The sequence below is a fragment of the Aphelocoma coerulescens genome, chromosome 9 (genome assembly GCF_041296385.1).
Source record: "Aphelocoma coerulescens isolate FSJ_1873_10779 chromosome 9, UR_Acoe_1.0, whole genome shotgun sequence".
In the NCBI taxonomy this organism is placed as follows: Eukaryota; Metazoa; Chordata; class Aves; order Passeriformes; family Corvidae; genus Aphelocoma; species Aphelocoma coerulescens.
Genome location: NC_091023.1, coordinates 23,235,415 through 23,476,605, shown reverse-complemented (window position 1 = coordinate 23,476,605; position 241,191 = coordinate 23,235,415). Strand labels below are relative to the sequence as shown.

Here is a 241,191-nt window from a genome sequence, read left to right as displayed (position 1 = left end):
TGCTGTGGCACCATAGGATTATTTATGTCTCAGAATTTCACCCCTTAAGGTTCAGGTTTTATTTCACAATGAAAAATGCATCTGTTCATCTCTGCTAAATGGACTTTTTACCACTGCACAGCCCCACAATCACTGGGAACTGCTCAAACTGGAGGCCTCAGTCAGGGCCCTAAAAGGAGAGGAAAGTGGAGGTCTGTGTAAATGGGATTCTTCAGGGCAACTCCAAATGGGGCTTTGGGTCACTCGCTTTTCTCAGGAACAGCTTTTATAGGAGATGTTCGTGGAGGGAAAATTCTGGCAATCTTAAAAGCATTGGAAATACGTTTTTCTTTTCATTGGACATCTGTTGTGCTAAAGACAAAACAGGGTTAGAAAATAATGATGACTCTGTGGCTCCAGATTATCTTCACTGTTTGTCCATCCCCAGAACAAACCAGATTTGTAAAAAGTCTTGCTGAGCATTAGGAAGTGTTGATGTAAGTACAGCACTCTGGGGTGTGCTTGGAGAAATCCCATCATAACCCAGGGAAATGTGGGCCAAAGGCAGAGCATCCCCAGCAGCGTGGAGCTCACCCTGTGAGAGGGGAGCTCTGCGTTCTTAGGGGAAATCAGAAATGCTCCTGGAATGCAACTGCTGCAGCTTTGGTTTGTCATCTCTGAGCACGTGGGCTCTGCTTTATTGGCAGTGAGAAGCGAGTCATTTGTGGCACGAGGAATGTGCTGGACAAGGTCAGGAGCATTTTAAGGCAGCAATTTCTTTCCTTGGTAACATGAGGCAGAGATGTTTCACCAGTGAAGTGAAGGTCGGGAGGATTCAGGGTCAGACTTAAAAGTGCCAGCCTTGGAAGAGTGATAAACACACAGAGGGCCAGAATTTTCCACTGTTCCCCTGGTTTTACAGCTGATTGCTCCACAGTGAGCACAGGTAGTCAGTAATCATAAAAAAACCCTGTTGCATTTACAGCTGAGGGGAGGAGAACATGGTGAAATTTCTTTGAATACCCATTTTTTTGGTATGTTGTAAACATGTCAGAAAAGCTCTCCGCAGGATGAGATTTTCCCTTGGGGGTCCACGAGTTGAAAACTGGCTGGACTAGGTAGTGACAGTCTTCTTACAGCTCCAGCACAAGCTGGACACGGTCCCTTATTCTGGAAGATTAGATTGTGGGCATTTTGTTTGTTAGAAGCAGGAGATTCACTGAGAGAGAATAATTCATGTTTCCTAAGCGTGCCACGTTTCTTTAATATGCCTTTTCTACAGGCAAACTTGGCTGTGTCCTGTCCATCATCTGTCTTAGAAATGGGAAAATGAGTGGCAGAAACTATTTGTTAAAAATGGTTTAAATTGTTCTACAAATGCTACAGGAGAGATACATTCTTTATGTAGTTACACTGTGATCTGTACTTAAAGTGAAATATACAGGGGGAAAACCGTGGTCAATGGGGTGTGTTAAAGGGCTTTTATCTGCATGGATGATTCTTTGCCAGCTCTGATTTATAAATCTGTGGATTCTGACTAAATACCCATTTGAATAGCGTTTTCCCCTCATAACCACATCCTAGAGCTGGAGTTTGCTCAGCAAAAGTGTCACCCCCCAGCTCCAAAGAGCAGATCTTTCTCAGCATCCTGATCTGTCTAGGGCTTAATGGTAAGAAATTTATTTTACATATCTGGGGGTAATAAAACAAAATCACTGCCGAAGGGAACAGGTGGAAACATTCATGTTCTCTGATGTTTAGACTTGTACATCACAACAGAGAGTGATTTCTAGAGACTGATGGTTTATTATTAGTTTATTTCTCATAATTAGGCTGTCTGTGTGCTCACACGGACTTTGTGAGTCACATCTCAGCTCATTACCTTGGGAAACAGACCTATTATTTTTGAAAGCCATCCAGTCAATAAATTAGCTTGGAAGAAATGATAGTCCAAAACACCTTTTCAATAGATTGCTGTCACGCTTGGTTCCTATCAAAGAGAAGGCTGGACTTTTTGTCATGACATATGGATTAACTGAGCCTTTCCTGCTGTGAGAAAACAAAAGGCAATTGGTGATGCATGGAGCAAAAAAGATCTTAAAACAGAGACATCAACAAAGAAACACGACAGCATGAAAAGACAGAGTACAGTCTGCTGTCCACATTACAAAGTCATCCTGCCTGCAGCTCCAACACACAGCTCTTGCCTGGTTTTGCCTCAAACTAAGTGACAGTGTTCCTCCACTCCAGTATCTCAAACCCTGCACCCCAGACAGGAGGAGGGAGATGTTAACCAGAGTTATTTTGGCCTTGATGGTGCTTTCATGCTTGCTGTTGAGCCACAAGAAACTCACCCAGAGTCAACAAGGAATAATTCTCCAGGCACAGCTCCTTTCTTCACTCTGGCTTCCATTTGCTCTTCCACACCACTGGGGCCATATGGAAACTCCAATGTGATACAACAGAACAAGCTGACTGCCACATCTTCCCCTCATTATTTATGCATGAATATGGCTTTTACCTGATAGAATTTTTTTTCCTTGTGTTTTATGCAGTTCTGGTGTATTTAAATAGCTCGCTACATAATTGTTTAATGTGACTTTGTAATTGCCAATTACATCTTGATGCTGGATGTAGATATAATACAGAGATTTAACACAGCTGGTTCTCATCTGGTGTGAGACAAAGGCTCTGTGCTGGATCAGCTCACATCCCCACCAGATCATAAAATCACAGAATATCCTGAGTTGGAAAGCACCCACAGAGATCATCCAGTCCAACTCCTGGCTCTGCACAGACACCACAACAATCCCACCCTGGGCATCCCTGAGAGCGCTGTCCAGAAACTCCTGGAGTTCCCAGGGGCTGTGCCCATTCCCTGGGGAGCCTCTTCAGTGCCCACCATCCTCTGGGGGAAGAACCTTTCCCTAATACCCAAACCTGCCCTGGCACAGCCTCATGCCAGATCCTGAGGCTCAGAGGGCTGTTATACTGAGGTTATACAAACCCTTGTTTGTGACAGCAGAAGTGACAATGCTATGGGGATTTTCTTCCTGACTACTGCTTCAGGAATTTTGAACTTCCTGATATGACATTTAAAATTGAATCAAGTGAATTTTGATCATTATCTCGTGTTCTTGCTCGGGTGGTTTGAATTGATATTTTGGCTTTTACCCTTCAAGAGTTGAGCATTTCTGTTTCAGTGTCTTTAGTAATAAATGCTTAGTATTTTTTTGGTTTTCGGAGAACCAGCTATTTCATCTACTATCTCTTTAAAAGTGTGTCACTTCTCTGAAATTCGGGCTGTTTGTGTGAAAAATTATTCATCTATTGTGCAGTTGCTGTCATTTTGACTATTGCTTTTAAGTGTGATTGATTCTTAAAGAACAGCTAATAGAGCTCTTTGCCCACTACCCTCTTGTCATTGCTGGAGATAGAAAGAACCTTTTCAGTGAGGGAAACTTGATTTTATTACACCTTGTACAGACTGCCATCAAAACAGAACCAGGGAGCTTGATCCTTCCCTTTCTAATCCCTGTTTTACCTTGGTAATTCCTCCAGCTTGTTTCTATGAGAAAGGAGAGAGGCTCACACAACCTCTGCAGGTGGAAGGATTGGAGCTGCCATCCCTCAAAACACTGCCCCTTAAAATTATTCAGAAGAAAAGCATAAGGATTGTGGGGCTTGCACAGAAACCCTGAGAAGGTAGAAGAAAGTGGTCACATCTCTACCCAAAAAGCCTTTAATTATTGATGAGCTCTACCTGCTTACATAACTCCCATAATGTAAACAGGCCTGCACATCACACAGATTAATGGATTTGTCCTTAGGCCACCTTGGCAAGGCAGGGAGAACTTAAAGGTAAATTTGATGTTAAAGCACAGCCCCCCCGTGCCTTAAGACATGGAGGTGGAATACAAGTGCTTTAATCCTGGCAGTGCAGTGAGAATTGCCAGCCCAAAGCTCACAATGGCCATGATTTTGATCGTGATGTTTCCCTGATGCTTTTAACAATCTGTTTCAGCTTGTGTTCAGAACTGCCTCTGTCGGAGCAGGGCTTTGCCTGCCCCTTGCTGACACCCCTCTGTGCTGCCTGAGATAACCTCTCCAGAAGTCATGGAGCCAGTATTTATCCTCAACAGGGATTATGCCAGAGGACACAGGTCTCTGTTCTTGCCCAACAGTTCAAAAGAAAATACCTTCCTTCAGTGTTTCCTGTACTTCTGTGAGTCTTCACCTTTGCAGACACCTGACAAAGGAGAAATTGGGATGAGAAATTGGGTACTTCTGGAAAAATGCTGAGAGGAAGAGGAAGCCAAGGCAGGGATGCAGATGGGTGGAGGTGCTCAGAGCAGGAGCAGAAGAAGGAATTGAGCTGAAAAAGTGGTAACTTGGCCTTGACCCCTCATCTAAAGATTGCTAAATTATCAGTGATCACTCGACATAAAGATCAGGGTAATCCCAGACTGCAGAGCCCAAACAGACAGGAATTTATTCACAGTCCAGTATTTAAGGCTAGGGAAAGGTGAGAGTTAGGACACATCTTTGTCCCTAATGTTTTTCTATGGGATAATTTACATGGCTTCCTTGTGGTGATGCTGTGGATCCATTTCTCCTCTGCTGCAAGTTTAGATACTGCAGCTCTGCTTTAGGGGCTAAACAGCCTGGAGTTGTCTTTTTTTACAACTTTACAGCTCTTCTCATGACTCCTTTCAGGTCACCTATGAGCTTTGGGAGCAAGAAAACAAACCCAATTCCCATAAACTTTTAATTCCTAAGCTACCAAATTCTGGTTCCCATGCTGCATTTACTGACCTTTAAGTAAGTAAAAACACGGTTTAAGATGGACAGAATGGTTTATCCCTAAATAATGTATATCTGAATGATATCACTGCTGTGCTCAACACTTAGACAAAACACAAAAAACACCTTCAGCTTAAAGATTTTGGCTGCAACAGCCAAAATACATCCCAGCAGTTTGGGAAGCAAATCCCATTTTCACTGAATATATTGTACACAAAGACCAACTGCTTTCAAACTGGGTTTTAGTACATTGATGTAATTCCTAATAACAGGAGCAGTGTCCTGTGGGGCTGCTGCTTAGTTCAACACACACAGAGTTAAGTGACAGGGGAGGAGCACCTCAGCTGCAGAGGCATCCCCTTTTATCCACAGGGCATCCCCTTTATCCATATCATGCCCACTCCAAGCTCTGCCTGTCAATTTTATATTGCCCTGGCCCAAATTATCAGCTGTAACACTAATTGATGTTAAGTGAATGTTGTCTACCCTACCAGCTTCATGAAATTAAATGTTTCTGTCAAATTTTCCTCTCACGAGTTCAGTACCAATGTGGGGGAAATGCTGTTGCACAAAATGTTCTGCAGTTGTTTAGATCCACAAAATCAACTTCGTAATTGCTGATCAATCCACAGCCTTTTTGCCTGCATGCATCATTGCTGGGGATAAAGAACATTTAGGAGGCAACTTGCTGATGTGATAAAGATGTGATAGAAGCCTCTGACAGCCCTGCAGTGATAACCTTGAGCAGTAAATACATGGTTACAAAAGAAGGTGCTGCTACACTGAAAAGAAAGTTGGCACATGCTATTTTCTATTTCTAACTAAATTATAAAAACTGATCACCTCCCAGTGTCAGGAACACTGCAAACAAGCTCAGCCAGCAGGTTTGGACTGCCTTGGCACCGCTGCTGTAGTAACCCATGATACCATGATATGGGTGCATGCAAATTTGCCTTTGCAAATTGCAGCTGCTCTTTGCATTTATTCAGCCTCTGGCTGTTTTTCTGTGATCTAAAAGACAAATACATTTCTCTGTTAAGAGAAAACATCACGGCATGCTCAAGTGTTAGGGTTAGTTGTATCTTTTCTGGTTATTATTTAGATTAGCACAAGGCTGAAGATCCCCAAGCAAGGTGCAGGATTCTCTTGCACCCAAACACAAACCAAAAGGATTATTCCCATTTCAAGGAGCAAAAGGCTGAGTTGTTGGTAGTCACTGAAAGTTAGTTAAATTGGCCACCTCCAAAGCTATTTCCTACAGGTACTTGAGGCATAACCTCGTTTTGAGCACAGGAGTTACCAGAAGAAGATCAGTGTTGTTCGTGTACCTGAGGCTGCAGCACACTATGGTCATGGTGATGGGATTCACAATTAAACAGCTGAAACCCAGCAAGGAGCAAGGGATTGAAAGGCACTGCCTGGTGACCAAATCCAGTTCCCTGTTATCACATAAAAACATATTTTAGAATTCTTTTAATGAATTTACAAATTTCCTCCACGTTAGTTCTTGATTTTGCTGCTATTGCTTGCATGAGGCTATCCCTGACACTCGCTGCTCAAACATCTGCGTGGCTTCCTTGGGCTGGCTTGTTCTCATGCCAGCCTCTTTTCCTGTGCCAGCATTCCTGGGTGTCCCTGAAATTTGTCCTGTCCCACCCCTCTTTCCATGGTGTGCTTTAAGAGAGCACTCACATAGCAATCCCTCTCTCCTCCCTTACCTCCATCCTGCTGGTTTAAACAAGCCTTAGTTTTGCTGGTCCAAACAGATCAAATTCCTTCTCTTTTCCTGGCTGTTTGGTTCATCCTAATAGTCCTGTTCCATGTCTGCATCATGTTGAATTCTCATCTCCAGCTCTTGAATAGTCAAAATTGGACGAGGTAGCTCAGAAGACCCCCCAGTAGGAGCAATTATTCTTAGTCCCCAAGGTGTCATCCAGCTTTCCATGGCTTTAGATTCCATCCATGTTGTCCACAGACTTCAGCCTCGAAGTAACCTTGTTTTTCCAGCAGGAGATTCTCATTCTCATCAGCCTTTCCCACAGCAAACTCCATGCAGCTGTGCCTATCACTTGTGCCATGGGCAAAGATATTGCTATTTTTTCCCTGAGACTCATCACTGAAAATTCATTAATGAGCTCCCCATAACTGAACAATTCCCCTTTTGACACAACTCACCATTATATCCCTGTTAGCTTTTCCTCCACAGAGAACTGCTTGAGGTTAAACAAGTAATTTTCCACATCTAAGAAATGCTTTGCTGAAGTCTGTAGAGATCAGAGTTTGCATCTAAAAAGTCAATAATAGAAGAAAAATGTTGAGTTAGTTTGGCAAGGTTTAGCTTCATAAACTTTTCAGAACTTTACCAGCATTTCTATTAATCTTTAATTATAGTAAACTTCAGAAATATTTTTGATTTTTGCACAAATCAGGAGGTCAAGTCTAAAAAGCCTGTAACTGCTGACATTGCCTTTTCCCCCGTATATCTAGGTGCTTAATTTATCATTGTCTTGATACTTGAATTAATAAAACATGCTCGGTTTGCAGTACTCAGCCCAGGCAATGCTGATTTTCTTGGAGGGCGGGCTGCCTTTTGGACTGCTGTATGTTCCTTTTGTGTAATTCTTTACAGCAACCTGTGCTTCTCGGACACTTCCCATGTAACTCTTTGTAGGAAATGGGTTTCTCCAGGAGTTAATCACAGAATTAGGAGATGGGGATTCCATCCCAACACCGTTAATTGTTGCTGGATGCGGCCGTGGTGCTGCAGATAAAGAGCCACGTGGGCACGTGTGAAGTATTTAATTGCCGCTTGCTCGCTGCAGCCCCGCGCTCGCTGTTTCCTGGAGCACGGGCAGCGCAATTCCCACGCGCACCACGGTTTTATTTGCATTTAGCAACAAATACTGCTGATGCTAATATCTGCCTCCCCGAAGAATTTTAAGAGAAAGCTTATTAAACCATTTTCAGTTCATCAGCTCCCTGTGGACAGCAGTGTTTAAATCCTGCTGCAGAATATGTAAATATCCGTCTCTATGTGCATGGCAGTATGGGGTTAACTCTGTGGATTAAAAGAGCTGTTCCAGGGCATGTAGAATTCCTTGAGAATAAAGGAAATTAAGTACCTTTCCACTTACCAGAGTTATTACAGTGACAAGGATCCTCTATGCTTCTTAGATATCTAGGATGAGGAAAATAGGATCTGTGTACTGCTAACTTTTAAATAGTTCATTTACTCTTCTAGAAGAACTTAGTCATTAACATTTGAATATTTATTTTTCTTTTAAATCATGGACCCTGATGAGTACTTTTGGAATATATGTTTTAGCATGGGGCATCCCAGAGAAGCTGTGGCTGCCCTATCCTTGGAAGTGCTCAAGGCCAGGTTGGATGGGGCTTGGAGCAACCTGGGATAGTGGAAGGTGTGGAACTGGATGATCCTTTAGGGCCTTCCAACCCAAACTATTCTGTGATTCCCCTTTCTCATGTCCTTGGTCCCAGACTGAAGTCAAACTGAGTGGTGGTGTTTAAACCATATGTTCAGACACCTGAGTTTGACCCATTTTGATTAAAAATGAATCTGGATAAATTCTGGGGAGGGGACCCAACAGGAAGGAAGGAGAGAAAAAACCCCCTTCTTTTTCTATCAAATATAACAAAGGTATCTTAATTTTAAAACATCTGTTTTAGTTCTAAAACAATCTGAAAATCTGGGTCAGGTCTTGCAGTTGCTACTCACTCCAAATATACAGTGCAGTCCATGAGTGTCAGTAGGGGAAAAACAAATACAAAATCTTAGATTTCTTTAATTCTTAGATTTTGGTATTTCCAGTCCCATGAAATTCTCCAGGTTTCTGTTAATAGTTGAGGAACAGATTTACAGTAGGTGAACTGTCAGGAGGAAGAGCACAGACAAATGCTCCTTTATGCTATGGATAAAGCACCTTTCAAAGGCAATAAAAACATCAAGAATAAGGAAAAAAAAATCTTTTTCATTTCATCCTTCCCTCCAAGCCACTACATTAATTAGCTCTCTGACTGATTACTCAGTCAAGGATTTAAAAGATCAATGGTGACAGTAGCCAGGCAGGTAATTTGGAAGAAAAACCAGTAAAGTAATGCTCTAATGTCTTTGGGAGAATGAAGTGTGGTCCAGTTGTGTCAGCAGAACAGACAGAGAGGGAAGTTACACACAGGAACACACTATTGAGTTTCAGTTCTGTGACAAATCACCTGGAAGTGTCTTCCTGGGATTTCATTAGCTCCTAATTGGAAGCAAACAAACAAGGCATTTATTCCTTTGAATTTTAGTATTTTAAGTACCAGTGATGTGCTCAGCGCTGTGTTAGACAAAGGAGGAAGCACAGGCTCACATGGCAGCTCACATCTGAGATCCATGAGCAATTCCAAAGGGACGGGGAAACCCTGAGGAGAATCCGACTTCTGAGCAGTTCTTTTCTTTGATTTATTTCGCGACTGCATTTTCAGTGATGTAGATGAGAGTTATCAGCTTGAACATCTAAAACCCAAATTTTGAGGGGGCTGCCTACCCCGGAGGATAAATTAGAATGATTGAAGTATCAGTGCTGGTTGAGGCTGGAGTTTTACAGGCTGAGGTTGCTGGAGTGTTGTTACTGCCTGCTTTGTGTGATTGACTTCATCCCTTTAGTGTTGCCCTGGCACTCATTGCACTGTGCTATGAACCAACTGAAAAATTCACCAGGGGCAGCAAACCTCTTTTATCACATATTTTAATGGCTTTGGGGGTTTTTTTCATTTATTTGTTTCAATTTTCTTGGAGGACAACTATTTGAAATTTCCTATCCTCTGGATAGATCAGGAATATTTGATAATCAGATTGTGTTGCCTATCTCTGATTGGCCAAGTCTCCAAGGGCTCTCTGTATCTCCTGACTTGATGAGCCTTTAAACACTCCTAGCACGAATACCCCAAATTTGACTTCTCTGACTGCACAAGCATGAAGATACTCTGCTAAATTTTAGAATGAGTTGCTTTTTCAGCTGCTTGCAGGTTTTTCAGGTGGGTATCAGGGTGGCCAAAAGAAGATCACTGTGAACAAGAAATTGGTAAAAACCAAACAAAATAGTTCCTCCTAGAAAATACTTAGTAGTACATGCACTGCTCTGCCAAATAATGGATTGCTCTAAAGTTTCTAAACCCTTATTCTTTCCTTTGTGTTGAGGTGAGCCTGGAATAGCTGCATAAAATTTAGAGTCACATCTGGCTCTCACCTGTGTAGGTCAGAGAAGATGTGACTTGCCCCCTAATGTGTGATTTTAATTTGAATGTACACAAGCACACCAGATTAGTCACTCATTGGAGTGTCGTTATCCCAAATCCAGAAATAGATGAAAGTACTCCCAGTTGCTATTGCCTGCCAACAGAAAACTTATTTTAGGATTATATTGTCAAGAGCCTGTTCTTACCAGAGTTTTGGTTAACTAATGCTAAAGAGAAAAGCTCAGGAATGAGATCAGTGGTCTTTATAGAAGTAATTGTGGATGTGGGTAACATTTTATTTTCCCAATCAGATGTAATAGGTCCCTACAGAAATATCCTCCTGACTTGAATATCAATGGGCTTCTACTAATTCTGTCAAAATGAAATACTTTGAGCATTTTTCCTGTTTGGAGAGACTGAGTGGAGTGAGGGGACACCTTATTGCCCTCTAAAACTACCTGAAAGGAGGTTTTAGTGAGGTGGGGGTCAGGTGTGTCCCAGTGACAGGACAAGAGGAAAAGGTCTTAAGTTTTGCCAGGGGAGGTTTAGATTTGATATTAGGGAAAATTTCTTCATGGAAAAGGTTGTAAGCATGGGAACAAAGTTCGCAGGGCAGTGGTGGGGTTATTGTCCCTGGAAGTGTCCAAAAAACATTTGGATGTGGCACTCAAGGACATGGTTTAATGGTCAGTGGGGTGGTGTTTGATGGCTGCACTTGATGATTGTAAAGGTCTTTTCCAACCTTAACAACTCTGTGATTCTATGATTCTACTGCTTTGAAGTCGAATTGTTCAGACCTTTTTTATTTTCCCTCCCTTCCAACCTCTCCTGCCCTCTCCTCTGGAGGAACACCAGACATGAATGAAAACCTAAATTCCTGTTACACCGGTGCCTGTAATTTCTGTAGCTGGTGACTGCTGGATGGGCAGGGTGAAGGTGGCTGGGGAAGGAGTAGGATGCTGCTGGGGAATGCCCACAGAAGGCAAACCTATTGACCAAACATTCCCTGCCTCTCACCATCCCCTGTGGTGGTGCTGCCCAGGCAAGGGCCACGAGCAGTGTCCCAGCCCCCAGTCCCCACCAGTTTGCTCAAACACAGAGAGTTTGTCCTTACTCTTGGTGGCAGTCCGTGGGTAGCTCTGCTGCTCCCAAGTAATGGAAGAGAGGGTCAGAGGGCAGAAATGCTCCGAAAGAAAGAAATGAAGCAGGAATTTCAATTCACAGCTAATGGATGGGCTTCGGAGGCTGCTATTAGCAGAAATTATCACTGTGTTAATGTACTTCAGGCAGCATTTTTTACAGTTGAATATGGTGTTATTTTCCTAGTTATCCATTCCCTGACAAGTGGTTATAATCAAAGCTGTCTGTGAGCACTATTATCAGAAACTTACTATTATGTGCTGGAGGAAAAAATATCACAGGACGCTGCAGTGCCAGAAAACTATTGTAGGTTTTAAAGATCTACTGCAACACCAAGTATTTATTTATGTACTACTTTTACCTCCTGTGGAAGAAAATAATTTTAACTTAATTTTCTTGTCTCCCCCAACTGCTTTAGAAAATGCACCTCCCAAAATAAGTCCATAATTATGATTAACAACCCGGGCTAGATCCTCAGTTGCTGTAAATTAGCATTCCCCCATTCCTTGCAGTGGAGCAAAGCCAATTCCTTGCAACAGAGAAAGTTTCCAGTGCCCTTGGCATGCTGCTTTACATCTTAGAGGGTATTAACAAACCTTCTTTAATGTAGCACTGTACAGAATTTGCTATGGCCAGAACAAACTTAAAAAAAAAAAAAAAAGAATAAATCTGGCATCATGGTCCTGAAAGTCTTTAAAATTATCTCATAAACAAAAGGAATCCTTTCAATATATTCTGTTGATGAATTAAATCAACAACATTGCTATTGCTCTGTCATGTGATCTGGCTTCAGAGAACAACTTTATTTTCTTCTTAATTTTCAGGTTGGCCATATATTTAATAATACTACTGTAATTCTGGCACAGCTCTGTGAAGGAAGGAGCTCCAGTGAGGCAACATAGAAAGGAAGTCATTAACAAAAAACGTTTATATCTATATAGTTGACTACAAAACATGAAGAAAAAAAATCCCCTACCACAGGGATTTTGAGGTTTAAGGATATGAATAGGCAATGAAAAAATCTGCACTTTTCATTTAATAAATCCTCAATAATGATCAGATTAATCTGAGCATCAGAGTAATCATTTCTGAAAACATTCTCTTTTAGGCTGCTTTGTCACACTCTCCATTCAGTTGGTGCTGATGAAAATGATGGTCCAAGGCCAAGACTAGTGAAGAAAAATCCAGAATTCCTGAGGATTCCCTGATAGACACTTTGCATCTGGAACAGGTACTATCCCTGCAACTTCTCAGAACTCCCCTTCTCAGCTTCCCATCTTTTTCATCTTACACCTGGGAATTGAACAAACAGAGTCCAAAAATGGCTTTGGAACAATCCTAAATCAGGGATACTGTGAAGACAAATGGTAAATGTCTGTTACCCCAGCTGCTAAGTTAATTACTGTAATGGGAAACATCTTGACAGAAGCATTGCATATGGTTATTAGCAATTAACCCACCACTCCAAAAATCACAATTCCTGCTAATAACAGAACAGAGCTCAGCCTTCCTAATTACAATCTCTGCACGAAAATTTCTTTATATCAGAAGGGACTGTTAAATGCTGTAACTAGCTACAATTTAAAAAGACTGGCAATGGAGATACTGAGAATTAGACAGAAAAATGAAAATAGAACAGGATGGTGTGACACTGACTCAAAGTTGTGGGCAACACTCACTCATGCTTGGGGATACACAACAACTGCCACAGCCCGTGTGTAGGAAATTATACATCAAAATTAAAATGCTAATGAGGGGGGAAATATGTTTTAAAATGGAAAGGACAGGGTGGAACATTTCGAGAGATACCAAATCTTTTAGAGAATTCCTGATCGGGACAGTGTTGTAAATAATGTGCTGAATTTGGATTGCACTGGAATCTGACAGAACAATTTTCTGATCAACAAGAGAGAACAATAATGTAATTTCCATCCCTTAGAAAAGTCCTTCAGTACTATATGGAGGGCACGAGGTGTTTTATTCTCCCTAACCACTTGCACTCTAGGCAATTGGATCCCATTGTGACTGCACAAAGCCACCGAGGGGAATCAGCACTTTACCTGCTCAGCTCAAAAGCTGGTTTAGCTGAGCAAGATGCAAGTTAATGGACTCCTTTCCCTAGCTGGGAAGGGAACTCTGGTCAACATGTCAACATGGTTTGGTAGTGGCCAGGGTGTTGTTTGTAGGTGCCAAGGTCAAAGATGCACAGCTTACAGCAAATACATTTCAGGAGAGCAGGAACGTGCCTGGTTGGTCATAGAAAGGATGTGGAGTATAAAGAAGTAACTAATGCTATTTCCAGTGCCCTTTTTTCCAGAGCCTAGTGTAAGAACTGCAATAAATGAGTCAGCTTCTACCTCTGTGTCAGGTCTGAAGGTTTAACTGACTTGAGATCCCAGCAGATCAATTATCTCAGGAGGCTCTGAAACTCCTTCCACCAATGCTGCAACTCTACCCATGGGAATTGTCCCAGTAAAGTCAACAGCTCTGCAGGATATTCTCAGTTAAAACACAGCTGAGGAGAAAACATGAGATAATATTTATAAGAAGGGCACATTGCACAGACTGGGTTGGCTTTGGAGTACAGGACAATGTCAGGGTCACAGCCAGGCCTGTAAATCTTCCTACCCGGAAAGCAGGGGATTTTACACAGCTCCAGCTCCAGAATTTGGCTGCAGCTGCATTTTGCTGTGTGGCCCCCAGGCAATGGTCTCATCTATTAAGTGGCCTTCACTCTGCATTTCAGTACCTCCCAATTTGCATGTTGCTGGTCCATTATTCTTAACAACTGGGTACAATAAATGTTGTGTATAATTTGTAATGATCACATACAGCTTTGAATAACAATGTTGAATAGTTTATTTTTAAGTTCCTTAAGATGGAAAAAATTAAAGTGTTTTTTTAAGACTAATTTAGCTCTCCTGGAAAAAAACCTAACAACCAAGGAATGAGATCCTTTGCTATTTTGCCATGATATGATCCTGAAAATAATCCAGGTTGGGATGACATCACAGGACATAATGAACACTCAGCCTTGACATAATGAATGTCTATTATTATATGAAGAAAGATTTTCTAGGGTTTAAGAAATAAAATGATTAGAAAACTATGTGCTCTGCGGGAGGTAATGAGATTAGCTCAATGCAAGGTCCTGTGGAGTTAAAACTACTCCAGACCCAAGAAAGACTCAGCCATTCAGTGGAAGTTTCAGGGTACCATTATTCTGCTCTAAGGCCAGATAAGGGCTGTGTGTTTTCTTCCCCAATAAAAAAGAAATCAGTTGATAAAATCTCAAAGGGATCATGTCCACGCAAGATTCAAAGCAACGAACAATATAAAACCAGTTTTCTTGTTATGAATGCTAAATGTTTACCTACTTTAGCAAAGGCCTTGGAAAATAAAAACCATACAGGAAACCACTTGTAAAGTGTGTGTAAAATGAGAAGTGGGTGTATCGTGTTACAGGGCTGGAAGGGAGATAAATTAATGCTCTGTGAAACAGAGGCTGACTCCTGACTGGTGAGGATGCTGCTGTACCCATCCAGTTGTGTCTGTCACAAATCTGTGCAGGAGCTTCTGTAGAGGAAAGGGACCAAGCCCATGCCATTGGAGTGGAAAGAAATCACAGTTTTTAGCACTGGTTGGCTCAGGGCCCATCTGCTCGTTCACAGCCCAGTGCCTGGTTAGTCACAGCTCTCTGGAGAGAGGAAAACCGTGGTGTAATACACCCGGAGACCTACATTAGATCATCAAATGCTCAAGGTGTGTTTTTCTCATTTTTTACTTGCTACTATGCACAGTTCCCTTTCCAAGCCAGTTGATCTCCCTTCTCTCACCAGCAAAGGGGAAGGAGTTGTGTTTTGACAGCAGTAAAGGTCTGGAGAGATCATAAAGATGAGAGGATGGATGGTCTAGAGGACGGCAGGCAGCTCTGGGATTTAAAAACCACTCTTCAGTTCCCCGTTTTATGTTCTTGCTGTCACTAACTCTGACCAGTAGCGGTGTTATCCCTCCCTCAAGATGTTAAATGTGTTTATTTTCACGGTTACCTCTTGGAAGCGCTCAGATATGATTGCAGCGGGCATGCCGTACAGAACAAAGAAGGACCAGAGGAAATAAAGAGAAGCCAAGATACGCGTCTGTCAGCGCAGCAGAACGCGCTTAGCATCCCAGCGCCGAAGGGAGAGCAGAGGCTGGCGGCTGGGGCCGGCGATTGCACATCCCTGCGTACGTGCATGGAAATCAACCCCCTGCTTACCTCCGCCTGCGCGCTGCACCCAGCGGGGACAGCGGAGCAGGGGAAGCCGCCTTTGCAGGCGGGAGTGCGGCGGCACGGCCCGGCGGAGCTCCCGGGACACGGGCGCAGCCCGCTCCCCTCACGCCGGCGCTGCGGGCGGGGCGGGCCCGGCGCTGCCCGGCGGGGCGGGGATGGGGGCGGGCCGGGGCCGCCCCGCCCGCGGCGCGGCTGTGCCGCCGCTTTAAATGATTTGGGGTCCGGGGCTGGGGGTGCTGCTGCTGCTGCGGGTGTTGCTGGTGCTTCAGCCGCCGCTCCCATCCCGGCTGCGCCATGGGAGCCGGGCCGGTGCTGCTGTCCGTGTTGCTGGGCTGCGCTCTGGCCGCCCGCAGCGCGGTGGCGGAGCCGCGGCTGCAGCGGGGCATGTGAGTGTGCGGGGCTCGGGGGGGACGGCACGGCCGGGACACGCCGCCTTTGGCCCTGCGCGGAGGGCCCTGCGCCCCTCGGGTCCCTGGCCCGGCAGGGAAAGTTTGGGTGGGTGCGCTGGAACTCCGGGAGTCCCCCCCCCCGGCGCAGGTCCCCGACCCGCGGAGTTGTGTTGGATGGGGCTCGCGAGGCTCCCAGGGAGGAGGGAGGGCTTGGCTTTGCCGCGGGAGGTGAAGGCAGCTCCTGGGAGCGCATCGGCAGCCCCGGGGCCGCTCCTACCTCCGCGTTCAGCCGGCGGAGCCTGGGGAACTGAGCCCGACCCGGGGAGAGCAGCAGGACAAAGATGGGGTTCACAGCGGGAAGGGCAGGGAGCGGCAGAGGTGAGAGCGGGGAGCGTCCACCCGCGGCCGGGAGCGCGCACAAAGAACTCGCGGCCGCACGTGTGCGGCGGGGGCCGGGGAAGTTTCTCTGAGGGGCTCTGCACGGCACGAGCAACGAGTGCCTTTTGTTGTAAATGCAGCGGAACGCTTGTGTGTTTGTGTCCAGAGACAGTTCTCTGCTCAGATGCTAAAGGAGAGTAGCTGGCCCCGCGCGCACGAAATCTGTGGTTAAAGTTTTTGTGTGTTGAAATTGAATGTTTCTGGAACCGGTTTCCTGCCTCCTGTACCTTTCTCGTCTTGTGTTTTTAAGGAATGTTGTGTCCCCCTGCTCTCTCGCTCAAAACAACCTGACAACAGCCTTTTCAGATGTCCGTGTATGCCCTAATTTCCAACCCCTCCTATCTTCCTGGGTTTTATCTTCATCAACTTCATCCCATTCTTTCATAATTAATGTCTTGTATTTGCTTTCAGTTTAGTTATTTATTCTGTCTGAAAATTGAGATTTCCAAGCCTACTGCACACGGGCTTTCTATGCAATACATATTTACACGGTATTTACCAGAAGTGCTTTTAAGGTGGTTTCTATTACTCCATTTTGCTGAAGCATGAAGTATCCATCACAGTGCTTAGAGAAGTTAAGCTCATTCTGTGGTAAAACATTTTCCTTTGTTAAAAGTGCTCTGTGTTTCTTTCAGGCATGCTTTGTGCTCTCTTTCTGAGCAATTACTCTATCAGGTGGAGGAATAGCGCTGGCCTACATTAATGTGTTTGCATTTGACATCAGTAATAACTATGATTCTGCACTTCTGAAGCTGGAGGTGCTGTTAACTGTGAATTGCCTCTGAACAATTTTTGTTTGCTTGTACCCTTTCAAAGATCGCGTCACTGAAAGAATAGAAGAAACATTCCCTTCTGGAAATGATGCTGTGTGAGGATGTTGCTGTTGGGCTGGAGTCACTGGGAGCAGCAGTGCACTGGCAGCCAGCAGCAGTCGGGAACACCCACCCAAACCCCCAGACCTGTGGAAGAGCCTTGAGTGCTTTTCCCAAGAGTCATATTCCTGAAATTACTGCCATTCTTACTGCTTTTCCTGAGCTGGGACAAGTATAAGTATTCCTCCAAACTTTCTTGCTCTTTAGGGACCTTACCTTTGGTGTAAATAAAAATGCAAGATGTCACTACTCTTTAGGTGTGAGTCTGCTGGCTTTCACCAAGAAACAGTGAAATATCCTGGACGGTTCTTTTCATGAATCACCTTTTTCTAATAATTCTGGTTTGTTCTTTTGACGTTGGTCATCTGCAGTCAATGAAATCAGAACAGTGAATGTATCCCTTGGAACATACCATGCTGAGTGTGTTCTTTGCTGTTGTTTTGATTGAGATCTTATGTGGCTGAGGCTATACAGGATATTCTTCATAATTGTTTTCGTTCTGTTGCTAACTTGAGCGTTTGCTCCTAGCTAGAAATGCGAGGGATCTGTGTGGATGTTGGTGTTCTGTTTCCAAGCCCCCTGAGGAGATTTAATGTAGAACAGATTACAGGGTGCTGAGATATTTCTGTGAACTGCTTTTCCATACAATTAGCCCTTGATGATCCTCTAATAGAATTTCAGACAACTCTAGAATGGCCAGAGAACAGACATGCCATTTTCACTGTAGAGCATATTTGGGCCTTTAAGTGAGGAATTAACCATCTCTCATGATAAAAAGCACATTTTTAACACTGTAGTGAGCTCTCTAGTCCAGAACTGGGGTGTGTAAGCCAATGTAAGTGTGATGTTATCTAACGCTGGGTTCACATTCAGCATTGGCCTTCACAGAAATTGGGGGCAGTCGTGGGACAGGGCAGAAATAGGAACTAAGAGAAGAGAACTTGTGTTGCTGTCAGAAGTGGTAAATCCTCTCCTAGAGAAACATTCCCTTGGGAGTTTGAGCAGTGCAGATGATGTAGGACAGAGCAGGAGGCAGGGGTGGTTATGAGGTATGTGCTGGGAACCCCTTTTGTGCAATAAATATCACCTTTCAGAGTTAGGACTGGGACAGGGCTCAAGAAGGGATTCTTCTGTTCCCGGGTGAGGCAAGTGAGGACTTCTCTGAGAAAGTCAGGAGATAAGTTTTACTCCTGTCAGCATTAAGCCCCTTGAGTCACTGTGGTTTTGCAGGTCCGGGATGACATCTAAACGGGCTGGTTTGCTTTTAGAGGATCCAGTCTCAATCTTGCAATAAAACTGTTTTGCTTAGGGCTTTTTGTTTTTTTTACTGTTCACATGTTGTATCTGCATATTTTCACTTTATCCATAAGCAATCTGGTCGCATTCCAAGGAACACCTGGATGTAGAGCTGGATTCCTGGCTGAGTAACTGCTTTCCAGCTTCTTCAATTCTATGGGGCACCATTGGCTTTCCTGTGCTCCTACAGATAAATCATGTTCCCAAAAGCAAAATCTAGCATCCACATGTCATCTGCATTTGCAGCCCTCAAGTAAACTTGGCCCTTCAGCTGTACCAGCTGTTGGGTGCAATGACACAGGACTGCTTTTGCACCACTGCAAACAGATGTGGCTGTGGGCATTATTTTCAAGAGACATAAATAACAATTTCTTTTAAGGTATGATTAAAAAAGGTAAAGTCCACTTTTTTTTTTTTTTGGATGGAACACATTTCAAGAATTAACTGCTGTTGTGCAGAGCATTTCCATATGAGGAGATGCCTCTGAGTTGTGATTGTTACAGCGGAACAAATCTCATGTCAATTTGAATATGTTGGAAGGAAATGCAGAAAACAAAGTAACATGAGAAATGCCTCTATAAAGTATATGGAGATACAGCTTAAACTTGGAGCCTGGGATTTTGTCATAATGCTGTCCAAATGATGTGAAAAGTAGGCTGTGTAATCATTTCTTGGTGACAAATTATCTCAATGTATTGGCTGTTTAGCCAATATACTTTATTTTCACCTCCAATGATGTCAATTTGCAGGTGTGAGGAAAGCTTGTATTCCTTGCATTAAATAAGGGCTTAAAGTATGTTTACTTTTTTGAGCTGAACTGAGTGATGTAGTGGAATCTCCTTCATTTCTTTGAATTTCTTACACTTGGAGGCTTTGTAATTAAAAAAATTTACAGGTTTTTCCGGTGAAAATAAAGACCGAGTTTGCCATTGGTGTATTTAAATTTGTACCTTAATTTAATACATTTTTGTAGTAAATTTGTACATTGAATGGTATTAAGTCTTTCTCTTTAAACCTTAAAGTGATGCTGGCAACTGAGACTCATTGCCAAATTTTGATTTAGGCTACTGAATTTTACCTAACAAGTTGTTTTCAGTTGAAACCTCAAGCCTTTCTTCCCATTCCTGTCTTCTCAGAATCTGTAGGGTTGCAGTAAACCCTCACTGCTCCTGAACAGCAGCTACTCCAGCCTTTGAGGCTTGGATAATGGGGTTGTAGTAAGCATGGCTTAAATGCTTTGGCATAAAAGTTTATGGTGGTTTCATCCCCTCATTTCCCCATCCCTGCCCCCCAGTCCTTTAATGTGCAGTTGAAGACTGAGATGTTTCTCATCTTTGTGAATGTGAACATCACACTGAAGAAAAATAGTCTTTTTAGCCTCTGCACTACAGGATGTTGCCACCAGATAGAGCTCATGCTGGTCAGCACTACAGCACAGAATCCCATTTCTCAAGACTTTGCACTTAAAGCTTCTGTTTCACAGCTCCTGGAGGAATATTAATTTTGAATTTAGGCTTTTAACAGATGGCAAAGCGCTCTTTTTCTCTTTTTCTCCCCCAGTGTATTCACTGTCAGGAGACTTAAAGATAACGAATGAGTGTCATGGTGGTACTGTACTTTTCCTGATTTATGATGTTTTCCTGCTCTTCAGGAGAAAAATGAGATCAAGACTTTCTCCTAAACTCTGAAATAGCTGTAAGACAGGATCATAAAGTGTGATAGCCTGAAGTTCTTGTATTTATCAAAGATGAACTTAAACTGTAAATATTTTTCAGTTTTAGAAATTCCTGGACTTGTATCAGAGATGTCATAAAAGTGGTTCTAAATCTCAGAAGATGTTTAGAAATTTGTTGCTCATAATCACAGTAGCTTATATGTATGGTATGATCCTTAAATATGCACATTTCAGGTAAGAAAGATCCTCCTTCACTTTTAATGGAATTTGACTTCTGTCATTACTCTCCATAAATACACTCCAAGAGGGAAAAACTTGTCAGGTTTCTTTAGGTATAATTGTGCTGTTGTGGAATGTTGCTATAGTTTAGTTATTGATGCAATAGTTTAATGTGCTTGAAATGGGTGTTTGCAGTATTTCTTGGGAAAATTGCCTGGTTTTTGCTTCAGCTTGTCTTCTGCATTGTTTATATCCAGCACTGCCTGTTCTTTCTAGTTCTAGGCATGCCATGATCTAGGTATGACTGACTGTGGAGTATTTTTAATAAATTTGGTGAGGAGGGATGAGATTCTGTGGTGGCAGACCTGGTCTCAAGGTGACTTTTTAGCAGAAGTTTGATGGAAGCGATGCTTTGGCTCCCAGAGGGTTAACAGCCCATATTGCAGACTTGTGTTATTCACCAGTTAAATACCTTCTCTCTTTGAACACAGTTAATAGATTTCCTTCCTCTGAAATTCAAGCCTGTTATTGCTTACATTCCCTCTCAAATCTATTGCTTTTAATTTATTTCTGAGGAGGAAGAAATTTCCTTTCATTACTGTGAAATCAAAGCATTTTAAAATTATGTTCTGAACGTACGTAGTCCTGGTTTGTGCTTTGGATTCCAGGCTAGTCTTGGCTTAAAACTAATCATTAATTGTTCCAGAGGGGAACTTGATATTTCTGCCATTGGTGTGAGATGTGTGCTTTCATGTGTACACTGAGCTCCATTTCAGTGCCTTTGACCTGTGGGTGAATATTTGTGTGTGGAAAGGGGAGTGTTATTTAAGTGAGAGTGCTGACACTTGCTTTTGTGTTTTTTTGGTAGAAACTTCTTCCTGTCTTCCCTCTGTAAGTCAGAGCAGAACTTGGCACAAAATCTTGATTAGAGGATAATGCCATGCTCAAATTATGTTGTTATGTATACAGGCTAATTCAATTTGGAAAATATATCCTAATATCTCAGGATGTGCCTGAGAAGTGGCTTTATAAGGTACTTTGTACTGTTTTTCAACAAAGAAATCTCCTCAAATTACAAAACACTTGGGTATTTTGGGCCTGGTCTTTTCAGGTTGGAATATCCCTGTTATAGGAAATGAGTTTTTAGACACCTTACCCCCAGGAGACTCTGCAGTGGTTGCCCTTCTGTTTGTAATTGCTGGTGCTCTCCCTGCCTCACCAGTGAACTATCAATGATGAAAAATGCAGTTGCATAAACTTCTCTCATCATTATATTGCTTATATCTTAGAATTGTGAGTCAAGCCTGTCGATCTCTCTCTGTAGAGTAACAGATAATAATCCACAGTAATCTGTGGATTATTTAGTACCTCAATATAAGTTTCTAATCAAAAAGATAATAAATTGAGATATTTTTTCCCCCTTCTAGTTTGCCACCGCTGAACACTAATCCACTAATGCATAAATGTTAGTTTTTCTGTGGCTAAAATTCATAAAATATTGACCTTAACCAAGTTTTCTTAATGTTAAAGCAAACAAACAAAAACCCCAAACCAAACAAAACCCCTCCAAAAATGGACATTGGTATCAGTGGTATCAAGCTAATGATTTTTATAGGGGAGTAAAACTCTTGGAATATTTTAAGATGTAAAACATTGGCATGTAGGGATTTTTCTGACATATATTGCATACATTAGATGCAATCATATTTGTTTCAGTTTGACTGGAAGTTTCAGATTACATGTTATTTTAAAAGTGAGCTTTCAAAGAAAGTTTTGCTTTGAAACTGTTAAAATCTGGCAACCACCAAAAAAGCAGTGAGCAATTCCTAGATACTGGTTGCTGAAATAGAACTGAGGATTTCACTACCTTCTAACTCATTTGATTGTCAAACAGTGTGGCACTTGCTGTAAACCAGAGTGAGCTTTCTCTCCTTATGACAAAGTGGTGTGACACTTTGAATGATCTTTATGTTAATATTTGAACATCAGGTCCCTCTGTGCCTTCCTGCCAAAAGCAGCTCAGGTGTGTGCACCTGGCAGATTTGCTGGGGTGACCTGTGTCACACACCCCTCTGCAGGGGAGTGGGAATGGCAATGGGTGTAGTTAATGTGAAATTACACCTAGAGGTGACTGCTGCTACTCAGGGCTTTCCTCTCTAATTTCACACTTTTACATCCCCAGTTTAGTCTGGATTTTGGACCCTTACCTGCTTTTTCTTACCGATGAGTGCATGCCTATTGTTTCTTAGCCTGCTTTATGTGATATCCCATATGGTTTTCTAATTATGTTCAGGGAGAGAGTCTTGGGACACAAGTCCTTAAGTTTGTAAAGCTGTTTGTTTGTGCTGCTAGGGCCTTGCAGGCCAGGTCACTGGCAGTGGTGCTGGTACCCTCCTGGATGTAGTAGACAAAACTATAAAGCTGGGGGTTTCTGGGGACTGAGGTTACGTGGCACTAAAAGGAGAAAAAAAAAAATCACTTGCTGGTTTTAAAATGCAAAAAAAGGTGGCTTGGCCAATCACGGTTAAATGATCTGGATGTGCATGTTTCTTCTGCTTTTCTTGCCAACCAAAATAGATTATTCTGTCCTGGGGGAGGGAGGAGGATGGTTAAGTAGAAGGTAAACGACGGGCGCCGCACTTTGATAGCGACACGAAGTAAAAATCTTATTGTTGTTATAATAGCTGAGTGTGTAATTAATCATCTCCTATTGATTTGCTCTTCATCTAGATGCAGGGCACAAAGGCTGAAGGAACTCTCATGTTATTTAGCTGCTCCATCTAATCAAAGAGGGGATGTGAGTAAGACACAGTAGTGCATTAGTAACCTGTGGGATGAGGGGAGTCTTGTGTGGTGGACCTTCATCCACAGAGCCTGAGAACAGCAGTGATAATGAGACTTAATCTAAATGAGCTTGGTGCTTACAATCCATGCCCCAGAGGGGCTATGAACATCACAAATATTGATACAGGATCAGGAGAGAGCAGGGATTGATTAGTGGTCAAGGGAGCAGGATGTCCTAATTGTCTCTGGTAGTGCTGATTAATTTTATCAGGGAAATGAGCCTTAAAATAGATTAAGGATAGAAAGGGGAGCATGGCAGTTTAAAAAATAAAAGCCTTTTCTGTTATCCTAGCCTTTGTGAATTATTAAGCAATATGTATCTAGAGACAAAATTTATGTATATAAGTAAATATGTGTAACTTGTTCTTTGGACCTTTTGTTTCTGTGGCCTGTTTCCTGATTTGACTTTTCTTTTTCTCTGTTCAAATAAAAATTGCCTTTTTCTCCCTTCCAATGGAGATTATATAGATTAAAAACTTTTAATCAACATCTCCTTTGCATACAACATCATGCTGCTGGCTGTTTCTCCTCTACAGTGCCACATGTTTCTGCAGGGTGCCACCTTGCCTTTCTAGAGGTCTTTTTTATAAGACAATGGGGATATTTTGCTGGGATGTTGGAGGTGTGAGGGGGTTGAGACAGTTAACCTGAAAAGTTTCTAACCAAATCCATTGTAGCAGTGTGCAACTATTTTCAGATCAACATCAGTGTATCTCTAGTGCAAAAACATTTATCATCACAGCAGTGGAGAATTCAGCCCTGACTGTAATCTTGGTTGCCTTAAGGAAAATTCTTATTTGATGTTTTCAAACTAAAACTGAATAAGCAGACTCTGGTTTTCTAAACTTTTAATAACAGCATAAGGGGAAGGAGCACCAACCAATTAGTGCTTTGAAAATACAGAATTCTGGCAAGTTGTTTCTTATGACAGGTTTCATCTATTGACTGTTTTATGGGAAGATCAATAGTGTTCAGGCTGCAGATTCATCAGCTGAGGCAATGCAGGCTGCAACATCTCATTTTTAGGGGGATGTTAACAGCTGTCTGACTTAGTGTAGAAGGTGGTGTCATTCACAGAGTCTCTGTGGAAAGACCTAAAATCAGACAGCCAAATTTGTATTCTTTAATGTTTTGATTTAAAGTTTGTGAAAGAAATCTTTAGGGATATCTTGATGTGTGTTTGCTCTCTCGCTGCTGTTAAATTTACCTACCTTTAGCTTCTTGTACTGAGCTGGGAGAAGGTCGATGGGTAGAATGAGAGATTTGCTTTGGCATTCCAAAGGCAGAAAAAGAAAATATCCCTGTCAGAGATATGATGGACCTTTACAAATGGAAGTGTCCAAGGCCAGGTTGGACGGGGCTTGGAGCAACCTGGGATAGTGGAATGTGTCCCTGCCCATGGCAGGGGGTTGGAGCTAGGTGATATTTAAGGTCCTTTCCAACTCAAACCATTCTGTGATTTTGTGGTAGATGTATTCCCTTTCTTTTTAAAATTCCAAACACAGGAATGCATTACATCCCTCCTGGACATGCTTTTAATTTTCTCTGAACTTTTCCTGTTGTGCAGTGGTTCACGGGCACCACAGCCATATGATTAGCCCAGGCTGCTCTTGCTCTGTGTTGGTCTAATTATCTGTTCATTAGAATCTCAAGTCTTGAGCTGGAAGTGTGTAGGGTGTCTTTGTTTAAAGGGCAGTCCCCTAATGCAAATATTAAGAGAGCTTTCTGCCTTGCCTGAGTCAGACTGACTAGCTAATAATAGCCTTGGTGTTAGCCTTGGCTAGCACAGAGCACCAGTGCAAAAAGGTTTTAGGGACTTGTCTGTCAATCAAATCATGGGCCATAATATGCATTTTAGTGTTTTGCTTGTTTTAACACTTAAGTTCCCATTAAGAAATATCTTCTGAATGCAAAGGGCACGGCAGTAGAATAGGAGCTGTTCTATGACACACCATTAAATCCACTTGAGGCTTCAGCTTACTCCTGGATGGCCTCTAATTAACCGAGTCTCACAGTGCTAAACTGTACCTTCAATAGCTGTAGCCTTGTTCCAGAAGTTGTTCTGAAGTTTATAGGTAAGGTATCAAATGAGTCAGATGGCTTAAAAATTGGCTTGTTGACTGTATGTGGGGAGCTGTGAAGATGCTGAATTGTTGGAGAGGGCATGTTTGATTCCCAGCTTTGCCAGCACAGGGATTACATGTTATGCAATTGCTGCAATTTAATTATAGTGTTCCAGCAGTTTTGATATCTGCCTTTAAATTATCCCAAGGGCATCAAGGAGGAATGGCTTACTTTGAATAAATCTTCATAATCACATGACTCTGCCGCTGCCTTGTTTTGTTCCGTGAGCGCCATTTGTTCCCATTAACTATATCCTAGAAGTCAATACTGCTATTCCTGGAAACATGGCAGTGTCACATGAGGAGGAACTTGTGGGATGGGCTCAATGTGTCATTACAACAATTGTCAGCTCCTCTCTTTTATTTATGGAAGAGCCATGCATATGAATGTACCTTTATCTGCAAAGTTTTAGGCAATTCTAATAAAAGGAGATATGCATGAATTATCAGAACACGATGTTCTATTCACTGGAGGGAGAGTCATTTTAAAAAGCTTGCTAAGTGAGGCATGGTTGCTAAGTAAGGCAAGGGTTTTATTAGACCAACTGACGTAATGGAAAAAAAAAAAACAGGCAAGATTTTGGGTACACAAAGATCTTCTTTGGATGGGAAACAAATGGCAGACTTTGTGCTAAGAATGGCTTGGGAACAATGGCTCTGAACTCCAGCTAAATGTGTAAAATGGGGAGGTAATTCTGGAGGGAAGGGGTAGCTGGGACACATGGGAAGGATTGCTAAGTAATGGAGATGACATGGAAATGTGGAGGAAGGCTGGTTTTTTGAGGAACTGAAGGCAGTCTGAAATGGGCTGTGACCATCTCCTGTCCTGCTTTGAGGTGTTGGCATCCAGGGCAGACTCGAGGAATGGGAAATATGGAGCAATATTGAGTATGGACTGCATTGGAGGCGGAAGAACATGGAGGGGTGTCCACTGGCAGTGTGCTTTAGGATGGTAGAGATGAGCAGTTACTCTACAGGCTGGGAGAAACAAATATTCTTGTTCAGGGAAGTAACTTCTGTCAAGGTCAGATGTTCCAGTACAAATGGATTCTATACTTTTTTTTTCCCATATGGTGAGATAGGACAATCAGAGCTTACAGTTGTGGGTTTTCCTCTCCGAGCTTCCCTTACATGGGCTACGTGAATTCCTGAAGGGGCGGTTGGTTTGTTTCTAAATCTGTTCTTTTGTTCTGAAGTGTCCTTGTTGGGCAAAGGTCCTCTTTACCCTGAGGTGATGTCCTAGGTATTCCCCTGGGAGCTGTGGTACTTTTGGGAGACCTGGCTGGATTTTCTGTTCTCCATGGAGTAATGACAGTGTTCTGCTCAGCACTGGGAGTATTGTGGAGTGGATTTGATCCAGGCAGGGCTTCTTCCAAGTATTCAGCTCAGCAGTAAAACTGATTATGCTTATAGTACTTTCCTGTTCTGCACAGGCTTAATTTAATGGTATTTGTAAACTACTTGGAAGACCTGTGGATGAAAGATGTTCTGTTATTAGCAAGGCTACCTTGTGTGGTGTTCAGGCATAATAGGGAGCCTCTGAGATAAAAAGCACCATAAATCTTGACTGAGATACTAACAATATCCAGTGTAAGTGATCATGACCAACTGCCAGGCAGCTCTTGGGCTAGAACTGCTCTCTTATTAGTGCTACCCTCAGGTTTTCTAGCACAGGGTCATGTTCTTACCTGTGATGAGTGACAGAGAAAACAAGTGTGACAGTGTGTTACCCTCTAGCTTGGAGAGGGCTCAGACTGAAGTTTGGGGAAGGGCTTGTCTGCTGAATGTTTTTGTTGCCAGGGTGGGTATATGTCTCAAACCAGAGCAGTATGGAAGCTCCCTGTTCCCCCCTGTGTTTTGCTTATTGAGGCTTATGCTTGCAAAGCCTCACCAGACTGTCTTGGGGAATTGGTGATTAAATTATTGCACTAATGATCTATAAATGACTCAAAAAAGAATCAGTAAATTAATTTCATTTTTGTTACAGGAAGTTCTTTCCTTAAAGATGACAAAACCCCTCATGTTCTGTGGTTTTAGTTAGACCCTTCATGTTTGATGCTGTTCTTTTCTATCATGTAGAATTTCCTAATTTATACCAGGGCAAAGAAATCGGGATAAGGCAGACAAAATCTCTGCAGAACCATCAGCATGTAACTTTTTTTTGACCCTGCATACCTTCTGCAATCTGGCTATTTCTGTAACTCTGGCTAGGTAGCAGGATGAAGATTACATATCATCCTCCAAAGCAGTGCTTTTATTTTGGCCTTGTTATTTTAGGAATAATCAGCAGAGAACAAGGATACTTCCTCTTACGAATTTCGTGTGTTTCCCTGAGGGGACTGATAGTGAGGGTGGCTCTTACAGAATATACAATTCCCCCAGCAATAGCTTAGATAAATCTTATCTGCCCTTGAATCTGTGATAAATTTTTCACTGACTTGTGTGGAGCCCAAATTTCAGCTCATTGTTTACGTGCTGCCTTCTAAGGCTTGGAGCTGCAGTGTGCTCAAACACCAGTAAAAATTCTGTTTCAAACTGTTGCACACAGCGCAGTTTTATGTATATTTCTCTAGATGTCTAAAATTTGTGTTAGAAATAAAAATTATCTTTTTCTTTCCCTCCAGGCCGAATGTGTGCCCAGTGTTTGAGCTGGCACTGGTGGGACGCCAGGAGCCGTGTATTCAGTCCTTCAGTCGGATGGTCAAGATGTGGAAACAAGGCTGCACAAAGAGGAGGTGGTGTGTGAGCTATGAGAGAAGGTAATATATTATCTATTGTTAGAAATGGATTTTGTTGCTAATGTTTGTGCAAGTTCTTTAACTTCTTTGTGAGAGAAGTTGTAAACTGTTTCATCTGAAATGAGTGGTTATGGACATAGTGTCCTCCTGGGACTTGACTTGAAATCTGTTATTACTGAGTAGAAAATGTGACTTTTTTGTGTTTTGGGTTGCTCATGAGCTTCATGGCTGGCTTTAGAGTCAGAATTTTACATTATCAGAAAATGTTCCCGTCTTGTTCTTGTTCAGGTGAAGCCCAGCTGTCAAGTCATTGACTTTGAAAAATTGAACTCCTTCCTATTTCTGTCACATGCTTAGAATTGATGGGAGATCCGACTCCCCCAACAGCTAAACCCAAAATTGACTGCAAAAAAAAAAAAAAAAAAAATTACTCACCTTTGACTAGCTTCAATAAAAATTCTTCAAAATAATATGTGCACCCAGCATATAAGGGCTGTTGGATGTTATCAGGATGCAGTTTGCTATATTTGCTTCGTTTTTAACGAGAACTTGTGACAGAGGCTGAAGAAACCTCTCATAAAGATGACATATGAGTACAGTGTGCTACTGATGAGATGGGAGTAAGTGGAGTAGGAGTTGTGATTGCTCTCTTAAACTTCCTTTCCCCAAAGGTCTGGGTACTACACGGTTTACAAGCAGGTGTACAGGATGGAGCACCAGACTGTCTATAAGTGCTGCCCTGGCTGGGCCCAGCGTGACAAGGAACCCGGCTGTCTGCACTGTGAGTTGGGGGCAAAGCTGGCACAAACCAAGGGCTGACATCCTCAGGCCTTGCCTTCCTACTGATGCCTACTTTCAGATACAAGGGTTTTGTTTCTTGTCATTTATAATTGGGATTTCGGCAGCGATGGGGAAAGAAATGTCCTTCAAAAATGTAAAAGTACAAAATCGCTCTAATTTTAAACCAAACAGTGAAACAGTTTAGATTAACAGTCTAAACTCTAATTGGAGTTGTTGCAGCATTTTTGTGCCAGCCTGGCTTTGACAGACCAACCAAATTTATTGCTGGTACCCAAATTATGCAGAGAAATTGCTGTGAGGCACTTGCTTGTAGCATTCACTGTGGAGCCTGACTGGTTTGGTGTTTCTGCTTCTGCTGTTGCTGTTGAAGCAGTTGTGTTTCTACCCCATGGTTCTCCATCTGATGAGAACCCATTTCTGTCACTAATTTCTGATCACGAGTGGATGTTTTCCTAAAAGATGGAATTTAATTTAAATGATAAGGCAGCATTTCAGCCACTGTTAAGAAGACATCAGTAGAAGATGGCAACCTACTCAGTTAGTTTTGTTACTGTTTTGTCAGTAATTGTGTTTTCTGTATGAAAGCTAGCATCTGTTCTTATTTGTTTTTTAACCTTCATACCAACTTCAGGGCTGCATCCAGAGAGCTTGCTTTTATGATTGTCTCTTTGTAATTAAAAACAAAAACAAGGTATGAGAGGTATTGCTGTTAGTTTCAGCCTGAATCTACATATTTAGTGTGCACCTGTTTAGTTGTAAGAAGTCAAAAATATGTTTACAATATGTGTTTTAATCTCCAGTCTAAAGGAATTTACCATATGTGAGCATCAGTGGCAGTAGGAAATTTTCTTCCTGAAAGAGCAGTGCAGACTTGCTTTGGATTTTTTAAGGCACCAAAGTGGTTGAATTAATCTTTTCTATTTGATACTCTTTGCAAGTTTGGCTCGACTATGTGGAATTTAAGTTACTGTAAATAAAACTGTTCTGTGTTAGAGGAAGGGAAGAATTGTAATTCCCTTCCACATGTATAATATCTCCCAGTGCATCAGTGGTTCTTATCCTTTGCTGCATTATTGTCTGGCAGTTTTTCTTGTTTTATTTTGGATTCAGGCAGTGCTTTGAGTCCTGTCTTCTGCCTCTGAAGCACCTTCAAGTTAAACTGCAGTGTCCAAGTCTTATTTTTATTAAACTTCTTCATATCAAAATGGTAGTTCCACCTATGATACCAAGTCCTACTGCAGTCTAACCCTTCCACTTAAAAATTTGGGTTTCGTCTTATTTGGAAGGTCATGTTACAACAGGACTGTAACAGAAAGGCAGTTCTGGAGGATCCTTGGCACAAAATCAGCTAAAAAACCCTGACCCATTCTGTTTGTGTGCTCTAGTGCTCTGCACTGCTGGCACTTGCTTCAATGGAGGGAAATGCTCTGAAGAAGGATCCCAGATGTGCCAGTGTCCTGCAGGATTCCAGGGCCCTCGCTGCCAGTATGGTGAGTCCAGTGGAAATTGTCTCAAGTGCATCTGGTGTCTGGATAAAATGCATGTTCAACAATAATTGTTAAAGCAAGAATATTTTATTAATGTTGACTTGAAATTAAAGATGCCTCTGTTGCACTTTTGAGTGTTTATTTGGTTGTGCTCTGATTTTCGAGAATTTTAGCATTTTTTTTTTACTATTCAATTTTAACAAAGCAAGATGAAAATCTACTTTGATTGATATCAGATGAGTAAATACCTGTATTGGATAATACCACTGAATATCAGCAGTGGTGTCCTGTGGAGTATCTGTCTACTGCTTCTCAATTTGAATGTTCTTCTGGTGCTCTTACCAATTTCTCAGCATTGCTTTTACTTTTGTGAGAGTAAATTCCAAGTCAAAGCAGGTGGGCAGCAGGTAAAGAACGCAGCGAATGAACCACTGCATTTGTTCATGGGATTTTTCTTTTCAAAGTAGGAAGGTTTTATAGCTCACAACCAAATATTTCATAGTATTTTTGGAATAATATATGCACCAATCTTTCATTTCACTGTGTTCTAGCATACCATAGACTGAATTCTGTGTGACTTAGACTATCACCCACTCTCAATGAGAATCCTTTTTGTCTCACACACTGGCTCACAATTTGATAAACCCACAATGGGTTCTCTTGTAATTTAACACACTGTGTAAAGCTCTCCAAAATTACAGAACTGCATCCATTTGGCTTCTTAAGGGAGGGAAGAAAGTAATTCCTTCAGAGTAGGCTGTGATTGGGACAAAGGATTTCTTTTGTATTAGGCAAATGATAATTTCCTTTTCAACTGAAGCATATTGTGTTTTGTTCAAAGGAAGGCAGATTTTGAAGTATTTCGTTTTTCCCCTTTTAAATTCTAATATGTTCGTGTCCTCACCTGGCTTGTCTGTCATGCAGTATGAGTGAGAAGGAATATAACAATAAATAAAATGCAGAGCTGTTTACAATGGAACTGGTGCTGCCTGCAGACAATATTAGCTCAGTTTAGCTGTGATTGGGTATTTCTTTACTGCCCATAGAAACAAGTTTATGTGGGTGAGTTGAGATGAGCCAGAGTGACACCAAGGCAGGTTGTTTGTTACTGACTTACAGAAGAGCTGCTGGTTCAAGGTAAGCAGGATCAGAATCTCCAAGAAGCCCATGTAATAAGCTTTTACAAAATGGAATCTATCTCAGCAAATTATAAGTTGTCCTTGCCATTATGAATTGTCTTTTGACTCTCCTTTTGCTTGGAAATACCTATGGAACTGAGGCATTCCCAACAGGCAGATTGTGTGGGTGCAGCGTGTGGATAGCACAGGTCAGATTTTTGAGCTGAAATGAGATTGTGCAGTCTCTATTTCACAGGTTGGTGACTGCAGCCACTGTAAAAACAATGAGAGGTATCCTGCAGTCCTTGCTCTTTGCAGTTGGGTGGAACTTTTATCTTTGGTCGTTTGTCTGCTTTCTATTGATTCCTGAGGTTTGAAAAGAATTCCAGTAGTCATCATTTTCAGGTTTATACAGCAGCTGCTATCGCAGCCTGGCAGGAGTAAGTTTATAAATTGAATTCTGAAGGGAAAAACCTTCTTTCAGGAAGAATGTTATGGACCATTCACCTGCCTAACAAAAGCAAGGTAATTTAGAGTGTGAGGCCTCTTAACTGTTGCAGGTGCCTCCAGTCAGATTCTTCTGAGGTTTGTATCATATTTGTGCAAGCAAAAGTAAAAAAGAAATGTACTGTGGGACTAACAGCCATAGCCTCCAGTTTTCCTGGCTGATGTTGGAATATTGCTCTTAAAGTAGCTTGGATTTAGTGTGGCTGTGGTAATAAATGGTAATGCATTCTGGGTTTAAATAGTCATTAAGTCTGGTCTGTCCCCTCCCCACTGCTTGTCTGTGTGACCTTACTGTGAATTTGACTGTTTTCCTTCCAACACTTAACCCAAAAGGAAAAGGGGTCTCTTCTCTCAGCATCTTTTTTGTTAGAGGATTCAGTGGAATGGATGGATGCCAGGAAAACCAGTTTGGTTTTGGAGCACGTGCTGTCAAACGTCAGTGCAAAAGCTGGTGCTGAGAGGTGAGGCTGTCTAAGGGGACTGCAGGTGCAGTGGCCCCTGTCCTTGTGCCTCGAGGCCCCCCCTCAGCTGGCAGCAGTGTCCAGGTATCCCTCTTGGGGGCTCTCAGGGGAGGGGAGGCTTGAACTGGGTATGAGACCAGGAGCTGCTGGCAGAAAGCTGCCCCTTGGATGTTCTTGGTTGTAATCTTGGCTTCTGTCACTTCTGGTATTGTGGCCTCCTGACAATCTCCTGACAGAGGAAGAACCACAGGCATTTCATAGCTGCACTTGAACTCATTTGAGCAAAATTGCTTCATGTATCCCATTTTGTATCTCCCCCTCTCCAAGCTTTTTCCTTTTCTCTCTATTTCTGTCATCAGTGTTGGCAGCTAATTCTAAAGTTTCACTTGTGCAGCAGCTCTCATGATGTCCTTGCTGGGTACTGTGAGCTACAGACAATAGACAACACATTAGTATAAAAATACTACTAAATTCCATTACTCTAAGAAGTAAATGGGAATGTACATCTCAAGAATCTTCTGATATTTCTTCTTTTTGTGGAATTTATATTTGCCATTGAGTTAGGAAGTAGATCAGTGTCCTGGAAATGAAGTTTTGTCCTGGTCTGTCTTGCAGAAAGTTTGTGATGGATCCTCCAGAATGACTGATAACAGCCCAGTGCCTCACAGTGATCTCAGCAGAGATGATTATTCACAATTGGCATGATAGCAGCTAATGACTTTTTAAAGGAATTGTGGGGTGCTTTTGCAGCCTGGGACACAACATATTCCTGATTAGATGCTGAAAGGGTCAGGGCTCCTGTAAGAAACTTAATGTAATTGTGTTTAGAAATGTGTTACTGCATCCCTTGTTCACGTCACTCCATAGTTTTATTATTTTACCCACACAAGCAGCAATGAAAACTTAGAGAAAGATTTATGAGTGAAATGGTCGAGTTCTTCATCCAGCCAGTGCAGGGACTCGGTAACAGATTGAGCTGTCTCCTGCATTGTCTGCTGCAATTTGTCTTGTAATAATAGACTTATATCAATTACAATGTAAACTTGCAAGCTGGATTTCTTTCCATTTTTTTAACTTGTTTGGAAGTTGTGATCCCCATTTTTCCCAGTGAAAGGGAGGGGAAACCTTTAACAAAAAAGAGAAGGTAAAACCCACTGCCAAGAATAAATTCTGCTGCAGTGCTGGTGTCATTGATATTCACTAGTTGTCCTGGTAATCTTGTTCAAGGCCTGGTAGCCACCTGAGCTGGACATGGAAGCAAATTAATTTCATTTAGCTTGTTTAATGCAGCCCTGGGACTTTTACCTGGACATGCAGCCAGTGAAAACATTCCAGTTTCTACAAACAAGGGTGTATTTATTTATTCCTTGTGTACATAGAATTGCTCAATGGAAAATGAGGGGTTAGTTTTGACTCTTAAATGTTCTGCCATTGAATCTCAAGTTGTTCTGGTTTTGCTGAGTGCCTCCTGATGGGTTTTAAGACATAAAGTAAAAAACAGTGAGAACTGAATAGGCTTTATAATTTCTGGAGTGATACAAAATCCCAGCATGATTAATGCTTGCAAGAGGCTGCCATAATTAAGAAAGAATAAGTACAGTTGAGTCTATCTGAGACAATGGGTGTTATCAGAAGATGTTTAAAAATATGTGAGGAATGACCAGGGCAGACTTGTCAGGAAAGTCTCCTCATGGTGACATGATGTATGTCCTCTTAGAAGATGTTTGTCCTCTTTGAAGAAAGCTGAATACCATATTCCAGTGTTTAACAGATAAAGTGTCAATAGAGTTAAATTTTACACTAATGTTTGCTGTCACACAAGTGAGATTTTAAATTCTTTTGCAGTGCCTGATGCAGATTATTAAAGATTGTAGTAAGTGCTTCCCAGGCACTCGACTTGAGAGGCAGTGTGGTCTGCTGAGTGCAGTGCTCACGTAAGAGCTTTCCTTTCCACCTGCCACTGACCTTGGATATTAGTGCAGTAACTTTTAGCAAATTACCCCACTCTGCCTGGGCTTCTTTGTACATGGAATGTTGATAATAGTGGCTCATTCCTCCACCAGGTGCTTTGAGACCCAAGTAATTAAGTGTAAGATAATGGCGTTGGACTGTGTATATAAAGGCAAAATGCACACTGCATGGGCAGCTAAATGAAATGCTTATGAGGGAGATATTCATCAGTTCATTGACTAGCTGTCAATCTCTGCCGTGACTCTGGTCACACACTATTGAGATATTGAACTATATAAAGATTCTGGTAAACAAAAATGCCAGCACCTCCTAAACCAGGCAGATCAGAATTTACACTATAGAGCTCCTTAAAACAAAGGTGGGTTTTTATGAAACCATTGATTAAAATGGCAGGAATTCTGATATATCTTCTTGCAAATAAAAGTACTCTTTTCATTCACTGTGAAGAAGAATTCTCTTCCATCTTCCTCTAGGAAATGTTTCTTCCTGCAAAGAGTTGCTTGATAAAACTTCTGATTAATGTCCTGTCTGCCATCCTGGTTTCCTGTAGACATGCAGATTTTCTTCTTTGAGGCTGAAGACCTACACCCATACAGGGCAGTGTAAATCCATGAGCCAGTGCTATAAATGTTCCTTTTTTGAAGTAGCAAATGGCAAGCTGAAAGCTCACGTGGATCTGTTGCCCATAGGGATGTCTTCAGTTTTCATGGATCTTTGTTTGCCCCTGAAACTAGGAGATGTTTGAGTATTTGTGAGGATGATTAGTTCTGATAGCTGGGCCTTCATTGTGCCAGGGGTTCTGGCATTTTGTTTTCATATTTTGGCGATGAGTCCCTTGCAGTTTGACCCAAGACCACCTTTTTAATGTGAAAATTCTCCATTAGCCTGTAGGAAGAGTGGAAGAGGCTGGCAGAAGGATAATTTATGCTTAGATTGTTCTAGTTTAGTGCATATAATACCTTAAAGATACCAGGTTTGGTTTTTTCCTGTTCTAGCACAGTCATGCTCCTGCTCCAAATGACTCAGTCTCATTAGTAAAATGCCAGCCTGTCATGGCAAGGGAAACAGAGATGACTGATTAGGCTGCTCAGGGTAGGAAAGTACCTGTCCTCTGATAGAAAGAAAACCTTGTGATCACCCTCTCTCCTGGTGGGACTCACTGTTCTTCCTCTGCTCCTTTTTGCCTCCCAGGAGCAGTGATCCATCAGTCCTGTGCCTATTTTTTGGCTACCATGCTCTTCCTGTGATGGAGAAGCGCTGGCAGAGAGGAAGGTGGAGATGCTTTTGGGCCTTCCTGCAGCATTGAAGGAACCCCAGTGAGCTCCTGAAAGCACCTGTGGGCTGGGAATATGCTGCAATCCCTTGTTCCTGCATTAGGGACTGTTGGTAATGAGCCCTTTCTTAGCACTTGTCAAGGTAATAACAGTGCTGTGTACTTAGAGTGTCCAAAACCCTTCCAAGGAGTGAGATTTGAAAACATAGGAGTGTGTTTTGAACAGCAAGCAGAGCTAACAAGGTGTGTTGATGTGTTTCTTCTCATCAGAAGCTAAGAGTAGACTGTGGCACGTCCTTTCTGTCTGTCATGTGTGAAGCACACGGGGAACACGAGCAGTGGGAGGCAGTTTCAGATGATGGTGCTTAAATGTCTTCACTTTGTACGTGGCAGGTTGGTTGTGGCCAGCAAGTAATGCTTGATCTTGTGTTAAAGAAGCAGTCACTGCTCTGAACTCAGCCAGTTTGAAAACAAATTTGTTTAATTCAATGAAAGAATAGGCAGTGTAGGTTTTAAACCTTGATATAAATTGGTCATATTGCAAATGCAGAAGCCCTTGATTTCGATGAAGTGATCTGAGAACCCAGTAAATATTTCTCTTTGCTGTAATTCTTTCCTGCACTGAAGGTTTCAGACATTTAAAACTGCTTCAAAGGCTGTTTCAGGTGATTTTTATTCAGTGTTGAGTGTTCAGTAGAACACTGCTCAGCATGCATTTGAAAATTAACCCTTATATAACTTTAGGTGGTTTTGAAGTCCTGCTTCAGTTTTCTGGACATCTCTGCCCTTGCTAAAACCAGTCTAAAATAAGGATGACCTTTTCAAATTCCCCCTCTCAGTATCTCATTTCACATGAAGATATTGCTGGTTTTACTGTATTAGTCCCCTTAGTCTGCATCTCTTCACCTTCCCTGGTGTTGTCTGGAGCCCGCTGACATCAGGTGAGTTCAGAGCAAATGCAGCTTTGTGTCTCAGTGTAATCCTCAGGGTCTCATCAGCCTCTGTCAGCTCGGGGTTCCAGGGCTGGATTGGTGTCCTGCTGTCACTGCTGCCTTCCCTTGGATGCTTCTCCTGCAATTCTCCTCTTGGTGACCTTAGGAGCTGCTGCCACAGCCTCTTTTTGCCTCAGGTGGGGCAGTGAAGCCTCACAGCATCTACAGATCCAGTTTGGGCCCCTCCACAAGGACAGGGAGAAGTGGAAAAACCTGATGTCTTTTTCTTTCAGTTTACAAGCAGTTTATCAAATTTAATGAAAATTTAGAGGCAGTAAAGTCTTCAGTTGTAGCCTTTCAGCTGATTCTGATCTCACTGGAGAGTTAGAGACCTTCAGCACTCCATTGACCTAATTACCTTGAAAATGTGTGAAACAAAAAGCTACTGCTTGATTTTTTTTTTTTTAACCCCTAAACCTTATTGAAACCTACAAATTTCACATTAGATTTTTAAATGATTTAAAGAGAAAAAAAATTACTATTGTAAGTATTAAAAAAAAACCAACCTGTTTCTAATCTACAGTGTCATTCCCATCAGGTAGATCTATCAAAACAGTCATCTCCTGGCAAGGTTTGGTCTCATGGTGACACACCTTTCTCTAATCTGTCTTCTGTACTCTGTACTTTGGTGACAACTGACAGGTATCCTGACACTTAAAATATAATGGGTTTTGTACATTAAATTATAGGCATATATAGCTACAAATTAACAGGAAGGTAACACTGGACCTAAATATCAAGTGTCGTGGGGCTGGAGCTGATTAGAAACCTATGAGCAAGATGAATCTGATGTTCTTTTGGGCAGAGGTTTGCAGAAGACTAATGTAGTGCACAGATCACTGCAGGAGGTCCAAGCTATCTGTAATCTCTCAAGGAAAAAAGTTATGGTTGAGATAAAATGACGTTATCTGTTCCGGTGATAGATAACAGTTGATTCAGAGATTAATTCCAGTTGCGAGCAAGACCCTAGGCAGGATTCAAAAAGCCTGAAAGCATGGCTTCCTCCAAACTTTCCATTCTTTCTTCTTTGCTTCCCTTTTCACACCCACCTGCTCTTTGCCAATATTGTCCATAGAAACACCTTTCATCACCAGCAAGACACGAACCTCTCCAGATAAAAAGCCCTTTAAAGCAGCCACTAAAAAGCCGTGAGGAATAAAAGCTTTGCCATTCTAAAACAGGAATGGTAAAACGCTGATTGAAAAATCATGACTGGCTCTCCCCTAGATTTGACAGGATATAATCATCAGCCCATCTTGCTGAGATGCTCTGGTGTGCCTGGGCTCTGCAGCCATTAGGAGGAAGCGACAGGTAGACAGACAGCAGAGCTGGAACTGCAAACAAATATGTCAGAAGTAAATGAACCTCAGAATAACCACTCGAGAGAGAATTCACCCCTGTTGTCTTTGCCACAAAAGGCTATTTACTCTGTGCTTGCTGCAAAAGGTAAAAGTAAAAAATAACAAGGGAAGAGCTGCTTTCTGGCTGGTGGCATTTATTTGCTGCTGTGCCAGAAAATGTGGTAGGAAGTCACAACAAAGCTGAGTGTTGTGCAGGGGTGCTGTGCAGGTACATTCTTCCCCCCACACACTACCAAAAGGTGAATGAGCAGACTGTGAGTCTCTGGAAACATCTGGATTCTGTTTCATGACACCTGCTGGCCTCTGTGTGACTGTGGGCAGATTTATTTGGGTTTCCAGCTTGCTGCAGGGATTCGAGCTGGATCACAATGAATTTGATCAGGTAATGCAGAAGAATTTAATGAGCCCAAGGAACCATGGCTAAGGTCTGCCAACACCCAGTTCATGCAGTACTTACGTAGCTCTGGATGCAACCCCTATGTTAATAAAGCATCTAGACAACATGGAATTTTAACTGATTTGGCAGAATATCCAGAAGATTATTCTGTCTCTAAGAATATTTTTGTTGTATTTCGGTAGCTTTTCAGAGTGGAGATGGTTGCTGTGCATCTCATTGTCCTGTCTGCAGAGAGCTCTCCCCTTTTCAGCCTTCTGTGCTCAGAGTGAGAGGTCAAACACTTCTGCTGTACTTTCCTTCCCATCCTCAAATCTTTGGACTGATGTGTGTTTCCAAAGAGGTACAAATAACTGGAGAACTCTTCAGAAAGCTTGGCTGACTGTTGTTTTCTACTTCAGTGGCATTAGTGCAGTGTGTCACTGCTGATTGCTGCTCCTGCCATGAGATGTTCTTGAGGCACTGTCATTTCAGTGTTTCTTGTGAAAGGGAGGGAGTGGAGCTGCCTTGGGCAGCACTGCGAGGATTATGACTGACAAAGTCAAATTTGGGTAGCTAATTATTTTTGCTGACCTAAACACTTTGACACACAGATATGAACAGATTTTGGCTGTGAAAGGAAAAAAGGGAGACCTCTAGAAATGTGTGGGTTTAGAAATGTATCCTAGGTTTGGAAGGGACCTTAGAGAACATCTTTTTTTCAACCCCCTGCCATGGGCAGGGACACTTTCCACTGGAAAGGTTGCTTCTACCAGATTGCTTCTAAGCCCCATCTTTGAATACTCTCAGGAAGGGGGATCTACAACTTCTCTGGTCTGGTACCTCTAAATCTATTTTAAGACAGGAACAGTGGCCTTTAAGAATTATTTTAGCATCAAAGGAAAGCCTGTGGTGCCTGTCCTGGTTCCTTTCCAGCACTTGTCTGCAATTCACTCAGGCTGGGTCTTGGTTTGTGCTTTATGCCAGAGGCTGCCTTTTAAGGCTTAAGAGTAGATGTGTTAATGTGGATCCTGTCACTTCTTCTACAGCAAACTCCTTCTATCCTGTGCCCTGTGTCTCCTTGGGTGTCCTCTCAGTGCTTTTAAGGAAACAGCTATTTGTTGTCAGCCATCGTCCACCTAGAAATTTGTTTTCTCAGGTGTAATGACTGCAGCAGAATTCTTCAGCATAAATACTATTTTACAGTCATTTAACAGCATTTTCAGTGCTGATGCTTATTTCATCTAAAAGGGGCAGAAGAGTTAATTACATTGTCTAGAAAGGGAGGCAGAATCTTGCCAGCAACCACGAGGCATTGCTGCTCACTTCGATAGAACTGCACTCACAGTAGTGGCAGCTGGATTTAATTATAAGTTTGCTGTGGTTTCAGCAGCAGCTGCTGAAGAATGGATAATGCAAGTAGCCTTCGAAGCCATTCACATTAGAGATAAAACCTTGTCATTCACTGAGACAGCTGACTGAACAAGTATTAAAATGAATAAAGATTTCCCTGGGGAGGTTGCAGGATGAGGTTTGGTTTTTGTCTCGCTGGCTCTTGCTCAGATATGTCAGGCGTGCAGGGTTTTACTCTGCTTCCACCCAAAAATATCAGACTACTCACAAATAAAAGTCTTAAATGATCTAATCTAAGCACTGGTTGTGTGATTAACCTAAACAAGTTAGGGAGGAAATACTACTTACTGGATTTTTTTGTATTTCTGTAGCAGTCTTAAGAAGAAAGCACTATCCCTCCCTGGATAGTTATTTTATTCAGTGATACGTCAGTAACAGACTACCACAACTGAAATGCTATGGAAAAGTGTGTGACTACTGAAGTTACATTCTCATTATTTTGTTGTTAATATATTTCAGTTTTTTATAAAATGGAAAATCTAAAATTCTAAAGTGAATTTGAGCCTTGTAAAACTAAAACTAATTGCTAGAACCTCCACAGGCAAATTAAAATATTCTCCAAGTCAGGTTGGAACAAGAACTTGGTCTAAATGATTTTTCCACTGTCATTGGTCAGTTGCTTCCTAAAATTACTTCCATGCTGTCTTAAATTTTGAGGTGAGTAATGATTTGGAATACTGGAGACCCTTTTCTGTTTTCTCTATCATGGGACTTGGTATTCCCTGAAAATAAGTCCTGTTTAAGACAGGTTTTGTTGGTCACATAAAAAGCTATGAAAGTTGGATAAATTTCAGATTGTACTATTTGAAAATGGAGCTTTTCTTAGGTGCCTCCTTTTTCCCCCAAATAATAATGAAAGCACTGAATTACTCTGCTTAAAGGAAGTGCAGCTTTTATTTGTCTAGGCAGATATTTAATTTCTGCTTTGTCACATCTCCTGTGGAAGAAGAGGCAGCTATGGATGAAGTGGTCCCTGGAGGCACTGGCCCTGTGATTCTTTGAATTTCTTTTATTTTTGAGTGTCTTCATCATTCTTGTTCCTTTTCTCTCGCTCTTCATTTTCTTTCCATCCTTGCTACTTTCCAAACCTCAAGTTGTGACTTAAACTTTAGACCCAGTTATTTCAAAATTGTTTTCTGCTTCTTCAGGTACTTCCTAATAATCTCTTCTAAGTATGCCAGAAGTTGAAAAGGCCAAATCTATTTCGTGACCACCTGGAATAAAAGTGGCTTCTCCTGTTTTTCAGATGTTTGAGAGATTCTCGTGGTGGTACTGAAGTGAGGGGAATTGGTGTCTGTGCTATCCTTTTAAAGAAAACTTATTTCTTACTGTTTCCTTTTTTTGTAAAATCTAATTGCTTTTGCTTCACCAAGAATTCACAGGCAATGGATTTTCTCACTGTTATCCATACTGCAAGGATGGCTTTTGTGTGCAGGGTTGCTGACCTGAATCTGTTTTCTCTCCCTGTAATCTCACTGTTTGGGAGCTCAGAGAGCTGACAGGAGTTAGGGGAGGCACTGCTGAGCTGCTGGATGTCTTACATTGTTTCCTTCACCTGTGAGTACTGGAAATCCTGTTAGTATTTAACATAATGTAACATGAGGGGGAAAATAGCCCATTCCATGGAGATTTCTGGGGCTAGATTTTCACTTGTCCATCCATCTCTTCTTCCTATACCTGCTCCAATCTGAGATGTACCTGCAGCGTGACTTTTTTCCTTCCCCACTGACCCTTTGCAACTCTTACTATGGCCCCTAGATCTGTGTGCTGTGTTTATGTTGTAAATAATGTAGAAATTCTAAATGTAACTTTTTGGGGACTGGGGAAAAAATAATCAACTCAATATTATGTTCAAATTCCTGAATATTTTCTCATTTTGGATCTTGGGTATCCTCTGGAACATAGTCTTGAAATTGTGTGTAAAGCTTGTTTAACTGGATATCCTTGTTCGCTTGTTGTGCTACTGCTTAAATAGGGGCTGTTTATGTCAGTGATGTTTTCCAGGCTGGAATCTGCAGTGCATCCTTTGTGGATCTTTGTACAGTCAAAGAAGTCAAGAGTTCAGTTAAATCCTCTCTTCCCTGATTTCTGTATTTTGTGGTTAAAATCTGCTTTCATGGGCTTGGAAGGTGGTGCTGTATGAATAGATCTGGGAACTGAATTTGGGATTATTTTCACACACAATCTCCACTTGTAATAATATTTCCTTAGTTTTATATAGGGTGTGGGAAGCAACAGGAGGGAGAATGTGCTAACAGAGTAGATAAGAGAGAGATGTTCATCAGAGGGCAGACTTAATAACTGTGAAATAAGTGAATCTATTACAATGCTTGCTAAATTCTTTGCATGGAGAGCAAATTAATCTGTGGCATGACTATGCAATTATACATTGATTGCAGCAGAGTTGTGCTTCACATCTCTGGAGAATTTAGCCACAATTTGTTTCACATTCCACCTTTGTTCCAGCCAAGTAAACTCGAGACAGAAGCAAATTGCACAATACATGGGGAAAAATGGAAAAGGAGAAACTGTAGGTGTAGCTCTGAGTGTTGCTCTCGTCATCATCTTTGTGTTGCAGAGAGCTTTGTGTGAGGATCCATTTATCCTGGCAGTTGTTCATTATCCTGCCAGCCACTTGGCATTATCATTCATTCTGACAAGCACATAATAAAGCCAGGAGTTTGAGCTGATGAACTACTGTATCTGTGAATAAATACTTCAAGAGTTTTGGGCTGGGCAACTAATTCAATTTTGCTGAAAACATTCTCTTTTGGTTTTGTCTCATTCTGTATGGAAGTGGGATGGCAAGTAGGTTCACCAAAACCTGAAATGCCATCACTCCTCTCATGGACTATGGACAGCTTACTAGCTAGGATAAAGTTAACTAGCAATTTAGACAAGTGTATGAAGAAGTCGCACAGCTCATTAAAATATCACAGAAAGTTATAGTTGTTATCCATTCAGAGCAGTTCAGACTGAGATTTGGATGATACCTGCCTCTTCTCTCAAGTTTTTCAAAATTCCTGGGTATTCTTAGATAAGTATTTGTAATGTAAGGGTGCTGTCTTTATTAAAAATAAAAACAAAACCAAACAAAAACCACAAAAAGAAATACCCCCTCCCAAAAAAAAAAATCCCAAAAAACCAAAAAGGTGGCATGCTTGTTGTAAAAGCCTGGTCAGGTACTTTGTGAGCTCAGCACTTCAGAGCTGTTCCTGCATCCCAGGAATGGTTCTTTTCACTTACTTGAGTCTTAAAATAAGGAAGACTAAAAAAAACCAATTGAATGACCCCAAAATATCCAGTCATCCATATTTGTGAAGTTTCACCTAAACATTTAGAAAAAGGAGATGCACAGGTCGGAGTGGGGGAGAATTCATGGGAGAAGAACTGAGTGAGGTTAAATCTGCTCTGACGTGGTCTTGGTCAGCCAGCATTTTTTTTGAACCAGGACTATTCTATTAGTGCAAATTCTCCTTATTAATTGATAGATTGCTGTTATGGCCTCTTTATAAGTGTTCATTTACATAAGCTTTCAAAAATTCAAATTTAATGCCAGCATCTCTCTTTTATTTTTAATAGACATATCAATGTATCAAGTTGAAAACGTGTATAGCAACAGCACATTCTATTTTATAAATATCAAAATAGATTTAAAATAGGCTCTCAGGGTAGCACTGTGCTTTGGGATTCAGGAGCTGAGTATGCTTGAAGTGTGGTTCATCACAGCATGGTTACCTTGTACCAACACCCCTGGCTGACCTGCACTGCAGTTCATTCTGTCTGTGCAGTGCTCTGGATATAATGCTCTGAGTTTTGTTTGCCCTTTATCCTGACACAGGTACTTAGTAACTATCACCTGATTTATTTTATTGAGCTTGTTCCCTTCCAATATCAAATTTCCTGACTTAGTAGTTTTAAACAGGTCGTATTTTTTGCTCTGCTGGGAGGCCCATATTTCTGCCACCATTTCAAAGGTTTTCTGTGGTCATTATTAACCTTGTTCAGTGCTAACAGCAAACCTGTGAGATTTTTAACTAGTGGTGGTGAAGATCTCTTGCCTACACTGGCTTGACAGATGTGCCAGTCCCTTCCTAAGGACACTCTGATGTCTGTGGTCTAAATCAGTTGGTGACTTACAAAGCTTTGCTGCACTGAAGCTGGAGGACAAAGGATAGGGGGTTGTACTTGTCCAGAAACCACATCAGTGTCCGTGTTTTAGAGCATACTCTGTCCTGGGGAAGAGAAAATAAATCTGGCCTTGCTGTGTGAGAACAGAGTGACTGGAGATTGCTCTTGTGCTGCTGTATTGTCATCCCAGTTGAAGGACAGAGGGGTTCTGCTTTATCCAGCACTTTCCTGAAGTCCCTTTCCTGCCAAAGCCATTCAGGCTCATATTTCATCCACTGCAGTGTTTTTTCTCACTTTCCTTCTGTGTTTAATGCTGCAGGATGTCAGTGTGAGCTCTGAGGCTCAGGGGTGGGTGATAGTCCCTCGGACAAGGATGTTGCAATCGCCTGGGAAACATTTCTTGTGTTTTGTTGCACTGGAGTGTGGGTGAAGTTGGTACAGCAGTTCTGCAGGGCATTGTGAAGCACCTGGTCTGCTTGCCAAGCCAGGAAGGGCTTGTTGCTGTGCTATAGGTCTCCAGCTCTTAAAGATTATCCCCAGCCCTTGGGATGGAAGTGGTGGCTCTAGGCTGTACCCTGCAACACAACCCCAGGTGTCTGTGTTCTTCAGGAACACCTGCCCCGTTCTGCTCTTGTCCAGCCCAGCAGGAGCTGTTTGTGTTGCTTTTGGCCTCTCAACACCCTCTCTCCAAAGGTTTGGTGTGGCAGGTGTTTTGCTAGGTTTAAACTCTGCATCAGGGTAATTTTACTGTTCTAGAGAAAATGAACTCTTAGCCCTGCTTCCATGGCTCAGTCCTTGGCTTGTTCTGTGTCTGGGGCAAGCAGCTTTCAGAATTCCTCATCTTACCCATCTATGAAGTACATATTAGAAATGTGGATGGTTTGTTTATCTTTTTTTCTTAGTAATTGTAAAGCCTTTTGAAGCCCTTACAGAGAATTTCATCTGTATGGAGAAACACTCATTAAAAGCCTATTCAGTTCACAATGAAGGAAATGAGATTCTGTGGTTTAAAAAACACTCATTTCAAAATTCTGTTTAAAGTATTGCAGCAACTACATTAAAACTGAGGAGGGCTATTGATTTAATGCACACAATATGATATTGTGCTGTTAGGTTTTTCTTTTGGTACAAATTTACTATTGATTGTTTTCACTTTGACCAGATAGTAATGAATAGTGAAGTAAGTCTACACAAGTTGCCAATATAAAAAAAGATTTGAAAAGTTTTTTGCCATTTTTGATGTAGTGTACTTGTAATGATCTCATTCTTTCTCGTACTTAAGTAAATCATTGTCTTCATTTTCTTGAGAATAGATTTAAGCTTAAAATGCAAGTTTATATAAATGGCAGTACTTTGTGACTTGCTGTTACTATTCATAAGCAGGAAAATGTGAATGTTGCAAATACTTGCAGGGACTTTGGCTGAAATTACCCTGACTTAGACTCTTTTCAGCCTTGCTGACTTTGAGGGAGGGATATGAGGCAGCAGAAGACTTGATGCACCATTAACCAAACTAAAATAGAGGACCTGCTTGACTCTTAGATCCTTGCAGCTCAGACTGAAATCACTGAGAAGTTTAAATGTGAAACAATGCAAGTTCAGGTTAAGATGGGTGAACCTGAAACAAACTGTCCCAGCAGAATTTGGGAGGGAGCAGCAGCAAAGTGTTAAAATACCACTTTATATAAAATGGCTGTGTCTGGCAGAGTCCTTCCTGACTGCACACACCCTAAGCGTGTTTGGAAGCTTCATTATTGGTAAAAGATGTGCTGTCACCATGGAGTAAATGAGAAATGATCACCTCCTGCTAGAGGTGGTGGGGGACCTCATACACACGAGGTGTGACTGAATCTCTCTGTCCAGGGACTCCAAGCTGGTGCCAGTCAGCATGGCACAATAAAACTGCATCCTAGTTCAGGTGGAGAGGATAAAGAATAGTCAGAAGAGAGGAGAGGAGTTCTGACTTCAGTGTTAAGTGATGTGGAGTGGCAGTTCTGCAATTACGTGGATCTGGGACTATGTAGGCAGAGGGAATAGTCCTGGAGCCAGAGGAGAAATGTAGGAATAGGTGCCAGAAGAATGGATGATTGTTTCATTTTTAATTCTTATTATTTATACCATTAATTTTTTATAGCTTTTATTTTTCCTGTCTGATGCCAGAAAGTCAGTGGCTTCTGCTATAAACCAAGGTTCTGGTCTTGGCAGTGAAATGCAGCTACAGGATTTTGGCCGGTCAGCTTGCTTAACTCTGCCCATCTGTCATCAGCATCCTCTGTTCTGTGGCAGAGAGAAACGGGGAGTTTGACTTCAGAGATGCTTGTTATGCCTGGCATGTCACTGCTCGTGACAGATCTGATGTACTCGTGTAGCAATTAATGGCGGTGCAGATTTTCTTTTGGCACCATCGTGCTTTGTGAGTTTTCATCATCCTGTACTTAGTTTGAAGTGAACAAAACACTGAATATTAGAGACAGTGAAGGCTGGGATTGCAGATGCCTTTGCAAATAGCATGAGAGATGTGCTGTGGTGTTGGCCTGGCTGGGCATCAGGATTTCTGTTCTGAGATTGTTTTCAGGATCAGAGAGATGTTTTGTCTTCATCTTGCCCTGCTTTGGAAGAGAGCAACAAGCTTCAAGTGTTTATGGACCTGAAGATCTCCCTTATTCTTCTTCAGGTAGAGAACACCTCTAACCTTAGCAGAGCCCTGCTCTGGCTGGTGCTGAATAAATCTGCAGCGATCACTGTGACTCCTTTTAGAGTCCTCACTAAAATGAGGAGCCCTTCAGTCACTCAGTGTGACGTGTCCCTGGCTCTGTGCGAGCCTTGCAGCTTGGCTGCTGCCAGCGCAGCATCCCAAGTACATCCCAGTTCTGTGGCTGAAGAAGAAAACCCCTGGGGCTTTGGGGTCCATAACCCCTCCAGATGGGCTCTTAGGGCTGTTGCAGACCAGGGATCTCCAGCTGCTCTCTGAGCAGCTTTGCTCTGCATGAGCATATGCCTCCTCTGTGTCTCATCAGAGCTGGATTCCAACTCGTGTTTTCTGTAAGATACTTATTTTATTGAATGATCTAAAAACTAAACAAGCTTGTTTTTCTTGGAAAGGTCTCAATAGCCTTTATTGTAGATTTAATTCTGCTGGTGTTTCTGGAAGATCTGATTGGCACCATCCATTGTAGTGGGCCTCTTCTCAGAGATGGTCAGCAGGGTGGGTTTAGTACAGCATTAAAATCTCCTCTGCTGAGAATGTGACTGCTTCTAGCCTCACGTAAAACTAGTAAAATCAAACACTAAGTTTAAACTACTTTGCCTCAGAATGAAACTCAGTATAAATATTTAGGCTAAAATATGAAATGTTTTACAGGAAGATACAGTGTTCAGCATCTTCTCACGTAAAAGAAGGTAATAAAACAAAGATAAAGATTATCTTCACCAAATGAAAAAAATCCACAACGCTGATCTCACTTAAGCCTGTGTAAATAATAACTCTGAATTAATTTTGGGTTTATGTTTATTCTGCATTGTGATTGTCTGACAGCTGTTTATATGCAGTTGTAGCTTTATAGCCTAGTTCTGCTGCTGCTGATGTGAATGTCAAACTCAGCTTCCTTCAGTGGAAGGACAGTTGGACCCATCTGAAGAGTGAAGCTACAGTTTTTACTTTATAAAAGTAAATTGTTACAAAACCCCTTCCTGTCTGGGTTTTCAGTGACTAAGAATGCGTTTTCCATATTCAGACTGTAGCGAGTAACAAGTTGAACCTTGCATTATCTGTGCTGGTTTTAGGGACTATTACAGCATATTTCCAAAGTGTTTTACAGGCATAATATTTCAGGATTTTGCTTATTGTAGTCTTTAAACTGAAAAATGGCCTTCTAGAGCTGAGCTGTCCAAGTCCAGTTTGGCAGCTGCTCTGCTGCAGACTTGGACCCGTCTCACTTCACATCTCGTCGATGGAGTTATTCCATATTGTATTACAGATTTCTTATATAAATAGCTTCACATCTCAAAGGGACTGAAACAACAGTTCTGGACTGTGACTTTTCTGATCTTTTATGCCTTTGCTGGCAGTGGTGTGTGTGTGGGTCCTGACTCAGCTACTGCACTCTTCTGCCTGCTTTTTTTTCCCTGCTTCTTTTCCATTATTAATATCAGAGGATCACTTAGGCACCTCAGCCTAGGTCTGAACACCCCATTTGCTGGTCAGTTTTGGTCTTCCAGCCTGGAAGGCCTGGATCATCTGAGCTTTAGAAAAAGAATTACAGTAAATCTTTCATGTGGGAAAAGACTGCTTGGAGCTTGGACTTTCTTATTTTATTCCCTTTGCCTGTGTTATGTGTGACAACTAAAGTACCCAGTCATAATCATTTCAAACCATCATTATTGAGATTATTTTCCCCAAAGGCTATGTAATTCCTTCTGTTTCTCTGCTGTTGATAGGGATGCAAGGGACAGATTTTAAATGTGGTTTAGTCACTTTGCCATTTGCATAGCAACAAAAATAATTTACTAAAAATCACTTTCTGCTGTTCAATAATTTAATATAGAAAAATAAATATCTTTAAAATACCTTGAAGAGGTATTTAGCTCTAGAAAACTTTAAAAGTTCATTTTAATTATCAGTGCTGCATGCCAATATTTTCACAGTGAGTATCCTCTGTGGAAGAAATATTTCTTGTAATGCCTTCTTTTGGGGATGTGGGGGGTGAGCCTCAGATATATTTGTATGCTCTCAAAAAAGGGTTTTACTAAAGTATGTCTGCAGAAAGGTGGTGATGCCTGTCATTGAACTGAGTGATTGATTGATGTCTGTGGTTTTCAAAATACATTATAGAGGATATTCCTTTTTTACATAAGTCTTTCTGGTTTCAATAAAGAAGGAACGAGCTGCTTTTGGCTGCTGTGAGAAATTCCTAACAGTTTCTTGATTTTCTTTTTCCCAGCCACCAGTGTTACAAGGTGGGAATCCTGGTTTATTCCAGCTTTTAGGATAGCCCAGGGCACTTAGTAAAGTCAGTACTGTTTGTTCATAAATCTGGCGTGGCTAGAGATTGTCTATTAATGAATATGTAATTTTGAGGGGAGTATGTGTGCATGTCTATGTACATGTTATCAAAGGGTAAGGAGAAAAGGTTAATTCTGGAAATCTGTAGAGTTTTTTAGTCAATCTTAAAGGTAATAATGGTGTTTTTATACTTTGCTTAGTGAGTTTGTTGACATACACATACAAATGAACTCCAAGTTCACTGCCACTGAGTAGTCTGGGCATTGTGAATACATACAAAGACATTATTTAAAGGTAGCTTCTTCCCAGCTATCCTCCCAACAAATGCTCCCAAAAAGAGAAGAACCTTTCCAAGACATGCTTTTTTCAGAGGATCTGTGTCTCAGCTGAGAGTCCTTTAGGACTAATGCTTCGGCACCAGCCTGGATATTGAAATCTCGGCACCATTAGCTGGAGTGTCCCAATTACTTTAATTGACACACACATATTTGAGGAGAGAGGCTGTTTCCAAGGTTACCAGGATTTGAATTACAACATCACTTTTTAAAAAGAAAAAAAAAAAAAAATAGAAAAAGCCACCTTCCCTCTAAACTCCAGTCCTATTAAAAGTCAAAGAAATTGTAGTAAGAGTGGAGTAGGCTCTTCCCAGCCCTAGTAAATATGAGCCTAACCAAAATTATTCAGTGTCTTATCTAAGGCTGTGGCCACTTTGATTTGATTTATTTGCAGAGTACCAGTGTTGTGACTAAATTCTCTTAAAGGATCAGTTTCTGGATCATGGCTGCAGCCACTGGGGAATACTGTGAAACACTTTCTTCAGTGTCAGATCCATGTGCATGTCTGGCACTGAAAGAAAACACATCTTCTCTCATCACCCCTTTTCAGGAGAAATGTGTTACAGTCGAGAGAAATGAGAGCTGAGCCTTCAGCTCTGTTCTGTATTAATGTTAAAAATGTTCATCTTATAATAAGTTGGCCTAATTCTAGAAATGCTGTGTCTTCCAAACACTTCTAAATAATTCTTAAAAATACTCCCTGTGCCGTGATGCAACTCCTAGTTCCACTGCTGCATTCCAACATCTGTTTCACTTTAGTGGGAATTTCAAACGCTTATCCTCAACGTGGTGTGTGAAAATTTGAGAGTGATTTTATCCAGTTTCCGAGGGGCCTAACACTGGAAATGGCAGCAGGGTGGGTGTGGGTTTTAGGCTGTCCTAAAACAGGGAGGAGGTATGGGAAAAGTTAATGCTTAAAGGTTTTGCCTCAGTTGTCCTTCTACCCCACTGCTGCCACTTTATTGTGAATACTGCACCATAATGCACAGAGCAAGACTCTGCTGTGACATCTGGAGCTCCTTGTCAGGTTGGTGGCTTTCCTTCCTCCACAGTGTAGTTCCGTAGTTGAATCACCCTCCCCTCTGCCCTGCAGACCATTCTCTCTTCCTCAGGTTCACTCTGTTGTGGAAACCTGCAGGACCTGGCAATGGTGGCTGTAAATGAGGACAAAACGTTGGAAGGATGGAGGGAGAATGCCTCAGGGGAGAATCTATAAAAGATACATTACTCTTTCTCCTCTGGCAGTCAGTTTAGCATTTAGCTTTGGGGATGAACACTGGGAATTGACTCAGCCAGTGCTGGAGCTGAACATTTGCTGTTGTCTCCCCTTCTGTTGTCTTATGGACTAAGTTGTGCTCAAAAGTTCAGAGGATCATTTTGTTCTTAATTCTATATTTTCTATAACAGTCTAATGCAGAAAGTCTCTCTGCCTGTAAGTTCAGCCAATTAACTTTCTGTGAACTCTCCTGCTCAATTTTCCTCTATTTCCATCACTGTAAATCGGAGCGGCTTTACTGGCCCCAGTCTGAAGTCTCTTTATGTAATTGAAGGTGGAGAGTTTGAAAAGCAGTCTGCAAAGGGTTTTGTGGCAGAAATTCTCTTTAGAGAAGGAGCTTTTAGTCCTCTTGTGCTGATGCTACGTCAAGTAGTAGCCTGTGTGTTGTGGAACAAGGACAGGTACCCAGGTAATTTACACCTCAGTCTCCTGCAGATGGGATACCTCCCAGTGGCTCAGCTTTCTGGTTGGGCAGGTCCAGTAGCATTTTAAACCCTGATGCTCTGGCACACCTGCATTCCCCAAATCCCTGCCTGTCTGCAGCACAAAGCAGCAAAAGGCACTGAAAGCCTCAGCCTGGTTCAAACCTGTTGAGCATTTGGACATGGAGCCAGAGAAGTTCCATGGGATCTCCAGAGCAATTCTGTAGCTGTGATGGGTTTAAATAAAGTTCAGTAAGGCATGCTGGACTCTCAGATCATCAGTCATCTGTGTGGATGGGACTGCAATTGTTACAGGCATGCTGTCCAGGCTCTGGAATACTCTGGTAAGGAATCATTCTCAAGACAGGTTCATAACCAATTTTTTTTATTTGCGAGTGAAACCAATTTTTTTCTTACTGGACCAAACTGAAAGATCTGTGGATCTTATCCAGCAGATTTATTAGTTTCAAGCCATTCTGGATTATGTCAGCTTTATTGAACTATAACCATTAAAGAAAATAAGAGGCTGTTTTTAGAGCCCAAGATCTTTTCATTAGAGAATTGGAGCATAGGTGGGAAGGGCTTGGGATGAATTTCCTTTCTAGTCTGTGGTCCAGGTGTTTGCAAGAAATGATTTGTGGTTGAATCCAGATTTCTGACTGTGTTTGGCCAGGAGAAGAGGCAACAACACCCTCTGAACAGCATAATGAAAATAAGGCATTTAATATTTCAGTATTTTCATTAAGTGAAGCCTGCCAGTTCTAGCCATATGTGCCATTACTGTTTTAATCATATAAATGATACATACAAGAAATGATACACAACTCCGGTACTTGGAATTACTGAGTGTTCTTTATGCCTCTTCTGTGAAAAATAGCCTTTTTTTTAATAGTCTTGTGGAGCTCTGAATAGAGAATTGCCTTCCTTAGTGTTGAACTGGAGTTTTTAGGCACTGTGACTTGTAGCAGGAGCCTTCTGTTGAGGACTGGAAAAATGATGAGCAGAAAGTCTGTCGAGAGAAGGCTGACAAAGAAAAGCCTCATTTTCTTTGTGAAAGCAAATCTACCAAGAACATCTTCCATTGAGCATATTTTTCTTAATTTTAAAATTCAGTCACCTCTTTAATTCTATACAGAATTGAGCACTTGGGATAAATGAATTGTGGATAAGGCCAGTTCCTTTGACTGCATAGGTACAGTGTTCTTCCAGTGCCTCAATACTGGGACCAGTACTGGTTTATGTCTGTTGGGCTGGGACCCAGTGCAAGCTCTACCAGCAAGGAGGTGTTTTTGGATGTGTCTGAAAGGGTGTTGGATGCAAACTGACTATGGCATGTGGCCCTACAGCCTGTGCCTGCCTAGTAGAAAGGCCAAGAAGGTGCAGAAACATTTTGTAGTCTCGTTTATGGCTGGCACAAATTCCATCTCTGAAACCATCCCATGCAGAACTCGTGGCATCGTGACTTAAACTGCTGAGAGGCCAAAGGAAAAAAACACAGAGTGCAGTTGCAGTTGTTGGTTTTTTTTTTTTTCCCCCAGGGAATATTAGCTAGAGATCTTATTGAAAGAGCTTAAAAAATGATAAATTGTGAGTGAAGTGCTTCGTTTGACACTGTTTATTTAAATATTGTCTCTTTCTAGCAAATGTGTGTAACACACACACAGGTGTGTGTTCACCTCACAGGCATCCTGTAGGAGTTGCTTATCAAATCCATGGGGGCTGGTCAGTCACCCATGAGACACCTCCCCATACCTAGCCATGATTTTCTAATTCCAGTTACACAAAAACCATTTTGGGGACATAGAGTGAGAATGCAAACTTTTGTTTTATTCCAGCCCATTGAAGAATTGTTTTTACACACTTTACATCATTTATCTCCTCGTTTATATTCAGCTGCTGTTCTGGGATTTGCCAGACTCAATGGTTTTTCATTTTACTATTTCTCTTCTTGTTTAAAGGAAAAAAAAAGATGTAGTAGTTGGTTGCACTTAGTACTTGTCTGGAGGTGAAGGCGTGGCTCCCTTAAAGCTGACAGAAAAGCACTTACTGACTGTAATGAAACTGAGTTTTTCTTTTGAAATCTTTCAATGATGAAAACAAACCTTTCCCTTTTCTTTCTTCCTTTGCCTTCTCCACTCCATGTTCCATCCGTACTCACTTGCCTCCTGTTCAAAAGCTCTTAGTGGCAACTTGCAGTAGCAACAACACACTTTATTTCTTTTGTATGACCAACTTATGGGACTCACAAGGATCATCCAGTCCAAGCCCTGGCCCTGCACAGACACCCCAACAACCCCACTCTGTGCATCCCTAAGAGCATGATCCAAATGCTCCTGGAGCTCTGGCAGCCTCAGGGCTGTGCCCATTCCCTGGGCAGCACCCAGCACCCTCTGGGGGAAGAACCTTTGCTCATATCCAACCTAAACCTCTTGACACAACTTTGGGTCCAGTCCCTGGTCCCCAGAGAGAAGAGGTCAGTGCCTTTCCCTTCCCCTCCTGAGGAGACTGTAGGTTCCTGTGAGGTCTGCCCTCAGTCTCTTCTCTGGCTGAAGAAGCCAAGTGACCTCAGCTGCTCCTCCTTTGGCTTCCCCTCCAGACCCTTCACTGTTTTCATAGCCCTGAATGTTCAGCTTTCCTCACTAATTCTTGTGCCTTTTGAAGAGGAGAAATAGCCCTTCAAAAATAGTTTTTGTTGGTGGCAGCAAGTAGAACATGCTAAATGTCTGCAAAATGCACGTAGGTTGCCTGTTTATCCCTGGAGTTGTTACGGAGAGGAGCTGCAGTCTTGACTGAAGGTATTAAAGTGCATGTAAGCCTTTAAGATCTCACCCTAAATGTCTCACTGAGCACTTCAGTTGTCTACTGAAATTAAAAATGAATTTAGCACATGCTGGAAGTTTTGAAGCAGTTGGTAGAGTTGAAGCTTGTTTTAGAAATGATCCTGCTCTGTTTCCCAGGAAAAGCCTTTTGATGTCTTCTTTGAAGAGCTGATTCTGGGTACAATGGCCACCAGGTATTTGAAGAAAGCAGACCAGCAGTGTTTTCTCAATCTGCACACTGTAAATAAGCCCAGTGGTTGCTTTAGCCAGCATTGTTGTGTGGCGAGCCCTGGGTTTGTGGGGCCTTTGTAAAGAGGGAATTGGATGTACAAGTTCCTCCATTGTTAGGTAACCTCAGCAACCAGCTCCTCTGACAGTGAACATGAAAGGGGCTCGTGTCTCTAGACACTGCCTTGCTGCAATTGCGTTTCTATAACAACTTGAGGAATCATTAATAAATTTGAAACACAGCTTCTCCCCCAAAGCGTTTCTTGCAGCAGAGTGGGGGCTCATGCTGGATTTCAAAGAGAGCATCGTGTCTACAGTTTATTTTCAGAGTAAAATATATTTCTTTTTGAATCAGAATTAAGCTGATATACTGAATTAAGAAATCCCTGGTGGCTCTGAAATTTGGGTAGCTTGCTTAAACAAGTAATTATTTCTAACATTCTGTAAATTATTAACTCCTTTAAGATATGAAAACATTTATCGGTTGAACTGTTCTTGTAATGTTTTTCCTTCCTATGTTATTTTTCCGCTTCTCTTGTATCTGGAGATTCAAAAGTAACTGAAGATCTTGCAGGTTTATGCCCACTTATTTTTATTTTTAGATTTTTGTATTGCTCACCTCTTAGGATTTTTCAGAGATTGCTTCTGAGAAAATTCATTAATGATGCTTTTTTGAGATACGTATTTCATGGGATTATAAAAAGCAGCCTCTGAGCCCGTTTCTTACAACCAGTTTGTTCTTGGGGCTGTCAGTTAATTTGTCTGTTCCTTGGTTTCTGAAATAAAACTGAGCTTATCTTGTAATGAGGTGTTTGACAGCTGTTACATAGCTAACGAGAATGAGAAAGTGTAGTCACAGAAAGAGCTTTAGAAAATCTACTAACCTTGTGCATAATATATTTATATTATGGTTTTTTTCAGAGGTTGTACTTCTGTGACTGCCATCCTTGGGAGATGAAAAAAAAAAAAAGCCAGCATGTAGAAAACTGTTTTCTGGGTTTTATTTGTTGCATTTCCACCTGTAAGCTCCCCAGAAAAATATCATTAAGCTAAGTGCTCAAAGAATTTATGCATATTGCAGCATCTCCTTGTTTGTGGTTTGACTTAACCTGTGAACAGGTGTAGCACTATTACAATTTACAGAAGGACCTGATTTAGGGCTCTAATAAATATTGGCCAGTGCTCATACTAACCTGGCTTTCAGTTAAAGTTATTCTTCCAATTTAATTTTTGAGATAATACTAGATCTCAGTGCAGGTGCATAGGCCTCCCCAGTAATGGCAGAACTTCCTTGGTGCAAATGGAATGTTCTGAAGAACCTGTAACTGTGACAGAGGCTTGACCAATATTTATTTCCTGGAAGATGTACTGTGGCTTTCTTGGTGGAGGGCTGGTGAAGTGATTTACCTTCCGTAGCACCACGGCGTTGAAATGCACCGAGCGCAGCATCATAAAACCAGATAAGACAGTTAATCTAAAAGTCCATTGTGGAATAACAAATGTTATTATTACAGCCTGTGCAGAGCAGCCCAATGTGTTCCTAGAGAGCAGCCTGGATGATTCACGTGCTCCTTGTTTCCATTCTGGCTGTCCAGGATGAGTAATGGTGTGCTGGCCAGAACATGGGATTTTCACAGCTCCTCCTCTTCCTGAAAATCTGTTGTTCCACACCAGCTCTATCTGTTGGTATTTGAATGTCTCAAATCTCTGCTTTCAGAGGACAAAAATACACAGGCGTTGCTGAGTGAAGTTGAGAGGAACTCTGCTAATTCTTTTCTTAGTTCATTCAGGCTCAGGATGCAGAGCCCAACTCAGTCCAGTTGCATCTCGAATATAAAACACCGACTTGGAGCTGTCTCTTGTTTGCCCTATAATTTTCAGCCATTGACTCTGTTCTATGATGCCCTCAGGAGGTTATTAAGAAAGTAACTCATTATGGGAATCCAAAGTGTAGTGATAATCACTCGCCATAAACTGCATAATGGAAGGATTTTATAGATTGTTAAAGCTCATTTTAACATTCTTCATTTCATCTTCTGCTTTGGGTTAATGCAAAGACATTGCAGACAGAGAAGGGATGATTGCTGCTGGATTCGTGATCTTGGATCAGGGTGGGTAGGAGTCAATAAATAGCAGCAGATGGTTCCTATTGGGCAAACAGGGTCAGGGAAATCAAATTAGTGTGTATTTGTACTCATTTTTTTGCAAATAGTAAGAGCACCAGTCGTGATTTCAAGGCCTCTAGTGTGCTTTTACCAGATGCTTCCAATGAGAAATTCTTTTCTTTTTCTGGCAGTAGGATTAATGCACAGTGCCTGCCCAGCACACTCTGTGTACTCCACAGTTAATAGCGTTAAAAGAATTGAAAATATTGGTAATAAACACAATTTAGCATAAGTAAGTGCACTGTCCCTCACTGTGATACTGGAAAGGCCTGAGGTGGTTCACTAGAAAATACAATACTTGGTGTATAAACATGCAGGGAATTGTCAGATCACAAAGGTTGGGTGGGGGCCAGAAGGAGAAAGAGAAGCATGGTCCTGGTGATTTGGGGGAAAAAAGTGACAAAAATACAGGGGGTCATCAATCTCTGTTGAAAGATGTGATTTTGTAGACTTATTTCTTATTTAACTTGTATAAAAGATTTTTTTTTTATGGTATTTCACTTAAATGTCATTACCATGGAGTTTAGTTATGGGTGAGGTCCTGAGACTGATGAAAATACAAAAGGATTTTGCTTATCACTGCTCAGAATTACACCTTAAAGGTAAAAGACTGTAGACAGGTAGAAAACCAATGAGAATTTAAGATATTTATTGGGTTAGGTTATGTTTTTGTCATATCCACAACCTAATCTTAGCAGAGCTTCGAAGTAACAAAGCTGTTAGGGAGGTTTTTGAAGGTGGGCAGTGATTTAGCTTTGTTCAGGGAGAGCTGAGTCCTGCAAGGTGAGAGACAATGTAAGACAATATGCAAGGAGAGTTGTTTGCTTTTATTTTTATCATATGGGTAATGTAGCCTGACATCTTGATTGATGGGACAGAGCTGTTGGGGACCTTGGAAGGAAGGAAAGGCAAGAAAATAAATACTTGATGTCACAGAGATGAAGGAGCAGTAGAAGAAGGAATGCTGAGATCTGGCTTCAAATGCCACTTACCCAGACTGGGGGTTTCCCAAGTCTGTAGGGATATGAGCAAGGGAAATTGCAACACTTGGTCTCAAAAAAAAACAAAAAAAAAAAAGGAAAAAAGTGATGTGCAGATTAGGAGTAGTCACCTCCCAGGATGGTGAGGGGGTGCCTGGTAGGCAAAAGAAGATGCAGCAGTAGCTTTTGTTCTCTCCAAATAATACCTAGACAGAAAACATGGCAGCTCTGTTCTCCCCACTGCAGTCAATCCTCAAAGGATTTGGAGTCCTCGTTAAAACATCAAAACAATTTGTTAATTAGCCTGTCCAGTTATAAGTGCATACATGGAAATAATTGGAATACCTGGAATTTGCATTTCTGTGGAAAAGCAGATTTAGAATTTTATGTCTAAGTAAGAACAAACAGTAAACCTGCTGCTGTTTTGAGCAAAACCATGGGAGAACTAGGAAAATACAGATGAAGTTGATAAAGCAATTCTCAAGCAGTTCATGTAAGTGGAAAAGTCACCCCAGGGACTGGATGGGTCTTAGTTTTCCTCACTGTCAAGTGCATGTTCCTTTTTGTTACCTGCAGCAGGGTCTGTCCTCACATTATTTCTCTCCTTTTAATATTTTATTATTTAGTTGCTAACAATTACTTTGATCTCCATTTTTTTCCCCACCTTGTCAGTTTGAGAAAATTAATCAAACGCCTGACAATGACCAGAACTATTAATCTTTTGTGCTTCATCGTGGACTTTTTTTGTAGCTTCTTTTCTGAAGCTAAAACATATTTCGCTTCAGACCTGTGTGGCTGACACATTCCCCCTCCATAAGGATTCTTCATTTTGGAAGTCCACTGAGACTTTCAAATAAATTGAGTTGACCTGTGCAGCTCTGTGTGTTTGTCTCCTGCCTGACCCTCCCCTCGTGCAGCCAGCAGACAGATTGGAGTGAATATGATTATGCAGGCAAGCAAATCCCCTGGTTATAATTGCTTTTAATCGCTGTTGCTTGACACTGGAAAGTGTCAATTCTCTATCTTTTTTCCAGAAATATTTTTTCTACAGGAACTTTTGTTTGAAATGGTGATCTGGGTTGTTGAGTAGTGTTGACTAGATCCTGGCTGCTATAATTAGTAGCTAATTACAAGCTTTGATTGCATGTCTAACACCGCGTTTATTCAGAAACAAATGCACCTTTTCTCTGGCGCAGGTGAAATGAGTAGCTCGGTGTTTTGTTATTCTGCCCTGTGATCATCCCCCCTGCACCAGGAGCTTTCCCTTTCATGTGCTATCGGGAGGAAATTTGTCTCTGTCAGCAGCATTCCCTTGCTCTGCATACCCAAGGATGTGTCTCTGTTTTATCAGGTGCTTCAGAATTAGCCTGGGTAGTGGGGGAAGTCTCAGAGGAGGAATTTGTCCAGCCATTTGGGTCAGGAATCTCTTCCCTGGGCAGGATTTTCAATCCAGCTATCACAACATTATGCAAACACTTGAAAACTGGAAGCTGTAGTGTGCTGGAGACAAGGGGGATGTTTATTAATATACTTTGCCTGTGCAAGCTGCAGATAACAAACAACAATAATGATGAAGTGTCTGATACACAGGTGCCAGTAAACTGCTTTTTTGTTTAAAAAAGATGATCTAGATAACTCCTCACAAAAAGAGCCCAAGGATTTTAATTTCAAAATTTATCTATGTCCTATCATCCTTAGGCTTGAATCACTAAATATCTATAATTTTTTTTTTGTCTTGTCACTCCTGATAGTGGTACTTTCAGGACAGTTTCTATACATGAAACTTAGGAAACAGTTATTTTAATGAAAAAAAAGTCTTTGCTATAATAAGATACAGTTTTGTTGTTCCTCTGTGTAGACAATGCTGAATTATTTTTCCTTTCAAGCAGCTTCCTCTGAAGTAGAAGAAAATGTTAAGTACTTCAGCTAGCTGGAGCAAAGGCAAAGGTTGAATGGAAATCTGCCTTGCTGCTGCCGCCAGCACTGACAGTGGTTCTGATATTTCCCTGGCACTTTGTTTACTGGATGGAAATATTTCATCACTGATATCTTTTATTTCTGTTAGTCACAAAGAAGAGAGCTGGACTTTGATCCCTTTTAATCATGGTTAGTAGAACTATTACAAGGAGAGTCACGCAGTGGTGCTGAGCAGGCTGGTAAAGTTAGCAGCTATTTTTTGAAGAAAAATGAACATACATATGTGAAAATGAAACTTTCTTCTCACCTTATCTTAATGTTTAATCATAGATATTGCAGCTCCCATTTTCCCTGTCTGGTGCTTAAGGTTTTGATATGGTAACTCACACTGTTCTACAAACTTGAAAGCTCAAGGAAATGCCTGTAAGCACATATTAATGGTACAGTTTTCCTGGATTAAATTCATTTACATCGTTCCTAAAAGAGGAGATAAGTTGGAATTGCTAAATCTGCCTGGTTTCTCTCTGGTGCAATGTCTTCTTTATGCCTCAGAGAGAGGGAAAGGGGGAGATGTGGCTTTATTTGAACTAAACTATCTAGGAAAACGGGGGTGCTTGGACTTTTCATTGGAAAAGGAGCAGATTATTTTACTGAAATAACTTGGCTGTTACAGGGCACAAAGTTTGAAGACTTAACGAGTTGAATACTGAGTTTACAGTGTTAATTTAACCTGTGTATGTTTTTGTCCTAAGTGTTGTCTTGAGTTTATTTTAAGCATTTGAATCAAGAAAGTGCTCACAAGACCTTACCATCATCCTTAGGAGTGAGTGCATCCTCCTAATTAGCACCAAGAGAGCCCCATCAGCAACATTCAGAACGGTCACAGCACAACTCCCAGGGATATTTAAAGCCCTGACTCTGCTGGTTCCACCTTTTATTTTCTATCCCTTGTAAGCATGATTGTTGTGAGAAGAGAAACAGAATCCTGTGGAACACCAGCTCTGGATCCTTCCATCTGTCCCAGAAGGGGAGTAGGGGTGCTGCCTTCCAGGTTCCTGGACCACCAAATGTGCCTCAGTCGTGCTGTTCCTGGTGGAAACGTTTCCAAGCAGGGAGCTGCCTTTGGTCCCACTTCAGGCTTCCACTAAGGCAATTTGTGTAAATTGGGGTTATTTTCAGTATGGTGAGGTATTAGCTGTAATCTGGGTAAAAGCCATTTAACTTTGGAACCAGCATTGGGAGTACAGGATTTATTTGACTGGGAACCATCATTATTTTCATCATTTGTAAAGTAAAATAAACCTAACAAATGCTGGTTATCTTTATTTCTTGCCACTGTGTTACAAACAGTGGTGCTCTCAGCACTACATGTATTTGAAAGTTCAAAGGCTGTTTCACATTAAACAGCTTTATTCTCTGAAAATGTATTCTTGTACCATTACTGGAATCTCAGACCTCCCTGCTTGGTCATAAGTCCTCTAAGCTTCCATCACCTCTTTGCAATGATGCTTTTAATGAGACTCTGCAGTTCACATCTGGCTTTTACTACTGTGGATGTGTGACAGAATACAAAGGGTTCCTTGTTTAAAAATGAAGTCCTGAGGCTTGTAAGAAAGCAGTAGGAGTTGAAAGTGACTCTAAACAAAATCCATTTTAAATGGATTCAAGTCTGTAAGAGTGTTTCTTGTATATCAAAGGCCTTCATTTCTTGTTTATGATAGGTAAAAACTGTATAGACCATTGCTCACTATGGTTTTGTCTTTATTTCACTATATTAATGCTTTGTTACTTTAGGGCAGCATCTATATTCAGTAAATCTATTTCTCTTTATCCATAAAGAGCCCGTGGATCTACATTCTCTCTTCAGGAAAGTATCTCTGTGTTTACACAGCACCAAATATTGTTGTCCTTTGGTGACAGACAACGGATAATATTTGCAGTGGGAACAGAACAACCTCCTGTCCTGTGGGCAGACCCCTCAGAAAAGGGTTGTGTCCACTGGAAAGCTCCCAGGCACTGCCAGTAAGGAGGCAGAGAAGGGCAGCTCCAGAAGGGGCTTCCTGGCTGATGGATCCAAGCAGTTGGAAGAGCCCTTGCTAATCCTGCAATCCAAAACCTCTCGTGTTTTGGAAGGGGGAGAGAGCAGGCATTTGAGAGAGCAGTTTTTCATCTGAAAGGGGCATCTGTGGAATGCCTCCAGCGCGCTCGGGAGCTGCGAGCAGCGTTGCGATCTCTCGTGCTGCTCGACAGAAGGTGCCTGCACAAAGCCCCTCTTGCAAAGTGCAGAAATACATCAACTTCAGGCATGGTAATTTTTTATAACTCGCTGGTAAGCTTGCAGAGTTCCACCAGATGGTATGGCAGCTACCTGGGGCAAGCCAGGGGAGTCAGGAGGCCTGGCGTGGCTGCAGGATTGCTTTGTGTGCTCTGTGTTGGTGAGTTCTTTTTGCTTTGCTGTGTTGTTGTTGTTCACCTCCTACCACTCCCTTCTGGTTTGTTTGAACTAGCTCAGGATGGGGACAGTTCCTCACTGCTGTGTGCTCTCTGCTGTGTTAACTTGGAATTTCCCCCAGACTCTGTTGCTATTTTTTTTCTTTTTTTAGCTAATTTAGCCACTCTCCTCCTGGTACCTGAGCTAACATAATAGAAAGTGTGTGGGAAGTGCTGGAAATGGTAATTTGCTGTGCCATGTAGACCTCCTGCTTGCTTTTGTACTGGTTCTTACAGCTGAGACCTCTAAATGATACCATATTTTTGGTGGTTTCATACAGGCTGATAAAGTCAGGTTGTGTCTTTTTGTACTTCCCTTTGGTCTCTAATTTGACTTACTTCTCATCATTACTTACTTCATACAAAGAAATAAATAGTGATTGAAATTAATGGCATATGTAAAGCCATGAGAATATGGTATTAAAGAAATGGTACTTCAGGCAAAATAGAAAATTTGTTATTGTGAACTTGTATACAATCCTACTCAGAGTATACTGAAAAGCATAGATGATAAAGCTAATCCCAGCCCAAGGTTTGAAGAAAATAACTTTTTAAAAAATTATTTTAAGGAATACTAATGTTAACCTCCTCAAGGATTTCATAAAAAAGGTTCATCTCGAGCTCTGGTAGCTGATGCTACCTCCGTGAGACTCAGTAATGAGGGGAAAAAAACAACGTCTCGATTGGGGCACACACATGCACTAATTTTGGTTTAATATAATTTCTGAAGTTGGAAACCAAAAAGAGTGGAGGGGAGAAAATGCTATGACAGAGTATACACCCTCACAGATGGTTTTAGTCAAAAGGTGGCCTACAGAGCTTTTCTGTCACTGTTGTGGGTGCCAGGAATCCTGGGGTCTCTCTTGGCTCACTCTGCTCAGCTGAAGCCTTTGCTTTGTTTGCAGAGTGGAGCTGAAAAGGGCCCTGGTTGCTGTTGGCATTGAGAGGAACATCTGTGAGGGAGGGAGCTGATGGGATTTCTGGGGCAGGTAAGGTGCACTGCACCTGCACAGTCTTCAAAATTCATCTTAAGCATAATCTGCTCTGTGATTCAGTGCAGAGTAATGAAGAAACAATTTGTAGACAGACTTGAACGAAGCCTGAACAAGTGAGCTTCACTGCAAAATCTCTGTGCTTCTGTTTCTCACCTGCAGACCACTGATGGGCATGATTTGTAGGTCAGGGTGTGAGTTTTGCTTGGCAGCTTGTTCCTGGTGTGCTTGGCTGGGCTGTGGCCCCACCGTCCAGCACTGCTGCCAGCCTGACCTTGGCAGGGCTTGGCAGTCTCCAACCCGGCCCCATCTGTGAGAGAAAGGTCTGGGAAGTCTCTCTGTGCCCACAAATGCTTACTCTGCTCATCCCTGCTTTCCTGATACATGACAGATGAGGTCCTGCAATTTTGTTTTCTTGGAAATTGCATCGTAGTTCCTTTTCTCTCCTTAGAGGTTGATTTATTTTTTATATTTCTTGCCAGGAATGGAAATTTAGAAGACTTGGTTTTCTAGGGCCAAAGCAATCCCTGAGGTTTGGCATCTGAATCTATTCCAAAGCAAGAAAGGTCTACCCTCCCCGTTGGGTTTGGTCAGAATATTACAAGAGCTTTCAATCCAGACAGAGAGAAATACTGTAACAGTTAATTCGAGCTGATTTTTACAATTACAGCTTGCCCTGTTCTTCTGGTGCAAATATGGATTTTATTATGCAGATTTTTTTTTGGTAATAAATGTCAGAGACTTCCAGTATATATTAAATTTTGTACTGTATTGGTATATTTATCAGGCAGCACGAGGTGCCAAGGAAACATTCCCATCCTTTGTGGTATCTCTGTTCCTGTTGTGCCATATCCTGTAGCATTGGTGCTCTCGGGGACTTTGGTGGTACATATGCTTTGTACAAAGTACTGCTCACTGTGAGTGAGGTTAGCATAATCTGTCCTTAAAATTCAAGATAAGGAGTTTCAGCACCTCCAGGTCCTGAATAGTTGCTTTTGTAGCCCACAGCATGATGAGAAATGGAGCCGAGCAATTGAATGCAGGAAAGATCACCAAGGTCTAAGGGAAACAAATACAAGAAAAAATACCGTGCTGAACAAGCAGAAGCCTTTGCATTGAACAGGCACCAGAAACTTTATCTTCTGGGGGCAGGTTGTGTGATCTTTGACTGGTTATCTGCTCCAGAAGCAGAGAATACTCTGGCCGGGAAGGTTTCTTTTCCCTTCATTCAGTCTCTCATTACGTGGCCTGATTTTTGCCTGTTTAACCTTTCATGCTCACACAAGGTTAGAGCTTCGAGGATATTTTTTGCTGTTCCCACAAAAGCTGCGGCATGAGGGAGGTGCAGAATGCAGCTTCATCTGCTGCAGCTCCTCAGTTAATCCAAACTGCCGCAGAGGCACCGGAATTGCAGGGCGGGGTGCCAAATTGTTTTTGTCTGCCTCTTCTCTCAGGGCTGAGTTACAGGCATCAGTACACTCATGGTTTGGAAATGGCATACCCTGAGCACCTCATCTCTAAGCACGTGGCAGCTCCATCGTATAAACTGGGTCATAAACGAGAGAAGCCGAGGCACGTCCTTTGTTCAACATTTGTGGGATGTAGGACTTGGTGAAAAGAGCAATAATTAAGCCAAATTTCCCCTGTCTTAAGTTATTTTTGTAACCCCCTATGTGCTGGTTTATGTAGGGTTTAACCCTTGCCATCATGGGTTATCTATTTTGATGGTAACTTGCTCCCCTTCCTGCAGGACACGTAGCTCCTGGAGCTTGGCTTTTCACAAATGCCGGCTCCCAAATCGTCTGTGAAGTCATTTGGGGTATGTGAGCTTGACAGCTTTGAAAGTGAGACTTTTGGGTTGTAAAATGTTGTTCACAGCCTTCAAAGTTAAGTCGTAGGATGGGTCAGCTCAGAAGGGACCACAGCAGGTCACTGGTCCCAGGGTCGTCCCAGAGCACACGGCACAGGATTGTGTCCAGATGGCTCTGGAATATCTCCAGTGAGGGAGATTTTGCACCTTCTCTGGGCAAACTACTTTTCTCAGTTCTAGAAAAGTAGTTTTTCATTTACTGGTGCTGTGGCAGTGGTAAATAATCAAGTGTTCAGTGCTTTGGTTGGAGTCAAGTGCAGTGGGGCATAAATGAGACCGTAAAGCAAACCTGTCCAAAGCTAAAAGCTGAAATAAAGCTCCTCCCCCTTCAGATTAATGGCACCATGAATTGAAACAAACCTGCAATGTGCATCCAGGTCAGGGCTTCTTCACTCCTTCTGTCTTCAGTGTGAGCCACACACTCTTGAGTCTTTCCACTGCTGCGTTGGGAATAGATCAGGCTCTAATTGTCCCTCTAATGAAAGGCTGACCTCTTGACCGATTATTTTGCTTTTACTGAATTAGTTTCTTTTTGTGTTTGAACAGAGAAGAGACTTTGGATGCCACTAATGTTGACTCTGTTAAATGAGGTGAACTGATACTTTAAAATATCAGTGATGATGCTTCTCTTGCACTGGGCTTTGATGTCCCCTGTAGGAACATTCTGGCACCATCGTGAGTGGAAATCAGTGGAGTCTTTCCATTAACCCCTAACCAAGGTCATACAAAAAATAAATGCAATAAGATATGTTAGAAATAAATAGATTTTTTTCATGAAGCTTAATAAGGATGAGCTATACCTTCAGATACTTTTATCTGTTCTATAGCAGCTTGATAAAACTATTGGCTGCAAAGAAACTGAAATATTTTTTTTGTCTATTCCAGCCAACTTTTTTCCAAAAATGAAGCATCCTAGATTGGGATTTTTGGTGAACCCTGACATCACAAAAAACTTTTGTGTTAATGCATGTATAGTTTTTATAAATGAAAAAATTTTGAGTAATTGTAAGTTAGCATTAGAAAAACACTTCAAGATGAAATGTTTTATGAATAACAGACCTCTATTGTGACTGTGTGACATCTTAATACTTTAGGTAATAATTGTTTTCATTGAGAATTCCAGGAAGCTGTGACCCATACGTGTCTTTTCTGAATTTTTATATCCAAGGAGGATTTAGAGGTCACCCACTTCCTTGGCATGTCTTCTCTTCAGCTAAATCACAAGCATTGTTCTTTGAAAAGAACTGGAGCAGTAATGAGATGCTGCCTTCTTTCCAAAGAAATATGGAGCCTAGAAAGAAACTCTGTGGGGAAACCAAATGCAACCATCTAATATTCTATGAAGAATTATTTTTCCTCCAGGGTTACTATTTCATGTTTTTATTCTAATAGATCTTGTTAAACAATGAGGCAGGTAACTCTGTCCTTACTTTTAATGACTGCCTTCAAAAAAGTGCAGCTGTTCATCAAGTTAACTGCTTAATTATAGTTCCCTAGGCCATTTACAAATATGCCCAGAAACAGTCTATCAGAATACAGATTAATTGAAGTCTTTTTGTTGTCTGGGGAAAATTTGAGGTAATTTGGTTGTCTAGAGAGAGTTTCAGAAAGTTTTCTCATTTTTTTCTTTCCCCCCCCCCCCCCGGTTTTATGAGTGAGCTCACAGGTGAGGTGTCAGGGACTTGTGTTGGGGTTGTCACGGGTGACAATTTTTTTTTCAGCTCTAGACAGTCTGTCACTGTTTCTGAAACTATACCTTTGTTGAGGAGCTGATCCGAAGTCTGTATCTCAGACTTTCAATCAACTCATGGCTGTGTGTTGGCTTCCTGCTGTGACTCAGAGGACCAAAAGAGCTTCCACTTCAGTGATCAACAGGCTTTGATAATAAGGCAGAATGAAGAGACTGATTTTTCTTTGAACACCTAGCAAAAGTTGCTTCATTAAACCATCATCAGTGCAAAAAAATATCTGTTCAAATAGGCAGTGCCTACCTGCTAAGAGGTTGGCATCCTGAACAACGTTTTATATTTGATGTATATTCTGCTTTTCATCAGTGCCTGTGGGCTTTATGAAGTGTTTATGAACTTCTCTTTGCTTCTCTCCTTATGAAAGTGCATTAACCTGCAGGCTGGAGTTCCTCAGTCATCACATGCCAGGAGCTTTAAAGAAAATGGAAAGAACTTAAAAAGTATTATTCTCCTCTTTTGGTAGTGTATGAAGGTCCTGATCGTGCTTGGGCTCCTGTTTTGCTGAGCAATGTAAAGCTACCTAACAGGAAGGTAATTTATTTCCCAGATATATTAATAATAAGATAAATATAAACTTAACAATAACAGGTGGAGGCAGCAGATTGAGAGTGTGCAAGTTAATGATGATGTGGCTATAATTAAAGTATTAACAGTGGTTATTTTACAACAGCTGTTTTGTTGTCTGGAACAACCTCTCCAGCTAAAGTAACAATGATACAGGTGAGAATGTAGCTTCTAATGAAAAAACTCCAAAAGGCATTGCCAACTTGTCGTTAATGCCAACCTATGCACTCATTACTGATTTATAACAATTACTGGATCTCTTCAAAATCTGATCCAGAAAAGGGATCTTACAACAATGTTGTAGTGAGATGGGGATTTGCCCCTCATCCGTGCTACTTTTGGAATGTATTTTTTAAAAATTATTAAAAAAAAAATTAAATATTTGCTCTTTGGAGAGAGATTTTATTAAGGTTGAAATATATTTTAAGAGTTGTATATTCTCAGCCACATTCTTACAGTCTATCCTTTTAAAAATTGCTGGAGAGATCAAGGGAGTTCCCATATCTGTGGAACCCTCACAAACAACAAGGGGAAGGGTGATGCTGAAAGACAGACATCCACTTCATTTCTTGAAAAGCTTGGAGAGATGAGGCCTCACGGGGAAGAAAACCAAGCCCAATAATACAGTGAGAAATATTCCAGCATCTCAGTTTTGGCCAGAATTATGTCACTTATAAAGGGTTGTTTTACATTGAAGTAAATCACCCAAAGAAAGTTAGGGCTCCTGTGGCCATAAAAACAGGAGCAGCTCTGAGGGAAGTGCCCCCTTTGACAGAGACTGACATTAACTGGATTTTCTTTCTGGTCATGCCACAGTAATGTTTTGGTTTAGATTTCAAAAGGTAGCAGGTGTAGGCAGCTCAGGATGAGGAACACAGGACATGAGGGAGGTGAGGTCCATGGTGCTATTTCACTGTTGTGGCTCTCTCTGAAAATACCTGGCATAAGGTTATGACATGTAAAATGGTTATTATTGTGGTCTCTGCCCTCATTAATGTCTGTCTGTGATGCTGATATCTTGCCATCAAGAAGACAAGGGATCTTCCAGTGTGAAAAGCACAGAATCTTGTAAAAGCTGGGAGTCTGTTCCCACCAGGAGGAAAATGCTTCAGTCCTCAACCCATGGATTTGTGTGTAATAAATGATTGGAACCAACATATCATGAGTAACTGAAATATCCATCACATCCCATCCTAAAATAGTGACAACTACCAACCTGAGCTAGCAGAAGGTGTTCCTGCCCGTGGCAGGGGGTTGGAGTGAGATGATCTTTAAGATTCCTCCCAACTGCAGCTATTCTGTGATTCCATGATAATTCCTGGAGCAGTATAGGGAAGGTAGAGTTGTGATATACACACTCCTATAGTTTTTGCTTTGCTTCAAAGCAGTGCTGCCATAGGGATGTGCTGAAGGTGAGCTGGAGAAGCTCCTGGCATCAGTCCTAGCCAGCAGAGTCAGCAAGTGCTCATTAATCATCCTGACCTGCTCAGTCCTTGTAACTCTTCTGTGGTTCCCAGTGCTGTGAGCTGCACCTTGTCCCTCTGCAAATGGAGTTAAAGAAGCAGCTGTTCACAGAGAACTATTTCCTGGGAGAAGAAATATCTTGTGTTGAAATAATTTTTTTTTCAGCACACTGTAGAAAAATACTATATTCAGGTCAACAGTTCATTGGGAGAAAATTCTTGAAAAGGCATTCTCCTTAGCTTTGAGTGATGCAGCTTTGCAACCACTACATTCTGCAGTGTAAGCTTGCAAGACCTCAAAGGTGTTGCCTTTGCTCAGCACATCACAAGTATTAATAATTAAAGTTGGGTTTCAAGGGACAACTGGGCTTTGATATGCAACTCCTCTGCCTCCTCCCTCTTCTGTTCATTAGGGACCTTAGGAGGGAGAGAGGCAAAGGGAGAGATTTTCATTCCACTTTTGCTTTGCACAGTGAAAGGGTGGTTTTTGAACTGCAGTAGCAAATTTATTTTTTCATTGGTCTTGCTGATTGGATTAGGAATACTGCTGGCTTTATTACCCCTGATTAAAGTCAGGGCACTGGGGATCTGACAAATGAATTCTGTCTGTAGTTCACCCAGCACACACTGTTTAATCCTCTTGATTGCAAGGCTTACCAAAATTGTTTAGTCACAAAGCCAGTTCTGTAAGTCAGCGAGGAGAAAAAAGGTAAATAAAAGATGACTCAGGAGGAAATGTGTTTGCAAATTATATAGACTTATATAAGCTCTACTGAAAGTCCAGAAAATCAGAGTGTTAAAAAGTTAGAGTTCTGGGAGACCTTTCAGTTGTCTGGTCCATGCCTGTACTGATGCTGGATTGTTTTCTGTGCTGCACATCTTTTAAACATTACAGAAGGGAGATAATGTCTGAGTACTCTGCTCATGAAAATTACTCAGTGGTGAAACAAAAATAAGAGCAGTACATATTTCACTGTTTTCTGTGTTCCTTGGACCTCACATCTCCTAAATGTGGGAGCAATGATTAAATTATTTTCCTTCCATAAACATTTTTTTCCTTCACAAGACTGAAACAGTAATGGCTCTTTGCTAACAGTATTAGTGGTAGACAAATTAGTAAGCTGCTATTTTTGGTTATAATTATCTATGGGGTTTGTGGTTTTCATTGTTCTCTAACTGCCTTATGTCTGCAGTCCTCAATTTCTGCCACAGCTTTCAGGCTGCAGCCCTGCTTGGCTCCCACCTTGTGCTGTCAAGCAATTAGGAAGAATGTAGCCAGATTTTGTGGTGATCCTTCTGCACTGCCAAGGTTTTTGCAGTGCACTGTTCAGCCTGGCCAGCTGGTCCCTGCTCCTGGCTTCTCTTGCTCTTGCACTGCAAGAAAGTCTGGTTTGGTGGAGTTTTGTGGAGTTTTGTTTTGCCAGCCCTTGGGAATCATGAGAAGGAAAGACAGGTCCAAGAAGGGACAGAAGACTACGAGCTGCACTGAGCAGTTGGATGCTGAGAGTGCAAGTTGTGCAGCAGAGAGGATGTATTCCATGACCTCTTAAGAAAAAGCCTTAGTCTTAAAATAGGTTGCCAAAGCCTAGAGGGATATGATGAGATTCACCTTAAAAAGTGAAGTTTGGAGTCCCTGTCATTCTGCAAGGGAGGGTTATGGCTGGTCATTCCTGCATGGAGTGTGTTTGTGCTCCTGGAGTGAAAACTGGGAGGTGCATGTCAGCTTTTCAAGTCTTGGTTGTTGGCCCTGCTCAGGATTGAGAGTTGGCCTTGACTTTTTCAGTGTTGCTGCTTAATTCAGTACAGTAACACTGGAAATCTTCTGTTAGAAAACACTAAATTAGCTTTTGACTGTAAATGGAGGTTATATAAATGAGACGTGATAAATCAAAGCTTTTTTTTTTTTTAAGGGTGTAATTTGTACTGAATAATCTTGGAATGAGTTTTGTGGATTTGGAAGCTGAATATTACAATTTCAATGTGGCAGAAATATGTTTTGGTGAGAATTAATTCCTGAGTAACAGAATTATGTTTGTCTACTCAGCCTCTCCTCTCCAAGGCAGCATCTGGCTTATTCTCCTTCCCAATTTTACATTTGGATAAAGTCCGAATGAGAAAACTCTGGGCTGTACTGCAGATCCCCAAGTAACTCAAGGAACCCAGTCCTGCTGCAGTCCTTCCCTAGCTCTCTGCTGGAACAGGTCATGGGAAGTCTCTGAGTATACAAACCAGAGGGATGATGTGTTTGTCTCTCTAATCTTCCTGACTCTCAGTGAGAAAGATTTTGCAGAATCACAGAATCATTAAGGTTGGAAAAGACATCCAAAAATCACTGATTCCAACCTTTTGTATTTGTAATTTGTTGCGTAGCTTGACCAGACGTGCAGACCAAAATCCCACGTTGGGATTTTGGATCTTGGAAATCCAGGAGAGTTTTAAGTGCAGCAGCTTCTCTTGGTGTTTGGTTTGTGTCATGCTGTGGGAACAGGCTCTTCTGCCCTCGCTGTGTCCTCCCCAGGTGAGAGTTATGGGAGAGCTGGTAGGAATGAGCTGCCTCTGCTTCCTCAGCAGCTCCTGCTTAATAATCCTGCAACAACAAAGCAGGAGAGCCTGGGAGCATCTCTGCTCCTGTTCAGGTGGGTGGTGGTGTTTTCCCAGCAAGGTTGTTTTCACCACTGCCCTGTTATCCTTTTCCCATTGCTTCTCCCTGTCATGTTTGGGGGCTTGGCTTCTGTATTTTTGTTAATAAATTGAAAATACACAGTGGCATTCAAATCTTGTTAAATGATGTTTGGGTTGCCTCATAAAACAAGATAATTGTGCAATCAAAAAATGGTTTAAACATCTGATTTGGATTAGAAACAAAAATGCTGTGTAATTGCTCTCTGAAACTTGTAACTCAGATGAAATGGATGTTATCAGGCAGATGTTCTTTTATTCACCAGCACACTCGGAATCTCTGGCTCTTAAGTGCCAGGGTAAGTGAAACATGGTTAATTAGCTCAATAGGCTGTGGCTAATCCTTCTGCACAGCCTCTGGTTCCAGGTACAGCTCTGCAATGGCTCCTGACCATCTCCTCAGGCACTTGATGGTGTTATGCCAGTGCACTGAGCCTGGGCTGCAGGACAGAAAAAGTGGCAAAAGTTTGGGAACAGCACCTCTTACAACTGCCCCCTGAAAAATGGAGGATTTGGTGATAAATAGGCTCTAAAATGGCATCGATGTGTAGAACAGCTCATACCTTGCTTGGGAGGTACTTAGATGAAAACCTCTGAACAAGACAGTAGCGATTTTAACTCCTGAAATAATTCAGATTTTAAACTTTACAACCTAGCTTAATTTTTTGCTGTCCCAAAATTAAAACCACTCATTTTTGTGCATGCTTTCTCTTAGGTTTCAGACCTGTTTGCATGTTCTGAAGTCAATTAAGTAACATTTCCTAAGGAAGGGCCACAAACCTCCCAGGCAAATTCCATCTCTTCCACCAATCCGAGAACAAATTCCAAGGAAACTGTAGCCTTGCAGTAATATGTGAGGGGGCTGTTGACAAGTCAGAAAGGATCATCCTGATAAAGTACAGTTCCAGCAGTCCTGAAATCTCTCTTCTGAGAGACTCCTAAGTGCTTGGAAGTTCTCAGGACTGTGGAGTAGGAAGTTAAAGATGATCAGAAAAAATCTTTGCTAACCAGAGTTATCCCAAATCTTTTGGGATTTCTGCTGCATGTTAGTGTCTTTCCCCTTGTCCTGTTACATGTCTTGTTGTTGCCAGGTCTTCAAGTCTTTCTCTAAGCCCAGGATGAGGCAGAAATTGCTTTTTAAGGTAGTGTGAGCAGAGATTGTGTCTTTCTGTATTGAGCAAGGGCAAAACCTTGGGCGTGAAAGAATAGTGGTAGGTTTTAAATCCAAAACTTGGTTCTCGTTGCCCTTTAATGCTGTGTTAACCAGCTAAGACTGGGATGTTTAATTTGTCTGGCTAAATTTCCCTTGAGGATTCAAATTAGACTCTTCTCCCAGCTCTCTGTTGCTGATTGCTGGCAGATTTTCCCTTCTATCCTTTTGTCACTAATGTGAGAAGAAATTAATATCCTCAAACATAAACTCTTTTTATTGCGTAGATGGGACCATATTCTTTCAAGTTCATGTTCTTTGTGGTACCTCAGCTCCTAAAGGCATCATACATGAGTCTAAAAAAGAGAAAGGCAGCAATGGTGCCTGAGGTTTGCATTACTCATCATTCTGAATAAAACACAGGCCAGAGCTGGAGATGCACTGAAGCAGCACAAAGGGTGCACATAGACATCTCTGTCTTCTGCAGAGAAGCTTCCAAGAATCCTTCTTCCTCCAGGAGAACTATAAAATCCTGTTGCTGAATTAATTAATTGCTAGGAAATGGAAGTTTAGGTCATAAAAGCAAATTAAAACCATAACCACCATACCACAAAGTTTTCTTCTAATTTTATCGGAAACACTGATCATACTTAGAAGCATTTATGGGATCATTTTTCAAGTAAAATTACGACAAACAGAAAAGAAGCCAAAGGCTTCCAAACTAATTTTGGGAGACTAAAACAATGAGCAGATCCCAAGGTGCGGCATGAGACTGTAAAGGGATTGTAACTCGTGTAGTTGACAGTCTGAGAATCCATGTGCAGTCATCCTGAAATATTGTTAAATTAACTTAAAGTTGCCTCATGACAAAAATTGATTTTTTTCCTCCTTATCAGACTTTTTTTTCCTACAGGAAAAAAAAACCACAGTATTATATTTGTTGCATTTAAAGTGTGCCTAGGCACCTTGAAATCTAGTCTGTGGATTAAAATGAACTAGAGATGGACACAGGTTTATTTCTGATCAAAACTGAACTCGCCAGCTGAAATTTTGGTGGCTTTTTAGGGGTCTGCTCTGGCTGTGCTGGACAGGTCTATTGAAGACAGCTGGGGCTGTGCTCTGCAGGAATGTTGGACTCCTGGTTCTCGTTAACCTGCACAGGATCTCTGACATGGGCAGTCAGGAGATCATGGAAATATGGCATTGCCTTGCAGGACCTGCCTAATTAAAAAAAATGTAAAAATAGCCTGTGCACTTGTACTGGCCTAAAGGGGGGGGTTAACCTTTCCAGCAAATTCGGGTTTACCTGGCAGTAAAATTGGGCCAAATCTTAGAAATCCCCTGTCTTCGTGTGCTGTCACAGCTGCAGGGCTTGGGAGGTGGGAGCTGCGGGATGTCTGTCCCTCGGCACCAGGAGTGGGGCTGGTTTGCTTTAACATTCCTCACTGGCAGAAGATGAATTTCCTGGATGTGAAGCTCACCGCTGGAATCAGGCTGCAAAACAGGAAGGTGGTTATGAATCTGTAGCAGCTGGAGGACTAGATAATTTTGCAGCTAATTTTTCTGAGGTTTTTAGTGTCTGATTGATTGCCTTAGAGAGAACTTAGAATTAAAGTTTAGTTTAAGCCACTCTGCTGGTTCCTTTAACACATTGTCTTCCTTTGGGGTGGAAGAGGAGCAACTGAATTTGAGCACAGAGCCTGATGTACTTAAGTTCATGTAAATTGAGAATTCTGAGGTTTGTGCAGTAAACTGTAAATTACGTATCAGTATTTAAAACTCCTCCATCCAGAAGCTGTTTCTAACTTGTTAATAAGAGTAGGAAGGATTCAGGAAGTAATTTTGATAGTCATATTGTGTGCTGTGATAAGGGAGTTACACTAATGAGGGCTGACTGAGATTCACTGGTCTTGGAAAAGGTAGAATTGCTAGTTGTTTCATTGGAGAGAAGATTTAACCACTTAAGGGAAAATGTTGGTTGGTGTGGTGAGAGCAGCGTTCATGGGATCGCGTTACAGAGGGACTCAGCATCCCTCCTGGAGGGTGGAGGGGGTTGAAAATGTGCTAAGTGGGAGAAGAGAAAAACAAGCAGCTGGTATTTGCTAAAGTAAAGAGTACCAGAAATGAGGTTGTAGGGCCTGGGAGGACTTGAAAGCACAAACTGTTACTGGGGTTTCTGACACGTGGGGAGAGCATGGAGAGCTCTGAATGGACCAGTGTGCAGGTGTCTGGCAGCAGCCAGGGAAGGTGTGGAATGTGAGACTTCACTGTAGGCAAAACAATAAAGGAAGTGTTTCAACAAGGAAACATTTACAGCATGGGAGAGACTGAAATGAGGGGAAGTGCGATGGTCCCGAGGCTGGTGCTCGCTGGGGCGGCTGAGTTCTCCTCCCCCTGGGAGCCCAGACAGGGCTCTCAAACTCCCCCTTTCCTGCTAAATGGAAAGATTGTTTCCTTACCTCACGGGAGAGCACTGATAGTAAATTAAGAGATTCTCATGAAATAACATAGACCTCGGACTGGAAGAAAGCTCCTGGGCCACTGACTGGATTTCCAGCTAGAGTGAGCAGATGTCTTATTAATCCCTCTCTAAACTTGTTAAGCAATTGCTTTAAAAAACATTATGTTCCAGTATTTGTGTCTTCTTTTCAGACCTTACTGTCATTAAATATTTTTTTCGTTGCTGTTGCTGTTAAACCATCTGGCAGTGGATGCAAATTTCTAGTTTTTCTAAGGTTTTCTTCAATTTCTCCTGTTGGGGTTTGGGGTTCCTGGTTTAGTACCAGGTGTAACTCCAAAGAAATGAGGAGTTGAGGGGCTAAACCACCATTAATGCTTTTATTTATGACCCATCTGCAGGCAACAGTCATTTGAACTGTAGACTGAACTTTGACTGTTGAGATGGAAATTTTGCATTTTCATATGTGTTTTAACTAAACACAGTTTAGAGCAAAAAAAAATATTTTTAAATCTTGGACTTGTCAAGTTTCTGCTTTCTTTTCAGGGAATAAAGTCTAATAAATAAATCTGGGAAGGGCAGCAATAGGAGAGGTGAATCACAGGATATCAGATTGGAAGGAGAACTCAAGAGCCATGTGATCCAAATTTCATGGCAAAATGCTGTGGTGATAATTAACAGGAATATCAAATGTGAGCAACTACAACATTAAACAGGAGAGAAGAAAAAGTGATGGAGAGCAAGGATGAAATTATGTTTGAAGATGGTATTTTTGGTTGCTATGACATTTCATTTAAAGGACATGCTGCAGTAGGTGAAGTACAAAATATTTTTTTAAAAACTGCAGGCAAAACTCTTGATTTCTTTGCACAACATTCATGGACACGAGTTACAACGTTGCATGGGGTGTTCTGCTGTCTATTTACATGTAACTAAGCCGCAGTACATCAGCTCTGGTTTTCAGAAAGCAGATTTGTGACATTAATGAAACACTCCTTGGTACTACATCACTTTTGTTGTACCTTAAGTCCAACCATATTTGCCTATGGAAAGAGAGGAAGGATTAGCTGTGGTAGAAGACCTTAGGTTTTTTACCCCGTTCAGGCTTGAGTGCAGTTCTTTCCCTTCCTTTTCTTTTTGTGGTTCAAGAGGAAGCAGAATGGCTCCTGGTCTCATCCCATCTCCCACCTCATCTTTTAACTGGCTGTTTTATCCAAGTTCATTTCTCCTTGGGTTGGTGAAGGTCATGCTCCTCTCTGATGTCATTAACTGTGTGACACTTCTTATAAACCTTCATTTCTGTAATAAATCTCAGAAATGCCAGCTGGATTGTGGGATAGAGTCCTTTTGCTGTCCTTCTGTGTTTGCATGTTTGTTTTGTGGGGACTGTAATTACACTGTTTTCTTTGCTTACAAGGTCAAGGTATGACCCCAATTTCCACCTTGCCATCCTGGTTGGAATTGCAGCTCCAGCAGTTAATGTCGACATAAGATATATCTGCTTCCCCTCCAAAGGTGTGAGAGCAGAGAAGTCAACTGAACACTGATATCAAGTTCTGTTGATGCCACTTTTTCTTTAGGCCACTTTGAGTTGCTCTCCAGATAAACATTTCCATCCCAGTTATTTCTATGTGGTTTTATTTACTTGTATTTGTATTCCATTTTGATACATTTATTTGAGGCAGAGTTCGCTGAAAGTGTAACTCTACACGAAAAAAGAAACCAGCAGTTTTGTGCTCCAGGTTGCATCAGTTGGTTAAGTATCCTGTCTGCCACTTGGATTTTGGATCCTTTTATCCAAACTAACTTGCAGACTGACACCAGACTTCTAAGAAAGTCTTGGTGTGCGCCACGCTGCCTCCACCCTGGAGCTGTGAGTTGTACAGCTGCGCTGATCCTCAGTATTTACAAAATGATCAATGTGAAAGAAGAGACATCCCTGTGGCAGCTGCTGCTGTTCTGGGTTCCTGGCCAGGATGGCAGCAGAAGAGCACATCAGCATCCTTGGTGCCATACGGCTTGAGACTGTTGTGTCGCACACCATGTGGAAGATGAGAGAGAATAATTTCAGCTGAGTATTTAGGGAAGGCTGCTGGGTATTTTAGGTGCCTCTGTGTCCTCATCTTGACCCTTTCTCTGCAGTGTGTCTGCTTAGTTAAATCTTGTCAGCGTGAAGGTTTGCGACGCATACTTTTCCTTATATCGGATAAATTAGTCTTGTGAGACTGTTACTCCAGTGATTGATTTCACCCTATGTCTCCCTCTCACCATCTCTCCTTCCTGTTGTGTGAGCAGGCTTTACATCCTGACATCCCCTTTAAGTGTCTTCACAAATGACTGAACTAACTTTCTTTTGTGAGTCTTATCCTATGTGTTAGACAAGGCTGCTGTTGTTGGTGGAGCTGCTTTCTAGCTAAGCACTTGTATTTGATATCAGATGCCCCTTTTTAAATGCAAACAAAACATATTCTGCCAAAATGAAAACAAAGCCTGTTAAGCAAAGACCAGGCACACAGGGCTTGCCTGATGTTCAGAAGTTATTTTTTTTCCGCTGTGAACTCCTGTCAAAGCCTAGAATCCATGAAAGTAAAAAAGAGCCTTGATTCCCTTCTTGTGCCCTTGGGGAATATAGATGGCAAAAAGATTTAAAATTCTGATCCAGCTGCTGCAGAAACATGGCATCTGAAATAAATTATTTTCACTCCATAGCAGCAAGCAAACTTTTACACTGAAGTTATTCCTTTTGAACTTGTGAGGGGTGTGCAGCACAAGTGTCTCGAGCCGCCGGCACTGAGCAAAACCCGTCCTCGGTGCTGTCGCCTTCCTGGCTCGGGCTCGTCCCAGCAGCTGTCACACTGCTGCCTGTCCTCTGCTATTGATCACTTGACTGGAAAATGAGAAGATAATTAAGAGTCTGAAATTTAATAGGGCCTTGTTTAAAAAACAAGGCAAGGGCCTAGATGGAAAGGATTCCTGGTGGAAATCACCTGGAAATTGCATGTTTCACTTAACTGCAGATTTGCCTCGTAAATCTTAACAGTTCTGTTCCATATTGAGTGAATTTAGTGTCAGCAAATTTTAAAACTCTGTCTAAAGTGTCTAATGAATTTATAAGCCACTAGAGAAGATAGGATGCTTTGCTTGCAGCGTGGAGCTTAATTTGATACTCAAGGTCAGCACATCAAACTTCTTAATCAGGACCATAATGAGGAAAACATTCCTGCTCAAGCAAAGGAGCAACAAATAGGATCAGTGCAAAAAGGAGCATTTACACAGCTGATTAACATGTTCTTGTTTTAGTCTCCTGTCAAAGTTGAACCAAAACCTCTTATATGCTCTTTTATTTAACTGGTGCATTAAAAATGTAAAAAAGTTACCAAGGGATTGGTAAATGCCTGTGAAACCACATCATCCCATTTTATTAGCAAGGTGACAGTGTTCTGGTGCCCTACATTTCAAATGGAAAAGCTGAAGCCTTCAAGTTTTAATGCATTAAATGGTCTCTTAAATTGGGCTGCAGTAGAAGCAGAGCACAGGGAGGGAACTCGAGGAAAGCTTTGCAAAGGAGCTGGGAGCTGCTTTAGGGAATTAGTGAAGGTATTCTGTTTATATTAGCAAATGAAGATAAGAACTCCTCAGTTCTTTCGCAGCAGAGTTAAAATCTCAGTCCTTAGGGCACTCTTTTCGCTGGAAAAACAGCTTGATGCTTTAATAATTTTATTTGTACAGTTGATAACAGGAATTGTTTCTGTCTTCACAAGCTGATGTCCAAGGGTTGAAGCAATAGTGTTCAAGTAGAGATGCTTTCTCTGAGTGCTTCAGGCATTTGACCTTCACTTTGCCCTTCAACTGGGTGTTTTTGGCTCTGCATGTGCAGACAACACAAGCAGAATGTCCAGAATTATTTCAGGCTGAGATACTGTCAATATGTCTTCAACTACAGCCCTACTGGGGAGTTTTAAAATTCCTTCCAACACATAATGGATATATCTGTTTAAACAGTTCTTAAAATTCTGAGGAGACAGACAAATCCGGCAGAAAATCAATAGGGTGTTGCTAGTGGCTCTATTATTTATTAATTTCAGCACCATCCAGGACTGCCAGGTGAATACCAAAGGCCAGGATTTTTTTTTTTAGTGCATTATGAAGATAATATCTTAAGGGGTTGGGAGGATAATTTGAAAGTCTTTTATCAGATAAATATCTCCAGAGGGTCCATCAACTCAACTCCATTCCTTTTGAAGTCTGAGGTTCATTTTAGAATAATAGAATGGGTATATAGACTAATATTTGCATGGATTTCTGTAGAGTTACTTTTCTTCACCCTGTTTTATTTTCTCTAAAATTAGAATGTGTAACCTTTGGTGTGATCCTTGTGTCCATGATGTTCTGTAATCTTTCTAGGAAATGAAGTGAAAAGTCTGGTATATAGAAATATTTCCTTTCCCTTACTGGGCTATCTGGTGTGCCTTATAAATAAAGACTTAAGAAAAGCTGCTTCAGTAAGTATATTTATATTGACAATAAATCTATTTTATCGCAGTACAAGCTATTATTGCTCATCGTGGGTGTCCACTATAAATTGGCAATAGCTTGGGGCAGCTTCTAAATGGTGAATTGTGATTATGAAGGTATTAAAGCCAGGCACTCTCCTCAGAATAAGTAGGTAGTGATGACACCATCTGACTTGCAGATCTACTTCCTGCAGGTATTTATGGTCCAACCTGCTGATGGAAGACACTAAAATAGGTTCTGTTTGCTGACTAGCTCCTGGAAATGGAGCTTTTCTCAGGGCTGAGCAAATCCACCCATCCTTCTTGGGAGAGCTCTGATAGCAGGATCTTTCAAGGCCAGTAATATATTCAGCATGAAAAAAAAATGGATAAGGCTTTTAGATACAAAATGAAATTACTATGCTATTGAAAACCAATGTGAGGAAGCCAATAAACAGATGAAGATAAACCTAAAGCTCTCCTGAGAATGGGACAATCTCCTGGACATCTCCTAGAGCATTCATAGAAGTATTGGTAGGAGGGAAGTGTATTCCTTTGCTGCAAAAATGTACCATTGTGGGGAAAAACATGACAGGTTTTGTGTTTTTATTTTTCTTTTTCAAATGCAAACTGCAAATCTGAGTTCTGTGTGGAGCCTGGTCAGCAGTACGCAAGGCTAGAAAGGGAAACTAAGTCTAGAACTAAAAACTGGTTCTTTTGATGTATTCCTAGAAGCGTGCTGAGGTAGGATGCAATGGGACTTTTCAGGACTGTGCTGGCTGACTGGAGTGCCCATTTTGGGGGAATTTGGGGCAGCTGGGTCAGTCTGGGTAACCAGCTCCAATTTTCTGCTTCTGTGGGCCAGCCATACCACATAAGGCCTTACATAGTATTGTTCTCAGACTACTGTTGTGTTTTTCATTTCAATCTCTTCCCTTTCCTGTTCTGGAATCAAGTGACCGTGCTTGGAGTCCCCTGGCCTGGCCACCACGCAGTTCCCTGCTCCAGCAGTTTCCTGGGACTCCTCCCAGCTATGAGAGTGTTTCCCATTTCCCACAGACCTGGCTGATGTCCTGCACGATGCCAGACTTCCATTTCCCAGGTTAAATGGACCAAGGAATGGAGTCCAGATGGCTGAAATGAGCTCCAGGTGCATGGACATGGCTCGTGGCTGCTGTTGACCCCTGGAGCCATGGGATTCCCTCAGCCTCTGCCCATATTTAAATTACTGGTAGGTGCCTGTTGGGGTTCACAGAGTGGTGATTAGTTATTACATTGAATTTCTAAAATGGTTCTTTGTGGTTCTCTGAGAACTTTCCAGTGACAGGAAGGCAAAGTATCAGCTTTCACAGCAAGTTTCACATTCCTGGAACTGGTTGGGATTCAGAACTTACAGTTCCTTCTCACCCTGTGTTAGGGGATCAATCCTGTGACAGGTACAGAAGTGGTAACCTCCTCTTTAGCAGTAATAAGATTGTTAACTAATTGTTTGTAAGAGTGGAATTATCCTCCTGTAGCCATCTTAGAACCTTTCTCCTGCACCATTCTTTTCCTTCTGTGTATTGAGAATTTAAACAACTTTCTAGAAAGTTCTTCTGTCGTTATAATGGACTGAGACTTTTTTTAGTAAAATTTTTTAGAAATTTTTAAGACTGCAGTTTAGAAGAAACTTCTTGGGAAGTTTTTCTATTGTATTATTTCATTCCTGTTGTTGGGAATGTGCCATTCCCATTTTGGCTTCCATGCTTGATCTGTTACTTGTGTAATGGAGGTATAAATTCTGTTCAGACACTTTTATGGACAGTGTAGGTTCTGCGACTTAAGACATAGAAATAGTTTAAACTATCTAAAACTAGTGGAATCTGACCCTGAACTGTGGAGTCAAAGTCAACAGTAAAAATGGTTTTATTCTCATTTGAAATAAAAAACATAAAAAACACATGTGATAGTAGTATTTAGAACCCTCTTTGGAGTTTGAATCTCAGAGTTGTTTTCTGGTATAATGAATCCAAATGCTTTATCTTTGCTATCTATTCGTGTGTTTGTACACATAAAATCCCCTTTAAATCATGTACGGATAAGGTCAAGTTCAGTCAAGGAGGAATCTTGGCCAAACACAGTAAATCATGAAGTCACACATGAAAAATAAGCTTTAATCCACTTAGCAGGTTCTCTGTACAGGAGCTGTGAACCATTTTATGCACTGAATGATGGGGTGTGGATGTAGGACTCCTGTGGGAAATTTATGAGTGGATATTTGGGAGAAGGTATGTGCTGCAAAGGCAGGAAATCTCATTCCGGTATTTCTTTGTGTTTTTAACAGTAATAAGCATTTTGGGGGTTTTGTTTTGGTTTTTTATTAATTCAGTAGGTGGATTCTCTTTGCCAAGTGGCTTGTGCAGCTGTCTTAAGTCTAGTGCAGCTTATTGTTTCATTTGGAATTCCAATTTGCAATAGAAAGTAATTTCTTAATGTCAGATTTGAATTAGCATATTCTTCTGTAATATATTTGAACATGCAAATATTGTATTCTAGTTTATGGTATCCGAATACCTGCTAAATACACTTTTATCTTCCCCTTCACTAGAAAAGTCATTGTTACTGGAAATATATTACTTTTGTTGGAGACAGATATTTTTCATTTTCAATAATTTATTACATATAAATCTTTGCTTATAACTTCATGAAGCCTTCAGGCTGGAGGCATTGTTGAAGAAGAGTTATAGAAGGCAGTCATTTTTTATATGTTCCTAATAAATGGAACTAGGCCAGGTAAGGGTATAAAAAAGTCAATCTGCAAGAAGCAAAGATGTGAAGCCAGTGGATTGCATTTGTGTTCTCATCTGAATAAGAAGCAGTGCAAATGCTACAGAGAGATCAAGTAAGGTTTGTTGTGCATGTGGGTACATAAAAAACACAGTGAAAGGCGAATTCTTATTCTGGGTGAGTTATTTCTTTCTTCCAAGGAGCCCACGAAGGGGGTGTGTGTCAAGTGGTTGTGTCCCAATGCAGGTTGGTTATCTTGGGTTTCACATCCAGAACAACCTCTTTGATCTAAGTTTGCAGCTGAATTATGGATGTCATTTTTCACCAAATACACTTGAAATTATGTATCTCTTGACTGTGTGGAGCTGATTTTCCTCATGCAAACCAGAGCACAGGGATAGTTTTCATGTTCATCCTCACCATGTGATGCCAGTGCCACCATTAAACCTGAACAGTTACTGGTGAGTGACAGGGACAGAGCAGCCAGGATTACAGAGCTGTGGGATATAAAACACAAATCACATTCCATGTCCATATATTTGTATATTAAATAGCCCAAGGATAACAACAACAACAAAAACTCCCCCCTCAGGACTTCTCTCCCTGCAGCACAGGCGTATTCTGGGCTGCTTCTCCCACCACTTATTATCCTAAAAAAGTTGTAGGTGTACTCTGACACCACCTTGGTGCTCTTGGAGCAGCAGATAAGAGCCTGCAGTGCCTGTACAGCTGTGGCAGGGTCTCAGGGAGTGCACAAATTCACCTGAACCATGGTGCTGGTGTAAATACCCTGTGGGACAGCATAAGCCAGCACCGTGTCCTTGCCCTTCACATCCTGCCTGACCTGGGGAAGAGACTCAGCTCCTGTAAATCCTCCTGGCTGCATTTGTCAGGGTTCACTTAATGTTGTTTACAGCACTTGAGGACGTGTCCCTGATGCACCCACTGCTGGCACTGTGTCAGTGTGACTGTCCCGTTTGTGCCTCCTGTGGTTCAACAGCAGCCTCTGCTTGGCACCTGCACAGGAATCGTGGTTTGTTTTTTGATGGGAATGCAAGAAGTTGAAAAATTCAGAATTCTCAGAATTCTTACTAGTGGAAATGATGGTTTTCAGGGTATTGGATACCCGGAGAAAAATATGTTTGTGTTTGTGCTAAAGAGGATGAGCATCAGGGTCAGCCTCAGCACAAACACAGTTGGGAGCTGTGGGAGAGTTCAAGGCTCCTGGTGTTCAGGTATGGAAGCAACACAGTAGAAAAATGAAAATAAAATTCCATCTGGATTGTTTTTTAAGGAAAAAAAATTATTAGCTCTAGCAAATCTAACAACTCTTAGACAGAAACAGGGTGAGTAGGAGTTTCTGTGACCTTCCCTGGTTTGGGGATGTCTCACCTGTCTGTGTCTCCCCAAGCAAGCGCTTTGCTTTTGGGAGCAATGCTCAGTCTGAGACACTACCTGAAGAGAAAGATTAATGTGCCAGTGCTGGCTTAAGTTGTCAAGCACATAATATTTCTTTTTTTCTAGAAAAGTAATTACTAATAAGGTAAAGGATGGGTTTAGGCATCCAGAGGTTTGAACTGACATGAAGTATTTGGTGCCACTATTCTAAGAGGTGATTTATCCTGGTGGATCCAGAAGGCTGGTGCAACGAAAATCTTTCTGGTTACCTTCACTGCTTACCGTGCATAAAATCCCTGAAAGAGGAATTCCTGAACCATCCCAAAGAGTAATACTGGAAAGAAACCCAGGATGCATGGATCCTTGCAGTTTGTATTCATCGTCTCACTCTCATTGTTTTCTTTTTGTTACCTGGAAAATTCCAGTAAACTATGAATAATATTTACTGCTAGAACACCCCAACACTTTCAGTCTGTTGTTAGAACTGCAAGCTGTAAATGAAGTGAACGCAGGATTATTTGGCTGATTACCCATTTTCACAATGATGGGTTTCCTTGTTGCGTGTGAAAACTAAATGGTGATGTTTAAGTCACGACTGCACCTCGGCAGCCTTTGAATTTGGATGTGCAGAGCTTTCCTCGAGCTAATATCAGAGCCTGGTAGCACAGAGCAGTAATTGATGTGACTGATCTGCCAGTGAACCCTGCAAGGCGTAAGAAGAATAGCAATGACTTGCAGGAGCTGCAGTAATGAGCCAGGCTGTGTTTTACTCTGCTTCTCTGGGTGTGTGCAGCTGCAGGTTGCACAGACTTAACTCTGTGCTGCACAGTAAAGGGCATCCTCATCTCACCCCAGAATTTTAGTTTTCATTCATTTCAAAAAGATCTCTAAGCTGAGAGATTTTATGGGCAGTATAAATTCTCCTAGTTTTGCATTGTGCTAAAAAGGGATTTTTTTTTTTCTTTTCATAAATCTTCCTTCTAAGCAAAATCCCTGTGGTATTTGGAGTGTTGCTTTTGTGTTGTTTCATACCAAGTTACAGGATGGTTTCTTGTATGTAACAAAACAGGTTGCTTAATTTATTCAGGTGTTTAAAAGAAAGAGAAGTTTTCTTCTGCTAAGTAGTCCTTTAACTTTACCTTTAATAAAGGTATAACCTATTATGTATGGTTTAGTATTAATACACTTCTGCATTTGGCCATGGTATTTCTTCTACTGAAAGAACTCTCTGCAAATAGCTGGCTTCGAACAAGGGCTGCAAAATGTCAGACTCACATTCTCTTATTTTATTCCCTAGTCAGTATATTTCATATTTGAAATGATGCTTCTGCTTACTTCTTGATATAAAACACTTCACTTGCAAAGCACCTTTCCTTGGCAGTCACTGCTGAGGTGCTTCTGAGGACCCTGATGCTCCAGGAGGTGCCTTGCAGCAGGGCTCACCTTGGCAGTGCTGATGTTCAGCGGATGGTTCCTTGTTTCAGTCTGGCAAATGTGGAGCTATGGTGGGATATTTCAAAAAAACCACCAGGTCTCGTCGGCCACGTTGAATGGGGTGTTTTCTCCTGGCTTTTTCAATTCTCATCAGTGAAAGTATGCTGTGAAAGCAGAAAATTGAGGGGGATTAGTGAAATTGGTAGCAGTTAAACTGAACAAGCCCATCTCTCTGCACGTTGTGTATCACACCAACGATGGTTTGCACAGAGCTTTATGAGCAATATGAGAAAAGTGGGTGTTTAATCCTTAATTTCCTTAGTTTTTCCCCGTCCTCTGCATGCAGCTCCAGCCCTGGCAGCACTGCTAAGTTTGAATTTCTCGCTTTGTTAGAGTTAAGGTGAGGGGAAGGCGAGTTTGTGTTGCTGAAGATCAATGGCAGCACTTTCATTGACTTCCAGGGGGTGAGAAAACAGCGCCCAGGAATCAGGGGCGGGGGAAGGAGTGATGGGCCATTACTGTTTGGATCTGAGGGGAGGTGGGAGTTAAAAGGGTCATGAAGTTTATGCATTATTGACAGAATACCCATAATGAGTCCTTAGGAGCTATTACACAGTGATATGTGAAGGCCTTAGTTGGGGATGGTTTAATTTATGAATCATTTCTGTGATGGATTGCCTGCTCTGTCAGCCTGGCTACTGCACTAACTCGGGGATCTTAATTCATTATGGAAGATTTTATGCAAAGTAATTGCTGTACAACACCACTCTTCAGAATGAAATAATGTGGCTGCTTTTCCCCCCTCTCCTACTGGTGAAAGCTTTTGTTCACATTGTGAGCAGCGCCCTGTTTGTGAGGTATCATCTGGAAAAGCTTTGTAAGGGAGCAGCTCTGCTAAAGAAAGGAGCTTCTGAAATGCCCAGTGTTTTTGCACTTACAGGTCTAATCTTTCAGGTTTCGGGTTCACTTCTGTCTAATGAAGTCACATGTTAATTCAGGCAGAGGGAACATATTGAAATTCTTCCTTCACAAATCCTCCAGAGGAATCCAGGAGTTGGTTCTGAAATATCAGGGGTGAAATTTAAAAAGGTCTTTTTATTATTTTGGTGGTTTTCCTGCACAGTCTTGAGCAAGGCTCATAATCTTTCTCTGCCTTTCTCTTTTTACTGCAAAATGAAAGTTGCCCTGGTGTCCTTTTTTTACAGAAAGCGAAAAATTACTTTTTCAAGCAACTCAAAATGAAGGAACTCAGTTTTATAGTATGTGGAGCCCCAAAAAGTACAAAATGAGTTGTGAAGAATTAGACAAATTCTGTTCCCATCTGCAACACTTGGATGCTGTGGCCCAGGTGCAAGTTTAGTCTTGGCAAATCTCAATACGAATGGAGTTTAGAAGGGTGGAGCACCCCTCCTACAAGGAAAGGCTGGGAGAATTGGGGTTATTCAGCCTGGACAAGAGAAGCTTTGGGGTGACCCGGTTGTGGCCTTCCAGTACCTGAAGGGAGCTACAGGAAAGATGGAGAGAGATTATTTACAAGGGCCTGGAGTGACAGGACAGGAGGAATGGCTTCAAAATGAAGCAGGGCAGGGTTAGAGGGGATAGTGGGAAGGAATTGTTCCCTGTGACAGTGGTGAGAAGCTGTGGCTGCCCCATCCCTGGCAGTGCCCAAGGCCAGGCTGGACGGGGCTTGGAACAGCCTGGGACAGTGGAAGGTGTCCCTGCCCATGGCAGGGGGGGAACTGGGTGGGCTTCAAGGTCCCTTCCGACTCAGGCTACTTCATGATTTTATAATTCTTCCTTTCCCTCCTGATGTGCTGGTTTCCCAGTTCTGAGCCAGCCAGGACATTTCCCAGTCCTGAGCCAGCCAGGATGCTGACCCAGGTCAGGCTGTGATCATCAAGGACACGCTGAGGAACCTCTTTCCTCATCTGGTTCCCCCTGTGAGCCCTTCCCAGCAGGGACTGCCTTTCCTGCAGGGCAGCAGTGTGAGGTTAAAGCCCTGTTCTCCAAGGCCTGGAGGGGCTCATCTCCTACACACAATGCAGGGCCACGCAGGGATGTTGGAGTCAGCCCCAGAATAAGAAGCTTGTTAATGTGGTACATGCTTAATTTATTCTGCTCCTCGGGGGGTGAGTGGCGAGTCATTACTGAGCAAGAGCACAAACAGAGAAATCCAAGGCATGGTTTTGATAGTTATTTTAAAAATCTCAATTCCTTCATTCTGCTTTCCTAATTCAAAGCAGGGATGGAATTGTACTATGTTCTTCTGGGAAACACAAAAATGGATTCCTCTGGGGGAAGAAATTCAAATTCGAGTGTAAAAATAACTTGAGTGATCCTTTTATTTCCCATTAATATGTCCTATTTTTGAAGTCTAGAGATGAAATCTTATAAGGTTTTGTGTCTTTTCCTTTCAAATAAATGGATGAATAAGTTAAAAGTGCAGTCCCAGAAATCTTGTAAGAGGGTACAAGCTCTTCTGCCTTGGACAAGATTGATGAGGTTAGCCTGACTGGCAAGTGTGCAGTTTACATGCTAATAGCAAGTAGGTTGTCTTGCAGGGAGAAAATACATTGCAGAGTAAGTGTGGAATGTTTATTAGTCCCAGTAAAGTGCAATGGAGACAGTACAGATGATGTAAGAGGAATGTTCTGCAGGAAATACAAGTCATAAGATCAGGCATATGTGTTTCTTGGCCAAAACCCCTTTGTTTTATAACGGGTCTGTGAGGCCTCGGTGCAGACAGACGTCGCCCTCATCATCCTCACCCCACAGTGGGTTCCACGGGGTGCAGACAGTGCCCAAACAGCCCCATGGCTCCGGAAATCAAGGGTGGGTAAGACCTCGTAAGCAAACTCTAAGGCGACCCATACTTGGTTTCAGGGGCTGTGGGCGCTCGTCTCCGCCGGGTTTCGATGCTCACACAAAGTACAGGACAGCAGCTCTGCTCTTCCCCTGCTTCCAGCAAAGTCTGGGACAAGGAAAGGTTGAATGAAGGGTGGTAAGAGCCTTTTGCATTGGGAGATACCAAGCTTTCCTTTCGTTGGTAGAGAGGGAAAGCAGGGAGGGTTTGAAATCTCACCGTCCTTTTTGTCATATGAGTCGTAAATTTGAGGGAGAGTTTAAGGCACAGTGACTGGAAACAAAATGGAATTTATCCTGATGCTTCATGGATGGTAGGTTTTTTTCTGTGGAAAGCACCTTGGTGTCATTGGCTGCAGCTTCTTTGTTTTCTTCTCAATTTTACATATCCTACTACTTACTAAAATCAAAATGTGATTAATTTATATTACTGTAATTTTAGGATGTGGAAGGGGATCACTTTTTTTTATGCTGTACCGACTTTTCTCTAACTTTTCTCCTTGAAGAATAGAAAATTCAAATTAGTTTTTCTTTTGAGAACGTTGGTTTTATACAAGAAACCCATCAAGAAGTGTCTTGAAGTAATGACTGGGTTTTTTTTAATCTTTGAGTACCAAAACTTCATTTTTTAAGTTTGTTGGACGAACCATTTGAGTTTCCATGCAGCACAGCTAAAGATTTACTCACATTTGTATTTGTCAAATTAGAATGGAAATTTCTAACAAATTATTGTAGTGTTATCAACTGCAAATGAACCAAAGGAAAAGGTGGCAGGAAGCAGGAGGAGTCTGTGATGCCTGTTACTGAAAAGGGTTGTTTTTCCCAGTCAATGTGGTTTTCCTCATCCATGTTAACATTTCTCCTGGTTGTGCATCTCATCATGTTTGCCTGTGCAGGTGTAGCTCTCTGCATGAATTATTCCAATATATCTTGGATTTTGTGTCCCTTGAAACAACTGACAAACGTCATGGACCAAGGAATCAGCACTTTGCTACAGAAAATCCACTCCATGTCTTTGGGTTTTGTTTTTGCCTCTGGGTACAGACAGAAAAATACAAATCAAGGAAGGATGGACAAATAAAAGCATCTCTTCTATGGTCAGTTGTTGACAATAGTCTTAAACAAAACAAGCCACCTGCTCTAAATATGCTCCAGAATTCACTGTCAATGGCTTTCCAAGCTCAAACACTTAGAAAATAAAGAAATGCGGAAAGCCGTAAATTGATACTTCACTACAGAAACAGAAAGTTCAGAAATTGGAAGACTCTAGCAAGAGTTTAAAAAAACAAAATAAAATCACATCCCTGGATGCCATTTATCCACATCCTTCATCATTTGCATACTGGCAATCAAAATAACTTGCTCCCCAGTCCTCTGAATAGACTTTTCCAGCCTGATTTTTTTTTGGGTTTTTGGTTTTTTGGTTTTTTGTTTTTTTTTTTTTTTAATTGCTCTATTTCCTCCTGGCATGTAATGCAGGGTATTGACTTTTTTAAACTCATACATGAGATGTAATAGTTTGCAGAGACACGCTTTTCTAGAAATATAAAATTTTGGGTAGTATATTTTTTAAAGCTGATTTACTGTTTTTCTTTTATTAGCTTAAGGGTTAGAAGCTTTGGACAGATTTTAAAGTGTTTGATCTTTTTTTTTTTTTTCTTTCCTGTGAAGATGACAGTTCATGACAATCAGTGAGCTTTATCTTTCTGGGTTTTCTGCAAAATAAGTATCTCTTTATGTGAAAGTATAGTTTCACATTTTAAACAAGGACCATTTCAGAAGAGGCCATACTTAAAACAATTTTTGAAACAGTGGTGCTAAATGATGTTAATAATCCTTAGAAAAAATAATCTAAACTTCATTCTCTCCTTTTTCTCAGTGCAGGTTTTACAGTTTGTAAGGAGAAGGCCAGTGTATTATGTGGGATTTGTAAATCAAAACGCGAGGTCAGACATGCTCGAAGTGTGAATGGTTGTTGGTCATGAATAGGGCTCATAAGAGAGGAAAATGTTCTTATTTTCAGAGGTTTCATTCTTCTTTTGTCTGTTGACATCCTTCCATTTTCTGTGTAGAGCACACACCTGCTGTAGTTTGTGTAGGTTTCATTTTGGGTTGCAGTGTCCTGCTCTGGGTGCAGCTCTAGGAACTCCAGAGCTGTTCCCAAACCCGGCACTGCCCCACAGCAGCCACAGGGCAGGAGCTGCAGGTGGAGGCTTGGACAGTCCCAAACAGAACATCTGGAAGTTCACTGCTTCAGATTCAACAAGGAAAAATGACTCTTCTTCTACTGAAAAATCAATTTTCTACCATTTCCCTGCTTTGCTTCAGCATCGTGTCTGCTGGGAGCAGCATCTGGTGGGACTTAGCCCCCGACTGTCTTAGGCTTTCGTGTTGTGTGTTCTGTTGTAGCTGGAATATTTCTTCACTTATCTGTTGAGCCCCTTTTCCCCCTCTTTTACACTTCTCCTTTTTTATTTCCCATGTGCTCAGCCCTCCCTGGATGTGTGCTGTTCTTGTTACCCACTGCCTGGGATGGAAGGAGCAGAGTAGTTGTTCATTGTAACAAGGCAACTCCTCACATCTTTTGGGTGTGGATAAATGACATTACATCACTAGCTGTTGGCATCTGTGGAATCTAAGGAGCATGGTTGATCTGGGTCACATCTAAAAGTGGCACAGGTATTACTCTCTTTTAAACGTTTTTGAATGTGCTGGAGAATTATTTGTAAGAATTAATCCCATTCCCTTTTCCCAGTGAAGAGGGGGAGAGTTTCTGTCTTGCCTCTGTGGAAAGCATTTAACCATTCAATTAGCAAGTTCATCTGGAAGCATGTGAAGAAAGACACAAGAATCCTCCTGGGTGTGCTGTATGAATACCAATGTATTAATTAAAATCTACCTAAATATGTCAGGATTGTGCACTTAGAGCCATATCACAGGGCCATATTTTATCATAAAGTTCCACTGTACACAGACAGCGTTAGGTATTTATCTTTTTAAAAGCTCTTTATTTCTGGGATATGTGTGTGAAATTCTGGAAGGCTCCTGGGTTTATAAAAATGTCTCATTACTGCAAAGAACCATATTGCCATTCCAGCAGGGAGATCTGCTGGGATGCCTCCCGTTGGGCCCTGGAGAAGCAAGGTCTGTTTGGGTTTGTCCCTCTGGTCTCCCTTCTTTTGTTTAAAGTAAGAAACAACACAATGTAAACACACAGCAGAGATAGCCAAACCCAAATGTAATCTATTAATTTTGTTACTTTGGGCTTAGGTTTTTTAAAATGCTCTGGAGTGCATATTCTCAGGCTCCTTGGACTTTGTGCTCAATCAGCAAATCTGCCCCTGTTTCCTCTGTCACTCCAATGAGCTGTTCCACCAGGCTCAGGTCTTGTTGTCACCTTCTCTGCTTCCCCTCCACTTTCTCTTACTTTCTGCCTTAGTTTTTTCTGTTCTTTTTAATTATTCTCCCTTTTTCTCTAGAGAGCTTCCTACTCAGCTTCTAAAAACTTGCTATTTTGGGACCCCAAATCCATGTGAACTTACAGCTAGAACAGATGCTCGTGCTTTGGAGTCCATATTTCCCCTGACCACTATTATGAAAAAGACTAAAAAAGACTAAAACCAAGGATTTCCCTGCTGGCTAGTGGCATGAATCCAGGAGATGGATTTTTTGGGGGAAAATTAGCAGCTACTGCAAGGCTCATGCTAAATTCCAAGGGTGGGAGACCTCATGTAATACTCTCAGCTGTGGCTTACAGTAAGTAGGAGGGTGTCATTTAGGGTGAAATTGGGTGCTGTTCTGGCAAATATTTAAAATGTGCTGGATTTTATATTAATTTAATATTAATATGTGCTGAAGGTGTTTAAAAGATGTATAGACGTGGCACGTAGGGACATGGTTTATTGGTGGGCTTGGAAATGCTGGGTTAAAGGTTGGGCTTGATGAACTGAGAGGTCTTTCCCAACGTAAAAAGTGATGATTCTGTGGAAATCCAGCGAATCCTGTGGGCAGGAGCATCAGTGCACCAAGGACACACATTGACCCACCAGTGCCTGTAACCAGTGCCACATCCCTTTGCTCCCTTGTCCCTCTGGTGCAGGGGAGAGGGAGCAGGGCACAGGCTCAGGTGTTTCACCTGTCAGTGGATGGTGCTGCCTTGTCACTCTCCCTTTAAGCCCTTTGTGCATTCTATGTTGCTTTATAAAGTTCATAAAGTTTTCCCATTCCATTTGCTGTTGCTAGGTGCTGGATTTTTTTTTTTTTTCATTGTGCTTGTTATGAAGAAGCCTTCAGCAGGCTAAGAATATTTTATAAGGTTAGAAAATGGTGTTAAATGTTAATTAGCAGTTGCATAATCCCAGGTGGCATCCTCTCACATGCACTCGTCAATTTTTAATGAGTGTCACTCGTGCACATCAAACTCAAAATTAGCTTTCTTTCCCAAGTACTCTGTTTGATTTTCACACTCACTTCCCCTCCCCTTCTCCTTTGATGTTACTGACACAATATATCATGCTGGCATTTGCTTTGGTTTCATCTCCAATGCATATTGTCATGTAGCTAGTTAGTTATCTGCAACATAGACACACACTCCTACCCGCAGGAGCGCCGTTCAGAGAGGCACAGGATGAAGCTTGACTTTTATTTTTCCCTTCTTAGGCGTAGCCTCTTGTAACTGCAATAAGGAAAACCTGATGCAAAGGCATTTTGGGTTTTGATCTGAGGATTCTGAGTGCTGGAGCTGCTCTCTGAGCTTAGCTGGAGGTGCCCCTCGCTGATCTGCGTTGCATCTGGGGGTAGTTCATCCAAATTAAAATTTGCAGCAGATGACTACGTACCCTTGAAATTTATCACAAGTTAAATACTAAAAGGTGTTGTACATCCTTATATCTGCTAACTGGTGGGATAATTCCACACTTTATCAGTGCATTGGGCTGGTATAAAAGCATGACTGCTCAGAGGTGAAAAGGAGATTTTTATCCCCAAAACCACAACCAGCCCAGTATGGGAAAGCCCTCTGTGGGGTGGTTTGGTTTCTCAAAGGGGTCAGGAGTAGCGGTGCACAAGCCCAGTGCTGGTTTGCAGATGTGTCTGTGTGGGTGAGGTAACCCCGTTCTTGCTGCTCCCAGGGGGAGCTGGGCAAGCTGGGAGAGTGTGACCCAAACAGCTGGGGTGGGAGGGGGTGCACACCTGGAAATGGCTGCAGATGAAAGGGCAGCCAGGCTAAGATGATCCCAACTCCTCTGGAGTCCCTCTCTGGGCTTCCTTATTGTAGCAGAGCTGGAAACTCAAATCTGTTTGGCAGCTTCGCAGTAAATAAGGGGCCAGCAGAACAGGAGCCCAGATAACTGAATTTTCAGTGCTGATCATTTCCATTCGTCTTCTTGCTTGTTAAAAGCAAAACTCCGTCCCCCTCCCCCAATGGCACAGCTTGGCCTTAGCTTCTGATTTGATAATGGAAGTAATTTCACTTTGGTCTGCATTTTGCTTTGATTTTTATTCGTTAAGGAAAGAGTTCTTCTAAGCATCAGGATGATTTTGTTTTGTTAAATGGAGTTGTTAGCTCACTTGGCAGGAGGCTCTGTACAGACTTTGCTTTGATTTCCCCTAAGAATACCATGTGTTTGTAAAATATTGGCTTCTTGACACCATAGTGCCAATGACCTCTCTTTCCAATGAACAAACTCAGCTTTAAATTATTTTTATTAATCAAGATTTTATCTCTTACCCGAGATTGACAGTTTTCCAAAATCTTTTTGACAGCTACTGTTACATGCAAGAGGTGAACCAGAATTAATGATCAAGGGTTAGGGGCCTGATTCCTGCTGTTACTTCCCAAAATGTAAATGGGGGGAGGGCTTGCTGATCCTCCTGTGCTTACACCAGCACAAATGAGATTAGAACCCAGTCGTGTATCCAGGAAAATGAAAATGTCACGGCAATGACTTGTGTCCAACTTGTGGAATAAACAGATCAAGCAGGAGTAATTGCGTTTCTCCTTCCCCCTCTCTGCACACAGACACTTTTCACTGTCCTTTGATGATCTCTACAGAAAATATAGATGATAATAAATATTTCCACACCCTTTGCTAGTTTGCAAGAGTAATGTAGCTACTTAGAAGAAAGTGGCAAGATAATACACAAGGTGTTGAAGTGCCAAAACACCAGTGTATTTTCTGAAAGCTTAAAACTTAAAATGTGGGGTTTGTTGTTTTGGGTTTTTTTTAACTCAGAGTAGGAAAGAGGAAAAAAAAAAAGCTGTTTTGTTTTTTGGTGTTTTTTTTTTTTTGTATCCCAGCAGTACAGAGAAGCCCCAGTCCTGGACAGACCCCAGTGCAGGCATTGTCCAAGCAGGCAGCAGGGATAAATTGAATGGTGCCATGCTGCCAGGTCCCTCTATGCTGTTCTCCAGTGCAAGCAAAGATACAAAATACTCAGATGTGCCCACTGAAACATACTGTGCTTTCATTTCAGAGCTCTTACTGCATATGAGCTCTTAAAAGATACCTCTGATATCAGTTAACCTGCTTTTGATCCTTTGCAAGAAAAGGCAAGCTGTTGTGATAGGAATCCAGCCTGGAACTTAATATCTGCTCTAGACCCATCTGGAAACTCAAATGCAGTGGATGACTGGAGGAGAGAAATGATTACTGAGTTTTTTTCCCGGTCTGGATCAGGAGTTGAATGTTGGAAATGTAACGAGATAACTTGCTGTGGTGATATATGGAACTTCATGGAGTTTCTTAAAAGCTCTGAGCAGGGCACAGCATTTCTTAGACTGAGTTTGGGTTTGAGTTTCTTTTCAAGAGCTTTGGACTGTCCATTGAAGCTTTGAAGAGCTAGGTACCATTAAAGAGGATGTGGTTTTCAGGCCATTTTTGTTGGCACGCTATTTAGACAAATTATCAGCTGCTTCTGGAAGATCTCCAGTCATTTCGTGAGCTTTTGTGACCAAGCACGTGCTGCCAGGCATTTGACTCCTGAAAGCAGCTTATTCTTCTGTCTCTGCTAAGCCTCGTGCAGCAGCCTTAAAATGCTGCCTGAAGAGCCGAGGAGAAAGGAGCACAAAGATGCTCTCAGTGCAATACTTCATGTCCTGTTTCCTAGCTCTTAATTACATGTTTTTGAACACACACATTATGATAAGTGAAACCTATTCATTTGGAGGGCAGGGGTTTTTCTTTTCTCCCCCTCCTTGCTTCTGAATTATGATTTACTTAATGTAAGATACTCTGCTTTCCAGGAGGCAGAAAATTGGTTGCTTCTGCCAATATTTGGAGTTATAAACCATTGCTTAAACTTTATGATGGCATTAATCCCAGTGTATAGATTGTTACTGTGGTTAAGGACTGTCTTACCAGCTTTAACAGCCCTTGGAGTTGCTTCAGGCCATTAAGCAACAAATTGTCTGTAAGAAATAATTTGTTGCCTTTCTCCTACCTTGTTTTATAATGAAAGGTATTATATTTAATGTTATGCTTCCCTGGGTTCAGTTGTCCCCCCCAGACGTCAGTCTGTGTAACTGTCCAGTTATTCCCACTCTTGGGAATATACCTTGGAGAAGGTAAGGTGGATTTTAAAGTATTTTGGAATTATGGCAGGGTTTGCTCATTAAAATTCTGAGTCCAGCAATCCCATGAAATCTCTGTTCTTGTGGTTGGGTTTGTTTTTGGCCCATGACAAGCAAATGCAGACTTTTGATCATCCATTGGCACGTCAATACTGAGTTTTATGAGTGCATATGCTGGCTTACAGAAAGTTGTGACAGAAGAAGGATGTCAAAAGACAGAATTAATGAAGAAATTTTAATTACGGAATAAAATTATTAAATAAAATTAGAGATGTGATAAAACAAAAATATGGCCCTGTTTTGAATGAAGACTATGGAGATGTTTCATGTCATCTTCTCACTAGCATTAAATCATATTTATTCAAACTCTAATTGACTTTAAGCTTGTTCTTGGTGGGTTTTGTTCTCCATGTTTACAGCTTGCTTAGCAGCAGCAGTATTGACTCCCTGTGTGTGCTGTTGACAGCAGGGTCCCTCCTACACATAAACAACATCCCTGTCTCCATCCAGGCACTGGTGGAGCAAACACACTCATCTTTAGCCAGGCCTCACTCACTCGTTCTCATGTCGTTGTGTTGCTTTAGAATTGATTCAGTTTCTCTGTAAATGGGCTGAGAAATGCCCCAAGTGCATCTCTGAGAAAGGGCTGGGAGTAATGAACAATTACACTGCATTGCATCAAGGATCCACCTGGAGCTGGGTGATCACAGGGCTGGAAAATGCTGTGAGAAAAAGTAGGAATGTGTTGGATGGTTCTTTCCTTCTTCCTGGACCATCTCCTACGTCTGGCTCACTTTGAAACAAAGGCTGGATTCCAGCCATGCCCAGTGCTCTGCTCCAGACAGGTGTTAGCATTTCACAGTTACTGACTTGGGCAGGGTGATTTAAAAACCTGTTAAATGCCTTTTCTCCTTCTGCCGTTAGACTTGAGGAGCCAGCAAATCCCAGGACAGTGCTGTAGAGAAAGCTGTGCGGGAGTGAACTCCATTGATTTTGATGGAGAACTCCATCGATTTTGATGGAGCCACATTGACTGACACCACCCAAGGAATCTGCTTGAAGTGAGAGGTGGATTGGATTTTTTTTTCCCCCTTATTACTTAGAGAATTGGGAGGGCTTTACATTCTAGTTAGCCCAGAAATGTGTTAATTTGTTGAAAGCTTTTGGTGACACAGGGAACAACAAGGATGTAATTTGGCTCTGTGGAACTTTAAAGCAGGAAGGTGAGAAACTGAGGGGTTTGATTTTCCTTTTAGGGGAATGTAAATCAGAAATAAGCACTGAAATCAGTGAGCTACACAAATGTAAAAAATGGAGAAAGCAAAAAGCAAGTCTGTCCCATTAGCATTTTACTTGTAAACTCAATGCTTCTGATAAAAAAATCATTTAGAAATAATAAACATGCCATTTTTGCAGTCACATTTCAGAGCAGAACCACACTTCGAGGGCTATAATTGTGACCTACATTTTGAATTATTTGATAAGGCTGACCCCCCATGATGATCTCAAATTAAAATCTTATAAATTACCACTTTCTGGCAAATAGGCTTGCTGTTATCATTTCACTCTGACATTTATTCTTTGCTATGGGTCACTGCTTTATTACTGTAAGAGCTTTTGGCCAAGTGCTGTTCCCAAAGCATAGAAAAGACGTTAAAGGTTAATTTCTTGCAAACTGTGAGAAAATGTTATGTCTCATTCATTTAGACTTGCATTACTGAATTTGCATTCTTTTTATAGTATGTGTATTAGTATGTAGCTACAATCCCTCACAGCAAATCAACCAATAAATTGCACTGAATTGCAGTGCAGTAATGAATTAATTGCTTGTCATTTGGTTTCTAACAACAATAACAAGAAGGTTTTTTATGCTCTTGGCCAGACAATTGACATATTCTCTCGTGGTATAACTCTGGAGTCTTTGGAGCTCTGCCTGCAGAGGACTTGGCCCAAAAGTTGCAAGTGCCATAAAAGTCCATTGTCACGTCTTCATCTGAGCGTGCCTGGGGCTGCAGCCTTGCTATAAAAAATTAGGATGATGAGAGCTCATGTTTGGTCCTGCTCTTCACTGGGTGTTCAAATGGACAGGCAATTCCTTTGCAAGTTTGCAGCTGTACTTAAAGGTAAAACCATTCCTGGCCAGGCAACACAAGACCAGATGGGCTAATTCTCCCAGGAAGAGCCCTGTGAAGTGTTTCTTCTGCATGTAAACAAGATTCATTTGGGATTTGATACGAGGACTGTGTATGGAGGACTTACTGGGATTTATCAGACCTGCCTTTCAGGTGGTGACAAGGCCAGAAGGCAGCAGGAATGATCTGAATGTGCAATTGCCTTCTGAATGCACTGTGTTCTTTGTGAGGGTTTCTTTTTAAGGTATTAATGTCTCCCTTCCCTGTGGGAAATACTGCGGAGGGAACTGTTAATTGTCACCACACTCAGCTGGTACCAAGGAGGAGCTGAATGACTCTGTCATACCTTCGTGTTGCCTGTGCAAGCACTTCCCTGGGGGACAGGTTTTTAACAACCTTTCCCTGAAGTTGTCCTTAGAAAACACCGGGTACAGCGTGGTGGTGATAGCAATGAAGGCACCCACACACACCTGGGTCCTTCGGTGTTGCTCAGAGGAGTTTGGCTGTGAAGAGGAGGAGGGAGGGAAACACTGACACAGCTTTTTACCAGACAGAAATGATTAAAAAATGAATCATGGTTCTACACCGTGTGAGCGATCACTGGGAGCTCCCTGAAGAAGTAGGTTAATAAAGTTGTGGCCTAATTAAATCACAGACCTTGTTTGTCTCCTTGCCCATTGGAGACTGACATCTCCCAGGCTTTGCCATGGCACCAGCCCCTCATGCAGGACGGTGCAGGCAGGTGAGATGTTTTACACTCTGAGTCACTGAATATTCCACTTTTTCCTTGTTTGGGGACTTGTATTAGTCAGTTTATCGTTTACTAGTTGGGTTTGCATGCCGTTCCTGCTCAGCATCAGGAAACATCTGTGGGATCTCTCCCAAGGCTTTTGTCATTACTGCACCGTCTAGTCCTCATTCTCTCCGATTATTTTGGCAATCATGCAGTCTCCCTCTGCTGCCAAGTTTGGAGGCTTCAGTAAATAGCAAATTAAATGTGTAACCTGCGTGTAAGGAAAACCTATCCATCATAAAGGCACTGCTTCCCCTTGCAGTGGGTGACTCATTGGTGCAGTCAGGGGAAGATGAGCTGTGCTAGTGAGGATCATGCAAGGTTTGCTTCGTGCCAGCTTCGAGTTACTCATCATTGTGGGTTCTTGGGGAAGCTCTCCCTGTGCCTGATACCAGTGGGTTGTTGCTGCCTGTTCCAGGTTTGACCCTGGTGGTGATGGGGTTGACTCCCAGTGAGGTTTGTAGCAGCTCAGTACCAGAAATCGAATTAGTGCCTCGTTCCTGGTGCCGAATGAGGTTCACATTCAGAATAAAACCAGTGAAATATTCTCTGAGGTTCACATTCAGAATAAAACCAGTGAAATATTCTCTCTCGAGTTGTATCATGCTGTGTTGATACACAACAGGGAGTGCATACACAATATGTGAGCTTCACATCCTACTCTTTTATGGCTCCACTAGGGTTGAGATAGGAATTGGAGCTTTATGTGTGTCCCTATTAGAGCATAAAATAAATCTGACCTTTTGAAATTTTGTTTTCTTCAGTGTGTAAGCATATTGTGTCTATGCCTTCATTCTAACTTGGAGTTTTATTTTGAGTTAAGCTCTCTGATAGTTGTCAGTTGAAGGATGTAGAACCATGGTTATGAGATTCAATAAGCCACTGATATGATTATAATAGCCTCAGCAAATAGCTGTTACATTCAGCCCTCACAGAGCTCATTTTTTCATTCTCATTCTTACCTAAAGAAGTGCTAATGAGAACATTTTGGAGTGACTTCTATAACTTTTCTCTGCTTTCTTGTATGAGACTTGGAGGTTTAGTTTGAATTTGTAAGACAGCTTTTTTCTTACGAGTTTTTTTTCAACAGGGAAACATCAGGGACTGCAAGGAGAAAAATGATAGAAACATGTTGGAGATGAAAATAGATCAGTATTTGGCACTTCATGCTGCCTAATTAGGAAAACATTTAGTTCTTTTCAATTTAATTATTTGGTTGATATAAAGAACTTCAAGGATTTTGCCATGGAAGATCTCATTGTACATCAATATTCACATTGATTTCTGGTGTAGGTTGAGATCATGCACGTTTTCTCCAGCATATTCCTGGTGCAGATCCCCAAGGTGTTGTATCTGTGCCAGTCTAATTGACAAAGGGGTCAACTGGTGGGACCTTCTGAGTCGAGGAGATCCAGCCTCATGTTGGTCAGGTTATTTCCTTAAACTGTCTTAAGAATTTAGCAGCTGAGTAAGGGAATGTGTTTGGTGATGGATCCTCCAGTCCTAGTGCCGTACTACAAACTGTGTTAAAGAATAATCAAAGAAAGTGCCTTGAGCTTAGAATTTTATCACTTTGATGACAAAATTATCAGTGCCTGCTGAGTTGCCTATGTCAGTTGTGTCAACTCTAAATTTGGAACTCACTCTGTTTAAGTGGAAATAGCAAATAATCCTTTTTTTAACCTTAGTGGTAATTAATCTTTATCTGATTTAATTATGATTGTTTTAAAGCTTTATTATCTCAGTATTAATGCAAATTAACCAATTCAATTTTTTCATTGCTAGGAGGATACACAGTTGTCTTACATCTGGAAGAAGTTGGGTTTCCTTATATTCCTGGAGTCCTCAGCCCAAACTTGCCATAAGAGACATACTGTTTGGATTTAATTTTAAAAACAAATAATGGAAAAACCCATTCAGCTCCTTTAATAAGTAAAAATAATTCATGAAGGATACAGATTGAAAGCTGGTTTGTCATTAAGTGTATGATGGGAAGAAATGAATTCTTTTTTAGAAATGAAATGTGATCTTTTCAAGACCTTTAGCCAGGAGAGAGAGTGTTTCTCTGTGCTGGAGAAGTCAGACTGGTGACAATTGTCAGTGGAGCGAATTAAGCAGAACAAGGAGTGTCTCCCCTCACACTGCTCTGCTGCCCTGCTCTCCAGCTGCTCCCAGACCCTCACCATGGATGTCTGTTACTGGTTTCATTGATGGGAGGCTGTATGAATTTGTCCTCTAGGTAAACACATTTCTGTTTTAAAGGGAGCAGAAATTGTACCAAGTTACAGCTAAATGATCAAAATGCTCCCGGCTCTTGGTGTAGATTTTGGCTTATTGATTTGGTCTGTGGTTGGCTACAGTGCATTTAAAACCAGACAAGTGAGGCAGTGGGAAATAAGGGAATACCCTACAGTGGCATGGGCTGGCCAGATGATGCAACAGGTGTTTTTCTGCTGTAAATCCTGACATTGTACAAGTTTAAATTAAAAGAGAGATTTCAATTTACGTGTTAGGTAGCGAGGATATAACGTGTAACTTCAAAATAAAAATGCAGAAATACAGTATTAAATGTAAGTATTCAGTGTTAAGGCTCCTGAGATGCTTGCCTAGGTTGTTATTCTTCTAAGTTTAAATACACAGTAGTGCTTTTGGAAAATCACTTGTACAGACATGCTATTTCTCTTCGAGTAATGATGATTTACCACCTTTTATTTTATCTTTTGGATGTCCAGGATAGTAGCATTGGCACGCCAAAACTGAATCACATTTCTTATATCCTGTTTCATTCTCTTTAGCAGCATTTGACAAGACAAAGAACAGTACATTTCCAAACTACAAAATACCCATATGTCCTTAGGAGAATATTACGAAACTAATGAGGCACACTTCAATAACTTCAGTCACATACTCAAAGGAGGCAGAAGCAATATATTGACTAGTGAAGTACTTATAGAAGGAAAAAATTGGCATTTACTGTGTTGCAAGGACTTTATGACCATTTTATGGAGACTTCTGGACCCTGAGATTTAATAATCTTTTTGATTTGTCACTCCAGTGGAATGATGGTGCTCATGAATTTACTCTAAATAAAATTTTCTAATCATCCTTAGGAAAATTAGAGATATGTGGCATGTTAAGGGACCAGCCATTCATCTGCTGGGTTAAACGTACTAACATAAACTTAACAAGCGATGTCGTCTTTTAACACATGCAAAGGACCAAATTATCTGCTGAAAGACTGACATTATGTAAATGTAACATTTGCTGGACCTCTAAACCCTGTGATTAAATTACTGTCTAAATTATTCTGCAATATGAATGTCGCCTACAAAAAGAAAAGCTGTAAAAGAAACGACTGTGACATCTTCGGGGTTTGCAGTATTTCCATAATGAGTGTTTGAGATGAAGGGTTTGTATGTGTAGCTCAAAATCTTAATGAAATAAGGAGAAAGAAAGGGGAGGACGTGACGTGAGGAAAAGTTACTCTACAAAGAGGTAAATTTATCCTGGGGTTTCCACAAGAATTTGTTAGCAGAAGAAGCATGGCTCAATTAAGAGGGGAATTTAATCCACAAATCAAAACTTGTCACTGGAGAGACGCTTCCCCCACCTTCCTCTGTGGATGTGTTGGGTAATCAGTGGCAGGTAATCTGTTTCCACTTAGTACTGTGAGAGTGACACATCTGTAAAACAGCAAAAAATAAAAAAGGGAAGAGTGTGCTGAGACTCTGGTATTGCAAATAATTATGGCCCTGAAAGGCTGCGTGCAAATTGTTCCCTGCAAAGAGCCAGCTCCTGGTGCAGAATAACCCATCAGTTAACTTGCACTGTATCGTTAACTCACATGAATTGTCTTAACTCCTATTTCACTCATTGAAAAAATTAAAATCTAGCAGAACAAATGTGCTTCAGCAAATGGAGGAATTGAATGTTCTGTTAATTGGTTGCTTAGGAAGCTGTGACAGCAACAGAGAGGGGCTGCACTTCACCCCCTGGCACACCTGCGAGGTGAAATTACTGACAGCCCTTTTTGGGTTACATGGCACCAGGGCCCACAGTGATGGAGAGCCAACCGTCCCCTGAAAATCCATGAAGGCCAGGGGTTTGCTCCTTTAGCATCTCTGTGAAACCCCAGGTGGGAGTCCAGCAGAGATGGAGAGCAGCAAAACCGAGATGCTCAGAGAAAGCCCTTGATATCCACCTTCACGGGCGAGTAAAGGATTTCTGTAAAGCTCAGCTTTATTTCTTCGGTGTAGCTTTTGCTCTTTGGTGGGGACCTTTTTTCCCTCTGCTCTCTGTGCCTCTTTCTTGGGGGAAAGATTTGGGGAGCGCAGGGGAGGCTGCGGGGCAGGAAGGGCAGCTCGGAGGCCTTGGAGAGGGAGCACTCCTGCTGCCCTCCAAGCAGATATCTCTTGGGAGATATCTAACAATAGATAAAAGGAGACAAATACACATTCATTTAGCTAAGGTGAGCTGTTACACTGCTGGGTTTAAAAGCTACTCCACATCTCCACCATCCTTAGTGACATTGTATAATTGAGAATGCTGGTTTCAACACGTGGACGTTCCTCTTCGTTTTTTCAGCAGCTTGATGGGACTTCTTAATTATTTTTATAAATATTTGTGGTTGTAATGACCAGAAAATGTAGTGTGATCATTTTACCTGCAATGTGTGCGTGTTACCTTTCCTCGGACAGCAGTGAAGTTTCCTCTCGGTGCTGTTTGCCTGAGAGCCTTGTTCCCTTCTTGTTTCATGTGCCAAATCCTGGAGCAGGAGGAGCAGTTCTGTGTTTCAGACAGGACCATTTCATTCAGATTCTGGTGAAATCAGATGTTCTGGATGTTCACGTTCGTTTCTGGATTAGTTCATGTTTCCACAAGCCAAGCAATCGTGGTGCTATTTCCAGATGAAATAGATCTCTCTCAATCCTACAGATACTTCATAAAACTCACCTCTTTTCCCAGTCCACTCCATGTGATTTTGTTTAGTGAGACTGGGACTGAAAAGGGTTTAACTCATGTGATTTTGTAGTGATCGTACCTGTTGCAGTGTAAACTGCCTCTTAAACGGGGTGTGATGCATTTTTTGCTAGAGAAAGATTTTTATTTTTTTCACAAAAGAAGCCTGCAGTTGTCCTGGCTTCCCTTCATCCAAAGTTTCCTGGTGTGTGGGAAGAAAAGCAGGAGAAAAGAATAATAAATGTATTAATAATCATAATAACAGAAGAAATCCTCTAAACTGACTCACCTCACCAAACTATTTACAGATTCAACCAAAATGACATCTTAATGTTGAAATTTTATTTTTTTGTTTATGTCTCCTCCTCACTGGCTCTTACTAATGTCGCCTGGCCAGATCACAGCTGGGAGAGGGCTCTGCAGAGGGAATTACTGGTTTTGTAAAATCTACTGGTTTTTAGCTTTTTCTCTTCTGAAGTGGAAATACTCTTTTCTGTGAAACTGTACCGAAGTTATACCTGCAGGATTTGCTTCACTTTTTGTGTGAAAAGGAAATATTTTGTTTTTTTCCTCTGTCTGTTCCCTGTTCTTGTTTGGTCAGTGCCCCATAAATACATCTGAAAACAGCCCCTGCTCTGAGCAGTTCAGTTTGTGATTGAAAATACCAGGAAAATAGGAAAGCACTGCAATCAGTGGTAAGTATACTCCTTGATTTTTCAGTTTATCCACATTCTGAAGAAAATGAGTTGCAGAGGGAAATAGCTGAGTTTAAATGCTTTGAGGGTGAGGGCTGGTCCTATATTTGATTATCTCTGAAATATATATTGCTTTTATACCATAATCCCTGGTAACTGAGAACTTTGGTAATAATCTGGCACAAACATCAGTAGCACTTTAAGTTCTTGCCATCCACCTTTAATTACCCCAGGTTTACACTTGTGTAACTATAAACTGAACTTTTTCATTAATTTTTCAGCATTAAAAAGTAAAAAGTACGCTAAACTTCAGCTGTTGTAGATGAAGTATTTAGAATAATTTCCCAAAGCCCTTCATAAATGTGACATTGATTCATTGATATACAGACCATTAGCAGTTAGTCTCCTCTGTTCATCTATCATTTCAATTATCTCTAGACTTCCCCAGGGTCTTTGACAAATGGGAGACAATTTGCATTTTGTACATTAATGACCTTGGTGGAATTTGTAATTTTATCCCCCCATCTCATAATTATACTTTATCATGGGAGGGGAAAACCCCACAAAACTACACTGGTCTGGTTTTTAATTTAATTGGAAGCATGGGACTGTCGAGGTGATGGGAAAGGAAGAAATAAGGGAAAAAAAAATTTAGAAGTATTTTGCACCTTTCACCTGAAGATGAAGCAGATTCTTGTAAGTTAAGCTTGAGGTCTATTTTACAGTGGAATTTTGCCTCTCTGGGTTGCAGGCTTAGGGGAGCAGTTAAGAACACAGCCTAAATCTCGGCCTAAGAAGATTTGTTGCTCTTCTCCCAAACCAACTGATTTCTTCCTGGAAAAGCTGTCTCTTTGATAATGCACAAAAGGAATTTCAGGAAGTGATCCCTAAAAAGACAAAGATGTAAGGAATTGGAGCTGCGTTTTAAAACGTGTATTTCAGAGGGGTATGGCATGGCTGGATGCTCAAGAATCTTAACAATTCCCATTAATAATTTTAGGTTTTCTAATATTAACAAATTATCCTTCTTAGCTTTATGTTCTGTCAAAGTTTGCCTGTTAAGTTAAGCTATTCACTTCCTCCTCTCCCATCTTTGAACCTCTGGTCTTTTGCTCTAGTGGTGTAATGACCAGGTTTTACCATTACCTGTGTTGGCCACCATTCACCCCTTTCCTGTGTTTAAAAAAATAAATACAGAGAAATATTCACATGTTATCAGCACTTTTCACTGTTTGTTAATGGTCATAATGCAGGTATCCTGGAGAAGAGAGATGAATATTTAGTAAAATTAGGAAGTATAAATATCTAGTAAAATGAATCCTTTTAAGCTCCTAGGTGGGCCAAAGAGGCCGTGCAGCGTGGACAGAAAAAGTGAAATTGATAACTAAAGTATCCTGTAATTGAAGAACAGCTTATGGCCTTGCTGCATTCATTCCTTCAGCAGAAAACTTCAGGCCAAGCCTCAGGGTTTTGGGGTGGTTTGTTGTTTTTTTGAGTAACCCGGGGACGCACACGCAGGGGCCGCATCCCATGTGGGGAAGGCGATCGCTGCCTTCTCCAGGAATATCCTCCAGTTGTTAAAACTCCCCGTTGCCAGCAGTAACGGCAGCGTGGGATCGGAGGAGGCAGAGGCTCTGCCTTTCCCTTTGAACATGAAATCACTGCAGTCTCTCAGACAGCATTAGGTGGTAACTGTTGGCAACAGCGGCAATGTTGGGAGCGACGTCTGTTTCTGGCTGCATTTCCAGAACCATCCGTAATGTTGTGGTGGATGTACTTTGCTCATAGATCACACTTCCCCTTTGTGCGTCACAGTGAATTTGGCTGTTTCTCCCATGCAAAAAAAAGTAATTAGCCTGGCTTGAATGTGAGGAATTAATTTTCTTGGTTGGAACTGAAGGGTGAAATTCCGAATGTGGAAACCTGAGCCGTGAACTGGCATCGACCTGCGGCTGCTGTCCTGCCTTGTTGCTCAGGTTTAGGGGGGTTTTATGCATATAGCAAGAAAAGATCTTGGTTTTAATCAGTGCTCAGGCCAGGCTGTTCAGCCTTGGATTCCTCTGATGTGCGTTGTACAACTGTTTTTCCACCAGCTGAAGAGCTGGCAGTGCTGGGTTTGAAGAGCTTTGGTTAAATGAGATGCTCTGAGTGGTCTGTAAGAGTGAGCTAAAGATCAAGGCAAACACACTTATTGATTTACTTCCTCTCTCTTCTGAAAATAGGACTCAGACTCCAAACAATACACACGTCTGTGGAATATACTTGTCTTTGTCCGTGTTACGTGTGCTGCACACAAGTGTGAGCTGGATATGTATTTATTTTTACACAGCCTTCTGGCCCTGTTTGAATTTTTCTCCCCCTAGTAGTGTTTGCCTTTTGCTGTCTGTTTCCAATTTTTTGAGCATTTTCAATAGATCTTTAAAACTTCAAGTTTATTTCTAATGCATGTTCTGTTCAAGAGATTGAAATTTAATACTTTGACCTTAGTGTTGCTCAAAAAAATCAGAGTTTGTTATCCTAAACCAAACAATTGTACAGGAGCGTGGTGTGATGTAATATTCTATTATGGCGCACACTTTGTTAATGGTGAGGAACATGAAAATATATGTCAGCTGTTTGCAGGGAGAGAGGCAGAGCATGTTTTAAGGTGTAAAATGTTCGTGTATAAAAAGACCAAATGATGTAGTAACTTGTAAATTTGAAATTATTTAAACTGATGAGACGCTGATGTCTCGCTGAAAACGCAAATGCAAATTTCTCTTTGGTTATACCCCCTGAAAAAAATAGGTGTGGCTCTCCATCAAGACCAGATGCCTGACATCCAAAGGGATTTAAATGGCAAATGTAGTTTGTGTTGGGAACCAGAACGTGAAGTTTGGGTTACATGAAACTGACTCTTCCTGCTGTGGTATGAATTAATTTCAGCCATGCAGGATTAACAATTTCAGCCCTCTAATTTCTGCCTGTGATCACCTTTGACACTGGTCTGTTGGAAAAACCTTGGGATCCCATATTTTTATGAGCAGAATTCCCAGGCTGTGAAGCTGAGCCTGCTCCCTGTGCTCAGGCAGCAGCTACACGTGGTGAGCACATGTGTGAACAGAGCAGGGAAGGTCCCAGGTTCAAATGCTGGTGTCAGGCTGAGGGAACTGGATGCCACATTGCTCCTTCTGCAGAGTGTCTGCCTTGCCCCACCACACTGGGCCAGATTGATTTGTTTTAAAGGAGGGTTCTGTGCTGCTCTGCTGGGAAAGGCCCTGAGAAACCACAGCTGCGCTCAGCTACTCATTGTTAATTTAAGTGGAAAGGGAAAATCCTGTTTCTTCAATTCTGTGCTTTGAGCTTGTCACTGGTGAAATCTGCATGAGAGTTAATGGTTTGTACATCCCTCTTTTTTCAAGCTTGATGTAACTCCATATTCAAGTTTAAGTGCCCTGGTTGAATTCCTTAGTGGGAATTCCCTTTCAGTGAAAGGATGCTCACCTGGCTGCTGTTTCTGATGAGGAGGACTCAGACCTCTCTGCAATGTTTAGCTCCTGTTCAGCACTAAATGCCCTCTCTGCCTTTTCAAAGGACTCCCTTTCAGCAGGGACAGTAAGCACCAATCACAGCAAGCAATAGTTAACGAGCACCCATTGGTGTCAGAGAAGTTGGAAGAATTGGGAAGACAAATTAGGCTATGGAGTTTCTGGGAATAATGACTTCCCTTGGGTTTCTTTACAAATTAAAACTGATGAAGATTTAATCTTTTCTCTTTTTGTTCCCATGGGTTGCTTTGCCCTTGACACACAAGATCAGTTACTGGAAGGCACAGTGACTGTGCCTTTTACACTTCTGCCTGTGTAAACTGAATAACCAGTTCCCATTTGTGTCTCTTGTAAACGAGTGACCTGGTTGTGTGGTTGTGTTTCAGCCACGAAGGGAATGATGACAGAAACGTTATTTTCTGTAGTAGGAAGTGGAGCGAGTTTACAGTTAAAGTTAGCACAGGATTTTTGTCAGGGCAGTGAGTAATTCTGCCCACAGAACTGCTAGAAAGATCTTCTAGAAATGGAAAACAAAAGATGGGAGAGAATATTCAGGAGGATATAGGAAAGAAGAAATATTTAACCCATTTCAGGCCATAGCAGAGGCTGTTGGATCTAATCCCAGGCTAGATCTGATGATGAGCAAAGGTTTGGTTTAGACTGGCAAGGACAACTATTAAGAAAAATAAGAAAAGAAAATAGGAGCTTCCATTTAAATCTCCATAATTAATTCCTGTTCTAAACTAGAAGCCAGCACACATCATCCTTTCTCTGCTGAGAAATTTTTTACATTCATTTCTGTTCATAATGGTTTGGGAAAAGAAAAGAGAAAAAAAGAAAAAAAAGGTTTTCATTATTCGTGTGAAAAATGAACTCATTTGCTCACATGCTTAGTGCTGGGGTTAATTATATTATGAAAAAGCATAGTTTATAAGGAACTGGCTTATTACAATAGGAATGCCCTGAGATTTAAGCTGCCTAATTTGTCAGCTTGCTCAGACCATACTGCTGTAACACTCAGCCTGTTTGTAGGTTAAGCAGCAACTTCTGGGCTTGGGGCTTTGGTCCTGCACTGGGGCCTGTGGCCAGGAGAGGGGTTTGACGTTTCTCTTCTGAGGGTTTCCCCGTGGCAGCACTGTCACTCAGCACCTGCAGTCCTGGCCACCTGCTGCATCAGGGACTGTACCCATGACATCAGGGACTGGTTTGGACCAGGGGAGAGCTGCCCTGGTGTGGATTGAAGTGGATTGAAGTAGCAGAATTGGCTGTGGAGTGCTTCGGGTGTCCCTTTCCCACAGTGTTGCAGTGGACACAAGGACACCCCTGGATTTGAGGCATATATTCCACAGGTGTAGACAAAAGTTCGCTTGCCCAGATTGATGAGTTCTTCTGAGGACACAATAAAGACAGAGACAAAGCTGGAATAAGCACGTACTTTATTCTACACTTACAACAGGACTTTCCTTTGTTGTCTTTTCTGCAGCCAGAAGCTAAAGCTGTGATTTGTGTCCTTTCCCTGGGTGTGTGGGAGCTGATTTCCAGATAGGCCGTTCTTGCAGCGCTCGGTTCCCTATTCCTGCATCCTGCTGGCTCGAGCTCATCCTCTCACACTCCTGCTGTCACAAACTCAGATTGCTGCTGTACACAGATTTTTGAGTAATACTATAGCAGAGCTTCTAAACACCCCACGTTGCACGTGGTATGCCACCACTAAATTGTTACAATCTGACCCATCCTGACAGGTTTTACCTGGAACAAGCATTTAGTTCTGTTTGAAATTGTTCATTCACCTTTCATCCTGGGGAGCCTCAAAGGCATCACCAACGTACACATCTATCTTTATCTCTGGTTTTGTTATTGCTGTGTTGGATCACTGCAGTGCTCTTCATAAGACCTGACACCATAAATCCCTTAAAAGTACAGGTTGAGCAGAATACACAAAGTGCTGCCTTTGCTTCCTTGCTGTTCCTTTTTGATGTCAGTGCTGTGGTCTCTGAGCTTGTGTTTGGTCCTGAAGATGCTGGCACTGGCTAACCCATGGGTATCTTCAGGTTATTTACACTTCTAGATGACACTGGGTGTCACTCTCCAGCTGTTTCGGCTGCATAGCCTTGATTTTTTGGTTCTCATGGAGATCTGTAAAACTTAATGACTGTAAATGCTAAGCTTTTAAAAATGACCCAGCACATTGGGGTTTTTTTCTATATCCTTTTTCAATTCAATTCTGCTGACCTGATTTATAGGTGTTTACAGGAAGCTGGAGAAAAGGCAGAAGTTCATGTAAATTTTCTTGAGATCCAGAAGCGGGAGAGGAGAGTTGGGGATAATAGGAAATACTAGCAAAGAGCCAGCCTTAGTTCATGACCAAGTGGTTTACTGTCTTCCTCTCTCAGGAGAGCAGAAGGCAGCAGGGTGCAAGGATGTCTGGAGTTCAAGGTGCATTTTGTGACCTCTGCTTTGGGCACCAGGACTTGGCTTGGCTGGAGTCAACCGTGGCTTTGTGCTTGGGGTTTTGCACTCAAAACATCAGTCCAGTTGCTAAGAGTCCTGAAGCCTCACTGATAGTCACTGCCTTGGAAATGTTTGAAGAATGTTTACCTGCCTGCAGAAATACTAAGGGTTTATATTGTGAAATCAGACTTGGAAAGTTCAAAGCCTTTCTGTGTTTGAGTGTGCATAACCAGCACTTGTCGGTGCTGGAAGTCAGCTACGCTGCAAAGAGACTGCATTTTTAGGGCAAAAGCACTTGTAGACAAAAGCAAGGGCTTTTAAGGATGTTACTGCAGAGCCCTGAATTCTTTCTAAAAGGGTTCCATTTTGTGGCATAAAAAGTCAAAGCGGAAAGAAACCCATCTCGGCAGAGCTCTGATGTGGAGAAGGTGCCGTACAGCCAGCCAGGCTTTCTTTTATGTTTTGCTCATAACCATCATAGCAGGGAAAGGCAAACACTTGTCTAATTTGATAAAATATCTTTAATTGCAGCAGCAGTACTTGAGGTTTGGGCTGGCTGCATCAGCTCTGTTTGTAATCACAGCTCCAGCCTCACTCCACAATCAGCGCCAATTGCTGCCAATTAGCATCTGCTAGGCTGGTGTTGCTTTATTCAGATGTTCTGGGGTGTTTGGTTGCATTATTCATACCTTGTCTGGGAAAACACAGTTTAAAAATGAGTACCATTACAGGATTTCATTGTACTGTGATAGACTTTCTCTTCTCTCCACCTCTCGGTTTAGTTGTTCCGGTTAGTGAACAGAGGAAAGCTTCGGGCATGATTTAGGTCCTGCATTTCACTTCTAGGAAATAGTTCCTGCTTGGTAGAGAATTTTAAAGAGAGATCAAAAGAAATCAAAGCTGGTGTTTTTTCACGTAACAGTTTGATTTTGGAAGTCGTTGTTGCAAAATGTCATCAATGTGCAGGACGTTAAGAATAAAAAGAGGAAGAAAAATTTTTAAAAGTGAGCAGACATGTATATGGTTATGGAGGACTGCCATAACCAGGGGAAGAGATTTTAACAGGACTTTTAAATGCCAATGTCAGAACTGAGTCTGTTCTGTGGTGTAGGAGAGCTTGGGGTGGAAGGGGCCATCTCTGTACCTGCAGCAGGTACAGAGTGTTCTCTGTAGTGGTACAAGATGAGCTACAGGTCCAGTCTAAGACAGCAGCATGTGCCAGCATCTTGGGCTTTGAGACCTTGTGGTTTCACTTATTTAAACTTTGAGCTTGTATTTTCCCCCTACAGGATTTTATTCTGACTTCAAAGAAGTTGTTCTTAATCCAAGCAAGTGCAAATGATTGGTGAATGTGTGTGTTTTTTTTTCTTCAGATGATGATTTTAATAAGGAGAAATGAATGCTAGCTAAGTATGTTTAATAAGGATCTTTGTTTGCTTTTGGTTTTGCATCTAAGTTGAATTAAATGAAATTTTTTAGTGCCACAGTAACGAAAGAAAGCAAACCATGGCAGAGCCCCACATCCCTGGGGAACAGGGGCCGTGCACGTACTCGTTATGTGACGGATGTTCTCTGCATGTAGGAATGTGGCATGGAGATGGAAGAGGAATGAGTGCAGCAGTAATTTTTTTAATTAAAAAAAAAAAAAAATTGAAAAAAGGAGGTGATAACTTGTGGAAGCACAAGGACCACAGCTGCCAGCAGAGACAGTGGCAGTGATGGGGTGTTTGCTGGGAGGTGACGTTCCTGGAGCCTGTGCCAAACTCTCCAATAAGCTCCACTAATCAGGCGCTTGTTAATAATGACTCAGATGTACGATACTTCATAACAGCCCAAGAAGAAATATTCATCCTGGTATTGACTTTGTGGGGGAAGAAAACCTAATAAAGCATTGAGAGTGCTTAATCAATACCCGGGCTGCGCTGACTATCAGAATGAGCAGCTTTGTTTGCTATTCAGGCGGATAATTTATGGTTAGTGCTGGAAGTGATGTATGTAATTTATGTTTTAGAGACAATTACTGCTCAAAGACAACTGCTGCAAAGCTTTTTGCAGGAAACCAAGAAAAAGACAAATGCACTCTTTGGGGTGTGAGTGTTGTGCCTGGCAGCCTGTCCAGTGTATTTGATCATTACATTATATTTGTGTGGTGTTGATATGATGTATGTGCATGTGTGCTTGTGTGAACTGTGTTGCATTGTAGCAATGAGTGGCCTTTAAAGTACAAATCAACTTTTCTCAGGTTTCGGGATTTTCTTAGACATATGGTTTTGGTTGCAGACCATCTGAGCTGTAATTAAAAAAAAAAAAACAACTCAGTGTGTAAAACTTCATGAGGTACTTATTCTTTGGATCTTCAGCATTTTTAAAAAATTGAATCAAATAATTTAGATCAGTATATGAGAAATTGTCAAATGTGCATTGTGATTTGCAGACACTTGTCTATAATACCTCCTTATAAAAACAAATTGTAGGATAGTTACAGTACTACACCTTTGTGTGCCAGGCACTCAGATTTATTAAAGGACACATATAGGAGCATTTCAGGTGCACATGATAAACTGTATTTAGACTTTGATTCTAACCATTATGAGGGTTTGGTTTGGTTTTTGTTTTACCCAACAGCATTTATGTTTTCTGAGTTAGGAATTGATGTCTCTAAATTGCTATAAAAGTCAATATAAGCTGCCAGTGCCTGTTAGAGAGAGGAATCAAATTGCTTTCTTAGAGGTATTTAACATTTAGATTCCTGAAATCAGCCCATCTTCATCGTAGTCTTCAGGAGAAGGTCCCAAGTGTTATTAATGAAATGCTGTCTTGCCTCTAAAATAACTGTGTTGTGGTTCCTGTGCCTCCTGATTGAAGCAGGGTGTGTTACCCTAATGCTTTTAAACTAATCCAGATCACCTCCTCGCTCTGTGCTGGTGGGCTTTGTTCAGGCAGGATTGCAGGAACAGTGGGAGAATGATTTTACAGATTTTATTGCACTTCAGTGATTTATTACGGGTCCAGGGAGCTCTGACACGGACTGGAGTCAGTGGCTCACGGGTCAGAGCACGGGTTAGCCCCAAAGCTGGGCACCCAAATGGCAACTTGGCACGTAGCTGCCTTAAGGAAATAAAGTTGTTGCTCATATACAGCTGATAAACACAGAAACCTGGGAAAATGGGTTTTAAATACTAGGTGGCAGTTATGAGATTCCTTTTGTTATCTTAAAAATTAGTCTTTATATTAATGAATATTGCATAAACTTGTATGGGGAAGATAAAAATAACAACCTGCAGGCAGTGAGTTAACTGCTGTGCTCCCCTCATCTAAACATACAAACTGTTGCCAAAATTAAATGATGTTTCACTTCATGGTTTGCCTGCTGCAGAACTGAGCCCCTGCTCGGTGCAGGTGTTTCTCCTTCCCCAGATCTGGCCAGTCCTGTGCTCAGGGCAGGCTTAATCCCTCACTGGATTTTAAAGGTGCTGAATTGAGCTCCAGGTGGAGACCCTGCAGAGCTGCAGCCCTCACCGGCAACTCAGTGGAGAGGTGTGGAGAGGAGATTTCTGCCCCAATGCCAATATATATTTCTGCTTTTCACACTGATTTTTCTTCAACTGCTTTCTTCATTTGAGAGCTGGTGATAGGGCAGGTCACTGCTGTTTGATTTCAAACTGGAATTACCAATGAAAACCACTTTGTCCAGTGTCTGCTTTTATATAAAGCTTTCATTTATTTGTAGGAAATCTGAAATCACCTACATTTTCATAAAAGCTTGGTGAAGGGTTGTTTTCCTTGGAGCTGAGGGTGGGTGGTGTTTTCAGACTGGGAATAGCATTAAAGAAGAAGAGCGACGTGAAGGATTGGAATTGTCCTTCTCCATTTAGCATGTAGCTCCTAGGCAGGATTAATTGGGCAGAGGTGGTCTGCTTCCTGAAAAAAAGGCATGTTTCCTTCCATATCAAGTATTTTATAAGATTTTCGGAGAAAAGACACCTTTTCATGTAGTTCTGTTCTATGATTCCAAGTGTGCAGGGAGTGTGGGACATGGGCACATGTCCACAATCCCTATTTTAGCATACTACTGAATTTAAAATATATTGTGGAATTTTATTTTTCCCCACGTGTGCTAGACAGATCATATATATAGTTAATATCAAGTTAATCTAGATGAAAGGTGTTTTCAATTATTTTTCCCATGGCAAGATTGAAGGCTCACATCCAGTATGTCCCATGGATAATGTTTTTGTGTTGCAACATTGGCTCTATAAATAAACGTGAAACATTGCAGTAGCAAACATCACATTTATTTTTTTTTGAAGTGCCTACAGCATGTCATTACAGATGGATTGATAGGCTTGATAACATTGAACTTTAGTCAGACCTAACGTGGCAGACTTGTTACATGTCAGAAATTTTCTGTCATTTTCTCACACATCTCACTGTTCAAAAGGCAAAATATATTTGCAACCTTGAGTGACATTGAATATGGAAAGCAGACAGAAATTTATCATTTGACAGAATTGTTTTTGTTTGGTTTATTTTACTTCTTTTTTTTTCTTTCTTTCTTTTTTCGGTGGCAAAGCTGTAATCAGATTTTTAAATCCTGACTACTCTGTTTTAGGAATATGGAGCAGCTGATGGTAGCTTGTAAAAGCTCCATGACCCAGCCTTTTACAAATGTAAAACACATTCTTTATTGCTTCACATTCAGATCATTTATTTTTGTGCTTCTTTGGACTGAGGCAACATCTGACCTTTATTATGGAGTTGCAGAAAACAACTTGGCAGAGAGCAGGCCATGGAGAAGGTCTTGAACAGGAGACAGGACAGCAAAGGATGCAGATGCTTAGAGAGCAAATTTTTGTAGCATTAAGGCTAAAACTGGTGAGATTCATACCTAGTCAGTGTATTCCTTCGAATGTGATTGCTTTCTAATAAAAATGTATCAAAAAAGCTTGTTTTGCTGTCTTAACTCAGAAATTAAATCATAGTTTATTTTACGATGATTAGCTTTAAATAAGGTGTTTGTTTTAAAGACACATGGAGATGGAAAGTCAGGTTTTTTGAGTATAATAGAAGAAGGTGGTGGGTTTCTGGTGTAAAAAGCAGCAAGGAAATGCATGAAAACATTTCATCGAGAGACAAAAATGAGTTTTAAGGCAGAGACAAGGAAATCCTGGACAGAGCATTAAGAAGGGGGAGTTAGAAGAAGGAGAAAATGAGGTTTTCAGTCATACAGCACCAATACTTTTGTAGCTGGACCACAGCATTTTATGCTGAACGAGGAAGGAAGAGATTTCTAATTGCTGACAGGAACACTCTGCAATCAAAGGAGAAACTTCCTATATATTAGCATGCAACAGCACTGTACACTTCCGAATGGATTATACCCTGGTGAAATCAAGGGGATAATGATTAGCTCCTCAGCTGGAAAGGTTTTGTTCCAATATTTTGGTTCAAAATACAGCCATTGGTGTTAATAAATTGGGCTGTATATCCTAGACCACCTCACCCAGTCAATATTTTACCCCAGGAGGCCGTGTAGCATTGTGGGTGCTAAAGAATAAAGTAATTCTTCCCTTCATTTTGTTTTTAAAAAAAATGAAATCAAAAGAGCAAGGAGATTTTATTACTTTTCAATCCTGTTAGTATAAATAGAAGTCGAAGCTGTGGAGCTGGGTCATTATGTGGCTCATTACTGTTTATTACCACGAGGCACATCAAGATGTCTGCAGGCTGGGGGGGAGCGGAGTGGATCCCTCGGAAGGGCCGCGCTTGTCGCGCTCCGCGCGGCGCCGAGCGCTCGCGTGCCTCCTCCCAGTGCTTGGAGGAACACATCCAAAATCTGTCGCTTGTCATATGTTCTCCCTGTCTCAGCCGAGGAGAAGCGAGCAGACGCTCGTTCTTATTTTGGTGCCGTTTGTTTTTGGAGAGGAGCGGGGGGGGGGGGTGTGTTTTTCTCGGGGAAAAGTTTCTGTTTAAATTGCATTCCCGTGAAATCGAGAAGAGCCTTCTTGGCTTCACGCGAGTTAGGATTTGGTTTGTTGTGTAGCTCTGAGATAACTGAATTCTATTTTATTTTTTATAGCCTTGCCAGTGTTTTCCAGTTTCACTGAGGACAAAGAAACTATCATTTTGTTGATCGTTGCATTGAATCTAAAGCTGTAGAGACACGAGATGGTTTTAGTGGGTTTGTGCCTCTTCAGCTACACTTTAGCAAAAGTTGGTGTTTCATGATACACTTTTCTTTTAGGTTTTTAATAGTCTGAAATGTCCTCAAAAATTTCTTTTAACCTGTGGCTTTTAGCCAGGATCAGAAATGAGCCAGTCAAGTGAAGCTCGAGCTCATCGAAGAACTAACAAACCTTGGTCAGTCTTAGTCTTTAACACCGAAGGGTTACAGTTGAAAGGCCCTCACCTCTCTTGTATGAATGTGAAATTCGTTTTTTTAAATTTTTCTTTACAAACTAATTAAATCTAATTAAATGGCTTTTTTAAAAGCCTCATTTCCCCCTTGGGAACAAGGCGTGCCACTAATACAGAGTAACTGCCTGGGGTTTTTACAGCCATGATGATGCTTGTCTTCTGCTGCTTAATCCTCCTCCTCCTGACTTCCCTGCTGTCTCACCTAAAAGCAATATGAGATCCCTCCCAGTGCCAAAGGCCTGTCAGATCTGTCATCTGCACCCTCAGCCTGGGCTTGGAGGAGATGTTGTGTCTCCTCAGCCCTGTCTGTGCCACCAAGCCAGATCAAGAGATGAGCCCAAAAATTGAAGCCAAGCCCCCCGGAGCCCATTATTCTCACACAGGTCCATCCCTGCCTGCCCTGGCACTGCTGGATTGGGTGTGAGTTGGTCATCAACACTTCAGAGAGCAAAGTGAGTGAGAAGGCATTTCCCGAGTTCCAGCGTGCATGGAATCAGTGCAGCAAATACCTGCTGGGTTTGTTACATTTACCATCGCCCTTGAGCAAATTTTCTGTTTTGGAAATCACTTCCACACGGTCTGTTGTCTCTGTTCCTGCTCAGCAGAGCAGTACTGCTGGCCTGATGGTTCCTATCATATTTCTTTGAAATTTCTTATGTAGGGTATTTAAGTAGATATATAAGTGAACATCTTTGCTCTTGATTTTTCTCTGCCAATGGCTGTCTATTCACTTATTTATTTTTTTCATTTAGTTCTTTAATGTTCTTCATCTGTAATGTGTAAAGTTCTATTTTGCATGCAAGAAAACACCAGCTTACAAGGTGAATAAGTGAGGTGTGTAGATACCAGCACCTGACAGAAAGGAGGACTGTAATTGATATTAAATCCTGCCATCTTTCAGAGATTTTTCATCTCTGCCACTGCTTCTAAAAGCAACTTTACACCCAAGTGAGGCTGCTGGAATGAGTGTACAGAGGTTGTTCCTGATGTCACTGCCCAGAGGTGGAAGTTGGCAAGCAGGGTAGAGCCTGTAGCCAGAGCCAGGTGGGCTCTGCACTCAGCTTGTGCAGAAGGGGAGGAGGAAAATCCCACCCTTGCAACTCTTAGAATCAGAGAACCATTTAGATTGTAAAGACCTTTAAGACCATTGAGTCCAGCCATTAACCCAGCACTGCCAAGCCCACCACTAAAGCATGTCCCCAAATGCCACATCCACTAATGGTGGTGGGCTCAAAGATCTTAGAGGTGTTCTCCAGCTGTAATGATTCTATGATATTTGTCTTTTAAATCCCTCTAGGGATGGTGTCTCCACCACTTCCCTGGGCACCCTTTCAATGCTTGGCAATCCTTTCAATGAAGAAATGTTTTGTGATACCCAGTCTAAACCTCCCCTGGCACAACTTGGTTGGGTGGAGGGGCTCAGCAGCGTAGCTGGGAGTTGCTGCTCTTGGGTTTGCTTCAGGGTCTGGAGCTGAGTTTCATCTCAGAAACTTTCTAATTTTTTCACATCAGTCAGACATGATTGTCTTTAGATCTTCAGGCAGTGTGGTCAGTGCCCACTCTTCACTGGTTTCTTGTGCTTTCTTCTGGCAGATGTGAATGAGTGCACCATGGAGAACGGGGGCTGCCATGACCGCTGCTGCAACACCATCGGCAGCTACCACTGCAAGTGTCCAGCTGGCCAGAAGCTGGGGGAAGATGGAAAATCCTGTGGAGGTAATGCTTTGTGTGCCATGTCTCACTGCTATTAAGGAATCAGCAGACTTAGGAAGGAGAAGGAGATGCTGGCTTTTATGTGGAGCCAGCTGAAGAGCGTGTGCTCAGAGTTGTCGAGAGTGCAGATCTTCTCATGTCTGGATTATGAAGATGTAACTGTAAGAACACTTCAAAGGGTTGGGGTTTTGTTTTATTTTGTTGAAAAAAATGTTATCACTTAACCTGGATTGGCTGTGCCATGTTCTGATTATGGGATTTCCATCATCAGTTTAAAAACCTGAAGGAAGTGTATACGCTTGATAATATTTCATCTGTCTCTAAAGGAAAATGGTTCTTACCAGAAGACACACATACATTTTCACATTTCAATCACAATTCCACAGCTAGAGATTAACTGAATAAAAAAGGATTTGAAACCACATGCTATGTAAACCCATTTGTCTTTTTCCTAAGGGAGATTTAAGTCTAGTTAGTGTATTATGGGGTAAAATTTGTTCATATGCAAAAACTTACGTTAGAACACAATGAATTATGGTCAGACTTGCACTGGTAAACAGAGTGGGTGTAAACAAGCCCAGATGAGGTGTTGACCTACAGTCACTACATTTTGTGCATCAGTAGATGCTGCAGAAGGTGGAGGAGGCCAGGTTAGGTACCCAAGGTGTGCTGCAGTGCAGGCCAGAGCAGTTCCTTCTGTCTGAGCTCTCCCCTGACACAGGAAATGGGGATGTGCTGCCACATGCTCTGCTGTGCTCTGCTGTGTGCCTGGGTTGCACCTCCCCTGCATTTCAGTGCTGCAGTAAATGCATCAGTGTTGATTTTTTTTTAATCTCAGGGCAGCTTTTCATGAACTGTATTATCAGCTTTTCACAAGAAACAGTATTCTCTGGCTTTTCCCATTGCACAGTATCTCACACAATCCTTTCTTCCAGGATTTCATTTTACCATTGTTCGACTCCTTCTTAAGGTTTGTACAAAGCACTCTATTTCTTGCTCGTGGTCATATGATTTATCCTTACTTTATAATTTATTTGGCTGCACTCCTTTTTTCACTAAAAGACAATGGAATTATTTTCTGTGGCAGCCTATCAGTTGAGGTCTACCTTGAGAGTGTAAATAAGCTGTAGATGGTTATTTTATTTTGATTGAAATATTTCATTATGGTCCTCTGTGTTTTCATTTTGGCCTTTGGAGAGCTCAACCCAGGAATAGCATGGATGATTCAGATCCCTGCTACTTCACCTCAGCTTCTCTTACCTCTTCCTGGGGAGTGACTGGCAATATGCCCATGAGCCCATGCACAGGTCTGTGTTTTGATGACTCCTGAATGCTTTTGGTGCATAAAAGTTGTCCAGACCCCAATGTTTTTGAAAGCAGGAGTCCTACTCATCCTAATCCTTAGCATGCAAGAGTCATAGTTTTGTGTTAATAGGTAAGCCAAATTAGTGTTCCTTCTGCACAAAACTATTCTTACAATACGCTTTAAATTCTAGCATTTGGACAGTCTTTAATAAAAACTCAAACAGAGCTTAAGGTATTTGATTTTTGTACTATATTTTGTCTGACCAGGAATTGCAGGGGGATGTGTTATTAGCTGTTTTGAAGCTATTTTTTGAAATCTTCAGGCAAAAATGGAAACATACAATGAACTGGAAACGCTCAAGTCATAGAACAAAGTGAACATGGTGGTGTCACTCAGTACACCTGAAATTCTGCAGAGGTGACAACCACAACGAGCATTTGGCTGTACTGGCCTGCAAGAAGGCCAATTTCAGCCAAGTTCTGGCCATCAGGTGTTATGATATGAGTAACTTAGTGGTTGGTTACTACATGAGGGAAGAGTGAGCTCCCAAACAAACCTCTGTGTGCTGCTGGAAGGTCTTCCAGGGTGTGGCACTGAACTGGGGCTTTATTGATGCCTCTGCTTTCTCAGAGGAGTCATTTTGCAGATGGGAGTAAAACAGCTCCTCATTCAGGTTAACCAGTGGTTTTTTGGAGGAATAAAGCTTATTGTCATTCTGGGTTGTTCCATTCTTTCTGTCTTTATAGCATCACTGTGCTTTATGTTACCCCTTAGTCTAAACTCAGGCGTTAAATAGATGTGCACTATTGTTCTGCTCCCGTTATTTGTCTCATGGTTGGTTTTATTTCACTGGTGCCTGCAATGATCGATTGGTGTACGGGGTTTTTTTATAAGCCAAGGTACAAATAAGGTGTATTGTTAGAAAAGCAGCATGGAAGTAGCACAGATTTTATTCAGCGAGTCATTATTGCTGGAAAGATTGATCATGTTTTTCAGAAACAAAATAGAGCATCCTTCTGACAAAAGGGAAGGATGTCAGGAAATAACTGTTGGGTTTTTTTAAATATTATTTTAGCCATTTACAGCTGTTGAATGCTAAGGAAGGGAAAGTGGATAAAAATTCACTAACCAACAACGTGCTGAAGTGCACTGCTCTTTTGATCAATCATTGCTGGGAGTTTGTGAACAATTCTTTTGGAGACCCAAAGGCCTAATTTCACAGCTTGAATGAGCTGACAGTGCTCAACATCTCCACCTTCCAGGGTGTCAGAGGTGCGTACAAGACACGAGACTCCATGAATATGCACAAGACAACAGCATAAAATAGGTGAGATAATCTTAAAATAGTTATTGCTATCAGAAATATTTGTTTGATTAAAAAAAAGTTTGATTAAACTTTCCCCTTCTTGAGTGGTTCTGTGGCTGGTTGGACCCACATGGGGAAGGGGATCAAGCAGCACGGCCTGGGACACCCCGTGGTGTGGGGTCTATCCTACTTCCAGGGGCTATAGGGATCTTTCCTGGCTATTTGTAGGGATCTTTCCTGGCTGTTTGGGGGTTCTTATGGCAGGATATGTCATTCAGAGTTACGTAGTTTGTAAAGTCTTGCTTCACTTTGGTGCGGGATACTCATATCCAGAGGCAAGGTGTGGTGAGATGAAGGCATGTGCATCCCCATAGAAATGCCAGCCAGAGCAGTGACCTGATTAGCCTTTCAGAACTAATTATCTCCATGTTGTACTGCAGCTTTCACTCTCCAGCCTTCATGCTCAGAACTTCAGTTTGCTTCTGTGACAGAGAAATATCTTCTGGCAGCTCCTCGTGTAGGCATTACAGATTGTGACAGAAAGCTCCTGCTTCCCTCCCGCTCCTCGTGTGCCTGGTGGAAATGAATGATGAGACGGGATTTGGCTTGAAATCACTGCACAAATAATGTGACAAATTAATATTTGACATTTACTGGTGTAGGACTGTCAGGCTGATGCTGTGCCCTGTGCATCCCGTGGTGTTCCTGGGGCAGCCTGGGGAGGGGCCGTGGGTGGGTTTGCTCAGAAAGGTGTAACCTGGTCTGAGGAAGGGAGAGGAGATGGGGGTGTGTCCCATATCTCCTTGTTTGTGAAGCAGAGGTACCACTGACAGCCTATGTCAGTGAGATAGGCTGTGAAATGCAGAGATATCCTCATTTCATATTTTATTCTAATGCGAAACAGTTCTACTGGAGCATCGCAAAATGCAGAAATGGTATTTTCTGAACATAAATACCACTTTAAATGGTATTTTAAATGGTAATTTGAAAGCTCAGTTGTTGGCACAAGTCCAGATTTGTAAGGGATGCTGAGGCTACAGCTACAAAAGCATGTTTTCACACATGAATAAGCTGCAGAAGTCAAGTAGAAAAAGGTCGTGACCTTATGTTAACCTTCTTTGGTAAACTGTCATTTCTTATTTATATTATTGTGTTCTCATCTGTCAAGGCAACTGAAGGAACTTAGAGACAAGTGAAGTCCTGTGATTAACTGTTGATGAAAGAAGCCCCTATTTTGTTGATTAGAGTGATATTGCAATCACTGTCACCCCATCCCCAGGGGTTTCGGTCAAACCTTGGAGCTCTGGCAGGTTTCCTGACCTTGGCCAGGGGGACTTTGGGAGCAGCTGCCTCCAGAGCTGGAGTGTGACTGTGCAGGGCCACCACTGGTTACCCCAGTAATGGAAGAGTCACCAGGGTCAGTGCTGGAGCCTGATCCCAGCGCGTGTGGGAACTCTCCAAATGCTGTTTGTTGCCTTGGAAGAATTAATAGTGGGCTAAAAGGAATACTGAGGGACATGTCTGAGAGCAAGAAAGTGTTTATTAATATGGTGACAGCATTTATTAAGTTAACAAGGTCTGAGATAGAACTTACTCTTGTCCAATTCTGGTTTTGCTGAAGAGAACAAACATTAATTCTGCATTTGGGCTGTTTTCCCTGCCCAGCAAATCAATATACAGGTGTCTGCCGTGTCCTGTGATAAAACCTGAAGGATATGCACTTTGAGGGAAATACCAAGGAATTTTTAACTACATTTATTTAATTTTTATTAGAACAGGAGAAATGAGTCTACTGGAAGGATTCAGGATGCTTTTGCATTGTCTTAACTCTAAAAGCTGCATTTGATTCAACACGCATCATTGGCAGGCTGTGACACTGAGGTGCTTATTTCCAGGAACACTTCAACAGAAGGAGAATATATTTTACAAAAAGAAAAAAATGTACCAGTTCATACTCCAGGTGCAACAAGTACCACACCAACTGAATTCAAATCTTACAGCACTCAAGTGAAGGCACCCCTAGATGAGGTGAAGCCACACAGCCCTCTTCATCTTTTTCTACTTCAAGGCCTTCTCTTGAGACAAAGAAATAAGTCCAGTTGCAGGAATTGTATCACAATTATCTAATTATTTGTAACTGAATTACTCTTCCCACCTCATGTCTGCCTCATGGAGTGAGAGGAACTGATAACTCCACCTCAACAACTCAGCAGACCCTGGGTGAGCCATCATGGTAACTGAGGTATTTCAGGGTATTGGAATTTTACAGCAGTTCTAAAAAGAAGAGAAAAAGAACAGGCAAAAGAAAAAGACTTGTGAGAGGAGAGAAGGTAAAACCTAATTTCTGATTTTTCCAACCCTGTTGTTAGTTGTTCTCAGGTATCCTGGGACTCCAGCTTGGGCTTTTAGAGCTAAGTCAGATAATTTCAAGTATTTAAGTTTCAAAGTATAAAAAACCCGCAGTAATCTGCCAGGGGGGGAAGAATAAACATTTTCTTCTCCATTAGTTTGTACATCCAGAATACTGGTAAATATCTGATAATAAAAGTGAATTCAACAAGAAGCAATACTTGTTTTTAAATTTAAATATTATTTATGATTGCTTCTACCTGTCAAATCAGTACTTTTAGTCATGAGTAAAAAGCATAATAATTGCTTTGATTTCAGATCCCAATTGGTAATAAGAAAAAAAAAGGAAGGGTCCCCCTACTTCTCCCATAGAAGGAACTGTATTAACTAAGATTAAGGATTAATTGTGCATTATAAACACTATTTGGCATTGTGCACTCAGACTTCTGTGGTTTTCTGGAGACTGTTGGATTTAGGCAGGAGAACTGTGTGATTTTTGTGCATGGCTGCAGAGAAGCTCCAGGCAGAAACTGCTGGAGACGTCCATAGCTACATTTGCAAACTTGATGGGGAATCTAATTTTATTTCTACTCCCAAGTCATTCTTTTGAAATTCTCAGTTTCAAGCATTCCTCTCTGGCTCTTGAGCAGAAATGATGGGTGGAGGTTGTTCCTCTGACCTCCCTTGTGCTCTCCCAAGCCGTGTTGGATCCGGCTGGGATCAATAGCTGTGCGGAGCTGTTACACTCTCCGAGGCACATGGTGTCATCTGTCTGCATTTGTCTGTTCCTGGTAGTTCTACAGCAAAAAAAGCGCTCCAGATAAGTAGCAAAAATGACAACAGATTCATAGTAACACTGACTGCAGCTTATTGGACTTTTTAAATGAATTACCTGAGTGCTGATTCCTGGCAAGCCCGAGCAGGCAGGAACCTGAGCTGAATTTCGGGGGCTCATTCCAGGTTGGCCGTGGCTGTCAGCAGAGCAGTGCTTGGTCTGGGCAGTCCCCTTGCTTTTTGTGAGCCCTTGTGAGCATAAAACACTCAGCTACATGCTGGTGGCACACAAACCTTTTCCATCTTACCAAAATACATCAAATACTAAACTGTGCAAATCCCAGCATTTTGCGTCTGTTTCTCTTCAGTCAGGGAAGGGACACATTGCTCGGGCCAGAACAGACACTTCCTGCCTGGTTCTGTGTCAGTCTGGGCTGAGAAGAGCAGCTGATGCCCTGATAATTGATTTATTGTTGAATTTTAATTACCCTTGTTTAGTTTCTTCCTGACTCCTGCTTGACTGTTGCTGAAGTCTCCCTGCTCTTCTCTCCCACACCGAACAAAGGCGGCTGTGAGCTGAACCACCCGATTTCTCACATCTGCCATCCCTCGGGGTAGACAGGCTCACAGTTATGACAGCTCCCTCCAAAGTGAATATTGCCATTGAAGGCTGAGCTCGTTTATCCTGGATACACGTTTTCATCGATGGGAGCTGAGAACAGGCTGAGTCAGTTTTCAGTCACTTTTTAAGTAGAAGTTTTATGCATAGCAGTTGGGTCGAGGGTACTATTATCCTAATCCAAGACTCCAAAGCAAGAGCTGAATGAATCCTACCTTTATTTGCAGCCCTTGACTCTTGGGGAAGACTGGGACCACTTACATTTCAAGGGCTCAATGATTATTTCCAGATAATCTTGGTAAATCTCTTTTTTTCAATGGAGCTTGTTTTTTGGTGCCTAGATTTTTCCCTTTGAATGCTTAATTCAGCTGCAACGTTTTAATAACAGCCTTTTGCATAAACAAACCATGGAACTGGCAGTTTAATTTTCAGGTTGTGTCAGGATTACACAGGGTTAGGTGTAGTGCAGCTTGTCACCATGTCATACATTTCCTGCATCTCAACTTCTGCCATGTTCCAAGGCAGCAGCTTTTAAAAAGCACGGTACTGCTCATACCCCACAGCAGACTGGCACCTTTTCCCTTTGCATTTCAGTTATCAGATGAATTATTGATCACTGATCTGAAGGGGGAAGCTTGTTTCTGGATGTCACAGGTAGCAGCAAACGCAGAGTCCTGTCTCCGCGGCATCTGCCGGTGCCGTCCATATGGCGCTCGCAGCTCCCCGTGCGTCACAGCTGATCACAGACTCGGCACATGGATTGCTTCCCAAGGCTTCCAGCTACCTTGGCTTCCTCCAGCTCCACCAGCTGGAAGGAAATACAGAGCAGAAACCTCAGCTTGCCGTTATCCTTGGAAAGGAGTGTTTGTGGGAAGTGCAGGGACAGTGACCGTCACGCCCTCCGGGGTTCCTCCGTGGGTAGCTCCAGGTCTTGCAGTTGTGAGTTTGTGCACAAAGTTGGGCGTGGGCAAAATAAAGTGGCCTGGAAAGTTTTCTTTGTCCAAACCACTTGATGCAGAAATCTCTATTGATCAGCTGTTGATAGTGAAAACATGTAAAGTTCAGAAATATTATGGTATTTGTCACACTACTCAGGGACTTAATGCTTTTAATTAATGCAGGAGCTGTGAACAGTTGGATGAAAAGCATTATAGAACTATATGAAAAGACTATTACTGTCCAGATGAAAGATAATATTTGGAAATAATGTGACAAAAAATGATAGACTGAGGTACAAATATGTTTTGAGGTACTTCTAGGGCTCTGATTAGTTTGTATTAGCTAGTTTTTTGCATTTATGACTACCTCTGAAAGGCAGGTTATGGAGAATGTTAACATTCCAGTGGGCTGATTGACAATAATTAGTTTATTTTTAAGGAAAGGAAAGAAGCAGGGTATTGTTGGAGCTGACTAATGTGAATTAAAAGCCAGGTAATCATTTCTGCAATTACAGAGATACAATGATTGCTGTTGTAAGAGAAGAAAATCCACTGGTACTTTTAAGAATCATTGTGTAGGAAGAGCTTTGCAAGCCTGAAATTGAAGCTCTGGTCAGGGTCTCCAAAATTACACATAGTAGTAATTTTATGCAGAAGCAAGACTTTTGAATACTTAAATTATAGCTTGTTTGTAGCAAGGTATTTACCAGCAAATACAGGCATCTTATAAACAGCCCATGAGTCATCTTGGTGTTCATTTCGAGCACATCGAAAATGCAAATTGCAGCTGAATTATTCTTGTGTGGAGAAGCAAGGCTTAGAAAAACCTTAAATTCGTACTTTAAATGGAAATTATGAGAGGAAAAATGTGCACATTTGCCTTTCAGAGGAGGTTATTGTGCAGGGTGACTACAGCTTTTTCTATAGCTTTGCCTACAGGCTCCGTAAACAAGGACTGGCGGCAGGTACGGAGACGGGAAGGAGCACAGCTCCTGAGTGGTGTTTATGCTCCCCTTTGGGAGCATTTAATACTGTTCTTCACCAGGACAGCTAATAGAACTCCCTTTTCCTTTTTTTTCTTTTTTTCTTTTTTATTATTGAAATGCCTGTGGATTTTATGAGCCATCTGATATAACCTTAGAAAGCTTTAAAACAATTTGTGATAAAATCTAAGGCAAACAGAAATCTGTCAGCTTCTCTGTTCAAAGCCTTGGCCCAAAGGAAGCGATCCAGACATGACTGTCAGCGAGATAGCAACTGCTGGGAGAGCTACACTGCTTTATTAAAAGATCAGTAGTTTGATCAACATCATATTGGATTACTCAAACTTCAATTACAGGAGTACCTGAGGGCTTTAGCTGGGATATATTAGAAGACCAACTTGAAGTAAACCTGCTGCTGTTGCATGCCAGCTCTGTGAAAGGCCCACCTGAGAACCTTGTTAACAGTTCCTGTCGCAAAAGGGATTCAGTGTCAGCCAAGGAGTTCAAAAACAACTAATAAAAATGGAGCAATCAACTGATTAATTGGATGTGAATTTTAATCTCAGGAAGAGGGAGAAAAAAGGAAGTAAAATAAATTCTTCCGTGCCTGATGACATTATTCCTACAAGACAGGGTGAGAGAGTTGGGGTGGTTCAGCCTGGAGAAGAAGAATGTCTGGGGAGACCTCAGAGCCCCTTCCAGTGCCTAAAAGGGCTCCAAGAGAGCTGGAGAGGGACTTTAGACAAAGCCATGGAGTGATAAGAGAGAGGGAAATGGCTTCAAACTGACAGAGGGCAGGTTTAGATCGGATACTGAGAAGAAATTCTTCCCTGTGTGAATTGTGAGGCACTGGCACAGCTTTCCCAGAGAATTCATGGCTGCCCTATGCCTGGAAGTGTCCAAGGCCAGGTTGGACAGGGCTTGGAGCTACCTGGGTTAGTGGAAGGGGGATTAGAACTGGTGGATCTTCAAGGTCCCTTCCAACCCAAACAATCTGTGATTCATGATCAGGATCCAGCTCTGAAAGGTGGCATGGACAGATTTTGGATGTGTTAATGTCACTTCTCTCTTCTTCTGGTAGAATCTCTGCAGAGTCACACATGATGTAAAGGAAGCCAATCAAGAAAATCTGTGTAAAATGCTGTCCTTTGCTGGCTGGCAGTTTATGTAGCAGATTGTCCTGGAGCTGGGATGGCTCCAGTGGGGAATCGATGCTTGTGGTGGCACCTGAAGAGGCACCCCATGAACTGCTGGCCATGGAGCAATGCCAGGAGCCAGCTGTGACAGGGGGAGGAGGTTGTGCTCTGGTCTCAGGCTTAGAGTGGCAGAGGTGGAGCTTGGTGGCTGAATGGTGTCTGTGCCCTCCTGTTCTCCTGGTCCTGCACAGCCTTGTCACAAATCACATCTGTATTTCCAGCCAGCACAGCACGTGTACTGTAAGCTGGAAGCATCAGATTTTTGGAGGTGTTTGCATGATTATAATTTTCTTGGGCATGTTTTACCTGCTGTCTGTGGAAAACACATTCCTCTGCATTCTGCTGCAGTAGAGACACGGAGCTCAGCAAGTGTGCATTGATATTGCTGCTAGCAAAATCCAGGTGTTGTCATCACATCAGGCATTTCTCTTTTTATTCTGTAACTACTCTTACAAACTTCCATATCCTGCCAAGACAAGATGCTGGTGGCCCAACATATAAACCTCCTTAATGCAGCTCAGTTCCGAGCTGCACACACAGACACATGGCTGTATCATGCTGTCATTTATTAAGTACATCTCCTTGTAGAGATCCTCTCCTCCTTTGCCACCCTCCCACCTCACAGCAGGGCCCAGCTGGGTTGTGCTGAGGAGCTGTATTTAAAAACTGATAGATGCAGAACAAATATTCTCTCTGCTGTTCTGCCCCACATCAGAAAGTCTTGCAGGAGCGTTGCAGGAGCTGCTGATACTGATGATCTCAAAAGTCTTTCTCCTAAGCAGAAATCACATAAAATTTTGATTGTTGTCTTTAAAACGTTCCCTTCCGACTTCCCTGTTCACAGTCAGTACATTCACCTCTTTTCTACTGGAAACAGTGACATTAATGAAGGTGGGTTTTTTCAGTATGTAAATGTTTTTTTAGGAGCCTAAGTTACCCTTTTATCTGGTTTGTTGTTCTTCAGCTCATACTTCCTTGTTATTTCATGTGGTCATTCACTTATGCTGGCACACTTCTCCCCTGAGAGTTTGTGTCCATCTGTGTGGGTTTCATATTGATGGGAGTTGGAGACATCAAGGGGGTACAGTTGCCAAAATATCTATTAGTCTAACCCCACTGTGGAGGCTGGTAACCCTACCACTTTTCCTTTTTGGCTTTTGCTTTGCTGAGATGCTGTGTACTACACCGAGATCCCAGAATGGATCATTCTTTTTTGTTTAAAATACTTAGAGTGGAGAAAAACATACAGAACTGCTTTGTGAAAAGATGGAAAAATGCATTTCTTCACGGCTGTGTGAAAACATCAGAGTGTTGTCTGAGGTCTGTCCGTGAAATTATCATGTTCCTTGCTTTAATTCTATAGCCTGCTTTTCTTGCAAATTGTCTGGTTTCAATAATTGCTTAAAATGTGTGTGTGTATATATATATATATATATATATGTCTCTGTGTGTGTGTATTTAATGAAGAATTCCTTGAAACTCTAATTAGGGCTGCTTGACTCCAAAGCAGTTTACGTATCACAGGCTTACACAGCTATCAAACAGATGCTTCTCCTTTTTTTTCGTTCAGCTGACATTTTCATTTTCTCTGCATATTTTGAGCACTGAGCAGTGATGTGTTTTGACTCCTGAGGCTACAGATGATATCAAAATGAGGATTAGAAATGAAGCTTTACCTGTCAATTAAGTTGTTAAGCTTGTCCTCCACAGTGTCTACACTTTGAAATGGCCTGTTTATTGAATTTGAAATAGTTTTCATTCTTGACTTTGTTTAAATTGAATGGACAGTTCTAATTATAATCTTCAGGGTTTTCATCTGCAACATATGGTTTGCATTTAGAGCTGTGGATGAGGGGCTCTTGGATGTTTATTGAGCTAAACCACTGTTAAATGTCTCGTGAGAGAGTGGCATGTCAGGGATTGAGAGTAAGCAGAAATGGGCAGTACAAATATTGGCCAATTTTCTCTTCTCACATCGCTCTGTCCAGGAGATTTCCTGGGGGACAGCTGAGAAATGAACTGTGGTGGCAGGGTCCAGGCATTGGTGAGGAATAAGTCACCACCTTCAGTGGTTGCCTTGTGCCAGTCTTACCTTGAAAGCAATATTAGAAAAAAAAGAGAAAGAAAGAGAAAAGTCTTAGAGCATCTTTGATATATTCCTTCCCCATCCTGAATTCAAATTCAATGAATTCAAATTACCAGGATCTTTGTCAGGTCAATGTCATTCCTTCCAATCACAGTGGCCCCCACTAACAGGGTTGCATGATATCTCATGGCAATTTATTCATCTGTTTATTCTCCAGTAAGGCCAGTGACAGACCAGGAAATGAAATCTAGGTCTTTTAGACTTGATGGAGTGGATTGTCCTTGCAGTGCTCGTAGAAGTCTTCTCCCCAAAAGCAGGTTGTGGGGCAGCTCCTGCCATTCCTGCTCCATGGCTCTGTCAAAAATGCTATACCTTGGAGATGCCTCTGTCCTTTTCCTTTCAAAACAGGCACCTGGAGATGCATCTCCTTTCAGATCTGGACATAACTATTTATTATCTAACACATGGTCCAACTGATGACTCTGCTTTTCAGTGTTTCACAGTGCCGATTTCCATCCTTTGGTGTTTAATGTGTAGAGAGAGAAGTGAAACCTGGCCTAAGCACAGCTGTAAGTCCTTAAAACTACCTGGGAAAACATCTGAGGTGTAGGGCAAGGTACCAACTACAGGGCAGAAGATGCCTCTCCATGGTGTGACCAAATCTCCGGGGAGGTCTGGAGGAAGGACTGAAAGACCTTGAACCTGGTACAAAAGGCTGTGCTAATTTAATGCCATTATTTACCTTCCCCGTTTTCAGGGGAAGTTAGATAACCAGATAACTTGTAAAGCCTCTTTCTGTGCCTGCAGAATGGGTGCTGGTAAAAGTTGCTTTGTCCTTAGTCCTGGGTGAAGAAACAGTACAAAACTGGCTGCTCCAACAAGGGCCCTCGTTCTTTGTGAAATCGGTTTGCAGGGGCTAAATTGGGTGAAGAATCATTAACCTTGCTTTTAACCAGTCCCTTACCAGCCATTATGTGCTCCTTTTGGTATGGTTTGCTGAAGCCATTCCATGAATTAGTCCTGTTGGAGCAGCCTTGCCTGGGATACCTGTGAGTGAGGAACGTGAGGAAGCTGCAGCAGTCGGGGCTGACCTGGCTGGCTTGGAGCTGGAGCAGACAATGGATGCTCATCTAATCCGTGGCAGGGGCCAGCAAAGGGCAGAACAAATAGCTGAGGAGCAAAAATAAAAGCCTGGGAGCACTAACAGTTCAAAATGACCCAGCTGGCTCTGCAGGAGCACATTTATCTATGCTGAAAGCTGTTTCATGGAGGTGTTTTAACATCAGGTTGTAGAAAACCACTCAAAAGAGCTTGTAGCATATTTGCAGGGTTTTGTGAAGCATTAAAAAAAAGCCCTAGACCAGGACTTGTGCAATTTAAAACCTCCCAGCCATCCAAAACTGCTCTTCTCAATCTTTGCTGCTGAGTTTGGTTCAATGAAAAAAAATTACGTTTTTTATTAATATGAACTGATTTTTAATTTTTTTTTTTTTTAATTTTTGGCTTTGTTTTGGACCAGATCTTAAACTTGTATTTTCCTTCCTAGAGTCAATACCAGTGTAAAACTTCTTTCATTGTGGAAAAGATGGCCAAATTTTTTTCTAGCAATAGGAGTTTCCAACCCCCTCCAATCAAAGTTTCAAACCATGAAAATCATTTTAGTGTTAGTAAAACAGGAGAGATCCTTTTCAAAACTTCTGCTGCAAGAGAAAATTATGTCATGCTCAGTAGTGAGTGCATTTCTGAGGGGATTCACACTGGTTGTCAGATTTTGGACATTTTCAAGCTTGAGACTTGAGCTACTCTGATGTAAAGGAAGCTGTGAGTTGAATCTGTTATAAATTTACCTACTTACAGCAATAACAGGGGCTTATTTTCAGTTTTATAGAATAATTTTTGACTTTTGTGATCAACTTAAGAATGTCTGTGCATCAAGCCTGTTTCCCTTCCTTCCCATAAGTATATAAATTATTTAATTGAAAAACACACTAAATTAATGTGTAAAATCCACCATGTAATTAGCGGGGAAAGACCATATGATATTTTCACTTCATAACTTTTATGAGGTTTAAACATCCTTTGGAATATAGAAAAGAGAGTAGTAACAGTGTAGTTACAAATAACAGAAGGCAAAGCACTGTCATGCGTCTTTGTTGATTTAAAATATCACGTTAAGTAGCAAACAATCAGAGTTTTCATATCAGATGTACGAAATGATCTGTAGCTGAAGAGACTGGGGGGGAAGCTGATCAGGGCAAGGGAGAGGTGAGCCAGATTGTTGGAACTTATTTCCAAATCTGTGTTGGAGTTGAACAGTTTATCCCCATGTGATAATTTTAAATAGAGCCACTTAATGTTTCTTGTTGTGGTACTTTATACTTAAGATCCAATCTCCTCCTCTCTTTCTCTATCACCATCCTTCCTGACTGATCCTCACAATATTGTATGGGGACCAGTGACCCACAGAGCTCCCAGGGTAAAGAGGGGAGAAACCCTGATTTTATTGGATTGTAAGATAATGCTGCACAGACTAGACCATGTGTCTTCTTTCTGGTCATGATATTTTTTATAAATAATCGCTGTAACTCTTTTTAATTATAATCTGATTTTAAAACCATCAGCATAAACCGTTCCCTAAGTAAGTACAAGTAGGGGTTTGTGTTTCCCTGCTTCTGCTGGTCTCATCCTTTCTGCAGCAAGCTGAGGGATTGTGGTGGCTGGAAAATGGAAACATTTGCGTGTCATTCATTCCAGTTTTATGTAGTATTTCTTAGGCATTTGCTAAAAAGGGTGTAGTTATGCTTCTGTGAAAGGCATTAGGGCCAGATCTGCAGATGGTGTGATGGAGGTGGTCTGGGCCCCTGCATGCAGGTGACTGTGCCAGCAGGGACCCAGAATGGGCTTTCACATCAGCTCCCAGCTGGACTGAAATCCTTTCATCCATATGAAGTCTCTGGTGATTGTGGGGTGGCTGATGCTCACAACCATTTGGTCTCTGCCTCTCCATGTTGTTCGCTGCTTGACAAAGCAAAGAGGTTTTGCCAACAACTAATAAATAAATAATCCTGAAATCATGCAGCCATTAAGGTTGGAAAAGACTTTCAAGATCAAGTCCAGCAGTCAGCCCAGCATCACCACCATGTTCACCATTAAACCATATCCTCAAGTGCCGATATCCACACTTCAGGGATGGTGACATTTCCATCACTGCCCCAGGCAGCTTCTTCCAGTGCTTTACAACCCCTTCCAGGAAGAAATCTTTTCCTAGTATCTAATCTAAATGGTGAGCTTGGTACTGTCCAGTTCTGGTTTCTTTCTCCATCAGTGCCTGGGCACTGGGAAGAGGAAATTTTTTCTGCTTATCTCTCAGAAAATACTGACTTAGAACAGTTCTTCTTGATCTGTGCATGTTTTTATAGTCAAGGGAGGGAAAGCCTGTTCATTTGTCACCCTGAGGAAATGCCACTGGCTGGGGGAAGCTTCCTGAGAGGCAAACCTTGCAGTCACCCTGTGTCACATGGTGCTCTTGGCCAGTGTCCTCCTCAGTGGGAATATCATCCCTGGGATACCTTTGGCACATCATCTCTCCTCCATTCAGGATTCTCAAAATGGAGGCTTGTGTCCTTCCTTCCTTTTTTGTTCTTTTGGGGTTTAGTTCTGTATCTTGTTTGCACTTCTTAGTGGTCTAAAAAGTAAAGCTTTCTGTTAGTAGAGAATTGTTCTGGCAGCATCTTGCTTTTTTTGTTCCTTTATAAAAGCCAGGATTGCAGGTTCACTAATTATCCATGTTTAACACTGCTCTCTGTGTATTTTTGAGGAACTGATTGATCATAGCTGTTCCTGAGCATTTTAATAATGATATTAAAAAAGCCACTGATGTGATGATCGTGAATACCAAACAAGCAGTCACACAGCTCTGTACTGAAAGAGGTTTTGGGCAGGGAAAACGGACTGTTGTCAGTGTGGTTCATCAAATCAATTAGGGACAAACCTCCTTGGAGATTAGTAGGGCTCTCAGTCAGGGGTCTGGGGGATGTCACAGTCCATAACTTCACCTGTAGGATCTGCCCTTGGAAAGGGCAGGGTGCTGGCAGTGGGTTGGGCATTTGTACATCATATCCTCTTTTATTGTGTTTGGAACTTGAGATGTCGGGATGGAGGAAGGGTCAGTCCAAGTGCACAGCCCTCAGGAGCATGAAGAGCTAAAAAAGATGTATAACATGGTGGGTAGAATATTTTACATCTGGGAAACACACAGGCTTTGGTTTGTGTGCCTAAGTATTAGGTTATTCCTGGTGAAAGGTGAATAAACAAGGACACAGGAAGGTACCTTCAGTGGGGAATCCCCCTGTAAAGCCTCTCTGAAATCTTCTGAAGGTAAGAAGGAGGATATCCACACACTGCCTCTGCTTTGTTCACCCAGCAGCATAATCCCCTTGGCAAGACAGCCCGGGGACAGCACACAGCTCTCATTTTCCCTCTTGTCTCCGTGGATTGCTCTCCCTCTGTCTTGTGGGGATGCAGTTGCTTTCATCACAGTCTGACTTGTGATAAGCAAGCTGTAAGTGGCTTGAAATTCAGGTTATTCAGATAAGCATCCTAAGTTGTAACTATAGAAAGTCGAGCAGGAAGGTGTTCCAGTTTGATCTGCAGGGGAAACTAATCCAAATTTAATCACAGATACAGATACAATCTTCCATAATCTTGTGATATTCCTGAATTGCAAAGGAAGGGCTTTATATGTCAAGAATACTTTTAAATTTTTTTATTCATCTGCTATTATGGAATAATTTAATCTTTCTATAGCTATTCCTGTGTAGAAGAAGAAATGGCCACTTATGTATCTACGACAGTAGAAGCTGCTGCTTTCCTGCTATATGTCCTTTCCTAGTAGAGCAATTTGTAAAAGTCCAAACAGTTTAGACTTTTAAAACTTTCAAATGCAGTTCAAGCATTTAGAGCAGTGTCTGCTTTGCAGACTGCTCCCCAGACAAAACAATTAGGGAATTTTTCTGCTGTAACTGGGGGCGAAGCTGTTTCCTGGCCTCGAGATGGAGGAGACGGGGAAAGGCGACCGTGCCTTGCATTTCTCTTGATTTTATCTGTAGGATGTGAAGGAATCTTTCAGCATATAATCCTTAAAATATTGATCTTGTGGAGGAAGTCTGGGGCTGGAAGGGATCATCTGTCATCAAATTTGCTGTTCGTGTGGCGTCGCAGAGCTGCATTTTCGGCTCCTGGGTCTCGCCTCCACTTGCTGCAGGGAGTCTCAGGCTAGGGCTGGCTCTAGCTCATCTACAGAAGTGGTTTAGGATCTTTTATTTTGCATTGAATTACGTTGGCTTTCAGCAACATCACTGCTTTATGCCCCTCTGGGATGTACCAGCACCAGGGAAATGCTGCTGAGGGAAGAGCTGCTGCTGGGTGCAGAGCTCCCCCATAAACCAAGTCACTCCTTTAAATCTCCAAATGGAGACTAACAAATATCACTAACTCCGAGCTCGTTTTTATTAGCTGGACTATTTTTTCTCCTTTGTAAGTGCCAATATCCGAACTTAAAACTGCATTTGGTATATGAGAGAAATTCTCCAGATGATCGTAGCCTATAAAATTAAAATATTGAAGCTCCCAGTGTTTGAGTTTATTGAGGTATAAATACTAGAACGTGGTGTACTATGTGGTTCAGCTGCTTCCTTGTTCTATTTTTCTGAGTCTTTTTGCTTGTTTTATTTCTCTGACACTCCATACAAAGAGTTTCCTGGGTTTGATTTCGTCCTGGCATTTTTCAGCAGGCTGGTTCTTAGCAGTATGGAATTCAACAAGGTAAATAACATTTTCTGTTTATCGTTTACATTTTAAAAAGCAAAATTTCTGTTTAAAAAAAAGGCATATTCCAGATGTCTCTGGGCAGTAGGATGTCTATGTAGTATACAGTCTAATAAAACAACAAATACAGCAGAGAGATCAAAAAGCTGTGCATGTTAGCAAATGGTCTGAATTTAAACACCAGTCAACACCAGGACTTCATTTTAGGTGAGGGAAATTCACATGTGAAGTATTAAAATTTAACTTCATAAATACATTTCCTCAGGAGTGGGATGTTGTGCATTTCCAAGTTTCATTTAAAACTTCCTCTTTCAGTAAATTTTGATTTGATTGTCTAAGATGGAATAAACATAAAAGCATTAAAAAATATGTAAACCATGAAAGTTAAATGCAAAACAGATACAACCACAGCAAAAATATGAAAGCCAGACCACTTGTACCTCAAGCACAATATGGGGGGCAAATTCCTTCACTGTCAACTCCCTTCCCCACAGGAGCATTTGTGGACTTGCCTCACATTAGATTTCAGAACGTGATCTAAAGAGCAATTAAATCAGCAGGAGGGTTCAGTGTTGAAAGTGGGGTTCTTTATAGATGTCTGTTGCAGGAGGGAGGCTTGACTTGGGGAGGAAAATATCTTTGGCATTTGGGATAATTTGGTGCCAGCATCGCCCCTGGGGGAGATGGTGGGAGGTGGAGTTGCCATCCCTGGGGACTGCTAAGGAAAGGACAGACAAAATCTAGGCAAACATCTGCCAGGTGAATTTTTTTGCAGGGAATGGACTAATTGACCCTTATTTCCAATGACCCCTGTGTTGATTTTTAAGGTAATGGTGTCAACATGTCAATCAAACTCTATTTACAGTGGCCCAGCGTTGCTGAAGAGGTGCAAAAACTGCTTATGTGGTACATCTGGAAATTCAGTTTTATGGGTCTGTCTTAGACCTTCACCCATTTACTTAAACTGTTCTTGATCTTTGTCCATCATTGTCCATCATTTTCAGATGAAGCTTTACAGCAGCATTCTCAAGCTGGTTTAATGCTTGTTCCCCTCTTCATTGGACTGAATGTAATCCTCTAAAATCCCCTGAAATATGGAATGATACCTGCTTAGCTTTGGAAAAGGTATCAGCAGGAGCTCACATTGTTTTTCTGGGATGTCATCTGAGAAGATGCTATGGAAAATTCAGGTGAACACAAGGGAGAACAAGGGATAATGTTTCCCCCCCTCCCTAGAAGTGTCCAAGGCCAGGCTGGATGAAGCTTGGAGCAGCCTGGTCTGGTGGAAGGTGTCCCTGCACATGGCAGGGGGTTGGAATGAGATGAGCTTTAGGGTCCCTTCCAGCCCAAACCATTCTGTGATTCTATGACAAGAGTCACAGAAAATGTGGTGCAAATTTCTCATTCTTTTAAAATTTTCTCTTTAAGCTCTCTGTGCTTTCCATGGTTGAAAATGTAATGGTGATGGAGAACGTGTCTTCCATTTTTGTCAGTTGTACCTGCTTGTACCCCCAAGAACAAATAAGGGTAAAGGCCTGATGCAGAATGAAATCTTCATACAGCAAGTTTTTGCAAAAGCCATACTTGACCAGCAGTTCCTACAAGCTCAAATGTGTTATCTAACCCTAATTCTTTCCCTGTATTTTTCTCTTGGCCTCAGTGAAAGAGCCATGTCACAGATCACTCTAATTAACAAGGACTTCAGAGGCAGAGACTACAGAGGCAGTGCCTGCAGGAGCTTGGAAAAATACCATAAAATTCCACTTTTCTTTGCTCTGCTGCCGAAGTGAAGTAAACAACAACCCAGCCCGAGCACCCTGGCTGCATTATGGACGAGCCACGCAGGAGAACCAGGGTCTGTCTGTGCTGGGCTCTCTTGTAATCCTTCCTCACCATGTCCCTTCCTTCTGCAGATGTGGATGAGTGTGAGGTGCTGAATGGAGGCTGCCAGCAGGGCTGTGTCAACACCCACGGCTCCTTCCAGTGCCAGTGCCAGGCGGGACACCGGCTCCACGCCGACGGGCGCACCTGCATCGGTAAGGAACCACTTCACATCCTTCCAAGACTGGCTTTCCTCTGTCTTTGTCTAAGTGCAAAGCCTTCTAGACTTCTCCAGTCTGAGTTTTGACTAAATATCATTACCCGTTCTGGTTTGAGCAGCCTGTGAAAATGCAGGTATTGCCAAACTTTTTGTTTTGTTTTGGGGTTTTTTTTTATGGTGTCTCGCGTTGGTGAAATTTTTTTTGCAGCAGGCAATAAAAAACTTAGGGGGTCTTCATTTCAAGTGACAACATTCTTTGAATTCTGAGTGCTTTTTCTTTGTGGCACATCTCCCTGCATGTTCCAGCATTGTCCTGGGACGTGATGATTTTAGATGTTTCCTCTAAATGAAACAAATGATTGTGATTTACAGGATGGAGTTACTCTGTGTATGCTCATGTCAATGAGAGGAGCACCATGGTGCTCGGCTGTGACACATTGCCTGTTTGTTGAGGATTAACAGCTCTGCCATTAGAAATAAACCCTGTGTTTCTTAGGTTGTACTCTAAACACTGAAACAAGGCATAACAGAGTTAATTCTGCACGTTGTTAAAAAGAATAATATAAAAGACACAGTCCTTGTATTGCATTTAAATCAGTACAAAAGTCAAATTTTTGAATTCTGCAGAAAGGATTGAAATGATCTTTCATCTGGGAAGAAGAAGGGGCATCATTTGTTTAAATTTTTAAGCCTGATTTGAGGTAATGTGGGAAGAACAGTCACGAACGGTCAGACCACATCTGCAGAATAAGTTCACTCATGGTTTGGGCATTGTCTCAGTTCCTGCACAAAGTCCCTTGGTTGTGCTTAACTTCAGCCAGAGATGTCATCAGTCATTCCTGGTATTATCACAGCAATACATTCACTGATGCAACCAGAACACAGGAGGCACCAGTGCTCAAGCTGTGGAAATAATGGATTTTTTTAGGTTTTTTGGGTTTATCACATACAGAGACTTTCAGTGTTTTGGTAATTAACTGCAATTAAAAACAGGATGAAGTCTCAGTCATTGTCTTAGTTGGTGAAGGACTGGGCAAGAAAACACTGTAGTGAGAGGAAAAAAGAAAGTAAAAGCAGAGTGGTTCATGATTAACTAGAAACAGTGGTGGTTTTCTGTGAATTAAAAGAGAAATTAATCTCTCTCTGATCAGATCTGACCAGGGAAGACCCAGAAGTGAAAGATGTGATGTTTGAACTATGGTACTCCCTCTCAGTAGTCTCCTTTGTGGTGGAGAGGGAATTTTATACAAAAAGGGGACTTAAAGGGACTTTGGGGGGGAAAGGAGAAAGAGAACTGTGTGATAAAGGCACAAAGTAGGTGTAAATGGCAATTAAATGAATTTACCTGTGTAATATATAAAGCTTTCTGTGGATATACCATAGTAAAGTTTCCTCTTGCTTCAAATAATCAGAAAGCTCAGTTTAGCTTTGTCCAAGGTGTGAACAATACCAGAGAGCAAGTTTTCATTTCATAAATGTAAATGTTATCAAGAAGTTATTCAAAATACTTCAGAGAGTGATCAGCTTTGTTTGAAATACCTCAAAAATTATCAAGGAGAAACAAAAATAAATCCTAAGATGAGAGACAGGAGTTTCAGAGAGCTCTGCTATCAGGATAATGGATGTACATGATGCTGAGGGAGGATATTGGATCCTCTTCTAGCTGTTTGGGCAAGACACCAAAATATAGGATATATAGGATATAGTAATATAGGATATAGTAAGCTCTCCTGCACTGGAGAACAAGACAGTTACTAATTGATGAGGACAGGGAGAAGCATTTCATATAAACCAGTAATGAGGAGTGCCTAGGACTGGGATTTGGGCTGTAGCTGCGTGTTGGGGATGGAGAGTTTGCCCCTTGTGCTGTGCCAGGTTGTACATTCAGCTTTCATCACTCACCTGATGGAGAAGCAAACCACCAGTGCACCTCTCCTTTGACCTAGTGCAGCTAAGCAGAACATCCAGCATTTCAAACAGGCCGTGAATTAGCAATGGTGTTTCTTCCATGGATACTTCAGAGGATGTAGCAATCTCTCCTGCATGCTGAGCCTAGAAAGGGACCACATTCTGGCACTGAGCTGTTCATGGAAGGTGGTTATCTCAGCTGCAGAAATAAGAAACAAGCATCCCTTTAGGCTTTTCAGAGGAGCCCAGCCCAGATTGCTGTTACATTCATCCTTTCCACGTCTTCCTTCTCTTTTTTGGCAACCCTGTGTTTGTGGGAACAAAAGTGCCAAAATCATTTGAGGGGAAGCAGATTTTGCAGCCTGGATAGTTTGGAAATCTCCCATACATAAGGAAGTGGATCTATCATCTTAAAAGATATTCAGCCTACATGTGAAGACTCAAAAACCTGGGATAAGATACTTTCCCACGTGATTCATGGAATATTACTGAACTTCTGTCACAAGTTGTTTCCAGCAAGCCTGGTCCTCCTGCCACCTCATCCACAGGGTGTTTGGGATCCTGACTAGTTGCTCTTGGTCCATGCCTCTGCTGCCAGTATGAGCCTCAAAATACATGGATAGAGGAAATCTGCTTTTGTCATTCTTCCTGTTCTCATTGGAAACTTTTGCTCATACTCTAAGGCAGAGAATCTCCAAAGTGGGTTGCCTTATTCAATGATGACCAATGCTTGAAAGTAAACTACTTCATTCCTGAATCCTTTGATGTTAGCCGATACTTCGTGCCATGACAAAATCCCATCTTTTTCAATGCTCCTTTTATTTCTTCAGCTCTTTGGTCCCGCAAATTTTGCTCAATATTGAATTCATTTTTAGATTCACGTGCCAGACCAAATATTCACTGCAACACTGTCCAATTTTTTTGTTTGTTTTGTTTGTAATGCCTTGATTATGTTAATGCAATGAATTTGACTTCACTGGAGCTTAACCAGCTGGTATCTGAAAAGCTGAAACTCGGAAAGAACATGTTTATTGTAGTATCGGGCTGTGGGTTTGGATTGATGTAGATTCATTGTCTTCAGTGGAATTTATTCCTGTTTGAACTCCTAGAAGTGAAAACAGGGCACAGCCGTTAGACCCTGATTCATCTCTGGTGCCAGCTGTTACCTTTGATGTCTGCTGTATGTGGAGAAGCTGTTGAGGTGCAGGTTTTTTATGGAGATTTTAGCACACTAAGGCTCTTAATAGAGAAAATAACAAAGAGAATATCTCTACAACTCTGTAATCTGTTTCCCAGCATAAATAAGCCCTGTATGTCTGAATTTGCATTTCTTGTCATTGCCAGGGTTGGATTTAAGGTGATGGAAAATGTAGGTTGGAAAAGGTTGCATGTTCTAACCCCATGGTTGCTATGCATGTATCTAACTATGGCTTCAGACTCAGCTCTTTGTAAAAATACAACCATTATTATAAAAAATAATGGGTTGGGAAATGTGTATTTCTTAACTGTCATCAGATCAGGGGCCTACAAGAGAGCTGGAGAGGGACTTTCTACAAGGACATGTTGTGACAGAACAAGGCAGAATGGCTTTGAATTGACAGAGAGGAGGGTTGGATTGGATATTAGGAAGGAATGTTCCCTGTGAGGGTGGGCAGGCCCTGGCACAGGCTGCCCAGAGGAGCTCTGGCCACCTCATCCCTGGCAGTGTCCAAGGCCAGGTTGGACGGGGCTTGGAGCAGCCTGGGACAGTGGAAGGTGTCCCTGCCCATGGCAGGGGGTAGAATGAGATGAGCTTTAAGATGAACCCAAACCATTCTGTGATTCTGTGATCCTTGTTTCTCACATGGTGTCTCCCACCACTGTCCCCCTCCTCAGATGCTGCCTCCCTTGCTTGGCATCACCTGGCATCATCACCAGCCTGTCTGGAATCCATGTCAGGGCTGGGTTTCTACCAGATTTCGAGAGTAAATCTTTGGAAGTGAATGTCAGGCCGTATTTCTGCCTATGGAGGTGCTCAGACCTCCAGCCACAAGCCCCTTTGTCACAGATGGAATCAGACCCATGAGGTGCCAAGTCTCTCCCTTTCTCTGATCAGAGATGTGTTGCTGGCTCCTGGCAACACGAGCACAATCCATCCTGTCCTGTCCCTGGAGGCTCTTCTCCTTCAGTCTGGCACCTCCTCTCACGGATCCAGCGTGATGCTTCAGCAGCAGCCGTGACAAACCTGCCCTGGCTGCTCCAGAGGCACCCCTGGGCTCCCTGGCCGCTGGCAGAGCCAGGCACCAAATTGGGATGCACAGTCCCTCCAGTGCAGGATTTCACACCTGTCCCCTCCCACCTTCAGATCCTCCAAAATTCTTGTCATGACAGGTTGCTGCTTATCTCCCCTTGCATCCAAATTGGCTCGTGCCCAGAAACGGAGGGAGAAAATGGCACTTTTAAAAGCCGAGATGTATATTCTGTCACTTGGATTTAAAGATGTTTTTCGTCTCCTGAAATATTGTCATCTTATTTGAATATTCTTGCTGGAAAATAGGTCTTTGGATACAAATGTGTGGGGAGCTGGAAGCTCAGAGTGCATGGGGTCTGCTGTCTCCTGTGTAGACATGAAGCTGCTTTCAAGTTCTGTTTCTAACAGGGCAGAATGTTCGTGGGCACAGGTGGAGATTGGAAGCCAGGGTCAGGTTTTTGTGCAGTGAGGTGCCTCCTGCTGTGTGTGCAGCCAGGAGGATGTAAAAATTTGCTTTTCTTTTCACCTTTTTAACACACACTTGACTGCACAAACTCAGTGTTTGCTAATTGGTGGCATAGGGTGAAACAAATCCTATAGCAGGTTCTGCAACTAACATTTGCTAATGTCTATTGCAGATAAATGAATAAATATGAATATTGCTAAAATAAATATCAGTGGTCTTTGCTGACTTCATTGGGTTCAGAGTTTGGTGCATTCCATGAAGGACCAAATAGTCTTTCCAGCTACTCATAGAGAACACAGAATCCTAGAGGGATGTGGGTAGAAAGGGACTTCACAGCCCATCCAGTGCCACCTCCTGCCATGGGCAGGGACACCTTCCACTATCCCAGGCTGCTCCAAGCCCTGTCCAACCTGGCCTTGGACACTGCCAGGCATGGGGCAGCCCGAGCTTCTCTGGGCAGCCTGTGCCAGGGCCTCACCACCCTCAGAGTCAAGAATTTCCTCCTAATATCTAATTTAAATCTCTCCATACTACATCCCTGCTGTTGAAATACATCTCAGTGCAGCCGTGCACACACACTGCCATCCGTGCAGCACAATAGCAGCGTCAAACCATCACTCTTATTTTTACATGCAGCATGTGAATAGGTGTGGGTGTGTGTTAACATGTTTTGTCAGGAGGAGAAATGTTTCTCCAGAGGCCAGGGATATGTGTTGAACAAAAAAGAATATTAATTTGCTTGGGTGAAAGAAGCAGCATCTTTAAAGATGTACAGAGGACCCTCTGTTCCTGTGGTTTGCTGTGTGAGTCTGTCCTGCAGAGCCTGTGGCTTCTGTCATTTGCATTTTTTTTATGTACAAGGCTGAGGAAATCAGCCTGAAAGACAATTACTATTTTTAATCAATGAAAGCAAGCCGAGAAGAAGATAATCAATGAGCAAATGCCAGCAGGGCTGTTCGTTTTTCCCCTCCTTACCTCGGTGGATTGTCAGTGCTTTGGTGCTGTCAGATCAAAGGGTGCTGTGCTTCAGTCAGCATTACAGCCCTTAGATCTCACCTGCCTCTCCCTGGAATCAGGATTTCAGTGGTGTGGGACACTCTGTCAGCCAAGCCCTGTGAGCACAAGGGAGAGCAGTCACTCAGGGGTGGGGACAGGTGCATTTGTGAAAGCTGTTCAGCGAGGTTTGCCTGGTTTTGCTGTCATTTATGTATTTAAAATAGGAAATAAGTTTCTCAGGTTGTTGACATGCATTCCTTCACTGCTTCCTTGGCTCCAGCTGTCAATTCCTGCAGCGTTAACAACGGAGGCTGCGAGCAGGACTGTGTTCAGCTCAGTGAGGACCACTACAAGTGCCAGTGCCAGCCAGGCTATAAGCTGAAGACAGATGCCAAATCCTGTGAAGGTGAGTCCTGTGATACCTGCCTGAAGACACACAGTAAAGGCAATTTAAAAAACCCCAGGATGGTGTGTTCATTCCTATTTCCCCCTGCATGCCAAAAGCAGCTTTAGGAATTGCTTATTAGCAGGATGTTAAAATGACACATGTTTGAGGTGTGAAGTTCACTTCAAATCACAACTTTGAACAAGGTTTTGGCCTCATGGATCCTTGGCTGTTCCTTGCATGGTGATGGCATAGGTTAGGAACTTAATCATGATATAATTCTAACATTTTATTGTTCATCAAGTTGGATATAGAGTTGGCCTGTATTACATGTTTTATTCTACAAAAAGTCTTTTTTTTATCTCCTTTTAGCTTATCACAGTCTGATTCATTCATCCTCCCCTTCAGGTTTCTAAGCACTCTCTCAAGCAGAACAGCAATGCTACCTTTGAGTTTGATTGTTGCTTTTCTTTTCTCGTATATCTTAACATATTCATCAGTTTTGAAGCCAACCCCCCCATTCTCCAACACAAGCACACACACACACACACACCCTTGAACATGCCAGAGAAAGATAGGGCCAAATTTATGGATTTATTGAGCTGAAATTCCTGTCACAAAACCGTTTCCATATGGCTCCTCTTCTGCTCGGAGATTTTATATGCTGTGTATGAAGTGTAAGTAAATCCTGCTGTTCAGATGGCTCCCAGCTCCTGCTGGGTGCAGAGAGCGCTCGTCCTCGGTTTGAGCCTCCCCAAATCCTGCCCTGTGTGGGGGCTGCACCTCAGGGAACACCCATATCCTGGTGGCCTCTCTGTCTCTCACGGGGTGGCCACGTTCTGTCCTTGAGATTATCCGAAAGAGCCAGAAAAGAGGAGCTTTAGGGAGAAGGGGGTGTCAGAGACCTTCCTCCGCTGTTCTCCATCCTGTTTCTCAACATCTTGAGATGTCCATGGCCAGCTGGCTGTGCAGGGCCTGCACAGGACTGAAGGGTGGGTTTTTATGGTGTGGTGGGGTCACCAGGGTCGGAGTGTGGTGATGCCAGGTGGGATGGGAGTTGTCCCAGAGTGGTCACGGCACAGTTCAAGCTTTCCTGGGCCACCTCATGCTCTGTCTCCGCTGGGCCCCTAAAGGGGGAGGTTTTGCCACTGCTGTTCACTCCCTCGCGTCATGGGGCTGAGGAGGGTCAGCCACCCACCAAAGGCAGTGGTTCATCACCAGCCAGCAATTACTGAACACTGCAGAGGGGCAGGCTCAGCCTTGTCTGCAGGTGAGGCCTTACCTGGGTGCCTGCTTACCTCAGGGTGTTTAAATCAAAATAAATCAGTGCAGCTCCCTCAGGAGGGCAGTTGTGCTTGGGGGAAAGAACATCTGTCTTGTAAGCAGAGCTCATCTTGCAGAATGAGGACTGAGTAGGATGCTTTTCCCCCCATAAATACCTTAGTGAATGAATACCTGGGAGAGAAAAGTGCTAGGTAAGCCCATGGACAAGATTTTTACAGGAACAAATGAGGGTGAAGTGGTCATGAATGCATTTGGGTTGTCAGTTCAGAGGTATTTTAAGTAGAAGAGGTGGGAGGAGGTGAGCCTGGCTGGTTTTTTTATTTTCCAACCACAAGGCTTGGCTGCTGGAGTCATGGTTTGGATGGAGAAAACACAGTGTATGAGAGCATTTGCCACAGCAGGTGTAGGGTTTGGGCAGGTGTGGATTCATCCCTGTGGACTACTTGGGAGCTAATAGTGCACCCACAGCCCTGGAAAGCCTTAGAGGAACACTTAAGCCTGGCAATTTTGCTCTTTAACACTTTATATTTTCTCCAATGTGAAGTCACGGTTGCTGTGAACAAGAAAATTAATTTGATAAGGCCCAAATCTCTTTTCTTTAGGTGCACTAGAGGTCATGGCAGATAGGCCTGGAGACCCTGTTCTTCACAGCCTTGCAGTGAAGGATTGGGAGGTCTGCCCCATCCCTGGAAGTGTTCCAGGCCAGGTTGGATGGGGCTTGGAGCAACCTGGGATAGTGGAAGGTGTCCCTGTCCGTGGCAGGGGGTTTAAGATCCCTCCCAACCCAAACCATCCTGGGATTCTGTGTCCTGAGGCACGTGGGAAATGAAACCATGCCAGTAAATTTTTCACCAGAGTGTTTAACAGCTTGGAGTAGAGCTTTGTAGGATGGAATCCGTTATCTACTAAAGTTATTAAATGAACCAATAAGAGGCAAAAATGTGTGAAACAAGAACACTAATGAGTTATTTTTGGCTTTTCCTGAAACCTTCCTGTAACGGGAACATGCATGTCACTGGAAAGCAAGTCAATCACTGATTGCCTTATGTCCTGAAGATCTTTCCTGTACAAACTTACCTCATCCAAGGATTTCCAAGGCTGCTATCTTTATTTGAATTACTATGTTTTACTAACATCTACCATGTAATTTGTTGTTTGCCTGTTGTCATGTCACAGAGCGTTACAAGCTTTACTCCGTGCCGTAATCGTTCTCAAATTAAAGCTTTAGCTGCTCTGAAAACCTCCATAATATACAGGTTTAACAGATGCTGTTTGATAGTGATTTCATTTAATTTACCCAAATAGAAAAAGAATCGGCAAATAACTCAATATTTCATATCAGCACGGAGTGAGTTCTTGCTTGGAGCTAAATCCTTTGTAGACCGCAAATTGTCGAGCTGCAGAGCCAAGTTGTCAGCCTTGGAAGTGTCATGCACGATGAAGTGCTGCTGTTCCTTGGAAACCTATTTGCAACCTATCGTGTCAGAAGTCCAATTTCAGTTCTACATCCCTAACAGTGCTTTTATTTTATTTTTTTTTTTAATACTGTCACGTCAAACTGAGCCCTGCAGCCTGGAACGGTTGTGTGTTCTCGAGATGGCAGGAGGTGACGTGAGGGAGTTTGAGGCAGTTCTGTGGCTGCTTCCTCCTTTGCCAAGTGGTGGCACAAAATGCCACTTGGCTGCACAGAAAAGTGACAAAAAAAGCCCTGCCCCATATTTGAATCCACATGAAGTAGAGGTTTTTCTCTCCTATTCCCTTCTCCTGCGTAGCTGCTGGAAGAGCGAAGCAGCCAGGTCTAGAGCAAAACTCCTTCAGCCCTTCCCCAGGGTTCCTCAAACCCTGACTCCATTGTTGTGGAACTGATGGTGAGTTTTTCCTGGGGCTCTGAGAGAAGGGAAAGGAAACGTTGGGCTGGAAGCAAGTGATGAATATTGGTCATCTGTCTCAAATCAGACAGTAATTAGTAAAATGCTAAAACTGAATTAGAGCTGGAATTGTAAGGAAACAAGTACAGCTTTTCAAAAGTTTTATTTGAAGCTAAGCAGAACCCTAGAGGACGCATTTTCAAGGTGTCCTCCAAGTTTACCTGTGGAATTTTAGTCACCAGAATTTTGATGTAATGAGTGCTCCAAAGCAAAACCTCAGCGTGGTGCAGAATGTCAGATCTTAACCCAAATCAGACCTGTCTGAACAGTTGTGCTAGGTCTGTTTTGGTGTGTGCCAAGTCTTTATTTGGTCAATGTGCTTCCAGCAGGTGCATGTTCCAGAAATAAACCCGTAAAACCCAGTGAAATCTTCGAGGTGGAGGCTTCTGCAGGCACTTTATGAAAGTTTTTCTAAGTACTTGCCACTTAGAGCAGCTTATCCTTGAAAAGGTATTGTTCAAGAAAAGGGAAGAGCCTTGATGTACAACATGAATGGCATATGTTTATAGACTGAAAGATGTCTTTGGGGGCTCTTCAGTGTTTATTTCCCCTAGAGCCTTTTAAATATTCATTGGTTTGTGGTGAGCTCCATCATTGTGTGTGTTTATGGATTCACACATACTGGAGTGCTAATTGCTGTTGTTTAGAGAACTCTTGAAAAATCTGTTCAGGTACAGCAAAATAACAATAAAATGTACTTTCTTTGTCCTACTTCCAATGTAATACAAGCTCGGTTTCCTGCTGTTTAAAGCCTCGTTGCTGCTCTATGAAAAATGTTGTCCAGCAACAAAGAGCATCCAGAAAAACAGCAGCTTTACTGTACACCAGATGCTGTCACATTTTTTCCCTGTCTAATCTCTTCCAGCTACTTCGTCGTTAGTTGTAACAATGGCAGGTAAGACCATTTTCAGGCAAAAAGTGACCTTTCAGTTGACAGTGTGCTCTAATTGGTTTCAGTGATAGACCCCTGCACAAGTGGGAATGGAGGATGCTCACAAATCTGTCAGAATGAGAGAGGAATTGCAAAATGCGGGTGTCGTCCAGGGCATTCTCTTTCTGCAGACAAAAAGTCCTGTTTAGGTAAGAAACTCTGGACTATTTATTGTGAAGAAAGGTATTAATCAGTGCTCTGGCTTACTGAGCTGTGAGTGGAATGTTACACAAATATATGTGTGCATTTTGCAGCAGTGTTTCTCTCTGTCGTATTCACAGCAGCCCAAAGTCTTGAAGGACCTTTTTAGTGATGAAAATTCCTCTGTGATCTCCTAAGTCATGCTTTCTAGCAACTGGATTTGTCAGTGCTGTAGTGTTATTCTTGTGGGGTCCCTTTAAAATAATGTCCCAGATACAGCTCCTGGAAAATTGGTTCAAGTAAAACTCTGAACCAGGTCACTGAAAACCTATTTAGAATTCAAAGGGCTTTTTGGCTGGAGAGCTGTTTCCATATTAATGGAGAAACTACTGTGAAGGAAGGAATCATGATGTGTAAGATTTCCAAAGAGAGGAGCTTAAAAAGTTGAATTCTAAAGTCTGTATTTAGTCTGGGGTTGTCAAAAGGATCTGTAGCGTTTCTGACCTGAAATGTGGGGGAATTAGAGATCAAAATACCTGCTTTTCTCTTTCAGGGAAACTCTTGGAAGATAGTTTAGCAGTTTTATGAAGTAAAAAGCATTTGTGGACGTGATGGTGCACAGATTTTTAACAGCCAAGTCAGGATCAGGGTGTGTGTATATACGTATATAGATACAGATATGTATTCAGACACTAATTTTAAACTCCTCTTTTGAAAACTTGGCCGAAATCTTGCCAATATTTAAATTTTTGTCTCGTCTAAAGGGTGCTGGGTGCCTTTCAAAATATTTATGTCCTACCCTGAGTATTTTACTCAGTTGCCTGTAAGCCCTTCTGTGAGAAGAATGGCAGATCTTAGTGATTCTCTCTTACTGGAATTACTCACGAGTAATTACTGTAAATAAGAAGTATTTTCAAGTAGTGTAGTCACTTCACTGATGGTGAGTGGATGGAAACAGCTGTGGGTTTAGCAGTAGGGTCAGCCTGTTGTTCGTTTTATCTCAGATACACACTGACATTTCTGTTGATTTATGTATAAACTGAATCACTGAGTTAACTTGCAGTGTTACATATTGGAACAAATTTTCTCCCCAGCCTCATGGCAACAATCTTTTGAATCATTAAGCAGTGTGTCTTACCATGGCTATACAATTATTGGTTTTTTCTCCTAGAAGTTACTCTGTGTCTTTTGCAAAATTCAAGCTGCTGTTTGACTCTCTGGAAGCTGAGCTGGAAGGAGACAGAGGGCAGCTGAAGTGTCATACTTCAGCTATTAGCTGCAGGATGGGAAGAAACCTGTGCAGGATGGTGGCTGTGGTTCAACTTTTTATTTTTCTGTTTGAAAAGAAGAAGGGAAAAGAATATTTACAGCATTGGCCAGCACAGTGTACTCGCAAACTGACAATTAGAGAAAAAGGAGAAATAACCCATTTCATTCTAAGCAGCAGCTGCTCACATGGCTGCCTCAGAGAAGCTGTCATTTGTCCTGAAATTTTCATGAGCCAATGTGTGGTGTTTGCACTGCCTGGGGCCTCTCTTTGCAAGGAGCCTGATTGCATCCATCAAGCTCCTTGTGCTCAAGTGCAGGGGCACAAGCACAGCATTGGGCCCAGCACATGTGGAGGGACAAAACTGCTAGAAAGTGGTTTTCTGGGATAAAAAGTGAGGAGCTGCACATCACATTGTTCCCTGCCATGTGCAAGACACTGACCCGGGTTCGGTGCAGTAAATAGTCCGTATTTTGCCAGAAAAATGTCAGAATGAGAAGGAACAGGAGATGGATCAGGGTTTTTCCATGTGTGATACCAGTCTTTGCACAGAGGTTGGTGTTTTGTGCAGCTGTATTTAGTGTAAATTTTTGTGGTTTGGGTTTTTTTTTTTTAACTAATTACTCTTTAAAAGTACTTTTATGTTCCACAGAGGTTTTTAGGAAGATTGATACCTTTGGAGGCATTTAACTCCAAAATACAGTCTAGCAAGTGTGAAGCTGTGGAGCAGCCTGCGTGACAGGGACCAGGGGAAGAGCAGCCTTCCTACTTAGGGCTCTGCACCTTTTCCTTTCCTCACAGTGGGGTGAAGCTGCTCTGGTTTCAGCAGGTGCCTCCCAACTGTGCTGCACAGGATTCAGGGATGATCTGTCTCTATCATCCCTGCTGAAACCCAGCCACCACTTAATCCAGATCATTTGACATTCAGAAAATAATCAGCTATTTCCTGCTCCGTTAATTTAACTATAATGGCATGGAGGACATGGTGATAATTTCAGAGTTTTAGAAGTTAGGGCTTTCTTCTGAGTTCTTCACATGAGGTCTTCTTTTGCCATCACTGTTTTTACAGGAATAATAAATAAGTTGCTTTGGCTGATACTGCACATACAATGTGTGATACTGTAAATGTTCGCACTGAGAAGTTGAAGGTCAATGGTGCTTAGAAAAAAGATTGTTCTGGAGAATAATGTGAGTGTAACATTCCTGGATTCATCGGGTGCTGTCCTTTGTAGACTGACATCAGGATAATCCTTTCAGCAGATATTTGGAAACTCAGCCATGTCCACCTAGAGCAGCATTGTTTTTTATTTCAATATCCAGCTGAGTGACTTTGCCTTTCTCTCTGCTTGCAGACGTTGATGAGTGTGCAGAAGGCAGGGCCAGGTGTGCCCATCGCTGTGTGAACACCCCGGGTTCCTTCAGCTGTGCCTGCAGCCCCGGCTTCGAGCTGGGGGCGGATGGGCGGCAGTGCTACCGTAAGTGACACCTGCACTTCAGCCTCTTCTGTCTGCACCCTGCTATGCTTCCCTTCTAATTCAGTGGGCTTAGCATTCCCAGCAAAATAAATGCTTGCAGAGGCTCAAGCTTAATACTGTTTTCTTCCTCTGCTGCTGCTGCTGGGTTTGCAGGGTGACACGTTCCTAAGCCTGTGTTCACAGACCTCTAATTACTGCCTTTCAAAGAGCAAATAGTCCTGTTGGTTTATCATCAGAGTCTGGTGAATTCTGCTGCAGAGCTACCAGAATGCTGCTGTTCTATGAAATGTATTCATTCCTGCCCTCCTCCTCGTCCTCCCAGCTTTCTTACAGATCCGGTGCAAGAGAAAACCAACACGATGTTCTGCTCTGGTCTTTACCTGTCTGGGTTTGCTATGCTTCTCCTGAGATTATTGACACTATTAAGAGGATGTTTTTTTAAAAAAAGACAACAAAAAAGAGAGATGGGGGATGAAAAAATAGTTGAACAACGAAAATTTCCCAAACTAAAGCGAGCCCTGCTGTCTTTCCTCACATACTTACCTCTTGCCAGCGGGGTTTCTTAATCAACCCAGCTGTTCTGGAGAGAGGGACTGAATCCCAGTGCTGTTAGCTGATAGGTGATCCCTGGCCTGCCCTTGAGGGTAAATGTAGATTAATAAAGGAGGTGATGTGGAAGAGTTGGGGTTATTATGGACCTAACATAAGCTCCCTGGAATGCAGACAAAAGCATGACCTGTTTTAGCAAAGAGGTGGGCAAAGATCATTCAGTCTAATAATACTGTGCAAGAGCTTTCAGCAGAGCTTCCTTAGGAAAATATGCTGCATGCCAGAGAATGAGTGCTTTATTTAAGAATGTGTGTGTAAGAAATAGTTATTAAGAATGAAATCCAGTTTCACAGCATTAACATACATTAAAAACAAAACCCAATTATGTGAGAGACATCCTGGAGAGTTATTTCATAGGTGATGGGGAGCTGTGAGTGGTGCAATGGCAGAGGAAATGTGATTAATGTATAGATATGAAATGTTCTGTCATAGGCATAAAAAAGAGGTTTAGACCACTTAGATTTCATTGTGCTTTTCTGATAATATTTTTTCTGGCTGTTCAGCAGATCTCAGGGGATGGTGATTCTCTGTGCCTCATGTACAATATTGCAGAGCAAACAATAAAAATAAAAACATTCTGCATATATTTATGATCAGGATTATCCCAGTGTTTGAGCAATTTACAATCTTTGTTTATTCTTTCATTTCCCCAGTGGCTGGGGAAGAGCTGGTATTTCAGTTTTACTGATGAAGAACTGAGACAAAGTAAATGATGAAGATCATGTTTAAAGTCAGATTTGGCATTTAATCGCTGGGTTTACTAAATCCCGGCTTAACACACTGGACTGGAGACACGATTTCTTCTCCCTGGTGCAAATAATCACACTATGCATGAGATGTAGCCCTCAATATTTATTCTCTTAATTTATACCCTCTTCCAGCTGGAATTACATTTCTTGTTGGCAAGCAGGTTGCTCCCTGGGAGCACAAAGAGGGGTAGGACCAGAGCCCACCAACACAGATGTGTCTGGGGAAATTCTGTGCCAGATCTGATGGCCGCCACTCTGAGCTGGGGTGTTTCTGGAAGTACAGAGGCTCCTTTAGGAAGGGTTTCTCAGTTCTCCTACATAGTGGGAGAAATTATTTCCTCTCTAAATAGCTCTGTAACAAGACAAGCTGGCTAATCCTTCATGAGAAACTTTTTAACTGACCCTGTGGGTTCTTTTCATCCTGGAGAAATCATCTGAGGAAGTAGCTGGGCGGGAATGAGGTGGCCAGGTGTTCCCTTTTCTGTAGGAGGGCTCCCACTGGAAATGGCCAGGATGTTGTGAGGGCTGTCCAGTGCAGCCACATGAAGAGGGCATGGAAGTCTGTCAGGGCAAAGGGGGCTGTCTTAGGTGTAGGGGACAAAGTCTCAGCAGAGGAGCTGCTGTGTCCCCTGGAAGGGACATCCAAGAGCCAAAACCTGGAGATGGTTTTGCATTGTGGTTGGGTGTCCTTTTCACCAGCAGGACTCTGCTGAGGAAGTTTCAATGCCTTTGTGTTTGGGGGATGTTTCAGAATCCAACTCTTTGCCATTCCCATGCAAAACTCAAAGCTGCTCTTTGGGAAGCGTATCAGGCTGGGTTGAGGGGCACCACCTGGGCTCCTCAGATGGTTCTGTTCCTCCTTTGGGGCAAGAGCTGTGTCCAAACAAAGCATAAACCTGAGGAAACCTGTGAAGGTTCCTGTAGCAGGTGGCTGCTGGAACACTGAGCCAGCTTCACATGGCTGAATTTGAGAACATCCACTGTTCTGACACAGAGACAAACACCTGGAGCTCAGTGACTCCACAGCCTGCTCTTCTGGGGAGGGGATGTGAGCTGACTGTAGTCACTGCTACAGCACTCATGGCTGCTGTTTTACAGCAAGCTGTTCCTCCAGTGACTCCCCCTGGGCTTGCTTTTTAACATCCTTTTGATTTATTTCTCTGCAAGGCATCGAAATGGAAATTGTCGACAGCTGCCGGGATGGGAACGGCGGCTGCTCCCACCACTGCGAGCACACGGCGGCGGGGCCGCGCTGCTCCTGCGACCACGGCCACCGCCTCGGCCTGGACGGCCAAACCTGCACAGGTAACCCGTGCTGGGAGCAGGGAGCAGCTGGGAAAGGGCCCAGGGAGCCTCCCCATGCCTTCCCTCCTTCTGCAGGTGTTAGTGAGCGGGTCCTCTGGTGCTGCCTCAGCGCTGCCCCAGCCTGCCTGGCTCTGCGGGCTCGCTGGGATGAGTCACTAACAAGGGGAGGGAGTGGAAATGACACTGGTGCATCACCTGTTACCATGGCCATGTCTCACCATGGGCAGCCCAGAGGCATCACAGGACATTGTTTCCCTTCTCAGTCATGGCTGGGAGGAGGTTGGCTGTTGATTGGAGCAGTGGCACACCTGCTCTGAAGTGCTTCATGCACAAACTCCACTTTGTGTCTCAGAGGCTGCTGTGTTTCCATCAGATTTGCTCAGCCATGAGGTTACACTTCTGCCTGTGAGAAGTCTCACTTGGGAGGTGAAAGCAACAGAGTTAGATTTGGGTTTGTTTTGAGACAAGAGCTTGAAAAGTCATTCATGTTTTAAGCAATTCTGCTATGAGACTTTTTTGTGTGTGTTTGTTTTGTTTTGTTTATGGCTTTTGCCATGCAGACTGTATCTCATTCTGCTTTGGGCTCGCTGTCACTATGCCATTACGATTTTTAAGAATAGCCAGGAAGAGAGGGGGGATGGAAAAAGGAGCAGGCACCACAAAGCAGTGTAGTGAGATATGAGATGATGAGAAGAGGTAGAGAGTGGGAGCATTGATGAGTGAGAGGCAAAATGAGTCTTGCAAGGAAAAAAGGCCAAGTACAGGAGAGAGGAGGAGGAGGGGAGCACTGAGGGCTGCAAGGGCGGGTGATGATGGAAATTAAAAAGCAAAGCAAAAAAAGTTGGGGAGGCAGATTTGGAGCCAGAGCCTCAGAGGGGTGGGTGGGTTACACAGTCTTGTCTGTACAGCTGACAGGAGGCAAAGCAGCCTCCTGCCCACATCCCAGCTCAGTGACCAGAATTCTGCTGGGGATTTCAGAGGGAAGCAGATACTCCAGACACAGTAAAGGAAGGGGGAGAACACAGGGGAAGTCTGAGGGCATGAAAAGTTGCTCCTAACAGCAAAAATCTCCTTTTTGTTGGGAAGGGAGAGAACACAGATGAAGGCTGAGGACATGAAAAGTTGCTCCTAACGGCAAAAACCTCCTTTTTGTTGGATGCAGATTTTGCATTCCTACAGAAACAAGGGGCTGTTGCTGGAACCCAGAGCGAGGCATCGCCTGATGTACTGCAGAGGAGCTCAGCTTGTGACATTTCTGGAAAACACTGCCTTCAAATAACCTGCATTAATCATTTTCACACTGACCTCTTCACCTCAATTGATTAATTACATTTTCTTTCTCCTGTCCGTGTTTCCTCATAAAGTTGGTGCTCCTTCCAAGGTTAATTGAGACACTGACCTTTCCCATCTGCAGCTGCTCAGCCGGGCCACGTTCAGAAGCATTTTGCAGACTCAGCATTGACAAGGTGGCCCTTGGATGGCCACTGACCTGCTCAGCAGCCTGACAGCAGCCAGGAACCTGCAGTGCACAGATAACAGCTCAGCTCTCCTATCTAATCACCAGAACAGTGGTGTCAATACCAATTTCTGAATGGACACAGAGCAGGAGGAGGCAACAGGGAATCAGTTACCAAAAACTACAGTTGAACCTTCCAGGCTGCTGCTGTCCAGCAAATGCCTGGTTGGATTCAGAGCATTGTTAGTTTGCATTCAATAAGATTGAGTATAAAGAAATCTCAGTGGTCAGATGTAGGTTACTGTTAAACAGAACGTTTTTGAGGGCTGGTGACCAACAGCCCCTTGCTGTTGTGTCTTTTCATAGAACCATATAATATCCTGAGTTGGAAGGGACACACAAGGATCATTCAGTCCAACTCCTGTCCCTGCACAGACACCCCAACAATCCCACCCTGGGCATCCCTAGGGGTGTTGTCCAAACCCTCCTGGATCTCTGGCAGCCTCAGGGCCGTGCCCATTCCCTGGGGAGCCTGGGCAGTGCCCCAGCACCCTCTGGGGGAAAAACCTTTTCTGATATCCAACCTAAACCTGCCCTGAAACAGCTCCAGCCATTCCTCAGGTCCTGTCCCTGGTTACCAGCGAGACCAGCTGGTGTTTTGTAAATCCCCTCATGGCAGCTCAGGCTTGTGGAGGAGATGCCTCTCCCGGGACATGGAGGGTCCTGGTTGCGATGGGAGAAGGCAAAAGGCAGCTGCTGTCAGGATTCAGGATTCAGACAGTGTTTATGTGGTTGAAGGAAGAGGAAGGTGTGAAGCGGTGAGTGCTGCAGCGCAGTAGCTCTGAGCAGAGCTGTGGCAGCAGCTCAGGTGTCTCAAGGGCTGAACGTGCTGCCCTTTCCTTGCAGAGGTGGACGAGTGTGAGACTGGAGAGTCCTGCTGCTCCCAGTTCTGCATCAACTACGCGGGGGGCTACGAGTGCGCCTGCAAGGCGGGGTTCCAGCTCAGCGCCGACGGCTGCTCCTGCGACGGTGGGTGCGGAGTCAGGGAATGGGCTGGGCTGCAAGGGACCGTAAGGGTCATCTCATTCCACCCCCTGCCACGGGCAGGGACGCCTTCCACTATCCCAGGTTACTCCAAGCCCCATCCAACATGGCCTGGAACACTTCTAGGGATGGGGCAGCCACAGCTTCTCTGGGCAACCGGGGTGTCATCACCCTCACAGGGACAAATTCTCTCCTAACATCCAATCTAAACCCTCCTCCTTTTAGTTTAAAGCCATTCCCACTTGTCCTGCATCATTCCGTGCCCTTGTAAAAAGTCTTTTGGTATCAGTGGCTCAGTCTAATCACAGCCCAGGGTAGAAGAAATGCTGTCAAAACCTTTTGCAGGGCTTTGTGGGCACTGCCCTAATGAGAGTCACTGACCCTATGTCAACTTTGCTGATAAGGTTTTGCAAATGTGTAATTTCCACTTTGTGAGGCTGGAATACAGGAGTAACCCAGCAGCCAGCGTGGGGAAGTGGGGATGTGGAGATGAGCCAGCAGAGAGAAAGTTTCCCTCCTCTCTCCATGGACACTGTATATTGCTGTGTGTTAAACACTCCTTCCACAAAAGAAGAGCCCTCAAAATAACTGAAGGATCAGCTGGGCTTAACAGCTTCAAGCATCTGTTTTCATTCGAGACAAAAACATCAGTGAAATAATCTACTCCCTGTTTCCCTGAAATGTTTTCATACCTCCAATACCAGAGAGAAATGGAGAGCCCCAAAACACATAAGAAAAATTGTGTTCTCTTATGTATAGAATAATTTGCCAGATGCATCTGGGCACAGCGTGGGCTCTCCAAGCAGAAGTACTTGCTCCTAATCACCATTTATATCTGGATTTTCTAGATGTGGATGAATGTCGTCTGGATAATGGCAACTGTGACCATTTCTGTGTGAATTCCCTGGGCTCGTACGAGTGTGCCTGTAAGGAGGGTTACAGGCTTGGGGATAACAGATGGGCCTGCGTGGGTGAGTTATTAATACAATTTGAGGGCCATTAAGCATTTCCCACTGATTTAAAAAGTGATTTTGGAACTGGGATCTTCACAGATCCTGGGATTTTGGGAGCCCAACTTGAGCCATCTCTGAACGTGGCCAGGGTAGAGCTACGTGCAGTGCGCGGATCCAAGTTCATCCTCCAGTAATGGGTTTTGCCAGAGATTAATGGCAGATGAACACTTAAATCCCCTGGACATGTTTGAAAACCTAAAGCTCCTGGTTTAGAAATAAATACTCTTTTGACACTTTTCTTGCACTATTTGATGAAGTTTAACATCCTGGGGGGAAAAAAAAAAGGTAGCCAGATTCTGCTTTGATCAACCATGGCAAGTTTTCCATTAGTCAGTGATGTTATTCTGGATTTCTGCCAGTGTAACCAGTCCAGAGTTTAGCAGAGCAACTCAATTTTATAACCCAAGTTTAGCACCTGCTAAACCTTAAGCCAGAGTTTGATATTCTAACCAACACCAAAAAGAAAGCCAGCTGACTTCCCATCAGTTTAAGGCTCAAATTTTAATGTTTCTGAAAATAAATTGCACAGCCGGCCTCACTTTCTATTTGTCATCTCCAAAACGAGCAAGAGTAATGACCTTCATTAACTAAAAATAATCTCAAACTTCAAGTGAGGAAAATGAATCTCCTCGTTTAATTTTGATTCTCCAGGAGCAGAGTTTTTTTCCAGGAAAAGGAAAGATGGGGAGTTTTCCCCTCTTTTATTTTTTTCCCCTTTTTTTGGATAGCAGAAACTCTGCGAGTACAGATGAGAAAATGCCCGGGCTGGGACTGCCGGCCAGAGGTGTGACTGAAAAACCTGACGGCATCATAATAGCATCAAAAGATGTAAATGAGAGGCAGGTGCCGTGGAGGCAGCTGGGGTGCTGATGGGCTGTGTTTGTGCTGCCCTAGGTGTGCAGGAGGCGGATGCAGAGGAGGCAGCGGGCTTGGCCGGCGCCCCGGGGCTGCACTTCCGAGGGCCCCCCCAGCTGCTCCGCTACGCGCTCGGGGCCCTGGCCGAGGATGGAGACCCCCGAGGAGAGCTCACCCTGGTGCACAGGGTCGGTGAGTGACCAGCAGGGCCCTGAGCCAGCACAGCAAGCTGGGGACATCGTCTCAGGGGGAGGATTTGGGGCTGGGCTGGCTGAGCATCAGCGGGAGGGATGAGCGTTAATCCTGCTTCCTGCCCGTGTGCGTGCCAGCAGGGATGAGGCATTACCATGTGCTCCATCCCAAATGGGACATGTTTGAGGAGCCAGGAGGCTGCCTGGATGTGTTGGGAGGGAGACAGGGGAAAAGTGAGCAGCACAGCAAGCAGTGGTTGGGGGGCTGCTTGGAAAACAGCCCTAGAGGCAGCAGCCAGAGGGATCTCATCATCCCAGGGGTGAGAGGACGCCATGGGTTACTGCAGTGCACTAAATCCCTTGGGAAATGCTCCCTTTCTCCTGGAGCTGGGAGCACGTGTCCCTGTTTACAAACCCTTTTTTAACAACCAGAGGCTTTTGGTTTAAGATATATGCATTTCAGTTGTGTTAAAAACAATCCTCCAAACAGTCAGGTTTTCCTTGATGTTTTGGGTGTGCTCCCCAGGAAAAGCACCCAACCCATCCACGCATTGCTCAGCTCAAGTGGTGGCAAACAGCACAGGAGCACCCACAGGTGTGGGTGCAGAGCAGCTTTGCACCCACCTGGGCTTTGCATGATTCAGTCTTTCCACCCACAGGTTCACAACTTCTAAAGAGTATTATGAGATGAAACCCTGTGCTTGCTTTGGTGCTGAGTGCTGGTGGGTCACCAGGGAAGATTTCTTGTTTTTCCTATATATGTCCTGTGATTTTTGTATCAACTCTAATTACTCATCTGAGGACTGTGCCCTACAGGCAAAAATCAGGAGCTGGTCTTGACTTTAATAAAAAAATAACTTACTTTTATGAACAAAACTGTTAAGACCCTCCCAAATCACACAGCATCCAGCCGGACTCAACAACACCGATAACCAACTGGGAAACTGATAAATGAGATAACCACAGGCAAAATTATCAGGCCTAGAAACCACAATCAAATATTTATTGACCATTTTTTGCATGTTTTATTTATATTTAGCCACAGAAATTTGGGTGTTATCAGTCATAGCTGAGCAGCTGCACTTTTTCTACGGTTCAGGCTTTGCAGCATGCAGTGGTTTGTAGGAAAAGGTGGTGGAGGAAAGGGACTTCAAATGGTTTAGTAAGTTCTTTTACCTCCCAAATAGTAATTTATTGCTTATACTTTCAGACATATTTTTGGGCTGCTATCTGTATTATAAAAAAGCCTGCTTTAACAGTAAGGTGGTGCAAGTAATTAAGTATTTTCTATAGCTTGAATGACTTTTTAAGGTGTGAAAGCATGATGTTTTTAATGGTGATCTGTATTCTTCTCCTGAAGCAGAGTTTGTACCCTCTTCCAAGTAGGAGCACTGGGATTCTGAATGTCCCTGAAAGCTTGGGCATTTGTTCAGCTACAGAAAAAAGGGAACAGTTGGGTGCTCAGACCTGGAGGAAATCTCGCCTCACAGAGAAAATTGTTGGTAAAAAGCGACCAGCCTGTGACTTACTGTAGGCTGAAATAAATTGCCAGCTCACTTTCAGGTGCTGCTCAAAATCCCCTTCCAAAAAGCCTCCAGCCACAGCCATAAAGCCTTGAAGGCACAAAGCTGCATGGATGGAATCTTCAATGCCACTGAAGTATTTTATCAGACAGTCACATTTATTTTCCAAGCCTGTTTCAACAAAGAGAACATGAGGTTGCAAGGGATAAAAGGAGGGTGGGGAAGGAAAGGGGAGAAAATGCATTTTCATATCAGGTTTCCTATACAAAACTCTTCATATCCATGAAGAAATAAGGAAGTGATAGATGTGTATTTTGCTTTGTTTTCCTAGAATAACACTCAAATTAGGTGGTTGAAAATATCAATGAACCCTGTTCAAATAGCACCACATCCACTTACTGCAGTAAAACAACAGGGATGGCCTAGCAAGACAAGGAGTCCCAGTAAATGCTTCTAATTATATACAATGTTATCAAGCATTAGCTGCAAATTTCCTTTTTCTGAAGGCAAAACACTTGCTTTTAAAAAGTAGCTTGAAGTGCTCTTCGCTGGAGAATTACAGCATTTAGGGGACTAAATTCCAGCTGAACACTCAGCTTTCCTTTTCCTTAGAGTCAAAAATGCGAGGAGGGAAATTCAGGAATGCCCATTTCACTGTGCCTTTTGTGCTGGCCCGGCGGTGTTTGCAGCCCAGCGATAGGTACGAGCTTGCAGGAGCGTTTTTGTCTGGCTGCTCACTCAGCCCTGTGTGGTTTTTTGCTGTCAGTGTGCCTGGGTGACACGTTTGGCCAGGACTGCAGCCTGAGGTGTGAGGATTGTCTGCACGGGGGCCACTGCAACAGCGAGCGCAGCGGCTGCATCTGCCCGCCCGGCTGGGCTGGCATCATCTGCAACGAGAGTGAGTACAGGGGCTTGGAGGGGGAATGATCCTCCTGCAGGGTCTGTACAGCTGGGGAATGGGGGTAAACTCTGGTACTTTCCATCTGTGAAGCTCCCCAAGGAGCACAGCTGTCTCACAGTCCAATCTGTTCTGCTGGGACGCATGAAATAGGAATTGTAGGTGATGCCGTGGTACACGGAGGGCCCGGCCCCCCGGTGCAGGTCAGGGCAGAGCCATCCCCCTCCTAAATATTTCGTTGTTGTTCATTCCTGTTCACTCTGCTGCTAAAAGCTGCCAAAGTTTGCCGGCCATGCTTCATTCCACAACTTGCCTCGGTGAGTTCCAGAAGTCTGTCCCAGCAGTTGGTGTGACAGTCTGGGTGGACGTGTATGCTGAACGTGAGTTTTCCCATTGTAGCATCCCACAACACTGCCTTTTAAATTTTTGTTCTTACATTTTCCTTTTTTTTTTACTTACTCTTTTTATTATTAGCATCACTTTCTTGGAACAGTTAATTTTTCGTATTTGAAATCATATTTTTCAGAATTCTATTGCCAAGTCAGTGCCCTTTATAATAGCTTTTCACTCTCCTTACTCCTGTTTCCTGGCAGAAGATCTTTCTGATTCAGAAGTATGTGTCAAAACCCATTGGAGAGAGAGTGGTGATTTCTTGATGTGCTGTTCTTCATCTGCAGTTTGGCAAAACTTGTCTGCTGCTTGTCTGAGACATCATACAGCACATTTCCTGTTTGAGATGGGTCCCTCCATTTCGTGGTGTGTGACATGATGGCCCATCATTCTCAGAAAGTCTTTGCTGTCACTGGTGAGACAAAGAGTCGATGAAAATTTATTACTTGACATCAGTAGACAGCACTCTTCAGGTTAATTGCCATCAAGATTGTTCAAGAGATGTCATCATGTGGACAGAAATGTAGAAAAATCAAGCAAGTGATTGAAACCAACAGTCTGCCCGTGGTTATTTTGGGAAACTGATGGTGGGTTTGGTTTGTAAACACTGGGAGCAGCTAAGAGAATAGGAAATGGGGAGGATTCAAATCATCGTTTCCAGTCTGTCTGAGTTCAAGGTATCAGGATATTCTTACTTCTATTCCTCTTGTGCTGGTGGTTCAGGATAGATTATAAAAATTTCAAGGCAGTATCCAAATTCTTTGGTTCATTTCATAAATAACAACATTTCTGATGTATACTTGCAGTAGATATCCATGCACATAATCTAATGGAATTCACCTCTGGAATTTAAAGAACTTTAATAGGCCTGTGTTATTGAGCTAAACCTGCTGTCTGATGAAGACAGCATGGACAGTGATAAATACAATACCTAATATGTATGAATTAGTCATATGTGATAGCTTTCACTCCTTTCTCTTGCTTTTTTAATAAACAGCATAATTCATGGATTTAGGATAAGCAGGTTTAGGGTAAGCTAAAACAGTGGAAAAAACTGGAACTAAATTTCTGTAATAATGCACCAAAGAAGCCGAATGGAAATTGATGTGAAATGTCAACTTTCTTAATGTACATTGATAAAATGTCAGTGAAGTCAGATGACTCCAGCAGCTGTATTCACTCAGCCAGCTCAGGCTGCAAACAGCAGAGCGAGGCTTTATCTCACAGTTTGTTTTTTGCTGTTGTGGATCCACTGCCGCCATGATCACCTTGGGAATTTCAGAAACTACATTTGAAAAGCAACATATTGTTTTCATAATAGTATTTGGGAGAGAAAAAAGAACGTTTAAAATATTTATCTCCAAGTATTCCAAGCTGTGCTCTGTTGTTTAAACTTTGGACTTGACAGGCAATGGTTTTTGAGCTGTGCTTTGTGGGGAGGGGAGCATGTGCAGGGGAGGGTTGGATACATGACAGTACTTCCTCAAGCTTGGTTAATTCAGTGTCCTTTGAGATGTTCTAGTAAATATCAGGTGGATGTGCATTGCTTTATAGAAGAATATAACTTTGTTTAGAGCCTGCTCAACTGAAAGGACTCTCTCCTTGCTCAGTTTTCACAGAATCACAGAATCAATTAGGCTGGAAAAGACCTTTGAGACTGAGTCCAACCTATGACCCAACACCACCTGCTCAACCAGACCATGGCACTGAGTGCCACATCCAGTCTTTCCTTAAACACCTGCAGGGATGGTGACTCCACCACTTCCCGAAGCAGCCCATTCCAATGCCCAGTCACCTTTCTGTGAAGAAATTCCTCCTGATATCCAACCTAAACCTGCCCTGGTGCAGCTTAAGGCTGTGTCCTCTTGTCCTGTTGCTGGTTGCCTGGGAGAAGAGACCGACCCGCACCTGACTGCACCCTCCTCTCAGGGAATTGTAGGGAGTGATGAGGTCTCCCACGAGTTCTCCATGCTGAACACCCCCAGCTCCCTCAGCCGTTCTTCACAGGACTTGTGTCCCAGAACCTTCCCCAGCCTTGTTGTCCTTCTCAATGACCGAAGCTTTGTTTTGCTTCCCTTGCAGCAGAGGGGAAGGATTTCTTGGTGTGTTCATGCTCCCTGCTGTCTCCACAGCCTGTCCCCCCGGGACGTTTGGCAGAGGATGTGCCGGTATCTGCAAGTGCCAGAACGGAGGCTCATGTGACCCTGGCACGGGGCAGTGCCACTGCCCGCCCGGCGTGCTGGGCCAGCTCTGCGAGGATGGTATGGCTCCATCTCTGCCTCAGCCTCTCCCCTCCCCCCTCCTTGTTCCTTTTAAATAATGAGCAGAACAGGGGGTGAGAAAAGCCAGTGGCTGGCGAGGCTACGCAGAGCCCCGGCTCGGCCACAAACCGCTTTGGAGTTGGAGCTTTGACCTGTGGTAGCTGATGCCTTGCTGTGTTTGTGCACTCCAAAGGTTGCCCGAAAGGTTTCTTTGGGAAGAACTGTAACAAGCCATGCAACTGTGCCAACAAGGGCCACTGCCACAGACTGTACGGAGCCTGCCTGTGTGACCCCGGGCTCTATGGCCGCTTCTGCCACCTTGGTAAGTCCCCGGCGTTTTTCGGATCTGTTTAATGTGTGCACAGCATAACAGTCTGTAAAAGATTCCACATTGTTTAAAGAGGGCTGGCAAAAAGGGAAGGAGAGTGACTTTTTGCACAGTCAGACAGTGATAGGACAGTATTTACTAAAACAGTAATGATTTAGCTTAGACGTTAGAAAAAAGTTCTCTGCTGTGAGGGTGGGGAGGCCCTGGCACAAGGTGCCCAGAGAAGCTCTGTGGATACCTGGAAGTGTCCAAGGCCAGGTTGGACGGGGCTTGGAGCAGCCTGGGATAGTGGAAGGTGTCCCTGCCCATGGCAGGAGGTGGAACAAAATGGGCTTTAAGGTCCCTTCCAACCCAAACCATTCTGTGATAAAATGAGCGAGACTTTGCGTTCTGCAATGGGCTGGGAGTAGCAGGAGGGCAAGACTTTTGATTTGTGCCAGGAAGCCCCAGAAGCTTCATTAATCTTTTCCTCTAGTGATTAATCTTTGCCATAAGGACTGAAATTTACTGATGCTCAAAGGTGAGGGTTATAGGTGGGGTGGACAGGTCAGCATTTGGGTTATTGCTGAGGTCTGGTTGGAGCTGGTTAGTGACTGCTGATGAGTTGGAATGGGAGCTGGGGAGCAGGGCTGGCTGGGGCAGGATGAGGATCAGACATTAGAGGGAATAAAAAGAATTAAAACAAGAACTTTGCAAAATAGATGATCGAGTTTCTTTGTACTTACAGGTTTTGTTTGTAAAATCTGTACAAGATTGAAAATCTTTAATGTTTTATTTTATTTTGTTTGGGGTTTTAGTACGAAAGCTTTTGTCTTGGGGTGCATTCAAGTATTTTTTCATTCAGAAAATTAGCTGAGTTTGCTTTGAAATGTTTCTGGTTCTTGCATTCACCACATATTGCTTGACATGAAGTGAATAACCTAACACAGGAATCATGTAAACTCTTCTTTCCCCCACCCACATGTGAACCAGCACTGCCGTAGGAATGGAGATGTACTTGCTGGAAATGAAACAGAGGTTTTGCTTCTTGCAGCAGTTGCATTCTGCAGCAGTGTGCAATTTCAACCAGCTCCTACATAACTACAGAGCTGATGCTTGCTTTTCTTGTGGCTGCAGCCTGTCCCAGGTGGGCCTTCGGCGCGGGCTGCTCGGAGGAGTGTCAGTGTGTGAAGGAGCACACGCTGGAGTGCAGCCCCAGGAACGGCTCCTGCACCTGCCAGCCTGGCTACCACGGCAAAAAGTGTCAGAAAGGTATCCCACACAGCCAGCTTCCCCACATCTGCTCGGGCCTTTGTCCCAGTAATTTCTCATTCTTCCACCCATCTGCTTTGTTTGGCTGCTGCTACTCACATATTCCTATCCTACTAATGATTTTGTGGGGTTTTAACCCTGCTAGGGTTGCAGGGACATCGAGGGGAATAGAGCTTAAGAATGCAGGAGTTTTAGCCTGATCAAGTGACAACAGAAATCCAGAACCCGAATTCTAATACAACCCTAAATAACAAAGATGGTGTGAGGTTTTGTTTTTGTTCTGTGCTTTTTCCACACAGACAGTAAATAAGTGGCAAAATCTGTGTTTTATGGCAGCGGGGTGATTTGTAAACAGGTTCAGTAATGCTGCTTTTCCTTCAGATTTGCAGCTCTTTGAATTCAACTTAGTCTTTGTAGTTTTTGGGGGTAGTTCAAAGAGAATTCTATCCCACATTCATGTTTGCATGTCTCAGTAGCCCTTTCCAGACAGCAGTGGAGTAACACAATAAAGATTCTCCCTTCAGATTTTTCTCTGAGCAGGTGGGACTGTGTTGGATTTAGGACAGTAGTTCTGGTGGGTTTGGTGGAGAACAGTAATGACAGTATTTAGTATTTTTATCATTCTTGGTGATGGGCTCATTTCTGGCAGGGAGCATGCCTTGTCCAGCACTGGCTTTGCACCAAGGCAGAGAGCAGCAGAACTTACATGCACATAAGAAGAGAATTCTATAATGGATTTAATTTAATATATCCTCAAATATTCAAATTAAATAAAACCTTAAGCATTCTGCCACTCTGTTTCTGGTTTATATTTAAGCAGTAACCTCTTTGAAATGTAAGTGTGTATTAAGTACACTTTAGCAACACCTCCAAAATGTACATTGTAATATATTCTCTGCAAGTTTCTGCCAAATTACTTTCTGATTTTTGTTCACTTTTCTTAACTTTTCCTTTTTTCTTATACATGTTCTGTGTCTGCTTCTATTTCTAGAGTGCACCTCAGGGTTTTATGGGGCTGGTTGCAAACTGAGGTGCAGCTGTCCTCCTGATGTTCTGTGTGATCCTGAGACAGGAGCCTGCAAACATCCTTGTCCAGCTGGGTTTCATGGAGAAAAATGCCATTTGTGTAGGTACTCACTGCATGTTTCCCTGGGAGATACACTTTGGATGGAAAAGCTTATTTAGGAAACTTAGGTTCAGATATAGAAGATGCAGATAAAAGATGCACTTGTTGTTGATACGAGTTGGCAGTTCCTCACTGGAGCCAAACTGATATTTGGAGCCTGGCAAATACTGTCTCTCTCTCTCCCTCCCTGCAAAGGTCGAGGCACAAGGCTGAGGCCAGTTACCCAAACTAACATTTGTCCAGCTAAAAACAGTTGCTTTCAAAGCTTCAGGCTCAGATTTTCCAGGGCTCTGTTGCAGTTAATTACAGACCACCAGTTGCTCAGACACTAATGCTAACATTGATCACTTCTACCAGCACAGCTCAGTTTAAAATTGGTGGCCGTGGTGCCTCCCTATGTCTTCAGAATGCTTCTAACCATGACTTTGGGGTTTTTTTGTCCAGCTTGTCTGCCTGGCAGCTTCGGGGTAGGCTGCAGGCAGAAGTGCAGCTGTGGAGGAGCACCGTGTGATCCGAAGACAGGGCAGTGTGTTTGCCCAGCTGGGAAGACTGGTGCTACGTGTGAGCAAGGTGTGTGAGGTGCTGGGCCAGGGTAGGGAGTGCCTGGCTTTGGAAGATGTGATAAGAAGTAGAATTTTGCTGTTTCCCGAACCAATAAGCAGACACACTGTGATGGAAATTGGGAGAGAGCCTTTGGTCTCTCTTTAGCTGTGTTCTTGTGTGCTGCAGTTTAATGGCTGGGCTGACAGGGCTGTAGGTCTCTAGAGATAATATTACAGCTCAGTTTTGCTGTTATTTTTTAATTCTTTAGGGTAACAGCAGAAATCTAAAACTGTCCTGAAACAGAAAATGGCACTGGTTACACTTCATGTGCTTTTTCTCCAGATTGCCCAGATGGCCAGTGGGGACCAGACTGCCAGAACTCCTGCGAGCCCTGCGCCAACGGGGGACAGTGCAACAGGGAAACTGGAGCCTGTGACTGTCCCCCTGGCTACACTGGGCCATTCTGCTCTGCCAGTAAGTCCTTGCACCAGCCTTCCCCATGAAAAGAAAGTCAGATTGAAAATTTATGTTACGGTTTGATTTCTGCCTTTTTACTCTTTTGTGAGAGAAAACATGCTGATCTGAGATCAAGTGCCCTTCATCTTCAGGAATTCCCCAGGTTGGATTTGACATTATTTATGGGAGGGAGATTGCAGATAAAACCACGTGACCAGCTAAACTGCATCCCAAATGGATGTTATCATTAGACCTAATTTATGGCAATCTGTACTTGGAAATGCAGTGTTTAACAGCCACAACACTGGTGGTGTAATCCTGGCTGTTTGGCAATAGGTGTGACCAGCTGGCCCATGTGGCATCACTCCTGGGTTTTGTTTGCAGCAGCACTCCTTGGTGTATATAATTCAGGATTAAATAATACTGAAGCTGAAGAAGCAGTATCAGTGCTGTCCCTGCAGCCAGAGGCCATGGGAATACACTCAAGGAGCTGTTCTGTGCTGCTCTTCCAGCCTCTGGGTGTTAAAAGGCTGCTCGAGTTTGGCTGTTGTGCTGCACAGACAGACTCTCAGGGACAGCCCTGCTTTGTGCAAGACCTCAGTGGTGGCACAATTTTAATTCTTGCTAGTCACAAAATGGCTTTTGAGGAAGGTTTGCCCAGCACCTTTTCCTCCTCTGAGGAAACAGCCTGATGCACAGGAGTACCCAAAAATCACTGAAGTTACTCCCACATTCCAGAACTCAGGCCCAGACACCCAGGGTGCAGATCCCAGGTATTTCTTTTCATGTTGCCATTTTGATTCCTGGATTCAGCTAAAGCCTCTTTTAGGGGGTGAGCTGTTGCTGTCTGCTTGGGAAGATCATTCTGTGGCTTGTGACCTGCATGAAGTCACAGTGTGTGTCTGTTTGCAGCCTGCCCCGATGGGCACTATGGACTGAGCTGCCTGGCGCTGTGCAGCTGTGGCAGCAGCGCTCAGTGTCACCACGTCAGCGGGGAGTGCTCGTGTCCCCCGGGCTGGACTGGCCACGACTGCAAGCACTGTAAGTCAGGGCGTGTGGGGTCTCCCAGGGACTGCACGTGGAGGAGGAAGCAGCTCTGTTTGCTCTTAGTTTATTACAGTTTTTTAATATAGTTTTGCTAATCTTACTGCTTCTGAAATGGTGTGTTTGTGGGTTTGCACAGCCTGGGTGGTTATAATCCTTAATTATCCAGGTTCAAAGCATTGAAATAGATGGCTGATGAAGCGCAAAGTATTGGTATAAGCTCTTATTTCAACACTATGGATCCCTTTGCCCAATACCATCTGTCCCGTCAGCATTTTGACTGACAGACAGTTTTGTTTTTCATTTTCAGTGCAGATTAGTTTTGAGATTAATTCTCCATTTCTCATTTTGTTTGGGGGAGATTTATTCAACAACTGAGTGGCATGTAGAGTCGTGTGTCTAAAGGTCACTTTTTAACTTGGGAATATAAATGCTGTGAGAAATTCTGTTCTCTGGAAGAGCAGAGCATCCTTCTGTTGACTTTAGCATCGCTCTCCATATTGGTGGCTGTGTGAGAGAGTAGATTTGCCCTTTTTGGATGGCACCATATAAATGTGAAGCCATCCTGCTTGATTCCTTCCTTTTCCTGTGACACATCTCTTCTGCTTGATTCATTGTGATGCCTCTTGCAAAAAGCCAACAGAAGACAAGCCTTTTTCTAAACTTGGTCTTAAACACATAAAATCGTTTAATTGGCAGTGTTGACAGCAGCAAGTTTTGCACCTGACTTCTCAGGCTCTGTACTGAAGAAAATGCTGGGAAAATCTGAAGTTTCCATCAATATGCATATTTTAAAAATCAAACCAGTTGGTAGTGTGTAGAGCCACTGAGATGGCCTTTCATGACTCCCTGGGCTGTCTAGAGAATTGAGAGACCATGACAAAGGAAAGCTTTTACTTCTATTCGACATAAGGTCTGAGAAAAACTGTTTTGCAGAGGTATCTCAGTAAGGCAGCTCTTCCACCTGTTGCAGACTGGGCGTTAAACAGATTCCCAACTCCAAAACCAGGTTTCTGTTGCCCTAATTGGCACTTTCATCTTCATCCTTACTCGAAAGAAAGGAGATGCTGTGGTACACTGTCGTAATTGTGTCAGTGCTATGTGATTTTAGGATGAAAGCAGTAAGTTGCTTTACCAAACATTGTGAGATTCCTTTGTGTCCATGCTGCATTTCCCAGTATTTTGGGGAAAGCATGGAAGGTGCTCCCAAATCTGTCTGGTTTTACCCATTAACTATTCTGGTTATGCAGATTTTCATTGAGTGAGTCAATAGCTGATATTTTATTTCCATGAAATTATAGATTTGTGACTGATGGGTGTGGATTGATTAGTTTTCATGTGCGTGGGATAATATCTGCCTGCATCCAGCTGAAACAGACCAACAAAAATGGTCTTTATTTCCATGAATTGCGCCTGTGCTGCAGCTGGGGGTTTAGTCTGGTACCATTTTGTGTATTTTGTGTTCTCTGGTGTAGAAGTGAAGTGGGGTTGGGGGATGGTGCTGGATGTGACCCCATTTCCCATCCAGCCCGCAGCAGCGGCCGCTGGGGCCGGGGCTGTGCCCACTCCTGCGCCTGCGACCCCGCCACGGGCACCTGCTCCTGCCAGCCGGGATTCACCAGGGAGCTCTGCCAGCTCCCTAAGTGCCCACCTCCCCAGCACGTGGAGCTTCCAAACCCCAGCTCTGCAAGTTGTGTTTTCCTGACCGTTCCCCCCAGGGATGCTCCCAGGCTCTTCCGCCCCTGCTCCGCCCGGCACGGCGCTCTCGGGTTTCAGCAGGGTTAGATGCTTTCCCTAATTCGATTTCCAGAAAAGGTATTTTCAGCCTTGTTTTGGACCCAGCAGCTATTTTTAACGGTAGGATCTCGTGTGAGGGATGGGATTGATGTATGTTTGGGTTGTGGCATAAGAGTTTCCATATTGGTTTGATTTATTCAGTTTTAGGGCAGCACTATGCCTTCATAAATCTCTGTGTGAGGTCAGGCATATAGAAATACTCCACGTGTACATAACAGAAGAAACACCAGGAATTTTTGGAGTCCTGTATTTATTAACAACAAAAATGTTCAATGGTCTTATCAGAGGCCCATGACCTCACCTTGACATTCAGCTCTAACTGAGGTCAACAGCAGATGCTTCAAGCATATGAAAACAGGATTGTAGTCAATTCCTGATATGCCTCCCCAGGTATCATCAATTTCTCATTCAGGAGCTTCTTGAGACAGAAGCAGTATCTCTATATTTAATGCAACTTGATTTTTTCTTTTCCAATTAATGTGTCTATTTTCTTTTTCATTTCATGCAAGCATTTGGAATCTACTTCATCTTGTGGCAGTAAGTTGCATAGTTAAGCTGCTGCTATTATTGTTGTTATTATTATTATTATTATTGATTCTGTCGATGTTGTTAAATAAAATAAACATTTTATGTACAAGTTTAACAATCTTACAGTAGCACAGATGTAGCTACCAGAGTCTCAGCAGCGTGGGCAGGATTAACTGCTGGTGTCATACAGAAATGTCAAAACAATTAATCTGGAACCGTGACCTAAGACAAGAAAGCCTGGAAAGTTGATCTTGCAGCCCTTGTTGCTGTTGGCACAGAGGGAATGGAAGGACAATGTGTCAGGAGGACCAGCTCCCAGAGAAGGAGCTGCCAGCTCTGCTTCTCTTTTGCTCTTGATCTCTCTCAAAATAGCATCTCTGCAGACAGAGAGTGGCCAAATAGCTGCTTGTAATCTTCACTGGGAAGGGAATCAGTGAAGCCATCGCCACTGACAAAACATCTGGCAATCCCTAAAGTTCTTTCTGTGGGTTTTCTGTTTCATCTAGTCTGCATTTTACCCTCTTTAGTGTGTGTATATATATGTATAAAAAATGCACATATATATGTGTGTGTGTGTGTGTACATGCAAGATTATGAAAACCACAATTCTTCCCATAATTTCCTGCTGCCTTGGAGGTGAAATCTTCACTATTCCTGGATATCTCCTCTGCTCCCCAGACATCCCTACACTCTCCCTGCAGGTTGGGCTCCTTCCCTTGGCAGGAGCTCAGGTTCTCTGGCAGGGTGGCTGGCTCCTGACACTCATCACAGCAACCTGTGCCTGATGGAGCAGTGGCAGATTCTCTGTGCTGTGGACTGTGAAATCATTTGTGAAGTGCTCTGACCCTTTGCCATCACTTTGAAAAGTCTCAGCTCTGGGCTAAACACCGTGGACCTGAGGGGAGCTCTGTGGAGGGCTCCACACCTCTTGCTGCACTGCAGCACCATTTCCCTTGCACAGATCCTCTGACTGAAATTGCAGCTGAAGAGGAAACATGGAGAAGGATACAGCTTTTAAGGCACTTTTAAGGCACAAGTGCTCTTCTGTGTATTTATTTGTTGAACAGTGGTCTGCAGCTTTGGGAAGAGGAAGGGATGTCACCTCTAAGTGCAAAAAAATAGGTTCAAACATACTCAGATTTAAACAATGTCCCATTTTTTGACTCTTTGAAAGCGAAGAAATACTTAAGGTACCTTGCTCTTCTCCCGTCTCCCATCCTGACTTCTCTATAAGACACACAGTTGGCAGAGTCACTGAGCTGCAGGAGCACCTGAATTCATGCCAGCTCCAGTCACTGCCCACCCACAGCACCAAATAGACAACACCAAACGCACCCCTCTGTTCCAGACATGGAGGTGTCTTTGAGAACCCTTGTTTTCTGCTCTCTCTGATTCTTTCCAGATTGCCTGAAAACCACTCTGTTGATGTAAATGCTAAAATCATATGCTTCTAGAAGAGATCTGGCAGTAATCTCCATAACTCATTTAAAGGGATGTTCACAAGACCTTCAAACATGAGTGGAGGCCCTGTAATACTGTGTTTAGCCAAGTCTATCTCTGTGTTTCAGCCTGTCCAAAATATCCAATGTGAATTAGGCATCTGGCCCTGTTCTTAATTGATTTTCCTATAATCCTGGAAGAAATTATTTTCATTCTCAAATGTTTTCTTTCTTCTGATGGCGAGTACCATGCAAATCTTTTAAAACTCCTCACATTAACTGCTGTGGAAATGTAATTGTTAATCTGTCCCCCAGATGTAACGTTTTCGCTTGAATTTTTCAAAGCAGAGCATGAAAGTGAAGTGTGCAGCATTCGATTTGGAGCTTTGTGAAGGCAACCAACACATTTCCTATTTTCTCCAGCTTTCTGAGGAAAGAGGATTTACAGGGGAACAGAGGAGCTTCTCCCCTCCCAGTTGATAAAGTCCCAGAGGAGATGTGCACATAAGCGCCTCAAGACCAGTGGGCAAAGTGTCATCAGGCAGAACCTGTAAAGTCTCAGGCTTTGCAATAGCAGATGTTAGTTTTCTGTGCAGAATTTAGTCTTTCAACACTGGAATTTTTCTAAAACAGATCTTAACTGTAGCCCAGCTTACCTGAACCTCAAGGGGAACACTCATATCTCGTAGTTTTTAAGTTGTTACCGTTATGCCTTGATTGTTTTTGGAAATAGTTAGATTTCCCATGTATGTAAAAATTCCCCATTGGTCCTGATCTGCTCTGACATGAACCCATCATCTGGTTGTGATTCCTCTGCTGCAGGGTGCCCCGAGGGGAGCTTTGGCCCGAGCTGTGAGTCCAGCTGCCAGTGCCAGAACGGAGCTGCCTGCGACCACGTCAGCGGAGCCTGCACTTGCACGGCGGGCTGGACAGGAACCTTTTGTGAAAGAGGTACTGCTTCTCCCCCTGGTTCCTTCTGGATTCATGGAGAATTTGTTTTGTTTTTTATTCAGAGAGCTGGTTTTACAATTTACAGTGTTGGATCTAAATGAACCACTTGAACTTAATTGGGAGCCAATACCGAAATGTGAGCTCCCCTCCTAGCTCCGCAAAGCATCGTGCTGGGTGCCAAATGTCAGGCATGTGTTTTAGCATGGTTAAAATTAGATATATGCTTAAGGCTTCTGCTATATCACATCTTCATGAAGACTCTTTTTAAGCAGAGTCCCACTATTTGAACACTGAGCAAAGAGATGCTTGTTCAGCCTTACACTTGCTTGTTTCTAGTGCCTCCCTGAAGCAATTTAGAGAAAACATGGATGAGTGCTTCATCCCCGTGGAACTCTTTAAGAACAGATACACTTATAACTTAAATAAATCCAACAGACCATCTTCTATTACCTTGTCATTTGGTAAAGTGTTGGAGAGGTTGGACTGGATTCCTTAGCTGCGTTATGGTGAGTCAGTCTCTGGCATTATCACAGGAGGTTGCTGTCATGGTGCATCATTTTGCTGATTTTTTTGTATAAAAAATACAGCAGAAACAGCGCAGAGTCATTCAGGCACTGTGAAAGTTAAGTGTAGCTGATTGAAGATTCTGCAAAACATGGCACTTGAACCAAAGTCACAACTATTTTGGATAGAAAGCAGCTTTATCAGCCAGTTTCAGCAGCGAGGATGGAGGGAAGAGGCAGCACTCGCAGGCAGCTGCTGCCCTCTCATGGGAAGGGAGATGCTCCACAGCCTGACCAGGAATGTAGCAAGGCACCCACCAACTGGAGTTGATATTGCTTGGTGTTGCTTCGCTCTCCTTCTTACCAGGCGCTATTATATAAAATAAATATTCTTTCCAAGGTTCTGCTGCAAATTAGACCTTGTAATTCATGATATCTCCACTATGTCCCTTATAATATAATTAGGCCGAAATATATTTTCCTAAATCTATGGGGTTTTTTTAAATTATTGTGTTTTTACTGTACAAAAAAACGAGGCAGTTATCTGTGTTGTTGTGTAAATCTCTTCATTCCAGCAGGAATTATAATGGCAACAAAGAGGCTAAACATCCTTTTCCAGAGTAGGTGTGAGGAATAGGGAGAAGACTGGGTGATTCTATTGGGGAGAAAAAAAACCTAAAGCTTCCAAATCAGTCATGTTGGACAATTTTATCTTCCTGATAAATTCCTCCAATTCCTGAAAAAAGATTGTGGAGGGGAGAGTGGAATTTAGCGCTTTGTAAAACACCATTTTCTCCATGTTTTCTCTCAAGAAGGCAGAGTGTTTGCTGTCAGCTGACCTGGGCTACCTTTTAACTTAGAAAATTTCAACCAGAACAGTTTGGCAGCTTCCAAAAGATGCCAAGGGAGGAAAACATGTGGGTGGTTTGCCCTTGGTAGAACCTTCTTGGCACCTTCTCTCGGAGGAGCTGTAGAGCTTCTGTTTCGAGTGACTGGGAGACTGGCAGGGTTTCCTTCTGGCAGGGATGTGCTTTTTGCTGTCCTCTTGGCAATCCACCCACATTGGCCAGGCTCTGTGCCTTGCAGGCAGAAATTCAGATTGAGCCCTGGCGCTGCAGAGTTGCTTTGGACTTCAAACATCCTGCTGATGCCTCACCCCGTGGCTGGGAAGGACTTCTCCATCATCACAGAAATGTTGAAACTGACACTTTTGCAGCCTAAGTTCAAAGTCCTAGGAGAGCACAGTCCCTTACAAAATCTGGTTTTGATTAATATTAGTAATTAATATCACCCCTGCACAGCGACGGTGTTTGAACCTGCTGTCACTGCTTTTGGTGCTTTGCACTGTGGCAGCACGGGATCCAGATTCAAGCTGAGACTGCAGAAATCCCAAAATTTGCCGTCAGGATTTTTTGTTTTCATTTGGGGAAAATTTCTTCCCATTTTGGTGGGAAGCTGCTATTTCTTTTCATTAATTTGCTGCCCTCAGTATGAAGTAGGGTTTCATAAGTTTAGGTACCAGCCCCTGTTGCAAAACACCACTTCAGTGGCCATTTCCAAGCTTATTTGCCACAAATTTCCATAATCTCCTATTAATATTTATTAGAATTGTTAATATAATCTTAGTCCTTGCTGAGTCTCAATCTATATATATCATCTGTCAGTAATACAGATAACAGCCAAAGCCACACCAGCTTCATCATCATTGTCACCCACCAGCATGGGACAGTTTCCAAGCTCAGCCATAGCAGGAGACACTTCTGCTCCAGGGCTGCTGGTTCATGAGACCTTGCTGTGAATTATTCAGGAGCTGACTGAACTTCTGTGCTCTGAGCCACAGGATGCTGACAAAAGACCTCACACTCTTCAAAGTACTTTTGTCTGTCCATCAGCATCTCAGTTCTGCTCTGCCCTGAGTCACCTTTGATCAGCTGCTCTTCATCTGGCACTGCTCAGTGGTACTGTTGCCTCTGCAGTTGTGCTGTGGTCACATGTAATAATGATGGGTAAGAATAAAGCTATCAAGACACTCTCTGAAAGAAAATAAGTCGTTTCTGAAGGTGGTACATGCCTGCTCCATCTTTCAGCCCTGCTCAGTGCTTTGTGAAAATGAACCATGTGAATCTTGTGACTCTTTCAAAGGAGTTTCAAAAGCAGCAGAACTGTTTCATTTGCAGAGTAGGTAACGATTGCAAATAAGGCTGAAAACAAAATAATCTACAAAGAGATTATTTCAGTCTGTGAGAGCAATCTAGGAAAGGCTTCCTTTGGATTTTCTTGAAAGCAGCAAGTGATACAAGCAGAACACTGATGAAATAATGTGTATTTCTTCACAAGGTCTTGCATTTTCAAAGGAAAATAAATCTTTTTTGGTGGATGCTTCTAGCAGAGCCACTAGCCAGCTTCCATATCTGAGTGGAGAATGGTGTGTGCTTGGGCAGGTGGTACCAGAGGGACACGGGGAGCTATGGCTGTTCCTGGGCTGGAGCAGAAGTCAATGCCTCTGCATTCCTGGGCTCTACAAAGGCAGGGGGCACAGCAAAGGTGGCTTTGTAAGTCCTTTCTGTCCTGTTCAAGTACAGATAGCCAGAGTATCATCATCTCCAGAAAAGATGCTTCTGTACTCACCCACTGCTGCAGGGCTGTGGTTAGAATGCAATTCCAGCTAAACAGGCAAGGTGAAAAAAACCCAAATAAAAAAATCTTAACCCCAAAACCGGTCATTATTGTGATAAATGGAAAAATATATCAATGCTTACTCCCAACTAAATGTAAAAATCTGCCATGCAGGAAGCCTGAGCCATGGGTTCCTGGCAAACCCAGAGGAATCCAGGTGTGCTTGTGTTCCACAGCCACACTCACAGCTTTGTTACAGATGTGCCAAGTGAGCTGGGACACCCTGCCTTGAACCAGGAGTGAGCTGCTCCACTCCTGGTTGGGGAGGCACTTGGTATAATTGATTTAATTCTGTGAATTAATTGATTTAATTCTGTGAAGTGCTCAGCATCTGCTGCTCCCACTTTGAAGGCTGTGATTGCCTTCCCTGCACTGTGATTTTGTTTAATTCCCTTCCCCGCTGCTCTCTGGTATGTGCTGTATGACCCAAGGCTTGTGTCCAGTTTTGGGATCAGGCCAACAGAAGAATTATCCAGTTCACTGGTTCATCTGTCCGAATATCCCAAAATGCCAGACAATTAGTCCACTAAGTGGAGGCAGCAGGAGTCTCAGACCATTCCTAGTGTATATTTATTAATTGATCCATTAATAACAACAACATATCACCCTTTTGGAGCACAGAGCTTGGCTTCTGCATCTGACCTGCTGTGGGATCAGCACTGCCAGGGGATGGACGGACTGGACCCTTCCCTGGGGATTTCAGCAGTTAATCATTACCATAAGAGAGCCCAGCAAGATTGCTGTTTTGCTGAGATAAAAGGAGAAAATGAGCACGGTGCATGTTGAGGAATAGCTGACAAGGCTGTGCAGTCCCTGTTTCAAAGAACTTTGTCAGCCCTTAAAGTCACTGAGGGCTCAGCAGGAGGAGCCCGTGCTTGTGCTGTGCCATACCTGCTACTGAAGCAGAGTAAATGGGGAATAACAGATAAACCTCACCCTGGTGGCTCTTCCTTGTGCATTGGTATCAGCTCTCTCCTGGGGAGCACTGAGCAGAGGCTGATGGATGTGTTACAGTGTTCTATGAAGCCCCATTTCTGTTTTCCTGAGGCAGCACAAACCTGGGAAGGGCAGCAAGCCTGAAACCTCTCGTGTGCCAGGGAAGAAGCTGCAGCTTGGACAGGCTGGGGAAGGGACAGGCTTGGACAGAAGGGAAGAGCAGCCTTTTGATTTTGAGTGGATGAAACAACTGTGGGTAGTCACAAGCTGAGCAGTAGAGCAGCCAAAGCAGATGTTCAGTGTTTTACACTGTCGCTGGATGATAGTCCAGGTTTTCCTAAAACTACGGACACAGAATTTCCTCCACCTGTAGCCAAAGCAGACAGCAGTGCACATGGTTGAACTGAATTTGTGTCTGTGGAAGAGGCAGTGTGATAGACTGGGACAAAAAGCCTGGGCATGAAGAAGCCCCAGGGCAAGAAAAGGGACAGAAGAGTCCAACAGTGGAAGATGCACATGGAAAACTCACTGGAAATGTTCAACGCCAGGTTGAACAGGGGTTGGGAACAACCTGGTCTAGTGAAAGGTGTCCCTGTCCATGGCAGGAGGGTTGATGGCAGATGATCATTAGGGTCCCTTTCAACCTAACCCATTCTTCGATGGCACCAGTGTTACTCTGACCTGGTAGAGAGCTGTGGATTTAGTGTGGAGGGTTGTTGGTCAGTGTGTATGAGATGATGATAATCACAATGAGATTCTCTTGGGAATCCAGTCATTCTGATTTCGTGGTAGAAGTGTGAGGGTTGGATTTTAAATATAAGTTTATATTGAGCAAGAGGACAGAGAGATAAGTTTTACTGATCTACTGCTTATTTCATGAGCACCATCAGTCCTGAGGTTGATTCAGGGATTCTGTGGAAAGAATGATGTACAGTTGTGTATCTGTAGATTTGTTATTACTTAGTGTAACATAATATACTGCACTGTGTGACATAATATATGCACTTACATAATCTAAGCACACACACAGAGGTTAAGTTAAGGCTACATAGAGAATATATTTTTAAACTCTGCATAGCAGCCTTAGTGTTCTTGTAATGCAGCATTTGGGGTATGATGTGGCCCACTGACAAGCACTGGTCCTTATTTTCACTGCTGTCAGCACTGGTACAGATAAAAATTGGATCCATGGGGCTGCTCTTCCTTATGTCTCCCAGATGTAGGTGCAGAGCTCCTTCAGCTCCCTGGGATTGTTTTGTGATGTTTACTTTGCCTCGGTTTTCTCTACTCATTCACTTAGCCAGTTTTTCATTTCAGCACTGAACTGCACCACTGTGGCTTAGGTTCACTGTTAAAGGATCTTTAGAAAAGTGTCAGGACAGTAAATGGGAGCAGAAGTTCTGCATTTTCAAAGGAAGGGAGGTCAGCAGGGATGGCCCTGGAGTCTTGCATTATGTTGAATTATTTCCTCTGTCCATTACAGAGGCACAAGTAACAGTTTGTGTGAGCCCAGCTCCATTCTCTCACTTGTTTTATGGCTTTTCAGTGTTCTCAGCCCTGTTCTCCTGTGCAGAAATCTGTTACTTGTGTAAAAGGGTCACATTTTTCCAAGATGCACATATCAGAACTGGGCAGGCTTAACCCTTGAAGCAACTCCGGTTCTTAAGAATCTCTGAAAAGACCAGATGGAGTTTATGAAAAAAAAAAAAAAAAAAAAAAAAAAAGAACTGTGCTAAAAAGAAATGTTTTGCATTTGCAGCTTGTCCAGATGGATTCTTTGGGGTTGACTGCCACCAGGTGTGCAAGTGCAAGAATGCTGCTGGCTGTGACCACGTGCGGGGCTCGTGCCGCTGCCTGCCGGGCTGGCTGGGAGAGACCTGCGAGCAGCGTACGTACCCGCTCCCAAACCCCAAACCTGCCCTGGCACTGCGGGCTGATGCCCTGCCAGGGTGCACTTTTAGATAGCTCACGTTCCTTCCCAGTGATGCCAAAAAAGGGAACAATTTTTGGTGGCTCTGTAAAATCATCAGCTCTTTTTTTTGTTGTTTGTTTTTTAACTCGTCAAGCATGATGAGCATCAGGTTTTAAATAGCAGAGCTGCCTCCTGCCATATGACAGCTCTCTGCTTTTCATTTTTGTGTGGCATTGAGAGATTAAATGTTGTGTATATGTTTCTGGTGTATCTCCTCTAATTATCAATTACAAAGTGACAGATTACAAATGTGCAAAGTGGAAAAATCAGAGCTGGGACTATTTTGTTATTTGAGTGTGGCAAAATAGTTTTTAAAATTATTATTAGAAAATTTATTTGTTTTAAAATAATTGTCAGCTTCCTAGATGTTCACAAGTATGGATTATCCCACAGTTTTTAAGCTAACAAATGCTTGTGTGTATACATATATAAAATTGGCTAGTCTGAAAAATTTTTCACTGCATTTCATGGGAAATTAGGTTATTTTCTTTAGCTGCATGGCATTACATTTGGAGATCACTGAGCCCATTTGCAAAGTTTAGCAAATAAGTAGGGTTTTTTTTAAGATTTTCAGGTTTCAGCTTCTCAACTTCCTTGTTTTCCTTTAGGATGATGTCATGGTCTAAGCTTCCTTTTGAAAATATGAGTGCTGTCTGCAGGGCTGAGGTGTAGAGCTGAGCTCCAGTGCTGCTTCACAATGAGCCAGCTCTGTTAGGGAACACTTCTTTAATCCATAGCTCGTGGCTTTCTGCAATAGGAAAGTGGTTTAATTTAGAAAATAGAGAGAAATCTGGCTTGTATTGAGACAATTCTGTCCTCTGGCCACACACTATTTTAACATCAGCCCTGTGTGAGGGCAGTGCTTGCCCTTCATAATATTTTTCCCTCATTTGCCCCCACCACTCAACACCGCCCATCTTCTGAGAAGGCTTCTCCTGCAAAGTCCCCTGCTCTTTTGTTTACAAGTGGGTCAGTTCTGCTGAATCTTCCCAGTTTTAGACATTTTCCCTAACATCCCACCACTGCAGTCCTTTTTGCCTCCTCGTGCCTTCCCATAGGAACACTTGGCTCTCCGTCTTCTACCATCTGAAGATGCTGGTGGTAATACACCCTTTCAGTGTAGATAAATGGAGTGACCAGAGAATAAAAGCAGACCAGAGCCACACAGCCATCCCCCAGATCAGAAAAGATGCTTCTGAACAGGGCAGTGTTTGCTTATTGGTCACAGCCCATTTTTCCTGTCGAGCCACAGCGTTGGCCATGTGTCACCTCGCCCCTTCCCCAGTCCTTAGCATTAGGGATGGGAAGCTTTGTTACATATTTCCTTAAATTCAATTAAGAAATGCAGCTCCTTGTCCATGGCCCCTGGTGCCCCCCTCTACTCACATTAGGAAAAAAAAACCCTATTTATTATCTTGTGCCAGAGCCATTAGAGCTTTGTGCTGGGCTGATTTATTCCTCCTGCTGGTGAAGGTGCCAAAGCCTCCGAGGCCTCTGTGAGTGAGAGAGAGAGGTCAGTTAACAGTGCAGGGTGTCCCCTCCTTTTCTCTTGGCTAAGTGAGGGATCTTCATTATGATTTTACAACTGGGCCTCATCCACACTGCTCCAAGGCTGCTCAGAGCAAGGGTGGGAGCTCAGCACTCACCATCCTCCCGGGGTGTTTAATATTCACCTTGCCTGTTCCTGGGACCCGCCAGCTCCAGCAGCTGGAAGGACAGCACTCGTGTGGAAGTAATCAGATTGCAGGCAATGTGCTGGAGGATATTGAGGAATAATTTTGGCATCATGGGATTTGAATTGATCCTAAGCCAGCCATGCAGTGTGTTTTATACTCTGCTATCTAATTACAGGCAATACGGACAGTGATGCCTTTTGTTGGAGCTGCCTAATGCTTTCCATTACCAGACCGTGGGTTTCAGTTGTTTGAAAATGAATTATGTTAATCTGGGGTGAAATCTGCCAAGCAAGCTCTGCCTGAGCTTCAGTTTGTGCTCAGAGATTTTATTTGGGGATTTTTTTGAGTGTCCACCTGAGGTGTTTCAGGTTTCCAAGAAAGAGGCTTAGGAAAAGTATGCTGCCTATTCTTTTTTTTTTTCTTTCTTCTAAATAAACTCTTTCACTGGGTTCTGTGATAACCTCAGTGATACAGAAGTGAGGACCTGGCATTTGGCATTTCTTTGTGATAGAGATGTAATCTTCCTTTCTGGATACTCACTCCCTGTAAGTGTTCAAGGCCAGGTTGGATGGGAAGAGCAACCTCATGTAGTAGTGGCATCCCTGTTCATGACAGGGGAGTTGGAACTTGATGATCTTTAGGATCCCTTCCAGCCCAAACCATGCTATGATTCACTGCAAATTCATCCAAAGTTTGCAAACTTAAAAAAACCCAACCAAACCCTCCAAAAATCTCATGTTGCATATGGTCTGTAGCAGATGTGCACAATTCAGCATCTGAATTTTGCCTTAATTCTGTCAGTACTAAACATGATTCTTTCTGAAGCTGTTGGGGCTCAGCAGAATCTTCACTGAAGTGGTTCCTTGTGGTAAAAAAGAGACCACACTAGTTTGAAAAATAAGTGATTACAGAAAGATTGGCTCTGCCAGAGGAACTGGTAACAGGGGTTTGACATTTCATGGTGTGTGAGCACTTGACTTTGCAAATTCCCTGTTCTTTAAAAGCTAAAGCTTCACAGAAGTTGCGTGAAAACAAAGCTACTGGACACCCTATAGAACATGAGAGCCCATCATTTGCCTGTGCTCCTGGGCACTGTTGATGGCTGTTGACTTCTAGTCTGGAAGAGAAGTCTCCAGTTTCATGTGTTCCTTACTCTGCATGCAAAAAGGGATTTTAAAGACTGCAAACAAATAAATCCTCATCTTGCAGAGGAAACACACTAAGAGGAAAATTTTGAACCAGGAAAAAGTCTACTAATTTAAACCTTTGGATTAAGTCTTTCCTTTTCTCTCATCATGAAGAAAAAAGAAAAAGCCCACGGATATTTGTACATTCAGTTGTGGAACTTCATGAAGTAGCTTCAATATTTAACTTTTTTTCTTAATCTTCAGAAAAGTACTTTAATAATCAGGATTGTTCTACCAGGAAACAAAAAAACCCATTTGTATCTACCCAGTAGAATAGTCAAAATTTTCTTCTCCAGAAATTTCTGCTTTCTTACCAGAATTTTCACTGAAACGCTCTATTGTCTTTTTGGTAAGTGTAACAAGAGCTTTGCACACATACTCCAAAAACCTCACACAAACCACTGGTAACAAGTTAGGGATCTGGTGATGAGCTGGTTTTTCCTTTGGCTGGGTTGTGCTATAGTTCTGGTCTGTATTGTGGAAATACTTAGTTCTGCTCCCAAAAACTGAGCCAGAGCTCTGTAGGATGTGCTGAACTTTTTACTTGGCAACCAAGCTTCATTTGCAGAACAAACTTTTAGCTGTGATGGGACTGAGCTCCTGCTCTTTCTTGTGGTTTCAATGTGGACAGGGTCCAAGCGATGACAAGAAAGAACACTGTGGAAAAGAGGTCCTGGGAGAAATGGTGTCTGAGAACCAGGCTGGGGAGCTGGAAGCCCTCAGATGGGGAGAAAAGGGCTGAGAATGGGTCAGAGACTGTCAGCCAAGTTCACCTCCAAGATCAAGGTGGTTTCACACCTCCCTTCTGTCCCCAGGGACTTGTTCTCCCAGAGTACTACATCATGTTCACTGACACCCTGAAAGGCGGAGAAGTTTGGGTGAAAATTCACTGTTTGGCTGTGAAACCTGGAGGATGTCACATTCAGCGATGCAGGACACTCTCCTGGATCAGATATCCAGGCTTTTTTTGCGTCTCCAGTGCACGCCAAAAGTGCTGCAGGGATGAGAGGCTCTGACAGGAGCCCCTGCAATGCAGAACAAAAACCGTGCAAGGAGGTGATCCAGCTCCATCAACCCTCTTTGTATTATTTTGGATGATAACTGAAGAAAACAAGGTCGCAGACCTGTCTGTTTTCCACCATTCAGAGCTGTCCAAATCTCCAGTGCAATGGAGACTGCAGGAATTTTATCACTGCTATTTTTCATGGGCAGCAGCACTGAAAGAGGAGCATTTGCTTGCAAGATGACTGCGTTAAGTTTTCACCTGGGAGCCAGCTGCTTAACCAAACTCATTGAAAATATCACCCCTCTCTGACCAAAGAATGAGAGTCTGGGTGAGCAGAGGCATCCAGCTGTGAAAAATGAACACTGAAAACAATGAAGTTGTCAGTTCTCTTACCAGGATGCAAATAAATACTGGGGTTGTCAGGCTGGTGGTTCTGCTGGACCATTAGTTTAGCACAAAGACATTCTGCAGAGCAGGGACTGGCAGCTGATCCATCACCCCCTGTGATCCAGCCCCTCGATAGAAACCTCATCAGAAAGGGCTGGGATTAATATTTTTAAGCCACATTATTATGTTAAGCTTTCATAAGACACATTATCTCTAAACTGCGAGTGTTGCAGAGCAGTTCCAGTCTATGTGATCTTAATTGGCAGAATATTTTTTTTCAAAATACCTTTTGCAGTTCATGTATTGGCTGATATTGTGGGGGACTTGGCAGTGCTGAGTTAACAGTTGGACTTGATGATCTTAAAGGTCTTTTCAAACCTAGTGATTCTATTACTCTATCTAGAGTCAGACATGGTTAATACATGGGGGTTTGTATATTTATGTATATATATATATATTTTTCCAGGAATGGTGAAGTCACCATTGCTTGAAGTGTTCAAAAAATGAGTAGACACAGCACTTTGTGATTTGGTTTACAGATCAGGAAGGTATTAGGCCAAAGGTTGGACTGATGATCTTGAACATCTTTTCCAGCCTTTATGATTTTATGTGGACTTAGGCACCCTTATGATGTGAAAAGTGTCATCAGAGCACAGCTCCAACCTGATTTCCCTGGCACTGGCTTGTGTCTCGGGTTTGCTCTGTGCAGTGCCTCCTTGGATGCTTCCTGATGGGGTTTTATGAAATTCTCTCACTGCAGCCTGCCAGGGGAACAGCTACGGGCCGGGCTGCAGGAGCACTTGTCACTGTCACAACGGAGCTCTCTGTCACCACATAACCGGGACGTGCCTTTGTAGCCCGGGCTGGAAAGGAGCCACCTGCCAAGAAGGTACAGTCAGAAATTCAGACCCCTGCCTATGGATTATAGGAAGGAAAAATAAAACCTGTGTTTGGGGAAAGCTCACTGGTGTTTTAACTCTCAGCTCATTGCCCTGTGTTGTCGTTGGGTTTGTATCCACAGTGACGTGAACTGGTCCATTAAATTAATCCGTGACACCGTGATGTAGGATCCCGGTGTGCACAGGGCAGGGGGGTGAAACAGCCATAAACTGGAAAGAGAGCTGATTCTGAGGGCTGATGAAGGGAGAAAAGGTCCATAAAACTCCCAATTACGATGGTGAAATGAAGCTCTGTTTCTTTTCTATGGGCTGCTTTAGTGTCCCATGCACCAGACTGATCCTTGGCATTACCTTGCACTGTTCCAGACAGAGCCTAAATCCAGAACATGTGAAAGGCATCGAGCCTTCCAGCCTTGGCTATCAGAGCCAGACGTGTGGCTCAAACAGAGAGCCTTGAGAAGAGGCTGGCAAAGAAAGGCTGCACTGTGGCTTGCCCTGCACATCCTAATCCATGCATCCCAGGCACTAGGAAAAGTCTGTCCATCCCTGTTGCAGAAGGCTCCTTGTTCTGTGCCTTCCCCACGAGGTCCCTGGGGTGTCAGCAGTACCGTGGAGTTGGGAATGCTGCTGTGGGCGCTCCTGGGTGAGCTGGGATTTGGAGTCAGCACCTGCACTCAGAGGCTGCTCTTCAGCATCCTGAGAGGATTGTTAGGGAAAGGGGATGAAAGCTGGCACAGGTAGAGTAATATATAAATTTAGTGCATTCCCCTTTTAAAACCTGATATGAAGAGGTCTTTCCATGAAGGATTTAAAAATTGGGAAGGCACCAAACTGTTCTTGATGACATGTTAGGCATGACCTAAATTTTTCTGTTTTGTCCACAGGCTGCAACTACAAAACCAAAGCAAAAGTTACAAAATCTGTTTCAAACAACGCCTTTTCTCTTCGAATTTATGTTTGGGGATTTCTTTTCTCTTTGAAGTGAGGAGGTAGAATAATTGTGTGAGGCTGGGGGAATCATCCTCTGGTGCCTGTGCTTTTCCAAAGTGAGAGCTTGCTCCTGTTACTGTCTTAAAGAGGTTTCACTCTGGCACATGGCAGAGGTGTGTAGTTTTTTGCCAAAAAATTGGGTTCTATCCATAGGAACTGGTTGTGATGGGAATTAATAAACTTGCTTAATTAAAATTAGGTAAATGGTGAAATGTCATCAACCAGCTGTGGGCAGCAGAATCAGTTAGAGAAGGAGCTGTGATTTTAAAAGGACTGTACAAAGAAATTCTGGGAGCAGGGAAATCCAGAACTGCGCTCCCCGGTGTTGAGAAAGCTGGAAGGAACCAAAAAAATGCATTTTGTAGGTACAAACAGAAAGTCTCAAGGTTGTCTGGTGGGTCACTAGTTCACTTCATCACCTGTTTTGTTCCCACACCAGTTGTGCATTGGTTGGAGTAATTCCTTATCAGTCATGTCCCCATTTCTGCTGGTTGTACCTCCCCCAGCATCCTCCAGGGCGAGAAGGGCTGTGAGATGGGAGAGGTGGTGTTGAACCTGTGTCCTTCTCCTGCACTTCCTCACGGAAGGTTTTCCCTGCCTCCCTTCACAGCCTGTCCTCCGGGGTGGCACGGAGCCAGCTGCCTGCAGCGCTGCCTGTGCCATGGCCAGGCCACCTGTGACCCTGTCAGTGGCCAGTGCCAGTGTCCCCAGGGCTGGACGGGGACAGCCTGTGAGCTGGGTGAGTCTCCCGACCTCCTCCACCTCTCCAGTGCCTTGGTTAAGTCACTCTGCAAGGAAATCCCCAGTTATGGTGGGGTCTGGTTTGAGACAGCCCAGAGGAAAAAGGAGGCAGAATGATGGAAGACACCAGGTGGGAAGAGGTTGAAAAAGCTGGGGTTGTTTAGTCAGAAATGAGAAGACTGAGGGGAGACATGAGTCGTGAACATATCTGTGGTGGTGGAAATTTGCTGGGCAGAGGAGAAGAATAAGCCATTCTCTGCCCCTTGGGAACAGGGAAGATAGGTAATGGTCTCCATTTAAAGAGAAAAAAAAGAAATCCTTAAAGAGGAAAATTATGTGTTTCTAGAGAATTTTGCCAAGAAAGGCTTTGAAATTTCCTTCACTGGAGGTTTTTAGGCCCAGTTTAGGTGGCTCATCACATTGCAGAGGCATGAGGGAGTTCCTGCTGGGGTTGCTCCAGCCTGGTTCCCCATCAGTCTCTCCCATCCCATTTCAGAGTGTGGGGACGGGCAGTTCGGAGAGGGCTGTGAGCAGAACTGCAGCTGCCAGCACGGGGTGTGTGATGTGCCCTCAGGGAAGTGCCTGTGCCACGCCGGCTGGACTGGGGACCGCTGTGATGTTGGTAAGGGCAGCTCCTTCTGCAAATCCTTCATTTTAACCACCAGCCAGTTCTGCCAGTTTTCTGGTTTGTATCTTAATTTTCCAGTGTTCTGCAGGCCAATTATGATTTATGCCCTCTCACCCCATCTCAGACCCACAGGCAGGTCTCTCTGCCCAACCATGCCCTTGTCCAAATCATTTTATCTCCTCCTACCTCTGTTCCCTGCCTGCTAAGAAAATGGAAGTATTTCTCTACCTTATGCACACAAGGAAGAGCACATGGAAGTGAGGGAGTTTTAAGGAGAATTTGCCAGATCAGCCATCTGCTGCTGAGTGTCTGTGGGTCACTGAGGGCAGCTCAGCAAACTGGACTGTGATAGTTCAGATGTACAGATCTTGCACATGACCCAGATTTGACAAGCTGTTGTCATGCTTAAAGCCCTCTGAATCCCTGAAATGGGGACTAGTTCTCATACACAGGTGACTAAAAACATTCTTTCAGCTCAACCACTGAGGTGCTGTGCTTTTACCAAGCCACAAGCAGCTTTCTGAGGTCTCCTGAGGCACTGAGGATTCTCAAAGCCTCAGCCACCACTGCGACCTGTAAAGCCTTCTCAGTGCCCACCTCCCTTCCTCTTTGGTCACTTTGCAGGGACCTGGGAGGTGGAAGCAGTTTGTGGGCATAGTTCCCCCTGCTCAAACAGCTGTCCCTGGGTGCACAGTTTTGTCAAAGCAAACAGCATCACCCTCTCCGTGGACCCCATCTGGATTTGTACTCCAGCTGTGACTACATCGTTGCAAACTCTCCTGTGCAGACTCATTAGCAGTCAGCGTTAAATGCTTTTAATACTTTTAATATCTTCTCCTTCACTGATACTTTCTGGCCACGTAGTCTGCTAAATGTACTCCTGAGCAGGAGCTCGGGCAAGAAGGATCCTTGCTGACTGGCAGTGGAGCTGCTCCCCCCGCAGCAGGTAGAATGTTTCTCTCTGTGCTCGCCCCCAGCCTGCCCGCCGGGATTTTTCGGCAAGCGCTGCGAGGAGCGGTGTGACTGCGCCCACGGCCGGTCCTGCCACCCCCAGACCGGAGCGTGTCACTGCCACAGGGGGTGGCGAGGGAGGCACTGTGACAAACGTGAGTGAGGGGAGGCTGCTCGGGTTGGTGCGCGCGTTCCCCCCAAATCCAGAGCTCTCGGTCGTGGCCGGGTGCTTTCACACCCTCGTTCTGCAGGGTGGGGCTGGAGGTGCTGGCGGGGATGGGTGCAGTGGAGGGGGTGGCTTTGTCCTGTCCTGCTGGCCCTGACAGGGTTGGTGTCCCCCCAGCCTGCCTGCCGGGCCGCTACGGAGCGGGATGTGCCCAGCGGTGCCGCTGTCCCCCGGGAAGGCCCTGCCACCACCTGACGGGAGCCTGCGGATGTCCCCCGGGGTTCGCCGGCCACGGCTGCGAGAAGAGTAAGTTTGTTACCACAACACGAGTACTTCCCTGTTCAATTAGTTAGTAAATTGATGTCTTGAATAAAAACATGATGGTGTGATGCCCGAAGAGGGAGGAGATGACAATCTTGACAGGAGGGAGGATGGCCGAGGGCTGCTCATCCCTCACCCAAGTGGTTTGGCCAGCTCTGAGCTCCATGCCAGGCACAGTTTCAGCTCCTGGGGTTTGCAGGGAGCAGCCAGGGCCTGAACTGGACCCAGATAGGTTGAGGATGTGCCACTGGAGCCCAGCCCCTGCCCACAGCCAGCACTGTGCTGTCAGTAAAGCAGCAGCTCAGCTTTTGTTGGCCTGTGAGAGGCCATCTATTCCTGCTCTCAGAAAGGAAAGAACATTATTTGGCTTTGCTTAGCATGGAGTTTGGTCCCCCAAAGATGTCTTTGGAAGCAGGCTCCTTCTCTGACCCCAGCTGCAGCACCCTGACTTCGTTCCTCCCTACAAAACTTTGCCTGAGCCCTGCTTTAGCAAAAGGAGAACCAGCAATAAATAAGAATTGAAAGGATTGACATCAGTGTCCCACACCCTCCACCAAAGGACTCTAAATGCTGACCCACAACCAGGGCAGCTGAATGGAAATGAGATGTAAGAATTAAATGTGGAAGGTCCAAAACCTGTAGGCAATGTAGCTGTCAGCAGGCAGAGTGAAACCTGTGGAGATGTTGATGTCGCAGCAGCTTTGCAAGTTCAAACTCTCTGCAAAAGGCAGAATGTCTTTATCCTGGTTCCCTGGGAATTATACTGTTACTTTAGTCAATTTTACCTGACATTTCCCTATGATTTTTTTTCTAGTGACAAGAAAATTGTATCTGGCCCTTGACAGTTGGGCACAAATTGACTGAACAAAACAAAATCAAGCAGTCAAGTAACCCCCAAGTAAATGCAATAAATCCAAAGTCCCGGAGGAGAGCGTCATTCCGTAGGCAGGGATTTTATTTAATAGATTTCAGCCCGCTCTTTGTTTGAGTGCTATATTTACCAAGACAAATTTAATTTATTGGTTTGCATTTCTTCCTCCCAAAGCTTGTCCACCGGGCACGTATGGGCAGGACTGTCACGGGGTGTGCCAGTGCTCAGCTGAGAATCAGAAATGTCACCCTGTCACCGGCCACTGCTCCTGCAGCCCGGGCTACCACGGGCCCCTCTGCCACCTCCGTGAGTATTTTTGGGGGTTGCTGCTGTTCTGACAGAGGGCTGAGTCCTGCAGGAGCATCTGCTGGTGCTTTGGGTTCATCTGTGTCAGTACAGCAGTGACTGAGAGAAGTAGAGGTTAAGTGTAGTATAAAAGTCATAGTGTTACAAATAAGTCATGGTATAAGAAGTAAGCACAGGGTGGGTAAATTTACACTAAAAGTAGTAGTTGTATTATTGCAAGGAATTAAATTTTTGAAACATTTTCTAAAAAAGTTCATTAATAGTGTCAGTTCAAAAATGTAATGAATTCAATTGTTCAAATTGATTTTTAAAACCCCCAGATTGTCACCCCAGGACAACCAGCTAAATTCTTTCCAATTTCATGCCACTCTAAGGAATTTTAAGATCATTCTTTGCATTTGCATCTCCCAGCTACACCTGGATGTTGCGCAGCTCTCTCATTTCCAAATACCAAGTCCAAAATACTTCCCGAAATCTCTGCGTGCTCAAGTAAGGACAAATGGTTATGAGAAAACAACAAGCTGAAATTGGCAATAAATCCAAGTGATTCATAAAGTCCTTTCAGTTGCAGAGCCTTCTGAGGAACAATCAAATTAAACCAACTGTTACTCTGGATTGAAAAATGGTGACTAGTGTAGAGGACAAAATGCCAACTGGCCCAATGCTCCATCATAAAAAATATTCCCAGATCCACATGGCTCATGCCGGTATTTTAGGACGTCTGTAAAGTTGTTTCTGTTGGAATGTGGCAACTGATAAGAAACACACACCAAAGCAGCCAATAAAGGAGACAGTTAATTACCTTTTTATTTACAACTTTAATTTTGGTTTTACTCCCTGGCTTGTAATAGTCTCATTTTGAGGAGAAAGAAAATGGAAAAAAAAAAAAAAAAAAAAAGCTGTTGTCTTTCTTGCTCAGGTTTTCTCTTTTTGGCGAGTGCTGATTTCCCTTTCTTGGGAATCCAGCACAGCTCTGTTTGGCTGAATTGCTTTTTGGGGTGACAGTTTGGATACAAAAGCCAGCTGTAACATCTGCAGCCCTAGTAAGGGTTAAACCAGTGTTTTATTTCTTGAGCAGAAATAGAAGAAAGACTCACTTTAGAGATGGGCCTTTGTATTGCCATCACGTCATCACAAGTTATTCTTTAAAATATAAATTATAAATAAAATACAAAGGATTGATTCTGTCCTCCTTTGTGCATCAGTTTTTGCCGTAAGTGAGATCGAAATCTTGCCTTCAACATCAGGGCTGGAGCCATCTGGATCCATTATGCATTAGATTATAATAAATGTTATAGTAGAGCAGTAGTGGAGATCAGCTATTTAACAGGATCATTTTAAAAGACTTAATCATGGTCAGCCTATTACTTTTATGTAGCAATTTCTCAGTAGTCATTACCTGTGTGTGTAGCACTAAATCTCTGTAGTTACAGTAAATGTCCTCGAACTTACTTAGATACTTCAGGTTTTATTTCAGAATTTTAAAGTTTAAAGCATTAACAATTACACTGAAGCTCTGATAGAAGAGATATGAAAAGATTGATTGCGAAATAAAATCTGTGGTTTGCTGCATTCAGGGGGGATTTTTGCCATGGATTTCTGTGTAGCTGGCATTAAACCTACAGAGTATGAGATTTGAGATTTCATGGTGTTTTGTACTCTGAGATTCCAAAAATATACAGCAAATTCTGAAACACAGGTTTGTTAGATATTCATTGGAGGAATAATGGAATGGTGGAAGTTCACAGAAAGAGAAAAATACTCATCTGTGTTGGTGTTTTTTTCTGTTGTCCCCTGTGCCACTCTGAGCATTGCACTGACAAACACAAAAATAGAAGGAAAACAGTTAAAAGTGAGTTATTTTTAGGTTTAGATCAGTGGAGGGAGAGATTGTGGGCCTGATTCTGAAGTGGCAGACTGAAAACCAAGGATAGCTCGCGTGACTTTGGTGGGAATACTCCAAGTTCCTGCTGTCCTCACTGCAGGGAAAGCTGGGGCTGCTCCAGGGTGAAGAAGCTCTCGACAGAATATTAAAACCAGCACAGGGAGCCGCTCCCAAACAGGCTCTGGTCCAGTCAACATGTGGTTGGATGCTGCTGGAAACAGTTTCTGGCAACTGATGCTATATTTATAGTACAGTGAAAAAAGGTTCAAGAAAGTATCTATAAAAGGTGTAGTTGGCTGGGAAGTCAAATTTCCAGGAGCCAGGAGCAACGGGGCTTTCATGTTCTCAAATTTTGGAGTGAGGAGCTGAAACAGTCTCTTGGCAGGGTCCAGAGGAAGCAGACAAACTAGCAATAATGTTCCCATCACTTGTCCATAACTTGGTGGATGGGCAGATTGACTTGTTAAAATGAATAAAAAGCAATAACTGCTGGTGAAATGATTTAAAAAAAAAAAATCATGTTATGTTTCTGTGACATTGACTGGGCTGGGGGCACCCAGAGCCAGAAAGATCTCACCAGCTTCACCTCAAGCTTAGGTGACAGGATGTGTCAGAAGGGATTATTTGACAGTGCAATGAATAATAGCATTGGTCAGAAAAGCCTCCATGTGTGCAATTGCTATGAAAAGATTTAGGAGCTTTTGGTCATGACAAACCCACTCAAAGCAGAAGGAAAATCAGGAAATGAGGTGGAAATCTGGCTGCCACTCTTTTGTTCGCAGAGAAAACGTAAGTCAGAAGCACAGGAAACTGTTAAATTAGAAAATGTCTTTATGAGATAACTGGTGGTGCAAGAATAGCCCTCCTTACAAAGGCAGAGCCTACTGAAGTGGTGGGACATGGTGCAAATTGCCCTTGTTATCTGCATCAAAGTTCTTCTGCAAAGTACTAACAGATGAGGTGGCCCTGTTACTGATCCTGTTACTGATCCACGTTGCAGCAGCTGAACTTGCCCTGCGTGTGCTGCTCTGTCTCGAACCAAAATACAGGGAATACTGCAAGGGCAAATAATTTGGTAAGGAGGGAAATACTGCATCCCTTTCAGTAATGGAGCAGCCACTGCTAGCCTTGAGCTAAAGAATAACTCTGATAGCTTTTCCAGGGAGAAGCAGCATCTTTGGGAGTCTGGGAGACAATTTTAAAAAAGGAGAAAATCCAAATGATAACCAAAAGGAAAAGGAGGAGGAAAAGAGAAGCTCACATAGAGAAATTAAATCATTGACTTTGGATGAGTCCTTAACTTCAAGTCTTGGTGGGAATGAAGCAGGGCTCACTCCTTGATGCCAGGGCTTGCACGTGAAACAGATTTTGCCTCCTGGCAGATGGAAGCATGGATGACAGAGCATTCATTGAGGAGAATCTGTGGTTGAGGAGGGCTGGGGAGAGTATCTGCATGTTATAAAAGTGGGTATCTGTTTAGTCCTGATGATCTGCTATCCTGGTTTGAGCAGAAGCCAGCATTCAGTTTTATTTTAAAAGGCACCCCTTCAAAGCTTCCCCATAAGCTCTCCCTTGCTATTGAATAGTTCAGAAAAGCCAGAGATTTCTCCAGCCACTCAGGCCATGCTTTCATGCCTTTAGGAAAGAGAAAATACATGAAGTTATTTATGCACAGATTGCAAGGGATCTGTTGCTTGGAGACATGAGCAAATATATTTTCAACCAGTTTCCAAAGTAGCCATAGATTTTCCTTCTTCCAGGGAAGAGAAGGAAGGAGCGAGCAAAGAAATGACATCTAGAGGTAGTAGCACAAGTGGAACTGTTGGATGATGATCATGCTGCTCAAGCACCAGCTACTCCTTCTTCCAGTACACTGGAAAATTAGGAGAACAACCTGCATCTCCAGAGTTCAGTGGTGGCACACTGGAGGTCGTGGTGCATATGCCCAGCAGCTCTGCCCAGCTCTTTCCCTCAGTTCCAACCCCCATCACTCTAAAGATCATCCTGAAGATGTAAGCCAGATGTGGCAAATGCATTTACGTCTTCCTGATCTCTTGGTCAATTCTCCTTGAACTTTAGCTGTCCAACAAAAAAACAGAAATCCTCGCTACCACCTGGAAAACCTGTCCATGAACAGTTTGTTGCTGTGTAACACTGGCTCAGCAATTAATCCAGGTGTAATGATTCTTCTGGTTCTTACAAAATACAGCTGGTTTTTTTCCCTCAGAGAATTTTCTGGTTTTGCATTTCAATAATGTTCCTCCTGTATCTATCTTCTGAGAAGGTGTCTTCTGAAATTCTGTGTTGCTGTCCTGTGCACATTTTCATGGTCTTCCATCCACAAGGCTGGAAGGGAACTTAAAGCTCATCCAGTTCTAGCCCCTGCCACGGGCAGGGACACCTTCCACTATCCCAGGTTGCTCCAAGCCCTTTCCAATCTGGCATTGGACACTTCCAGGGATGGGGAATCCACAACCTCTCAGGGCAACCACTAACAATGCCACCTCCAATTTGCAGGGAAGGAGTAGATTATAGAGGAAACAAACTTTCTCCAACTTACACATTTTTAGAAGACGTGACCTGCCCCATATCTATAAAACAGCTGCTAAAAGAGGCAGAAGTGGCTCACAGCTTCTCACTGTCTTGGGCAAACCAGGTGGCTGCTGCCCCAAGGAAGAGGGAGAATGACCCAATCTCTCCTTCTGTCTAAGAGGGAAAGAGGAAATAGGTTCATTTAGAACAGAAATCCCAAGAGGAAAATCTCTGTAGAACAGAGCTTGCTTTTCTTGCTTCTGTCACATGTGAGGAAGGGGGGAGCACAGAGCCAGGAGCAGCAGCTCAGTCCAGCTCTCCAGGGGTTTGACATTACAACTAGTGCTGTCCCAAGGGCCACATTGTCCAAAGCAGCCATCTGCTCCTCAATGCCTACTCCTGACCCTCTGGAAGTGAATAACATTAGAAAATGAAAACCAAACTTGAATTGAAAGCAACAAAGTGTTTATGACATGAAATGCAATGGGCCCAGTAGCAACCTAACCTAATTGCTGGGTGTTTTTCTTTTAAAACAGGGTGTCCAAAAGGCACTTATGGTTCAAACTGCCAAAATGCCTGTCAATGCATGAACGGAGGCCACTGTGACCCTGTGTCGGGAACGTGTGATTGCGCTCCCGGTTTCATCGGAGCCAACTGCAGCAAAAGTAAGCCAACATTCATGTTCTGCTTCTGTCAAAACACAGCAAGGAGTCATTTGCATAAGAGCTTGTCAGTAGAAAAACAGACAGATCCCAGCTACCTCTTCCTTGAATTGTAAATCAGGATTCCAGCTATGTAAAAAATCTCTTGCAAAATATTTTCCCTCTCTTCTGCATGCATAGAAGCAAGGACACTCATCCCAGGATTACAGCCTGCTTGCCCAAATTTATTTCTAGAGCCAGCTCAGCATGAATTGCTCAAGTTCCTTCTTCCTGTCCAAAATTTCGAGGCTGAGAAATTATCTCAATATTTTGCTTCACACTATGGTGCCATTAGTTTCAATAAATGGGAAAAAGATCAAGTTTTGTCATGGCAAAACTGGTAAAGACTCCATGGCAACCCTGCTGTTACTTCTCTGCTTCAGAGCTAAATGGTGTGGCTGAATTTCTGTGCTGCTTCCAAAACTCTGGTCTCTGTGAAGTTCTCTTCACCTTATTCACAGAAAGGCAATGTTTGAGTGTTCAGTTGCCCATAGCTTTGTTCTTTGGTGTTGGGCAGCATCGATATTAAGGAAGGAAAGATGTTTTAAGCTGGAAGGGTCAGCAGCTGATATTTCAGTTATATATTCACTTTTCTGATGGGAAAGACAGTAAATAGTCCATGTGAAATCATGGATTGTACTTAAAAACTCAACTAGTCTCAGAAGGTAAAGCAGTCATGTCTTTGGGTGGGTCTGGGCTTCGTAGTTGTTGCTTTGAAGCACATTAGGTGGAATATAAACAAAGCCAGCTCTACCCCTAAGATTGTGGCTGTGTTAAAAATGAAAACTGGCATTGGATACACCAGGCATTTAACAAATCCTGTGTTCCCTTCAGCTTGCCCTGAGAGCCGATATGGGAAGGACTGTGCCCAGTTCTGTGCCTGTGGCAAAGGTCAGTGTGACCCCCGGACTGGCAAGTGCACCTGTGCCCCTGGCCACATGGGACCTGCCTGTCAGCAAGGTAACAGAGCGGGACCCAGGTCACCTCACCAGTGGGTGACACGCTTCAAACACCCAGCAGATAACACTCAGTGCCAAACATTGTTCACAGCCACATTCCCCAGGGCCTTTTGTTGATAACGCTGCAGTTTGGGGTGCTCTGTCCCTCCCCGCTCCATCACCCAGCCTAATCCTGCCCACACCTCCCTGCCACCCTCAGTGCCAGGGCACTGCGTTCTCCAGGGAGCTGAGGAGATATGTCAGGACAGAGTCTTTGGGTGAAACTGATAATAGTCATGGAGTAGTGTCCCATTACCCTAGGGAGACACCAGTCACTTGGGATACATGTGGGGTGCATGTGTTTGTATTTATTCCCTGTCACCTTCATCCTTTCCTTGGGGTGCTAATTTTTGGGTTTTTTCAAACTTTGTTAATTCTCTGTAGTGTGTCCCCAGGGACAATATGGCCCCAACTGCCACCTGACATGCACCTGTCAGAACGGTGGCATCTGTGACCGTGTGGATGGCAACTGCACCTGCGGGCTCGGCTGGACGGGAAGATCCTGTGAGAAAGGTGATTTCCTGCTTCGATGGCAGTGGATCTGTACACTCAAGCTGGGGTTTGCAGTGTCCCCACCATCCACAGACAAGGACAGACAGTTTCAGAAGTGCTCCTAGTTAGAGCTTCAGGTCTTTTTTCGAAGACAGTTTCCTCACAAGTCCTGCTCATGAATTCCCTTGCACACTCCTTATTTCTTCTTCACTCTGTTACTTCTTCTCCTGTCCACCTTCTGTGTTCTTTTGTTCGTAGGAATGTTGGATTTTGTCTTCTTCCTTGTGATCCTCAGAGGAGCAGAAGCCTATGTCTTCCTTATCACTGGTTGTGTTCTTCCATTTGACTCGGGACTGGAGTTGAACTTGCCATGTATTGACTTCCCAGATGTTCTGACAACATCTGTCCGAAGCAGTTGAGATTGTCCTGCTGTCTCACCCTTACTTCTGCATGACAGCTGTCCTTTACACAAGGCAAAGCACACTAACAGAATAAGCTCATATGTTCCTCCAGAATCCCTCCTGACACCCCAGAGCAGAGTCTTCCCACAGCTGTCCTGTCCATCTCCCAAAAACCATTCTGCATTTCTGTGTTCCCTTTTCTCTCTGTAGATAAGAGATATCTGTATAGTTATGGACTTACATGTTCAGGAAACCACAAGTTCACTGGTATGAAATATAAGTAGTTAGTTCTGAGTTCACATTCAAGACAAAATTCATCATTCAATCATAACTGCCATGGTTCAAGCTCCCCAACACCCTCCCAGGCCCTCATTTACAGCACTTCTGTCCCTGACACCTGTAGAATATTCACCTCAAACTCCATATGTATCTTTACCAAGAACTGGTTGTTACAGGGGAGTGTCCCTATGTAAAAGTGTCATCTAGAAATGACACTTTTAGCAGCATTCTGAGATTTTCACTCTACACCTGAGGAGACTCAGAGCCCCACCGTGCATCTGTGTGCAGAGGAGGAGCAGGGAGGAAAGGAAAGATGCAGCTACTCACAGTGTGAATCCTGTGAGGATTCAGTGGACAGTGAATGTTCTCTGTGGACAGGCTCTAAAACATTTGCAGTTTACCAATATCTGGCTGACCTGGTGTTGCAAAGGCCACCTGTGTTCATCTCCATTCGTCTGTTCCTGAAAATCTCTGTAGTCACCCACAGTCTGTGTTGGGGCTGCTGAGCCTCAGCAGGATGGTGCAGGTGTCCCCACACCACATGGAGTAGTGGATTGTGGGTGTATCTTGTAGATAAGACGTCTCTGGAGTGGAGCATGGGGGCAGACATGCACACATCACATAAGGGACTGTGTGTTGTGTTACTAGAAAGAGCTTCACTATTTATTTTTTGACAGAGGGAGTGAAATTACTGGAAAATTGAGTCTTGATCTCAACAGCAGTGTGGGCTTGAGTGTGTTGTGACTGGAAATCAAAGACAGCTAATCAGGCATCCTTTTAATAGAGATTAGATATGATGTCCCTGGAAGATCCTGTCTGGCATTTGCAGAGTTCTCAATCTGATTATTTGGATGGCCACGCTCGTTTAAGTTCGTCTGCCCAGATTCAAATTATCCCAGTAGTGGGAAGTTAACTTATTCAGAGATGATGCTGAGGTTAATTATATTGGCACAGTCCCTTCTGCATGAGTTGGCTTTCAGTAATTTGAGACATGTTTAGTTCTGTTAAAGCAGATAGCTCATTATACATGGAAAGACTGTTGCTATGTGTGAAAAAGATCCTCCTGGTTTTATTGGGAATTCGAATAGTGTGAACTCCAATGATAACACAGAGGAGGAAAAGCTTCATGTTTTCTTTCACACTTTTTAAGTGCCTAAAAGAAAATATTGCTGTAGATAAAGAAAAAAAAGAAAATAAAGTTTATGCCATGCACTACATGGCTTTACAACACGTGGTGCAGGTTCAGCATCGAGTCTGTGAAGAGACAAATTGAATAAGGCAGACTGTTAAAAGTATGAGGAAATCACTGTTCAAACATCTATATAACATAAAAGATTTCCCACCAGAGTATGTAAATGCATCACAGTTGTGCAGAAGCCCTGTGTCTCCATAACAAATATTCTTGGGTCTGCAAACTGTTCTCCAGGCATCGTCTCTCAGCAATGCAGTCTATGACAAACGAGCTTTTCTGGGTGAGGTCATTGATTGTTTGTTTGTTTGTTTGTCTGTTTTTCTGTCCATGTCCTGCCAGCAGAATGTCTCCCAGGGAAGTATGGGGCTGGCTGCTCCTTGGACTGCCTGTGCCAGCACAGTGGCACCTGTGACAGGTTCACAGGGTGCTGCCACTGCCCCGAGGGCTTCTACGGCCACTCCTGTGAGCACAGTAAGTGGAGGCACTCGGGGTGATTGTCACAGGTTTGGGGCTTCAGAGTAGTCAAGAAACACCTTGCTGGTTCAGTTAAAATTCTGGGGACGTCCCAGATCACCCAGCTGCTTCCAGATCTTGCATGTCTCTGATGCTGGGTGGTACAAGTTTAAAAGCCCATGGCATTATTAGAGTTAAGGGTAAATGTCATTTTTTGTTGGCTGCCAGGGAACGTCACAGAGAATACAGAGGGCTTTATTGGTGTGTATGATTTTCTTCATGAAACTTCTTCACTTTATACTTTATTTTTCAGGGTGCCCCCTTGGATTTTATGGGCTGGGCTGTCTTCACACCTGTGCCTGTAAAAATGGAGCGAGCTGTGATGCAGTAACAGGACAGTGCCTTTGTCCTTTGGGTTATCATGGTGTCCACTGTGAAAAAGGTACTGGTGACCCTCTGATGGCAAAACCAAAAACAGAAAAGCAAAACCAAAAACAGAACTCAAAAAACCTCATATAATTACTGAAATAGTTGTTGGGAGCCACTTCTTCCATATTTTGACCTTAATGAATATCCTGAAACATTGAATTTGGGGCAGATTTCCTGTTGTACAGCTGGGTGTTCCCATTCCCTTATAAATTAACTGATCTGGTTCCGATTAATACAGTGAAAGCCCTGGTCTCCATGATGTCTTGCAGCAATGAGTTCCACATGCCATTTATTAAAAATAAGTCCCTTTTACTGATTCTACATTTGCTTCTAAAACTCCAAATAAGATTATTAAATAGGTGCATGTTAGACCTGTCGAGTGTTATGGAGAGGTCTTCTAGAGAGTTCTAATTAAAAATAAAAATAACTTCCAGCTACATTTCTGGGACAGATTTACAGATACCTTTGAGAAGTTAGATTAGACGACCCCAACAGAAGGAGAACTCATATAAATATTATGCCCATTCCACTATGTTTGATTCTTCATTAAGCTTGGCATTTACACTGACTTCAGCAGAGAGTTTATGAGCTTTCCTCTGAGACATCCTGGGAAAACTCTGGGTTTAATGTACATCTTGCCATTCAAATGTGCATCTAAAGGGTTCTCTTGCTGTCAGGCTGTGACAGGGGCTGGTTTGGTGAGAGGTGCCAGCATCAGTGTGACTGTGGAGATGCTCCTTGTGATCCAGAGACTGGGAAGTGCCTTTGCCCTCCTGGGAAGACTGGAGACAAATGTGACATCGGTAAGGGAGATATTTCTAAGGGCTGGACTGTGCATAGTTAAACCACTCTGACCTATTGGTCTCAGAATAACTGTAAAAGGACATTTGCTGGTGTTCAAAAACACATTGTTTGTAGAAAATTGCTCTTTGGGGTTATCGACACCTTTATCAGCAGGCTTGTACCTCTTGATTTAATCAATATTTAAATTGATACACTGATAGGAAAACTGTTCACGGGTCAGCTGTAAAATGTCATTGGCCTTGAGTTTTGGAGAACACAGGCTGGGGAAGAATGACCAAGAAGTTTTGCAGATGTAGTGGGGAAGACTGCAGAGGGTGCAGATGGGCACCAAGGGCTCCAGTGTCTGGTTTGTCACACAGACGTTTGTGACCCTTTTCAATCCCATGCAAACATATGTCCAGCTCTGGATTTGCTTCCTCTGGAAGCAGGATGGAATCCCTACAGGTGGGGGGAGTGGAGCTACAGCAGCTGTGCCTGCCCCTGGGCTTCAGCAGCAGCCCAGGAACTTTTAACCCAAATGTAATTCCCCCTTTGCAGCACAGGCACTTGGGCTGTGTGTTGGCCCACAGGAGAAGAATTCTTCTGTAACAGGGATATAAAAATAGGTGATAATTTTTTCTTGTGGGGAAAACCAGCTCCAGTGCTGTACCCTGATGGGGTGGGTGCAGGATTGAGAGGCAGCACTGGCAGATTCCTGAGCCAGTCTCTGATCATAGTTCAGGGCTAGGTTGGATCAGGCTGGGAGCATCCTGGTCTGGTGAAAAGTGTCCTGTGCCCATGTTTGGAACCAGATGAGTTTAAAGGTCTCTTCTAATCCAGGCTTTTCTAGGATTCTGTGATTATGGTGGAGCAGTTTCTGGGTAATCACCAGAGTAAAAGGAATTGCAGTGGTTTAACTGAGTGTCAGAAGACATTTGTGAGCCCAGTGCTGTGACAAACAATGTAAAAGGAGTGAACATCCATGTGCCACTGTGGAGCTTCACACCAGGAGCCAGAATCCTCCTGAGCCCCTGGAACAATGGGGGAATATTAGTTCTGCTTTTGTTCTAGGATGGGGCAGGAGGTAGATCTGAACAGGCTGCTATTAATACACATTGCTGTGAGCTTAAGCCTTAGTGCAACCTCCAAAACAAACTACAGTGGAAAAGCATTTGATTCCCTCTGTGCACTGTCCTGTGGTCAGGAGATGAAGCTCCCAGTCTGCAGCACTGTTCCAGTGGGGACATGAGCCACCCTCACTGGCCACACAGCACTGGGTGTCCATGGGCCTTTCCAGTAAAATTGTAGACAGAAGTGGAACGCAAGGGGGAAGCTCAGCACCAAAAATGGGAATTGAGGTTTTCCTCCTTGCAAACTCTGTGAGTCATTTTTATGTTTCTTAAATCAGCTAGGGTAGCCCCCATCCATGAAAAGCTGTTATGGGGTAGGTTTTATTTGCATTTTTATTTTCAATTAGGCTCAGTTCATCTGTGATATAACTGTGAGCAGCTGTGACTGTGCAGCAGCCATAAAGATAAAAGGCCTGATTTTAATTTGAACTCTGGTAAAGCACCCATTAAACAGGCAAAATGTTAATTAAAAAAAAAAAAAGAGAGAGAGAATATAACAGACTTTTATGGGCGTTCTTTTTCTGTAGTAAATTAACATTGCAGACTTTCAAACAGATGTCTTAAATATACATTGTTATTAACATGAAAATGTGGTATTACATAAATTAAAATCAGGTCCAGAGGTGTTTGGGGAGACCTTTTCTCATAACATTTCCTAATTGAAAAGGCCAAGCTCGGAGCGCACGGGGCGAGTTCTCCCATGTGCTGGGGCTGCAGCTGATGCAGGGCTCAGCAGGACTTTATTTACCCGAGGGTGTTCGTGGGAGAAAGCAAATTCCCCAGTTACAGGGTTTTCCAACGAGGTGAGGGAGAGAGGGCTATTGTTTTCTCAGTGTTTTACACCCTGCCTTGTGACCCTGCTGCTCACTTTCCTTTCCTGCCCGTCCTCTGATGCATAAAAAATTGCAGTGAGGATTTAGCAGCCTTGGTATGAAACATGTTTGCATTTGGAAGTGAGATTTTTTTTTTGTGAGTTTGATTTGCCAGGAGGCAGCAGAATTGTGCAATCAGAGCAAGACATGACTATCTATAAAATGGATTAATTCTCAGTGTCACATTCTGTGAGGAAAGGCTCTTGGCCAGCACTCACTGACAGCCCAGCCATGCAGGAGAGACAGGGGCAGGAGATAGTGTGGATCCAGGATGCTGACAGCAACTTTCCTGAGCAGATCCCAAGATGTTCTCTGTTGAGCTGTCAGCCCCTGTTTTTACACCAGTAATGATTTCCATTCTGGGAACCTCTTCAGGACAGCTGGGCTGCAGCTTGGGCAGAGCATGTGGCAGACAAAACTTGACGGCTGCCACACTTTCCAAAATGTCATGTTTTAATGCTAACAGATGTAGGTGTCTAAGCAGCTTCCTGATCCCACAGAAGAGGGAGACTACCAGGCAGTGTTCCCCCTCTCCCAAACCCTCCTGTCCTTGCAGAGTGCAGGCCAGACCGGTACGGCCCCGGCTGCTCCCTGCGGTGCCAGTGTGCCGGCAGATCCCGCTGCAATCCCTACAACGGGAGCTGCGCCTGCCCAGCCTCCTGGATGGGGCCAACCTGCAGAGAAGGTAACTGGGCTGGGGAGGGTGCAGCCTTTCCTGGCAGAGTAAGACACGTGTGGCCTGTGGTGGTGCTCGGTTTGGATGGGAGTGTCAACCCATTGGATCGTTTGGATAATTTCTCTTCTTAGTGAAATACAATACTGAGGGCAAGTCTCCTCTCACTTGTAGCTAATCACAACTCCTTCTGTTTAGGAAAAACTTTTGGGAGCCTTCTGATTTGAGGGTGTTTTGCTGTTTTGCCTGCTCTCTGCCTCTGTGAGGAGGCCGCTGTAACTCCCTCCACTACCTTCTTTTCAAGACTACCATTTATTGAATTATTTAAGTGTAAATTGTATAATCTATATAATATTTCAGTATTAGGTTATATGGACCTGAAACCATGTTTCTACTTAATTCTCTAGGTGGCCCTCCAAAGCTTTCCTTTTATGAAGAACAAACTCAAGAAAGAGGGAGTATTTTTCCAAGAGCTCTACAACAGTAACATTTGGACTAATAAATGAACTGTTTTATATGCACAGACGGTATTTGAATTTGGATATGAAAACAGTTATTCAATTCAGGTTGAATTGTACTGAAGTATTCACACTTCTCATGGAAGACTACAGAGGCCATTTAGTAGCTGGATCCTTTTAAAAAGTTGAATCTGTTTCATGTGCTCATTCCTAGCCTCTTGCCCCTCCATTAATCTACTCTGGACATTCTTTCTGATATTAATATAATCCATTGCTTGAAAGCCTGGACATGTTTTTAATCAGACCAGCTCCAAAGAGTATCAGGGTAAGCAGCATGTAACACATCACCATGGAATGAGCCACGCTCTGTATCAGGGACTTTCTAAAGCCACTTGACAACCAGCACCAAGTTCAAAGAGTGTTCCACAGATTATGAAGCTTCTACAGATTCACTGCAAAATCACATTGCACAGAAACTAGAGGGATTCATCAGGTTAATTCCTCTTTGAATAACAACTGTGTGTTCGAGAGAAGCACAAAGTTTAATTTTGAACTTGCAGCTGAAGAAGAATCTGCCACAGTCCTCAATAAGTTGTTAATTTATTTAAGAGCATCTTCTGCATTTCTGGTGTGGTTTGACTGATTGGAAGGTCTCTGTCTGAATCTGCCTTCCAAAGAGCCTGGTGTCATCTGCCAGACTCCCCTGGCATTCCATGTTCTCACATCTTACCAGATGAATTTCTCAGGGGTTTGTCAAACTGTGCAGCGCTTCTCATCAAACAGTATCTGCTAATGCAGAAAAGGTTTTATCTTCAATGGAGAAAGCAGGTAGTAAGCAAGGAGAGATGCTTAAAGATAATCTCTCTGGATTTTGTGGTTTTATTGAGCCATTTTTTTTTTCTAAAGTCATCTTGCAACAGTCCTGATACCATTCAACAGCTGCTGGTGGCCACTTTGTAGAACAAAGACATTTTGGTGCTATTTTGTCTGTTTAGACTGGTTTTCCTTTGATACAGAACTGTGTCATTATAAACAAATTTATGTTTGTATTTTAATGTTCTGAGTTAGCCAGGCTAAAAGATTTCAGAGTGCCTTTTTATACCTCTCTTTAGGTTAGGAGTGAGAAAATCTATGTAGTAACCACTTGATTCTGACTGTATCAAAAGTGCACTTAAGATGGGGCGTCAGGACCATGGTAGACACAGAGTATGGGCAGTTCCAGCTCTTGTGCTGACACTCCATTCACCCACCAGAACAAATTGCAGCTTTCCAAGAGCAGGTTTTTGTCTTGCAGGAGACAAAACGACAATAATTGACGGTAACTTGGGATTTGTAGAGACGTTTGTTGTTGTGGTTGGGTAAGGGATGAGTTGGTGAAGCAGGATCCTGGGGATTGGATGGGAAGGTGAGGTAACAATTCTCCCCCACAGTTTGTCTCAGCTCTTAAACACATCTGCAGTCAATAACTGTCCAGGCCAAAGCAAGGGGCACTTGCTCCTCTGGGAGTTAATTTCAAACTGTGATCTATGGGAAGCAATACAGATTTGGGAGGTGTTTTCCAAGCTTCATGGAAGTCTTATTGTTGTTATTCATCACTTCATAGGTGTTGAAAGTAAACGTATTTGTGAATGTGTCAAAATTAATTAACTAACTGTGCTTTCAGCCAGAAAATCACTGGGGCTGATGCTGATCCCTTTTAATTTCTTCTGTAGAGCTCAATGAATGTCACTGGAAAGTTCATTCAATGTAAATGTGGCAAAATTATGGTCCCAGAAGCGTGTGACTCTCAGCAAGGCAGTGACATTTCAAATGTTCTTTTGGAGGTGTGAGGCCTGGGTCTGATCCTACAATTATGTGAACTTGGGGCAGTTTCACTGAACTGGAACCTGTAAGGTAAATCTCCTGTGAGACAATGAGATACAATCTTAGCAACTGCTGGAGAAGAACAATTCCAGTTGAGCAGCTGACATATTTTGATTGTAACTCTGCATTCACTGCAGAGCCAAACTACAAAGTAGTGCAAGTGTCACACTGTACTCAAGACTTTTTGTAGAATCACTGGGTGAGTAAAGTTGTAGAAAACCTCTGAAGGTCCAAGCTTCTCTTGAAAGCCTGGTCAGCTTCAGAGTCAAATGGGTCAGAGATTCATCGTTCAAGTCAAATTCCAGAGATACATCCCACTGAGTTCTGGATTTCTCCAAGGATGGAGATCCCACCACCACTTTGAACCTGTCCCAGTGAAGATTTCATTTTTTTTTTTTTTCATGGTTTCTAATCAGAATTTCCTAAGTTTCATCTTTGATCCACTGCTTCTCATCCTTTCAGTGTGAACCTCTGAGGAGCCTTTGGCTTCCTCTCCCCCACAGCCCCCATGGGGTAGTTGGCTACAGCCTTGGTCTTCTCTTCTGAAGACACCCCATTACCTCAGTGACTCTCTACTGGCCACATTCCAGACATCAGACATTCCAGTTCATGGACAGCTGCCCAGAGACTGGTGTGGTTACTCAGCAGCTCATGCATAAAACCCTTTACACTGCTGTCAGACAGCAGAATGTATCAAATGTACTGTTTTTCTCTTATTTTTGTAGACTGGCATGTGATTTGAGCAGCTAATCTGAGGGGAAACCTTTCTCAAGCCATATTATTTACACCTGTGTATACTTGTTTACATTTTCCACAGTACCTTGATAACAGAATTGTAAATATGTAGTATAAGGAAATAAAAGATTTTTGTATTAAGTGTTTTTAAAGGATGTCACGATTTTAGGTACATGATGAAACACATATTTTAAGTGACTGATACTGAGCCTGAGCCAATGAATTAGAGGCCCAAATAGATCTGCTTTGGGAAATTTTTCAGCAAACTTTTTTTAAAATCAAAAAATGCCACTTCATACAAACCACTCCATATGCAATAGACTTCTTTATTCAAAATGCTTCTTGGCTTCTTTTTGTTATTACCTTGGGGAAAGAAATTCACTTCAGTGCCATCAAACAGACTATTCTGATTTGTGGTTCTGCATGACTTTTGTTTCAAAATGAAGTACAGTCATATACAGGTAAAAATCAGAATTAGAGATTTCAAAAACATTAAGAGATGAATTTTGATTGGGGTAGCTGAAATGTCTTATCTTGGCTCTTTTTCACAAGGCAGAGAAAATGTTACAGGATTTTGTTTTCTAGAAGAGCCACAGCTTTACATTAACTATTAATTAAGGGACTTTGCTTGTTTGTGATATTAATGTTCTGATTCTGCTCCTTACTACAGTTTAACACATTTATCTAATTCTTTGCCTACAAAATAGTCTTTATTGGACAGGATGGAATTTTTAAATGGAAAACTGACTAAATCAGCTTTTCCAGAGGTTAATTTTGTGGCAAGTGAGTGTAGTTGCTACTAAATTAATACAACTCTGCTTGTTTGCTTCATCAGATTGCAGTGAAAGAATGTCAGGCTGATACAGTCCTGACCACAGCACTGGGGCCTGTTGAAAATGAAAGTGAAAAATTCAGTGAAAATGGGGTTTATAGTTAAATTGATGTCCCTGTTCCTCTTGGTGAAGGCCTTTGCTGGCTCCCCATTTCCCAGGAGGCTGAAGTTAATTACACTTCCTTGAAGAGAGCGCTCTGTGTATTCCTCTGTAACACACTTGCACGTGCAGATAACTCCTTTCAGAAAGACATTGGAATTATTTCAGCCATGCAGTTCCTGTGCCAAATCCCCCTCTCTTACCTTGTGTATTCCAGATATAACTTCAGTCTGAGTGGGAAGGAGTTGAGTGTAACTCAGTGGGCCCAGCAGAATCTCGCTCGTTGAGAATTCATGAAACCAGGACAACATGTTTTAAGTTAGACTTCACTAACACTATCCTCATAGGAAAACAATCAGAATTTTAAAAATTCCCCGCTTCCCCTGCCAAAAATTATTATTCTACTTTTATCCTTTTTATGTTGAAGAACCATAGCTATTAAAGTTTGCCCAGATTCCTTGCCAACCATATTATTTTGATTGGCTGCAGGTTTCTGTTTGTGTAAGTAATAACCAGCATAGTGTCAGGAGTTGCCAACGGGACAAACATGGAAATAATACCTTTATGTCCTTCCCAGAAGAGGCAAAGACACATTTGGGAGCCATCGTGGCTTCATTGTGCAGATCAAACAGTGACTCTGTTAGAATTTAGCTTCTTATCAGAGCAAAGCAAAGCTTAGGAGCAATCTTTGAGAGTGCTGGTGGACCATGAAACCTCCATCCTCCCATCCTCGTGTTAATATTTTTGTCTTTAGACTAGAAACCTCAGTGCCCAGTTTTTGAAGGAATTTTCCTTCAGGTTGGCCTGTGGCTGAGAGAGCAGCTCTCTGCATGGGCTGCAACTGTGCTCAGTAATCCTTTTGCAAGGTCACAGCTTTAAATTCTGACACTGTAAAGCAATTTCCAGCAGTAAACACCAAATCTCAGCCTTGTAGAGCATAAATTGTTCATTCTGTTCTTTTTATTGCTTTTAATGAGCACTTGCATAGCAATATTATGTCTCTGTGAATTTGTAACCCCTCTTCAAGGAATGTGTGGGATGTATCTCAGATCTGTACTGTGCTTTCTGTTGTAGACATGTCGTAGTGAAAGGATGCTGATGTTTTTTTATATAAACATGTGATTAAAACTTGTTCTTGTTTTTCCCTTATTGCTAGTCTTGAAGCAACGGGCTTATGTTGTGGATGAAACTTCATTCTACTGAACTATTTCACATTCAGAGCAAACAGGCTGAAATCACACCTGCTTTTAGGAGTTTGTATAGAATAAATAATGGCCTGTGCCCAGATGGGTTTGTGTATGATCCCTGACCAGGGCAACCTGGCCAGTGTCTGAGCCTGACAAATAGAGCTTTCTGGCACTCACACTCCAGAGTATTAGAAATATTCAAAACACAGCATAAATCTTGCTGGAAGAGGATGGTTATGAAGTGTAACATTTCAGGAAGACTTGGGACAGAGCACTTTGAAGGCATTTGAAACCACACACCTGCAGCCTCCCATCGCCTGCTTGGGCATTCCCAGAGCCCAGTTCTGCCAACAAATTGCCTGGTTCACCTTCAGGGTGTATTGTCTTCTCACATTGGCAGGGGCTGAAGGAACACATGTGCCTGCCTAATGCCAAATAATGCAACAAGAGTGTGCTGGTTAATTGGAAGTAGCAGGCTGAATTGAATTCAAAATGTGTAACAAAGGGAGAATGGTAGATCGAGCTGTCAGAAAAAGTGGACAGCTCTGGCTTGCTGCTTTCTGGGAGAGCAGGCTTGGATTCCTTTTTAAATTTCAGGGCAAACAGTTTGAATTGAGCTGTGTAATACTGCAGGGTTCTGTCTTGCGTGATTTACTTCACTCTTCCTGCAGTTTTCAACAAGGAACAGAATAATTAAGTTCATTTGGTTTGTCGTCTTTTTGACATATGTTCTAAAAATAATTCCATAATCCTTACAACTTACCCGGTAATTTCTTTATTAGTAGCCTTATTTAAGCTATTCAAAGAAGATGTTATTGCTATTAACCTCTCAGATTGCTGTTAAAAGCTGATCAAAAACTAGACATGGAATATTAAACCGTAATATTCTCAACCTCTGCAAAGTTAGCATTGATCTGTGTTCCAAACCTTTAAAAATCCATGCCTCTGCAGCACTTGAAATGTTCATAAATCATGGAATGGTTTGGGTTGGAAGGGACCTTAAAAACCGTCTATTTCCAACTAGATGTGGGGCAGCCACAACTTCTCTGGGCACCCTGTGCCAGTGCCTCACCACCCTCACAGTAAAGGTTTTTTTCCTAATATCTGAAGTATATGGGACCAGGGTGACCTTGTGAGTGTATCCAGGGAGCTCTGTTCCATGGGATGGTCCCTCAGCATCTTCAGAAATCATTATCCCAATGATAAGCCAGCACTGCTTATCTCTTATTTAATCAGCACTAGAAGTTCACAGGGTGCTAATAGAATATTCTGTATGCATGCAATAAAAACAACCATCCAAACCCTGTGAATGGTTTAAAAATGAGTTAAAAGCGCTGTATGATAAGGCATTGCTTTGTTGATTCCTTCAAGCATGGTAGTTAAAAAAAACACAACTCAGTTGTGTTATTTTATATATGAATAAAGATGTCAGCAAGTAGTCCTCTAACTGTCCGTGCCATTTGGCAGTATCTAGCTTCCTTTTTAGTAATAGCCCTATAAATCTTTATCTTTTACTAAGCTGATGACAGCAAAACATCTTGAGAAGCTGCATGTGGTGTAGATATTACAGTTAATGCTTAAATGCTTCATGCCATCATCTACTGGGAGTTTTTTCCCGTCCAGATGTAGCATCCTGGTTTAAGGCATGTGCTCCCTTCTCCCTCTAGTGATTCCAAGGGCCCAAGGATAATTAATTAATTAATTTAAGGGCTGTTATCCAAGACCACCGTGTTGGTCCACAGTAACTGAGATCCACCTGCTCAGGTGACCTCACTGACCTCCTACCAAAAGCAGTACAAAAGTAGCAGCTTTGCCTTTTGCAGTAGGTTCTGTACTTTGTGTTTTCTTTCTGCCTGCATGTCCTTGGTTCATCCAGAAATCCAGGGCTTGTCTCAGCTCTGTCCCCTGCTTTGGAGGTGGCTGTGGAGGCTTCCCAGTGTGGGAGCAGCACTGTGAACTGGGCTCATGTTGGCTGGGTAAGTGGAGCCACGTTTGGGGTGGAAATGCTCCATGTCCCTCTGATTCTGCCCTGTTCCCATTAAGGAGAAACCAGCCTGTCATTTCTTTGTTATTTGGTAAGTCTTAAAGTGTAATGAATTACTTACAGAGTGACTTAATGAAAATTCTCTAATTTTTGCAGCTGGAGGAGGCTTTTTTCAGCCAGAAGTCCAGGTTTTAAATTATTTATTTGTCCTGTAAGACCCACATTAAGATTTCTTGCTGTACATCATCGTCAAAGAGCGAGATCGGTGCAAGGAGAGACTGTGGGGTAATTCCTGCCTGTCCTTTTGCTTTTTTCCCTTTTTCCCTGACATTTCAGCTGTGGTAGCTGTTGTGTTTCTTGGCTTTGCACTACCAGGCACAGGGGAAGGCTGCTCTTAATTAACATTAAGGGTATATTTGAAATACAGAGCAGCAAAGAGCATCACATTAAATATGGGCTGTATCCCTGGGTAATGAGGGGTGGGAATGCTGCAGGAACAGCAGCCATGGATGGCATAACTCTGCTCCAGCCTTTTGTGGAGCCCTTCACCCTCTCAAAAGTAAGAGGTTTGAACAGGCAGCTTGAAGGACTATTAGGACGGCTCACGGTCATAGTTAGCGTGTTAAAATATTTTACAAGAACCAGTGAATTTGATCAGAAAATAGTTATTTTTGGCTGCCAATGTGGCAAAACCACTTAAAATACAAACTCAAGAATGTGTTGAAAGGAGTCAGTTTGCCAGCACAGCTATTGTTGTAGCAAAGTCTCTCTTCTGATCCAACGGGAATCCTCTCCTCAAGTTTTATTACTTAAAAAGTTAACGTGGATGTCAAGCACCTGGAAATCTTTACATCTTTGAAAGGAGCATTGGTGGGGGCTGGGTGGATTTGGTTTCTTGTTGCAAAGTCTTTTGCTCCACGGTGTTAGCTGGGGATTTCCTTCCCTTGGGAAGCTTTGAGGATTGATTTGGTAGTTCAGTGTCACTGCTTTGATAATGTGCTCTCGACAAGGGATAACAACATGTGTGACTTGGTGCATCAGTATTTGAATTTGTAATGGATTTTCTCTTATTTTTGATTTCTAGCTTAAAATAAGAAAAGAAAAACAACCCCAAAAAAAACCAACAAAAAAAAAAAAAAAAAAAAAAAAAAAAAAAAAACAAAACCAAAGAAACCTAAACCAAAAAACCTTGGCTTTTTTAACCTTTTTTTTTTTTAATGTGTAAAAAACCCCAATGCCACACAGGGTCCTCTAGAGAGACAGGGCTGCCTCCTTCGAGAAAAATCAAAAACTGCCTGCAAGCACTCGGGAAAGAATGATTTCAGCAGTAGAAATCCATTTTAATGCATGTCTCAGTGAGGGTTTGTGCAAGCAGAAAGCAGCCCCTGGGACCATTCAGGAGCTGGAGAAGGGATGGATCTGCAGCCCTTGTTCTCTCGAGTACATAAATGGTGCTTCAGCCCCTGCATCATGTGCCAAGGCAGGGGAGATGTGAAAAGCATCATGACCAATAAATTAATGTTTTACTTTGAGTAGGCATAAAGGAGGATGTTGAAAACTAAGTTTCTTCCTGCCTCTGCTGCCAGCAAAGCAAAGCCCCACACAAGAGGGTTTGAAGGTCCCTCTGGGAAAAAATGCCACTGGCAGCTCCACCGGGGTGCCTTGTCCAAGTTGCCCTGAAGGAATCTCTGCCAGAAATACCTGTTAACAATAAGGACCTGTTAATGTTTCACAATTATTTTCCCAAGTATTTAATTGCTGCACCAGTCCCCAGCACAAGAAACTGGCAGATATTAAATACACAATGGCTGTGGAAACCTCTGGTCTGTCTGCATGTGCCAAGACCAAGATACAGCTGCACATCTGCAGGTCTGGTGAGGGCTCAGTGAGCTGAGCTTGCACCTTGGCAGAGAGGGATTAATAGGGTGTGTCCAGCTCACCCTTGGGATCCTTTCTGAACCAACACTGGGGAAGAGAAGATGGTCAACAATGAAAAATTAACTGAAAAAAATTAACATCAGTACCTTATCATAGTATTAAAATCTTAACTTGTCATTATTTATTTGCCTGGACTTGTGAGTCTATGGTTTTTAATCTATTTTTTTTCAGACCCAAAGCTGACACACTTCATTAGAGATGAAAAAAAAACCCCAGACTTGTGCTTTTTATGCCATTCCCCTGACACTGGGCACACCTGGCATCAGGTAGTATCTCCCCCTGCTCTGTGTGCAATCAGGAAGAATAAAAAGCTGGGGCTCTGTCAATCATAAGTACAACTTTTCCCAAGAAAATCAACATGATTTTCATCTTTTGTGGAAGGAAGCTAAGCCACAAATTACTCATGGCAGGCACATCCCAACTTTTCTGTACAGAGGCTGCACTAGGGAGTGAAGGAGAGCGGTGTTGGTGGCTGGTCAGGAGGGATTGCTTGTAATTGCCCACCCCCACGAAGGTGTTGCTTTGTCACTGGCTTCAGACCAGATACAAACTCATGATATACCAGAGGTGGGATCTTCCTGCCTCGAGGTGTATTTAGAGAGCTCTTGCTTGGCTTCCTCTTGTGAAGGTCAAAGCTGACCAGGCTGACCTTTACAAGTGAAAAAAACCCATGAATTTCAGCTTCTCTGCCTGATATCAAGGCAACATTGAAGCTTATTTTGATAGTTTGTCCTCCCCAAATGAGGAAACTGCAGCACTGGCACAACACCTTCAATATTTCTGCCTCACTCCGCAGGATCTTAAAGACAAGGCTGTGCCTTGATGGATGTCAGAAAGGGACATTGGCTTTGAAGTGGTACTGAGAGCCTGTCTTCATTCTTGAGCCTTGATATACCTTTTCAGCTTGTAAATTTAGATATCTGCCTAAATTTCACCTGCCTGATAGAGTTTATGAGCTACTTGACAGCAAACCTTCCCGGTTCCTGTCGGGCTGCTCAACGACACGGGTCCCACGGAGCGGTTCCTGGTGAGGGTGCCACGCTGCTGGATTCCCATGGGTAGTGACATCCATCGCTTGCCAAAAAAATTCATGGACTGCCACGACACAGATTCATTTTTCTTGGGTTTTCCAGAGGAATAGCTGGATTCAAACCTGCTGAGAGTCAAGGGGGAGCTGGACTGGAGTCTCCTACACCCTGGTAAGAGCTCCAGTCACTGATTTGATAACCAGAACACTCCCTATGGCTATCTTCCCACAGGCTTATAAATATAGCTTGAGGGTTTGTTTATTTTTAACTGGAAGGAGCATATTGGTAATTTGCATGATATTTTTTGGCCTCCAAAAATGTTTGAGCGACTCAGTAGGTGGCACCCTTTCTATTCCTTTATTTTCCACCAAATGTCAAAAATAAGTTGGAGCTGGAGCCTGTGTGTGTAACAAGTTCAGTAAAAATGTAAATGCATATTTGTCTCCTTAATTGAATATAGTATATTGTGAAATCATTACTGTCAGGGCACACTTGGGTTTATACAAACGCTTAAGTAAAGAAAATACATAAACCTAGATTGACTTGAACAATTTGAATGTGATAGCAGACATCTGTGTTCAATAACATCACTTTGGTAAGCGGTGTTTAATATTTCATGTCAAAGCAAGGAGAGTAATAGAACGGGGTATTTTCAGAATTCTTAGATTGCTGAAGTTTATGGCATAATATATAATCTGTCCTTTGTCAAGCTCACCAGAAAAAGCCCTGCTGCAGCTGAAGATGTAAAGTGCTCTAATATATATGTTTCTAGACCTCTCCCTGCTTGAGGAATTACTCTTGGAAGGTGCTGAGTGCCCTGAAGTGCCAGTGAAGTCAGTGGGATTTGAAGTTCCTCGCAGCTTGGAGAACAGGGATCCTTACAGGGGCTAATTACTCTCTTCCAGTCCCGGCCAGGAAAGCCCTTCAGAGCTCCTTAACTTTTAGTGTGTGAGGAGTCCTCTTCAAACTGCATTAGGAATGCTGCTGGGATAGTGTCCAGAGGTCCAGCTCATTCCTCCATCATCTGATAAAATGAGAGCTGCTCCCTGGCCTCGGGAACTTAAAATTTGGTAGCGAAGAGGTGAAAATGAGAAAGTTCCTCGCCCAGGGGCAGATCTGCCACTGAGGGCTGAGCCCAGAGTGCCCCAAAGCAGATTAGAGCCTTATCTGCTGGGTTTTGGGGGTGGAGGAAGAGGAAAGGGGCACCCCTTCATTCCAAGTGAGGTCCATGCACAAGTACATCACCAGCTCAGGGACTCTGTTTGGCTTCAGAAAGTTCAAAGGAAGAGAAACATTTTTAAGTATCTTCCAACTCTGTTATTAATGAGCAATTACACTGATGTTCTTGGATGAATTTCCACAGGGTAATTTATCTACAAACAAATCTTTCTTTTGTATTTCTCCCCCCCCCCCCCCAACCCCCAGTCTTTTGTATTTCATTTTTAGGTGAAATTCTGTAGTGAAAGGGGCCAAAAGAAACATGCTTTCCCGAGCCTCATGCTGAATGTCTGTCTGGATAGTTTCATTTTAACTGCAGCTTGGAAAAAAAAAATGTAAACATGGTGTGAGTATCATTTTTACTCTGAAACTGTTTTTCCCCCGTGTTCAAATAGCATTATAAATGTTTGCTCAAAAGAGGCATATTTATTCATCTAGCCTCTGAGAGAACACTGTGTGCATAGGTAGCAATAAAAATGTGTTAAGGGCTGAGAGAGATTCCCCTGGTAAATGACTTTTCTCTTGACCTCCTCTTAAGCATCTTAGCGGGGCTGAGCTCCTGCCTCTCTGAGAAAGTATGTTTGCACTGGGGAGGAAGAATTTTTAAAGTTGCGGAGTGTTACAAACAGTGAGCAAATAACTGGGGGGGTTTGGTTGGGTTTTTTTTATGATGTTGGAAATAAACTCTTACGAAAAAGACGTGGCGTGCAAAGCAGTCACACACATTGAAAGTTGTTCCCAACATGCTGTATGATTTTCTTGTAAGGAAGATGATCCGTGCAATTGCTATTCTTTTTTTTTTTTCTCACTATTTTCTCAATGAATAAATATTTTTGTGTGACTGTTCACCACTCCTTCATTTGATAGTGGAATCTACCTGCAAGGGTTGTTTAGTGTGGAGAAGAGGAGGATCAGAGGGACCTTATCACTTTCTACAACTCCATGACAGGAGGTTGAACCCAGGTGGGGAGTGGTGTTTTCTCCCAGGTAATGAGTGATATGACAAAAAGAAATGGTCTCAAGTTGTGCCAGAGGAAGTCTTGCTTGGATATTAGGGAAAACATCTTCTCTGAAAGGATGGCCAGGCATTGGAACAGGCTGTGCAGGGCAGTGGTGGAATCCCTACACTGGAATTGTTCCAACAACATGCAAATGTGGTGCTTAGGGACATGGCTGGTGGTGGGCTTGGCAGTGCTGGGTTAATGGTTGGATTCAATGGTCTCAGATGGCTTTTCCAGCTTAAATGATTCTCTGATTCTGTGCTTATTCAGATATAGATCAGACACACATCATCACGTGGCTTCTCTGGTACATGAGGTTATTGTCCCCTGATTACAAGCCCAAGTATTTTGGTGTGCAGAAATGATTTCCAATGACTCTTTCTCATGAGACCATGGAATTGCTTTTCCCTGAATTCGGTTCACTCAAATGTTTGTGGAAAGGAAACGCAAAATAAGGAAGGACTGTAGCAGAAAGAAATTCATTGGGCTGTTTGTATGAATAAGGGCAAGGCTTCCCTGCTTTGCTCACCCAACTCTCTGTCCTATACAATTAAACATGCACTTGGCAGTTGTCAGACTGAATAACTCGACCTGCCACAGAAGCTGGAGATGGAAAACACCTGCTCAGACCATCCCCTGTCCAGTGTAGAGCCTTTCCCTGCAGGACAGGGGTCATCCCTAAATCCTGCAGCTGACACGCAATACACAGCCTCAACTGGCAACATCCTGTCCAGAGTTGCACTTCATAAATCAGGGGTAGGCCCAGTAAATCAGCAAGGAAGAGCAGTTACCAGCGCCGTATCTCCCTTCCCAATGGTTTTCTTCTGTTCTGAGGAATCAGTGGCATGTCAGAAACGATTCTCTTACCCAAGCACTAACCAGTATCTCCACAGTGCCGTATCTTGCCAAGCAGGAACATAAGCAAACACTCAGGTCTGCACTGGGGACTTGAGCAATCGCCCTGCATGGCCAACATTCCTCCCAGCTGTTTATGTGTCCGTCACAGGCTCGTTGCTGTTGTTGTCGATAGCTGATGTTGTTGCTGCTGCAGCACTGTGTCATTTTATCATTCCTGGGTGGGAGGATGAGCTAAACGATGAATCTGTGCATATTTGTCACAATGGGAGCCTCCAGATCACCATGTTCCTATGGAAACCTGGCCCTGGTTTAGCTGAACTGGCCCCGTCGTGGGTGCTGAGCACTCAGAAAAGGAAAAAAGCTGGCGCTGGGCTCTGCTTGGAAATCTGCTCCCAGATGTATGGATGTTTGTTTATTTTTACATTTAAGAGACCTAAAACTGCACCAAGATGCAAAATAGCACGGAAGAAACAGTCTTTGCGAGGACTAATCCTCACTGATTGGCATAAAGGGGGTATGTATTCTTTCCATAAATTTTGGGTAAGATTAAATTACAAGAGGCCTAAAAGGAAAGATTTTAAAAAAAAAAAAAAAGCCTATCTTGGCCAAGGTTGTTAGTTTAGACTATATGTAGTGCCAAAACAATACAAGTTGCACAATTTCACCACACATACCCATTTCTTAACCCATTCTGGCTTCATCAAACTCAGCGGAAGTTGGTGACTCCAGTAGACTGCGATGGACTTCACACTGGGCTGTGGCACTCGATGTCCTTGGTTATGGCCTGTTGACCTCAGTGCAGGTAATATTGAGCATTGTAGGGTTATTTCTGCCTTACCTGGTGAGTGTTTTGAGTACAGATTCCTTAGGTACTAATCAGAAATGGTGCACCCTCCCCTCTGTTAGATGTGGGTTGAAAGCAAGCTCTGCTGGAAGGCTGCTGCTTCACTTTCTGAAAAAGCCCTGTATTACTGTGTGTGCCTTGCCAGGCCTCGAGATGAAGTTTTTCCATGTGCTCTTGAGATATCTGTAACATATGGTGACATTTTCAAACCCTCACCATGCAGGAGAGTCCGTGCCATAATGTCATGGCCACGCCACAGGGATGCTGGGGAAATGGCTGGCGGAGCTAAGATTAAATTGCATTGGCCAAATTTTAACAAGTTATCACAGTGGCCTTGGGAAAACTTCAGCCATGTGGTTCTCTGAAGACTTTGAGGTATTGTTAATTAAATGACTGCTGTGCTTTTACCTCCCATAAAAAACTTTGCCTCCCATAAAAGGTTTTTAGCTTGACAATGCATCAGGCAGAACTCCTGCCCAGTGTCTGGCTTATATTGCTCCTGGGGCTGTGCAAGCAGCACAGCTGCAGTGCCAGCGCCCCAACCCAACTGTGTCTGGCTGGAAGGGCCCTGAAACACCAGCCCTGCCTCCCATTTGGTCACGAGGGGGACAGTGGCAGCAACTTTCTGGCTGATGAATGCGCCAGGCGAGATGGGAAGGGCATGAAAACATTCAGATTGCCATGAGTGAGAAGCAACACAACATCCATATTGCGTCTCTTGTTCTTGGCATTGCAACAATGCATAGTTTTCTGTTGTCTCTGGAACCACTCAGGCCTGTAATGAATGGAGTACCAGTGATTGGAAACGGTCCTTTTAAGCGGATGTTTCCATTAATTTGCTTTCCTCCTTAAACCTTATAATGTTCTTTTTCAAGTGTCAGCAGAAGGGCTGAAGCATCTCTTGATCTTGCAGATTGTGTGTCCATGAGGACCAGTCCAGGCACTGAGTGGAAGTTCCAACACAATATTCACTTGTTCTCTGAGCTCTCGGTGTTTTGATTAGTTCATTTCACTGGTACTAAAGAGGGAAGACATCCAAGGTCTACATTTTTAACACTGATCACAGACAATAATTCTGTTCACAAACATGGTATACTTACAGCTGATTTTCAGAGAAGCTGAGGTCACCTCCTTCTCCATGACTCCAGGCAAAGTTATGGTAGTTTGATGTCTCCAAAGAATGGAAAAAAATAATGGTCACCCTTTAAAATATCGGTTGAATTTTTGGAGTTGATTAGGACACTTCAACTAAAACAAAGTCTTAGAAATTTGTCAACACCAAAACCCTGTGAAAAATCAGATTAATTTAGACCCTTACACTGTTTCCCCTTCTTACTCTGTGTTTTACCCAAATCATAAGAACTCTCCTGGTTTAAACATCCCAGTGGTCCGGAGAGCTTGCATATGCGGGAACTGGGATTACAACCTTCAGCTGAACATGTCTGAGCAGCAACTTAGTCTTGAATTTCCCACAGCCAAGGGCCCAGATTCCAGGATATTAGCAAGATAGAAACAGTTGTCAGGCATCTATCTTGTTCTGTTGGAGAGAAAAAGGTGGAAAAAAAGACAGAGAAAGGGAGAGAAAAAATGCTTGGCTTCATCCTAGTGTGAAAACCTTTTCCCATCTCAATTTGGCTGAAAAAAAGAGCCAAGACTAACAGCCAATCCTTAGTAACATAGGGACCCCATTCAGAAAACTGTTTAATCCCATACTTAACTGTACCTCTGGATATGGGTTATGTTCAAACTTGCATGTTTTGCTGGGTTTTGATTAATTTAGATAGAAACTTGAAGATCTGGAGATGTAAGTCTGTGTTAGGATGGTTGGTGAGGCACTGGCACAGGGTGCCCAGAGAAGCTGTGGCTGCCCCATCCCTGGAAGTGTCCAAGGCCAGGTTGGATGGGGCTTGGAGCAACCTGGGATAGTGGAAGGTGTCCCTGCCCATGGCAGGGGGTGGAATGAGATGGTCTTAAAGGCCCCCCTGCAATTCAAACCATTCCAGGATTCTACGATAAAAGAGGGATATCCTGGATCTGATTTACTTTTGCACCACTTCAGCAGAGAAGTCCCTCATTCCCATGCTCCCAGACGTGCTGGATGTGTTTTGATGAGCTCACAGAAACGAGGGGTTGGCTGGGACCTGGGAGGTCAGTCAGCCAAGCTGCTGCACCGAGGCCAAGACCATCCCTGACGTGTGTTTGCCTGCGCAGTTATTGCAAACCTCCTCCCAAGGGACTCGCTGATTTCCCTCTTTGCATTTAGGGATTCACAACCTCCGCGGTTGGGAAGCGCTGCCTGACGTCCGAGCCACACCACCTCTGCCACAAACCCCACAGGATACAGAGCTGCTCATTCCCTTTCCACAACCCCCCTGGAGCTGTGCCCCTCTCCCAGTCCCATCCACTGCTCAGCTCCTGTTGACCGCTCTCATGGCTACACATCAAGTGACCCTGAGCTCTTTCCTCCAGGTCATTTTTTCTAGACTTTGTCAGACTGTGTTGAATGAGGACTCTCAAAATCCTCCCCAAATACCCCAGGTCCAAGGTGGGGAGCTGCTGAAGGACCTGCAAATCCCAGTGGCCATGTGGGGTGACCCATCATCTGGGGGTTCTCATGCTGATACAATGGCACGGTTGTTCATAAAATAAATATACAGGGATTCAGGCACAACACTTCCCCACAGGATCATAGAGTGATTTAATATTTTAAACTATGAAACTTGGGTTTTAACAGTTTCTGCAGGGTGCAAGGGGACTTACAAGATAGCACTGTATTATTCACTACCATGGGCCACCTTCTGAATATTATAAACCTTAATTTACTTTTTTTATAATCTGAATGGACTTTTTAAGTATATCTAAGGGAATTGGAGTGAGGAGAAACATTGCTTAATTCAGCCATTGCATCCTTAAAGCCAGATTGGAAACATGGAAACCATATGTGAGCTTTTAGCTAATAAAATAAAATGCCAAAATGTGGCGGCTGAAGATATTGCACCCAAAATATAATTGCACATATGCTCATTTACCCACTTATAATCAAAACATTAAAAATTAAAAAAAAAATCTTTGATACTCAGACTAGGTGTAACTGTTGGACTAAGTTATTTTACAAAATTATTTTACATGGAAAGAATGTGCATAGGTTTTTCTAATGGCAATATGAAAAGCAAACTGTATAAATACAGCCACACACAGCAGCAATTGATAATGTTTCACCTGAACACAAAAAAAGTCCTCAAAATACTTTAGCAAGCCAAATTTATATTCATTTTACTATAAGGTAATCTTACTTTTAGATGGCTCTAGTCTACATATTAATGGTAAATGTGTTTTTTATGCTGAGTGTTGGTTTTCTTAGTGGAACATTCATTTTTTTCTTTACTACAAGTCCTAAAGAGATATTTAGCCTTGCCAAAGGTGCCAGAACTGAAATCATCTCTTTGCTTTAACACTTCATCCCTCATGTCCTGACTGTCTCTAAAACATTAGTTTTAGCTGATTTTAGCCTCTCTTCAATCCAAGTTTTACTGTCCAAGACCTGATTGGAAGCCTCATGGAGATATTGAAAATGGTCTGTTTAAAAATCAGTCAGAGAAGACCCTGCTTCTCCTCCAGAGGTCAAGGATCAAACTGTCCTTTTCCTCCTCCTATTTTTTGCTCTGATATCACTTGCTTAAATCCAAAGAATCTCAGCTCAGCTTGGGCAGCAGAAAAGGGATTTGCAGCACGTGGTCCCTCGGGAGATTTTTGCTGAAGCCACGCAGGGATGGGCAAAGAGCATTGAGGGCATCAATCTTGGATGCCAAGGTCCAGTGCAGGCCTGAACCACTGATGGGGCTGCAATAAATTCCCTTTTCCTGTGGATTAGCTGTCAAGAGTGGGAAGCAGGAGGAGCAGCACTGCACTCTCTGACCGATAGACTGCACTAAAACTTGTCTGAGCATAAACTTCAACCCAGCGTGCAGCCAAGTGCCATTGTCTGGCTGGAAATAACAGAAGCAGCTCTTTAACTTTGGAAGCAGTGACCTTCCTGGTGCTGCCCTCGCCAGGGGCAGCCCCCACGCTGGATCTGCAGCATCTCTCCCAAGGCCAACGCAAAGTTCCTAGAAATTAGCCAAAGTGACTGAAAAACTGCGTGACGTTCATGAAGAATTTGATTTTTCAATCGCCAGCGCTTTATTTTTTTAGAAACATGAGAGAAGGGGGTAAAAATTGTAATGTGCCTTCTCAAAGGATGAGAGAGGAAAATTAATTAGTAGGGAAGCAACTGGATGGGAATGTGGGTTAAGTGGCTGGCTCTGCCACTGGCTTCTTTCGCAACCATGGCCAACATCCATAATTCTTCCTCTCTCCAACCTCCATGTCCCTACTGCCCCCATCTTCCATCTGTACAACAGCTCCCATCTGTGAAGTGTTTCCATTGTTTGTCTCAAGGGCTTGATGGCTTTTGACTCTGTGCAGCGCGTTGCACAACGGCCTCTGGATGCGATTTTATAAACAGCAAATATAAATAGAAGACTTTTAGGGAGACTAATGAAAAAACTTTAGGAATAATCTGTTTAAAGTGAATTTGAAAGTGAAAAGCTGACATGCAGATGCAGTGCTGGGATATCTTTAAGACAGGCTAGCCAAGAAATTTGCCCTTGTTTATTTTCTTATGTGATAAGTTTGATAGCAAAAATGTTGGGGTTTTTTTTAAATTATAAAATCAGATGGAGCAGCCAAAGGAATGAGTGAAGTCAGATCAAAGATGATAAATTGAGTCTGATGAGATGAAGACTTTACCTATTTCAAATACCCAACTGAAGGTCTAATTTTGCAGAAAATTCTTTCTTAAAAAAAAAAAAAAAAGAGAGAGAGGAAGAAAAAAAACACAAGAGAAATGAAAAGAAAAACATGCCATAGCCAATAAGTTGTGAAAAACTCTGGAGACTGGCACTTTCAAATGCTTGGCAGGTTATTAAGCCAATTTTTATTTAGTCCACTATAACTGTTGGAGGGTCTGTGATTCCCAACTGTTTCACATCAGAGAATGAAAACAACTATAGCCCAGCCAAGACCACATTGGTGACTGCCAGCCCCTTTATGTGCCAAACATGAAAGCAACAAGTCCAGATGCTTTGATCCCAGCATTTTTGGATTTAGCCCAGAATGTTTTTAACTCATGTTAGGACAACATACATTATAACTGGAAATCAATCAATAGCACTGTGACCTTCAAACGCAGTAAATGTTTGGAGTTAGTTTCTGAGCGTGTAATCTAAATTGGGGATTGGAAGTTGGAAGCAATCCTAACCTAACAGAAAAAAAAAGAAAGTGTATAGTTTTAAAATCTGGAGTTGCAAGGAAGCAACAAATGAAGGTTTAATTGTCTCGGAAAAGATTATCAGGCACTGGAGATGCATCTGATGTGGAAGGGAGGGCTGGAAAAGCCCAAGGAGCAAAGCAACGCCATCCACCCGAGCATGGGGGAGAAACAATAAATGGGATAATATGGGAGAAATAAATATGGACCAGCCACTGCCCACTCTGGACATGGTTGGTCTTCACTCCACACTGAGGGTCCACAGAGCAGGGTGGCACAAAAGGGTGAGGAGATGCCCATGGGAAACAGGCATGGAAAACATCCATGCATCCCAGGAAGTTTATGCTCAGTATCTGCATCCTGGACATTTCACATGAATCCTGAGTGACAGCCCCATGCTGAGGGACTCCTTTGGCAAAGTTTATAGCAAGGTAAAAAAAGAACAGATTTATTGCAAATACAGCTGTGTTATAGGCCAGTCTTTGGCCTGTCTTATAGACAAACACATGATCCCTTTAACCTTCACACTGCTGCTACATCAGTGGAGCAACACCTGATGTGCACCGATTTAAATCAAGGTCTGACCTCTACAGGGAAGAAGTGGCTTCAAAAGGTAATTAAAATAATTTAATCTCTTTTTCTTTTTTTCTTCTGCAGTATGATTTAATTGTACTGCCACTAAATACCAGTCTAGACAAGGTCTTGTTAAAAGTTTTAAAATCCCTGAGTAGTTTTACCTATTAGTGATGGTGAGTAGCTGTTGGCATGTGGACCAAGCTTACACAAAGCTCTCTTATAGCAGTGCTCCCAAACCCTATCACAAGGAATAAAAAAAAAAAAAAAGAAAAAGAAAAAAATAGGAATAAAAGGTATTCTCCAGCTAGAAAAGCAAGCAAATATGGTTTTAGCAAATATGAAATCTGCAACAGTGCAAATCACAAACTGTCAAACAGCTGTGTCAATAAAATACCAACCCCATGCCCAGCCTGGTTGTCACCTGCAGTTGTGGGAACACAGGGACAGTGCTGATGGCAAAAAGGTGTCCATCCTTGTAGTGTAATGCAGGGAAAGGAGGCAGCCAGGTCACTGGGCACATGGAAACCACTGGGAGAGGACACACTGCCCTCAGCCTGGAGTATCACCTGCCAGTGGAAAAGCCCTGTCCCAGTGAACACAGTGTGCAGGAGCAGGGCTGGGACGTGAAGGAGATCCTTGGAAGTGATTCTGGGGGCAGGCAGAGGCAGTATCACCCCTGGGCTGAGCCTGGGGGTGGTTATGTGAGCACCAAACCCCTGTCAGAAGGGGCATCCCTCGTGGTTTTGCTTTTACTTCTCACACCTCGACCTCTCACACCTGTGTTCCTCACACCTGCACTCCCTGTGCCCTCTAAGCACAGGACCAGCCCTCACCCTCTCTCCTTTTCCAGGGCACCATGTTCTCAGTGGCCCACTTACAAGAAAAGGAAAGATGCATCAAGTGTCACAGGGGATCCGAAAGTGTTTTCATGAGCCCCCAGTCCTTCACTGCCAGAAAAAGCGCTTTTTGTCAATACTAAGAGAAAATAACATGGTGGTGGATAATTGCCCTCGTTTGTCAGTCTGAGCTGATGACTTTCCCGTTTCATTTCCTCCTGTGTAATGTTAGAGGGGACATATATGAGATATTCAGCAAGGACTGAAGCAGGGAAGTCTGCAGGAGTGTTTGGTGGGAGGTCAGGAATTTTTAAGAGGTATTATTACAAGGCGGTGTGGTTTGGGTCATGTTTCTTGTAGACATCTTGTCAGGAAACTTTTTGAATAATAAATTATAATCTTCTTATATATTGTACAAGCTTATTAAACTTAATCTTTAAACATAAAACTGAATTTTGAAAATATCATCAGACAAGCTCAGAAACTAAACAAACAACATAGAAACATAAAAAAGAAGAGAAATAAAACATATGCTGGCCAGAGTTTTAGAGACAGTAGCCCCAGCACAGCAGATTTTAATTAGCAGCTACCTGCAGTGGCAGTGGCCTGGGATGAAATGTTTTGATGTGTGTAAATGTTTCTATAAAACAGTTGAAGCTTTCTTAGATCCTGTATCATTTTTTTCCTGAGCATTGCGGTTTTCCAGCATGGACATTTCACAGACTGGGGTCTCAGGAAGATCTAAAGTCTTTGCTTTCTGTCTTTGTTTCTCCAATACTAAATTGAGGATACTTATATTTATTTACTATGAAAGGCTCTTAGTGCTTCCAAAAACCCAGTACTTAATGACTGGGTAGGACCAGCAGTTGTGGTAGCAAGACTTGAAGGCACAATCTTACCATAAATCCTGCTCACACTTGGACTTGAAAAATAACTCCATATATAATACAGAATTTCTATTTGAAATATTTCTGCTGTGCCATCTTTTGTTAAAAATATTCTTGAGCTTAACCAGCACAGACCTTTTTTGGAAGTGTAAAGCAAGTGATTTCTGTTCATTCTGCCAATGGCAGGGCACTGCTGAGTCTGACTTACCCAAGGCACTTCACAAACTGAAGTCTTAAAGGTGGCTTGGTGAACAAAGCTTCAGCTCTGCTGGGGTTTCCTCATGGCAGGATCTCAGCTCTGGTTTGCATGTGGGGAAATTTGCTTTATCATCATCTCTTCCCTTCCAGATGGGTCAGGACTGCATGGTGAATAGCAGTGATGGAATCACTGACATCACTTTGTGTCCCAAAAAGACATGGGATTATGAGGTGGGTCTTGAAGAGCTTTCGGAGAAGGAGGAGATGCCCAACAGCATGCTCATCCCTTGTTCATCCCAAGGGACTGACTTCATGGTGCAGAAAGTGATGGAAAGGCAGGACCAATGCAGTCTGTGAGTCAGGACTTCATGGTAAGTGCTGATAATGTCTGATAAAGTCAGGAGAGGGTTCATCTTCCTGAGCACAGTCTGATTTATATAATATATAAAGGATAAGGTGTGCTTGGAGTCCTTTACATAAATGCTGCCCCAAGTCAGGCAGGTGGCTGCTGCTTCTGCTTAAAGGAATAGCAGCAAATTACTGGGGTATCCCTTAATTTGTGTGCACTGTGGATCTAAATGGCAGAGACAATCTATGTAAGTGTGTTTACATATGTCCCACCTTCTGTGCCTGTGATGCTCATTTCTGACCTCGTTTTTCTGCCCTGAATTCCCTGGAGCCCAATGTGAAAGATCTTGTCTTGCAGTCTACACCTCCCCCCACATCCCCAGGGAAGTCAGCCCATCCCGTGGAGTCATCAGACGCAGAAGATGCACCATCTCCTCTCCTGATTTACAGCTACACAGTCCAGCCCTGCCCCACGTTGGCAGCTGGCACCTGGTGAGCAGATAATATTTATAGAAATATAAATCAGGGAGCCCCTTTCCAATGTAAATAGTACCAAAAGGATTTGACCCTAGGTACTAATTTCCTGTCTTAATCCATAGTCTAATAGAGTGTTCTTGTAAAATTCAAATTTTCTTCAAAGGTACCTTCTTTCAAGCTCTTGATGGAGGTCGGTGGAATGATGGGTTGTGAATCGCCAGCCTCAGAGTGAGGGTGAATGTGATTCAGGTAATTATGTTGTAGGCACTGTTACATATTAGAGATAACTATAGATTTGTATTATCTGCTGTGTCACATTCAATTGGTGGCTCTTAGAGTCATGTCAGAACTGAAGACACACAGAGCTTTTTAATGGGAAATCTGATTTCACCTGGAGGCATCTTCTCTCTGCAGTCATTCTTCTCTATCCCAGGAAATATTTGTATTCATCAGTATCACAGCAGCTCTTGATGAAAAAAGCAGTCTCCAGTGGTCATGAGGAGATGCTAGAAGGCCTAGGATGAGCAGGCATTTGGAGAAGACAATATGGGGAATATCATGGAACCAAGAGTTTATTCTCTGCATTCCTAATTACCTATGCTTGAATTTCTGTCCATTTCTGTCTATTTTTGTAAGTTCTCCAAGATCAGAAGTAGTATACTATATTGGTACAGAGATGACCATATTGGCTCTAGTCTTATTTTTGGATCTGTTGGTCTTCCTATAACACAAACAATAACTATGGAATACTACCAGACACTGGGGATTCTTTAAAAATTTTATTTCAAAGTGAGATCCAGATCCAGGCTTAGAACAAGAATTTCTGGCACGAGCACAGAACAGGAAAGGGAATTGTACGATCCTTTAATTAACCATGGACCAGGCAAGATACATTGGCAAATCCCATTGAGAAGCTGCTGATTCCAGCAGTGCTCTACAAGGGGACCTTGCATTCTCCTGGAGGAAACATCCTTACAGCTGAACCACACAGCTCATCAGCCCCACATAACTGGCTGGATTTATCCTCTGCAAATTCTCATTCCCGTGTACAGAGTCAGCCCAATGTTGTAAAGCCTGTGAAATTTGATGGGCTCACAGCACGAGGCAGTTTAGCTGCCGCTATGTGAGATCCCCATCTATGTTCAGGTTTATTGAAAACCTCATGTCCCATCTGTTTCTAGATGCTCCTTTCATGTTCCTCATCTCTTTAGGCTCTCTTTTCCAAAGAGTTCACTGGATCCATGTGGACTTAATAAGCGATTTTGGTGTGTGTGTGTATAAGTGCAAGGACCAAGATGTCTTGTTTCATGAAAGTCTGTCACTGATTTATTCCTCCTTCTGCTGCCCTGCTTCCTGTTCATTTCTCCTCTCACTTCCAGAGCGAGGAGCGCTGTTTACATTAAGGATGTTTCTTGTGTTTACAGATGGGGCAGCATTTGTAAATGATTCCAAAGGGTTGTTGTTTCCAAGGAGCCTCTTCAGGCTTTCAAGAAGGGCTCTCACCGTGTTAGTGCTTCGTGCTCACTGTTTGTTTTAAATTTGTTTTATATGTCCTAAAAACATCCCATGGGACTGGCCAACTCCTGATGCTGTTACAACCTCCTTCCCCACCATTTTGTGATGGCTGGACAGCCAGGAATGCATGTGGACACTGGATCCAGCAGCACTTGTCTTCTCCATGTGTGGAATCGAGTGTGGTACCCAGGGGGGTTTATTTCAGAAAGGCATCGTTCCACCTCCTCTCTCTCCCCCATGTGTGCTGAGTCTGCACATCATGACTGGGAGCACTGGAGTTTTACAAAAGCACTTCTTTTTCCTTCAGGAAAAAGAGCAAAACCACACTAGTTTTGTGTTTCATTGCTTTGTGTTCTTTATCTTCTGAGTTCTGCTTGAAAGACACATTTGTTGTTTTGGACATTTTCAAGTTAATTAAAAATATAGTCCAGGAATAGATCAGCCAGAGGCATGGCTCCTCCTGGAAGTCCTTCTGCCACTCATGGTGGAGTTTGTCCTTCTCTTGACATCTGAACTCTAGAGGGACACTGGAAATAAACACATTTATCAGCTAGATGTGCATGCACTTGTCATGGAAGAGTGGACACAAATTTGAATCGACTGCCATCCTTTTTATCCTGGGATGCAGAGGGATATATTTTCCCTACCATCTTGACATAGTTTTGCATAGCCTAAAATAAAAAGCACATGTTTTCATGGAGGCGAAGTGCACCGATATCTAAACTGTCAAAGGGGAACAGCAACCAAGCCAAATATCTTTGGTTAAATGAGGCAGGAATTCAAAGCTGAGCACTGTTGATGAAGAAAATGCCAAATTCATTGTCATTGCTTGTAGTTTTTTATAAAAGAGGAGCGTTCTTGGCTGATCTCAGCAGGAAAATCTAACCTGGAGCCTTGCTGAGCCAGTAAGACCTGAAAATGCATGTGGCAGCTGGCAGAAAGGAGCTGATGGCTTTTGGAAAACCTCCCCTGAGCAGGAGCATTTCTATGTCCTCTAAGTCAAGCATTCAGCTCCTACTTGTTTAACAACTTTATTTAAATTATACTAGACCCAGTTTCTTGGATGAGATGGAAAACTGAGGCCTTAACCTCCTGTTTTATGGATTTTTTTTTAATCCAATTTTAAACTTCACAATGCCCAATGTTCTTACTAAATTGCTGACACTTATGCTCAGTCAAATCCTGGGGGAGTTTTTTTAACCATTTCTTCTCCAATGTAAATTTCCCTGGGAGGAATTGAACTCAGCAGAAATATTTGTCTGAACAAACACAGTGGGAGAAGTCTTAAAAGACACTGCACTTGCTGGAGCTTCTTATGCTTGTGAGAACCGTGGAAAGTATCTAAAGTCACTAAATAGATATTTAAAACCTCAGTTTTGGCAAAAACCATCTCCATTTGGAGATATGTACAGAGAAACTCTTGTAACCTGAAGCATGGAGAAGTTACAGAGTTTGTTTAGAGAAGAATTTTGAATTAAACACAGAAACCTTCCTAGGTATGGGTTTAATACACACAATTTAATTTTTAAACATAATCCATGAGCCAAACTATAGGCAGAGCTGCTGGTGCTGAAATGTTATACAGGAAAAGGTCTGAAAGGAGCTGATACTTCTGTGATAATGCAGCTTTGGGTACTTGATTATTCTTTCCATTTCTGTTTTTACTATGCTCCATTACCAGTAAAATATGCAATGTCAGTCCAGCTCTACCAGTTTTGAAGTCCTGCTTGAGAATTGTAGGAATCTTTTGGCAGGAAAAATGTATCTTTCATATGAAATTCTATAACTATCAAGATAAGTTTTTAAAATATTTTCTTCCTCAAAGAAATGCAGACCAAGCACTGCTCTGCAAACCGACACTTGTCATGAAGCAATGAGTCCAAGCTGCCCAAAAGCAAAGTGAAGAGGCTGCAAGTCCATAAATTTGCTGTTATCTGAGTGCCTTTCAAAAAGGTACTTGAATTGATTTGTATTCTTGGAAATACCATTTTCTGGGTCAGCACTGTAGGATGATGCTGCCAAAACAGTCCTCATCCTTCTGGGGAAAGTGGCAGTTCAGATGTGGATGTACCTGACTGACATGAGCTGTTATCCCCACTTTGGTCTGACAGCAGCTCCCTGGAAGATGCCAACCTTTGGGATTCAGTTCCCACTGCAATGGATTTGAGCAGGAGGTCCTTAGAGAGTCAGTTTTCAAGCCCCTTGACCATCCATGCCTTGAGTTTTAATATTATTCCTACAAGCACTTCTGATGTAAGGCACCTTTGATGTGAAGAGAAAGTTGGGTTCTCTCTCAGCCATTATGGGAAATATTATCTTTCAAAAGAAGGGCAGCATTTACATCTTTAAAAAAATCAATTCAAGATCAGAAGCAATGACTTCCAATGCTATATTTCTTTCAAGTTTTCAGTACCCTGAAGCATCTGAGCTCACCCAATAATGCTGCAGCACTTCAGCTGATCGGTTCCTAGGTAGCCTCCACTGAGATGTATTTGGGTAAGGTACCATGCCATGCCAATATTGTTTTGTGGTGACAATTTTCTGATGTTTGATTTCCCTGAGTAAGACATTGTTGGTGAATCATTATACCAAAATGCAAAGAAGGTAACTTGAGAAAGATGCTTATGTTTCTGTAGCACTTTGCAGCAGATGTCTCCTATTTACTGCTTTATTTTATTGCTTAATGACTGGATCTCGAGTAATTGAACAATTTGACAGATATTTATTTGTAAAACGTGATTCATTTAGTCAGACATTGTGAAACAGCTTCATGCCAGTTCTAGAGATTTTGGTAAAACTTTCTAAAGATGCAAACATTCAAGTAAATTGCTCATGTCAGTAGCACATCCACTTTTTACTGTTCTTTACTGCACACAAATATTTGAGTTGACAAAAAAGCGCTGGTGAACAGACTACAGGGACTTCTGAACTTTAATCAACCACAAGCACTGGCAGGGTTCAGAAGTAATTTCCTAACTATGAATCACCTGCAGACAATGAATCACATTCTGGAGAAGATTGCCAAATAAAACAAGCCATCATGTATAGCTCGCATTGACTGGACTATGGAAAGGCCTTTGATTCACCTAGCTGAAAGAGAAGATGTGATGAAAGCGCTGAAATAAAGGCATAAAAGAATGTAGGAATCCCAAACCACATCTGCTAGTAGTGAATGGCGACATTTAAGTTCGACAAGGAAGATAAAAGAAAGCGAGACTAAGCAAAATAGCAGGCAAGGAGACACTATCTTACTGGAAAAGACTTGCCTGGAGAAGAACTTCACAAAGCATTTCTGGGAAGAAGACCTTAGCTTAACTTCAACCATATGTGCGAGCTCAGATTTCGGCTGTGATGGAGCAGTTGTCTTTGCTGAACTGGCCCAATGATCTCCAGGCGATTTTTAGGGGAATTGAAGTGGAGGGAGAGCAGGGAAGACAAATAGCAGGGGAAGGCTGTGGGGAGAAGACACTCTCCCAGTCGGTCTGGTGCTTGCTGAGGTGAACAGAAAGCTTCTCCAGGGATTCCACAGGCCAAACTCCTGCTGCTGGAGAAGACGTGTTAGGTTTCCACCTCAAACAGGAAGGGGCCAAGAGTTTGGGTGCTAACAATAAAAAAAGGATGGGATCTTGTATAATGTTTTTCAGAGACAGCGCTGAATAAAGGGATAGTGAAATAGGAGAAGAAACCGAAAACTTCCTGGAGACTGTAAAGAATCACACATAAGAGTAAGTCCTACCACAAGGAAAAGAAATAGAAGAAGGGATAAAATTGACTTTTTTTTACTATTTTATTTCATATGAGAGGTCTTTGGCCATGCTCTCCCGAGCAGCGAGACAATAGCTGGTAAAGCAATGACAGCGGAAGCAACGAGAGCCCTGCAATTATCTCCACTTTGATGATTCCCCTCTGGTTGTGCCAGTATTCAATAAACCCTCAAATTGCATGCTGTAGCAGGAGAGTGAATTTACTGCAGCCAAAATCATATGAGTGCAATGAATCAAGACAGCCTTTCCGCACTGCTCAGGTCTGGCTCGTGCGTTCCGCTCCACAGACTAACATATACTGAAAAAAAAAAGGTAAAGCCGAATTCCAAAATCCTTGCAGTACCTACCAGCTAACAGAGAGACACTGCCAGCATAAAGACGTCAAAATTGGTACCTCTGCCCTGGATTAGCTCCTGGATGTTTCTCGGCTTCTCAAATTAGGCAACAGTTAGGTGAAAAACTGCATTTGCTTCACAGAAAGGAGCTGTGGTAGCCCGGCGCTGAGGTGCTGGGCTGTAAAAAGTCCTCTTACGGGGGACTTTACAGACACGCAGCCTTATTTGCAGCTGGCGACAGGCCCTTTGCTTTGATTTGTTTTGGAGAAGTGTGGTCGGAGCGGGGGGACCGTGAGCACTTCCCCGCGCAGCCACGAGAGAGCAGCCGGCAATTAGGGCTGGAGGGCTCGGGCTGCGCCGGGGAGGACATAAATCACCCGCACCGCTCCGAGAAACCCTGCGAGCAGCTCCCTGCTCGCCTTGCGCTCTTCAAACAAAATTGGAGTTAGGAATGCAAGCCGGGGTTGACTAAACCCGCGCTACTTGTTTGGAGTCGCTGCGAGGTTTAGCTGTGGGTTGGTGCATGGATGGGGAGGAGGCTGCGGATGTTGCCCCGGAGCAGAGGATGGGGGAGTTTGTCCCCTGGCTTAGGATATTCTTGTTTAAAGCCAAAGGCTGCCTAATGACTGCTGGCAACATCGACAGCCCTTTCACGGCGGCAGCTCTGTACCTAAAAGTCTAAAAGTTAAGTTGTCCGTTTTCCTGTGCGCTGAATAATACTCAGGCATTGGCTGATCAAAGCGCCTGCCCCATGAAATGCAGCTGAAATAAGTTTTCCACACTTTATTTCTCACATGTTAGATACATTGATAGAGACAAGAAATGTTGTGTGGACAAGCAGGCACGGGGAGGGGGCCTGTGGGGGTCTCTTGCCTGCTGCTGTCCCCGCCAGGGCACGTTCCATCGAATCACAGAATCATTTAGGTTGGAAAAGACCTCTAAAATCATCGAGTCCAACCACTCCTGATGCTCCTGTGAAGAATTGCAGCACTCCCAGCTCTCTTGGTTATAAACTCAAACCTTTGTTTTCAAAGAGCTTATGCCAGTTTTCACTGTGAGGTTTGGGGTGAGCTACCAAGAAAGGAACACAAATATAAATAATAGAAAATCATTTATGTTCCTGGACAATATTTTCAAACATGGATAGTATTTAAAAAACGCAGCAATCCCCTGAAACCTCAGATACATATGAATCATGTAGTTCACGAGGCACATGTTTACTTGTGTGGTTACTGGGGTACATATTTTCACAGGCATGTAAGAGCAACTCCCGGGCGTGAGTCTGGGGCAGCATGCCCGGCCCAGAGCTGGGATGTCCGAGGCTTGATCCCATCCTGCTGCCAGAGCCTTGCACACCTCCAGACGTGTCCTGGCTATGCTTGAGCAAGGCTGGGGTCAGTGTCCTCCACAGGACAGGGGCAATGCCCTGCGTGGCATAGTGAGTATCCTCAGCAAAGGGGCTTTGGCTCTTTGGTTTCAGCTGTGGGGTGTCCCTGAGATGGGGCTCCATCACTTGGGGCAGATACTTTACTCCCAGGACTGGGTTTGGGAAAGCTTTCTCTTGGGAGGAGGAGGAGGAGGAAAGGAGGGAGAGGGTGCCTAAGACCAAGGAGTCTGTAAAGAGATTTTAGTGCTTTGCCCCGCGTCCTCAAAGGCACTGAGCTCCCAGTGAGGCGTGTTTGCAGCAGCACCAGCCCTCTTCCCTGATACTGTCAAGTTGGAGCCTTACAACAGAGATAAAAAAACCCCAACAATAAACAAAAAAGTAAAGTCAAAAAACAACAAAGTAATTAACCGCCAGTACAGCCCTGTGTGTTTTTTTCTCTTTGGCAGCCCCTCGCAGAGACGCTCTGGCTCCAGCCATTCAAGCAGTTTCCTATGACGACTTCAAAACCAAGCACCACCAGCACCAACCAGCAGCTCTGCCATGGCTGACCTGTACTGACCCTGGGACAGGACACACAGAGCCCACACAGGACTGGTGGGTGAACCCCCTCACCTTTCAGCCAGGTGGAGTTTGAAGCCACCTCCTCATTCCCAGCGTTTCTCACAGCCATCGTGGCTGCTCTATCCTCATGGTGAGCACGTTCTCCAAATGGCATTAATACATACACAATTAAATACAATACTTGTATGTAAGTACCTATTATTATATGCAATTTATGAGTATTTTGAGTACATAAAACCAGGAAGGAGAGAAAAGCAGCAAAATGTGTTTGAAACCACTTTAAGCCTGGGGATATTTCCAGCCCTGCCTTAGGGAGAGTCAGCCCCTAATTCAGCAGAGCCTTCATTCAGGTTACCCTGTGGAGGAATTCCACTAATTAGGTCTACACTTAAATATTAGAGAAATGGTAAGAAAACAAATTCTTGCTAGATACTTAATAAACACTTAATATTTAGTACTTAATAAAAAGGTTTATGTCAATATACTCAGCTGAGAGAGATCAGATGGTTGGTTCAATAACCAGGTGCTATGAAATGTAGTAGAAGGTGCTTTGAAGGACACCCATAGTGCTTGCTGGGGCAGTGAAAAAAAATTCTCCAAATGAAGTACATAATGGATCTATTTCTCTAAATAGATTTGGGGTTACTGACAGGCCATAACAGCCACTGTGTGGTGGTACCACAGGAAAAGCAGTGCCAAGCAGCCAGTGCTCAAATTTTCACTGTTTTCTCACTCCCTTCATTTGATCATCCTAAAATGTTTTCAGAAGTTGAAATTTTTCCTCCTGTTGTACCCAGCAAAAGTTGTTTATATCGACTGCAAACAAATCTTAACTGAATCTCTACAACTGATGTCTAAGTTCAGTGAACAAAAATAATCATTCCAAAAAGTGTTTAAGGTGAAACCAAGCTAGGGTTGCAAAAGGCTGGTGGAAAACATATTGGATGGCATGGGCTGACAGTCAGGCTGCTAAAGACACCTTCTGGATCAGTTTTAGGAATTGCTTATTAACCACTTCAATAATAAACAGAGAGATTAAGGGCACACAATAAAAGAAAATCCAGTGGATATTTCACTCAATATCTTCAAGCACGACACATTTATTTCATTCAAAAATTCTTCGTTGTTGACTCTGTAATGTGATTCAATGTTTACTTCAGCTAATGATTTTTAGGGATCTTTCATTGGCCTTTTGGGGATATAAACGCAGTGAAGAGCTGCGAGACATGTAAGGGTTAAGTTTGGTTTGGAAATATAAACCATATCAGTGGAATTTAAATTATTATTTAATCTTCACCAACAAGTTTCTGGAAGACCATACACCCTGAAAGCATTGTACAGTGACAGAGTGATGAAACATAGCAAGGGGCTCGATGCTGTAATGCAAAAGAAGGGTTTTATTCCCATATTTGTCTTCATTTATGCGCTTTGGGGTCATCAGGAATGGCCCCAAAGGTGGGTACTGCTCTTGGAAGATGCTGAGAAATTAATTACTTTCAGGGTTCTTCTCTAGTAGACACTGACTGTTAAGTGGTTTCTAGTTCATCCCCTAAAGTGTGGGTTTAGAAGTAAATGTGCCCGTTTCCAGTTTCTTTCTGAGGGAAATATTATAGTGTATTTAAAATTCAACTTAACTGCATTTCTGCAAGTCACATTACGCTGAGGACGGGCTGCTAGGGAAAGACAGACCAGGAAGTTGGTCTTTAAAGAGGTTCTCATTTCTGCTCTGAGCTAAAGGTTACTTCTCACGGCAGAATTTTGAAGCGAGTGAGTGAAGTGCAAGGGGAGTTAGTTCTTTTGTCAGGCTTAAGAAAATAAGTTAGAGTGGGTCCTTGCAGTTTGCTGATCCAGGATTGTTTTAAGATACAATTGTTAGGCATGTTTTAAAAAGAAAAAAAAGATCTTTCAAGAGCTCATTTCCCAGAACATTACCAGCCAACAGCACTAATGGGCTCACGCCACACAACAATTGTTGACTAATACTATGTGCTTTGCAAAGAAAAAAAAAAAAAAAGAAGAAACAAACTGTTATATGTTTTCTGTTGAGATATATTTAGAGAGCTTTCTTATTGTTAAGAGCTTTAGGAACAATAATCAGTGGTATGTCATTCTGGTATTGTTAGCAAAGTCCTTTCTATTGAATTTTCAAGATGTTGTAAAGTGAGATTATGTGAGTAGCACCTCTGGACACTTTTTCCCATCATTGTGTTGGTATCAATCGCTGACTTCCACTGTTTCTCCTGGTATTAAATGAAAATGTTGTTTCCCACTACGCTGATTGGAGGCTGTATAATGCATGACATAACTGATAACCCTACTGAGATTACACATTGTAAGATTCGAACTGCATGAGAAATTTGGACAACAAAGTAGGTGGCCACTTGGACTGGGAGACACAGTTTAAAAGAAAATGTACTGGGATCATTGTTTCAGCTGAAATGAAGAAACATTACAAATGGATAATTTACAAGGCTGGTTCCTCAGGTTTTGGGAAAATGCTTCTTTTTATTTTCCCTTGTTGTTCTGCGGGGACAGTAGCTAGAATATATTTTCCAAGGGCAAAGTGTTGCCCTAAGGCACCCCAGCCTTGCTCACCCCTGGCAGAGCTGTATTAGAGCAGAAACCCACCCCCTGCTGAGACTCCTGATATTTTCCAAAGAGGAAATATTAAAAGGCAGAGTGGAGGAGGAGTAAGTTATACTTTGGAATAGCGGCGAGCTGAGAAAGCCAGATTTTTTGACTCTATAATAAAAAACCCTGAAAATAATGAAAGGCTTTGAGCTGACTTCTGTGTTACACCCCACCAGTATCTGGGCAACATAAAGAGCAACATAGGGAGTTCCCTTATAGCAGGTCCTGGCTGGTGCCATTTCCCTTACACCACATCAGGTTGGTTTGGTCTTGCACTTGTGCTTCAGAAGGATTTTTTTGGAGAGACAACTGGTCTGGTCAATGCCTCTGTGCCATCCTGCTGCTTATCAATGCCTGCTTTTTTCCCCTAGCACCATTCCAAGTTTAAGGTCATTCAAGATTTTAGTTGTGGGGTTTTTTTGGGGTGGGATTTACCCCAGTCTCTGTTCCTGCTCTACTTTGTTCTTCACACAGTGGTTTTCTCTCCAACTTTGCTGTTTCCTAATCTAATAGAGGGTGGCATGTTCAGATCTTGGCTTATGGCTGGCACGAGGGGAAGAAGAGGTCACTGGCATCCCACTCCCTGTCCTTCCTTACAGGCAGCAAAGAAAAACTCAGCTGGGGAAAAAATCAGCTACAAGCCATGCTCCTGCCCTTCAGCACTTCTCAGACTGGTTCCTATGCTCAGCCAGGGCAGGGACAAATTCAGACCTGACTCTGGCACTCCTCAGCTGATGGGGTGTTAGGTCCAAGCAGTAGTTCTTGATCTCCCATTCAGCGATTTTATGGATGGGTGTAAAGCTGGAGCGAGTTGCTCCATGCAGTGGTTAAGGTTTTAATAGCTCTTAAGTAATAAAAACAGCAGAACTGCTTCCAGTGAGTACCAGGGAATCAAGTCTAAATGTAATAAAGGTCTCTCCTTCGTTATGGTGGATTGAAAAGTGTTTTGTGGCTTGTGGTTACATGGAACAGAGGGGCTGGGGATCTTTCTGAACCAAACTTTTATTACACCAGTGTGATTGCAGATGACTGGACTCGACACCTCTGGGAGTCCCTCCTGAGGAGGGGTAGGCACACTTCAGCATGCTGGGACTTCACATTAGTCCAAGGGTGGCAAAGATCATCCTCCCTTAAGACCCGAGCCCAAGGCTGGGTGCTAGAAACGATTCCTAGCCCTGCTCAGACAGGAGATGAATTCAAGAGAAGACCCACCAGACTGGTGCCCAACAGGCCCTGCAGGCACAGGGGGCAGGGACAGACTCTAATGGGGCCTGTTCAACTGGACAAGGAGTGATGGTTTTAAACTAAAATATAGATTTAGACTAGACATGAAGAAGAAATTTTTACAATGAGGGTGGTGAGGCCCTCTGGTTGCCCAGAGAAGCTGTGGCTGCCCCATCCCTGGAAGTGTTCAAGGCCAGTCTATGGAAGGAGCCCCTGCCCATCGCAGGGGGCAGAGGGGTTGGAACTAGATGGCCTTTAGAGGTCCCCTCTAGTCCACACTATTGTATGTCTCTATGAAAGAGTTGGGTACAGTAAAACACTTGGTTCCTTAATTAGAAGGATCAAAATCCTTAAAATATTTATAGGAATCAGTTTTGAATGTAGATCATTAGGTTTTGTCGTCCAATGTTTTGCTTTCATTTGGATTGTGGATGACCTGATACTGAGCCTACTGGGATTTTCCCACAAATCCCTCTGAAATTCAGGAGAGGTTGAATGCTTAAATTAATTTCAACATCTCAGCTCATGCCTTAATTTTAATATTTTTATTCTAGTGTACCAGCACTTCAGATGTTAAAAAAACTCTTTTTATTTTGGGAGTGGAGAGGGATGTGTGGATGAGACGAGAGGACCCTTGGAGGATGCTGGTTTCAGGTTTACATTTTGTGTGTGGAGAAGGCAGCTCACCACCTTTCTCTCCTGTGATGGTAGCTAATGCAGGAGACCCCACACTGAGCTGCAGCTGAGCACCCCGAGCTCTCTTATCCACTGCTGAAATCTCTCACTCCTCTTGTGAACTTTTCCAGGCAATTTTCTAGCAGGAGTTCCTCTGCTGGCCACCCTTGGGAAGACAGACGGGCTGGTGTGGCCCGGACAAAGGGGCTGCTTTGCTGCAGGACCGCCTTACACCACTGCATACCTCACCCCAATTAGCACGAGCCCGCCTCGACCTTAATTGGGCCTGACACGCGCCTGTGGAAAGAGATTCCCCGGGAATTAAAGCGCTACTTCTCTAGTTTGAGTTGGCTGGTGATGTGAAACATGACATGATTTTGGAGAATTTTTTGTGCTTACCATGAAACAAATCTGCCACAGGTATCAAGCGGGCTTTGTGTTGGGGCTCTAATCATATTACAAATTGAACGCTTCCACATGTGCTCGCTGGCACATCTACCCTCGGCTATCTCACATGTATCTGCCCCAAGGTACAGATGCTGAGGTCTTGACATAGCATAATATGGATTTAAATATATTTTCCAGATTGCCTTAGCACATGTTAATGAAAATGAGGAGTAAAAGGCCCGAAAGAAGCAGCTGTTTAAAATTTTCTTCAATCCCTGAAAATCAACTTCTTAATTACTGATAATTTAAGCATCAAAATCATCACTAACCCTCTTCTCCCACTAGACCCTCCCAAGCTGGGAGGCCGGCCTGAAGACTCTTGGGCAAAGCTTTTTCTTAGAAGTGTAACATTTCATCAAATTTCTTTAGCCTTTCTGGAATTAATTAGTATTAAAATAAAGCAGGGAAAAGGCGGGCGCCTGCTGGAGGTGCCTTCTGTCAGACCCCCCGCTCAGCCAGCCAGAGCAGACACTGCTAAAGCTCATTGTACCACAGTACTTTTTTATTTCCACAGCACCTTTCATAATAAAAGGTTCCCCAAACTTCTCCAAGTGGATTTATAGATATAAATAGCTTCAACTGCCATTAAAATGTGCACCCCCTTGGATCAAAAAAAGGAGGCTCTGCTTCCAACCTGCAGAAGAATCTGTGTTCGGTCTGGTTTATGTTCATACCTAGAGGGGCAGGCATTTCCAAGCAAAGTTTAGGCAGAGGTTTTGGGATAAAGGCTTGCAAGATGTACCATGAGTTCCTGGATCACTGTGTGGCCATGGGGCCTCTTTCCAGGGATTATCTAAACGTTTGTCTGATTAAAATCTAAATTCTGGGATAATTTTGCTGAAAATTGTTTTGCTCTAGCAGCAAATGAGTCTGAACCAGGGGGAAAAAATGGAAAAGAAGAGGAATACAGTACTTATTTTTTACTTTTTATTTGATGTTCACCATCTCCCCAGACCTCACTAACAGAATCTGAACTTGAGCCTTTCCTAAAGCTGGCACCATTTTCTGTACAGAAACAGAAGTTGAATTAATTTGGCTTTTGTCAGCCCCAGACTAGGTGCACTCACAGACCTACAGAGCCAGTCAGTGGATGGGAGAGAGCCTGGTTTTGGCCAGGCTGCAGAATACATTTTCCTGCAAACTGGAGCCCTGGCAAGGAATGTGGGCTTTGACATGGAAAAAGCGGTTTCTGTTTGCTTCTGGATACCTTTGTTTTGTTTAAATCATTACTGGAAGCATCTTTAAAACTAACTTTTCCACACCACTCTACGAGTGACCAACAAAACCACAACTGGGACTGAATATAGCTGGAAGGTGGAGAGTGCAGCGGAGCCATCCAGGAGCTCACAGTGAGTCTCTGCGTATGAGAGACCTGACAGAAAGTTTTAAAGTTCAAGACATGAATGGAGTAACGGGCCAAACTGAATAGCTGAGCAAAAGCAGCCCTGCAAATGCTTTTATAATAACTTCCCCTCCCATTACTCCACAAATGTACCCATTGGAAACAGCAGCTGACATGGGAATGGTGACTGGGACCTGCAGGGGTATTGAGGAGCTGGGCCAGGGTGAAATATTGATTAATCATCTTGTCATGCTGGGGCTTTGTTAGGTTCTGTAGATAGGAATTGAGAGGGTAATGTGCAGCTCCTCCATCTAGGAAGGCTGTTGGATCACATGGGAATGATTTGTTGACTTACAGAAAAGTACCACAGTGGGGTGAACAGCAGGATGATGCTGAAATAAGGCAACGGGATTTTTGAAAAGTATTGACTTTTGTTTTTCCTTAAAAAAAAAATAGGAAATCACTGTAGCAGAAAGTCAGAAACATCAATCCTCACTCAGCAATCTGTTTGCATCTGGACAAGTGCACCTGTGCGGTCCATAGGGCAGGGTACGACACAAAGACAAAAATGATCCAGTTTTCCTTGTTTTTTGGGGGATGAGATGAGTAATCTAATCTGGGTTTGCTCTTCAGCTATTCCTCTGGGTGAACAGCTCCGGCACTGAGAAAAGGCAATGAAAATCAAGCTCATGGTAATGGATCTACATGGAGTTGAAGGACTTGTTGTGGTATTATAGAAATACTTTTTGTCCCCTCTGCTCACGAAACCCCATGGGCAGTGCTGCTGGGTGGGATACTTTGACAAGAAAATGCCAAGTTCCAGGCAACCAATGGGAAAATCAGCCCAGGGATGGGATGAGGGGGTGGCAGTCGCTCCCTGCTGGGGAGCAGAGCTGGGTATGGGCAGGCTGAACTAACCCTGAGCTCAGCTTAAGGAGCCCGGCACGGGGGAAAACCCAGACTGGATCCCTGAAATACGGAATGGGAGAAAACCCGGACTGGAGTTTTTTCTGGAGTATGGAATGGGGGAAAACCCGGACTGGAGTTTTTTCTGGAGTATGGAATGAGGGAAAACGTGGACTGGATTTTCCCTGAAATACGGAATGGGGGAAAACCTGGACTGGATTTTTCCCAAAGTACAGAATGGGGGAAAACCCAGACTGGATTTTCCCTGAAATATGGAATGGGGGGAAACCCGGACTGGATTCTTTCTGGAGTATAGAATGGGGAAAACCCGGACTGGATTTTTCCCAGAATACGGAATGGGGGGAAACCCGGACTGGATTTTTCCCTGAATACAGAATGGGTATAACTTAATTTCACACGCAGTGTATTCTTGCGTTCAGCCGAGGCTAATCCAGAGGAAAATCAAGGGAGGGAGATTGAAAGGGGACATCCCAGAATTTTCTATTGCTGAAAAATCCCTTTGTTTTGCTACATTGGTAATCTTTGTAGTAAGCTTTACAAAGCTCCTCTGTGAGGTACCACACAAGAATTTAACAATCAGAACACTCTTGCTATTTGAGGTTTTCCTGATGTCCAAGCCTTCCTGCCCTGCACTGCTATTGAACCTGTTGCTGTTATTTGTGAGTTTCAGAAGATCCTGCCTGCCTTCCTCCCCACTCTCAGTCACCTGAGTGTAGCCTTTTTGACACGATCTATTGCTTTTCTTCTCACCTGAACAGATCAGTTCTTCCATAATTCTTCCTTTCACAACTTCCAGAGCACTAAATTAATTCTTTTCCACTTCTAAAAGAGAATAAACCTTAAGCCCAGTAAAACAAATCAGGAGAAAGGGAAATTCTGTAAGAGGTGTTTTCACAGAAGCCAGAACCTTCCCCTGCTCTCTGCCACTCTATGTTTCTTAATTTTTAATTTCCTGCTTCTTTACGTAGTTTTATGCAAAGCATATTTTTGTTCGTCCTTGCGTGATGGCTTTTGGGTGGAAGAGGACACTCCAGGGTTGTTATATCAGCTTTCAAATAAGCTTTGACAGAACTTGCTCTCATTTTGAAGTCTGAAATCATAGAGAAACAGCTCTCCTGGGCATAAACCTGGATAAACCCAGCTCCTATTGAAAGTCAAGTTGTGTGTTTATTATTAGCAAACAACGGTGAAGTTATTAGGGAATGGCATTTCCAAGGAACTGTTGAATAAAGACATGTGTTTACTGTTAGTTGTAAAACAGCAATAAAATTGCAGCCATAGCCCATTTATTGTGTGTGGAGGTGGCAGGTGCAGTCTGACTGAAGCAACCCAACACCACAGGAGGACTGAACTTTGCTTGGAGTCAGTTCAGTTTGACAGGAACAACAATTCAGATTTTTTTCACTTTGTCTGACAGGGTGGAAATACCTGCACTCCTCTGGGGCTGCTCACAGGGTTGGACCGACGTGGAAACGCTGGTGGAAAAGCCCTGGGCTGCAGGGAGCCATCACACAGCGTTCCACAGACCCAGGTCTGCTGCACCTGGATGCTCCCACCTCCCATGGCGGGATCTTCCTGGGTCACCCACGGTCCCGCTGCGCCCCTTGGAACTGCTCATCATCCTGCTGCTCCTGCAGGTGGGTGTGGGCTGGGATGTGGGCAGGGGAATCCGGCTGCACGGGGGGCACAGCAGGAGGATGGAGCCAGGATCTTCTTGAGGGTCAGAGCAGTAGGACGAGAGGCAACGAGGGCAGGAGATGGCAACAAGAACATTCCACCTGAACACGAGGAAAACTTCACTGTGCAGGTGGCTGGGCCCTGGAACAGGCTGAGTGGAGAAGTGATGCAGTGTCCTTCCCTGGAGACACTCAGAATCCATGTGGACACAATCCTGGGTAATGTGCTTGAGAGGACCTGCTGGAGCAGGGAGGCTGGACCAGATGATCTCCAGTGATCCCTTCCCACCTTAACCACTCTGTGAGTCTGTTTGTCCCTGCATGGTGCCTCCGAAACAGGCGGTTCCTGGGCTCAGGTCTCTGGGAAGGGCTTTCCAGGGGTGGGGACCCTCTGCTCATTCTGCTAGGGGTACCAGAGTGTTCACACCTGGCTGAGCATGCTGGTGCCATGTGAATCATCATCCCCCCAGGAATTCAGTGACATTTCCATGAGTGTTTCTGTGGGATTCATGGTCCTGTACTGTGTTGTTGTTCCTTTCTAGCAGTGCCCCTGGCTGGAATGGAGACAGCTCTACCCTGAGCCATGGCCATGCAGGTGCACACAAGGGGTGGGGAAGCCGGAAAACACCCAGTTAAAGCTTCCAAAATGATTAAAAGGGATTACACATAGAAAAGGGGGAAAAGATCTTGTTCGGGGGGTCCAGCAGAGCTGAACTTGGAACAAATCCAACAGAGACAACTTGCAAGTGCCGAGTTGCAGCCTTGCTCGCTGTTTATACATCATAGAGCTTTCCCCTGGATATAACCAGCTTTACAGTTCCAAGGAATTCCTGGTGAACCCCATTCATTGCTCAGCAGGTTTATAACCATGACAATTTTACAAGTATTTTCTCTTCAGAATAAAGTCACAGGGTAAAGGCCTTTGCCTGAGTCTGGGCAGGCAGAGATCCATTTCTGGAAACATTTGATAGTATGAGTCATAAATCCCAAAATTTTCAAGGAAAGTGATGAGAAGTGGGAGAAAAGTGTCCAAGTTACCTGTGAGCAAATGGCAGTGGTGTAATTTGAGCATTGTCCTTTGAGGTGAAAGATTTTCAGTAAGAAGCAGTATTTGAGGCAG

General features: G+C 42.9%; 1 protein-coding gene across 1 annotated transcript; it reads left to right on the top strand.

Annotated features, from left to right (window-relative positions):
- The first annotated feature begins 15,686 nt into the window (after positions 1-15,686).
- Positions 15,687-206,009, top strand: LOC138114727 (multiple epidermal growth factor-like domains protein 6). Its single transcript, XM_069024526.1, has 37 exons — positions 15,687-15,819; positions 27,914-28,048; positions 28,699-28,808; positions 30,214-30,318; positions 117,564-117,686; positions 136,980-137,102; positions 142,988-143,113; positions 147,262-147,384; positions 149,996-150,118; positions 152,644-152,781; positions 155,144-155,266; positions 156,130-156,252; positions 157,189-157,341; positions 159,630-159,761; positions 162,284-162,412; positions 162,606-162,734; positions 163,857-163,991; positions 164,983-165,117; positions 165,562-165,687; positions 166,003-166,134; positions 167,029-167,157; positions 171,747-171,875; positions 177,750-177,878; positions 182,979-183,107; positions 184,718-184,846; positions 185,345-185,470; positions 186,454-186,582; positions 186,771-186,899; positions 187,960-188,091; positions 193,045-193,173; positions 194,044-194,169; positions 194,592-194,720; positions 196,914-197,042; positions 197,338-197,466; positions 198,131-198,256; positions 200,795-200,923; positions 201,319-206,009. Exons 1-37 carry the CDS (start codon positions 15,728-15,730, stop codon positions 201,396-201,398), a joined length of 4,653 nt encoding a protein of 1,550 aa, XP_068880627.1. The 5' UTR covers positions 15,687-15,727; the 3' UTR covers positions 201,399-206,009.
- Positions 206,010-241,191: the final 35,182 nt, after the last annotated feature.

Bases quoted from the DNA above. Each gene is read 5' to 3' on its own strand.
- LOC138114727 (XM_069024526.1), top strand. From the start codon at position 15,728: ATGGGAGCCGGGCCGGTGCTGCTGTCCGTGTTGCTGGGCTGCGCTCTG. The intron at 163,992-164,982 runs GTATCCCACACA...TTCTATTTCTAG, and splicing joins CGGCAAAAAGTGTCAGAAAG to AGTGCACCTCAGGGTTTTAT. The intron at 177,879-182,978 runs GTACGTACCCGC...CTCTCACTGCAG, and splicing joins GGGAGAGACCTGCGAGCAGC to CCTGCCAGGGGAACAGCTAC.